The sequence below is a fragment of the Ovis canadensis genome, chromosome 1 (genome assembly GCF_042477335.2).
Source record: "Ovis canadensis isolate MfBH-ARS-UI-01 breed Bighorn chromosome 1, ARS-UI_OviCan_v2, whole genome shotgun sequence".
Classification (NCBI taxonomy): domain Eukaryota; kingdom Metazoa; phylum Chordata; class Mammalia; order Artiodactyla; family Bovidae; genus Ovis; species Ovis canadensis.
Genome location: NC_091245.1, coordinates 115,156,045 through 115,444,402, shown reverse-complemented (window position 1 = coordinate 115,444,402; position 288,358 = coordinate 115,156,045). Strand labels below are relative to the sequence as shown.

The following is a 288,358-nucleotide window of genomic DNA, read 5'->3' as shown; positions in this document are numbered from 1 at the left end:
TCAAGGTCCAGAAGGTGCTCAGTTCAGTTCAGTTCAGTTCATTTGCTCAGTCGCTCTTTGCAACCCCATGATTTGCAGCACTCCAGGCCTCCCTGTCCATCATCAACTCCCGGAGTTCACTCAAATTCACGTCCATCAAGTCAGTGATGCCATCCAGCCATCTCATCCTCTGTTGTCCCCTTCTCCTCCTGTCCCCAATCCCTCCCAGCATCAGAATCTTTTCCAATGAGTCAACTCTTCTCATGAGGTGGCCAAAGTACTGGAGTTTCAGCTTTACCATCATTCCTTCCAAAGAACACTTAGGACTGATCTTTAGAATGGACTGGTTGGATCTCCTTGCAGTCCAAGGGACTCTCAAGAGTCTTCTCCAACACCACAGTTCAAAAGCATCAAAGGTGCTCACCTCCTCCCTAATGACCACAAACACCTTCCTCCTTAGTGTGGTGGTTGTGAAAACTGAGCACCCAGCAGCAGGACCACAGACCACAGTTGACTAAGTAGTACTTATTTCTTCTCACTGACTGACTCAGTGGCCCTACCCACAGCTCAGCCCTTCGTCCCTGTCACACCTGAAGCTACAGGACAGGTAACATGGTCTGCAGGCTGCTCTATTCTCCTGCTGCTGGTTGCATCACTTCATCCTCATGCTTACTGTGCAACCCCTGAGCCAGCGACTGCTCTAGGAGAGAGACCCCAGCTGGCTGTGAGGCAGGGCAGGGCCCAGGACCTGCCATTTTTCATCCTAGACTCCACGTGCTTCCACACATCTCCCCTGTCACTTCCACACACATCCTCCACCACAGGCTTGACCTATTTCTAAAGCTTTTCCCTAATGTTGAATCATTGTTCCACTTGTTCTTTTACTTCACTTTAAACATAAAGATCATAGCATCTGGACCCATCACTTCATGGGAAATAGATGGGGAAACAGTGTCAGACTTTATTTTGGGGGGCTCCAAAATCACTGCAGATGGTGATTGTAGCCATGAAATTAAAAGACGCTTACTCCTTGGAAGGAAAGTTATGACCAACCTAGAGCATATTGAAAAGCAGAGACATTACTTTGCCGACAAAGGTCCGTCTAGTCAAGGCTATGGTTTTTCCAGTGGTCATGTATGGATGTGAGACTTGGACTGTGAAGAAAGGTGAGTGCCAAAGAATTGATGCTTTTGAACTGTGGTGTTGGAAACTCTTGAGAGTCCCTTGGACCGCAAGGAGATCCAATCAGTCCATTCTAAAGGAGATCAGTCCTGGGTGTTCACTGAAACGACTGATGCTGAAGCTGAAACTCCAATATTTTGGCCACCTCATGCGAAAAGACCCTGATGCTGGGAGGGTTTGGGGGCAGAAGGAGAAGGGGATGACCAAGGATGAGATGGCTGGATGCATCACCGACTCGATGGACATGAGTTTGGGTAAACTCCGGGAGTTGGTGATGGACAGGGAGGCCTGGCGTGCTGTGAATCATGGGGTTGCAAAGAGTCAGACACGACTGAGCGACTGAACTGAACTGAAACATAAAGATCAAGCCACTCTGTCATTTGAGTTCACATTCCAATGCTTCATCTTCTTTCCCTCTGTTGCCATTACACTCCTAGTCACATCATCTTAGAGAATACTCTTTACTTATCTTGATTTCTTTATTTATAGGCAAAAGCAGAAAATCTGGATTTTGATAATGAATTGTATGTACTACCAAAATAGTAATTTCAGGATGTGGAAGAGGTCATCCACTTCAACTGCCTACACTTAAAATTGAACCTCTGTAAAACATTTCAACTGATTTTCCTTTTTATCTGCTTCTCTGGGTCATTTAGCCAAATATCCACCATCAGGGAAAGTGACATCTTCAATGTAGAAGCCTAGAGAAAAAACTGAATATAAACCAATCATTTAATATCCTAGAGATTTTTTTCTTTTGGAGCAATACATACTGACAAATAAAACAAAATATGTAAACTACATATTCAGTACAAGGGAATGCATTCAAAATCCTATGTACCACTTTTCTTCCCAGAACAGTCACTTATTATCACAAAACCCAGGTTTCCTGTAGATCCTTCCAGAAATTGTGTGTGTGTGTGAGCAAATGAAAGCAAAATATACATATTTGATAGCATCTGTTTTTATTCACTTTAATAACATCAATCCATAAATACCTACTTATATTCTTTTTACATTATTCTTTTCAATACTTTTATTACATTAAATACTTCCTACATTTTATGTATATAATTATCTAGGACCCTGGAGACTAAATAAAGTTGAGCCAAGTTTAAGTTTTTTCTTCTCTTTTGCTATTACAGGAAAAGAAACATGATGCAATGAATGTTCTTGTCTAAAATCCCTCATCTGCAATCCCAAAGCCAAAACAGCTGTTTTTTACTGAGTCTTCAAATTCCTAGCACATTCATTTGACAGCTACATTAACATGAGGCTATCTATAGTCTTTAAATTACGTAATGTGACTTCATAATCTTTTTCAAACACATTACTAGGTTTGATTACAGGTAGATATTTCAGCTCCCACTAGAGTTGTTACAAAAATCCGGTATTGTGTACACTTATTTTTTTAATATAAATTTATTTAATTGGAGGGTAATTACTTTACAATATTGTATTGGTTTTGCCACAGGTGTACTTATTTATTTCTGAAATCCAAGCAATTTTACATTCTGAAGCACATTTAGCCCTAAGGTTTTAGATAAGTTATGGTGGCCCTGCATGGATAACTCTGTAGATATTTTTGAGTTGTATTTTTAAGGTAAATCTTCAAAGGTGCAGTTGCTAAAGATATGTGCATTTTTAATTTTGATAGATATTGTCAATTAGTTCTTCAAAGGAGTACATAATATATATCATGAACAATATTACATGAAAACACCTGTTCTTTCACATGCTGAAAAAAAACCTATTTAGGTTTGCTAATATGATCAGTGAAAGATGACAACTCATATTCTTTCAATTAATATTCTTTTTAATTCTTTAATTAAAGCTCAAGTTCATTTATATGGGTGAGATTAAGCATCTTTAAAATTTACCATTGATTTGCACACTGCATTCTTTATCAGTTAGGTGAGTTACCTCACTGGCTCTCCATATGTGTTATAAATATGTTTCCAAATTGTTTGTGCTTTGATTTTATTTATGATAATTGTATAGAAAGTGTTGATTCTTTTGTAATTATGTTCTTCATCATTGATCCATCTGGAATTTGGTGTAAGGAATTATTTGTAACAAACTGTCACAAAATTAGCAATATAAAACAATACGAATGCAGTGTCCAGCATAGCTCAAGTGGATTCTCTGCTTATAGGATCACAGGACTAAAACCAAGACATTAGCTGGATAAGTCTTTCTCTGGAGGCTCTGGGTAGAATTCAAAACCAAATTCATTTAGGCCGTTGGCATGTTAGCTCCTTGCATGATGGATCCAAACTCTTAGATTCCTAGTTGTCAGTTAGGGGGCCAACCTTGGCTGCTAAAGGCCACCCATCATCTCTTGTCACATGGCCCTTTCTAAAATATTGTAACTTCCTCCTTCAGAGTCCACAGGAGAGCATCTACTGCAGCTTCATATCTCCATGATTTGACCTCTGCTGCTTCTCTTGTGATTACATTGGGTTCATTTGAATAATCCAGAATAATCCTTTTAGGTCAACTGTGCCACATAAGCATAGGTCATGCCCACATTTGAAGTCTTCCTGCTATAGCAATGAAGTAAGGCTACAATTTTGTTTTTCCAGAGTACTAGCCAGTTGTCCCCAAAATTATTATTTTGAAATAAATCAGCGATTTGCTTAGTTGTTTGAAATATGAATTTTTTGATAATTCAGATATGGATATTTTGAATGGAATTCAACCCCTACTTTCTCCTACTCTAATTCCTTTAAGGATGAGAGAGATTGGCATTTGACAGACCTAAAATTCCTGGAAATAATAATCATCCCATTCTGGGGCCAGTCCCATAGGCTCAATATGAAAGGGTATTTTCCAAGGAAAGAAAGTGAGTGGAAGTTTAGGCGCATGGCTGTTCCATATAGAGCTCATCTCTATGGAGACAAGGGAAAGGAACCTGCATCTTATAGATGCAGGTTCTTTATAACCTAGAGAAAAACTAAGAGCTCCAAGAAGGCCTGAAGGCTTTGAATCAAGGTCAGTTCTCTCTCCCTCCCATCATACTTCCAACCAAACCAAGTAAGAAACCCCTAGTTGTTAATACTTGCAGAGACTTGGCACCCTTTAATTAGATAAGTTAATTTCAAGCTGCTTCAACCTTTGAACAACTGGCTGAACTGCTGAAAGTGACAGAGAAGTCAGGAGAATAGAAACTGAGATAGTTAAAGAAGTCATTTATTTAAGCTGTTAAATAATTGTTAGGTATAGGATGGTTGTTATAAAAATACTGTTTTATTCATATCTCTATGCTTTCATTAACTACAATGTTTTCATCTTGTTTTTTTTTTTTGGTTTTATTTTATTTTTTAAATTTTAAAATCTTTAATTCTTACGTGCGTTTATTTTATGTAGATATTTTGATTTCTGAACACCCAGAAGAACAATCTGGGCATCATAATTCTATCCCTATACATACGATCATTGATCCATTCTAATAATCATCTACCAGCAATCTCTGACTGGTTGAGCTTGCCCATCTGCAATGCAGGAGACACAAGAGACACAGGTTCAATTGCTGGGTCAGGAAGATCCACTGGAGAAGGAAATGACAACCCACTCCAGTATTCTGGCCTGGGAAATCCCATGGACAGAGAAGCCTGGTGGGCTACAATCCATGGGGTCACAATAGTTGGACATGACTTAGCAACTAAACCACCACTACCATCTCTGACTGGTCACTTGATATTTTCTCATCCATTTCTACCCTGAAGTTTAAAATCTAGTTCTGATGCCCTTCATGTGACTGAACTATGTCGTAGATGGCCAAAAATAAAGTGAGCTAATGTTGTTTTGTCACTAAAATGTGTTCAAATCTTTACGACTCTATGGACTGTAGCTCACCAGTTTCCTCTCTCCATGGGATTTTCCAGGCAAGAATACTGGAGTGAGTTGCCATTTCCTTCTCCATGGGATCTTTTCAACCCAGGGGTCAAACCTTTATCTCCCGTGTTAGCAGGTGAATTCTTTACCACTGAGTCACCTGCCAAACCCCAAAGTTACAGTCCACCACTGGAAAGCTCGATGAGGATGGGATTCAAACCCGCATGTACAGAGCACGATGGGTTAGCAATGCGTCACCTTAACCACTTGGCCACCTCATCAGCCCTTTATAAGAGAGCTTCCACATCTTGAAATCATATATAAGCCTCTGTGTCCCTGACTTTTTAAGGAAAAGGCTTTGACTTGAGTTTCATGGGCTCCCTCTGAGTCTCAAAAGGCTGGCTCAAGAGTTAATGAGTAGGAAATGTGAAAAGGTAGAAATAAGGATAGCTGTTAGGCTGGCAAACTGGTAACAGTTTAGACTATAAATCAGCCACATAGCAGAATCACTGAACTCCCAGTTCCCTCAAACACATAAAGTCCTGACATACATTCCTAAGTTGCTTTATGGGAAGTAGAGCCCCACCAGATGAAAACTGCCGACTGTAGGCACATAATTGTGACTTTAGACCAGTTGAAACCAGAAAGTTGATGGAGCTTGGAAATTCATCGTTTTACCAACCAATCCAAGAATTATGCACAAGCTGATTATATATACACTGCAGCCACCTCCCTCATACTGCCTTTAAGACTCCTTTCCTGAAAGCCTTCGGGGAGTCTTGGTGTTTTCAGCAGGAGTTGTCCATTCTACTTGCTTGGTGCCCTGCAACAAATGTTGTACCGTCCTTCACCACAACATGGTGTCAGTAGATTGGCTTTACTGCACATAGATGGTTGGACCTGGGTTTGGTTCAGTAATTTTTGGTGATCATGAAGGACCTCTGTCCCAAGGGAGCACTTCACATGTGACACATCACCCCCAGTTGGTGGCAGCTTTCTGATTCTGCCCAGAATTTTTGTCTTAGGAAATGTCCTGAGTGCTGGCCACTGACTGGGCATCATTGGCTCATGGCATGTTCAGTTCTGTGGTAAAGGAAATGAGGTCCTGCTCTTGGTCTGGTCTGATCTGGAAGATATATCTGGTAAATGGTAAAACCTTGAGTGTGGTGATACAAGGGTATACCTTCCTTTTAGTATACCACAGTTGGAGATTTTCCTTTTTGGAGTGAAAGGTGTAGAACTTAGTCATTTGGGTTTGAGGTGAATGCTGTGTTAACTGGATTATCCACTCTGGGCTGAGGACTTCTCAGCCATCTGGTATACCCTGAGTAGTGATTGGGAAAATCTCCTGTTAATACTAAGGCTCATCTGGACCCTAGGCTGGTACAGTAGGTAGGAACACTTCCCTGTCACATTAGGGAACTGCAACCCTGAGGCCACTGAACACAGTTTATCCAGTCCTGGTTTGTTACTGGTAAATAGTACATTCCTAGAAAGAGAAAGGTTTTTTTTTATTTAATACTGCATGGACACAATGTTCTTTAAACTCCAAATAAAAATGGCAAACCTGGACCTCATTCCTTCATACTTTATTGAAGTAGAGTTGATTTATAATGCTGGGTTAATTTCTAAGGTATAGCAAAGTGAGTCACTTAAATATAAATTATATAACTATATTATATAACCATTATATTACCATATATTGAATATAGTTCCCCTTTATATAGTACCACCTTTTTATATATCTATTTCACATATAGTAGTTTGTATCTCTGGGTCGGGAAGATCTCCTGGAGAAGGAAATAGCAACCCACTTCAGTATTGTTGCCTGAGAAATACTATGGACTGAGGAGTCTGGCAGCCTACAGTCCATGGGGTTGCAAAGAGTCAGACAGGCCTAAATGAGTAAACAACAATAACAGTTTGTATTAGCTAATCCAAATCTCCTAACTTATCCTTTCCTGGCCCTTTCCCTTTGGTAACCAGAAGTTTGCTTTCTATGTCTATGTGGCTGTTTGTTTCATAAATAAATTCATTTGTATTGAAAGAGCTAATGGTTAGGGAGGCCAGCGTCCCCCAAGCAGGAGGAAATAAACTGCAAGTGGCAGACTCTTGTTTCCTTTTTTTTTTCTCTCTTTCTCTTCTCTACACAGGATTAAAGGAGGCTCATTTGATCTTGTTATGCCATGACAACAGTTGGGTTCACCTGAAACTACTTCTCAAACCTTGAGTTGTTAATGGTTCAGCAAACAATACATCTTACTCAGGGAAATGTTCTTAAGCTATGTTAATAAAACTATGCATTTGCTTGGGAATCTGCCTTTCTTCAAGACTCATGTCAATTGTTTTATGGCCAGAGATGACTCCCCTTCTGCTGATTCTATCTCAGAATGCATGTGGTAGGAGAGGAGCCTGGTGAAACTCTCAGTCTTGAGGAGTTTCTTTTATCTACAATTAGCAGCTTGCTATGAAGAAGGCAATGGCACCCCACTCCAGTACTCTTGCCTGGAAAATCCCATGGATGGAGGAGCCTGGTAGGCTGCAGTCCATTGGGGTTGCTACGAGTAGGACACGATGGAGCAACTTCACTTTCACTTTTCACTTTCACGCTTTGGAGAAGGAAATGGCAATCCATTCCAGTGATCTTGCCTGGAGAATCCCAGGGACGGGGGGGCCTGGTGGGCTGCCGTCTATGGGGTCGCACAGAATCGGACACTACTGAAGCGACTTAGCAGCAGCAGCAGAAGTAATTGCTTATTTAACTAGCTTATTTATTCCATTTATATTAATCTTGATCTATCTGAATATATGCATTTTTTAATATTCTGGTTGTTTTTTTAAAACTTGAGGTTATAGATATATAGTATTGTTTCTGGTGTACAACATAGTGATTCATAACCTTTAGAAGTTATATTTCATTTATACCTATTATTAAATATTGTGATATTGTCCTGTACCTTATTTTATACATAGTAAATTGATTCTCTTAATCCCCTGACCCCACCATGTCCACCCCCTTGTTTCTCCTGGTTGGTAACCTCTAGCTTGTTCTCGTGCAGAAGGCAGTGGCACCCCAATCCAGTACTCTTGCCTGGAAAATCCCATGGATGGAGGACCCTGGCGGGCTACGGTCCATGGGGTCACTAAGAGTCGGACACAACTGAGCGACTTTACTTTCATTTTTCACTTTCATGCACTGGAGAAGGAAATGGCAACCCACCCCAGTGTTCTTGCCTTGAGAATCCCAGGGACAAGGGAGCCTGGTGGGCTGCCGTCTATGGGGTCGCACAGAGTTGGACACGACTGAAGTGACTTAGCAACAGCAGCAGCAGCAGCAGCAGCTTGTTCTCTATCTGTGAGCCTCTTTCACTATGGTCACTATTTGAGTCCACATAATAGTGATATCATATAGTATTTGTCTTCATGACTTAGCAAAATACTCTCAGAGTCCATCCATGTTGTTACAAAGACAGAATTTCATTTTTTGAAGACAATAGTATTCCATTGTATATATAACCACATCTTCTTTATCCATTCATCTATTGATGGACACTTAGGTTACTTCAGTATTTTGGCAACTATAAATAATGCAGCTATGAACATGAGGGATGAATGAATCTTTTTGAATTAGTGTTATGGGTTTATTTTTTAGATATTTACTAAGGAATAGAAATCCTGCATCATATGATAGTTCTCTTTAGATTTTTGAGCATTTGAAAATATATTAAACCTAATTTGGGGATTTTCATTCATCTGTTTTTTTCTTAGTACCATAATCAGCTTCTTTCCCTTTCTAATTTATTATATTTTTGGATGGCTTGGGTATTCTTTTTTCTTTATACCTCTGTTCGTATGGAAATTGTATATTTTATTTCTGTATAGTAACATTACCATTAAAAATGTAGTAAGTACATTAGATAGTTAATGCCTAAAGGGACTATGACTTGTTTTTTCCATTTTAGGGAAATTGGATGAAATGACTCAAAATATGTAGAACTAACCTACTGACATATCATAAATGACTTGAAATCAGAATTTAATTCATGTTTAAAATCTCCTTTTGGGTACTTAGTGTGGAACAGAATTAAATAATAGGTCATATTGACAGCAGATACATTATGATGTGTACACACATATTAGGATATAATCTCACAATTCTGCAAGGTAAGCATCAATATTTCTTAAAATTAAATTGAGGTATAAATTGAAGCAACTTGCCCAAAGTCATGAGTTTGACTCAATGTCTGCTCAGTCCCAGAGCCCATGCTCCTCTCTCCAAACCCTCCCACTTAGCCTGATGTTGCTCCAGTGTGATGACTCAACAACTCAGAAAATGGAGTAGGAAAAGTGGCTGCAATGGCACAATAAAGACCCTGAGCTCACCTCCTCTCGTGAGCACACCAAAATTACAACTATCAGCAGAACAACCATCAATGACAAAGATAGGACCCACCAGAAAAGGTCTTCTGCAACTAAAGACACAGAGAAGGAATCACAATGAGAGAGGTAGGAGAGGTGGACTGACAATATATTGAAATCACATGTGACACCTGGGTGGATGACCCACAAGTTGGGGGGATTATATTGCAGAGGTTCTCCCACAGGAGTAAGAGTTCTGAGACCCATGTCAGGCTCTCCAGCCCAGGCTTCTGGCACTGGGAAGATAAGCTCCCAGAGCATTTGGCTTTGTAGGCCACCAGGGTTTAACTGCAGAAGCCCCATGGGACTGGGGGAAATACACACATCAATTTTAGAGGGCACACACAAAATCCAGTGCACACTGGGGCCTAGGACAAAAGCAGTAACTTAATAGGAGCCTGAGCCAGACCTGCCTGCTGGTCTTGGAGAGTTCTGGTGAGGCAGGGGGCAGCTGCAATTCACCCTAGGAAAAGACACTGGTGGAAGCCATACTGAGGACCATGCGGCCACATTAACAATCCCGGCATCTTGGACCATTAATGCCAAGACCTGACCCCCATCCAACAGCCTGTAGATTCCAGTGCTGGGACACCTCAGACAAAAGAACCAAATGGACAGGGACACAGTCCCACCCATTAGGAGACAGGCTGTGTAAAGACTAAAGAGTCCACAGCAAAAATCAGGTGTGAAATATATATCAAAAACAATAATCATGAGGGAAGGAGAATACAAATGCAAGGTATTTAAAATACCTTTGAAATTAACATATCAGCAACTTAAACAATCATATAGAGAGAAACTGCTAACTAAAAATCTCCTCATAACTAGACACCTAAAATCTATATACAAATTTTAAAAAGGAATCTAAACATAATACAAACACAAGAAGGAGGAAAAATGATCTACAAAAACAAACCCAAACCAATGAACAAAATGAAAATAAGAACATTGTATTGTAATCACCTTAAATGTAAATAGACTAAATGTTTCAACCAAAAGACACAAACTGGCTGAATGCATACAAAACCAACATCTGTAGATATGTTGCCTACAAGAGACTCACTTCAAATCTAGAGATACATACAGACTCAAAGCAATGGGATGGGAAAAGATATTCCATGCAAATGGAAATCAAAGGAAAGCTGTAGTAGCAATACTCATATCAGACAAAATAGATTTTAACATGAAGATTGTTATAAGAGACAAGATGGACATTACATAATCATCAAGGGATCAATCCAAGAAGACATAACAATTATAAATATATATGCACCATACTAGATAGCATATTCAAAAGCAGAGACATTACTTTGCCAACAAAGGTCTCTCTAGTCAAGGCTATGGACTTCCCTGGTGGCTCAGAGGTTAATGCGTCTGCCTGCAATACGGGAGAACTGGGTTCGATCCCTGGGTCAGGAAGTTCCCCTGGAGAAGGAAATGGCAACCCACTCCAGTATTCTTGCCTGGAGAATCCCAAGGATGGAGGAGCCTGGTAGGCCCCAGTTCAAGTGGTCACAAAGAGTCGGACAAGATTGAGCGACTTCACTGTGCTTTTTCCAGTAGTCATGTATGGCTGTGAGAGTTGGACTGTGAAGAAAGCTGAACGCCGAAGAATTGATGCTTTCGAACTGTGGTGTTGGAGAAGACTCCTGAGAGTCCCTTGGACTGCAAGGAGATCCAACCAGTCCATCCTAAAGGAGATCAGTCCTGGGTGTTCTTTGGAAGGAACGATGCTTAAGCTGAAACTCCAGTATGTTGGGCACCTCATGCAAAGAGTTGACTCATTTGAAAAGACTCTGATGCTGGGAGGGATTGGGGGCAGGAGGAAAAGGGGACAAGAGAGGATGAGATGGCTGGGTGGCATCACCGACTCAATGGAAGTGAGTTTGAGTGAACTCCAGGAGTTGGTGATGGACAGGGAGGCCTGGTGTGCTGCGATTCATGGGGTTGCAAAGAGACACGACTGAGCAACTGAACTGAACTGATGCACCATAAACACATACACACACTCCCTCACATAAGGAAGTGAAAATCGCTCAGTTGTGTCCAACTCTTTGTGACTCCATGGACTATAGAGTCCATGGAATTCTCCAGGCCACAGTTATGGAATGGGTAGCCTTTCCCTTCTCCAGGTAATCTTCCCAACCCAGAGATAGAACCTAGGTCTCCTGCATTACAGGCAAATTCTGTTAAAAAAAAAAAAAAATATATATATATATATATAGGTTTCTTTATATATATATATATTTACATATAGGTGTCTTTATATATATATGTGTGTATGTATATGTCCTTCTAGGACTCTCTAATGTGAATATTAATGCACTTGATGTTGTTCCAGAAGTCTCTTAAACTGTTCTCACTTCTTTTCATTCTTTTTCTGTTCAGTGGTAATGCACCTTAATATATTAGGCAAATATTAACAGATATGAAAAGAGAAATTGACAGTAAGACAATATAGGGGCCTCTAGCATGTCACTTGCATCAATAGATAGACCATCCAGACACAAAATCAGTAAACAAATATGGGCCTTAAATGATACATTACGCCAAAGAACTTAATTGACATTTATAGAGCATTCCAACGGAAAGCAGCAGGATACACTTTCTTTTCAAGTGCACATGGCACATTCTCCAGCATAGATCACATGCTAGGCCACAGAACAAATCTTGGGAAATTTTACAACAATTGAAATATCAAGCATTTTTTCCAACCACAACACTATGATGCTAGAAATGAACAAGAGAAAAAAAAAAAAAACCCTACAAAAAAACCCAACCACATGGTGGCTTAACAATGTGCTACCAAACAACCAATAGGTCACTGAAGAAATCAAACAGGAAATCAAAAATACTTAGAGATAAATGAAAATAGTACAACCCAAAACCTATGGGATACAGCAAAAGAAGTTCTAGGAGGAAGTTTATAGTGATATAAGCTTGCCTCAGGAAATAAGAAAATTTTCAAACAACCTAATCTTACACCTAAAACAACCAGAGAAAGAAGAATAAGTAAAACCCAAAGTAAGTAGAAGGAAAGAAATCATAAAGATCAGAGCAGAAATATATGAAATTGAGACTAAAAAGCAAGTGAATGCATTCCCTCTAAAATCAGGAATAAGACAAGTACGCTGACTCTCACCACTTTTATTCAAAATAGTTTTGGAAGTATTACCCACAGGAATCAAAGAAAAGAAACAAATGGAGTCCAAATTCCAAAGGAGGAAGTAAACCTGTTTGCCAATGACATGATACCACACATAGAAAATCCTAAAGATGCTGTGAGAAGACTACTAGAACTCAACACAAACAATGGTAAAGTTGCAGGATAAAGTTAATACACAGAAATCTGTTGCATTGCTATACACTACCAATGAACTATCAGAAACAGTAATTAAGGAAAAAAATCCCATTTACCATTGTATCAAAAGAATAAAATGCCTGGGAATAATCCTACCCCAAGGGGCAAAAAACCTGTACTTCAAAAACTCTAAGATGCTGATGAAAGAAATTGAGAGAGATGGAAAGATATACCATGTTCTTGGATTGAGGAATCAATATTGTTAAAATGACCCTACCTCCCAAGGCAATCTACAGATTTAATGCAACACCAATCAAATTACCAATGGTGTTTTCACAGAACAAAAAAAAATTTAATTTGTGTGGAAACACTAAAGGCCTGAATAGTCAAAATAATCTTAAGAAAAAAGAGCAGAGCTGGATAAATCATGTTTCCTGACCTCAGACTAAACTTCAAAGCTACAGTCATCAAAGCAGTATGTTACTGGCACAAAAGCAGACATTTAGCTCAAGGAAGAGGATAGAAAGCCCAAAAATAAACCCACAAGCTTATGGTCAATTAATCTATGACAAAGGAGGATAAACTATATAATGGAGAAAAGACAGTTTCTTCAATAACTATTGCTGTAAAATCTGGACAGCTATATGTAAAATAATGAAGTTATAATTCCCTGAGGCCTGACGTGCTAAGATTCACGGGGTTGCAAAGAGTCGGACACGACTGAGCAACTGAACTGAACTGATACCAAAAAAAAAAAATTCTCAAAATGGATTAAAGACCTAAATGTAAGACTGGATACTATAAAACTCCCAGAGGAAAACATAGGCAGAATACAGCAATATATATATTTTTTGATCCATCTCCTGAAAGTGTTAGTAGCTCAGTCATGGCTGACTCTTTGAGATCCCATTGACTGTTGTGGCTCAGCTGATAAAGAATCCACCTGCAATGCGGGAGACCTGGGTTCGATCCCTGGGTTGGGAGGATCCCCTGGAGAAGGGAAAGGCTACCCACTCCAGTATTCTGGCCTGGAGAATTCCATGTCCATGGGGTCACAAAGAGTAGGTCACGACTGAGTGAATTTCACTTTCACTTTCACTTTTGACTATAGTCTGCCAGGCTCCTAAGTTCATGGAATTCTCCAGGCCAGAGTACTGGAGTAGGTAGCCATTTAATACTCCAGGGAATCTTCCTGACCCAAGGATTGAACCCAGGTCTCCTGCACACTGTAGACAGATTCTTTACCGTCTGAGTCATCAGGGAAGCCCTAAAGTAAAGGAAATAAATCAACACAAAAATAAACAAGCTGGGCCTAATTAAACTTGAAAGCTTAAAATCAAAGGAAACCATCAACCAACCTATAGAATAGAAAATATTTTAAAATTGTGATTGACAAGGGGTTAATTTCAAGTATATACAAATAGCTTATACAGTTCAATATTAAAACAAAATCAAACACCCCAATCAAAAAATGGACAGAAAACCCAAATAGGCATTTCTCCAAACAAGATATATTGATAGCCAAAACGCATATGAAAAAAAAACTCAACATGGCTACTTATTAGAGCAATACAAATCAAAACTACAATGAAGTATCACCTCACAGTGGTCAGAGTGCCCATCTTCAAAAATTGTACAAATAGAAGATGGCAGAGGAATAGGACGGGGAGACCACTTTCTCCCCCACAAATTCATCAAAAGAACATTTAAACGCTGAGTAAATTCCACAAAACAACTTCTGAATGCCGGCATAGGACATCAGACACCCAGAAAAGAAACCCATTGTCTTCGAAAGGAGGTAGGAAAAAATATAAAAGACAAAAAAAGAGACAAAGGAGGCAGGGACAGAGCTCCACCCCAGGAAGGGAGTCTTAAAAAGAGAGAAGTTTCCAAACACCAGGAAACACTCTCACTGCCAAGTCTGTGGTGAGCCTTGGAAGCACAGAGGGAAACATAACAGGGAGGAAAATAAATAATTAAAACCCACAGATTAGTAGCCCAACGGTAACTCCCCCAGCGGAGAAGCAGCACAGATGCCTGCACCCACAGCTAGCAAGCGGGCAGGGAGGCATGGGCTGCATTGCTTAGAGTAAGGATCTGGCCTGAATGCCCCGCAAACTAACTTGGGCGAGCAAACCAGACTGTGGGATAGCTACCACGTGAAAAGCCCTAAGACACCGCCAGGCCCTCGCACAGAACAAAGGGCTGAACAGAACTAGCCAGCTGCAGACCATCCCCCTCTGGTGACAGGCAGCCAGAGCCGGAAGGGGGCAATCGTGACCCCAGAGAGGCATTATCTACCAAACCGCAAGCAGGCTTCTTTGCTAACCAAGACTTCTTGGGGTTCTGGACAGTCAACATCTGCCTGAGTTGGTGTGCCAGTTGTACACTCAGAAAACCGAGCAGCAGGGACCAGGGAGGCGATAAGTTGCAGCGACTGAGCTTGCCAAACACCTCATCAGCTGAGCTGCTCGGACCTGGGAAGGGGACAAAATGCAGGCCCAACCGAGTCTGCGCCTCTGAGGACTACCCGAGTGCCTGAGCCTGAGCAGCTTAGACCTGGGAGGTACATGCAGCCCAGGGCCGGCCTGGGATGGTTCCTGGCAGAGAAACCTAGAGTCTGAGCAGTGTGGGCAGGGAGGGCACATGCGCCGTGAGCGGGGGCAGGCCCAGTGTGGCTGAGGCACTGCGAGCACAGGCCAGTGTTATTTGTTTGCAGTGTCCCTTCCTCCCCACAGCGCGACTGAACAAGTGAGCCTAAAAAATGTGTCCACCACTGTCCCTTTTGTGTCAGGGCAGAAATCAGACACTGAAGAGACCAGCAAACAGAAGAAGCTAAAACAGAGGGATCTGCCTTGGAAGTGACAGATGCAATAGATTAAAACCCCGTTGTTAGTACCAACTACATAGGAAGGGGCCTATAGATCTTAAGAAATATAAGCTGGACCAAGGAACTATCCGAAAATGAACTGACCCCACAATACCCACAACACCACCAGAGAAAGTCCTAGATCTATTTTTACGATCATTCTTTTTTTTTTAATTTTTTAAAATGTTTAAGTCCTCTATTACTCTTTTAATTTTTACTTTTATACCCTACTATTACTTTGCAAAACAAAAGAACCTATTTTTAAAAGCAAACTTCATATATATATACATATATAATAATTTTTGTGACCTTGTTTTTTTTTTTCTCTTTTTTTTCTTCTTTTCTTTAATACTGTATTTTCAAAATTCCAAACTCTACTCAAGACTTTTAATCTTTGCTTTTAGGTATTTGTTATCAATTTTGTACCTTTAAGAACCCAACCTCAGTACCCATTTTTACTTGGGAGCGAGATAACTGCCTTGACGGCTCTCTCCCCCTTTGGACTCTCCTTTTTCTCCACCAGGTCACCTCTGTCTCCTCCCTACCCATCTCTCCTCTACCCAACTCTGTGAATCTCTGTGTGTTCCAGATGGTGGAGAACACTTAGGGAACTGATTATTGGCTGGATCTGTCTCTCTCCTTTTGATTCCCCTCTTTTATCCTCCTGGGCACCTCTGTCTCCTTCCTCCCTCTTCTCTTCTCTGTATAACTCCATGAACATCTCTGAGTGGTCCAGTTGTGGTGTGCACATAAGGAAGTGATTACTGGCTAGCTTGCTCTCTTCTCTATTGATTCCACCTCATCTCATTCAGGTCACCTCTAACTCCCTCCTCCCTCGTCTCTTCTCCATGTAACTCTGTGAACCTCTCTGGGTGTCCCTCACTGTGGAGAAACTTTACATCATTAACCTAGATGTTTTATCAATGGTGCTGTATAGATGAAGAAGTCTTGAGACTACTGTAAAAATAAGACAGAAAACCAGAAGCAGGAGGCTTAAGTCCAAACCCTGAGAACACCAGCAAACTCCTGACTCCAGGGAACATTAATTGACAGGAGCTCATCAAAGGCCTCCATACCTACACTGAAACCAAGCACCAGCCAACGGCCAACAAGTTCCAGAGTAAGACATACCATGAAAATTCTCCAGCAACACAGGAACACAGCCCTGAGCTCTAACATACAGGCTGCCCAAAGTTACTCCAAAAACTACTGACATCTCATAACTCATTACTGGACACTTTATTGCACTCCAGAGAGAAGAAATCCAGCTTCACCCACCAGAACACCAACACAAGCTTCCCTAACCAAGAAACCTTGACAAGCCACCTGTACAACCCCACCCACAGTGAGGAAACTCCACAATAAAAAGAACTCCACAAATTGCCAGAATACAGAAAGGCCACCCCAAAGACAGCAATATAAACAAGACGAAGAGACAGAGGAATACCCAGCAGGTAAAGGAACAGGAGAAATGCCCACCAAACCAAACAAAAGAGGAAGAGATAAGGAATCTACCTGATAAAGAATTCTGAATAATGATAGTGAAAATGATCCAAAATCTTGAAATCAAAATGGAATCACAAATAAATGGCCTGGAGACAAGGATTGAGAAGATGCAATAAAGGTTTAACAAGGACCTAGAAGAAATAAAAAAGAGTCAATATATAATGAATAATGCAATAAATGAGATCAAAAACACTCTGGAGGCAATAAATAGTAGAATAACAGAGGCAGAAGATACGGTTAGAATTATAAGATAGAATGGTAGAAATAAATGAATCAGAGAGGAAAAAAGAAAAATGAATTAAAGAAATGAGGACAATCTCAGAGACCTCTGGGACAATGTTAAATGCCCCAACATTCAAATCATAGGAGTCCCAGAAGCAGCAGACAAAAAGAAAGACCATGAGAAAATACTTGAGATAATAGTTGAAACTTCCCTAAAATGGGGAAGGAAATAATCACCCAAGTCCAAGAAACCCAGAGAGTCCCAAACAGGATGAACCCAAGGCAAAACACCCCGAGACACATATTAATCAAATTAACAAAGATCAAACACAAAGAACAAATATTAAAAGCAGCAAGGGAAAAACAACAACTAACACACAAGGGGCTTCCCATAAGGATAACAGCTGATCTTTCAATAGAAACCCTTCAGGCCAGGAGGGAATGGCAAGACACACTTAAAGTGATGAAAGAAAATAACCTACAGCCCAGATTACTGTACCCAGCAAGGATCTCATTCAGATATGAAGGAGAAATCAAAAGCTTTACAGACAAGCAAAAGCTGAGAGAATTCAGCACCACCAAACCAGCTCTCCAACAAATGCTAAAGGATATTCTCTAGACAGGAAACACAAAAAGGGTGTATAAACTCGAACCCAAAACAATAAAGGAAACGGCAATGGGATCATACTTATCAATAATTATCTTAAACGTAAATGGGCTGAATGCCCCAACCAAAAGACAAAGACTAGCTGAATGGATACAAAAACAAGACCCTTATATATGTTGTCTACAAGAGATCCACCTCAAAACAAGGGACACATACAGACTGAAAGTGAAGGGCTGGAAAATGTATTCCATGCAAATAGAGACCAAAAGAAAGCAGGAGTAGCAATACTCATATCAGATAAAATAGACTTTAAAACAAAGGCTGTGAAAAGAGACAAAGAAGGACACTACCTAATGATCAAAGGATCAATCCAAGAAGAAGATATAACAATTATAAATATATATGCACCCAACATAGGAGCACCGCAATATGTGAGACAAATGGTAACAAGTATGAAAGGGGAAATTAACAATAACACAATAATAGTGGGAGACTTTAATACCCCACTCACACCTATGGATAGATCTACTAAACAGAAAATTAACAAGGAAACACAAACTTTAAATGATACAACAGACCAGTTAGACCTAATTGATATTTATAGGACATTTCACTCCAAAACAATGAATTTCACCTTTTTCTCAAGCACACAAGGAACCTTCTCCAGGACAGATCACATCTTGGGCCATAAACCTAGCCTTGGTAAATTCAAAAAAATTGAAATAATTCCAAGTATCTTTTCTGACCACAATGCAGTAAGATTAGATCTCAATAACAGGAGAAAAACTATTAAAAATTCCAACATATGCAGGCTGAACAACACGCTGCTGAAGAAGCAACAAATCACAGAAGAAATCAAAAAAGAAATCAAAATATGCATAGAAATGAATGAAAATGAAAACACAACAACCCAAAACCTGTGGGACACTGTAAAAGCAGTGCTAAGTGGAAAGTTCATAGTAATACAGGCATACCTCAAGAAACAAGAAAAAAGTCAAATAAATAACCTAACTCTACACCTAAAGCAACTAGAAAAGGAAGAAATTAAGAACCCCAGGGTTAGTAGAAGAAAATAAATCTTAAAAATTAGGGCAGAAATAAATGCAAAAGAAATAAGAGACCATAGCAAAAATCAACAAAGCCAAAAGCTGGTTCTTTGAAAGGATAAATAAAATTGACAAATTATTAGCCAGACTCATTAAGAAACAAAGGGAGAAAAATCAAATCAATAAAGTTAGAAATGAAAATGGAGAGATCATAACAGACAACACAGAAATGCAAAGGATCATAAGAGACTACTATCAGTAATTATATGCCAATAAAATGGACCATGTGGAAGAAATGGACAAATTCTTAGAAAAGTACAACTTTCCAAAACTGAACCAGGAAGAAACAGAAAATCTTAACAGACCTATCACAAGCACAGAAATTGAAACTGTAATCAGAAATCTTCCAGCAAACAAAAGCCCAGGACCAGATGGCTTCACAGCTGAATTCTACCAAAAATTTAGAGAAGAGCTAACACCTATCCTACTCAAACTCTTCCAGAAAATTGCACAGGAAGGTAAACTTCCAAACTCATTCTATGAGGCCACCATCACCCTAATACCAAAACCTGACAAAGATGCCACAAAAAAAGAAAACTACAGGCCAATGTCACTGTTGAACATAGATGCAAAAATCCTTAACAAAATTCTAGCAATCAGAATCCAACAAGACATTAAAAAGATCATACACCATGACCAAGTGGGCTTTATCCCAGGGATGCAAGGATTCTTCAATGTCTGCAAATCAATCAATGTAGTACACCACATTAACAAATTGAAAAATAAAAGCCATATGATTATCTCAATACATGCAGAGGGAAAGCCTTTGACAAAATTCAACATCCATTTATGATAAAAACTCTCCAGAAAGCAGGAATAGAAGGAACATACCTGAAAAAAATAAAAGCTATATATGATAAACCCACAGCAAACATTATCCTCAATGGTGAAAAATTGAAAGCATTTCCCCTAAAGTCAGGAACAGGACAAGGGTGCCCACTTTCACCACTACTATTCAACATAGTTTTGGAACTTTGCCCACAGCAATCAGAGCAGAAAAAGAAATAAAAGGAATCCAAATTGGAAAAGAAGAAGTAAAACTCTCACTGTTTGCAGATGACATGATCCTCTAGATAGAAAACCCTAAAGACTCCACCAGGAAATTACTAGAGCTAATCAATGAATATAGTAAAGTTGCAGGATATAAAATCAACACACAGAAATCCCTTGCATTCCTATACACTAATAATGAGAAAACAGAGAGAGAAATTAAGGAAACAATTCCATTCACCACTGCAACGAAAAGAATAAAATACTTAGGAATATATCTACCTAAAGAAACTAAAGACCTGCATGTAGAAAACTATAAAACATTGGTGAAAGAAATCAAAGAGGACACTAATAGATGGAGAAATATACCATGTTCATGGATCAGAAGAATCAATATAGTGAAAATGAGTATACTACTCAAAGGAATCTATAGATTCAATGCAATCCCTATCAAGCTACCAACAGTATTTTTCACAAGGCTGGAACAAATAATTTCACAATTTGTATGGAAATACAAAAAACCTCAAATAGCCAAGCAATCTTGAGAAAGAATGGAATTGGAGGAATCAACCTGCCTGACTTCAGGCTCTACTACAAAACCACAGTCATCAAGACAGTATGGTACTGGCACAAAGACAGAAATATAGATCAATGGAACAAAATAGAAAGCCCAGAGATAAATCCACACACCTATGGACACCTCATCTTTGACAAAGGAGGCAAGAATATACAATGGAGAAAAGACAATCTCTTTAACAAGTGGTGCTGGGAAAACTGGTCAACCACTTGTAAAAGAATGAAACTAGAACACTTTCTAACACCATACACAAAAATGAACTCAAAATGGATTAAAGATCTAAACATAAGACCAGAAACTATAAAACTCCTAGAGGAAAACATAGGCTAAACACTCTCTGACATAAATCACAGCAGGATCCTCTATGACCCACCTCCCAGAATATTGGAAATAAAACAAAAAATAAACAAACAGGGCCTAATTAAACTTAAAAGCTTCTGAACAACAAAAGAAACTCTAAGCAAGGTGAAAAGACAGCCTTCAGAATGGAAGAAAATAATAGCAAATGAAGCAACTGACAAAGAATTAATCTGAAAAATATACAAGCTACTCCTGCACCTCAACTCCAGAAAAATAAATGACCCAATCAAAAAATGGGCCAAAGAACTAAACAGACATTTCTCCTAAGAAGACATACAGATGGCTAGCAAGCACATGAAAATATGCTCAATATCACTCATTATCAGAGAAATGCAAATCAAAACCACAATGAGGTACCATCTCACACCTGCCAGAATGGCTACGATGCAAAAGTCAACAAGCAATAAATGCTGGAGAGGGTGTGGAGAAAAGGGAACTCTCTTACACTGTTGGTGGGAATGCAAACTAGTACAGCCACTATGGAGAACAGCGTGGACATTCCTTAAAAAACCGGAAATAGAACTGCCATATGACCCAGCAATCACATTGCTGGGCATACACACCGAGGAAACCAGAATTGAAAGAGACACGTGTACCCCAATGTTCATCGCAGCACTGTTTATAATAGCCAGGATATGTAAGCAACCTAGATGTCCATGAGCAGACGAATGGATAAGAAAGCTGTGGTACATATACACAATGGAGTATTACTCAGCCATTAAAAAGAATACATTTGAATCCATTCTAATGAGGTGGATGAAACTGAAGCCTATTATACAGAGTGAAGTAAGCCAGAAAGAGAAACACCAATATAGTATACTAACACATATATATGGAATTTTGAAAGATGGTCATGATAACCCTGTATGTGAGACAGCAAAAGAGACACAGATGTATAGAACACTCTTTTGGACTCTGTGGGGGAGGGAGAGGGTGGGATGATTTAGGAGAATGGCATTGAAACATGTATAATATCATATATGAAATGAATCACCAGTCCAGGTTCGATGCATGATACTGGATGCTTGGAGCTGGTGGACTGGAACAACCCAGAGGGGTGGTATGGGGAGGGAGGAGGGAGGGGGGTTCAGGATGGGGAACACATGTATACCTGTGGCAGATTCATGTTGATGCATGGCAAAACCAATACTATATTGTAAAGTAATTAACCTCCAATTAAAATAAGTTTGTATTTTAAAAAATGAAAAAAAAAATTGTACAAATAGTAAATGCTGGAGAGGGTGTGGAAAATATGGACTCCTCCTATGCTATTAGTGGGAATGTAAACTAGGACAGCCACTATGGAGAAGAGTATGCAGGTTACTTAAAAAAAACTAAAAATAGTTACCATATGATCCAGCAATCCTAGGCTTTCCTGATAGCTCAGTGGGTAAAGAATCCACCTGCAAGGCAGGAGACACAGGAGACATGGTTTGATTCCTGGGTTGGAAAGATCCCCTGGAGGAGGAAATGGCAACCCACTCCAATGTTCTCACCTGAGAAATCCCACAGAGCAGCTGGTGGGTCCAGTCCACAGGGTTGCAAAGAGTTGGACACGACTGAGAGACTAAACACAACACAAGCAATCCCACTCCTGGGCATATATCTGGAGGATGAGAACTAACTGGAAAAGATACATGCACCCCTGTGCTCACAGCAGCACCATTAGCCAAGACATCAAAGCCACCCAAACGTCCCCTGACAGGTGAATGGATAAAGATGTGGTATATAAAAATGCTCAGCTACTCCTGAGTTCAGCTGACTACTACTCAGCCATTAAAAAGAATGAAATAATGCCATTTGCAGCAACATGGATGGACCTAGAGATTGTCATGAGTGAAATAAGTCAGACAGAGAAAAGACAAATATCGCATGATAGCACTTATATGTGTAATCTAAAAATATGATACAATGAACTTATTTAAAACATATAAATAGATCCACAGAGATAGGAAACAAACTTAGGGTTAAGTAAGGGGATAGTGAGGGAGGGGAATTTAAATTAGCAGTTTGAGAGTAACAGATGCACTACAAATAAACAACAGATACAGACTACAAATAAATAAAACAAGGATCTACTATATAGTACAGGGAATTATATATTCAGTAACTTATAACTCTCTATGGTGGAAAAGAATCTGCAAAAGTGAATATAACTGAATCACTTTGCTGTATGCCTGGAAACACTGTGAATCAACTATAATTTAAAAAAAAAAATTCCAGAAACAGAGACCACTCTCAGTCACATAGCATGTGGTCACTCAGTGCCCCTTATTAGTCTCTAAAAAATACTGTGTAGTCATCGTTCTCAAAAAATGCTCTTTATTCATTCACATATATTACTGCATTTAATTCTCACTTCATATCCATGAACAGAGAACACAAGAAGATAATTATTCCACTTCACAGACAAAAAGCTTGAGATCCACAATAAAGTCCATCTTTCCAATTAACACTGAGTAAACACAGGAATGAAAACCAGCTCTGTGCTTTCAGCTCTCTAACTTCACCCTTCTTTTTCAAAGAGAATGGAGATTGGTCAGCTCTCATTTTCATGTATGTTTAAAGTTATTAAAAATATCTTTAGCAACAAACTTAGAGAAAGAATAACCAAAATTCCACACTTTAAAACATATAGACATTATATTTACATGTAATTTTTCATATTAACTCATTTAAAATATTACTCTAATATTCCAGATATTGGTTGAAACACCTAGGCATTTTAGCATTTTGTCTTGACATCATGCAAACTCGTCCTAACCACTTTCGACCACTACTAATACTAACAGACATTCCACCAGTAATTATTTAATTGAAAAACCTGAGTAAATTCACTGAAACAATTTGAGTAAATCATTTTTGGTGCAAGATTACATCCACTAAAATATGTCATGAAAACAAGTTGGTCAGTAATAAATTTGTAAACTGTGGTGAAGGTCAGGCCCACTATTAACATGGACTATCTCAATATCAATAAAAGATATTTTGCAAATAAAGGGAAAATAATTCAAGTGGCCCAAATACATATACTTTTGTTACTATGATGATTAATTACATGGGCATCTGTATTAGGATTTTTAAATGTGGCATGTGGAGGAAGAAATAAGTACAAGACCTAGGAAAACTACTTGTGAAGAACAAGGCTAAGATTGCTACTCAGAAAATGAGTAGTGCTTCCTCCTTCTGGGACAGGTGAAAAGGAAAATCAGTGTGTCTGTGTCATAATTATTCAAGTCAACACCTCATCCCATGAAGTAGAGCTTGTGCTCTCATTAGCAAACAGATACTCAGTTGGGTGACTCTAGCATGACTTTGATAAAATATCAGATATCCTTTTCTCACATGCACACACAAACATAATCATAGAGGTGATTCTGCAATGAAGAGATCATCAGAAATCACTTTTTACCACAAATGCACATGGTCCAACTCAGGAGAACACACTCCAGAATCCACAGAAGGCACAATATGTTTCAGAGAGCATCATTTTCAGTTCTGGTTATTGGTTTTTTGAATGGTGACCCTAATCTGCTTTTCAAGTTTCAGTAACTTTTGGTAAAATTTTTCAGCAGTGTCTTCCTCTAGGTCCATCTGGAAAAGAAGCAAGATAGGCATGACTAGAAAGGAAAAAAAAAAAAAAACAGTATTTGAATAAAAGGAATCCATTTAACTAACAAGAAAGAGAATCCAAAAAAGGCCCAGTGGGAAAGCTGCAGTGGAAGCCATGTGGGGAATGTTAGGAGTCTTTTCTTTTTTTTTTTTTTTTTACAACTGATACTTACCTCCTAGTAAGTAACTTCTTTAGTAAAAGAGCTCTGATCTTAGCTGAACTCCCTGCCCTACAGATGAAAGACTAAGTCTCCAGCCTTCACTGAAGCTAATGGTACCATGGACTAAATTCTGGAAGTGTGTGGTACTACCCAGGACTCTCTTTAAAGGTAATGAGGCACCCCTTTCTTTCTCCCTTCTTCACACTGCTCTCCTGAACCATAAGAATGAGGGCCATACCTCAGGAATGACAGAGGGAACCTAGCTTACAATTTGCAAAGCTGCCAGGCCAGCCCAAAGCTGCCATTCTCCAAACTGCTTTACATGCAAGAAATATTAGCTTTTATCTTGCTTTATCCACTTTGCTTTACATTCTTCTGTTTTATGGAGAAAATTAATTTTAACTGATACACTGAATGCAAAGCAAACTTCCAGCCCCCAAAGCTAAAAGGCTATAAATTTAAGAAAACTTTAAAACATTTTGGAAAAACATTACATTCAATCATGTTAGCATTTTTTTCATGTTGTAACTGGAAAAGGAATTACAGCTCTCTTTAATTCAACCCAATCTTTAAACAGCAGAAAGCTGACTTCCTAAAAATAATTGAAGGTTAAAAACATACGGTAATGCATTTCTAAGAAATGCTAATATAGTCCTTTGGTTTATGGAATTAAATATTTTATCCCCTTGGTAAATCAGCTATTCCTTTGAGATCAATAGATGTAAGTTCAAACAAATTCTGAGGACCTAAAAGTAAGCTTATTCGTTTACAATAGAGTTCCCAAGGTGGCTTCCCAGGTGGTGCTAGTGGTAAAGGACATGTCTGCCAATGCAGAAGACGCAAGCGATGCTGGTTCAATCCCTGGGTCAGGAAGATCACCTGGAGAAGGACATCGCAATCCACTCCAGTATTGCTGCCTGGAGAATCCCATGGACAGAGGAGCCTGGCAGGGGTCTCAAAGAGTTGGACATGACTGAAGCAACTGAGCACACAGCACAGACTTCCCAAAGAATTTCTTGGGATGTTGTTACGCATTCTTAAATTTTAAAAAGAAAAGAAAACATCATACAGTCAAAAACAACTTAGAAACAGCAGGAAGAAACATGTCAGGCGTTATTTCCTAACTGTATCAACTTCTCAAAGCCTTTGCTGGCATAATGTGCATTGTGTGGGTCTCTGAAAGGTGGGGAATATAATATGGAGCATTTCTCAGACTTACTTGGATGACAAATTGCTTTTCCCAAATCTTAAGGAACTAGTATCTCACATATAGTTTGGAAAACACTGGAGGTTCTTAGGTTCATTTTCAGTAAACAGATACTATGGGAAGTGGAGAGCATGGTTCCCTTTGACCTCAAGCTACTGACATATAGGCAAAGTCACTGTCAATTATGACTCTGCCTTAGCTGACTTATTTGCTTCAATCTAATTTTCCAGCAAATCTGGAAAACTCAACTGTGGCCACAGGACTGGAAAAGGTCAGTTTTCATTCCAATCCCAAAGAAAAGCAATGCCAAACAATGTTCAAACTGCCATACAATTGCATTCATCTCACATGCTAGCAAAGTAATGCTCACAATTCTCCAAGCCAGGCTTCAACAGTGTGTGAAACGTGAACTTTCAGATGTTCAAGCTGGTTTTAGAAAAGCCAGAGGAACCAGAGATCAAATTGTCAACATCCACTGGATCATCAAAAAAGTAAGAGAGTTCCAGAAAAACATCGATTTCTGCTTTATTGACTATGCCAAAGCCTTTGACTGTGTGGATCACAATAAACTGTGGAACATTCTGAAAGAGATGGGAATGCCAGACCACCTGACCCGCCTCTTGAGAAACCTATATGCACATCAGGAAGCAACAGTTAGAACTGGACATGGAACAACAGATTGGTTCCAAATAGGAAAAGGAGTACGTCAAGGCTGTATATTGTCACCCTGCTTATTTAACTTATATGCAGAGTACATCATGAGAAATGCTGGACTGGATGAAGCACAAGCTGGAATCAAGATTGCTGGGAGACGTATAAGTAACCTCCAATATGCAGATGACACCACCCTTATGGCAGAAAGCAAAGAAGATCTAAAGAGCCTCTTGATGAAAGTGAAAGAGGTGAGTGATAAAATTGGCTTAAAACTCAACATTGAGAAAATTAGATCATGGCATCTGGTCCCATCACTTCGGGGCAAATAGATGGGGAAACAATGGAAAGAGTGACTTTATTTTCTTGGGTTCCAAAATTACTGCAGATGGTGACTGCAGCCATGAAATTAAAAGATGATTGCTCCTGAAAGAAAAGATATGACCAACCCAGACAGCATATTAAAAAGCAGAAACATTACTTCGCCAACAAAGCTCCATCTAGTCAAAGTTTGGTTCTTCCAATAGTCATGTATGGATGTGAGAGTTGGACTATAAAGAAAACTGAGTGCCAAAGAACTGATGCCTTTGAACTGCGGTATTGGAGAAGACTCTTGGGAGTCCCTTGGACTGCAAAGAGATCAAACCATCCATCCTAAAGGAAATCAGTCCTGAATATTCATTGGAAAGACTGATGCTAAAGCTGAAACTCCAATACTTTGACCATCTGATGCGAAGAACTGACTCATTTGAAAAGATTCTGATGCTGGGAATGATTGAAGGCAGGAGGAGAAGGGAACGACAGAGGATGAGATGGTTGGATAGCATCACCGACTCAATGGACATGAGTTTGAGTAAGCTCTGGAAGTTGGTGATGGACAGGGAAGCCTGGCATACTGCAGTCCATAGGGTTGCAAAGAGCTGGACACAACTGAGTGACTAAACTGAACTGAATTTTATTTTATGCCATTGCCTCCTCACAATAAGCTAGGCAGTGAAAAATGGGAGGCTGAAATAAACCTTATTCATGACAAAAATAAAACAAAATTGATCCTTATGGGGGTCACAATAATTTTTTTCATTTTCTACTATGTAACTATATTTAATTTCATTTTAGATAACAGAGTCTACAAAACACAGCACCCATTTTTCCAAACTCTGTCCCCTGCCTCTTCAAATACCGAACTATTAAAGCTAATAATTGTCAGTGAAACACAAAGGGAAGCTAACTTCAATCGTAAGATGCTTTATATTTCATTCAACTTGTGTCACATTTCTTGAGCATGTGCCATGTGCAAGGGAACTTGCAAGGAAAGCGGGTGTGATTCCCCTCTTCACAGAGCTTACCCTTGGAGCAAGGAGCCCACTGCTGTATGAGTTCTACCCAGAACTGGCATTCAGTTCAGTTCAGTACAGTCGCTCAGTCGTGTCCGACTCTTTGCAACCCCATGATTCGCAGCATGCCAGGCCTCCCTGTCCATCACTAACTCCTGGAGTTCACTCAAACTCACGTCCATTGAGTCGGTGATGCCATCCAGCCATCTCATCCTCTGTCATCCCCTTCTCCTCCTGCCCTCAATCCCTCCCAGCATCAGAGTCTTTTCCAATGAGTCAACTCTTCACATGAGGTGGCCAAAGTATTGGAGTTTCAGCTTTAGCATCATTCCTTCCAAAGAACACCCATGACTGATCTCCTTTTTTTTTTTTCCTGAACCTTACTGTGCCTCCATTTTCTTATCTGTAAAATGTAGATTATAATAATACACACTTCAGAATGGACTGGTTGGATCTCCTTGCAGTCCAAGGGACTCTCAAGAGTCTTCTCCAACACCACACTTCAAAAGCATCAATGCTTCAGTGCTCAGCTTTCTTCACAGTCCAACTCTCACATCCATACATGACCATTGGAAAAACCATAGCCTTGACTAGATGGACCTTTTTTGGCAAAATAAGGTCTCTGCCTTTAAATATGCTATCTAGGTTAGTCATAACTTTCCTTCCAAGGAGTAAGCGTCTTTTAATTTCATGGCTGCAATCACCATCTGCAGGGATTTTGGAGCCCCCCAAAATAAAGTTTGACACTGTTTCCACTGTTTCCCCATCTATTTCCCATGAAGTGATGGGACCAGATGCCATGATCTTCGTTTTCTGAATGTTGAGCTTTAAACCAACTTTTTCACTCTCGTCTTTCACTTTCATCAAGAGGCTTTTTAGTTCCTCTTCACTTTCTGCCATAAGGGTGGTATCATCTGCATACCTGAGGTTATTGGTATTTCTCCCGGCAATCTTGATTCCAGCTTGTGCTTCTTCCAGCCCAGCGTTTCACATGATGTACTCTGCATATAAGTTAAATAAGCAGGGTGACAATATATAGCCTTGACATACTCCTTTTCCTATTTGGAACCAGTCTGTTGTTCCATGTCCATTTCTAACTGTTGCTTCCTGACCTGCATAGGAGGTCAAAAAAATCTAGCATGGAAGCACCTGACTCTATGTAAAAGGTCACATAAAAGCTGAGATCTTAAGAATAAATGGTAGGAATGAATCGGAAAAAAAGACAAGTAAAAGCAGTTGAGGTGGACAAAAGGTGTGCCAAGCTGAAAGGCAGGAGAGAGCAGAAAGAAATGAAATTAGGCCAGTGTGATGGCAGAGAGGGAAGACTCACAGAAGAGAAGCTGGGCAGCTGGCAGGGTGGTCAGGAACCCAGGGACCAGCCCACCATCAACCTCTTCAATGAAACAAAGCAAAGAGAGTCACCTTTTTGGACGTCACATAATTGCTTCCAAAGCCGGTGGTAGCACTCAGATATTTCACCAGAGGATTGAGAGACTCAGGCTTTTGGTGGAAAAGCCAGACCTGGAAAGGAAGGAGGGTGTCAATGACTCTTCTCTTCTGCCCAACTGAGTGAGACTGCAGGGGATTTTTAATCATCACTTCAGAGAGCCCCAAATTCTGACAACCCTCCTGAATAGCATCAGCTAACTGGCATGAACCACTACTATAATTTGACGAAAGAAAGTAGAACAGCCCGCATAATAGTATCCTTTGAAGATTTTTAAGTAAAAGTTCCCATACTTAACTGACTCTTCCTTTAATCCTCAAATTAAAGCTCAGGACATGTGAACTGGAGCTCACTCCGAGAGGATACTCAGCTGACACCACAGCAAAGTACAGGTCACTGATGTAATATTTAATTTTATTAATAGATGACTATGTATATGTACAACAATCAAAAGATGTACATAGTAGTCAAAACTCTTCCTCCCTTTCAGTTTTCTAGCCGCCCAGTTCTCTCTGGAAGCAAGCACTCATGTTAGTATTCTGTATATTCTTCCAAAGAAAATGTATTTGGTTAAAAAAACAAATACATCCATTTCTCTTAGGCAAATGGAAGCAAAATATACACTATTCCACGCTTTACATTTTTCACTTGAACAACAGGCCTTAGAGATACTTTCAAACCAGTACATGAAAACTTCAATCTCTTTCAAAGTCGCATCCTTCTAAGGATGTGCCATAATTTACATAAAGTTTCCAACTAATACAGAGGTTTTCCCCAGTTTTTGCTATTACAAACATCACTGTGATGAATGATGGCTAAATCATTCTACGTAAGTTTGAGGATATCTTATTTATCTTAGATAAATACCAAAGATGGAATTGCTAGGTTTAAAGGTATGTGTATTTATCATATTGAATGATATTGCCAAAGAGCCCTTGACAGCCCTGTTATCAGTCTACTCTCTCAAGCAGTGTAGCAGAGTGCTCATTTCCCTAGATCCTTGCTAATATAGCATCAATACACTAACTTTCCAATCTTTGCTAATCAGAGGTGAAAGTTTTTCATTATAGTTTTAATTTGCATCTCTCTTAAGATTAGGCATTTCTTCATATGATTACAAGTTTCAAAACTCTCTGTTCATGTCCTCTGCCCATTGTTCCAATAGGTTGTTTTCCTTGATTTGTTGATGTTCCTTAACAATTAAGAAAATTTTGTAATTTTAGTAAAATTACTAGTAAATTTAGTAAATTTTAGTAAAATTTAGTAATTTACAGTTAATCAAAATTGTAGGTTTGATTTGCATTTCTCTAATAATGAGCGATGTTGAGCATCTTTTCATGTGTTTGTTAGCCATCTGTATGTCTCCTTTGGAGAAATGTCTGTTTAGGTATTTTTCTCACTTTTTGATTGGGTTGTTTGTTTTCCTGATATTGAGTTGTATGGGCTGCTTGTATATTTTGGAAATTAATCCTTTGCCAGTTGTTTCATTTGCTATTATTTTCTCTCACTCTGAGGGGTGTCTTTTCACTTTGCTTATAGTTTCCTTTGCTGTGCAAAAGCTTTTAAGTTTAATCAGGTCCCACTTGTTTCCTTTTGTTTTTATCTTTGTTACTCTAGGATCACAGAGGATCTTGCTTTGAATTATGTCATCGAGTGTTCTGCCTATGTTTTCCTCTATGAGTTTTATAGCTTCTGGTCTTACATTTAGGTCTTTAATCTATTTTGAGTTTGTCTTTGTGTATGGTGTTAAGAAGTATCCTAATTTCATTCTTTTACATGTAGCTGTCCAGTCTTCCCAGCACCATGTACTGAAGAGGCTGTCTTTGCCCCACTGTATACTCTTGCCTCCTTTGTCAAAAATAAGGTACCCACAGGTGCATGGGTTTATTTCTGGGCTTTCTATCTTGTTCCATTGGTCTATATTTCTGTTTTCATGCCAGTGCCATACTGTCTTGATGACTGTAGCTCTGTCACAATATGAAGTCAGGAAGGTTGATTCCTCCAGCTCCAGTCTTCTTTTTCAAGACTGCTTTGGCTATTCTAGATCTTCTGTGTTTCCATATGAATTGTGAAATTTTTTGTTCTAGTTCTGTGAAAAATGCCATTGGTAATTTGATAGGGATCACATTGAATCTATAGGTCACATTGGTAGTATAGTCATTTTCACAACATTGCTTCTTCCTACCCAAGAACATGGAATATCTCTTCATCTGTTTATGTCGTCTTTGATTTCTTTCATCAGTATCTTATGATTTTCACCAGCTAGAATGGCCATCACCATAAAGTCTACAGACAATAAATGTTGGAGAGGGTGTGGAGAAAAGGGAATGCTCTTGCATTGTTGGTGAGAATGTAAATTGATACAGCCACTACGGAAGACAGTATGGAGGTTCCTTAAAAAACTAGGAATAAAACCACCATATGACCCAGCAATCCCACTCCTAGGCATTCACCCTGAGGAAACCCTGAGGAGGAAAAAGACACATGTATTCCATTGTTCATTGTAGCACTATTTACAATAGCTAGAACATGGAAGCAATCTAGATGCCCATCAACAGATGAATGGATAAAGAAGTTGTAGTATATATACACAATGGACTACTACTCAGACATTAAAAGGAATGCATTTGAGTCAGTTCTGATGAGGTGGATGAACCTAGAAACTATTATACACAGTAAAGTGAGTCAGAAAGAGAAAGATAAATACTGTATTCTAATGCACATATACAGAATCTAGAAAAATGGTTCTTAATAATTTATTTACAGGGCAGCAATGAAGAAACAGACATAGAGAATAGATTTATGGACATAGGGAGAGGGAAGGAGAGGGTCTAATGCATGGAAAGAATAACATGGAAACTTATATCACCATATGTAAAATACATAGCCAATGGGGATTTGCTGTATGGCTCAGGAAACTCAAACAGGGGCTCTGTATCAAACTAGAGGGGTGGGATGGGGAGGGAGATGGGAGGGAGGTTCAAAAGGGAGGGGATATATATATACCTATGGCTGATTCATGCTTGACAGAAAACAACAAAATTCTGTAAAGCAATTATCCTTCAAAAAAAATTTTTTTTAAAAAGAGCATGTGCTTTGTAAGCATAGGTGAAAGAGGGCCACATCTTTTGTTCTTTGCCTATAGGAGGCCTCAAAATCTTTTTTGTTTCCTTATTGTATTTTTTATTGAAACATAATGGCTTTACAATAGTGTGTTAGTTTCTGCTGTACAATGAAGTGAGAAGTTAATCAGCTATATGCTTATCAAGTTCTAATGCTTTAAACTCCAAAAACTTTTTTGTACTGTTTTGTTTTTAACAGGATTTTATAATGAGGGCCAAGCATTTTATGGTAATGACCAATGCATAAAATAAAATAAACTATATAGTCTTTGTGATGAAAAAAGAAGAAAAGAAAATTTAACCTTTAGCTATGTTACGGGTAGCAAGTATTTTTCTTCCATTTTGTGGTAAATCTTTTGAGTATCTATATAGTGAGAATTTTAGTCATGTCATTTTTTTTTACTTTTATTTACTCAAATTTTTCAGTTTTTTAGAGTTCCTGGGAATACTTAACCCTCTGCACTCTTAATTATTTTAAAATGTCCCCATATTTTTTCTAAGTAACTATACATTCTTACTTTTATACATAAATCTTTCAGTTTACCTAGAATTTTATTTGACTGTAAGGTATGTAGAAAAGATATTATTCTATTTTTTGGCAGCATTTGTTGAATAAACCATCTTTACCCTCACTGATTTTCTTCATCATCATAATATACCAAACAACCTATATGCTTTGGGTCTATCCTAAACTTTCTATTTTATTCCATTGAGCTGTCAGTTCACATGCCAACACTGCATTATTTTCATTAAGATGATTTTCTTTAAAATCTTAAATGCTGAAATACATAAAATCCTTTACAATAAGCCTTCTCTCATTTACTCCTGTAATTCCTATTTTACAGCTAATAATAAAAGGCTTAGGCAAGTAAATAATGTGCCCAAGAGTTCACAGTCAGAAACTGGAGAACTGGAATTTGAACAGAATTACTATAATTCTACAGTCCACATTCATAACCACTGTGTTCTAGGCCACTCAAGCTCAGCCCATTTAAGGAGATAAAATTTATTCAGCCAAGGTTGAAGAGATTTTTGCTACACATGTGGTGTGCTCAAACCCTTATCTGTATCCACAACATATACAATCATCACTAGGTGGTAATGACATCCTACTCATCCACACTGAAGGAAATTACAGCAGGTCAGAAACTTTTTGAACATGACACTAGGGACAAGCCACTCATCTTGCCAAATTCAACCTATCCTTCAGAGCCCAAATAAGCCTGACTCAGTAAACAGAGCCTGCTCCAACTAGTCCAGCCCCATGGTGATCCTCCTTTCTGACCAATCCTTGAGTACTTGCCACCAGATGATAGAATGTCTTAATTTCTTGTCTATTTTCTCAATTCATTCTTTTTTTTAAACATGACTCTAAGCTCCTTAGCAACTGGAGATTCTGAATTTTAACTATTCCTATTCCTCTGACACAATATAATCTTGACCTCTAGATTTGACTTTCAGTTTCATAAATGTGTGGAAGGAGTAACCGCTAAATGATCATTCATCATTTTAAATGGCTTGACAAATATATTAAGAAATAAGCAAAATTAGTTTAAAAGTATTTGCTTCTATTATCAATTTGTCTCTCTACAATAAATGAATTTCTTTCTGCAATGTTTACCAGAACAAGAGTGCCAAGTCAATTCCCTTAGTGTTTTCCAGAGTTAATTTCAACTCAGCTATGATTTAAGAATCTGTTAAGTATGAACACTATAGTGATAGGCTCTCAGGCTTCCAAAACACAGAGCAATAATTCTGAAGGAGCTAAGTAGAGTAAGGGAAACGCACACACAGAACTGACTTTTATCTAATACAGTGGAATTTCAACCAGATGGTATAAAACACAGAGGACAAATAAGTTTCATCTTGTATGACAATTTTCATCCACTGGTAGGGAATGTCTTTGGGGCCTTTAGTTGAAAAATATTCAGAGACATCATTTATGTACAACAGAACAGAGTATTATGATCTATTTGTAATGCCTGCCATTAATGAGGAGACACATGTAGTCCATCTGCATGAGTGACTTAAGGAAACAAACTGGCTTTCTAATCAAGTTGATAACTCAGTTCTCTATTATTAATACAGGAAAAGAGAATCTTCATTTTGGGAAATGGGGTTGGGCTTTGTTGCCTCTACTCTTGACCCATGAAACACACTTTCTCCGTGGGAAATCTCACACTGACTGCCCAGCCAACATCTTGCTTTGCCTGCCCTACAGTATTCCACGCTCCGCTCTCCTCTGGCTGCTCACGCCTCTTGCTTCTACAGAAGTGCTGACCCCAGAACCACAGTACTCAGTGCCAGGAAACATACTGAACTTTCAAAGTTCACTCCTAATGACCAGCATTTCACCTTATGATTCACCTTAGTCCTAAATAGGACCTTGCTTATACAGAGCCTGTTCTCAACTTTTCTGTTAAGATGGTTTCCAATCCAGTGAACTTACAGTCTACATCCGTGAAATGAATACAACATGTTAAAACTCTAGTAACATACCAGTGCTTCTGTTCCATTGTGAGGTGTCAACGTGAAAGCATTTGCAAAAAAGCGTAACTGAGAAAAAGAAAACAGTAGTCATTTGGTGGTGGTCTTAGCAGCAGCAGAGTTACAAAAGTATTATCCATTTAAATGTTTAAAAAAGACAAACTGCATTTCTTATTATAGAGTATTTTTTCAGTTTCAGAAAATAAATCTAAACAAGAAATAATTTCCGTCATTTAATCTCCATTACTCCAAGTCAACCACTTTTAACATGAAGGCATATGTCCTTCTCATCTTTTTCCCAAGCCTGCCATAAACAGAAGGTTATGTCTTCCTGAGCTCTACAAGGGAAGGACATTTCCTGAAAGCAGCATTTTCTATTGAGTGCTGGAGGGATGCTCAAAATACAAACAAAACAAACAAGCAAAATCATGATACTGTGATCATACAATCCACAATCATGCCCTCCTTGGGAAATTTTAATGCAACTGACTGTATTAAAAGCTCAGAGAAATCCAGTTTGATATCACTTAACACAGGTTTCTCAAAATTATATAATCATAGAACGCCTGGGCTATATGGTGTGTGATCAAAGAAACATTCCCTTAACGAAAAGTGCACACTAAGATGGTGGTACAGTGGGAGTATCAGGCAGTATGAAGCAGAGGTTACATGGTAAGTAACATCAAAACTTTTGAGTGAAATGAAATTCTGCCACCTTCAAGTTCAATTACTTAAAGCACTTCCCAATCCTTAAACATCTTTTTGGTTCCAACTTGAACAGCTTAAGTAAATTAAGAGAAGGAGCTTTTATCACTTACCAGCCATATGATTGGCATGATTAACATCCACACAAAGGGAGGTAGAATTCCATATGTCAAATTGGTCAGCATCGTACCTGGGCACACTACACTGGAATACAGACCCTGGGGGCACAGAGAGGGGTAGAAGTTCATTTTAATTCAATACACATTGAGCCTGCCTCTATGTCCATTAATAAAGGAGAAACACAAGTGAGCCAGGAAGCCAGAGAGCCAAGGCTTGATGCTCTAAGCTGTCCTTGCAGCTGGGTAGACCATTTTAGTTTAAGAATCACGTAGTGAAAACTCACTATGAGAGACACGCGATAAAGTCTTTTATTCTCAAGTAACAAAGAGTAACCAAGCTTGAAGCTGGATGAGAAAAGTAAGACTGGTTACCTGAGTTTTCCATGGCTTAACTGAAGATCAGTTGACCAATCAAAATGAGCAGTTAGAGATAAGAAAGCCATACAAAGAAAGTCTTAGCCTGAAAGAAGTTTTTACTCTAGTAAATACAGACAGTTAAACCTCAAGTGTGTCTCTGTTTCCTGCAGGAACACAAGGCCTAGGGCTCTAGCTTGAGGCACCAAAGAGGTGGGTATGATTCCACAAAGACCTCCTCTAACTGAGGATCTCTAAATAAGGTTCTTAGCCCTGGACTCATCATTTTATAAAGATCCCTTCTATAAAAAGAGCCCCAGTTAACACATGGCACATATTAATAACAGAAAGGGTGCTTGATGGTCTATAGTAATCCTTAGAACACTGGGATTTGTTTAACTAGTTTACTTGGTTTAATTTTTAACACATTTCACCTTATTTTGATATTGACTATTTTAATTCATGGGCGTCCCTGCTGGCTCAGCTGGTAAAGAATCTGCCTGCAATGTGGGAGACCTGGGTTCTATCCCTGGGTTGGGAAGATCGCCTGGAGAAGGGAAAGGCTACCCACTCCAGGATGTCAGCTGGACACGACTGACTTTTACTTTCGCTTTCACTTTAATTCATATTTTTATTACTTTTAACTTTTTTTTTCCTTTTAAACAAAAATAGAAAGTGCCAGGATAGCACAGTCAGTTCAGGGGACAGAAAGCACCCTGAGTGTCAGAAGCTAGAAGGTTGGCTTCCTTTATTCACTGCTGCAGGGCCTGGCGGTGCCTGACATGGATAATTTAGACCTGAGAATCCCCTTGATTTACCAGCAGTCCTCTGAAAAAAGTCAGGAACTTTATAGACTAAAAATTCTTCCCAAATATTTTGCCCCAAAGATAGCTAAGGAGAATTTCTTATTCTGGAAACTAGCCAGGGACAGTTAGGACATATTCAGCCCTAAATGAAGACATCTGTGAACTAAAATTCAGGGCTTTCAACACACACAACTTTCTGACATTGAGCAACAGAAGAAACAAGCAAGGAGGCCATCTTAATCTAAACTGAAGTCCCTTCACATATTTGATCTGAAAGAATGAGTGTGATGACCCTGAGTGTTTCTCAAAGCTGTGTGACAGGAGGAGGCATTCATGGACAGGTAAAGTCTGTCAGGCAGCCTATAGGGATCCAACATTTCCAGTCACACAAGTCTTCGAAGGGAGGCAGTTCTTTCTTAGCTACTTCTTTCTTCATAAAAGCCAAGGTAGAAACATCATGAGCTACAAACCAATCAAACAGATTTTAAAGGAGCTGGCAGCATTGGCTAAATCTTTTTTTTTTTTTTTTAAGATGAAATCCCAAAACTCGACAATAGAGACAAGCAAAATTTCAGAGCTTTTTATGAAGAAAGAAGCTAAATCCACTCTGACCTTATCCCTAAAAGGGAGTTTCCAGAGGACAAGCAGTTGTGACAAGTTTTTAAACATCCCAAGAAATCTCAGGAGGAGGCTCACATCTGGACCAACACACTGAGCCTGAATAATAACAATAATAACGGCCAACAAACAAACACATAGCACATGCATGAACAGATGCAGCCACATGACCAGACACCTACACCCATGAGCACATAACCACACACAGTCACCTTCATACACATGTTCACAAACCCACAAAACCCACACCTGTGCACGTGGCTAGGCACACTCACGCATGTATGCATGCACATAAGTACACATATGTACAGATACATACATATACACACGCACATTCTAACACAAAGCTTTGTTGTGAATGCTTCATACCACTCCAATCACTCAATCCTCCCAGCAAATCTATGGAGCAAACACTATTACTAACCCTGTTTCTCAGATGAGGAAACTAGAAGTACAAAGACATTAAATAATCTGTCCAAGGTGACAGAGCCAGGATTCAAAAGCAGTTCTAGAGAACATGCTCATAGCTTCTACTTTTATACCATCCTCTTCACTAAGAAGTTTAATCCTAAGAGCCAGTTCTCAGAAGTGAGAATTCCAGCTGATGAAGGTCTCCATTCCAGAATCAACCAGGTCTACACCATTACATAAGGTTTAGACTGCTCTATCTAATGGATGATCGAAAACAGCCCCATAAGGGCAAATAGTTTCTGCACTGTCTTTTATTTCTCCTTCCTCCTCAATTCTAAGCCTGGGTCAGTACCCTAAAAATGGTCACCTTTTATTCATATTGTCAGAGTTTTATTTCTCCCCAGCCCCACATTCAACAAACACAGTCAAAGCAAACAAAGGAAAATGCCCACAGGAGAGACTGGAGATTTCCAGTTAAAATTTTGGACCTGGGCAAGAAAAACATACAAAGAAGCACTAAGTTCCAGATCACAGAGGCCACAGAAGCCAGCGTGTCTGACAAGGGTTGCTCTCTAAGCCCAGTCCTCACAAAGACAGACCTCTGCAGCCTCACCAGAGATCCTCATTCTCCAAGGGCTTTCTAACTGCCAGCTGTCCTGTAACACTGGACGTAACACTGGGAGGCAGCACGGCTTGATGGGAAAAGTCCAAGCTTGAAGTTAGACAGCCTTGAGCTCAGCTCTGAGCTCTACCCTTTACTGACCATGTGACTTCTGGGGAAATGACTTTAATAAGGACTCCAAACTTTAGTGTCCTCGTATGAAAATGGAAATACTGAGACCCACCTCACTGTGACGGGAAAGGTATTAAATGACACACATGGCAAATGCTTAATAGGAGCTATTGACGTCGTTAGTGTCATTCTGTTATATAAGTTATAGCTCCAGAGGAGCTACAGACTGGTAAATGAACCCCCACATACCTACAAGTCCGGAGCTCATTATCTCTGCCCTAAGACTTCCTATACATCAACTGCCACTCTTTGTCATGTCTTACCTTGTCCTCACAGCAATCCTGCTCAAGAAACAATATTTCATCTTCACACTACAACAGAGAGCCAGCCATTTAACTAAGCAGTCAGTGCTGGTTCAGCAAACACTGCCCTGCCATCTCCATATCACTGAGACAGGCTACCTGATGGTTGAAGTTTCTGTTCAAAGCCACACTCAGAAGGTCAATAGCGTATTTGGAAGAGCTGTAGGGCTCCTGGCCTTTGCTGTGCTGGACATCCTCAAGGCTGAAATTAGATTTCTTTGCATTGCGAGATGATGTCCAAATGAGCTGAGACGGACTCTCACTGTGACATAGGAGAGATTCTAGTTCCTGAATCTGAATGAGGAATAAAAGAAACAACAACAAAAAAAGTATCAAAATATACTAAGGGATTACAAGATAACAATTTTGAAACCAATATATATGTACATTAAAATTGAACAGGTGTGTCCTTGCTAGAGTGGGACACAAGTAAGCAAGAGAAGGAGTTTAGACTGATCCATGCGGTAAGGGATTAGAGTCAGAGACATCAGTGTGAGCTCATGTTTAGCTTAATAAAGATTCAGATGATTACATACAAAATATTTATAAATGGGTTAGCATGCACATAGATATTTCCTTGAATTCCAGAAAAACATCTACGTCTGTTTCATCAATTACGCTACAGCCTTTGACTGTGTGCAACATAACAAACTGTGGAAAGCTCTTAAACAGATGGGAACACCAGACCATCTTACCTATCTTCTAAGAAATCTGTATGTGGGTCAAGAAGCAACAGTTAGAACCCTGTATGGAACAACCGATTAGTTCAATGAGAAAGGAGTAGGACAGGGCTGTCTGCTGTTACCCTGTTTGTTTAACCTATGTGCTGGGCATATCATGAGAAATGTCAGGCTGGATGAGTTACAAGCTGGAATCAAGATAGGAGGGAGAAACAACAACCACCTCAGATATGTGGATGATACCACTCTAATGGCAGAAAGCAAAGCAGAACTACAGAGACTCATGATGAGGGTAAAGGAGGAGAGTGAAAGAGCTGGCTTAAAACTAAATATTAAAAAAACTAAGATCATGGCATCCAGCCCCATTACTTCATGGCAAACTGAAGGGGAAATGGTGGAAGCAGTGACAGATATCCTCTTCTTGGGCTCTAAAATCACTGTGGATGGTGACTGCAGCCATGAAATCAGAAGACAATTGCTTCTCGGCAGGAAAGCTATGACAAAGCTAGACAGTATGTTGAAAACAGAGACATTACTCTGCCAAAAAGGTCTGTATAGTCAAGGCGATGGTCTTTCCAGTAGTCAAGTACGGTTGTGAGAACTGGACCATAAAGAAGGCAGAATGCCAAAGAATTGATGCCTTCAAGCTGTGGTGCTGGAGAAGACTCCTGAGAATCCCCTGGACAGCAAGGAGATTATACTAGTCAAATCTTAAGGAAAGTCAACCCTGAATGCTCACTGGAAGGACTGATACTGAAGCTGAAGCTCTAGCATTTTTGTCCTCTGATGCAAAAAGCCAACTCACTGGAAAAGTCCCTAACGCTGGGAAAGATGGAGGGGAGAAAGAGAAGAGGGCATCAGAGGATGAGATGGCTGGATGGCATCACAGATGAAATGGACATGAACTTGGGCAAGCTTTGGGAGATGAAGGACAGGGAGGCCTGGTGTGCTACAGTTCCATGGGGCTGCAAAGAGTCAGACATGACTGACAGACTGAACAAAAACAAGATATGTCCTTGCTCTGTGAGCTGAGAGGGCCTACAAGCACATGCTATCTCAACAGCAAGGAGCACCAGATCTTGGTTTCTAAAACCATTCTCCAACAAAAGGAAACAGATCTCCCAGAGAAATGTCTGATTCTGAGACTGGGATAGGAAATATATAACGTGAGTCTTAAACATCATGTGGTGTCAGGGAGGACATGCACGAAACAAAACCAGAAACCCACAATGATGAGGCTATGTCAAAGATATAGAAGTACCACAGGATAGAAAGCCTAGAAATAAACCCACCCACCTACGGTCAAGTAATCTACAAGCGAAGGAAGCACATACAGTGTGAAAAGAAGGTCTCTTCAATACCTGGCATGGGGAAGACTGGACAGCTACATGCAAGTGAATGAAATTAAAACATTCTCTAATACCACATTCAAAAATAAACTCAAAATGGATGAAAGATCTAAATGTAAGACCAGAGACTATAAAAGTCCTGTAGGAAAACGTAGGCAGAATACTCTTTGACATAAATCGCAGCACTATTTTTTTGGATACACCTCCTAGAGTAATGTAAATAAAAACAAAGCTAAAAAAATGGGATCTAGTTAAACTTAAAAGCATTCGCACAGGAAAGGAAACAATAAATTGAAAAATAAATTGAAAAAATTTATTTCTCCAAAATAAATTGGAGAAAATACTTACAAACAATGCAACCCATAAGGGATTAATTCCAAAATATACAGCCTATTCAGCTCAATGTCAAAAAACAAACAACCCAATCAAGATATGGGTAGACAATCTAAACAGACATTTCTCCAAAGAAGATACACAGATGGCCAAGAGACACATGAAAAGATTTTTAACATCATTCATTATTAGAGAAATGCTAATCAAAACTATTAATACAATGAGGTATCACCTCACACCAGTCTACAAATAACAAATGCTGGAACGGGTACAGAGAAAAACGAAACCTCTTAAACTGCTGATGGGAATATAAATTGGTACAGCCACTATGGAGAACAGTGCGACAAGCTCTACTAAAAACAGAGCTGCCAAAATGTACTTCAAAAAGACACGTACACTATGATGCACGTTGCTGCACTATTTCCAATAGCCGAGACGTGGAAACCACCTAAATGCCCACTGATAGATGAATGGATCAAGATGTGGTGTGTGCATACACACAAGCGCACATATCACTCAGCCATAAAATGAACAAAATAATGCCATCTGCAGCAACATGGATGAACCTAGAGATTATCCTACTAAGTGAAGTCAGAGAAAGACAAATACATGATAGCACTTATATGTGAAATCTAGAAAAAAGTGACACAAAAGGATTTACTTACAAAACAGAACTAGACTCACAGATGCAGAAAACAAATTTGCAGTTACCCAAGGGTAAAGGTAGGAGGGACACACTACTATATAACATAGATAACCAACAAGGACCTACTGTATAGCACAGAGAACTATACTCAATATTTTGTAATAACCTCTATAGGAAAAGAATCTGAAGAAGATATGTGTGTATATAGATACACACATACATATGCATGTATATACAACCTCATCATTTTTCTGTACACCTGAAACTAATACAACATTGCAAATCAACTATACTTCAATAAAGTTTTTGAAAAAGATATAAAAGTTCCAACTGAAAGAGGTCCAATGGCCTAAGCTAAAATAATTCGAGTAAGAAAATAATGTTTATAATTCAAAGGAGAAAATACATATCCATGAATCTGCATGGATGTAACAAATGCCTTTATTCAGGCATTTGTTACATCACTGACTCGATGGACATGAGTCTGAGTGAACTCCGGGAGTTGGTGATGGACAGGGAGGCCTGGCGTGCTGCAATTCATGGGGTCGCAAAGAGTTGGACAAGACTGAGCGACTGAACTGAACTGAAGGAATAATAGGCCAATAAATAAGTGGCTGAATAAAGAATTAAGTGGAGGAGAACAGATATATCCCCCTTGCAGAAAAACTCCAAACAATTCATATAGCTACTCCATGTTTAAGAAGGCCAAGCACAACCAAGTGTCAGCTACACAAAGCAACTCTCTTCTACAAGACTACTATAGGTAAGGGGAGAAAGAAGTAACTTTACAAAGGAAAAACCCGACAAACACTACTTCAAGTCAGCGGATCAAAGAGAACATCAACACTAATAAGACATACTGACAGGACGTGACGAGACTGGCACTCTATCTCTGTGGCCTTCTTTTCAAAAACACATTTTCTCAAATCTAATTATGAGGAAAACAGACACAAATCAATAAGGAACCATGTACAAAACACCTAAGCAGTAATCCCCAAACTGCCAGGGTCATCAAAAACAAGGAAAGTGTGAGAAATTATCACGACCAAGAAGAGCCTAAGGAGATTTGACTACTAAATGTAATGTGAGATTTAACTACTAAATGGGATGCTAGAACTGAAAAAGGATATCACACAAAATTGAAGAGATCTGAATAAAGCATGGAGTTTCGTTAACAGTAATATATCAACATTAGTTCACTAACTGTGACAATCTACCAAACTATGTAGGATGTTAATAATAGAGGAAACTGGGACTTCCCTGGTGGTCCAGTGGTTAATACTCCAAGCTTCTAATGCAAGGAGGTGCAGGTTCAAGCCCAAGTGGGGGAACTAAGATCTCACATGCAGCATGATGCAGCCAAAAGATGAGGAAACTAGGCCTAAGGTTTGCAGAGACTCTGCAGTAATTCTGTAAATCTATCCTAAAACTAGAAGTTTATTAAAGAAATATCTAGGAATGCTTCCAGATTGGCAATGAATATTTACATCAAATCGAGAGAATCCATGAACATGAGATTAACTCAGTTATCTGGTTCCACAACGTATACTGCACTGTACCTGGAAGTTTACAGAAATTATCTCTGGTCTTTTAACAGCCCTAAAAGTTTGATCATTTATAATCAAACTGGGGATGGAACCATTCATATAATGCATTTACACCTGGACCTAGAATCCAAGTTTGTGTTCTACAAAGTGGTAAGATTCCTAAAACTAATTTGGAGAGAGTAGAAGGCATCATAAACCTTCCTGTTATTTTATTTGATAAATCAATCCCCAAACCCCTGCTGTTAGGCCTACCTGCTTAAGGACACACAATGTTAAGTCATGTCACCAGAATACCCGTGATAATTGTGCCTTTGGTCACAACTCTCCTCTGCCATTCCCCCAACCCAGATTACCCCAAAATACTAGATTTCCTTAGCAACTTGATTTTTTAAGCAACAGATTCATCAAAAAGTTGACAGACCATTAATAGTAACATTAACTTACCCTCTGTCATTGCCAATTAATTTAATAATTCAAAAAGATGGCAAAAAATGAGAGGATTATAAAAACATAAGGGATATATTAGATGAATCTCTGAAGAGTTATAAAACATGATCAAATATGAATTCAACCCTGACTATATTTTAACTTTTATCATTGAAAAAGCAATACCATATTTTTAAGTGCTAAAGGACCTAGAATGACAGATGAATCTCACTCACTCCTGATATTCTGGTACCCCAGTTCAAAGGGGGTCCTAATTTCATTTGTATCATTCTAGAAATAGATATATATTTTTCTATTTGTCTATACAAATGAGATCACACTATACATAGTACAACCAGCTGTTTCTTCTCAATAATAAAATACTAATGGCTATCCCATCTAAGTGCAAAAGATCTTTTCTTTTAGTGGTTTCACAATATTCCAACGTTTATGTACATATTAAATTATTATATTTATATTTACAGCTAGCCCTCAAGGAGGTCCAATTATGAGGGAAATTATATTTGAGGTGAAAAAAAAGATCCTAAATCTAGAAGTGTCAGAGATACAAATTCTATGCATCAGAAACAGTTCTTCTAATACCAAAGAATTAAAAGCAACTGGCAATAGAGCTGGGCATTACTTAATCTAGATATTAAAGCTGTCTTATGAGACTAAATGTCAGGCAAGAACACAGAACAACTTAGGCAATTTGCACATCCCTTGCTTAGCTTTATATGTATGCCTGGAATTGTAACACATCAGCCTGGATGCTTAAGAAATCACATCAAGAGAGTGAAAGATTAACTATTAAGTGCTGTCTAATAGTGTCTTGTCTGTTACCCTATGCTATCTGATGACAAGCCCAGTTTCAAAGACCATTTAGAACAGTTCTTGTGCACTTGCTCAGTTCTCTTCATTGTTTCTAAAAGTGTGTTCACATTTTACTTTCTGCTCTCTGAAGTTGATGTCCAAAGGAAAAAACACACCAGCAGGCTGCTTTAGGGAAGCAATGTTTTCAAAGAGTAATCACCCCATTTAAACACTCAAAGATGTAATGCTAGCCATAAAGCTAGCTCATTAGCTTAACAGCACAGCACTGGACATATCTGCACACGTGTTTAGGATCGCAGCACTAAGTGTTGGCTTACTAAGCCTAAAACTGTTTTACCAGGATAAAGTGGCCAAAGACATTGGTTTCAAACACCTCCTGGAGCCCATCAGGAGTAATCTTGTCATTCTGGGTCAGCAGTCCTTCAGCTGTGGAGAATATATGAATCACTTTTCTGAAACAGCAGAAGACAATGGTATGACTTTTTAAAGCTTCTTTAACTGATGATACTAAAGAGATACCCCCTCCTGCCTTCCTTGACCCCCCCAAATTTTCCTTGCTTCTGTAATAACAGGAATAGAAATACTTATTTCTCAGAGCAGGTTATTCTGAGCACTAAATCAAATGCAAAAATGCTTTCTTGCACCCAGTTCAACTTATATACCTATAGTTTATACAACCAACAGGAACCTGAGCCTCTCAAAACCCTGATGCAAAAACTCTCTTCCCTTCATTCCAAATCAAGCTATTAGGTTGGTGAAAAAGTAACTGTGGTTTTAGACTGTGAATTTTTAATCATTATAACTGGCTCAAACACACCTTTATTAATCAGAATAGGAACCATTACAATCAACACATTTTTGCCAGTGAGAAGTAAGTTTGTTTATTCCTGTAGCAAAAAATTCATGCTTCAGGATTCCACAAACTCTTGGAAAGCATTTTTCTGCCTCCTGCTGGTTGTGGAAGCACTTTCCCTGCAAAAAGTTTCAAGATGTTTGAAGAAGTTGTCAGTTGGCGAGATCAGGTGAATATGGTGGATAAGGCAAAACATGATACAGCCCAATTCATTCAACTTTTGAAGCACTGGATGTGCAACGTGTGGTCATGGAGAAGAACCGGGTCCCCTCTCTTGACCAATGCAGCTACAGGCACTGCAGTTTTCGGTGCATCTCACTGATTTGGTGAACCTACTTCTCAGATGTAATGGTTTCGCCAGGACTCAGAAAGCTGTAGTGGATCAGAATGGCAGCACACCACCACACAGTGACCACGACACTCTTTTGGGTGCAGGTTTGGCTTTAGGGAGTGCTTTGGAGCTTCTTCTTGGTCAAAACACTGAGCTGGTTGTCACCAGTTACTTCTTCATCCAAACGCTTTGAGCTGGTTGTTGTCAGTTGTCATATACAGTTCACTTTTTAGTTCACATTACAATCTGACTAAGAAGTGGTTCATTATTTTTGCATAGAATAAGAGAAGATGACACTTCAAAATGACGATTTTTTTGATTTGCAGTCAGCTCACGAGGCTCCCACTTATCAAGCTTTTTCACCTTTCCCATCTGCTTCAAAAGCCAAACTACCACAGAATGGTCAACACTGAGTTCTTCAGCAACTTCTCATGCAGTTGTAAGAGGATCAACGTTAATGATTGTTCTCAGTTGGTCACTGTCATCTTCTGACCATTGGCCACTGAGTTCTCCATCTTCAAGGATCTCGTCTCCTTTGCAAAACTTCTCAAACAACCACTGCACTGTATGTTAGCAGTTTCTGGGCCAAATGTGTCGTTGATCTAAGTTGTCTCTACTACCTTATGAACAATTTTGAACTCAAATAGGAAAATCACTTGAATTTTCTGTCTAACATCATTTCCTAGTCTAAAAAAAATATAAAATACACAGCAAGTAATAAGTCATGAGCAAAAAACAAAGTGAAATATGTGCATGAAAATGATGTGTAACATAACCACATTTGTTTAAGAATATATTCCAATATCAACAGCAAATTTCAACCACGCAAAACCACAATACTTTTGCACCAACCTAATACAAGTCAACTGCCCTGGGGGAATACCAGTCACGCCAAGAAGGAAAAGTCTTCCCCTGCACACTGATGTCTAACTGCTGAACAAAGTAACAAAGTGAAGCAGGCCTTTTTATTACAGGGAATTCCTGAAGCATTGAATACAGGAAGACAGTGATTTGCTGTGAGATCAGTGTAATAGGTCAAGACGAGCATGTGATTTTGTGTGTAGGGGTATGTGTGTGTTGAATGGCAGAAAAGTAAAATAAAAGTAGCAGTACAGGAAGTAGCATGAAGTAAGAGTAATATCTATTTATGAATAAGTATGGATGTGCTTAGTTGTGTCTGACTCTTTGCCACCCCTTGGACTATAGCATGCCAGGTTCCTCTGTCCACTGAATTTTCCAGGCAAGAATACAGAAATGGGTTGGTTGCCATTTCCTTCTTCAGGTACTCCCTGACCCAGGGATCAAATCCACGTCTCCTGCATTGGAAGGTAGATTCTTTACCACTGTGCCACCTGGGAAGTCCATGAATAAATAAGTACATTGGGTCACAAAAAAGATTTATTTCTTACTGTAGGTTGTAGTTAAACATTTTTCAGAAGACTCTACACATGGACATCACCAGATGGTCAACACCAAAATCAGACTGATTATATTCTTTGTAGCCAAAGATAGAGAAGCTCTATACAGTCAGCAAAAACAAGACCAAGAGCTGACTGTGGCTCAGATTATGAGCTCCTTATTGCCAAATTCAGACTTAAATTGAAGAAAGTAGAGAAAACCACTAGACCATTCAGGTATGACCTAAATCAAATCCCTTCTGATTATACAGTGGAAGTGAGAAATAGATTTAAGGGACTAGATCTGATAGATAGAGTGCCTGATGAACTATGGACTGAGGTTCATGACACTATACAGGAAACAGGGATCAAGGTCATCCCCATGGAAAAGAAATGCAAAAAGGCAAAATGGCTGTCTGCGGAGCCCTTAAAAATAGCTGTGAAAAGAAGAGAAGCAAAAAGCAAAGAAGAAAAGGAAAGATATAAACATCTGAATGCAGAGTTCCAAAGAATAGCAAGAAGAGATAAGAAAGCCGTCCTCAGTGATCAATGCAAAGAAACAGAGGAAAACAACAGAATGGGAAAGACTAGAGATCTCTTTAAGAAAATTAGAGATACCAAGGGAACATTTCATGCAAAGATGGGCTCGATAAAGGACAGAAATGGTATGGACCTAACAGAAGCAGAAGATATTAAGAAGAGGTGGCAAAAATACAAGAAGAACTGTACAAAAAAGGATCTTCATGGCCAAGATAATCATGATGGTGTGATCACTCACCTACAGCCAGACATCCTGGAATGTGAAGTCAAGTGGGCCTTAGAAAGCATCACTATGAACAAAGCTAGTGTAGGTGATGGAATTCCAGTTGAGCTATTTCAAATCCTGAAAGATGATGCTGTGAAAGTACTGCACTCAATATGCCAGCAAATTTGGAAAACTCAGCAGTGGCCACAGGACTGGAAAAGGGCAGTTTTCATTCCAATCCCAAAGAAAGGCAATGCCAAAGAATGCTCAAACTACTGCACAATTACATTCATCTCACACGCTAGCAAAGTAATGCTCAAAATTCTCCAAGCCAGGCTTCAGCAATACATGAACCGTGACTTCCAGATGGTTTTAGAAAAGGCAGAGGAACCAGAAATCAAATTGCCAACATCTGCTGGCTAATGGAAAAATCAAGAGAGTTCCAGAAAAACATCTATTTCTGCTTTATTGACTATGTCAAAGCCTTTGACTGTGTGGATCACAATAAACTGTGGAAAATTCTGAAAGAGATGGGACTACCAGACCACCTGACCTGCCTCTTGAGAAACCTATATGCACATCAGGAAGCAACAGTTAGAACTGGACATGGAACAACAGACTGGTTCCAAATAGGAAAAGGAGTACATCAAGGCTGTATATTGTCACCCTGCTTATTTAACTTCTATGCAGAGTACATCATGAGAAACACTGGACTGGAAGAAACACAAGCTGGAATCAAGATTGCCGGGAGAAATATCAATAACCTCAGATATGCAGATGACACCGCCCTTATGGCAGAAAGTGAAGAGGAACTAAAAAGCCTCTTGATGAAAGTGAAGGAGGAGAGTGAAAAAGTTGGCTTAAAGCTCAGCATTCAGAAAACGAAGATCATGGCATGTGGTCACATCACTTTATAGGAAATAGATGGGGAAACAGTGGAAGCAGTGTCAGACTTTATTTTTTGGGGCTCCCAAATCACTGCAGATGGTGATTGCAGCCATGAAATTAAAAGACACTTACTCCTTGGAAGAAAAGTTATGACCAACCTAGATAGTATATTCAAAAGCAGAGACATTACTTTGCCAACAAAGGTCCGTCTAGTCAAGGCTATGGTTTTTCCAGTGGTCATATATGGATGTGAGAGTTGGACGGTGAAGAAAGCTGAGAGCCAAAGAATTGATGCTTTTGAACTGTGGTGTTGGAGAAGACTCCTGAGAGACCCTTGGACTGCAAGGAGATCCAACCAGTCCATTCTAAAGGAGATCAGCCCTGGGTGTTCTTTGGAAGGAATGATGCTGAAGCTGAAGCTCAGTACTTTGGCCACCTCATGAGAAGAGTTGACTCATTGGAAAAGACTCTGATGCTGGGAGGGATTGGGGGCAGGAGGAGAAGGGGATGACAGAGGATGAGATGGCTGGATGGCATCACTGACTCGATGGACGTGAGTTTGAGTGAACTCCAGGAGATGGTGATGGACAGGGAGGCCTGGTGTGCTGTGTTTCATGGGGTCGCAAAGAGTTAGACACGACTGAGCGACTGAACTGAACTGAATGTGTATTGAGAATCTCCCAGGAAGGTATTTAGCCCTGTACGTGTCCTTAGCCTACTGGTCAGAGTACCTAACACATGGCTGAGAAATGCTGCTCAAGTTGCCTTCCTGGATATTAGAGTCTCACTGACAACTCTGCCTAGCTCTGAAATGTTCTCATGGACACAATGAGGCAGGCCAAAACTGACCTGCCACAACATGCAACATGCTTGGAATATCTGCGGACCAAGAACACAGAATCATGACTTGCTACGTTCCTCACAAAGACAAAAGCACGTTTCGCGACACGGCTGCAACACGCACTTTCTGTCTTCATTCTTCTCCACACCCGCTCACCCCCTCAACTTAATGGACTGACGGCAAAACTTGGCAAAAAATAAATCAACAAACACCTTCCTTCCAATCAGTTAATCTAGAAGACAAACATTACCTTGAAAAGAGACCACGAAAAAGTGCTTTGATATTCAGCTGTGGATTAGGCATGATCCCAGCATTTAGATATACATAGTCTAATCTCTGAAACCTGCAAGTAAAATCAAGAAAGAAGATTGTTAGCTGTCTCTTAGAGCAGTTAGAATAAAGAAGGTCCATGAAGGACAGAAAGCACAAAAAAGATGACCGTAGCAAGCTAAGGCACCAGTACTACCTTCTCAACATTTTTTATTTAGCCTGGTAAATATTTGAGAATTCTCTTTTTGATGGTGGCCTCAAACAGAATTTGAAGAGCTGTAATGGGTTTTGAAGTCAAATCTTCTCTGATCAATACTCCTTCCAGCTTAGTCCTCCCAATAAGGTACCACAGTGACTTTATTAAACCCACACTCCCTCTGGTCTTAGAAATGTTTTTGCTTAAAAAAAAAAAAAAACACTCACATCTTGCCTCTTTGACAAGTAAAATTTGTATAATCTGATCCATTAATGCTGGAATCTGAACACCAAGATATCCACTAGAGCAGGGAACACAAGTAATGCAAACGGCTATCAAACATAAATGAAATACAATATATTATTCTTCAGCCAATTCTTTTACCAAGAACGTTTTCCTTATATATACTGAAGTTCATTTTACTGTCCATGGAAATAAAGAAGCTCTTGCTTATTAAGGGCCTAAATTACAAAAATGTAATTAATAGTTTATTAATTAAACTAATTATTATTCACTCCTCTTAGAAGAAAAAAAACATGTCTCTCCAGAAAAATGCATTGTGTAGCTATATGCAATTTATTGTACATTTTTTGAGAAGTTATATATCTAAGGACTCTAGCCCTTCAGATACTAAACATTTATCAAACGTCTATTGTATGCCAATTACTGTCAGTATGAACAAAGTTTTAGTGAGTGGCCTGGGGAAATTTCTTTACTTGTCAATACATGCCTCACATACTTAATGAAGTTTTTTTATGTGAAGCAAAGATGCAAAAAATGTATTTAAACATCAAAGGAGTTACACTAACCTAAGACTTTACAACTGACTGCATGTCAAAATATGCTCATAAATTAATCTTCATGGAATGGTCATGATTGTGATTAAGAATGAAAATAATATGTTACTCTACAGATTTCCTCAGTGTAACTTCTTTTTACACTGCACCTGTTTCTTTTATAGATTTTCCCATCCCTTCTTATTCTATTAGCTGTTGCACTGCACAATCGCATGAGAAAAAAGCCATCAATAAGACGCAGACCTTTGCTTGAGCTCCTTGGTGGCCTGGAACACCGACGGCAGGCTGCTGACATCCACCTGCACAATGGAGACCTCAGCAGTGGGGTGGGAGGCCAGCAGAGAGGTGCGGACAGCTTCTGCTTTGCTCATGCTCCTGCACGCCAAGCACAGGTGAAGCGCATCATCTTCTTCCAGCAACCGCCTGCAGAGGGCTAGGCCCACTCCACTGAGAGGACAATTCAGATATCGAACATGCATTAAATGAGATGGTGCCAAATAGAGGCAACTTCTCTCTGGCTCAGAAGACTGATTTTGTCAACTTGAGCCCCAAACAGGTAGACAGAAAGCACTCAAAAACTATGTAAAGAAGTGGGGAACCCTCCAACTCTAATAGTCACTGGCTCACGATGTTGTCCAGCTTGTGTTTCTTTCATTTTGCAAAAGCTCAATGACCTGAATAACTGCAAATCAGAATTGCCCTTTAGCATTTAAGACAGAGTTTATCCTGTCAGTGGTTTTCATTTTATGCTGATCATGACACTCATGAAAGTGATTCAATACATCATCAGCAAGTGCTAAAAAGAGCATCTCAGCGTTTAGCAGTGTGCCTGTTTTAATCTACTGTCTAGGTTTCTCAAAGGCAAGGGCTCTTCTATCAGTTGGTATGAGGGCCACTATCAGCAGCACCAGAAATTCCTAATTTAAGGAATGGGTGACTCTTTCAGGGTAAGGTATAAGCAAATGGCAGGAGAGACAAGTCCCTCTCAACTACTAGGACTGAATAACCAACAGGAAGATGATTAAGTAAAAGATAGGGAAAGGAAATATAAGATGGCTACACAAAAAGAGAAGTAGGGATGAATGCGTGCTTCATGCTTAGTCACTCAGTCGTGTCTGACTCTTGGTGACCCTATGGATTGTTGCCCACTAGGCTGCAGATGGTGACTGCAGCCATGAAATTAAAAGACGCTTACTCCTTGGAAGAAAACTTATGACCAACTTAGATAGCATGTTGAAAAGCAGAGACATTTGCCAACAAAGGTCCGTCTAGTCAAGGCTATGGTTTTCCAGTGGTCATGTATGGATGTGAGAGTTGGACAGTGAAGAAAGCTGAGCGCCGAAGAATTGATGCTTTTGAACTGTGGTGTTGGAGAAGACTCCTGAGAGTCCCTTGGACTGCAAGGAGATCCAACCAGTCCATTCTAAAGGAGATCAGCCCTGGGATTTCTTTGAAAGGAATGATGCTCAAGCTGAAACTCCAGTACTCTGGCCACCTCATGGGAAGAATTGACTCATTGGAAAAGACTGATCCTGAGAGGGACTAGGGGCAGGAGGAAAAGGGGACAACAGAGGATGAGATGGCTGGATGGCATCACCAACTCAATGGACGTGAGTTTGCGTGAACTCCGGGAGTTGGCAATGGATAGGGAGGCCTGGTGTGCTGCGATTCATGAGGTCGCAAAGAGTCGGACACGACTGAGCGACTGAACTGAACTGAACTGAGGCTCCTCTGTCTATGGAATTTTCCAGGCAAGAACACTGGAGAGGGTTGCCATTTCCTCCTCCAGGGGATCTTCCCCAGGCAGGGATGAGTACATGTGTCAATTACCTCCTTCAGAAAGAGCATTGTGAAACCACACAGTAGATGGGGAGAGGGGTCGGATCAGGTTGGCTGATAACAGTGAAACCCTAGGTAAGTGGGCTTTTTCCAAGACTTTAAAGCTGATTCCAGGCAAAGAGCCTAGCACCATGAATAAACCATAGTTATGTTTATTCATCCCCACTTGAGAATAGGCCTTTACTATAAATATACAATTGCACATATCACAATATTTGTAAAAGGAACAAACACAAAATCAAGCCTGACTTATTTAAGCACATCAACATAGAAAGCACCACACTGGTTGTTAAAGTTATTCAGGTGAGGGCATATTAAAATTCTGCCCATCACAAGACACCTGCCAGGTTTGTCTTTTAACATGGACAGGTCTAGATAACTGAAAGCTGAACTAATTTTAAATGTCGTTTAACATAACCTCAGTCTTAATCCACCCGTCCCTCCCCCACAAAACGCCTCAATTAGAAAACTGGTTTGGTTAGTTTCATCCTTCACACACTGTTCATTGAATTACAAACGAAAAGTAAAACGGAGGCTGAATCCAAATACCCAACCCCTGGAGTAAAGTACTCATCGGCAGTACGGTTACTTGCACTCCTTCCACGCCTTAACAGAAAAAAGGTACTTTTCTCTGAGTCTCTGAAGAGTACTTACACCAGGTGTCTAGCACTGTGTTATATGAGATATTCTCACCCCATCCCACCCCCAACCCCCGTATTCTAACGTTCTTGGAGGCTGAAATTTATCTAGGGGCGGAAGTCTAGCACAGAAAAAAGCTGGGAGAGTACAAAATATATGGTGACCTGGTCTAATTTACCAGTGATGAGAAAGTTAAAAGTGTAAAGGGGGCGAGGTCTGAGTGGGTAGAGCCCTTTCTCTGCATACCGACAGGATCGTCACTGAGACACATCTCTTAGTGACGCTCTACTTTTTGTTTTTCGCTGTCATGTTTAATTGAAAGCACGTTACTGAGCTGCTCACGACGCCGACAGGCCTGGTACCTCGCGCACAGGGGAACCCAGGGAAAAGCCGGACAGGGTCTCGGCCCTGTCCCCACCAAGGCAGGGTCAACGACAGGAGCTCCTAGGGTCGGTCGGTGGCGGGTCCACCTGGCTCGGTACTTCCTGCTCCCTTGGACCCCAGCCCCGCCGCCTCCACTATCTCGAAGGAGGTCTCACCTGCTCGCCCCGGTGATCAAAACCACTTTCCGCATGCTTGCACACCCTGTGACCACGCGCCCCAAAGCAGGGACCCAGCAAGGTTTCCCACGGGTACTTAGACCCATATCCCCGCCTCGGCCACGCCCCCGGGCCGTCAATCAGGGCCCCCCGGGGACCCGCCTCCCTTTTTCGTCATGGATTTCGCGCTGGGAGGCTCTTCCGTCGCTGCCTCCCAGCCGCTCGCAGCGCAGGAGCCGGGATGGAGTGAGATAGGCCGAGGGGCGGGGCCGCGTTGTCGCACGAGGCCCGAGCCAATCCGAGCTGTCCCTGCTCCTGGGCCTCGGAAGGTGTCCCGCCCCGCGTCCGCCCCGCGTCCGCCCCGCTGACGTGAGGCTTCTGTCGTGGTTGGGGCGTTCTCCTAGCAGTGCGCTCGGGTAGTGGAGTCGCAGCTCAAGCAGGGTGAATACCCTGGCGCCTCTGATTAGCACTTCATGGCAGGAAGACCTCAGGATATTTTCTCCAGAGCTCCGTATTTTAGAGGAGAGGTTTGAGGCTAGGAAGTGAAGTTTAGAGATGATCATTACTTAGTTTTCCATCCAGGCACTGTGCCAATTAACACCCAACCTTCTGGTTCCAAAACTCCTCCTCTTCCTCTAAAAAATCATCTTCGTGAAAATGAACACTGATTTTACTAAGAACTTTACGGAGAATCATGCATGAATTGCCAATTTTCAAAACTTGGAATATGGTGTAGAGTAAGAGAAGCTTAGAATTCCATAGGACGTAATGGGTCCTGTATTGTAACCCCCTATTTCAGTGTGTCTCAAATTCTTTGTGGTAAAGGACCCACTTTGTTTTTCCAAGCCATCCCAGATGGGTACTTCTGGAATAATCAATAAAAATAAATTGCTAGAAAAATTAAATAAAAAGCAAGAAGCATACAAGACCCAATTTTTTTTTTTAATTAAATTCAACAGATGTAAGTACTCTGCCAAATTGCCATAAAAGTTTCTGATGCTTACTTTAGGTTTCTGGATTTATTGTGGGCTAGTCACAATGTGACCATCACCAGTCTGGGTCCACAGTAAGGAATTCTGCACATCTTGTATCAAACTTTGTGGAAGGTTCTTCATAACCACTTTCAAAGTTTTAATTATTTATAAACAGCAATGACCTCTGAAAGATAGAGACTGAGGTCATTTTCACTGGCTTTTGAGTAACCTGGACGTTTTGATTAATTTTATATCAGTTTAGTACTAGATAAATCTTATAACAATAAAATTAGATTGAAAGAATAAACGTGATTATTAAAGATTTAATTCCTGTATCGTCTATATATTTTTTTTGAGTGATGCTCAGCTTCTACCCATAACCCACTTACAACTATTATAAAGAAACCATGATTTAACAATATTTTCTGAAAGTTCTGCAGTAAAATTAACTCTTATGTTGGGCTGCACCCCTACAGTCTTGCAACCCTTGTAGCTGCCCAGTTGCTAGACCAAAGAAAGAATCCAGAGGCAGCAAAAGAGACGTCAGTGATTTATTACATCTCACATATCAGAGGCACTGTCCTGGAGTGAGGCCCCACTGTGCACGGTCAACAGGAGGCAGGACAAGGCAGCAGTATTCACTGCACAGTGGAGGAGAAGGCTGTCGGTAACAGGGGACTTGACATCCAAAGGACTCCTTGATGGCCAGGGAGACTGCTGAAACGTCTTCCCACAGTTCTTTGAGTTAGCAACCTGTGCAAGGGCCACTGTTTCTTGTTGGTGATCAAACATGTTGGCGTCATTCTGGCCCTCAGTCTTAGAGTAATTGTTAGGTAGGGTCGGGGTTGATCATAACCAATTAAACTTTCAGCTCAGGAGATGGAGGCCACCATGGGCATATAGTAAGGATGAGGCAGGGCCAGGTAGGGCAGCAATGTACAGAGACCAAGAGAGCAGCAATGTTATAGGGCCTGACAGTACACCCCAATCTTTAGAATCTAGACCCAAAGCCTCCTTTTAGAGGGTCCAGAGTTCAGAGTTCCCTGGAGGAGGGCATGGCAACCCATTCCAGTATTCTTGCCTAGATAATCCCATGGACAGAGGAGCCTGGCGGGCTACAGACTATGGGGTTGCAAAGAGTCGGACACGACTGAAGCAACTTAGAATGAAAGCCCATAGAGCTCCGAAGTGACGTGTGAAATAAATGAGAGGGGACATTGAGTTGTATGGCTATCCTGTGAAAAACTCATTCTTACCAATAAGGGGAGGGCCCAGACTCAGGATTTAGTATCATCACAGTTTTAGGATGACCACCAGTGTAGGACTGACTGTGAGTTAAGTGAAGGCCTGAAGACTTTGGAGCAAGACCAGCAGTCTCTCCTTCCATCATTATATCCATCCAAGCCAAGTGAAGAAACCTTGGTCTTCTCCAAATAAAGTTTCTGCTTTCAAGGTTCTGCAGCCTCTGAAAGATAGGCTGAACTGCTAGATGTGCCAGAGAGACCAGGAGAATAAGACTCTGTTGATGACAGATACTTAATTTTGTATTTTAAAGATATTCCATCACATGTCGGATGCTGCTCCATAACAGCCATAATTGTTTTAATAAATCTTTTTTAAAAAATTTATTCGCCTGCACTGGGTTTAGCTGTGGCATGTGGGATCTAGTTCCCTAACCAAGGATCAAACCCAGGCCACCTTCATTGGGAGCGCAGTCTTAGCCATTGGACCACCAGAGAAGTCCTTATGGTTTTGCTTATAGGTGAATAAGTGTGACTTTTATCACGCAAGCTAGTCATCTTGAGTTTATATTGTTCATGGGCTGTTTTCCTAGAGATGCCAGAAGTAAACATGCTACCCAGCGATCGCATTTATGCCTAACACACCTTGGCCCCATGATCAGCATAGTAAATGTAGCCATTACCTTTGGCGGTTTATTCATTTCTTCATATAATAAATTTGCGTCTACACTAAACTCTGAAACTGATCTCTGGTTTCTTGTATCGTGCCTGAAATTGTCCTTAGGTAGACAAAAATGAAGATATCTTTAGCCTCCATAGTAGAGCTTTGTTCTGGGTTCTTACAGTCCTCTCTAGAACTAACTTGTCTATGGTTTGCAACAGGGGCAAAAAAATACAGCTGCCAATGGGACCTTACTTGTAGATACCTTTCGTCTGTCTTTTCTTCAAATCACTGTACATCCAGTGTGGCAAAGAACTACTTTGAGAGCGGCATTTTACCAACGGCATTAGATAGCAAAAGGTCACATGCTGCCTGTACATAATAAGTTATTGTTCTGTAGGACCCATGGACCAGAAGATATTATGTGTGTGCATTTCTTTTTCAAATACAAAATGAATATAAAATTATAAATGGAGATAAATCAATTTTCTAGTACTGATTTTACTAGTTTTTAATCAGCAGTTAAAAACATGCACCAGGACTTCCCTGGTGGCTCAGAGGGTAAAGCATCTGCCTGCAAGGCGGGAGACCTGGGTTCGACCCCTGGGTTGGGAAGATCCCCTGGAGAAGGAAATGGCAACCCACTCCAGTATTCTTGCCTGGAGAATCCCATGGACAGAGAAGCCTGGTAGTCTACAGTCCATGGGATTGCAAAGAGTCAGACACGACTGAGCGACTTCACTCACTCAGAAAAATGCAGGGCCTTTTAAGTTGTTAGATAAAATATTAAAGAGCAGATAATCTCTGTCTTTATTTTTTTAATTTTTTAATATATATTTATTTAATTGAAGGCTAGTTACAATATTGTATTGGTTTTGCCATACATTGACAGGAATCCGCCACAGGTGTACATGCGTTCCCCATTCTGAACCCCCCTCCCACCTCCTTCCCCATCACATCCTTCTGGGTCATCCCAGTGCACCAGCCGAAGCATCCTGTATCATGCATTGGACCTGGACTGGCGATTCATTTCACATATGATAATATACGTGTTTCAGTGCCATTCTCCCAAATCATCCCACCCTCTCCCTCTCCCTCTGAGTCCAAAAGACTGTTCTATGTATCTGTGTCTCTTTTGCTGTCTCACATACAGGGTTACTGTTTCTTTCTAAATTCCATATATATGTGTTATTATACTGTATTGGTGTTTTTCTTTCTGGCTTACTTCACTCTGTATAATCGGCTCCAGTTTCATCCACCTCATTAGAACTGATGCAAATGTATTCTTTTTAATGGCTGAGTAATACTCCATTGTGTATATGTACCACAGCTTTCTTATCCATTCATCTGCTGATGGACATCTAGGTTGCTTCCATGTCCTGGCTATTATAAACAGTGCTGCGGTACTGTTGGGGTGCTGCGGAACATTGGGGTACATGTGTCTCTTTCAATTCTGGTTTCCTCAGTGTGTATGCCCAGCAGTGGGATTGCTGGGTCATAAGGCAGTTCTATTTCCAGTTTTTAAAGCAATCTCCACACTGTTCTCCATAGTGGCTGTACTAGTTTGCATTCCCATCAACAGTGTAAGAGGGTTCCCTTTTCTCCACACCCTCTCCAGCATTTATTGTTTGTAGACTTTGGGATAGCAGCCATTCTGACTGGTGTGAAATGGTACCTCATTGTGGTTTTGATTTGCATTTCTCTGATAATGAGTGATGTTGAGCATCTTTTCATGTGTTTGTTAGCCATCTGTATGTCTTCTTTGCAGAAATGTCTGTTTAGTTCTTTGGCCCATTTTTTGATTGGGTCATTTATTTTTCTGGAATTGAGCTGCAGGAGTTGCTTGTATATTTTTGAGATTAGTTGTTTGTCAGTTGCTTCATTTGCTATTATTTTCTCCCATTCTGAAGGCTGTCTTTTCACCTTGCTTATAGTTTCCTTTGTTGTGCAGAAGCATTTGATTTTAATTAGATCCCCTTTGTTTATTTTTGCTTTTATTTCCAGTATTCTGGGAGGTGGGTCATAGAGGATCCTGCTGTGATTTATGTCGGAGAGTGTTTTGCCTATGTTCTCCTCTAGGAGTTTTATAGTTTCTGGTCTTATGTTTAGATCTTTAATCCATTTTGAGTTTATTTTTGTGTATGGTGTTAGAAAGTGATCTAGTTTCATTCTTTTACAAGTGGTTGACCAGTTTTCCAGGCACCACTTGTTAAAGAGATTGTCTTTAATCCATTGTATATTTTTGCCTCCTTTGTCAAAGATAAGGTGTCCATACGTGTGTGGATTTATCTCTGGGCTTTCTATTTTGTTCCATTGATCTATATTTCTGTCTTTGTTCCAGTACCATACTGTCTTGATGACTGTGGCTTTGTAGTAGAGCCTGAAGTCAGTCAGGTTGATTCCTCCAGTTCCATTCTTCTTTCTCAAGATGCTTTGACTATTCGAGGTTTTTTTTGTATTTTCATACAAATTGTGAAATTATTTGTTCTAGCTCGGTGAAAAATAACGGTGGTTTGATAGGGATTACATTGAATCTATAGATTACTTTGGGTAGCATACTCTTTTCATTATATTGATTCTCCACCAGAAAATTACTAGAGCTAATCAATGAATATAGTAAATTTGCAGGATATAAAATCAACACACAGAAATTCCTTGCATTCCTATTCACTAATAATGAGAAAATAGAAAGAGAAATTAAGGAAACAATTCTATTCACCATTGCAATGAAAAGAATAAAATACTTAGTGATATATTTACCTAATCTCTGTCTTTAATAATAAATTATATATTCAGATATATGTATAATATATAAAAATGAAAGTGTTAATTGCTCAGTCATGTCCAATCTTTGCGACCCCACAGACTATAGCCTGCCAGGCTCCTCTGTCCATTGGATTCTCCAGGCAAGAGTACTGGAGTGGGTAGCCATTCCCTACTCTTCTCCAAGTGATCTTCCTGATCCAGGAACTGAACCTGGGTCTCCTGCATTGCAGGCAGATTCTTTACTGTCTGAGGCACTATATATATATATATGCCATATATATATATATACGGCTTATCACCTGTGGATCCAAATGTATCACTTATACCTACCTTTAAACTTTGGGAATAGCTGTTGAGAATAGAATTGTACCTCTTTGAGCATCTCTGCTATTCCTGCTTATTTTTTATCTCCTCCACTTCCAACCCTACTGCCATTACATATATACGTGAACTCCTGGTCTTTAATTGTGAAACCAAACCAGAAACTCTGGGGGGTCAGAGTATGTTTTCAGGAGTCCTCTGGTTATTCTCTGGGGGTTATATCCTTTTGCTTATATATTGTGGCCATCACTGAAAAAGATAAGTTAATATTACTCAGCATTTTAAAAATATAAACATATTCTTCAGGGACCAGATAAGATATACGTTGTTTGGGGTGGCTCCATCCTATTCTCTGTTATGAAGACTGAGTCTGCATGCTGGTTAGTCATAGTTTTTTGTAGCTCTTTGTATGTGTGGGTAGTCTTGAGACAGACCATATTTGGATTTAGAAGGGATTTCTGTATATTAAACAAGACAACCTTGTAGCCAGAACAGTAAAGGATACCCAATTTTGGATTAGGTTCTCTAGAACTGGACTAGTCTAACAACATACACCAATCTATAGTAGGTTTGGATATGCCAGGGGCCAAGATGCTTTTCTTTCAATAAGCAGTCAATTATATATCAGAAGCCTATGTAAATAACCCTCTGTTGCATTTCCTTCAACAAACAAGGCATCCACACCACATACATCCCTTAGCTCTGTCGTCATGCCCCATCACTTCTCCAAAAAGGGTGTAAGGGTATAGGGAGTAATGGTGATGAAGCCCAGAACCAGTGTTATTTTCACAGAAAAAAGGATCCATCAGTAGCATATTTCTTTAATCATTGTTATTTACAATTTATCACCTGACAGACTTACAGAGAATAAATAAAGACAATATACAGTTGGTATCTCATTTCTTTTTCTAATACAGAGAATTTTTATGCATACTATTTTGGAATGACTATGACAGTTTTAAGCAGAAATAAAATCAATTTGCTATTGTTACCCCTTGACAAGACACATCAACCTCCAAAGCTTGAAGAATAAAGCCCAGATGTTTCCTCCTCATAGGGAGAGTGCACCACATTGCTTTAGAAATCAGTCCTCAGAAAAAGTTACCAGGCAATGGGGTGGAAGACTAGGATATCATGAATAGTAAAGGACATAAAATAAATAGGCTAGATTACAAACCTTTGGTGCATTAGTAGTAATCTGATCAACTTTAACTTCTTTCCAAGCCTCTTTTCAAGACACAGTTTTTCAACAAAAGTAATTACCTTATCCCTTTATGCTTTCCCTTGAGTCTCTTTGCAAATTCTTCCTTTACATGCAATTGTGAACGTGGGTAAGCATGAGCTAGCCTGGGACTCCCATCTTTTACCTTTGGAGGCCCGAGAAGTTGTTGACAAGGTGTTTGCAGGAGAAACTAAAAATCTTGTTTCGAAAGAGCTGGGTTTGGGGCCAGGATCTCTCCCTGCTCTTGATGGGGTACCATGCAGAGAAGAACCTTGCATTTCTGTCTAAATACCTCAAAGAATAAGACATTTACATAGATCAATTTCAACATAGAAATGGAGGACGTAAAAGTTTGGGCACATTTTCCTCTTTCTTATTTGAAAATAAACCCTCTACATTACAGCAAAGTAGTTCTACCTAAATTTACCCTAGTTATGCCAGTTGACAAGTTTCTGCTTCTACCTTTTATTCATCCAAAAAAAAAATTCAGCAAATATTTATGGTGTGCTCACTATGTGTTAGGAACTTTATAGGATGTGGGGTATGCAGACGTTAACTCATATAATCTTGTGACCCTTAAACAGGGCAGCTTAAAAATGCCATCACAGAACTCAAAACTGTAATCCACGAAACTAAAGCTTCAACTCTTCTATCTTTCTGAACCTCTGGGCCAGGTTGCTGCTGTATCTGTACTTAATTTAGTCCAATGTGGTTGTTATTCCATTTAAGAACAGACATTTAAGTAAATGAAACTTCTCTAATATTCTGAGAATAGTGTTTTACTACACAATAAGAGTCTCCACCATTGTACTCTGTTCCTTTCAAAAGCTCTTCCTGGTGCCAAGAATGAAGTGCCACCTAGTTTTTAATCAAAATACTGATTTATTCTAAAGTCCTCTCCTTGCCACCACATAAGCCCTACTCGAAGGAACTGCAGAAACCATCTATAATTTCCTTCTATACCTAGCTAGTGAGCTATGCGTCTTACTCTTCTTTGTGTTATCTGATTTTTCTAAGCTGTTTTTGGATTGTTTCAGATGCCAAACAGCCAAACTAGTCAGAAAATATGGATACAGTCTAGGCAGGATATTATTTATTGATAAAGGAACAGATTAGTTTGTTATATCCTCTTAAGGATTTGACAGAATTGTATCCCAATAATGTCTTTCCTGATGCAGCCAAGCAAGACCAGGTTACAAATCAGCAAGGGTTAAAAGTATCCAGAAATGAAATGTATAGATATGAAGAACTGGAGAACTAGTTTAGTTAACAGCATTATACCAATGTCAATTTTCTGGTTTTGAAACTGGACTATGAGTACATAAGATGTTATCAATGGGAAATCCTGGTATTAGGTAAAGGCCACTCTGAACTATTTTTGCAACTTCTTATGAGTCTTAAAGTATTTCAATATAATGGAGAGAGGAAAAAAAAGATACATCAACTAAACAATTACCCTCCATATTTTTGCTACCAAGTAATGCAGTTAACTGCAGCAGAGAACTCAAAATGCCAGAAATCTAAAAACCTTTAACCATTCCAGTCTCTTTTTATCTCAATTTAGCATTCTAAGACATTTACCAAGTGGAAAAGACATTCATCTGTTTCTATAAAAATGTTAAATTTTAATTCAGAAGGAAATTCAGCCTAGATTTGGATCTACATCTTTCAGAAACCTATCATAAGCTCTGCCAGATATCAGAGGTCTCACTGAAAAGAACAAGATGGAAAATCCCAGGTCTACAAACTCAGTTTAGGCTCAAAGACTTAATAGCTCTGTATTGGGAGTAATCTAAGCCTTAAAATTGTGATTTTTCTCCATTTATTTTTGTAGCTTTGGACAAAACAGATGTTATTCTGTTTTACACTATTTCCTTGGAACATCGTCATCTTTTCCTTTCTTCTGTTCTCCTTTACTTGAAACAAATGGCTTAGCCCCACATCGTGGCTTTCTTGTGGGATGCCTGGATGGGACTAGAAAAATACATGGTTCCAACATAGCACGTACCTCTTGGTGCAGATATCAAACAAGATTTCATCTAGTTTCACCTAAGCCTGCTGTCCCCGTGTTTCCCTGTGTCCTCTCTGGGCACAAGAGTGATGAGCGTTATCTAAAGTGGATTCCAGTGACAGGAACAAAGAGGGAAGACAGAGCCTCATGAGCTAACATGAATTCCCCGGCTCCTCTCTTGGTCTTCATTTCCAAAGCAGCACTTGGAAAGCCAAGTCCAGCTCAGACAGAGTTGACCTCTTTTCACCACCATGAATCCCTGGCACTGGAGGTGGTCTAGAACACCCATGTTCAAACTGCCTCCCTCTCCTACATCCCATGAGATGAAAGGTCATTCCCTGGTGGTTGCTTATGTGTTTTTATATTCCTGATGGGTTTATCTTTTCTTAAAACTCTGAAAAGCTCCCTTCCATGTCATACTCTGCACCTCACTTTTCATTTTTTAATGACTACTTTTAATAATCTCTATCATCCAGAATTTCCTCTCTCTCCATACACATTTATCTTTTATCTTCAAGACACTTTCGTTTTCTGTTCTCTTCAGAGATTGGCTTTCATGCTTCAGAATGGATTCTCAGCAGCACCATCTGTGTCTGTCTTGCTGCCCTTACCTCCCCCATCCTTCTCTCTATCACCCTTTATTATGTAGCCTCCTTTCTAAACCCCCCTGCCTCCCCGTCCAGTCACATGCACGTTCATTGCTCTACGTTCATACAGTGCCCTTTGTTATACAGTCTTGTACACTTGCAAGTGGTCTTTCCAGAGTATTAAAATCACATTTCCCCTTGGGTGCCTCTTTAGACTCCAGATCTTTTCTTAGCACATATGTGTCTGGACAGCTCATCAAGATTTGGACCTATCACCACATTCACTAGCGAAAGTATAAATTTAAATCTACTACCCCAAACCACAATCTGGACATAAAACATTTCACATATATCATGAAAAAGATGACTTCCTAGAAAGGTAACAAGGCCCCACAGTTTCTCATCCCTTTTCCTACCTCCTTTTCTACATAATTCCTAGCTTCATTCTTCTATTCTTTAAAAGTTCTTCGTTCTTCTTTAAAAGTCCACCTACTTTTAAATTCTAGATACTATGCCAAAGCCTTTGACTGTGTGGATTACAATAAGCTGTGGAAGATTCTGAAAGAGATGGGAATACCAGACCACCTGACCTGCCTCTTGAGAAACCTATATGCAGGACAGGAAGCAACAGTTAGAAATGGACATGGAACAACAGACTGGTTCTAAACAGGAAAAGGAGGACGTCAAGGCTGTATATTGTCACACTGCTTATTTAACTTCTATGGAGAGTACATCATGAGAAACGCTGGACTAGAAGAAGCACAAGCTGGAATCAAGATTGCCGGGAGAAATATCAGTAACCTCAGATATGCAGATAACACCACCCTTAAGGCAGAAAGTGGAAGAACTGAAAAGCCTCTTGATGAAAGTGAAAGAGGAGAGTGAAAAAGTTGGCTTAAAGCTCAACATTCAGAAAACAAAGATCATGACATCTGGTCCCATCACTTCACGGGAAATACATAGGGAAACAGTGTCAGACTTTATTTTGGGGGGCTCCAAAATCACTGCAGATGGTGACTACAACCATGAAATTAAAATACACTTACTCCTTGGAAGAAAAATTATGACCAACCTAGACAGCATATGTAAAGGCAGAGATCTTACTTTGCCAACAAGGGTCCACCTAGACAAGGCTATGGTTTTTCCTGTGGTCATGTATGTATGTGAGAGTTGGACTGTGAAGAAGGCTGAGTGCCGAAGAATTGATGCTTTTGAACTGTGGTGTTGGAGGAGACTCTTGAGAGTCCCTTGGACTGCAAGGAGATCCAACCAGTCCGTTCTGAAGGAGATTAGCCCTGGGATTTCTTTGGAAGGAATGATGCTGAAGCTGAAACTCCAGTACTTTGGCCACCTTACGTGAAGAGCTGACTCACTGGAAAAGACTCTGTTGCTGGGAGGGATTGGGGGCAGGAGGAGAAGGGGACAGCAGAGGATGAGATGGCTGGATAGCATCATTGACTCAATGGATGTGAGTCTGAGTGAACTCCAGGAGTTGGTGATGGACAGGGAGGCCTGGCGTGCTGCAATTCATGGGGTTGCAAAGAGTCGGACATGACTGTGCGACTGAACTGACTGAACTGAACTGAAGCCTTGATCATTTACCCTGATGGCTCTCTTAGGTTTGTACTGCTGAACTCAATGTGTATGACAAAGGAAGAAGTTAAAACTGTGTCTATAATACAAAGTCTTAGTGCCAGAAGATGGAACGTTCCTCATCTCAGAAAAAGGTAACTGTACATTACATTACATATTTGCCAGTTGCTTGAAACAGATCACCTCTATGACTCAAGGCCAGGAAAATCTATACATACTAAGTTAATTTTAAACTTTTTTTTTTTAATGGTATCATGCAATGCAGTGGCTTGAGGCAGAATTGTAAAAAGAAATAAGTTGAAAGATACTAGACAAAGGAAGGATAAATTACATTACATATTTCCTCTTGCCACATGGGAAGTCATGGCCTGGTCTGAATGTAGCCCTGCCAGATGCTCATGGATCAAGGAGAACAAGTTGCAGGCCCTGATTTCAAGTCCCTTTGATTCTACTGAAATGGAAAGACTAACTTTAATGCATCAACTTGACTGAGACATGTGGCACCCAGATTACACATTATTGCTGGGTGTTTTTCTATAACGGTGTTTCCAGATGAGATTAACGTTTTCATTGGTGAGCTGAGTAAGGCAGATTGCCCTCTCCAGCATGGGTGGGCATCATCCACTCCAATGATGGCCTAAATAGAAGAAAAAAAGTAAGGGGGTATTTACCCTCCCTGCCTGACTACTTGAGCTCACACATCAGTCTTCAGCTCTCAACTGGGACTTAAACCTTTGACCTTCTGGTTCTCAGAAGTACATCACCACCAGCTTTGTGGAACTCCTCAGTCCCCATAATTATGTAACCCAATTCCCCAATTCATTATAATAAATCATATATATATATATATAAAGTTCTGTTTCTCTGGGGAACTATGAATAATAAACGAAGTTATTACTGATCTTGAGAAGACAGAGTGTGTGGCAGGTCCCAAGTATAAAAGAACACGAGAACATGTCTGGCCCTGCAGATATCGAATGAGATAAAGTATGTAGAAACACATGATAAACTTTAAAGCACTGAGCCGGTGACAGGCATTCCTATTACTACTATTATCGTGACTTCTTCACATGATCTCTTTTGCTGACCACAATTATCAGAGCAGGAGATGACTCGACAACTGAGTCTGCAGCAATTGTAGATTCAATTATCCACTGAGGTCTGAATACATCAGAACTGGAGGAGACTTCAAGACCATCTCATTCCTGTTTCCTGTTTCCTACTGAATCTGAGGATCTGTGGAGTGTGAAAGCTCAGACTCTGTTCTGAGGGGACTTTTATTTAACAGTGTTATCAGTATCCATGGATTCTGAAGCCAGAGCCTCAAGCTTTCTTTTTCTGCTGGTCATACCGTCTCCAAGGCAAGAGTGTAAATCCCAAGCAGTAGCAGCAGATGACTCTTCCACACTCAACCTGCTCCTCTCAAGAACTCCTAGGGTTAAAAGGACATAAAACATCATCTCCCACAACCACTTATTATGTCAGAAACACTACCTCTTCCTTGCCTAGTCTTCAGCCTGTATCTCAACCTTTTCAGTGACAAGGGACTTCCCACCTCTCTAGGCAGCCCATTCATCCTTGCATATTCTGCCTCTGGCTGTATTTTCCCTAATAGGAAGTTAAAATCAATCTCCCTGTAATTTCCTTTCACCGATCCTCAGTCAACCCTTTGAAAACATTCAGAACATATCTATTCCCTATTGTACGTGACCTTCAGATTTATGCCTGAGAAATTTAATCCCCAGCCCATAGTTTCCATAGAGTATTCATCCACTAAAAGAGCTGGAAGTTTTTGAGGAGATGAACCAAAGGGCCTACGATCAAGATAATAACAACAGTTTGTATTGACTCAAAATCAGGCTCTCACTAAAACACATACCTGAAAATGTCTGAACAAGGTAAGGGGAGGACCCTCCACAGAAATGAACGGCACACCGGTTACCTGACCTCCACTGACCTCTTTTCCTGTGTCCATTCTCTATTTAAGAACACTTCCATGCATGAGGCACATTTTTTTTTGGCAAATAACAATCCCTGTTCATAAAGCCTTGCAGTAAATATTCTTCCCTATGTACATACTCTGTATTTCCTATGCATATAGATCTCAACCCTCATCCCTGCCCAGGAACGAACAAAACCACCATTCCAGTAAGTTGAGTTTTTTCCAAGCATGTAACATTTTGTCAGGAGAGGAAAATGCAGAGTTTAGGTCATGTCTACAGGCCAAATTAGGAAATCAAACCATCGGTAACTAGTTACTGAATACCATTTCATCAGATTCTCCACACTTACCAAGTGTTTTCCCTACGCCTAGTCTCATGTTTCCTAAGACATTAGCATTCTTCAAGTTTTTCTTTCTGAAATCACTTTTTAAAAGATAGCATGGAAAATACATTGTAGAATTTGCACATTCATAAACACGAGCATATTTATCCTTTATAAATTATCTAAATTATCTAGCCTTTGTTATCCAATACTTTAAGTACATCAAGTAAGAATCTTTACTAGATTTTATCTGTCCTAGGCCTTTTTTTTTTTTTTTTTTTTTTTTTTTTTTAGTTCTTTAACGTAAAAAAAAAACTATATATGTGTCAGGGGTAGAGTCGGGGAGTGGAGTGGAGGGAGACAAGGGACAGAAAGAGAGAAAGACAAACAAGCCTCTGTCTCCCAGGTCCATTCAGTGTCCAGATGGAGTGGCTTAAGCGAGGGTGAGTCGTGGGGCTTGTGAGGAGGACCTGTTGCCAGGCTCTGACAGCATCACTCGTCTGCCTGCTGAAGAAGCAGAAGGTGGATTTCCTGGAAAGAGGGCCGGTGCTTGGTGTCTCTTCTCCAGCAGCTGAGCATCAGCTTATACACAGAGTCAGGGCAAATGGCAGGCTGAGGGAGGTAAGTCTTTGGAAACAAAAAATGAACAAAAAAGGAGAATATTAGAAGAGTGTGGAGAAGAGGTCGCTGCATCATAGTATGATTTGCCCACTCCCCACTTTCCTGGACTTGATAACCGAAATGGGTGTGGTGTCTCTCCTTCTTCACGAGAATTTTACATCATATCAATCCCTTTCCATTCTCTTTGTCTGTTCCAGGTCTGCAGAGCAGAATTTCCTGATGGGCCATCCGGTGGTCCCTGTGCATGCATGCCTGCTAAGTTGCTTACCATCATGCAAAAGATGAAACTGAAGCAAGAAGACATCTTTGACTGGAAAGTGATTAGAACACCTAGTCCTCCAGTTATGGCCTATCCACAGTGAGCTTTATCTTGGTTGAGCCAATTATGGCAAGGGCGGAAAGCATGTTAGTTGCCTTGGCTCCTTGGCTAAGAATGGAATCTGAGCCACTGAGACACAGGATGTATCCTGTGTCTTAACCATAGCTTTCTCTGTGCTCTCCTTCTCTTGTACTGGCCGCAGGTGGGAAGACTGGATTTCTTCTTTACATTATTCAGCAACATTTGTACATTTAACCCCTCTACAGCCCTGCCCTGAATTCCAACCTAGATCTGTATTTGGCTCTACTCTCAAAGCATGTTACTGTGTCCACCCAGCAAGACTGACTCCATGTCATCTTCTGCTTACCTGTCATTTCCTGACCTAAGTTTTTTAAAACCTTGTATACTGACATATTCCTGAACTAAACCTAAATGTCTCAAGCTTTTGGAATCATAGGTCCAACATCTGCTGCTGGTTAGTAATTACCCATTTCAATATTGCCTTCTCCCACACGTAGACCAGCCTGTATCGTGCATGGTAGGATCAGATGGTAGTTCCATCTTTAATTATTTGAAGAACCTCCATACTGTTTTCTTTAGTGGCTGCACCAATGTACATTCCCATCAGCAGTGCATGAGGCTTCCCTATTCTCTACGAGCTCACTAACGTTTGTTGTTCCTTGTCTTTTTTATTATAGCCATTCTAAAGGTGCGAGGTGATATCTCATGATGGTTTTGATTTGCACTTCCCTGGCCTGCCAGGCTCCTTCCTCTGTCCATGGGATTCTCCAGGCAGGAATACTGGAGTGGGCTGCCATGCCAGGGATCGGACCCACATCTCTTCTGTCTCCTGCATTAGCAGGCAGGTTCTGTGCCACCAGTGCCACCTGGGAAGCCTAGTAACTAGCAGTGTTGAGCACCTTTCCATGTACCTGCTGGCCATCTGTTTGTTTGTCTTCTTTGGGAAAATGTTTAGTCAGATCTGCTCATTTAAAATTGGACGGCTGGGGGATATTTGCTCTTGAGTTGCATGAGTTCTTTATGCATTTTGGATATTAACCCATATCAGATATATGATTTACAAATTTTTCTCCAATTTGGTAGTTTGCCTTTTCATTTTGATGGTTTCCTTTGTTATAAAGAAGATTTTTAGTTTGATATAGTCCCACATGTTTAAGGTCTTGGCTTTGGTTGTCAAACCCAGAAAATCATTGCTAAGACCAATGCCAAGGAGTTTTCCATCATCCATTCTTAATCAAAAGTAAAAAGACAAATACGTCTGGCTTCTATTTGAATATATAATGAGATCTGACAAACCTTAACTCAGTATGTTAGAAGTGACTATGGCTACAAAATAGCAAGTATTTAAAAGAAATATTATTACTATTATAAAAGATACAGGATAATAGACACTCTCGTATACTACTTGTGAAACTTAAAACTGTTAAGCCTTATCTAGGGTGTTCACTTAATAATTTTAGAAAAAAATATGTGTTTTGAGCTAACAGATATCAATAAAATGAAATGATAAATAACTTATTTGCCTTTTTCAAAGTTGTATAAACTTGGCAAATAAAGTTATATTTCATAATAATTCTCATTATGTTGACAGTATTTTACTTTTCATAACATCAAATAAAATAAGCTTTTAAAACTGTATTTAATTTTTAATCATTTAATTTTATTTTGACCATGGGATTTCAAGAAAAGTGCTTTCTGAGAATTCTTTACAATTTGTAAAAACAAACTGAAAACAAAAATTGTCAAATACATTTTTAAATTACTGGAATTATTATTATAGATTTCCAAGCATTTTTAATTGACTATGAAAGATTTAAGATTTGTCTAAGCTATGAGCCCTAATGATAAGATTCTCTCTAGAATTTGTGTTACTGAAAAGTTTTCTCCTGCACTTTATCTGCTATATTCAATGAGCTGGTGACATTAACAATGCTGTTTGAATACAAATTAGATCACATGCATAGAGTCCATAAAAATCCATCTAGCAGCTGATAGTGATGCGTAACTATTGTGCTTACATTCTAATGTCAAACTTTCAAAATTTGAATACTTAAATTTTAACAATAAATTTAAAGTAATTAAAATTTGTAAACTGTTATAAAATATAGATTTAGTGAATTATGCTTAGTTTGTTCATATGTTGAATTAAATAAACTTTTATCAATATTTTAAACCTATAGGTGAGAAGCTTGCTCAGCATATGATGGTGATATTAGGCTTTGGTCTTGGCTTCACTCAAATATTTAATTTTATTATTCAACCATTTAGTAGTTGGTCAAAATATATTTGACTCTCTAGCATCATTTAGTAAAAGTAAACATGATGGACCCTTTTAATAAGCAGTTAAAAATAAAGAAGAAAAATTAAATCCCAGAGATTATTAGAATTTAAGACTTCCATTAAATGATAAAACAATATTTTCTTTGGAAATGAATAGCATAACATTTTATTAATTAATATGCAACTTGAAGGCGATGGCACCCCACTCCAGTACTCTTGCCTGGCAAATCCCATGGACAGAGGAGCCTGATAGGCTACAGTCAATGGGGTCGCGAAGAGTCAGACATGACTGAGCGTCTTCACTTTCACTTTTCACTTTCATCCATTGGAGAAGGAAATGGCAGCCCACTCCAGCGTTCTTGCCTGAAGAATCCCAGGGACGGGGGAGCCTGGTGGGCTGCTGTCTATGGGGTCACACAGAGTCAGACACGACTGAAGTGACTTAGCAGCAGCAGCAGCAGCAGCATAACATTTGATTAATTAATATGCAACTTTTTAGTACTAAGTAAAAAGCTACCTAATATCAAAAATACATATAATGCAAAGCAGACAGTGGACATAAAGTGTGGGGAGGGGAAGCATGCCTGTCTTGGCTGAATGTTTTGGTGGTTCAGTTGTGCCTCATACAAATTGTTTTTTGCATGTGAGATTTCAGTCACTGAATAATAAAATCAGGGAAACTGAAAGGTTTAAAATATTCCTCCCTTTGCCTATAATTCTAGGATGTAAGCAAATTAGAATCATTGTTATGATGAATAAAAATACACTTTCTAATTGAACACATTACCTTTAATTGGCCATGAGACATCTAATAGGTCACCCAGGTGGCCATGACGTGCCCCTAGTCCAGAAAAAATAATTTTTTCCTTTGGTGCACTCCTTATCTCACGCACCCAGCAGTAAATCATCTTTTGCCAAGATGAGAAGGCAATTACCTCATAACCAAAACAGATAATCTAGATCCCCTGAGTGATCTTAAGTTTAAAGCTCAACATTCAGAAAACTAAGATCATGGCATCTGGTCCCATCACTTCATGGGAAGTAGATGGGGAAACAGTGGAGACAGTGTCAGACTTTATTTTTGGGGGCTCCAAAATCACTGCAGATGGTGACTGCAGCCATGAAATTAAAAGACGTTTACTGCTTGGAAGGAAAGTTATGACCAACCTAGATAGCATATTAAAAAGCAGAGACGTTACTTTGCCAACAAAGGTCCATCTAGTCAAGGCGTATGGATGTGAGAGTTGAACTGTGAAGAAAGCTGAGCGCCAAAAAATTGATGCTTTTGAACTGTGGTGTTGGAGGAGACTCTTGAGAGTCCCTTGGACTGCAAGGAGATCCAAACAGTCCATTCTGAGGGAGATCAGCCCTGGGATTTCTTTGGAAGGACTGATGCTAAAGCTGAAACTCCAGTACTTTGGTCACCTCATGCGTAGAGCTGACTCATTGGAAAAGACTCTGATTCTGGGAGGGATTGGGGGCAGGAGGAGAAGGGGACGACAGAAGATGAGATGGCTGGATGGCATCACTGACTTAATGGACGTGAGTTTGAGTGAACTCCGGGAGTTGGCGACGGACAGGGAGGCCTGGCGTGCTGCGATTCACGGGGTCGCAAAAAGTCAGACACGACTGAGTGACTGAGCTGAGCTGAGCTACCAAAACATCTACAGAGTATCACAATAAAACTTTAGGACACCCCCTTCCCTATTTTTAACCTGCTTATTTCACAATCTCTAGTCATTCCCTTATCTTTTGTTTGCTTTAATCTGTTTAAGCACAGAGGATCCACTTTTAATTTTCTTCAAGAGCTTTTTCCCTCTCCTCAACTGTTATCATTTTCCTGTCTGAGATGCCACACTCCAAGTCACTCTGGGGGCTCCGCGCTCCAGCCACCAGAAAGCTTTCAATCCCACATCTCACAGGAACTTTAGACACTGAGTTATCTGAAAGAATCTTGAATAACTAGAAATTGGAGGCCCTATCAGCTTAGAAGCTTATCTTTTCCTGAGTCCCAAGAGGCCACAACATCTGGGCCCAGAGGTGCCTTCCAGGAACAGCAAAGCCAGGATGCACTTGATGGTCTCTGGGCATGTAAGCTGAGAAATATTTTTAAGTAGTCCAAACCAAATTTTTAACAAGTGCTAATAACTCCCTTATTCACTTTTAGCTTATGTTTTTATTCTTATGTTCCTCAACCACAAAGACAAACTGTACAGTCTAGACCAGGAAACAGATCAAATATGAGAGACAGGATTTATTTCTTGGTATCTTTGACTTGGGCTTCCCTGGTGGCTCAGTTGGTTAAGAATCAACCTGCAATGCAGGAGACTCAGGTTCAATCCCTGGGTCAAGAAGGTCCCCTGGAGAAGTAAATGGCAACCCACCCAGTATTCTTGCCTGGAGAATCCCATGGATAGAGGAGCCTGACAGGCTACAGTCTATGGGGTTGCACAGAGTAGGACACAACTTAGCGACTAAACCACCACCATCTTTGAGTTATGCAGAAGCCTGATGGGACTCCCTCATGCTCCTCAATGACCAGTGGGTTGACCCATGGATAAAGTAGAGTGTATGGATGCCTAGAGAGGGCCTTAGTCTTTCACATCACCCGGATAATTAGTGACAAATGACTATCATCCAGGTAACCCATCTTCCAGCTCAGGCCTATCCTGTTAAATCAGAACTTTTCTTTCTCTCACCTTTGGGAGCACCCAAGGCCACATCTCTCCACCCCCAGAAGCTCTCACCTGCCTCCCTTGGTCTCGGAAGAACTCTCCAGTATTCTCAATGACCTGTTCATCTGACAGTTGGGAATAGGGCTGTTCCTGGCAAAAGGTGAATGTCTCCCACAGAGTCACCCCAAAGGCCCACACATCACTTGCTGTGGTGAATTTGCCCTGTTTAAGTAAGGAAAAGAAGAGAAAGTCAGAATAATCTGTGTACGACAAGAGCAGAGAGATTTTCATAAAATGGAGTTTTTCACTACGCAGGCCAAGGAATACTGGAACTGCCAAGATATGCACTGGGAATCTGAAAACAACAATAGGAAGTTGTTTCAGTGCCAGCCTCCACCCATCTCTCACCCTCAGGATCTCTGCTGAGGTCTGCTTCTCTTGCATATGAGATCCAAGGACTGAAGAGGATGTGGCCATAAGCTACCTGACTCTCCCCCTGAGAGTTAGAAGGTCAAACTCTAAGATCTAGGGCAGCCTCAGGTAAATGCCCGTGGGAAAGGCAAAATAAGAACAGAAAGAGATCCAGATATCTCTGTGTTAGAGATAGAGGAATCCAGTGTGAATGCCTCAAGTAGCTCCTGTTCAATGATCATCACAGTCTTGAACGATAGACTGACAAGTGATTTCAGTGAGATTCAGATGCAGTCAACATCCATTAAATACTTGCACGTGTTCTATTCAATAATCACAGTGCTGAAGTAGATAATATTTATTCCTACTTTTTAGATCAGAAAAGTGAGACAACATAGGTTTACTAAAATCCCCTGGTTTATAAGACCATTAATAACAGAAAAACTGAGTGTTGAACCAAAACCCTCTGAATCTTGGTCTAATAATGTTTTATAATGCCATGAAATACATTTAAAGGGAGCAAAGCTTAATAATCACATTAGAAAGGGGTAAAATACGTGATTTACCTATGTAGATGATAAAAATCTTTATAATGATTTATAAAATGGCATATCTTACAGCATCATTCATAATCATAGGAAATTGGAAAGTACCAAATTATTATGACATTAGATTACAGGATATATCCATAATAGAATATTATATAACCATCAAAATCATGTTTTTGAAGAATATTTACTGCCAATGAGAAAGAATTTTATGTGCATAGTATCACCCCAATATGTAAAATAATTTTATATACCTAATACATATATTCAGAGAAATACATGTGTAGAAAAAATCCTCAAAGGAAATATACTAGAATATTAATATTAATAGCGGTTATCTTGGTGAGAGGAAAAAGAAGACTATACAATTTTTATTTTAAAATTAACAAATCGTACAAGAATATGAACAAGAAACAAATAGATTAACAATAAATGAACAAAACTAGATTGCTACCAGGCTTTTCTCTGAAATATTAAATGACAAAAGACAAAATTACATGTATTCAGCATTGTAGGAAGTAAAAGTTTAAAGTTTAATAATTCTATAAATCAGCTAAGTGGCATAAAACCAACTGGCATAAATTGCCTCCAATATGCATGGTAAGAGAAGAGAAGCATTTGGGAAAAAAAAATTATTCACTTGTGTTTCAGAATACCAAGAGCTGAATAAAAATTATAAAAGCAAAGAATGAGGAACTTAAAAAGTAAATGATGATAATCATTGAAATAGAAACAAAATAATTAATTAGAAATATGGTTATGAAATTAATACAAAAAATATTTTATGTGGATAACAGTTCTTTAAATGACAAAATTTTAATACCCCAAATTAAGATCAATAATATCCGAAGGGTAGAGATTTTTAAAAACTCATACTAAATCTCTTATCATTCCAGGTATATTTTTAAGCTTTCTCTCCAAATTTTCTATAGTAAGCATTTACATTTTATCAGAAGAAATAGGCAAGTGTTAAAAAATAATGATTAGTACCAAAATAAGTCATCTCAGGTCAGAGAAAACATTCAAGTCTATTCCTCGTCTGTCCCCAGCTGTCTCTGGCGCACCTCTACATGCCCTGTGCACCTGCCTATGTGCTGGTTGCTAGGGCAGAGCTCAAAAACAGGAAACTCACCAGCAAGATGCTCTCCCAGGACATCCAGCGGATCGGGAGCACTGCCCGGCCCTGGATTCGGTAGTAGTCACCACTGTATAGGTTTCTGCTCATTCCAAAATCAGCTATCTTGATGGTATAGTTCTTACCCACTAAGCAGTTTCGTGTGGCCAGATCTCGATGAACAAAATTAAGTGAGGAAAGGTACTTCATACCAGATGCAATCTGGGTAGCCATAAACTTCAGGTTGGCATAACTGAGGAAATACAAAGGAAGAGAGAAAGTAGCCTCTGGAAACAAGTACTCTACAGTTGGTACCAACAAACTGGGGTTCTAACCTCAGCATCCCTTCTCTCTTCCTCCTTTATCTCTTTGCTTTCCCCCAAAGCGCAGCTGCTCTGTTATTCCCTGCACACTAATTGAGAAATACCTTGATGCTGGGAAAGATTGAGGGAAGGAGAAGGGAGCGACAGAGGATGAGATGGCTGGATGGCATCACTGACTCAATGGACATAAGTTTGAGTAAACTCTGGGAGAGAGTGAAGAATAGGGAAGCCTGGTGTGCTGCAGTCTATGGGGTTGCAAAGAGTCAGACACAACTTAGCAACTGAACAACAACACCCCCTACCATCCGAGAACAATGATGAACTTTAAAGCTCACTGCTCCCCATCTTAGTCTCATGAACCCAGAAAAGAGATGGAAGACTCAGCATATTTACCTGACAGTGGGTACACTGGCAGAGGAAGAACTGGGTGGCTCGTGGCGGGAAAGAAACTGATTGAGATCTCCATTTTCCATGTACTCAGTGATCATGCAAAGAGGGTCCTCAGTGATGCACACAGCTAAGAGACGGATGATGTTTGGGTCCTTGAGCCGGGACATGATCTTTATCTCCTTGAGAAAATCATTCCTTTGAAGGACACAGACATAGATAAACCCAGAGGTTGCCAGAGTTAGAATCAAGAAGTGGGAAAAGATACAGCAAAGTCTAGTCCTGCTTATTATACTAGTCTTCTTTTCCTTTGGATAACCTTTGTGAGAACAGAGAAATTGCTTCCTGGAAACTCTCATTCTACTCATCCTGGAACATGATAAACCTTTATTCAACTGTAATTTGGGAGGCATATGGACCATGACATTCACATTTGCACCCTTACTATCCAACAAAAGCCCTGCCACATAGAAAGTGATTGAGTTCAGTTCAGTTCAGTCACTCAGTCGTGTCCAACTCTTTGCGACCCCATGAACACAGCACGCCAAGCCTCCCTGTCCATCACCAACTCCTGGAGTTCACTCAAACTCATGTGACTAATATTTGCTAAATCAAATGTAGGTTACTAAAAACTAGTCTTAAAAATAAAACCTTCAACTGAAAATTATATCTTAAGTGCACTGGGGTCTTTCCCTTTTTCAAAAGCCATGGAGTCGCTCTATAAACAAAGCTAAGGCCCTTTTTTTTGAAAATGAACAACCATCCTCTGGTTTATCTGATAATTTTGTATTGTCCCATGCTGGCTTCTTTTAATGCAGAGTGTACCAGCAGACAATAACAACACATATTTAGTAACCTGTTCAAAATTGAGTGGTTTAAAGTTCATGGTGGTAATGCAGTCATTTCAAAAGAAGTACTCACTTGGCCAAAACTAATAGGTGTTAGATGGTGATGACTACCCTTGAATCACAAAGTGGGCTACCTTCCCAGTAGCAACATTTGGGGGAGTGAAACCACTAGCCCACATTCTCAAAACTATTGAAACAGACATGTTGTACGTCTCCTAGGAGTTTTCTAGCAATCCTGGACTGGGAGTCATACCAGTCAATATAAAATCCTTAAAATCAATATGGTTTCAACACCTCTCCTCTTTCATTCCACCTTCAACCTCAAAGCAAGGGGGTCCATGGTTTGGGAGGGCACACAACCTAAGCCATCCATTGTTGCTTAATTGGAGTGGGCACAGATGGGACACCAAACCTCACCAAAAAACAGCGAGCAAGGAGGGAGGCTCAAGAGGGAGGGGGTATATGTAAAACTATGGCTTATTCACATTGCTGTACAGCACAAACCAACACAACATGGTAAAAAAAATAAATGTTTTCAATGGGTAAAAGCTTTGTCGCATGCCATAGTTCTTTTTCCTTTCTTCTTGCCACCTTCTCTAATCATGGGCTAATGTTTATATCAGGAATATTCTTTCTTTCAATGGGACCTGAGGATATCACTTTTCATTCCTATTAGTATCCTTAAGATCGAAATTCTCACAGTTAAAATTCCAAAACCACTACAGTTCTGTTCCCTTGACTTTCTTTCTTCTTCATACCACATCCTGCCAATTGCAAGACTTTTAATAAAACCCTATCACCATTCTTGAAATTTATGATAATTTGAGGTATAGCAATGTAAACTTTTTATGAATTTGAACATCAGTGAGACAAATCAAGCCAACACAAATGAAGAAATGCATATGTTACCCAGATGTGCAGATTTTCCTGAGACACATTCAATCAGCTTTCAACCAGCATGCCTGTCTGGGTGAGGATTAACTCACCATTACTGTAATGGAAAGGCTGTCAAACAACGGAGTGTGGCTGGAAACTGCAATTTATGTAGTAAAGGATCCAAGAGATTATTAGCCAGTTTGGAAAACTGCTAAAGGACTGTGGATCCTTTTGCTTTGAGGTCCATGGGTACTTTTCCAAGAAGAGGTAGCTTCTCATTTGGGGGGTTGCTGGATATAGACGAAGAGGAGCATAAAAGAGAAAACAGGGGATGAGAAAGTAAATAGAGATTCAGTGCGAAAAACGAATGGCAGAAGCTTAGCAAGAAAGATGTGTGTGACTGTGGAAAGTTTGCAAGGGTAGGTAATGACATTCAGGAATGTCAGACTGTTGTGTAGGTTGGGAAGCACAGTGCTGTGCAAAGGAGGTTAGGAAGTAAATAGGTAGCAGATCTAACAGAAAATGTACATTTGTTTTAGAAGGAGATGAGAATGAAGATGAGGATTACTGACTCATCAGAAATATAAAACACAACAATGGATATATGAGGCAGCTCACAGACCTTCCCATCTCAAAAGAAACAAATTGCTCAGAAGTTTCCAAGAGTATCCCTGATCCTGAAGATGAAGCAAATATAGGAAAATTCAAAATGTAGACCACAGACCTGGCATTCTTGTTGGCATCTGCTCGGAGCATTTTCACAGCCACCAGGACAGGCTGGTTGGCACTGACATCTAGGGCAAAATCTTTGTCTTTGAACTTTTCCATTCCCTCCACTTCACAGAGATGAACCTAGACAAAAGTCATCTAGTCTCAGCATCATCATTTCTCCTGAAGATATCTCAGTACTCTTGCTGGGCATTTCCTGGAGATAAACTAACTCTTACAACTCAGGCAAAATATTCAAAAGACCAATAAGAAGCTATGTGTAGCATATCTTTGACTCAGATAACTGATTTTTTTTTAATGGTAAGCTAATATGATATGTTACTGCTTTATAAAAAATATATATTGGTTGGAATATTAAATATGTGAATGAATTTATAACAGCATTTTATTACAGCTATAAAATATAGTATTATTTTATTATACTATAAAATGTCATCTTGTATAAATGCTTCAACTTTGATTCAAGGGAGTTTGGCTATAAGATCGCACAAAACATAAGGTATTTTATTCTCCAAGGCAATCCCTTAGGATGGAATTAGCATTATCGGGAACACCTACATGTCAGTAACAGTATAACAAGCCTGCGTTTTCAACTCAGGGGACAGGATGAGTGGACATAACACCACAAACGAATGCCATGGGCCCTTCTTCCTCCAACACCACCAAACCTACACAAGGTTAAAGCAGGCCACCCATGCTGGAAACCAGTACCATACTCTTAGGAAACCAAGTCACATTTGGAGTTTAGATGGCGGTATTGAAGAACTTCTGTTGCCACTTAAATCATTGCTTTGAATTCTCGGAAGGCTCATGTGACTGTTGTAAGAGTGAAAAGTCAAATATTACATGCATCACTCTGAGGGCAATTGAGAAGAGTGTTCTCCTTATCTTGGTTAGTGATTTATTCCCTAGTGGCTCATTCTGGGACTAAAAGCAGGGGCGAGGTTGTTTTTGACCATTTTACACGTAACTCCCATTAAAATGGAAAAAAACAAAGTGGCTATCCAATAGCAGGATGTTCTTGGACAGTTTATAAAAGATGATCACATCTTATGGTCCCCACCCTCTGTAACCTACTATAAAATATTTAGAAAATATTGGATGTTTTTAGGATCTCTAAGTCTAGTGACTTTCCTGCTTTAACAACTCTTGTATAGGAATCAGAATTCCCAGGAATTCCACAGCTATTTGACAAAGATGAGACTAACCCAATACTAGTCTTCTAGAGTAGGGGTCCCCACCTCCAGGAATGTATATATGATCTAAAGGTGGAGCTGATATAATAGTAATAGAAACAAAGTACACAATAAATGTAATACACTTGGGATTTGGGGATGCCAACCCCACCCCTCCCCCAATCGAAAACTGTCTTCCATGACACCTGGTGCCCAAACTGTTGGGGACCACTATAGAGGACAACGCGAGGAGAGACAGCTGGAGGACACATCCCATGTGAGTCCACTCCAGATGAGCTGCTTTGCCCTACACATCATTTTTATTCAACTACTCCCTCTGAACTGCCAAGGACTGGAGACTCCACTCCAAGAATCAGCTCACCTCCCCAAACTGGCCTTCACCCAGCTTCTCCTTGAATGTTAAGAGCTTCCTGGGGAACTCTTCCACAGCCACGTCTTTTCCCGAAAGCAGGTCCATGGTAACGGCAGGCACAGAGTAGGTGTTGCCTCCAGTCACCCCCTGGAGGTTCACAATGTCAGCCTCTGCGTAGTGGGGCACGCCCTCAGGCCCACTGGGCTGGACTGGCTTCACAACGCCACTGCAGCCTGGGAAGACAAGGACAATGAGCTTCATCCCGTGGAGCATTTTTGGAGATCTCTTTAAGAAAGAAAATCTGACAGAAAGGCTAAAACATGCAGCCAATTCATGTTAATGTATGGCAAAAACCATCACAATATTGTAAACTAATTATCTTCCAATTATAATAAAGTAAAAAAAAAAAAAAGGCCCCAGTCTAACCTAGGCTATGACATTATTACTTGGACAATGGTTCCTCTAGAGACTTTCTTGTGGCCTCCAGAATACAGGTCACCATTTTATCTCTTACCCTTCTCCTCATACTACATGATCATTAACAATCTCCTTGACTAAACTTATGGAATTGCAGTGACGCTCTAGGAAGGCTGGCTATACTAGTTAGGGCAGGAGTATTAAAGTTTTAGGATTTAATAGCATATTTTCTTAATTTTAAGATATGATCACTGATGTAAATAACCTACTTTCCGGATTTAAAACTTTGATTAAATTTATATGATCTAGCTTAAGACAGCCTAACTTTAAAACACATTAAAATAAGAGGGGGGATATTTTAGACTTCAGGAAGTAGGTAAGCTAATTTGGTTCAGCCTAAAAAATGAATTATATCCCTTTTCTTGTTATCTCTGTGAAAGTCCCATAGTTCAATATGCTCCGTCAAAGTTTGCTATAATGGCACCCCACTCCAGTACTCTTGTCTGGGAAATCCCATGGACGGAGGAGCCTGGTAGGCTGCAGTCCATGGGGTCGCTAAGAGTTGGACACAACTGAGCGACTTCACTTTCACTTTTCACTCTCATGCATTGGAGAAGGAAATGGCAGCCCACTCCAGTCTTCTTGCCTGGAAAATCTCAGGGACAGAGGAGCCTCGTGGGCTTCTGTCTATGGGGTCGCACAGAGTCAGACACAACTGACGCGACTTAGCAGCAGCAGCAGCAGCAGAGGGGTAAATATAAAGAAAGCTGAACTCCAAAGAATTGATGCTTTTGAACTGTGAGAAGACTCTTGAGATTCCCTTGGACTGCAAGGAGATCCAACCAGTCCATCCTAAAGGAAATCCGTCCTGAATATTCATTGGAAGGACTGATCCTGAAGCTGAAACTTCAATACTTTGGCCACCTGATGTGAAGAACTGACTCATTGGAAAAGACCGTGATGCTGGGAAAGACTGAAGGCAGGAGGAGAAGGGGATGACAGAGGATGAGATAGTTGGATGGCATCACCAACTCGATAGACATGAGTTTGTGCAAGCTTCAGGAGTTGGTGATGAACAGGGAAGCCTGGCATGCTGCAGTCCATGGAGTCGCAAAGAGTCAGACACGAGTGAGCTGCTGAACTGAACTGAACTAAACTGAGCGGTAAATACACATTAGTGTCCTTTCTTCATTTGGAAAGACTCCCTTGAAAATCTTCTGCCCTCGTTATTAGTCCTGCTACTTTTCCAATGACCTCTCTCCTGAATACCATCAGCCCTCTCCTATTGACGCAGGTCACTTTTGGTCGCTGTTATTATGGAAAGAAAACCTGCTCTTAGTCTCAGTGATGACCCCAGCATCCCTTCTAATGTCACTCTGTAGCCATTTTTTAAAAAACACTGGGATGTGAATCAACTGGCACCATTTACCAAAGCAGTGCTTTTACTGAGAAAAGGCAAGAGATATTTACTTTCATAATAAAATCATATATGAGTCTAATACATCATTCACCAAAGAGAAATGAACAAAAATTAAATAACACAATTATTGTGCTTCGTCTCTCAGTCGTGTCCAACTCTTCGCCTGCAGGCTCCTCTGTCCATGGGGATTCTCCAGGGCAAGAATACTGGAGTGGGCCCTTCTCCAGGGGATCTTCCCTACCCAGGGATCAAACCCAGGTCTCTCACATTGCAGGTGGATTCTTTACTGTCTGTACCACCAGGGACGCCCAACACAATTATCTAGGTGACTAAAAACTGGGGATTTTAGGATGTCTTTAGCTTCATTGTTTTTTCTTCAAGTTTGATTCTAGTCCTAAATTTACCCCTATTGGTGTTTGATGTTGAGTGAGTACCTTATCTGAATCTTCTTACTTTCCTCTCATGAAAAAAGAGGAGGTTGGACTAGTTGGGTTGTTTAGGTTCTTCCAGTGTTAACACTTTACTAACACATTTTATCTATTTTCTTCTTCTAATATGTGGGGCCTTCCAAACATCTGCTATTATTAGTAGCAGAGGAGAGATGCTCAGATTTGAGCAGGAGTAGCAGCAGACCCAATCTGGAGAGACAGTGTGGGCTTCCCAGGAGAAGGCGGACTTCTCCAGGCTAAGCTAGGCTTGGCTGAGCAGGAGAAACTGCGTCACACCTTCATAAACCGTGTCCCTCAGTTCTCTGCCCATCACTTCATCCTCACCTGACTCTTCCTCCCCTGGAGCAAATTCTGGAAGTTTTCGTATCAGCCTGGATGGCTCCTGGTAGTCAGGGCGAAGTGGAAAGATGCGATCATAAGTGGAGTTGGACTCCTGCTCACTTGGTGACGAGGAGCGGTTATTGTTGAACATGCTGGATTCACTGGGCAGGGAAAGGCTGACTGTCATTTCATCATCCAGCATCCTCCGGGAAGCCTAAAAGAGAAGGGGAGAAAGGCATGTTGGCACAAAAGAGATCATCACTCCCTCCTCTTCTTAAAGCCAGCTCTTCCACTCAGATGAAAATCACTCTTTAATACTCAAACTCCAGAAGCAATGCAAGTGACAGGGATGCAGCCTGGTTCCACAAATACCTACACTGTAGAAATTCAGAAAAATCTTTCATTTCATCAAGGAAGAATTTGACTTCTAAATAAATACACTGCCAACATTCATCAACTCCCACTGAAGAACTTATAAGCATCATTCACATGACACTGCAGGAACCTATCAATAACCAATCAAAGAATATCAATCTTAGCATTTTCAAAGTTCTATTAAATAATGGGCTTTCCTGACACCATTCAACCACTTGATTTTGTATAGATATAAATTAAAATGCTCATGAACACAACAAATGTGTTGTACTACGATGAATGTGCATTTCACCTGATCACTCTGGCATTGTATGTTAGAGTAAAACTCTCTTTATCCTGCATTTCCACTAACCAAAAATAAAATGACTACAAAATAGGAAAGGAAAGCCCTACGTGTCTAGGGATACTGAGGTGAATTATACCTCTGTGTGTGTGTGTGTGTGTGTGTGTGTGTGTGTATGTGTGTTAGTAGCTCAGTCATGTCCCGCTCTCTGTGACTCCTTGAACTATAGCCCACCAGGCTTCTCTGTCCATGGAATTCTCCAGGCAAGAATACTGGAGTGGGTTCCCATTCCCTTCTCCAGGGATCTTCTCAACCCAGGGATTAAACCCAGGTCTCCTGCATTGAAGGCAGATTCTTTACCATTTGAGCCACCAGGGAAGCCCAAATTATACCTAACACAGGAATAAGAAGAATTAAACAGCTAATTGTTCTTGCATTCCATCTAATATGGCCTGCCTGCCTGCTCCTTCAAAATGAACCCTCATAATCTAAATATATATGACTCTTTAGATTTAAACATGTGAAATGTTCTACTCCAGCAAACATACCTTGAGTGCGCAATGGAGAAATTGAGATGTTTGCTCCATAAGCTAGGCTGATAGCAATGAGCATGGAGCCCAGCACATGTAGGTACTCAATAAATATGGGTTGACGCTCTCAAAGAGAGAATTGAGGACACCATTATAAGTATCCTGCAAATAATGCTATAGCATAAGGCTACTTTGAGTAATATATTGGGAATATAAATATATGCTTAAAGGTCTTCTACAAAAAAATCCTTTCCTCAAGGAGAAATCCTGTGTTATTCTAGAGCGTTTTTGAATTTTCTCACTCAGGATGTACAGGCATAAGAAGAATTTCTTGAAGGACCAAGTTAAATATTCAAGGGAAAAATGTTTAGTCTCCCTTTTACCTAGAGAGTCTCCAGCCCCAAATTCTTCTCCCAGACCATGAATATGTTCCAGTGGGTTTCAGAAGAAAGACTCAGAGATGAGTGGTAAATTCTGGTGCAGAGAAAAATAGCTTATAGAATAGAGAATACAGACTTTCCCCCTCAATTAAAAAAATGCAGTCATAACAGACTGTTCAATAAGAGCACAGCATCAAGCTTTCCAATGACTCTTCAGACCACCAGCTTCTTCCACCACCACTCTTTGCTAGCCTTCTCCCTGGAATCTAGAGACTCAGTGTGCTTCAGCATGCTAAAAGAAGAAAGGTTTTGGTGTTGCCTCATCATGCCAGTGCGTGAGCTCTCTGTGGATTCTACCTTTCAGCCTTCAGTCACTATTTATGGACTGAAAGCTTTAATTTAGTCAAAGTATTTTCAGACTCATGATAGAAGTCCCTGTGGGAAGCAAAGAGATCCTCTCTTCTGTGAAATATTCCTGCCTAAAAACCTTAAAGTAAACTTCAGGCTTTCAGCGCCTAAGTGTGTAACAGCTCAGAAGGAATCGCAGGCTGCTTGTCTGGGTCATTCCCTTCACTTCTGTGATATTAGCCCCTTCCTCTTGTTCCACCCACCAAGAGTTCAGAAAGTCCCAGTCCATTCACTTCTTCTGGTATGTACTCCACAGAGGCACTGGTCTCCTCTGAGAGCCCATCTTCAAACACAGGAGCTATGAACACAATCAGGCGTTATTACCCTCCCTCCCGGTCCCAGCCGTCAATGGGCATTTCAAAGTCTCACAACCCAAAGCACCTGTGACCTCTCACAGTCCACATCCATTTGAGCTCATTGACCAGGGACAATGCGCATGGCCAAAGGTGGAAACAATTTATCATCAGCAAACTCCAAGAATATCACACACTTAGCAACAGTGCCCAGAGTTGCTATCTGGTCTAAAAAAAACAAAAGAAGTCATAGATAATCCATCTGTGCATGTGTGCTAAGTCGCTTCAGTCATGCCTGACTCTGTAACCCTATGGACTGTAACCAGCCAGGCTCCTCTGTCCATGGGATCCTCCAGGCAAGAATACTGGAGTGGGTTGCCATTTCCTTTTTCAGGGTATCTCCATGACCCAGGGATGGAACCCACATCTGTTTATGTCTCCTGCATTGGCAGGCAGAGTCTTTACCACTAGCGCCATTGGAAGCCCCAGTCTACCTGTGGTGGAATGTATATAGTTTAGAAGAAAAAAAGTCAACAAATTTCAAGACTGACAATTGGAACCAGCATAAAAAACAGGATATTAATGGCACTGAGAACTTCATATTTTTTAAACAGAAAAACAGTTAAATATAACTACTATGACCAACTCACCATTATTCAATGAGGTTCAGGTAAAATCATTGGAAAAAGTCTCTGTAGACTGTAAAGTGTTAGACAAATGTAGTAGAAATTATACAGACCACTTGGCCTAGACAAAATGAATCGGAGGAAGCATTCAGATGATGTATAGCCGTAACATTCAAGTACAAAAAGAAGTTGGAATAGAATTGCAAGAAACTTGGCTTGGATATTAATGATGTTGGATATTTTTCTACACACACACACCAAAAAACAAGCAAGCAGTAAAAAAACAAAAGGAACAGCATTATAAGAAATTTTAGCTAGGTATCAGTTCTGCATCAGAATCGCTTGTTAACTTTTTAAATTAATTTATTTTAATTGTAGAATAATTACTTTATAATTTTTAAAAATACAGATGCTGACACTCCACCCCAAAACCCAAGGAATCAGAATCTTCCGGGAAGATGCCTAAGTTGAGATGCCTAAATGTGTTGGGAAGAAAAAAAGTTTTTGAGTTCTCTAGGGAGGTTTCAAAATCTCCATCCTAAAAATGAGAAACTGGACTTAGCTTATTCTTTTCTGATCCTTTCAGCCCTAGCTTCTCTATTCCTATGCCTCTTGGCAGCCTTGATGATCTTTCTAACCATTTACATAATTTTGTGATTTGCCTCTTACTCCCAGGGTAAGAGCAGCTCAGGAAATGATGGAGTGGTTTCCTATGCCATGATTGTTCTGCACTTCCTCACCTTCTCCAGCATTTTCTGCCAGAACTGCCTCCAAAGGATGATGACAATGATGGCCAAGAGAATGAAGATGATGGCTACCAAGCAGCCAATCAGGATTCGAGTGTTGCTGTCATCAACTTTAAGCATGGGATCTGTAACCAGGAAAGGAAAGATGAAGAATATTATTACCTCTCAAGGCAAGAAGAGCATGAAGGCTTGGACTAGAGATAAGAAGGCCGAACTTGCTGCTTCAGGATAATTCCACAACATGTCACCTTAACATGTCACACTTGGTATTGCTACTCTTGTATTACTTTGCTCCTATATCCTACAGTCCACATCCATAGGACAGTAGCCTCCTCTTCTTCATGTTTTAGACTGGATAATGGAGAGGCTTTCCATTCTTCCCAAAATTTTGCTCCTTCATACCATGGCTTGGGTCTGCTGGCCTCCAATCTCACCTCATGTAAAGCAGGTGGAGAACTAGTTTCACTGTGATTTCTTTGAGACATGCCAGGGTAGCAAGAGACCTCTTTGGACTTTACACTATAATTATGTATTTCCCAGATAGCTGACTTATACAGCCAGTGGCTGTCTGAAGCAATGGATACATTTGTCCATATTTCCCTGCAATTGGAGAGACTAGCTTTTTGTTCCATAGACTTCCATTCTTTCCTTGAGATCCCTACAGTGGGTCTCACCTAGACGCATCCCCCTCCCTGTTTTTGCTCCAAGTGTCCCAAACTTCCAAGAAGCTGTTGGGACAACTCAAGACTCAGCCTCAGCTGAAGAAGCACATGGACCAGCAGGGAAGGGAGTGAGTTTGGGCCATTAACTTTGGATGTGGACTGTCCTATCTTTCCAGAGCTACTCTTCATCCAAGGACACCTTGTAACAAGCTTCCTACACAGTCAGGCCTTTGCAAATCTCCACTCTTCTTCATCCTCTGGAAGGTCTCCTCCACTTAATTTTTATAACGAAGAATTCCATAGCACATACCATAGGTTGTGGGTGCCACAGGCGATGTGGGCAGGGCTCCAGAGTTGTTGTACATTGCAGCATCTGTTATAAAACAAGGGTGAGTCAGAGCTCAAGGGAAGAAGACAGCTAGGTAGTGGTTTTTCTGAAGGGAGGTTCTAAGCTAGTACTTTGTGAAATCAATTTACTGGATTAGAAATGAAATCATATATTATTAATAAAGAAATAATATTACCATTCATCTCAATAGCAAGGGCAACTTTTCTTTTGCAAGTATCATGATATAAAAAAATTTAAGAAAGAATGATCAGAGGGCTGTGACCACACATTATCATAAAGCATGCATAGGAAGTGAGACCCAAGTTCAGTAAAATACAGAGAGAATATAATGAGTAAGAGACATGGAACAGACATGGTGCTAAAGATGACCTTGCCTTCAAGGAAATTAGATTAATTGAACTTTTTTGTTTACTAAGGAGTTTTCATTATGTTTCATTGTCCTAGACTTTTAATTTACAAATTAAGTCTTCATCCTTATAGATAAATTAGAGAAAGGGTCCCCAACCTCCAGGGTCTAATGCCTGATGATCTGAGGTGGAGTTGATGTAATAACAGTAGAAATAACGTACACAATAAATGTAATGTGCTTGAATTATCCTGAAACTACCACCCCTCTCCACCCCATTGGTGGAAAAATTGTCTTCCATGAAACTTGTCCCTGGTGTCAAAAATGTTGGGAACCACTGAGTTAAATTATCCTTTACTGTGATCCTGAAGCTTCCAAGACTAGATCCCAAAAGTGTATTTGACAGATTGATGTTGGTAACTTATTTTTCCCTCTGATTTGTCTAATAAAGAGGGGAAGAATTAAAATACTCACTTCCCATCCAAAAGAGATTCTGTCCCCCAAACCTAATTTTTCTTCTTATTAGCATTATTATATAAAGGCACCCACCTGTACTTTTCTGAATTGGATTCTCAGGCTTCAGTGAAAACTAATATTATCATGACATTAAAGTTCAAGATATTTCAGCAGTCAAAAACTATGTAACTATAGCTACAACTATTTTAAGTCTTTTTGGCACACTTCTAAAAGTGTCTTCTTTAAGGTTAATGAGAATATATACAGCAAGCATAACTAATATTTTGGTCTGATTTGGGTTTACACAGGATGTATTTAATCACTTACTGAGAATATTTTTTCAAAGTTGTATTCTTTTCAAGAAAATGTAAAAATGATATAATACATTTTCTGTGATTTTATGCCAACAAACATCACTGTTTAGGAGATCATTTAATATGAAATAATCGCACTGACACATCTTGTTCCATTTTCCTATCAGAAATACAAGTTTAAGATGACTTAAAACTAATCATTCATGTTGTTCTAAAATTCTTTGGTCATTAAGTTAGCAAAGTCTCACTCCTTTGTCCATTACAAATCCACTCTCTAGTGACCTCTCTCCTTCTGACCTTATTGTTGGTCACCACTTTGAACATCTTATGAAAAAAAAAAAAAAACCAACATTATCTAGGTGTTAAATCCTCATCTAAACTGTGATGATATAGACAGTGCCCTAAATGGCTTTTAATTTTTCATGATTTGACACAGTCCATATTGCCAACTTTGTGGTCTCTAAATACCGTTCCCCAATAAAAGGAACCAAGATCAATTGAGGAAATGTGATTCCACATCTGGGGCAGTGAATGCTCAAAATAAGCTCGGAACATCTCATTCTTTCAGATAGTAAAACAGCTATCAAAAACTTATAGGATCCAATTCAAAGTAGACAGAGCCAGCTTAAGGGCATGTGCTCTGGTCAAATGCAGGCAATCTGAGTATTAAAAAGAATATTAATTGCAACAAACACTGAATTTATAAAAACCAATGAATGCATAATGAAACTAAGAAACATAACAAGGATGAAAATCAAAACAAAATCTATTCAACACCATTGAAAGTTGCTAAAGGTTGCATTAACTCATTACTCTGAAAATTGATGAAAAAATTAAACATGTATCCTGCCCCTGCAATGTGAACTATATTTCAGGGTTAACAAGGGTATGGAGAATAGTTCTCATATTCAGAATAAATTCAGCTAATAAATGCAAAGGGAACAAAAGAATTAGAAAATCATCAGTCAACAACTCCTAATGAAATAATTTAAGCAGTGGTCATCAATGGAGGGTAAAGTGTAAGGAGAAAGATCGTGGGGAACTTTTCTGTGAAAGAAGAACCACCTGAGCCCAAAGATCAATCTTAGCATCACTAAAAGTGAGGGAGTCTAACATAACATCTCCATGATGAGATTCAACACAAAGTATGCAACACTATCTATGAAAAATCCTTAGCAAAAATAAATACTGAATTTGAATCAAATTCACCTGTAGATATAACCTCCAGTCAACAAGATGACAGAGGATATAAGTTACAGTAAAATGACACCATGGAAAGCAATCAATTAATCCAGAATAGAATTTTTTTTAATTATTCTTTAGATTAAAAGAGATACAACCTACCAATATAATAAAGGTAATACACCAGGAGGGGCTTATTAGTAGGATCCTAATTATTCAAGCCCACTGTTGTTAAGGCATTATTGGACAATCAAGGATACATGAGTGCGGGTTGGCTATTATATTACATTAAGGAATTAGTTATTAATAAATGTCACTTTAATACATTGTTATAAAGATAATATTATCTTCTCAGGTGTATTCTAAAGTTTTATTATTGAAATCAAATAACATCTCAGATTTGCTTCAAAACTCTATAGCAAAAAGGGAGGAATAAATGAAACAAGGATGACAAAAAAATCAACAATTAGTAAAGCTAAGTGATGGATGGAGGTTCATTGTTCTCTTTAGCGTATATTTAGACATCTTCATTTAAAGACTTTAATAGTGCTTAGTTTTTCATTCCCTTAACTGGTTTACATTAAAGTTTTAACACATTGCATTCATTTTCTTTTTTTTTTTTTTAGACAAATATGAGTGAGAGCCAAGTAAACATTCTGTCCACTTCCACAGTCTCATCTCGGCCCTTCCACAACCAAACTAGTGGCGAAAAAGATTCTATCTACCCATGAGACGCCACTTGTATAACCTTTTTCTTCTCAGAGACCCACCAATGAGAAGCTCTGGACACTGCCTTCCTCCTTTGCCACCCTGCTCCCACTTCCCTAAGGGCCATCCAAGCTCCCAACCTGATTGGAAGGTGATCTCACTGAACATCATCCAGGTGTCAGCAAAATGGTATTGGCACTTGATGGCACTGGCCATGCGGTGGTGGAGGGGCACAGTGACGAAGCGAGCACTGGGGTTGACGTCATCCAGCACCAGCGGGAAGGAGACGGCGTTAGGTTCCCATTCATTGGCTTCAGAGCGGAAGTAGCACTGGACCTCCTTAAAAATCTTCACACCCTTAGCAAACATGTTGTTGCAGTGGACCTGGCCGAGAAAGAGGCATGGAGTTACAGCTTGACCCTGCTGGGTGGCACTGGGGACACAGTGCAACCTCACCCAGGAAGACCTTAGACTTGTCAAATTTCTCTGAGCACTACCCTTGGTGAATAACTGATGCTCTGCAGTAACGCGTTTTTCCCTTCTAGGAACCTCATAGTGGCAGTGGAACATTGCTCTGACTTTATAAAACCTAGGCTACAACTCTAGTCACCTTTATACAATTGTGCTCCCCTAGCCATGGGGTTGCTAAAAGTCGGACACGACTGAGCGACTTCGCTTTCATTTCTCACTTTCATGCAATGGAGGAGGAAATGGCAACCCACTCCAGCGTTCTTGCCTGGAGAATCCCAGGGACGGGGAAGCCTGGTGGGCTGCCGTCTATGGGGTCACACAGTCGGACAGGACTGAAGCGATTTAGCAGCAGCAGCAGCCATCTTGCTGCACACTCCTGGGAGAGGCGTCCTCATCCGTTAAATGAGGGCTGGACAAGCCTCCTCTCAGCTCCTCCTTTTCCCTTAACACTCGCTGGTCTATAACTGTACCTCTCACCACTCCAATCCTCTCAACCATGGTTGCTATCTACCCAGAATCAAGCTATTCTGAACTACTTTCTCCTAGGTACATTTCCAAAGTTAATCCACTCCTTTCAATGAGTTTAGATGAGAACCCTGAAATAACACACTATCCAATACAATTTCATCTTTCTCTTTAGAAATCTCATTTTAACTGTCAGATACTAGCATTTGTCAGCCAGAGACGCAAGACTTAATTATCTCTCCTAATTAAATTCATTTTGGTAAAGCCATTCTGATGAACGCATTAAATCTTCATCATAGATACTTTATGAGATGAGAAAAGAAAATCTTTGGGAAGGTAGCTTGTACCCTCTTGCCTGCTGCCATGACTCTCTAGCCAGGGTATTTGTATGGCTTTTAAGGGTCATCAGGAAGAAGGATTCCACAACAGTTCTGCTGTAGCACCTTGCTGTGAGTAACATCCCTCAAAAGCAGAATGTCCGTGTTTGTAACTAAGTCAAGCCTCTGGCGGTAGTTCAGTAACATTACCTCAGGCTCAGTCCTATGTAGAAAATGGAGCTTTGCTGGTCACTCGCCCCTGAATTTAAAGACTTTAGGTTGGAAAAGCATCATTGTAATCTTTGGAATATATTTGTTATTTCAATTTTATGTCTTGCTTAGTCCCTGAATTGTAACCCTTTAATACCATCCTCTGGTTTCTGGGTAATCAGTACAACCCAAGTGGCTCAAATGGTAAAGAATTTGCCTGCAATGCAGATCTCAGTTTGATCCCTGGGTTGGGAAGATCCCCTGGAATAGGAAATGGCAACCCATTCCAGTATTCTTGCCTGGAGAATTCCATGGACAGTGGAGCCTGGCAGGACACAGTCTAATGGGTCACAAAGAATCGGACACCACTGAGCAACTAGCACTTTCATTTTTTTTAATTCAGAATTTAGTTTTAGCTGAGGAAGAAGAAATAATGATATAGGAATTTAAAGACTGATGAAACAGACCAGAGATATGTGAAAAGAATAAAATCATGAAATATTAGAATGACTGGAGTCTTCAAAAATCTTCTAGTCCAGTTCTCTGTATACTAATGAGGAAACTGACCCTCCAAGAGGTTTGACCTGTCTGGGGTCAGTCAACATCAGAACAGGATCTAGAATCGTAGACTGCAGTCCAGCATGCTTTCCACATCCATGCTACATGGAAAGGGGGCAAATCACCTCAAATTTCCCATTTGGATTTTCCTCTAAATGTTAATGATGAAAACATGTGTTAATATCTTCTTTGGGATGAATTAACAGCTTCAATCTATTGACCACAAGTAAGTAGAATAAGGCTAAGAACAGAATCAAAGAAATGCCATCTACAGCTTCAATAGATTTTTCAGATGTTTTGAAATCTATGGAGTGTTGGATAAGTGGTCTGTGGGGAAGACAATAATCTGTCCTGCAAATGTTTTGGGAATCCTGGAATGCGAAAACATAGGACAGGATTTCATTCCCCAGTGGACTTAAATACCCGTGGCAGATTCATGTTGATGTATGGCAAAACCAATACAATACTGTAAAGTAATTAGCCTCCAATTAAATAAATTTATATCTAAAAAATAAAATAAATATTTATTTAACAAATAGAAAACATTTTTAAATGTACTTATATATATTTCAGAATCTCTTTTATTTTTCCTTGTTTTATTTTATTTTCATTTTACATTTTTCCAAAGAAAAAGCTCTTGAGCTTACAATAATTTATATAGTTTTCCAGTTTTAATTAATTGGTTTATACATTAATCTTTGATGTTGGAATTCAGTGTCCAGTTCATTTTATATCTTCCTTTTTTAATAATGAAGAAAATATTCAATACCATGAATTTTATTCAGTGTAGTTTTATATGTATCCCATTTGTTTTGACATATGTAATGTTTTCATTTTCTAAACGCCCTGTGGATTTGCATTTCTTCGAAATGCTGTATTTTAACTACAATCAGGGCAGGGAGGGAAATGGGCAGTACTTTGCCTAGGAAACAAAACTCCTCTCTAGAAAACATTGATGACCTGAAACTCATCTTTAACTTTTTGTTTCAGAAAAGTTAAAACAAGGTAGATGTTCAGCCTCTTAGCCTTAAGAGGACCAACCCTGAGTCAGCTCTTGAGAAGTTTCTGGTACCTTCTCATTGCAGAATATGCTTTTGAATAATTTTGACCTGTGATAAACTACACAGGAGTGGCTGGGGACTCAGGAAGATCAAAGTCAATTGAGTTAGTATTATAGCTTTATGGGGATTTTAAAATACATTTTATTATTTGTGGGCCTAGAAATTCTCCCAATGATATACAATGAATTGATACACTTGTTCATAGGTACACATTGGGTAAACATCTTATTCACAACACAAATTAATTTTTCTTTGAAGAATACATAGTTTTCCTACTATGCAAATTTACCTCCTCCCCCCAAAAAACTTGTGAAGGACAATATGTTATACACAATTGCACACATGTTTTACAACTGCCAAAGAACCATTCATGAGAAACACACTGGTAGACCAGGTATATTCTTCTGTTTTTATTATATAACTAATAGTTATTAATCCAATTAGGAGATATTATCATCTTAACATGTGAGAGTGATATAATAGCCATGCATTTTCTTTTTGCCTCCAGTTTCATGCCAAGAATTAACAAATTTTTGTTTACTAGGAAGCCTTAATGGTAAAACAGTTCCCTTCTTCAGGGTTCCTACATACCTCCTTCTGCAAATAAATAGTGTCTTCCCCCACTGAACTTCAAACTATCCCAAGAAAGAGACAATTTCTTATTCATCTGTTTACCCCAGAATCTAGCATTCAGGTTTAGTGTCTAATCTGGTCACACTTCACATGGACGTTTTCTTCCCTTCTATTCCTTTCTCTCTGAAACATACATGGGATTGAAAAGGCAAAATGACCATTTGAGCTAGGTACCACCATGCTAATAGACATGTCCTCAATGCTTACACCTAGGGTGAGCTCTCCTGAAAGGCCCTACCCCAGAGAAAAGGGAAATCAGGCCTTAAGTCCCCTACCTCAGCTCTTCTCAGGGACTCACTTAACTCTCCCCAGAGCTGTCTTTTCCCAGATCTTCAGCTTTCATCCAAGTCCTCAATAAAATTTACCTGCTCACTCTTAACTACTCTGTAATAATAAACTGATAAAATCACTTCTGCTATTGCATTTAAGACATTAACTTTTTATTGTTTTACTCTCCCTGAGGTAAAATACTTGCATTTTAATGCAGACTTTGGGGTGATGGCATTTTATCAAAAATAAATTTTAAAACCTAATAACTTAGATTTGAGGGCTTAGAAAAGACTTGGGTTAAAACCACACCACCTCACCCCACCACTTGCCTTGAATCTCATTCATTGGATAAAACTCCTCTGGCTAGGCAAAGAGTCACAGAGATCTCAGAATCTGGGCCTGAGGTCTAAAATCCAGATATTGGCCCAGCCAGGTCACAGTAATTTCTCCTGCCTGGCCCCAGTGCTTCTACAAGTTTCTGTTTATAGTTGAGAAAATACAATTGTATTTTCAATGTCTTATTGCTGTTCATCCTATCCCCTCCTCCTAGGTGGCACAGATATTTATAACTATACATGGTGAAAGTAGGCAATAAAGGATATCATTTGTTCACTTGCAAACATTTTTTGAGCCTGCATATATCAACTGCCAGGTGCTTGGGTAGTGAGATCAGAAAGCAGAGTCACCACCTTGGAGGAGCTTGAGGTCTAATAAGAGAACCAGACACATACACATATAGATGATCATAGATAAGGAAACAAAGAACTCTGGGAATAGAAGTGTATGGGATCTTTTATCACGGTTTCTCAATGCTGTGCGCATACAGAAAATACTCAGAGGGTGGCTAGTGGTTCAAAATATAAAGTCCTTTCTTCTTCCATTGAGCATCAGAGTTACAGTGAGTCACCCTTACTGACAAGAGTGTGTCCCCTCCCTGAAGAGTGCTGGGCAGAGCCAAGTAATGATGTTCATGGGCCCTAGTCGCTTCTGCCTTTGTGGACCCTACCCTTCATAAAAACACAGTAAAATTATATTTTACAACCGTATTTGTTAAAAAGAGGAGAATAACTTTGACCCTAAAGCTCATTTCTTTCATTCTGACAGTAAAAGAAGTTAAATCATTTCTGTGGGCTTAAAGTATCATGGGTCCCAGACGGTGCACCCAATTTGCATAATGGATACGTCAACTCTGTTGATGAGACAACAGTAACAAAATACACTGAAAAACAGTGACCTAGTCCAACACCCTTATTTACAAATGAAGAAACGAGCCCAAAGAAATGAAGTGACTCATGAAATACCTGCAGCTAGTTAGCAGTAAAATATGTATTTGAATCCTGTTCTGCTGGCATCACCCTCAGGTTCTTCCCAGCATGCCTTTTCCCTTGATCATGATTTTGGCTTCCATGCCTAACTCCACTGACCTTCATAGTAGTAAAATTCCTGATGCGGTCAAACTCAAACATGATCTCAATGTAACCATTGGTGGCACTCTCGTTTCTCCAGCCCACGTAGTCATAGCCCGGCCACACATGGTACTCGTGGGTCTGCGTGAAATCATCCAGGCCAGATACCCCATCAGTCAACTGGCCCAGCCCTTCAGTCATGCTGCTCAAACCAAAAGAGGAGAAGGAAAAAGAAGAGAGGAACTTGGAGTTAATCACATATTCACAGAAGAGTTTTTATCCAGTTTCTCCACCCCAAGTTTTGTAAGAGTTGATTATCTTGGAGGTTGAAGAATTATAAAAAATCCAATATAGTTTACAGTACTGACTCATTTATCCTACATCAATGGGGAACAAGGAATTCCATATAAATGAATTTTACATAATATTCGATACTTAACTCTATTACAGCAAAGCTTTTAAACACTTTTTAAAATCATTTTATATGAAACGCTTTCTATGATCTATTGTATCCTTACCTGTTCTTATACTTAACATAGTAAGTCTTTATATAATGATTCAATATTGTCAAGTGCATTTGACAAATTCATCCATTAATGAGTAAATAAATGAATGCATAGAATGACTAATGTAGTAGATGGTGGCACTTGCTCATCACTAAATAAATGGTTCCAGAGCTGGTTGGAAATTTTTCTGACTCCTCTTTGACTGTATATTGTTATTGTTTGATGAATCAATTTCAGAGCAACCAGTCTTGCCTTCTACCTCACATCCCCAACAACTTAATTTAATATCAAACTAAAGGGGGAAAAAGTAACCACTGCCAAATTTAAATACTAATTTAACTCTAATTACATTTGTAGAATACTAGACTCATGCAGTAAAATGCATGGATCACATGAGTATCTCAGGTATTGGATTTCATTTTCTTTTCTACTTTGGCAGCCTTTCCACTTCTGAGTGTGAGGCTATTGTGAATGGCTGAAATTGCCAGAAGCCTGACCACTTCTGTTTAAAGTTTGAAGAACATAAAGAGACCTCATTCCTTCTTTTATGGAGGGACAGAATGAGAACACATCATGTGGAGTTTCTCTCTCCTCAAGCTCTGGAAGCTGTGTCAGGAGTCTCCCAAATGAAAAGATTGGGATAGTCACCCTCAAGCAATAATCTGTGTGATCCTTGAGGTTACAGGGAAAGCAATGCCATGTAAAATTTGTGAATTATCAAAAAAAATGATTAAAATGATTGTGCCAAGCTTACAGATATATTTTTAAATATATTTGCTCATTGAAAAATGTTTGGCAAATTATATTTATCTGCTGCTACTGCTACTGCTAAGTCACTGCAGTCGTGTCTGACTCTGTGTGACCCCATAAATGGCAGCCCACCAGGTTTCCCTGTCCCTGGGATTCTCCAGGCAAGAACACTGGAGTGGGTTGCCATTTCCTTCTCCAATGCAGGAAAGTGAAAAGTGAAAGTGAAGTCACTCAGTTGTATCTGACCCTCAGCGACCCCATGGACTGCAGCCTTCCAGGCTACTCTGTCCATGGGATTTTCCAGGCAAGAGTGGACTACAAGGACTGAAGCCTGGCTCTGCCTTCCAAGATTTTGCCTTCTTTTTCTTCTCTCTACAGATCAAAAAGGCTAGGATAGCATAAGTTTACTTGCCATGAATGTATTACCCATTGTCCCCAGAAAATTAAATCCCCATGAAAATCTTAAGAAAAGCAACACAAATTAAAAAGAATGATAATTCAATTCCCTTTAATCGGAATTTAATCAAGTGAGGAAAGAGTAAGGAAAGAAACTTTGCCTGTTTACTTTATATACTTTAGGATTGTTAGAATTTCTACAAGAGTATACATTACTTTTAGATTTTTAAAAATTTAAATAAGTAACTTTTGCTACTATAACTGTTTATTTCCTGAGAACTTGAATTAGGTAACTTTGTTATCTTCTCACTCAGCCACACCCGAACTAGATATCTCATGACCTCAGTTATGAGGTGGAAGCTGATTATGTCTAAATCTCTGTGATCATATTTTTTTTAATCTTTTCTCTGGGGTCCATCCAGAATCATATTTCCAGTTTTCTGCCTTATTTTTCCATCTGAATGTTCTATCAGTTCCTCACATTAATAACCCAAACTGAATCCATCATCATCCATTTCTAAACTAAATCTTCATCTAGATTTCCCATTTCTGTCAACTATACTTCTCTTCCATATCCACTGAGAGTTCCTGGCATATAATAAGCATATGTTTGTTGAATGAATAAATGTCATCTTCGTTGTTTTAGTTACCTAGACTACCATGTTTCATCTAACTCTTTTTCTCACATCCAGTGGTCCCTAAATGAGTACCTCTTTCTCATTCCCATTTTCACTGTCACCATTTTGGCCTGGGTCCTTAACTCTTTTCATCTGACTGAACTTGGAATTAGAATATATCCCCCTCTTATCCTCTCTTTCCATTCAAATCTAGCCTTTGAATAGCTTAAGGAATCTACCTAAAGCACAGCTCCCATCATGTTCTTCTCCAGCTTTAAAAAATCTTCAGCAGCTCATTGTGTTGGTGATGTTGATAAAGAAGAACAACTCCCCATCCTTATCTCTTCTTGCTAGCCTTGGTTGCCTTTTCTCCACATTCTCTCTATAATTTATCATTTGTAGATTTTTTAAATCATGGCCATACTGACAGTTGTGAGGTGATACTTCATTGTAGTTTCGATTTGCATTTCTCTAATAATAAGCAATGTTGAGCACTTTTTCATGTAAGATCAGATACTATAAAACTCTTAAAGGAAAACATAGGCAGAACATTCTTTGACATAAATCACAGCAAGATCCTCTTAAGGTATCCACCTCTTAGGGTAGTGGAAATAAAAATGAACAGATGGGATCTAATTAAACTTAAAAAGCTTTTGCACAGCAAAGGAAGCCACAAACAAGATGAAAAGATGGAAAAATCTACATCCAAGATTACTGCACCCAACAAGGATCTCATTCAAAATTGATGGAGAAATAAAAAGCTTTACAGACAACCAAAAGTTAAGAGAATTTAGTACCACCAAACCAGCTTTACAACAAATGTTAAAGGGACTTGTATAGTCAAGAAATAGAAGAGAAGGAAAAGATCTACAAAATCAACCCCAAACAATTAAGAAAATGGCAATAGGAACATATCTATCAATAATTACTTTAAATGTAAATGGGTTAAATTCTCCAGCCAAAAGACACAGACTGGCTGAATGGATACAAAAACAAGACCCATAGATATGTCTACAAGAAACCCACTTCAGACCTAAAGATACATATAGACTGAAAATGAGAGGATGGAAAAATATATTCCATGCAAATGGGAAGCAACAGAAAGCTGCAGTAGCAATCCTCATCAGACAAAATAGACCTTAAAATAAAGAAGATTACAAGAGATAAGGAAGGACACTACATAATGATCAAGGGATCAAGCCAAGAGTAAGACATAAGAATTATAAATATCTATGCACCCAACATAGGAGAAGGTCAATACATAAGACAAACACTAACAGATATAAAAGAAGAAATGGACAGTAACACAATAATAGTAGGAGACTTTAACTCCCCACTCACACCACTGGTCAGATCATCAAAACAGAAAATTAATAAGGAAACACAAGTCTTAAATGATACATTAGATGAGATGGATCTCATTGACATCTTCAGGACATTCCATCCAAATGCAGAAGAATACACCTTCTTCTCAAGTGCACATGGAACATCCTCCAGGATAGACCACATCTTGGGTCACACATCAAACCTCAGTAAATTTAAGAGAACTGAAATCATATTAAGCATCTTCTCCAACCACAACACTGAGACTAGATATCAATTACAAGGAAAAAACTGTAAAAAATACAAACAAATGGAGGTTAAACAATACATTTCTAAATAACCAACAGGTTACTGAAGAAATCAAAAGAGAAATAAAAAAAATTTCTAGGAACAAATGACAATGAAAACACGACAACTCAAAATCTATGGGATACAGCAAAAGCAGTCCTAAGAGGGAAGTTTATAGCGAAACAGTCCTACCTCAAGAAAGAAGAAAAACATCAAATAGACAACCTACCTTTATACCTAAAACAACTGGAAAAAGAAGAACAAGAAAACCAAAATTATAAGGAAAGAAATCATAAAGATCAGAGCAGAAATAATTGAAAAAGAAATGAAAGAAACCACAGTAAAGATTAATAAAACTAAAAGCTGGTTCTTTGAGAAGATAAACAAAATTGACAAACCTTTAGCCAGGCTCATTAAGAAAAAATGAGAGAAGAATCAATTCAACAAAATTATAAATGAAAAAGGAGAGCTTACAACAGACAATGCAGAGATACAAAGGATTATAAGAGACTACTATGAACAGCTATATGGCAATAAAATGGATAACCTGGAAGAAACAGACAGATTCTTAGAAAGGTTCAATCTTCCAAGACTGAACCAGGAAGAAATAGAAATTATGAGCAACCCAATTACAAGCACTGAAATTGAAGCTATGATCAAAAATCTCCCTAAAAACAAAAGCCCAGGACCAGATGGCTTCACAGGATAATTCTATCAAGAGCTAATGCCTATCCTTCTAAAACTCTTTCAAAAAACTGCAGAGGAAGGAACACTCCCAAACTCAGTCTGTGAGGCCACCATCACCCTGATACCAAAACCAGACAAAGACAACACAAAAAAAGAAAACTACAGCCCAATATCACTGATGAACATAGATGCAAAAATCCTCAACAAAATTTTAGCAAACAGAATTCAGCAACACATCAAAAAGCACATATACCATGATCAAGTTGGATTTATTCCAGGAATGCAAGGATTCTTCAATATATGAATATCAATCAATGTGATACACCATGTTAACAAACTGAAAGATAAAAATCATACGACAGTCTCAATAGATGCAGAAAAAGCCTTTGTCAAAATTCAGCACTCATTTATGATTAAAACTCTTCAAAAAAATGGGCATAGAAGGAACCTACCTCAACATAGTAAAGGCCATATATGGTAAGTCTACAGCAAACATTATTCTCAATGGTGAAAAACTGAAAGCATTCCCCCTAAGATCAGGAACAAGACAAGTTTGTCCACGTTCACCAACATTATTCAACATAGTTCTGAAAATCCTAGCTATAGCAATCAGAGAAGAAAAAGAAATAAAAAGAATCCAGATTGGAAAAGAAGTAAAGCTCTCACTGTTTGCAGATGACATGATACTGTACATAGAAAACCCTAAAGATAGTATCAGAAAATTACTAGAGCTAATCAGTGAAATTAGCAAAGTTGCAGGATACAAAATCAATACACAGAAATCACTTGCATTTCTATATACTAACAATGAAATCAGAAAGATAAATTAAGGAATCAATCCCACTCACCATTGCAACAAAAAGAATAAAATATCTAGGAATAAACTTACCTAAGGAAACAAAAGAACTGTACACAGAAAATTATAAGACACTAATGAAAGAAATCAAAGATGACATAAACAGATGGAGAGATATTCCATGTTCCTGAGTAAGAAAAATCAATATTGTAAAAAATGACTATACTACCAAATGTGACCTACAGATTCAGTGTGATCCCTATCAAATTACCAATGGCATTTTTCACAGAACTAGAACAAAAAATTTCACAATTCATATGGAAACACAAAAGATCCCTAATAGCCAAAGCAGTCTTGAGAAAGAATGGAGCTGGAGGAATCAACCTTCCTGACTTCAGATTATACTACAAAGCTACAGTCATCAAGTCAGTATGGTACTGGCACAAAAACAGAAATATAAACCAATGAAACAAGATATGAACCCCAGAAATAAACCCATGCACCTATGGGTACCTTATTTTTTGACAAAGGAGGCAAGAATATACAATGAGGCAAAGACAGCCTCTTCAATAAATGGTGCTGGGAAAACTGGACAGCTACATGCAAAAGAATGAAACTAGAACACCTCCTAACACTATACACAAAGATAAAGTCAAAATGGATTAAGATCTAAATGTAAGACCAGAAACTATAAAACTCTTAGAGGAAAACATAGGCAGAACACTCGATGACATAAATCAAAGCAAGATCCTCTATGATCCACCTCCTAGAGTAACAGAAATAAAAACAAAAGGAAACAAGTGGGACCTGATTAAACTTAAAAGCTTTTGCACAACAAAGGAAACTATAAGCAAGGTGAAGAGACAAACCTCAGAATGGGAGGAAAATAATAGCAAATGAAACAACTGGCAAAGGATTAATTTCCAAAATATACAAGCAGCTCATACAACTCAATGCCAGAAAAACAAACAACCCACTCAAAAAGTAGGAAAAAGACCTAAACAGACGTATCTTGAAAGAAGACATACATATGGCTAACAAACATAAGAAGATGCTCAACATCACTCATTATTAGAGAAATGCAAAGCAAAACTACAATGAGATATCACCTCACAGTGGTCAGAATGGCCATCATCAAATAGTCTACAAACAATAAATGCTGGAGAGGTTGTGGAGAAAAGGAAATGCTTCTGCACTGTTGGTGGGAATGTAAATTGATACAGCAACTATGGAAGACAGTATGGAGATTCCTTAAAAAGCTAGGAATAAAACCCCCATGTGACCCAGCAATCTCACTCCTAGGCATATACCCTGAGGAAACCAAAATTGAAAAAGACACATGTATCCCATTGTTCACTGCAGCACTATTTACAACAGCTAGAACAAGGAGGCAAACTAGATGTCTATCAGCAGATGAATGGATAAAGAAGGTGTGGGACACAATGGAATATTACTCAGACATAAAAAGGAACACATTTGAGTCAGTCTTAATGAGGTGGATGAACCTAGAATCTATTATACAGAGTGAAGTAAGTCCAAAAGACAAAGATAAATATCGTATTCTAATGCATATATATGGAATCTAGAAAAATGGTACTGAAGAATTTATTTACAGGGCAGCAGTGGAGAAACAGACATAGAGAATAGGCATATGGAAAAGCAACCAAATCAAAAAAATAGGCAGAACACCTAAACAGATGTTTCTCCAAAGAAGATGTACAGATGGCTAATAAACTGTGAACTTCTTAAAGGTAGGATCAATGATTTTACTATATTTGAATCCCTACCAAATTCCTTGCATGTAGTAACAGTTGATTAGCAAAGATGTACTAAACTAAACTGAATTCAATTGATCTCTGCTTTCTTCTGTGCCTTGATTTATGGTATTTGGGTGTGGCTAAGTGAAATGATGCCAAGACCAACTTATGTAAAGGGGGAAGAACAATGACTAAGTAGATGGAAAGGAAGTGATTCGCAATAGAAATCCTGATGAGTCAGGTCTTCAGATAGGGATCAGGAAGCTGAAGGCAGTAGTTTATTCCTAACATCGCACAGAGTCGGACATGACTGAAGCGACTTAGCAGCAGCAGCAGCAGCAGCAGCAAGACAATGGAAGTGCTGTAATTCCACAGTCCTCTTCCTGAGACTCACTAGTTTCTCTCCCTCTCTCAACCACCCACACCTCCATTATGCAGTGTGGGCTTCACTATGACTGAGACCTCTCTGCCAAGCTCAACCTGTGTAGACAAAGATCAACTTCAGAGAGAAAACTATTGATCTGCGGTAGAAGAATGGCAAGACTTGGAATCGGGATAGATGGGAACATCTCTTACCCAACCCTAAATTCCTCCTGTATCAGAACATATTCCTCTACCATGGCCTTCCCTTGGTTCCCTTCAAGTATCCATCAGTCCTTCTGCTATTCCCAGTTCTAGCTTCTGCTGTAGTCAGGTCATTCTGGTCCTTATCCCTGATTCCTTTCCTCTGCTCCCTCTACTGACCTCCTTTTTGCCAACTATCATCTCATCCTAGAAACTTTCCTTGTCTATTATAAGTCTTAACAGTCTCCTTGTCACAATTTCTAAAGCATTTACATATATGGAATTCATTCTTTCTGAACTTCTTTATAAGTCCAATTCATTGTAGCTTTAGTTCTTCTGCCCTTTGTCTCCATAAGTAGGCTATTATTTGTGTTAGACCTCATGTCTGTTTTGAGGGTCAAAAACATGGCTACCTTATCATACTACAACATTTAGCCCTTCTTTTTATAATTTACTGTATTCCTTGTGATTATTTTGTCTTGTTGAAGATCCCCTGGAGAAGGAAATGGCAATCCACTTCATTATTCTTGCTGGAAAATCCCATGGACAGAGGAGCCTGGCAGGCTACAGAATATGGGGTCGCAAAGAGTTGGACCTGACTGAGCGAATAACACTTTCACTTTCACTTTGTCTTCCCAAACTAGGCTCTCAGCTCCTGCCAAATAAAGACTACATCCACTACATTGTTGGATCATCAAAAAACCAAAAGTTCCAGAAAAACATCTACTTCTGCTTTATTGACTACACCAAAGCCTTTGACTGTGTGGATCACAACAAACTGCGGAAAATTCTTAAACAGATGGAAACACCAGACCACCTGACCTGACTCCTGAGAAATCTGTATGCAGGTCAAGCAGCAACGGTTAGAACATGGGGCAACAGACAGGTTCCAAATCAGGAAAAGAGAACATCAAGGCTATATATTGTCACCCTGCTTATTTAACTTATATGCAGAGTACATCATGAGAAACGCTGGACTGGATGAAGCACAAGCTGGAATCAAGATTGCTGGGAGAAATATCAATAACTTCAGCTATGCAGATGACACCATCCTTATGGCAGAAAGCAAAGAAGAACTAAAGAGCCTCTTAATGAAAGTGGAAGAGGAGAGTGAAAAAGCTGGCTTAAAACTCAACATTCAAAAAATGAAGATCATGGCATTCAGTCCCATCACTTAATGGCAACTAGATGAGGAAACAATGGAAACAGTGAGAGACTTTATTTTTGGGGGCTCCAAAATCACTGCAGATGGTGACTGTAGCCATGAAATTAAAAGGTGGAAGAAAAGCTATGACCGACTTAGACAGCATATTAAAAAGCAGGTCCATATAGACAAAGCTATGGTTTTTCTAGTAGTCATGTATGGATGTGACAGTTGGACCATAAAGAAAGCTGAGCACCAAAGAATTGACGCTTTTGAACTGTGGTGTTGGAGAAGACTCTTGAGAGTCCCTTGGACTGTAAGGAGATCCAACCAGTCCATCCTAAAGGAGATCAATCCTGAATGTTCATTGGAAGAACTAATGCTGAAGCTGAAATTCCAATACTTTGGCCACCTGATGCGAAGAACTGACTTATTGGAAAAGACCATGATGCTGGGAAAGATTGAAGGCAGGAGGAGAAGGGAACAACACAGGATAAGATGGCTAGATGGCATCACCAACTCAACGGACATGAATTTGAGCAAGCTCTGAGAGTTGGTGATGGACAGGGTAGCCTAGCGTGCTTCAGTCCATGGGGTCACAAAAAGTCGGACATGACTGAGTGACTGAACGGAACTGAACTGATTTTACTTTATCTAAATTTATCTCATGATGCCTAGTATAAGTGCTAAATAAACACTGGCTAGTTGATTGCTTCATTGAGTGTTGTTCCCAGCCCATGATAAAGTATTATTCTCTTCTGGTGGTCAATTTCCTAGTCTGATGATTAAAGTCTCCCAGGATTTACCTGTACCCAACAGCTCCATCATAGACAGAATCGTTGAGATAAATGATGGAGCCTCCCGGCAGTACAAACTGCTGTCCAGCTGGAGCACTGTAAGACACCAAGCCATCTGCCAAAGGAAACACGGATGTGTCAGTGCCTTTGGGAAGGAGATGTACCTGCTGCTTAGACCAGCTATCCCAGGGAACTATCTGAGGCTTCAAGAGTGCTATTTTGAGCAGTGTGTCCACCTAGGATTCAATTTGGGCACACAAGGAGCAATCCTGCGGAGCACTCCTCTGCAGCAGCAGTCAGCAAAGTAAGGGTGTGGGGCACAACACCCTGGATGGATGAATAACATTCCTTTCTTTACTCTAACCAGGATGATTAGTAATTCCAGTGAAATTCTTAGTGGAAGTAAATCCTCCTTCTGATTTGATTGCCTTTATTGACCAGGGATTGATGTTTTTAATAAAGTTTATAAGCTCTCTCTCTTTAGACACCTACCCAGCCAGACACATCCGTAAAGTTCCACCCTCATGCACACATTCATGGAGTGATCAGTTACTGGGATAAAGCGGACAAATCTGGCCACAATGGGTGGCTCCAAATCCTTTAGGAAAATGTCATAGGGGTTACTATTTCCATCCAGCACCTGAGAAGAAGGAAGAGAAAGAGTGAGGAGATGCAGTGAAGTTATGCTGACTCTTCTTCATTCCCCAAGTCATTATCTCTTTGATGGAACCTCTCTTTTTAATCCAAGGAGCAGAATGTAATCATTCACAGCTCTCTCAGCAGCCTTGATATCCCTGTCTGTGCCCCCACCCTATCCTCTTCATCTTGGGTCACACAATCACAAGGGCATGGCAGGTCTGTGGACACATACACCTGCATAGACAATCTGTGTGCTTCCTCTTCTAGCCTAAGTCAAAATACAGTCCCAGACATCCCAGGGTTTGGATGTCTCTTTTTCTTACCTGTTTCCCATGCCGGTTCCGCCAAGAGATCCAGCGAGTGCCATCTCGACTGTAGTTGATCTTGTACATGGGGGCAAACTCAATGCCATGGCCCCCTGCATGGCGTCCCTGGGTCCCCACCAGAGTGATAAAGTGCAGGGTGTGCAAGTCAATCTGCAGAAACTCCTTCAGGTCATCGGGTTCCACTGGAATCTCGGGACACCAGGCTCCGTCCCCTTCTTCTGAGTCCAGCCTTGATGGATGGGGGTTAGGGGAAGAGGAAGGAACCATGAAACTGCAGTTATTTGCCAGTCCCCAGCAAGCAGCTGCCAGTCCTGAAGGGAGAGAGCAGGCTGGGAGTCCAGTCCAGACGGACACTTTGGGCTCTTCCCACCAGTCTGATTGTCACCACCATACCCACTTGTGGCCAGTTCCCTCTCCCTGGGGCACCATGAAACCCAGAAAGACACTCACCACCAAGGAGATGGTAACATGTAGCCTTTACTTCCCACCCTTATTTAGAGGTCTCAAGGGAGGTCCCATGCAATGAAACCCTCCCTACCCTCTATTCTTTATAACAAAGCTAGCCACTCCTTGCCTGGATATCAAATTATACGAGTGGGGAGGGAGGAATCATTAGATCTGCAGTGTGGGTTGTGCAATGCAGTGGAATTTCAACCAGCAGGGTGAGTGTGGCAGCTCAGCAAAAAGCCATGAAAACCTATGGTGAGAGTGAGGAGTAAGGGCATGTCAGGGAAGAGTAAATAATCTGGTTTCATTTTATGACCTCCAGGATGACCAACCAGCAAGCAAAACTGAAATCATTGTAAAGCTTATCGTGGGACCCTCTTCCCCTCTTCCCTCTTCCCTCTTCCCAGGAATGTGTCTCCTCTCACAGATGATACCTACTCATTGCCACTCCCTTCCAGCCCTACCAGACATCACTCTAATCTTTCACACACCAAGACAGAAATCATGGAGAAGGTTTATAGGGATGTTTATAGGAAGGTTTAAAATGGATGATTCCATTTTAACAGAGATCAACACTTTACACCAAAAGAACTAGATTCCAAGAAGAAGGTTATTTCCTAACAAGTTAAATAGTTTTTGACAAGGGGGTTTATCGCTTTAAAGGACCCCTGATATTAGACCAGAAGAAACCTACCATATTTTGTTTATGGATGAGGATGGCCCTTCAGTGTAAGGTATCCTTGAGAGGAGGGAAGAATTTGCTAGATACCTCAATGTCGAATTAAGTCCTTGATGTCTTTTCCTGTGAGTGATGTTTCACAGATACTCACCAAGAAGAGGATCAGGTCTCCTAACTCCCAGTGTCCTACCTAATCTGCACTTTCCCGTAGGTACCACTGTAGTCCACTTCCTGCAGTAGTTCATGCTGAGAAGAAAGTGGCTAAAGCAAGTGTAAAGTGAAGCCACTCAGTCGTGTCCGACTCTTTGCAACCCAATGGACTGTAGCCTACCAGGCTTCTCAGTCCATGGGATTTTCCAGGCAAGAATACTGGAGTGGATTGCCATTCCCTTCTCCAGGGGATGGTAAAGTGTCTGCCTACAATGAGGGAAACCCAGGTTTGATCCCTAGGTCAGGAAGATCCCCTGGAGAAGGGAATGGCAACCCACTCCAGTATTCTTGCCTCCCCTCCCAAAAGAGGGGGTTCAAAGCAAGTATACTACATGTCAATAAACCAACCTGCAACCTAAGTGGTGAGGCTCTAGGGGTGAGGTTGCTAGACTAGCACATGGTGTCTTCCCCCATTCCCACCAGCTCCCACCAAGTATCATCCTTCTCTGTTAGCCCCTTGAGCCAGTTATTCTGTCCAACCCATGCAGGCATGCTCAGTCCCTCAGAAGTGTCTGACTCTTTGCAACCCCATGGTCTGCAGTCTGCCAGGTGGTCCATGGAATTCTCCAGGCAAGAATACTGGAGTGGGGTGCCATTTCCTACTCCAGGGGATCTTCCTAATGCAGGGATCGAACCTGCATCTCCTGCATTGGCAGGCAGATTCTTTACCACTGAGCCACCTGGGAAGCCCCAAGAGAGCCATCTGTCCAACCCAGAACTCAGGTTTTTTTGAGGTGCCCATTCTCACCTTCCATATCTGGCCGCGGTGGACTCTGACCACTGACTGGAGGCTGTGATGTCCTCATCGGGAATGTGGCCTCCTGACATGCCCAGAGGGTAGCGGCATACAGCTGAACCAAGAGGCACCAAAGAGAAAAGAGAGGAAACGCTTTTACTTTTATGTTCAGAGGCCCCCAGCCAGAATGCAGTTGATTATTGGACAGGAAAGAGGGGCTAAATCCCTCTGCAACCCCAGTGTGACCACTCTGACTCTCTCAGCCTTTTCTTCCTGGATTGGCCTCCAAACTTATTAGCATCTGTTTTCCAATCATTGACCTTCAGTCAACCCTATCTTTTGGTCCAAATTCTGACAATCCTGTGACGTGCTGATTTATCCTTTCACTTGGTAATAACTCCATGGCCCATCCCCATTTCCTTATTAGCAGACATGCATTTCTAATCAGTTTCCCAACAGTGGTTAAGTCCACATCCTCATAATTACTAGGTACCTTTTATGACCCACAGCATTTTTTTCCTTAGACAGCTGATTTCATAAAACTATGGAGCAGAGTTTTTAAAAAACTCTCCTAAAGGTATTGAACACATGGCTTTGGCCACATCAGCATCATGTTTTTGCCTCTGGCTAAGAATAATAACCTCTAGAGATGGACTTCCTCCTTCAGCCAAGATAGACTAACAAAGTCCAGATTTATTCTCCTGGGTAAAACAACCAAAAAACAGGAATAGTATATGAAAAATTGGGTTTCAACATAATGAAAATCAGACAACAAAGGGCAGCAATCCCTGAGAGAAAGGAAACGAAGAATATGAGCTCCACAATGGCAACAGCTTACTTCCATGAGCGCATCCAGGCTGTAGCAGAGGGAGTAAAAACTCAGGCAGCGGCTGGAGGATTTCCTGAGCTCAGAAGACAAAGAAAAGAGTCTGGAGAGGTCAAGGGGACTAAAGGTCTCAAGACACAAATTGCAGTAAAATAGAGGATCCTTAGCTAAATTTAAACTTCAGATAAACAATGAATAATTTTTTAGTATAGATATGTCCCATGCAATTTAAAAAACTGGGCTGTAAGAGAAGCAGAGAAGTAGTATATATAATAAAAAAAAATCAATTGAAACAGATTCATAATTAATACAGAAGTTAGAATGGGTAAAGAAAAACACCAAAATAGTCATAACTGTGTTTCATAGGTTCAAAAAATAAGGAAAGCTATAGAGGATATAGAAAAGTGGTAAATCAAATTTCCAGAGATAAAACGTGATATGTGAGCTAAAATACATTGTATGGAATTAAAAGCAAATCACATATTGGAAAGAAAATAATACACATAAAAACAACAGTACAAACTGTTCAAAATGAAACGATGAAAGAAAAGAGACTCAAGCAATGATACAAAAAAGCAGAACATCAGTAAGATATGGAGCAATTTCAAATATCTGGATATACATGTAAATGAATTCTGTGAAGAGGAAGGAGGAAGATAGAAAATTACTTGAATAAAAATGGTGTAAAATTGTTTCAATTTGATGAAAATTATAAACTCAAGAAGCAAAATTATATTTTTATTATTATATTATTATTATAAAATCTGAAGCAAAAAAAAAAAAGAAAACTATGCCACAGCATATCATAATCCAATTGCTTAGAACAGGTGATAAAGAGAAAATTTTAAAAACATCTAGAGGAAAAGGATACTTTATGATCAGAGGACCAAAGATAAAGATGACAGCAAATATCTCATTCAAAATGGCAATTACATGGTAAATAAGATGATTTTTAATGTTATTTATATCTCTTTAAGAGGCAATAGGCTATTTAAATAAAAATAATAATATACTGTGTTTAGGACATATACAAAATTAAAATGCATGACAATAACAGCATAAAGACTTAAAGAGGAAAAATAGAAGCTGTCCTGTTGAAAGGTTTTTTATACTCTACGTGAAATGATATAACATCACGTGAAGGTAGACTTTATTTAGTTAAAGATGTACACTAGAAACCCTAAAGCAAGCACTAAAGTCATATTTTTTAAAGACTTATGGATAGTAAGTCAAGAAAAGATAAAATGGAATCATAAAAATTCAATTAAAGTTAAAAAAAGATAGAATTAAAGGAAACAAATTGGACAAATAGAAAACAAATAGCAAGAATACAGATTTTATGCTAACCATATAAATACTCCCATTAAATAGAAATGGTGTACATATACCAATTAGAAAGTAGGAATTATCAGAGTGGATTTAAAAAGAATAATCAAGTTTAAAGTACATATAACCTATAAGAAACATATTTTAAATATAAAAACACTGATAAATTATAAGAAAATATGGAAAAAATATACCATGAAAAGTTAATCAAAAGAAAGCTGAATGTCAGATCCAATATATCAAGACAAGGGATAAAGATGGTATTTCACAGTGATGAAGGTGTTCATTAATTAAGAATACATGACAGTACTAAACGTTTATTCACCTCATAACAAAGCTTCCCAACAAATGAAGCCAAAAAAAAAAAAAAAGAAACCCTGCCAAAAAGTTATCAACTTCATAATTATAGTTGGAAAGTAAAAGTGAAGTTGCTCAGTCATGTCCGACTCTTTACGACCCCATAGACTGTAGACTACCAGGCTTCTATGTCCATGGAATTTTCCAGGCAAGAATACTGGAGTGGGTTGCCATTTCCTTCTCCAGGAGATCTTCCCTACCCAGGGATTGAACCCAGGTCTCCCGCATTGTAGGCAGACGCTTTACTGTCTGAGCCACTATTCTTCAACTAACTCCTTTCCAAAGAAGACATACAGATGGTCAACATACGGATAGTATAGGAAAAGAAACTTAACATCACTAATCATCAATGAAATGCAAATCAAAACCACAATGAGACAGCACCTCACATCTGTCAGAATGGCTATTATAAAAAAGATAGGAAGTGACAAGTATTGGCGAGGATGTGGAGAAAGGAGACTGCTTATGTACTGCTGATAGAAATGTAAATTGGTGTAGCAGCTATGGAAAAAAATACAAAGGCTCCTCAAAAAATTAAAAATATGATTACCATATGATCTACCAATTCTACTTCTGGGCATTTATCTGAAGAAAATGAAAACCGCACTCAAAACTACATGTTTACCCTTCATTTCAATTGTAGCATTCTTTATAATAGCTAAGTTATGGAACAACATGAGTGTCCTTTGATAGGTGAATGGATAAAGAAGATGTGGGGTGTGTGTGTGTGTGTGTACATACATATATATGTATATGTATGTACATACACAATGGAGTATAGACAATAGAATGATAATCAGTCATAAGAAAAATAATGAAGTCTTGCCATTTGTGACCACATGGATGGATCCTGAAAGCATTATGTTAACTGAAATAAGTCAAAGATAAATAGCATATGATTCACTTACATGTGGAATCTAAAAACCAAACAATCAAAAAAAGAAAGAAAAAAAAAAAGCTCACAGATACAGAGAACATCAATCGATGGTTGCCAGAGGCAGGTGGTGGGGGATGAACCAACTGGGTGAAAGGGATCAAAAGGTGCAAATTTCTAATTATACAATAAACATGTCATAGGGATATAAAGTATAGCATGGGACTATAATTAATAATACTGTACTGCATACTTAAAGTTATTGAGAGTAGAACTTTAGAACTTAAAAGTTCTTATCACAAGAAAAAATATTTTTGTAACTATGCATGGTGACAGATGTCAACTTAGACTTACTGTTGTGATCATTTCTCAATATGTACAATTATCATTTCAATATACTGTATCCCTGAAACTAGTATGCTGCTATATGTCAATTATAGCTCAATGTTGGAATATTGAAATTATTCTCATAATGATTGAATATTTTAGAATACTGAAATTTCCTGATAGAACAACAAGTCAAGGGGAAAACAATAATAAAAGATGCCCAGATTGGAAAGGAAGAAGTAAAACTGCCTTTAATTGGAGATAATATGAGCAGTTACATAAAAAATTAGATAAAGTTTATACATGGTGAACAGTTGCAATTTAAATACCATCAAAAACTACAAAATACTTAGGAATAAACTGATGCTGAAGTGGAAGCTCCAGTATTCTGATCATCTGATGCAAACAGCCAACTCACAGGAAAAGTCCCTGATACTGGGAAAGACTCGGGGCAGGAGAAGAGGGAGGCAGAGGATGAGATGGCTGGATGCAATGGACATGAACTTGGGCAAACTTTGGGAGAAAGTGAGGGACAGGGAGGCCTGGCGTGCTACAGTCCATGGGGTTGCAAAGGGTCAGACATGGCTAGGTGACTGAACAAGAACAGCAAACCTGACAAAAGAGTGAAAGACCTAAATACTAAGAACTACCCAACACCACAAAAAGAAAGGAAAGACCTAAGGAAGTAGAGATACACACTACTGCGCTCATGGGTCAGGAGAGTCAACTCGCCCATTCCACCCAATCAGAGTCTCAGCAGACACTTTAGTGTGAATGAACGGATTGATTCTGAAAAGCATATGGAAAGGCAAAGACCACAGAAAAGCTGAAAAACTGGAAAAGAAGATCAAAGCAGAAGGACTAACATCAGACTTAAAGACATTACAAAACTATAGAAATCAAGACTGTGTGATATTGGTGTAAAGACAGACAAGCGTACCAATGAATCAGGAGAAAGTCTAGAAGCAGACCCGCATAGCTATGCTTGGGTGCGTGCTCAGTCGTGTCTGACTCTTGGTGACCCATGGGCTGTAAACCGCCAGGCTCCTCTGTCCATGGGGTTTTCCAGGCAAGAATGCTAGAGTGTGTTGCCATTTCCTCCTCCAGGGGATCCTCCCAACCCAGGAATCAAACCGGAGTCTCCTGCATCAACAGGCTGACTCTTTACCACTGAGCCATCTAGGAAGCCCAGTTCACTCTTAGATATTTGCCCAAAAGAAATAAAAGTGTATGTTCATACAAAGACTTAGGAGTGTGCCTCACAGCTTTATTTCCCATATGTAATTAAGATTGGGAAATGATCATATGTCATCAACAGGTAAAGGGATAAACAAATCACAATATACCCATGCAATGAAATACTACTCAGCAGGACTGGGATTAGAATGAAGCAAGTGAGACGCCAAGGGCACAAAATGTCAGGAGGCATTCACTCCCAGGGTCATGGGAGTGCCAGCGCTGCCTTTGCAGAGGGCAAGCACCCGCTTCCACTTTGCACCCTAGGCCCCTCCTTTGCCTCACCATAGTCCCAGCTCTACTACCCAGTAGGAACAGAAGAGGATGCTCCATCAGTACCTACTACAGCACAGATGACTTTCAAAATGTCTGCTGAGGGAAAGTATTGAAGAAGTTGGGCAGAAAAAGAGTACATGTAGCATGCTTCCATTTATACATAATTCTAGAAAATGAAAACAAGTCAATCCACAGTGACAGAAAGACAATCAGTGGCTTCCTAGGGAAGGAAGGAGTGGGCAGGAGGAATTACAAAGGGGCACAAAGAAACATTTGGCAGGAATGGATATGGTCATTATCCTGACTATGGTGATGAATTCACAGGTCTATACATATGTCAAAGCAGACCAAATCATGCATTTTTTAACATGTGTAGTCTACTGTATGTCAGTTGTACATCAATGAAGTTATTTTTCAAAAAGTAACCTCTGGAATGGGATAACACATTGAGATTTTATTTGTATATTTTCAAACCCCTTGTCAAAGCAGGTAGCCAGGCCTTCCTATTCCTTCACCATTTGGAAGATTTATGTTGACAGAGAAGAAATAAGAAAGAAACTGCTTGAAAACCAATGACTTCCTAGAAAGCCTGTGCTTGTTAACGGACTGTAGCATGAAGTAGACATGGCAGGAAGATAGGTGAGATTTCCCTAGGCAGGAAGGCGACAGAGGTAGGGAAGTCACAAGGCTAGCAGGAGCCAAACTCCTCTCCTAGAAGTTCCCTGGCGTGGCTGCAAAGTGTCAAGGAGAAAATGATTCCACACGAGCATTGTGTCCAAGGTTGGCACAGAAACAGCCCAACTGCTGTCCTTGCGAACAGGGTGGGCTTGGAAAATAATGACGTCCACTGTAATAATGACACACTGAAGGCAAGAGGCCCTTCTGTGTGTATCACACCAAGCAAAGCTCCTGGATTCTTGTGTGACCCTAGGGAAAGGATGGTTCTAGGCCAGCTTACTCTCCCAGAAATAGTATGATTAAGGAAAATCATATATAGGTAGCTTTGGCAAGAAACATGGCCATACACCCAACTGAAACTCCTCTATGTTACTGTTCACTTCCTTTTCCAAGTCAGATTTGAATCAAGAGATGAGCATGGGGATTTAGTTTTGCCTTTTCTTATCAAATATATAACTTCTCCTTCAGAGGTGATTGGTTCCACAGATAATCATTATTCTAGACTCTTAAATGCAAATCTTAAGTGTAAACCTGGGAGTTTCACGAATGAAGCATCAAATTCTCAACCTCTGAACTCTCTAGAATGAGAAACTGAAGGGAGGAGTAAGGATTAGGAAATTCTAATACAAGATGCCAGTGAGCCAAGATTACTAATGAATGAGGTCAATATACATTTCAAAATCACACACAGGGCATGGTCCTCTCTTCTGCTCGATTCCATCACTCAGCAAAAGTGGTACCCTGATTCCAGGTCTGCTCCGGCCCCCTGCTTGAAACTTCTCCTACATGGAGTTGGGTGTACTAAATGTTCTAACCTTTAGCACCAGTGGCAAGGAAAAGCTTCTGGAGGTCTAGCCCACAATCTACATGCCCTAGTCCAGTCTTCCAGAGTATTTGCACGGACATTTGGGACACAGGTGCAGTTACTTGCACTTTGCTTTCCCTTTGCAACTGTCCCTTGTGGGTATATTCCTCTCAGGGACCTCCTGGGGAAGGGGCTGAGCTGGCCAAGGCAGCTATTCCTGGCTCCTTTGAGAATCATCCATGTTGCAGTGCCCTCAATTGCCATCTTGACCCCTAAAACACAATTCTCCACAGTCTGCAAAGTGCTGTCCAATTGCCTACCTCATTTTACCCTTCCAATAACTCAATATAATAGGCAAGGCATGTACTATTATTTTTAGATTATATATATGAGGAAACAAACTGAAGTCCCATGACTATTAAGCAGTAGGGGTTTGACTTGGATCACATTTCTGAGTCCCAACCCAAAGTCTGTCCCAGCGCACCAGACTGCCCTCTCTGCTTCAGCCAAAAGAGTGACTGGAGGCAAGCGGTCTCTCCCAAGACGCAAGCTGCTCAGCAGATCCAAAAGAGAGCTGCTCCCCGGCATTCCCCTCTCCCTTCTGAAACCAAAGCTTGGTTCCCAAAGCTAGTCCTATCCGCAACATCACCCCCAGCATGAAAATCTATTTGAGCACTGCTTTCCAAATCTGTGAGGTTTTTAATGCTTATTTTTATTAACTTGCTCAGTGAGTTGGGGGGATTTCTGTAGTGTCACAGTAGCAAACAAAAGAGGCAGAGTGCCTTTTGTCACAGAGTTTACATTCTAGGGTGGAAGAGAGGACAGAAAGCAAATTAGTATCTGATCTGAGAGAAGATGGTAAAGATAAGGCAACTGAATATAGATCTCAAGGAAGGAAGACAGCAAACCAGGTGACTCCAGAGGGTAGCACGCTTCATGTAAAGGGAACAGGGAATGCACGGAACGAGCATTTTTGGTTGGTTGAGTTTGAGCAAGGAGGTCAGTGTACCTTCAGTGGAAAGACTAGCCTACGTTATTATGTAGCATCCTCCTTTGGCCATCTAATAAACTTGTACTCAACTAAAGCAAGCATTTTGGAGGGAGGATAGTACCACTTTCAATAAATTTCTCCTTGCTCTGATTTCTGACATTTCCAACATCTCTCTTATAGCAGTAGGCATAGACTGCTATGTAACACTTGTGTCTAGTCCTGTCTCCCTACAGATGGCAAAGTTTTGGAGGCAAAAAGTAAAAGGACTGTGTCCTGTTCATTTTTTTTTTGTTTCTCAGTGCACAACTGGGGAGAGAATAGTTGCTTTAAAACATTTCTTGAAAACAGAAGGTAAACCTTGGAGATAGACATTGCTTAGGAATAAAAAGAAAGCTGAGTAAAATATTCTCCCTCTGAAACTCATTCCTGGGTCTTTCCATTTCAGCTAACTCCATTATTCCAATGACTTGAGCCAAAAATCTTGAGGCCCATCTTTTTGACTCCTTTCACACTTCATATCCAGTCCATCAGCTGATAGGAGATTCTGTTAGCTACTCTAAAAAGTATTCCCATATCCCATCTACCTTTTGCAAATACTGTGCTACCAGTCTAGGCCAATTTACTGTCCTGTCACCATGAATAGAATAAGAATCTTCTACCTGGCCTCCCTTCATCCACCCTACCCTTCGCCATATATCTACTATGATATAAATGAGATCATGTAAATCTTCTGTTCAAAGCTCTCCATTAACTTCCCATCTCACTTGTAATGAAATTAAAAATCTTCACACATAACCTGCCCCCTGACTGTCCTGAACTTCACCTCCACCCTAGCCTCCCATCAGCCACACTGGTCTCCTTGCTGTTCTTCTCAAATGTTGTGTGTTTCTTCTTCACAGATCTGTATTCACTGTTGAAGTATTTAATTTAATAACATAATTATCTTTATAGGGTGGAGGAAAGAGAAGTGGAATACCGTATTTCCCATTTTTTTCACATGTGAACGTCCCCAAAATCTGAATGCATCTTGCAAGCAAATAGTGAGTCATGGTTCATCGGTGTTTTTCTTTCCTTAGAGGCACAGAAAGTAATGACACATCTTAGAGTCAGCAGTTTCTTAAATTCGATGAAATATGTAATAATAACATTCATTTAGAGGCATTTATCAAGTGTCAGGCAACAAGATAAGCGTTTTCTTACTCATTATTTCAGGTTTCCCACTTACTACCCATTTTACCAGAAAGAATTTAAATAATTGCCCAAGACCTTTCATTGAGTAAATACTAACTCAGATTAGAATCTGGCTCTAGAGTCTGTGACAACACTAAACTTTACAACCTCTGAAAAGCAAATGAGTTCAAGTTCATTCCTGGCTCCACCACTTAACCCATGTGGGATCTGAGCAAACGCCACAGCCTCTTCGGATCTGTTTTCTCCTGTGGACAGCAAGGGAGTCAGAATAGATGTTCGCTAAGGCAGTGGTTCCCAAAAGCCAGTCCATGGACCAATTGTTTAGAATTGCTTGGGAAGGTTCTGCTGCTGCTAAGTCACTTCAGTCGTGTCCGACTCTGTGCGACCCCATAGACGGCAGCCCACCAGGCTCCCCCGTCCCTGGGATCCTCCAGGCAGGAATGCTGGAGTGGGTTGCCATTTCCTTCTCCAATTGGGAAGGTTCTAGAATACACATTTGTGAGCCTCTGCTTCTGAAGCTGAGCCCAGGAACCTGCGCACTTCTAAAGTTTTCCCAGTGAGTCTGCTGTGCAGCCAGTCTTGGGAACCACTCTGCTCCCAGATCCCTCCCAGCCTGAACACCAGATGATCTTCTGAGGCCATGCCGGACAGAAAGAGAAATCCATGTTCACAGTCCCACTGGGCTTTCATTCCCAGCTATCATGTATCTCTAGACACTGAGCTGTGAGTGTAATGAGAACTGTTTCCCGGAACATCTAAAGTAAACCAGAAATGGGGAAGGGGGGTCGCCTGGGGTGAATCATGATATTGTTGCAAATAACTTCCCTACCAAGGCATAGCTTATCCTGGGAACAGCAACCAAGAAGTTTCAACAGAGCTGCTGCTGTTGTAGCTGCCTTCATGAAACATTTTGTTTCCATTATATTTCCTAGGTTCAGGGATCCTTTCTATTTTATGGTCTAACTAAATGTATATGGGAATTTACCCTGTTTAACAGAGAGAGAGAAAACCTGAGATCCTACCTGGGATATTCTCCTTGGTACAAAGGAGCGCCAACTCCCTTCCCCAAGGTTCCGGTCTCCTTATCTAACACTGTTAGAGCTGTGGTCCTCTGAGCATGCTCCCAGGCCCAGCAGCACCAGCAGCACCCAGGAACGTGTTAGAAATGCGAATTCTCAGTCCCTATCCCCATCCTACTGAATCTGCAGATGGGGCCCGGCAAAGGATAGTCCCACAGCCATTGGCACTGATGCACAATCAAGTTTGATAATTAGAGGAACTGGGGGAGAAGATGAGGCTCCAGTTCTTCACATAAAAAATGCTGAATGTCTCAGAGGCCCCTCCTCCTCATCCCCTCCAGTCCTTCCATCACAAAAGGGTTTAAGCCCACTGTGTGTAAATAGCAGAGTGGCAACAACATTGACAAAAACTAGAAGGGCTCTCCCTGAGTGGGGGGAGAGGGGCAGTGGTCTCTGAACCTCTGCCTGGAAACTGATACAAACTTTTTGGAGAGGAAGGATTCAAGATGATAGATGACATGTTATTTCTGCTAAGAGGCAATCAAGAAGTGCGATGTAAACTTGGCCTCTGAGAATCATCTGGTTCATCAGCAAATCCCTCAAATTTATTGGTTTGGCCAAAAAGTTTATTCAGATTTTTCCATAAGATGGTGTGAGGAAATTAACAAGATAGCACCAGTTAGGCTCTCCCACCCCATGTTCTGTAAACAATGACTTTGCATGGTTATGTAATGGCTGAGATCATTCAGAGCACTGCACATGTGTATCACGAGGTACTCGCTTGGCCGCGGGCTACTGTGTGCAGTTTACCTGTATGAGCTTCGCCGTGAAAGCCCTGCCTGCTGCTGCACTGGGGCTGTGTTGGAGTGACAGCATGGTTATGTTAAGTGAGGTTATGTTATGGTTATGTTATGGCTGCTGAGTCAGCCAGGAGAGAATAATTGTGTCTGCAGTTCCAACGGCTCCTTGAATCCTTTTCCAGCTTCTTAACTCACGCCTTGCCTACCCTGGGTTCAGCGCACTGTGCAAACAATGTGAACAGTGAGATAGATGGTATAGAAAACTCGAATGAACTCTTTTGCCAGCCCAATGAAAGTGAAAGTGACAGTCGCTCAGTCGTGTCCAACTCTTTGCAACCCCATGGGCTTGCATGGAATTCTCTAGGCCAGAATACTGGAGTGGGTAGCCTTTTCCTTCTCCAGGGGATCTTTCCAACCCAGGGATTGAACCCAGGTCTCCAGGCCGTGCATAGAAGTAGTGGGGAAGGGGAGAAATAGCTGAACTTAAAAAATTTGCCAGTCCAATACCTCCTGCAAATTTTTTAAGTTCAGCTATTTCTCCCCTTCCCCACTACTTCTACGCAGGGCCCAACCTCCACCACCTCGTGCCTGGAATACTATAATGCCTTCTAGCTCTTCTTCCTGGCTCTCCTATTGTCCCTCCTCCATATAGTAACACAGGTGAGCTTCCTAAAGCCTTATTCGAACATGAACATTCTAACAGCTTCTCATTCTTCTCAAGATAATGTGTCCCATGAGGCCTACATGATCAGGCCTCAGGTTACCTCTCTGGCCTAATCTTGTGCTATCCCAGATCTTTGCTCTCTATATTCCAGCACACTGGTCTTATTTCAACTTCACAAAGACACAAAGTATCCTCCAGCCTGGAGGTCTTTCTAAACATGATGTTCCCTTTGCCTGACACATTCTTCCTTTCCCGTCCTTTATCTCCTAAATCCTGCTCAAGCTCCAGCTCCCAGACCATCCCTTCATCAGGGAATTTCTATGTGTCTTCAGCTCAATAAGAATTGTTTGCTACATAATCTTATAATGCACTACTTTTCTTTTATACCACTTTTTACACTTTTAGAACAAATAATTGTTTAATTCTGGCCTCTCCATTAAACAGTACATGTCTTGAGAGCAAGGATCCTATCTAGCTTTCTCTTTGTTGTCTCTCTGGTTTATGGTAGGGTGTCTGGCATTAACTGAGTCCTTAATAAATATATATAGGTAAAAAAACTAGTAAAAGAAGAATTTTGTATCGTGTTGAATATTATTGCAGAACTTAAAAACATGTTGATGTAAATCAAGCCAATATTATAAAGCAATCAATTAAGAATAAATAAATGTGCCAAAATAATAAAATAAAATAAAAAATTTTTAAAGAAAGAAAAAAAAAGGCCTAGGAAGTTAAGGAAGAATAACCCCTATTAGTGACATTTAACCTGGCAGCAGGTATCTGAGACTTCCTTAAAATTCTGGGCCATTGTAGGGCTTCTCTGGTGGCTCAGACAGTAAAGAATCTGCTTGCAAAGTGGGAGACCGGGGTTTGATCCCTGGGTTGGGGAGATTCCCTGAAGGAAGGCATGGCAATCCATTCCAGTATTCTTGCCTGGAGAATTCCCATGGATTGAGGAGCCTGGCGGGCTACAGTTCATGGGTCACAAAGAGTTGGACACAATTGAGCAACTAACACACACACACACATCTTTTTGTTCATGAATTTAACAAGTTGTTGTTCTGTCGCTCAGTCATGCCTGACTCTTTGCGACCCTGTGGACTGTAGCCCACCAAGCTCCTCTGTCCATGGGATTTCGCAGGCAAGAATACTGGAGTGCATAGCCATTCCATTCTCCAGAGGATCTCCCTGACCCAGGGATCAAACGTGGGTGTCCTGCATTGCAGGCAGACACTTCACCATCTAACAGAGAAGCCTGACAAAACTATGGAAAACATTAAAACATGGTATGAGGACAAAAGTGATGGTGAGAACAATTGGGACATTCATTTAGGTAGCAACCTTCACCTGAGACTTTCCATTTTACTTGTGCTTATTACCTCCTTACTGAAATTGTAAGCAATTTTGAAAATACTATTATATCAGGTTTTTTCTTTCCCCCCTCACCACCTACAAACACAGAGTACCATTAGGTACTCACCATGAATTTAGCAATTAAATAAAGAAAGAAAGAGATAGAGTGATGGGTAGATGGATGGAAAGATGAATTCCAGGATGGATAAATGAAGAGTATGATCTTACCAACATGTTGAATGCTTTAGAGCAGGTGCTACAACTGATCTGCCCCAGAACCTCTCAAAGCGCCTGGCCATAAAAGGCACTCAACCCATGTTTGCTGAGAAAATACCCTGATTAGCAGTGTTTCCCTGATGAGGGTCAGGGTTTGTCACAGGAAGCGCCATCCTGTTGCCAATCCACAACAATCTCTAGAGGACATTGCTGCAAGAGTGCTTTGTGGGCATTTGCATGAGAGGATGGGGACAATGGAAACAGTAAGAAACGTACTGTCTTAACAATAAAGAGACTTTATTTTGGGGGGCTCCAAAATCACTGAAGATGGTGACTGCAGCCACGAAATTAAAAGGCGTTTGCTCCTTGGAAAAGAAAAGCCATGACCAACCTAGACAGCATATTAAAAAGTAGAGACATTACTTTGCCGACAAATGTTCGTCTAATCAAACCTATGGTTTTTCCAGTAGTCATGTATGGATGTGAGAGATGGACCATAAAGAAAGCTGAGCACCAAAGAATTGATGCTTTTGAACTGCAGTGTTGGAGAAGACTCTTGAGAGTTACTTGGACAGCAAGGAGATCCAACCAATCCATCCTAAAGGAAATCAGTCCTGAATATTCATTGGAAGGACTGATGCTGAAGCTAAAACTCCCATACTTTGGCCACCTGCTGTGAAGAACTGACTCATTGGAAAAGACCCTGATGCTGAGAAAGATTGAAGGCAGGAGGCAAAGGGGATGACTGAGGATGAGATAGTTGGTTAGCATCACCAACTCAATGGACATGAGTTTGGGCAGGCTCTGGGAGCTGGTGATGGACAGGGGGGCCTGGCATGCTGCAGTGCCTGGGGTCTCAAAGAGTCAGACATGACTGAGCAGCTGAACTGAACTGCATGAGAGAAAGAAAAGTTCTGACCAGATTATTAGTCAGTAGAAGATCCCCAACTCAAGCCAGAGTAAGACTCTGGGCTACAAGTATTACAAACCTTCTTCAGACAACGGAGCAGAGCTGTAGGTCTAGAAGCTGAGACCAATGAGCATAGCATGAAGAAAGGGAGCTCAGAGATAAAAGCCATCACAGCAGCCACTAGGCAAAGTTCCTTGATGAATTGCTATTCCCAGGAGCCTCAGAGAATGGACACAGGGAAGTAGACAAGCTGGGCTTGGATGGCCTTCCTCATCCTAGTGGGTCTTTGGAACCAGGATAAACCTTGGCCCTCAGCAACCAACATGGCACTTCTCAGCAGTACCAATGTGGTTTTCCCGTTGAATGCGCCTATTTTTGACAAACTCCTTCTGTGGAAGGGATCCCAGCCAAGAGCGAAGACTCAGAATTGCCAAGTCGGCCCAAGTCCTAAATGTCAGGTCCCCTTCCTTTCCCCCAAGCCCACTTCATTGTTAATCCAAACCCACCCATCTGTCTCTGAGCTTCACATTATGAAATATAAAGCAGCATGAGAAGGCAGAAAATCACAAAGGGAAGCAAGAGACCCTGAAGCAAAGAGGCATCACCTGATTTTGCCTGCTGAGTTGTCTTGGTGGTTGCCTACGCTTCCGTTACCCGCCAATCTCCTGGACAGAGAAGCTAATTGACTTTTCCAGTTTCCCAGAGTGGAAAACTACTAGCGCTGGCTGCTGCATGCCCAGGCAGCAAGGCAGTTCCTCCTGAGCTCTGGTAGGGCCTGGCAGGCAGGCTGAGGAGAAGCAGCTGCCACCAGGCCCCAGCTTCCAAGAATTATTTTCACACTGTGCTGCCAAAGTTGAGAGCCTGAAAGGGCCGCTTGTTTCATGTTTACCATCTCACTGTCAACTCCAGACCGCAGGCTCTCCCCATCAATGAGTGTCCTATATGCAGCTTCCAGGAAAACACTCACAGGGCACACAGGCCTGAGGCCATGGAGAGCTGACAGCTGGGCCCCTCTGGCACAGGGCAGGTAAGACTGGTGGGGGTGCGGCTCAGCTATTAGGGTCAACCAGGGGGCCCAAGGCAGCTGATGACCTAAAGGAACATCTGCAATCATGAAACTTTAGAGCCAGGCCTTCAAGAAATTGATCCTTCCAATGGCTCCATGAATATCAGAACCTCTGAGGCTCAGAAAGGTGAATCGACTTATTCAAGGATGAACAGCTGATTAAGGTAATCAGAACTGAAATTCAAATCTGATCCCTGGTTCCTCTTTCTTCAAGCTCAGGCTACCATGACCTAGTTTTTCCAGCTCCAGAGAGGACAAGGTGGTCTAATTAAAGAAGCTGTCATTTGGGCCCCTTCTCCCCAGAAACCCTACTGAGCAGACTGCTTCAGACTTGTTCACTGTGCAAGTAAATATCTACATACTGGGATCTTGCTAGATGCCAAGGAAACTTATTTGGGTTCCTCTAAGTACAATGAGGTTATTTTGCCAAGACTTCTTTTGCCCAAGTCTAAATTTCCCTTAAGAACAGCCCTTTAGAATTGCAGTTTTCCTAAAAGCCTAAAATACTCTCCAGAAACAATTATTGTAGAACTCCAGAAGAGGGGTCCCCAAGCTGTACTGGATTTCCGGGTACTGAGATAAGGATTGGACAAGGTATGTTAGACTTCCTGGTTAACAAAGTCAGTGAAAGCCTCCTGCTAAAATAGTGTGTCCTTTTCCTCAACAAGGAGGTAAGTTGAGACAGCTGGGTAGCCATGAGCTAGGAGCTGAGAACAAAGTCGTGGCATAGTTTGGAATCACAAGAGGCCTACTTAAAACTTGATTCTGCCATTTCCAAATTGTAGGATCTCAAGACAAGCTACTAAGCCTCTCTGAACTTCCACTTCCTCATCTTAAATAATCCTGCCAAGCAAGGTTTTTGCAGAGATGTAATGTACAAGGAATTTAACAATTCCTGGAAGGCAATAGGGTTCAATAAATGATATCCAGAAGGAGAGGGGATCATTCATTTTAAATATTACATTCACTCTTTCTTAAGCAATTTAGAGGTTTTATGGCCTTAGGAAGATTAATTAAGCTTTAAGCGTCTCAGTTTTACAGTAATAACAGTACTTGTTTATGAGAAAATATGAGTTATAAATGTCAAGTACTTAGTAATGTTTATAGCACAGTAATGCTTAGAACAGTAACATTTAATAAAGGGTAGGTGTTATTGATTTTTTAACTATTTTCACTCTGACTCATTCTAAAAAAAATTGGAACTGGCTTCCAAAACTGTACAATATACTAAGTAAATAAACAAACAAATAAGTGTAGAAATGCAGATATGGGGAAAGAGAATAAGGGCATTAAGGTAAGCTGGAGCTAAGGTTAATACTAAAAATATAATCAATATTACATTTGGTTCTATACACTTTGCTGGTGATGGGCCTCAAATTTGTCTCTGAGCTTCCTACTAACCAATTCAAAAAGCAAGGCATAATCAGTTAACACGAATCACAGCAACAGCAAGGTAAAAGTTAACTGTTTATTTTCGTTCCCAGGTGGGATGGAGTAGCTTATAGTAACCAACACTCCCCCTGAAGATAACTGGAAGAACTAGATAAAATCTATAAGTCATCTGTTTACAGCCTTTTGATTGTGCTGACACGGTGAGAGCCGAGGAACTGAAGCTTCAGAGAAGGGAGATTAAGAGGCAGCATCGCCTCTGCAGTTATATGCAGCCGTTTGTCAACTGCAAAGGGCAGAGGCAAGAGGCTGACCCTGGGCTTCGCACTGGTAGAGGGTCACTGGAGGATAAAATCTCAGAGTTTTTGAAGGAGATCCTTCTAGCAGGCAGCTTTTTTCTTGTCCAGTACATTTGCCAAATGCTGGGGTTGTATAAGAGAGGCAGTGTAAAAACCTAAGGAGAAACGCTCTGAAAAGCTGACCTGGGTGTTTGAATCTGATAAAGATTAGAGTTCAGGACCCACCAGGAAGAGAGGCCACAGAAAACATGGGAGTTTTTAAAAAGCACTGAATGACCAAGAATCCAAGTTTAAACCCTGCCAGTTGCCCAAGGTGAAGACAGTCCACCCTACTGTGTAAAGGCAGACCCAACTGCTTTCACTGTTAGCCAGGCTGGACTTTGGGTTCACATCCTCTTAAGAAAATCAAAGACCCAAACACATTTCTAAAGAGAAGACCACCCAAGCCTCAGAGAACTGGGACGAGCCAGTTTTCTACCTATATGCAGGGCATCTTAGTGGTCATAAATGTAGAAAAAGTCCTTAAATTTACCCTAATATTTGTAACTTTCTTACTCTTGGCACTTTAAGAGAGGAATCCAGATTCATCATCATAAGAGAAATTAAGGATTAATTTTACTTGATGAAGAAACAAAAAGAGTAACCAGAGATTTATCATGTCATTATTGCTATTATCACTAGTAGTAATAGTAAGAGCAGTAGAAGTAGTATTTGTATAGTAGGAGGAGAGGCATCCATTACTATTTAGCAAGTTACTCAATAAGAAGCTATAAAAAGACCTAAATATTGGTTTAACCTACTTAGAACAAACAAACTAATATTGTAGCCTTCTCAATGTGGCTTTAGCCTATCCCCATATCCAGGGATTCTCCTATGCCAAGATGAAACATTTCTTAAATTAGCAATAATTATGCATACAAGATACTCTTCATCGTTAGATCTTATATCTTGACTATAGCTTACAGCACCCAAAAGATTAAGTCTGAATCCTTCCCTTGAAATGTCAAGAGTAATACAAATTTGGGTCAATGTAAGCACATTTTTATTTATAACCACTAAAATGCTCTGCTCATAGACCAGAGGAGAGGGAATTTAGGCTTTTAGGAATAATCACAGAGGCTACTCTACCTCTGCAAGGAAAAAGGCTCTCAAAGCCCTCGGACACCAGGGGCTGGACCTCATTACTGCATATTAGTAGCTGCAGTTCAGGGAACTTCAGTCTGTCATTCTTCTACTTAACACCCCCATCATTTAAAAGAATGATATTCTTATGTCTTCTTCTCAGCTTCTGAACATCTTTGTGAGCTCAAACCTCTCATGGCATAACTTAGATCCATTTTTGTAGAAAAATACAGAGAAGAAAGGGAGCTTCTCGACGTCCTTTCTTTCCTGCCTTCTTCTTACTCCTCAAACACTTACTGATTGCCTTTACAAGCCAAGCATTATGACAGGTGTCCATCATGAGGACCCAGGAGATCAACGCCACACCAGATAAGACAATGACCCAAGTCATTAACATCTGTGAAGCAGGGAAAAAAGAAGTTGCATACTTTTTAGCAACTCATCGCCTCCCACTTAAGCCCCTCCAAAACCCTCATTGTTTTGAATGTCTTAACTTTTGCCTTACTTTACTGTGTATGTGTCCAAACCACTGAAAAATTCTGGGAGGCCTATGTTACCACATCCATGCTCTTCAGGGGCCTGTTGGCTAAGACCAAGAGCTAAGTCAACAATCACACTATTCTCCCCAGAAAAAAAAAAAAAAAAAACAACACTGTCATGGATATGCTCAGCCTGGGCACAGGGCCCTGCATCCCTTGGAGTTGGGATGGCCAGAGTTCAGGGTTGTTAGAACCCCTATTCCCCAAAGGTAACATGAGTCTCTCTTGGAGACCACGAGGGACCATAATAGTCACTAATGAACTCTTTTTCTCTCTCCTCCTCCATCATCAGCTTGAAAGAAACTGTTGTTTTATAGTTTGCATTAGTTTCACTTCCTTCTCTTCCAAAAGTAACAAGTTACAACCCTTGATATTTGCATGTAACTTTCCAGAGCCCATTGACTTCCATTATCTCATTTGGTCCCCCTAATGTAACCCTGTGAAGGGCAGAAAGCAGACTTTATTCTTCCCATTTTATAAGTGAGCAAAGTAAGGTGAAGAAACGTAGCTAAAGTCACAAAGGAGATAGTGGCAGAGCTGAGACTCGAATCTAGACCTCTCAGTTGCCATCGTCTCTTCACCATCTACGTTGCCATCACTCTCTCCTGTCAGCACATACTCTCCATACTGTCTGTGGTGTAACATCAGGGCCAAGGAGAACCACCAATTTAGGGAACAATCTGGAAAGATGGCCCAGAGAGGCTTATTGCTTCTTTGAGTTTTAGAATGCCCTGATTCCTGATTTGTTGAAATCTTATAGCAAAAGGAACATACATCCTGGGAGGAAGGACATAGCATGGCATTTTGTTATCACTGGGTGAAGGCAAAGCCTTTGATTGGGAAGCACTTGCCATATACCAAGGATCCCAAAGTCATGTGGTTCCTGCTTTGGGTACTAACTTAGCTTCACGTTTGCCCTATTACTGCTCAGTGACAACCATCTCCACCCTCTTGTTTTTCTATTTGTGGTTATGTGTCTTTACTCCATGTTCTCCCTTTCTCTTTTTACCCAACCTAGCAAGTTTGTTTTCCTCTGGATCACTCTCAGCCTTCACTGTCTCTGCCAGCATGACATTAGAGACTTGATGTGACTGGTTAGCACACATTTAGTGCGGCCAACTCTCCAGGAGGCAGCAGAGCACAGAGGTCAAGAATATGCTCCCTGGAGGTGGATCACGTCCCAGCTCTGCCACTTGGCTAGGTCTATAACCTTAAATGAGTTACCTAATTTCTCTGGGCCTCAATTTCCCCTCTGTGAAACTGGAATAACAATGCCACCTAATTCCTAACATGCTTCTGAAGACTAAATGTGCTGATAGAATGGTACCAGGAATATATTCAGCGCTTCTTAAATATTAGCTGGTACTCTTCTTTGAAATTTGCATCTTTTTTTTCTCCACTTGGAATAACCAGAGTGCTTAAGGGGCAAATGAGTTTCTGATATCCCCAGAGAAAGATCTTTTACTGTTAGGAAGGATACCAGAGGCCACCCTCAGGCTAGATTTGACAAACAAACACATTGATACAAGCAAGAAAAAGCCAATCTGGGCAGCATCTAGCATTGCTCACTGAAGAGAAATTTAACCTGGGAGGTCCCTTTCCAAGGCCTTTCTCAAGCCATACACACACACATACAAACATACACATGGCCTTAGTACCTCAGGCCTGGGTTCAGAAACCTGGAACTAGCATCACATTCTCATTAGCAGTTGAGATCCCATAAACCCTCTCAGTACATCTCTAGGAGCATGAATGATGAGAACCCAGGGAAATAAAAATGATTTTCCAGTGTGGAAATGTGTATAGGTAAAGTTGGTGATGGACAAGGAGGCCTGGAGTACTGTGATTCACGGGGTCGCAAAGAGTTGGACACGACTGGGCGACTGAACTGAACTGAAAGTAGCTGTACGAACTTTGGTGGGAGACAGGAAGTTGGGAGAAGGGGACAGTTGTGCAGAAGGCAATCAGAGCATCTTCAGCACTTGGGTTTCTTTGCCAGGGTGAGCTGGTCCTGAGGGCCTTCTAACTCTAGCCTTTCTTGCTGAGCATGCTAACAAGACCAAGGGTCCAAGAGCTCTGTGGGAACCTGTTGTCTTTCCCAGTTCCTTGGATTCAGGCTGTCCCTCAAATCCAAATTACCTCTCATCCCCATAAATGTGCATCAGAAGTCACAGAAAGGAAACCATAAAGCTGTCCAGCTAAACATGATCATTAAAGAAAGACTGTTTCAAGTGGCCTTCAAAGGGGTGGGTAGTCTGATGGAAGGAACCTGGGCCTGGGAGTCAGGAGCCAGTGGTCCCTGCTTTACCATTAGCTATGTGTGTTGTCATGGGCAAACCACCAAATCACTCACCCTATTTGACACCCAGTTCCTTTATCTATAAAATGAGGAGGAAGGACTTAAATGTCTCTAAGATTCAATGCAGCATGACTAGCCTAGGATATCAAGCCCCTAGACCTTAAGAGCTCACTGGATATAGGATTGATGCTAGAAAGAATAAAACCACAAAGATGAACTGAAAGTCAATTTGGAGCCAGTAGGAAGAGAACACTCTGAATCTCAGATCCTTAATGTCTTTGTTTCTCCAAACATTCTAGATACCAAAGGAGGACTCCACCACCCCAAGACTCTAAACTGCTAGCAGGTTGCCTGCTTCTTATGAGGGGAAAATCCAGGATTGAAATGGGAAGTCCCAGCATGTGCCCTGGCTCTATACCATGGATCCTAAATGCCTAGATTGCCTGTTGGAGAGAAGGGGTGTTTTCCCTTTTCCAAGCACAAGTAGTTGTCACAGGCCAAGTTAGGAGAGTGGGGCTGACTGCCCCTGTGCTCTCCACACGCAGCAGTTATTTAGTTGGCTGTATGAGTCCTCAGGACTAACAGACCCTCGGCGAAGTTTCCAGGACAACCAGGTTGGTTCTACTACTTCCCCCTACCTGAAATTCCACCGGGTTTTGGACCCCCAGTGGCAATCAAAGCACTGGTTTTATACATTCTGGAGGAGCCTGACCCTGGAAACTGATCAGACAAATTCAGTAGACAGGAGTATTCATATACGTCATATGGAGTCTAGAGATATCCCTTGCCCATGGAGGCAGGCTAGGTTGGGGCATGATTTCTAGATGCAACTTCTTACTAAGGAGCATTTTAGGGTTTACATCTTTAAGATATTCATCAGCTATCGTCTATGTGCTTAGACTAAGGGACACGATTCCTCTGAAGTTCTGACTGTAGATTCCTGAACCTGGGAAGTGGCAGGGAGTTGGGGACAAATGGTCTTTCTTGTGAAAAACAGCTGTGTGAGTTCAAGGACCCTGTTTCCAAGCCCAAAGTCAATCAGTATCTTCCAAAATGGGCAGTAAAGTTTTTACACCACTAAATCATAGTAAGTTTGTGACAAAAGGTTTTATAGCTTATCTAATCCAACTTTATTTTACTGCTGGTGAAAGGATGAAAGAAGTATAAAGAGAAGCGTATGACTATTGTCATGTAACTAACTTAAGACCAAGTAGAAGGCAACTAGACTTCAACTAGGTGAGAGGAACACAAAGCAAAAAACGAAAGAATGGTGTCAAGTTCAGGTCTGAGATGCACTCACTAAGCTTATTACAAAAAAGTAACAAGGTACTGGATTTACTGAACCAATTCATCACTGATATTAAAGTATCTTGATTATATGCCCTATGGAAGAAAAAAGAATATCCCATGGAAATGGAATTTTTGCAAAGATAGGAAGGTGAGTGTTTCACAAATGTACACTCATACTGTATGAAGAAGAGGAAATGAAAATACCCTCAGGAATTCAAATACAGCCTGAAGCCACTGGGACTCTCAGACACTGCAATGGGGTGGGATATCAGCAAAATCACTTTGGAAAACTCTTTAGCAATATGTAGGAAAATGGATCATATGTAACATATACGCTGTGTTGTTCTGTGCTTAGTCACTCAGTCATGTCTGACTCTTTGTGACCCCATGGACTGTAGCCTGCCAGGCTCCTCTGTCCATGGGGTTCTCCAGGCAAGAACACTGGAGTGGGTTGCCATGCCCTCCTCCAGGGGATCTTCCCAATCCAGGGATCGAACTCAGGTCTCCTGCCTTGCAGGCGAAATCTTTACCATCTGAGCCACCAGGGAAACTCAACATATAAGCTACTTCTAGGTATATATCTAAAAGACTTGAGTATTTACCTCTACCAAAAGATAACCAAGCAGGGTTATAGGAGCTTTATTTATAATGAGCTCAAATTGGAAATAATCCAAATTACCATCCAAAGTAGACTGAATAAATAAAACATTCAAACAAAATTATACAACAATGAAAACAGAGCTGCCAACTGCATGCCATGATACGAACATCATGAATAAAATGTTGAGTGAAAGAAGCCAGAAACAAAAGGTGATTCCACTTATATAAAGTACAAAAACAAGTAGCACCGATTGGTGCTGTTAGAAAACCATAATGACTACCCTTGGGATGAAAGTGGGGCAAAGTGACTTGAAGAGCGTGTAAGAAGAGCTTCTGAAGTCCTGGTACAGTTCTGTTGCTTAACCTGGATACTGCTCGGATGGATGTGTTCAGTTTATAAAATTCATCAAATTGACACTTAGGCTATATCTAATTTCCTACATTTATATTTGTGGCAAAAAGGAAACATGGCTCCAACCCTTACTCTTCCCTGTACTCAGACCTCCCCGGGGTAATATTTTGGTGCTCTCCCACTCTGACTCTGGGCTTGGCCATGTGGCTCGCTTTGGACGATGAGATCTCAGCAAACATGACTGGAGCACTGGTTTGAAAAATGCTACACATTTCCCTCTCTGCTTTGCTGCTATGCAATTTCCATTCAAAGGTATCCATACTAGTGGTGCTAGAGGAGAGCACATCAAAGTTGCCCCAGTTGTCAGAGCCAAGGCCATTCTCGATGAGTCAGTAAATGACCAGCTTACTCTCAGATATGTGCAGAAGGGACATCCGGAAGGGACCAGAAGAATAATCCCATCAAAACCAGACTAAATCACCAACTTTGCATATGTTGTTAAGTGGCATCACTATGGTAATAGACAATTGATACCATTGTATACTTCAATTTAAAGTGTACGCATAATTTTAAAAATTGAGAGAAGGGGACTAACATATCTATTTTTGAGCACGGCCCACACCCTGTAGGAAAGAGAAACTGCCTGAGATCCTACAAGACAGGGTCCCCAAAGCATAAATGACAGCCAAGTAAAATATAGGCCTTAACCAACCAAACATCACTGGGAAACCAACTTGCAGAAGTTCTCTAAGGTGTCTGAAAATTTTCTTGTTTGTTTCCCAGAAGATACAGAAGCAAATGGTTGCTTCTTCCACCTCCCATTTTATTTCTTTTTATTCCACCCAACTCCATGTAAGAAACACTTCAATACTATTCAGCATGTTACAGAGTATATTTGTTTCAATGTCTGCTATGGCCCTGTTTCACCATAGAGAAAGAAAGGAAGGAGGGACCTTTGGACCCCTCAGCAGTGCTTTTCCCAAAATGAACACTGAAGGGCTTGAGTGTTCAGCTGGTCTCCAGCAGGTGGCTGAGCAACGGCAGTGTTACCTGGGTTAACCTGAGCTTTTGCAGAACTCAAGATAGGCAGCAGCAGGAGCAGCACCAAGGGCATTCTGGGAATCAGGTTCATCTCAGAAGATGGTGTTGGAACTGGAGCCTTCAGCCCACCAACAATGCAAGACAAGAAGAAAGAGGAGAGGGAATGAGTGAAGCAGAAACCGTCAACATGATGAACACAGTTTACATAATTATCTTTGTGTTTTTATAGTGCTTATTTCTATATTTAGAATTTTAAATCATGAACTTTGATAGTTGAATGGGACACTGAATTGTCACAAAATATAAAAACTTTCAAACTCTGGGACATTCAATATTTAGGTAATATAAGAACTTTCAAACTCTATTAGATTATATTCTCATGGAATTAAAATTAGCAAAACTATAGGTGAGTAACAAAGTTTCAATAAGATAAATACCCAAATTATGAACAGTGATAAAATGTAAAACTGACTTTTACAATATTTTCATAATTTTAATATTTATTCCACTATTAAACCAAGAAAAACATTCAATGATGTTAACATGTTTACCTTTCAAAAGACATAAGGTGAATATTTATCCTCATTTATTAGTTCTGGAATTGTACCTGAAGCTCAAATTCCCATAGAATAATCCATGTGGTTATGGATTAGAGCTGAGACATCAGTATGAACTCATATTTAGCTTAATAGAGATATAAATGGTTACATATGGAAATATTTGCAGATGTGTACACACAGGTTAGTACATACCCATATATCTATCTTCTTGTTATGAGAGTGCCTAGAAGCAAAGACACCCAATAGCAAGGAGCAAACCTGATACCCAGATCTTGACTTCTTATACCATTCTCCAATAAAAGGAACCAGGGTTCCTTGGAGAGACTGCTACTTTCAGGGCTGAGGCAGGAAATACAATTATCTTGGAGAATGTTTCAGTGCCCCAAGTTGAGTGTATATACACACGCAAGAATGATGGGGATATGGCAAGAGAACACAGCCAATGAAAGGGTCCCCATGGCCAAAGCTGGAGCAATTTACGCAACAAAACGGATAAAGCGGTATTGCATTAGAACTCAAGACATAAAATAAATATTTACAAGCCCATAAATAAGTGATTGAATAAACAAATGGGGGAGAATAAACAAATTTTCTCATGCAAAAGAATTCTAAATAATTTATGTAGATACTCTCTGGTCTGTTGTCTTTCTCCCAAGAACCCATCTCTCCAGCCTCATCAGGAGAAACACATCAGACAAAGAACATTCTACAAAATTCCTGCTATATAATCCTCAAAACTTTCACGGTCACCCAAGACTAGAAAGTCTGAGAAACTGACACAGCTAATGTCAAACATAACACGTGACATCCTCGATGGGATCGTGGAACAGAAAAAGGACATTTGGGGAAAACTGAGGAAATCTGAATGAAGTGCAGACTTTAGTTAATAATAATGTGTCAATATTGGTTCATTCACTGTGACATGTTTACTATACTAATGTAAGATGTTAATAATAGGGGAAACTGGGTAATGGGTAAATAGAAAATCTATGTACTCTTTGCCGTGATCCCATAAGTATAAAACTGTTCAAGAATAAAAATTTTCTTTTAAAAAAGAAAGTTTCTTCCAGGTAATACTATTAGTCAACAAACACTGGGTCCACTACTAGAAAACTGTATAATGTGAAATTATAAAGGGAGACACGGTCTCTTTAAGCTGGAGTGACCAGAGGAGGTTTCATGGGGAGATAAGCATCTGATCAGATTCTTAAAGGATGAATATGATTTTAATGGACAATAATGGGAATACAGTAAATAATAGAATGGCATAGCTAAGAGGAAACAGGAGCTTTTTTTTTTTTTTTTTTTTTAGGAAACAGAAGCTTTCTATGATGTTTTCTAGGCAACAGAACTCTGACCAACCCCAAGTGGTTAGATAGACAGACAGATAGATAGATAGATAGATATAGTGGCTCAGATGGTAAAGCGTCTGCCTGCAATGCAGTAGACCTGAGTTCGATCCCTGTGTAGGGAAGATCCCCTGGAGAAGGAAACGGCAACCCACTCCAGTACTTCCTGGAAAATCCCATGGACAGAGGAGCCTGGTAAGCTACAGTCCAGGAGGTCGCAAAGAGTCAGACTCAAGTGAGCGACTTCACTTGACACACACAGACATATATACAGATAGTTCTGACTGAAGAGGATAGAGCCAAAACTAGTCAAACACAAAAAAACCTAAGTGGCCTCATGGTAGGGGGCAGGGGAAAGTGGTCCATAGATGTGTTGACCATGGTTTTATGGCATAGATTTGGATGAGAGCAAATATGTCTCAGTGCCTACTCACTACCAGCAGCAGGAACACTGTTTCCACGAATGAGTCCACAAACAAACATGCCCAGAAAAGAGACACACAGGCAGACCTTGGAGACATTGGTCTCGGCTGTAAACTGGAACTAGTCCATGACCATGATTCAGGATGTCCTTCCACAAATAGCTTAGCTTCTTGGGAGCACTGCCTTAGGCAGCTACCCTCTCTTAGCAGCTTTTGAAGAACAGTTCTCCAGTTCTCTTTCATGACACCTTCCTTGTGGATTACTGGCTATCACTTTCTCCCCTCCATAACCTTCCCCAGGATTTCTTCTTCAAGGATTATCTCCCACACCTCATTCCCCTTACACATTGAATTTGTTTCTATTAGATCCTCCATAATATTGCTATAAAATTACCCATTTAATCATTAGCTGCAAATGGTTTGTTCTTGTATCCTTAAAAGAAAACATTATATCTTGTACAAAGTAGAGGCTCAAAAATGGTTTTTAACTGAACTAAGCAGAACTTCAGTTCAGTTCAGTCACTCAGTCATGTCTGACTCTTTGCGACCCCATGGATCTCAGCACGCCAGGCCTCCCTGTCCATCACCAACTCCCGGAGTTTACTCAAACTCATCTCCATTGAGTCGGTGATGCCATCCAACCATCTCATCCTCTGTCGTCCCCTTCTCCTCCTGCCTTCAATCCCTCCCAGCATCAGGGTCTTTTCCCATGAGTCAGCTCTTCGCACCAGGTGGCCAAAGTATTGGAGTTTCAGCTTCAACATCAGTCCTCCCAATGAACACTCATGACTGATCTCCTCTAGGATGGAATGGTTGGATCTCCCTGCAGTCCAAGGGACTCTCAAGAGTCTTCTCCAACACCACAGTTCAAAGGCATCAATTCTTCGGCACTCAGCTTTCTTTATAGTCCAACTCTCACATCCATACATGACCACTGGGAAAACCATAGCCTTGACGAGATGGACATTTGTTGGCAAAGTAATATCTCTGCTTTTTAATATGCTGTCTAGGTTGGTCATAACTTTCCTTCCAAGGATAAGCGTTTTTTAATTTCATGGCTGCAGTCACCATCTGCAGTGATTTTGGAACCCCCCAAAATAAAGTCAGCCACTGTTTCCACTGTTTCTCCATTTATTTGCCATGAAGTGATGGAACCAGATGCCATGATCTTCATTTTCTGAATGCTGAGCTTTAAGCCAACTTTTTTATTCTCCTCTTTCACTTTCATCAAGAGGCTCTTTAGTTCTTCTTCACTTTCTGCCGTAAGGGTGGTGTCATCTGCATGTCTGAGGTTATTGATATTTCTCCCGGCAATCTTGATTCCAGCTTTGCTTCATCCAGCCCAGCATTTCTCATGATGTACTCTGCATATAAGTTATTCAAAAAGTATTGACTGAACTTTCATTTGGAAAGTTTTACTTGGTTCAGGTCATGAATCCCCAATACCAGTGATTATTTCTGCTTTGTTTACTTAAATTAGGGTTCCCAGCAGGTAACAAACACAAAAGAACCATTAAACTGAGAAGTACTATACCATGGATACCTAACATGTGCCAAGGACTATCTCATGTAATATTTACAGTCACTCTACCAGGTTTGTTTTCATCAATAAAGTAACTGAGCAGAAAGAAGTTAAAACTGATCTGGTTACACAATTGATAGGCATCAAAGCTCATGCACGAAGCCAGGGTTTGCATTACTCCAAAATCTACTAAGGCTGCTTTGTTGCTGTTTGTTTTGTTTTGTCTTTGTTTGTCATCATAATACTCTCTCCTTTGATCTGATCTCTGCTACTTCACCAGAGCTACACTCCTGCTCAACCTTTCTACTTAGTTACATTCGGACTTCTTTCTTTTTTTCACCTTGCCTCCTTAGGACCTCTCTTGAAAAGTTTCAGTCCTCTCTTTGATTCAAATCACCACCAAATGGTTATTTCTTCAGTGAAATATTCTCTTACCCCCTTGATTGCACATGCACTGAAAGCGTCATATAATTTTTCTACATAGAAAGGATCATAGTTTATAATCATATATCCATTGCTATGGTTGTCTAATTAGTGCCTGCACCCCTATAAGCTCCTTGTTTATTTTACTCACCATCGCATTCCCAGCACTTATCAGAGTGCTGGATAAATAGTTGCAGAATGAATTAATGATTGTCTTAAGCCACATATTCAGTTGTTATATCTGGCTAGTCTAAATTCCATACCTTAAAAGGAAGTACAAAACTTACTATAAACAGACATCACCCTTTTCTGCCTCTTTGAATGAATCTTTCTAAAGGTTCAAAATTTAAGCGATGTGACATGTGAATAAAACCCATAAACATACATGAAAGAATTTCAAGAAGATGGAAGGTCCTTCTCTACCCACTTCTTTGGTTAACAGTGCAAATTCCTTTGACAAGAAATTTATTCAAACCTTAAAAATAAAAAGTTATTGGCCTTCATTCATTCAGCAACTATTTTCTGAAAGGTGCTATTCTGGGTGCTAAAAAAGGCAAAGACTCCTGCCATCATGGTGCTTATAATATCCAAACTAGCAAATTAATAAGTAAGAAACCTAAAGAGATATTCATGCCTTGAAGACAATAAAATCCAGTAATGTGATGGAGAATGAATGAGGGTCATTTCAGGTAAGATCATCAGGAAAGGCCTCCCTAAATATGAGATTGACAAAGAAATAGATAAATAGGACAATGAAAAGAATAGGCAATACTCATATACACAAGAAAAAAATATATATAAGTGGGAACTTTCCATATAAGAAAAAGGGCATTTAGAATCAGTGAAAAGTTTCAGATGAATCAGTAGCTTTTTCAAAAACAAATAAAGGTATATTCATATCTCACACAAAAATAAAGAGTCCAAAATGTAAAAACAGAACAATCAAAGTATTTCTAGAAAACATTGAGAATCTGCTGTGAGCAAGAGGAAAGCCTACATAAATAAGACATAGAAAGCAAGATATACAAATAAAAAGAATGATAATGGTTTCATCAAAGTTCAAAACATCTTTGAGATAAAAGGCATCATGAACTTAAGAGACAAGCAACAGGCCAAGAGAAACATTTGAAATTTTAGAACAAAACAATGTGTATGTATTTTTCTGGTATAAAGAGTCTCTATAAATCAGTTTGTAAAGTGACTAGAAAAATGGGCCAAGTAAATAAAAATCATTTAAAAGAGGAAACAATATAATACCAGTAAACATCTAAAAGCACTCAGTCTCACTAGAATCAGAAAGACAAACAGCAGCAGCTGAATACCAATTGGTCAGACTGGCAAAAATTTAAAGTGTGAAACTATGGAATTTGGCAATAGTGTGGAGAAAGAGAGACTCCTACTCTGCCACTGGTTTTATAAATCGGAAGATGATTTAAATCAAAACATGCAAATAGACTCTGATTTATACATTCCAGTTCTTATTTATCCTAGAGAAGATTTATATAGGTACATAATGATGTAGCCACAAAGAAGTGCTTTGCTCTTTTTTTAATTTTTATTTTTCATTGAAGGATAATTACTTTACAATGTTGTGCTGGTTTCTGCCATACAACAGTGCGAATCAGCTATAAGTATACATATATCCTCCCCTGTGAGCCTCCCTCCCAATCCCCCACCTCATCCTTCTTGTTATTTTAACATGGTAAGAACAATTAATATAAGACCTACCCTTAACAAATTTTTAAGTGTATAACATGTTATTATTGACTACATATTATTGTTGACTACTTGTGTAATATTGTATCAGATCTCCAGAACTCATCTCACCTTGCTTAATTGAAACTGTATGCCTATTGATTAATAACTCTCCATTTACCCCTCCCCTTGAAAGTGAAAGTCTTACTCGCTCAGTCATGTCCAACTCTGCGACCCCATGAACTGTTGCCTGCCAGGCTCCTCTGTCCATGGAGTTCTCCAGGCAAGAAAACTGGAGTGGGCAGCCATTCCCTTCTCCACGGAATCGTCCCAACCCAGGGATCGAACCCAGCTACATTGCAGGCAGATTCTTTACCATCCAAGCCATCAGAGAAGCCCACCCCTCCCCTTAGTCTCTGGCAACCACCATCCCATTCTTTCATTCTATGAATTTCACTATTTGGGATACCTAATTTAAGTGGAATCGTGCACTACTTTTTCTGTGACTGATTTTTTTTCCCTTAACAAAAAGTCCTCAAATCTCATTCATGCTGTTGCATATTGCAAAATTTGCTTCTTTTTTTAAAGCTGAATATATTTCATTGCATGTATAAGCCACATTTTCTTTATCCATTTATTTGTCAGTGGACATTTAGGGTGTTTCCACATCTAGGCTATTGTGAATACAATGAACATGGGCAATGCTAGTGTCTTCAAGATCTTGATTTTAATTATTTTGGATAAATACCCAGAAGTGGGGTTACTGGGTCATGTGGTAGTTCTATATTTAATTTTGAGGAATCTTCGTACAGTTTTCCATAAATGCTGTGGCCAACTGATCTTCAAGAAGGATGCGAAGAATATATAATGCAGAAAATGAGTCTCATAAACAAATACTGTTAAGAAAACTAGGTACTCACAAACAAAAGAATGAAATTGGACCCTTATCTTACACCATTCACAAAAATCAACCCAAAGTAGTTAAAGACTTAAATGTAAGATCTGAAACTTTAAAACTTCTAGAAGAAAACATAGAGGAAAAGCTTCATGGTAGTGGTCTTGGCAATGACCACATAGATATGATACCAAAAGCACAAGCAGAAAAAAGCAAACATAAAGAAGTGAAACTACATTAAGCCAAGAAGCACAGCAAAGGAAACAGTCAACAGGATGAAAAGGCACCCTACAGAATAGGAGAAACTGTTTGTAAGCCATATATCCAATGAGCAACTAATACACAAAATGCCTAAGTAACTCACACAACTTAATGGCAAAAAATAAATAAATAAATAAAATTCCACTAATAAAATCCCTGAAAATGGGCCAAGGAATTGAATGTACATGTCTCCAATGAAGACATACAAATGGTCAAGAGATATACGAAAAATGCTCAACCTTGCTAGCCATCAGGAAATACAAATCAAAACCACAGTAAGAAACCAACCCCGTATCTGTCAGGATGGCTATTATCAAAAATGAATAAGTGAAAGACAACTGTAGACAAGAGTGTAGAGAAACTGAAATTCTTGAACATGTGGGTACAATATTTTCCTAAGTAACAAAACTTGGAAATTTTCTACCAATAAGGGAGTGCTAGAAATTATGGCATATTCCTGCTATAAAATCCTAATCAATAGTTTAAAAATATGAGTTAGAACTATATATAGTACATGGTCAGATGTCCATGACATGGTTTTAGGTGAATAAACAGGATTCAAGACATATATAAAGCACACTATATATTTCTATGGTAGAAAACATACTTACATACATATATACATAAAAGATCTAGAAAGTTAAACACCATCAATCTAGGATTCACTCTAGAGCTAAAATAAGCTAGTACATGAATACAGAGCAAGGAATCTTGGAAGGCAAGTGCTGATGATAGTAATTCCCTCAGAGATCATACTGTCTGGCATTAGAGATTGGAAATGAAGATCAAAAGGAAACTTTAGTCTTATTTGTGATGTTTTGATTTTAACAAAATATGTCCCCTGTTAATGTCATTCACATTTGTTTCTCTGACAAAAGAAAAATATTCCTTGGGGCAGTCTATCAGAACCTTGGGGGTGCTAACCAACCAACCATGCATATCCAACAAGGTATGGGGCGACCTATCTTATGTTTTGAGAATCACTTGAGATACTGAGAGATATTATTGAATAGTATTATATCTTACAGATAGAGTAGAAGAAAAAACAGTTCAGAATTGCAACTTAAACCTTTCTCTCTCTCTCTTTTTAGAACCTACAAATGAATAATCATCAAGCCTTACAACAAACCTGAAAGGAAAGATTATCATCCCCCCCTTTACGAAGTGGGAAAGTAAAACCCTAAGTCACTTCACTCACAACCTAGGTAGACTTACCTGACCTGGCTGCTGGACCCCATTCATCATACTGAATTTTTATGTCTGTCTCTCAAGCCAAATCATGAGTCATTTAAAGTTAGGGATCTTGCTTCCCTATATATCAAAATCAGAGTAACTCTAACTTGCCTGGGTCACAAAACTAGAAAGAGACAGAATTAAGACTCTTCCAGTTCCTCTGACTGCTTGGCCAAGGCTACTTCACCCATAGCCCAGTAGTTTCCAAGGAACATCAATGACTATATAGTTCAGACAGCATATGTTTGTGTAATGAAAAACCCACTTCCCTCTTGACAGTCAAAATTCCCAACCCTAGCCAAGCTGGATACTTGGCTGGAACACTCCAAACTGACTCCAAAGGAGCCATGATTCTGGACCTCCCAGATCCAATGGTAGACGGTTGACTCTGCATTGCAGGACTGACCACACCAAGATTGAGACAGGCTGTGGGTCAAAGCCATCAGGAAAACTGGGAAGTAAATGGAAGGCTAGGCAGATGTGAGTGTGACAATCATAGCCAGAAATTACCAGGAATTTTTTTTAAAGAACCTAGAATCAAACTTTTTACAAGTCATTTCTATACTTGGATGAGTTTCCAAAGGCCTCTTTCTGAAACAGAGCCAGGGCCACATCACGGTTTAGAGCAAGTCACCAGCACATCCTGCCTGATACCGTCTTATTCTGTGGAAATTTTATGCAGGGAGGGCTCCCTCCTGGTCAGTCCTGTGTCTCCTGCAGCTTCAGGTTATACACAACTGAGAAAGTATAATGCCCTTCTTTTACGACAGCCATAGACAGTTAGACCAGGGGCTTTCTGCGTGGTCCAGAGGCTAAGATTCTGCCTTCCAATGGAGGGCCTGTGGGTTTGAGCCTTTTTGGGGAACTAAGGTCTCAGATGCCACAGGGTGCAGCCAAAATTTTTTTTAACGTTGGACCGTTTCCTACTTTATGCTATCATTTATACGTGGAATCTAAAAAAAGCCAAACTCAGAGAAACAAAATGGTAGTTATCACGGGAAGGGGGTGGGTTGGAATGGAGAAGTATTAATCAAAAGGTACAGACTTACAATTTTAAGATGAATAAGTTCTGGGGATCTAATGTACAGCATGGTGGTTACAGCTAATAATACTATATTTTATACCAAAATATAGATATCAAATATTCTTACCACAAAAATGAAATTATATGCCAGGATGAAGATGTTAGTTAATGCTATGATGATGATCATTTTGTAGCATATAAATGTATCAGATCAGCAGGCTGTACACCTTAAATTTACACAATGTTGCATGTTATTTATAGCTCAGTAAAGCTGAGCTGGGAGTCATACCACATTCCCAGGCACAAGCTCTACTCTGGGGCTCAAACAGGAGTGTGAGTGAAGATCAAGCCCTGGAGATGAGTGCTGAAACGACCTCTGACCTGCTGAGTGAGAAAGAGTGTACAAGAAGCTACGGCCTGTCACATAGTTCACACACCTGGGGTCTCAGGGTGTGAGGCTCCCTGCACTGGTGAAGCAACAGATTCCAGGGCTCCAAAACACGAGCCCTACTGCAGAGTCTGCTTTCTACGACAGGACTAATAGATGGTAGGCAGATAGACAGACACACAGACAAGAGATAAACACATGATGAAGAGGGAGATAGATGATATTTATTTAGATGATACAGATTTAATATAAAAAGAAACAGTTTCATAAGTGTTGCTATAACAGTTAAGTGCATTTATTTGGAAAAAATAGCACCATAATTTCCCCTTGGTGATAACACGGAAAGTAGGAAAAAAGGCCACCCTTAGGATTTCCTGCCCTAAAAAAAAATGGAAAATTTGAGTACCTCTGTTTCTCCCAAGTCCCTCTGAAGTGACTATAACTAACAGATAGTAGAGTTCTCGTTTTCCCCCCAAATCTGATTATTAGCAAAAATCACCTTTTTCTCTGAAGCAGAGCTAGAGGTATACCCCACTTTAAAAAATGTCTGAACTTGCCAAGCTCATAAATCATGAAAAGTTTATCCATATTTCACAATAATTCTTTGAACAAGCCTTCAGTGCTGAGTACCTTTGAATAACAAGTTTCCACACAGTACATTTAAAATAACATTCAGTATACAAAAATGTTCCATCTACTTACCAAACTCATAAATCATGGAGAGAGTCTCCACATTACAAAATAATTCTTCACTTTACAAAAGGATCTACTGCTAAGTTCCTTTGATAGAAAATTCTTCCAGTAATTCAGAATATGATTCAGTATACCTAAATCCAGTTTATGCTCAACTTTCCAGGAATACAGCTTGTGTACCAAGCAGGCAACATCTGGTTTGGCAGATGGTCATTCTTCCCAGATAATCCATCCTTCCAGGTCCAAAAGCTAGAGATAATCTAAGGTGACTACCACTTTATGGAAAAACAAAAAGTCTCAGATTTCCCTGAGGGATCTTTACACTGAGCCTGTGAAAGGAGCCAAATAGGAAGTGCCTGCCCTCCTAGAAAATCAGCTATGGCCTGCAGCCAAGGCCCCTCCACCTAAAATCGGGTAGACCATCCTACAGGAAGGGGTGGGGGCCCTGGAAAGGCTGGAGTGGGAGGGGAAATGAGATAAAGGGACTTGGGTCAAACAGGAGCCAATCTGAGGTGCGGCGTGTGCACAGCTGGGCATGGTATACTTGTCCTCGTGTGTGTGTTGAAGAGCCTGGCGGGGAGAAGAGAAGCCACATGCTTTACGACCATAGATTTTCATTCAGGGGCCATTCAGGGCATTCAAAGCTTGTTTTCTTCTCTGCTGAGTCATTTTTCATTTCAGATTCAACAAATAAAAAGCGCAATCTTTGGAGTATTTAATACTCAGCAAACAAATATGCAGAAATGAGCTTAGTTTTGGCAGAAGAAGAGCCACACACACACACACACACACACACACACACACCCTCAGTGTACCAAACATCCTCCTGTGTTATATTGATTTCCAAAGATTTGTTGATGTCTTCCTCATTCCCAACTTTCCTCTGGGAATCCCAGTCTCTTGCTTCTCAAAATGTAGCTGCTCAGAGCTGAGCCAAAGACCTGGGTTGGCCCAGTCTGTAAGTGTTTAAGCACACAGGATGTTCCCCAGATGACCCGAGCTGACCCTCGCTGCTCAGAGGAGGATGACACAGCCGGCTGTGCTCCTGCCTTCGTTAGAAGAGTACTTTGCTTTCCTAACCCTTGTCACCTGTAAAATGGAGACAACTAGAGGTCGCTGAGTGAGATCCCTGTGTGGAAGACATCCCCCTGCCAGGGCAGAGGGAACCACAGAACATCCATGGTGTGACATCATTTGTCTGCCATCCTTTCTAAGAACATAATCACTGTAATGCCTTCATGAGATTAGGAGGAGGGAGGGAAGATATTGACACAAAGTGAAGGCGGGGTGTTTTCTAAACCCAAAGGGCTCTGTTAGAAGCTCAGCATCCCTTGGCCTGCTGAACCCTCCGGCAGAGCCTTCAGCCTCACTGAGTTCTAGCAGCCTCGGCTCTCCACCAGGCTGTCTCACGCCCACCCTGACTTCCAGGCTCCCATACTTGAGCACCTTCCCCACCCTGCCTCTCTCACTCTCTCGCCCCATCCCACCCTCTACCCAGGCTCCTCAGGCCCCTGCGCCATGTCCTGGGGAGCAGAGGGCTGCCTGGAGGCATTCTCAAGCACAGGAAGGTTAACAGGACGGCTGACTAACAGTCTTTCAGAAGGTTTTGGAGGTTATGAAATAAAGACATTAGTCCTCAAAATTATGGACTCACAGCCACAAGAGCTTGAAGGTACCTGAAAACTCAACTGTATCGATCCTCTGTGGTTAAAGGTAAGGAAGGTCAGTCAGCCCCCAAAGCAGAGAGGCCTCGGCGGGGGCAACAGCTGGTCAGAGGCAAGGCAGGCCTGCAGTCACCAGGCGAGCATGGGTTCTCTGATGACACTGCCTCCCGTGGCCCGGCCTCCTGTTTTCTTTCCTCAAACTCAGCACACGCACCTGCTTTACCCCGTTTGTCTCGCTAACCGATCTCTTTAAACCAGAGTGAAGTTATTCAGAAAATCTCTGTGATGGTTTTCAAATGTGTCCACAAATCCATGACCTGGAGCCATGTGTTCATGGAAAGCTGGCATCTCACTTCCCTCCTCCTGAATACAAGCTCAACAGGGTGCATCACTTCTAACAAAATTAAAACAGGAGGAGAGATGGCTGTGAACCTCCAGAGCTGGGTCTCAGAAGGTAACCCACATCCACTGGGCTCTCACAGACTTGCCCTGCGAACGCACTGCCAGGCAATAAGGAAGCCCAGGCCACGTGGAGAAGCCAGGCACAGGTCTTTTGGCGGATGCCATTGCCAAGGTCCCTGCAGGCAGCAGCAGAAGCTCACACACTTGTGAATGAGGAAGGCACCCAGGTGACTCCAGCCTCAGCCATCAACTGTTACAATCCCAGGAGAGACCGTGGGCAAGACAGCTGAGCTGAGCCCAGTCCCCAGAAACAGAAGCGATAACAACAATGACATGATCACTGTCTGTTAAGTCACTAAGTTGTGAGGTGATTCATCACATGGCAAAAATAACTGGAACAATCTCCTTGGGTAAGGAAGGCACAGCTTCCTGCAGACCCAAGGACTGGGTTTTGAATGCCCCCTGGTTGTTATTAGTCAGCAATCTGTCCATTGCCTCAAAATCTAGGGGTAAGATGGAACCAATGGTGAGCAAGAAACAGCTCTCTCATCAAACCCAGAGGTGGGCTGAAAGACTAACCATCCACATATAAAGTGCCTTTCCCTTGAGGGCTCGGTAAGCAGCACCTTACCCACTATATCACCCCTTCCTACTGCCCCTGGGTCCCTGTACCCCATGCTTGACGCCTCCCCCCCCCCAACAACTCCTTCCCAGCCACCAGGTCCAAAGCCAGACTTTCCAGGTTTGACTCCTGCAGCAGTTATGTGGACCTGACCACACACCTGAACCTGGACTCTGTAGGAGTGTCGTGAGGATCAAATGAGTTATTACATAGAAAGTACTTAGAACAATGACCAGTTCATAAATTTTCACAGATATTTAAATTTCTACTTAATTTTTACTATGTACATCTCCTTGTCTCAATAAATTTGCAAGTTACGTGCAAAAACATGCCTCCCCATTCATCACCCTCTATGTGCATCAGTTCACACCTACACAGTGGGTGCTCAAGAACACTTGCAGGTGGGCAGCTCATTTCAATGGTAATAAAACAGGCAATGCCACCAATACAAACTCCTTGCCTTTGACAAGCACACTAAACCTATGAACATCCGATGAGTGATGCTGTCTCTGGAGAAAGTGACTTGACCCTTTGCGTACAGTCGTTCACAAGTCATGAGAGGCTCGGGCACTTCACTATGAACCAGCACAGCACAAACCAGCCCGGGGCTGAGGAGCGCAGGGCTAGGCCATGTCTGGCGGGACAGTGACGTGATCACACTGCTGGATCAAGTGCTGTTCTGTTCCCATGTGAGCGCGCACATGTCCCAGTGACCTTTCAATCCAGCCACCCAAAGCCACGAGGTTCCAGACATGCCATTTCCACGAGGGCTGCTTTATTCTTGTGGTCCATGGTAGTGCTGGCCTCTTAAGAAGACATGTCTCTATCAGGCTGCTTATTAATTTGCATAGGCCCAATCAATGTGAAGTAAATTTGATCTCATCCACCCATAAGAAACCCTCCTGAGCCTCAGAAAAGATTTGGTGTGATCCCAATTAACCCTGCTTCAGGTCCCTGCAGGAGGCCCGCCAGCCTGCATCTCCCCTTTCAGCAAAGGGACCTAGGTGTCTTTCCCTTAACATATTCAGGGATTCCCAAATACAAGAGTTAACACCAGTGCTTTTGCCACAGAAAGAATGGAGATCCCTCACCTTCTCTGAGACCATCAGCTGAATGAGGAAGCAAGGATTTCACCTCTTAGGCCTTTGCAACCATATTCTGTAGTGAAAAGTTCAGCCATTATACAGGTCAGGCACTTCAGCCAGATACTAATTGATCTCTGGGTTGAAGGACACTTTTCTATAGATCTGGAAAGCATGAAATATGGATAAAAGTAGAAAATGGTGTCACAATTAAAGAACTGAGATGATGCATGTAAAGGACTTATAGCACCAGTGCCTGGGAGATAGTAAGTACCTGTTAGCGTTTAGTTGTTATTATGAAGCTCCAATACTTTGACTACCTGATGCAAACGGCTGACTCATCGGAAAAGACCCCGATGCTGGGAAAGATTGATGGCCAAAGGAGAAGGGCGCAGCAGTGGATGAGATGGTTAGAAAGCGTCACCAATTCAATGGACATGAAACTGGGCGAACTCCGGGAGATGGCAAGGGACAGGGAGGCCTGGTGTGCTGCAGTCCATGGGGTCAGAGAGTCACACACGACTTAGCAACTGAATAACAATGACAAGTGTTACTATGAATAGAATGGTGCCCAGGAACAAAAAAAGCTCAGCAGTTGAGGTGACACGTATATACTGAAAATCTGTTGTGAGCCCCGTACAGGTTGAGTCACCTGGAGGCAATACAGCAAGAAAGCATCGGAAGAGTTACACGGCCGGCTCATGCAAACATTTGGAAAAACAAAGCTAGCGGATTGGCAAGTTCACAGCGGGTCATAGCTACAGGGATGGTGTGATAGAGCAGGAGACACACAAGTGGGCCTGGATGAATAATGGACTTTAGGAAAGACCAAGAAGGAAAGAAAAAGTAAAGAATTCTGAAAAATTGCAAAGTTTGACAGGTCTGGCCAATGAAAGAGGTGAAGGCTTACTAAGACCTTCAAGGCTGAGAAAAAGAAAGAGGAATTCAGCACTGACCAGCTTGTTTGCCATCACTACCAAGTTCAGATACCTTACAGACCCTTTTGGGGACCTGAAAGTCTTCCTACACTTGAGAGTCTTAAGAAAAACAAACACGGCAAGGACATCTCCATGTGATAAACTTAATCTGCTCACTTTGCTCTGAGTTTAGGGGTGGCAGAGCAAAGCAGAAGATGCAGTATTATGCAATTCTTGTCATGGGGACATATAGACACTAAATGTAAAGTGGGCCCCCCCACCTTAGACAAATATAGAATCCCTGCCCAAACCCCAGAGCCCAAAAGTTTCATTCAGCAGTTGGGTCGGGACCAAATGTCTGGGACTCCTTTCCTGGTTCCTACACTGCTCTTCAAGCAAGTCACTCCCTCCTCACCTGCAGCTCCTGCAATCCTTGCCAAAATAATGTCACTGATCATGAGAAGTCTGGCCTCTAACCCTTTGCATTTCACGCTTCCTTCATATTGCTAGCTGGCATTCCCTTCTATGTTACTTTCATTGGAAGCCTCTGAACCAGAAAATATAAGTTTATTTAAGGCTATGAAACATCTGCAGACTTCATCTGACTTCAGGAAGTTTCCCTGTGAGTCACCAATGCCTGGCACTTACTCCTGATGTGTAAAGAGCCTCCTCTCTCCAACCTGCCAGGCCTAATCCTCCCCACTTCCTAGCTCAGCTCCTAACCCCTACATTGCCAAGGACAAGTGAGAAACCAAAAGCTTGCCTGATCCTGGTCTCAAAGCCTGAGATCCTAGTCTCAAAGACTGAGAATGGAGATTCTCAGTCTCAGAAAGTTCTAATCAATTCCACCTCTCCTGCAGAAAGATTCACACCTTCCAGTTCCTTTGAATGAGACCTCATGGCTCTTGAGCTGTCCCTTTTCACCAAGTAGATTCATGATTTTGTTCAAACTCATTCTCTGAACACCTATCTGACTTGCTCCATCCCACCTTTGGCCTCAAACGATGGTAGAGCATTTGTTAGTAGCAATATTTCTCTGGACGCCCCTCCCCACTACACTAGGCTGCTTGCAGGCAGGGACCTTGTCATGCCTTCTTTGAATTTTCAGAGCATAGTCTGGAGACAATCGGTGAACATGTTAGGCAAATGAACAGATGTCCTGAGGGGTCCTTAGGATCCAGGAGTGGCTGTTGGCTTGTCCATCTCTCTGCTGACAACTGAGAAGATGGAGTGCACCGGCTTCTTCAATAAGTCTTTCCCCTCCTTTTTGGCAGTGCTTCCACGTCAAAATAGAGTCTCCTCTCTCGACTCCTTTGCATCTATACCCCGTAACATAGCAGATACCATCCGCTGACTGATATAGTCCCTAACTGTGCTTGTATATATGTGGGACAATCTTGTCTCCTCAGTAAAACTGTGAGTTCCAAAGGGCAAGGGTATTTCTTATCTCAGCACTTATGAGAGCCACAGTAAAGATTTCTGGAGCACGTATTACACAGTAGGCAATACACTCGGTCTTACATGAATTTTCTCAGCCCTCAGAACTCTCTCTGAAGTTTTTATTATTATTGTCCTCATTTTGCAGACGAGAAGACAGAAACACAGAGAACAGATAATTTGTCCAAGATCACACAAGTGGCAAGTGCAACAGCATTCAGTATATGGTTACCCTCCGGAAGGCTGATGCGGCCTGGTGGCTGCACTCTGCCATGCTCTCCCCACCCAGTCCAGTCAAACTGTACATTGTCACCAGGCACAAAGTTATGTTCAGCTCACCTACACTTGCAAGATTTCTATTACACTGCCAGCAAGTGAATCTGCCTGCAAGAGGCCATCCCTCTGGCGTCCACCTTTTTTTTAAATTGAAGTATAGTCAATTTACAATGTTGTGTCAGTTTCTGGTGTACAACAAAGTGATTCAGTTACATTCAAAGTGATTTACACACACACACATATGGATATTTTTCATGTTCTTTCCCATTCTGGTTTATCATAAGATATTGAATGTAGTTCCCTGTGCTATACAGTAGGACCTTGCTATTTATTTCATATATAGTAGTGTATACCTGTTAATCCCAAACTCCTAATTTATCCCTCCCGTAGCCCCTTTCCCATTTGGTAACCATAAGTTCGCTTTCTATATCTGCAAGTCTGCTTCTGTTTTGTAAGCAAGTTCATCTGTATCATATGTTAGGTTGCACATACAAGAGATGTCGTGGCATTTGTCTTTCACTTTCTGACTTCCTTCACTTGGTGTGATAATCTTTGGGTCCATCCATGCTGCTGCAAATGGCATTATTTCATTCTTTTTTTATGGCTGAGTGACACTCTATTGTGTAAATGTACCACATTTTCATTATCCAGTCATCCGAAGATGAACATTTAAGGTGGCTTCTATGTCTTTGGGGCTTCCCTGGTAGCTTGGATATTGTAAATAATGCTGCTATGAACATTGGGGTGTCTTTATCTCTTTTCATTAGAATCTTCTCCAGACACATGCCTAGGAGTGAGACTCGAGATCATATGCCCCTGCCTGCACCTCATGCTCCTTGATTCCCACTGGCTGACCTGGAGCCTCTCAGGTACCTGACCTCAGAGCTGCACTAGGCATCACAGCACTGAGACAGCCAGGTGTTCCCATCTGCCTCTTCTCCTCACAAACACAGGCAGCTCAATGTAGTAGAAAGGTCTGGGCAGGGATGGGTGGTTCTGTGGCTCTTGAAACTTAGACAGTTGGAAGGGCCCCTTCGCTTAAGAAACAGAATACAAAATTACAGATACAAAATGAAGTTCGGGGCTTCAAAAGGATCTTGAATTAATGAGGAGGGCAGAAGCAGAAGCTGTACCTACTATCACAAATCCATCTCAGGGCCTGCATTCTAGTCCCAACCCTTCCACTACCACGCTACAGCCTGAGCAATCCCTTTCCTTGAGCAGGCTCAGCTCCCTCCTGGTTCAAATGAGGGGGCTGGGAGGAGGAGGAGTCGGGGAGCTCTGCACCCCCTCTCAGCCTTGGAACTCTGAACTCTATCAGCCATGGTCCAAACACTTTCCCAGGCTCCCTGCAAAATCATAGAACTGCCTCTGATCCGGGAGAGATGCTACTCCTCCCTCCAGCCCAAAGCATATACTGTATTACAGTAATGAGAGCTTAGGTTGCTTTAAATATCACAAAACAAAAACAACAGCATCCCTGGTTCATCATCATTCCCTGCCCAGACCACAGAGGAGAGCACCGCCAGACCGACACCAGGGTAGAGATGGAGAGCAGAGCCCACACAGCCCCTTTCAGGAATCCATTGGCCCGTGTCTAGAGTGAAAATCACTCGTGGCAGAGGTTGTGAAGAGCCAGTCAGAGGCAGAGCCCACAAGGTCGCTCTGGGACACAAAGGCCCTTAAATGGAGTGAGGCTGGAGGTCAGGGTCCTGGATCCACCACGGCCGAGCTGGTGCCAAGCCTGAGGCTTCAGGAACCGCGGTCTCTCACTTCTGGGAGAGCCAGAGAAGTCCAGCCAAAGGTCTCTGCAAAAGGAGGCTCATCTCCCCCCAGGTCCTGGGAGGCATCCACTTAGCAGAAGAGCAAGCATTCCTCAGAAATGAAGGAACCGTGGGGACGTTGAGGGGACTTTCTCTCTCAGGTCTCCCCGAAGCCAAAGGACAACTCCTCAGGGGAACCTGGCAGACCCTACAAGGTTCATTCTTAAAGCAAGAACTAACTAAACTGTTCAGCTCACCATAAAGAGGCCCTAGTTTACTCATGTTCTATAAAATGGCCTATGACAGATCAGAGGTCCTGTCAGACAGTTGTTTGATGTTGACATGTGTCAAACTGCAGAGTAGGACATGCCCACAGCAACCCTTCCCACACAGGGACAAGACCCACACACACACTCTGCACACCTGGCTCCCCTGCCCCTCATGGCTCTCAGGCCATGTGACTCCACTGCTCCAAGGCTGGCCCTGGTGACCAGGGAACATGGCATTTAGAACACATGGGGGTTGCAGCCAGGGAGGTGCCCTTTCTACACTGTGCCAACCCCAGTCCCCGAACCTCTAATGCATGGTGCTCCCACCAGAGAAAGAAGGGACGAGGGGAGCTGCCAGTGATCTGTGTTTAACAGCAAACACACACGAGCACCTCTTTCCTAAGCCTTGGGTTCTTTTCAGGTGGAGGATGCTGAGTTATTGAGAAATAACTATGTCAGCCAGATATTTTAAAAGGGAAATGGAAAGTCTGGAGTCAAATGAAGGACTGAGCTCCTTTCACCGGGACCCTGCTCAGCAGTGACTATAGGAATATGCATTGAGCATCCAATGACGGGTGGTGTCACCAGTCAATGGGGATCCCAGCCTGCTCACAGGGGACAGAACTAGGCTTGAGGGAGACAGAGACTCAAGAAGGCTGGTGTTGGGTGGAGCAGCAGAAACTACTGTAAAATTCATTAAACAGGGAAACCAGGACCTGGAACACCCAGTTCCTAGCACACAGCCTGGCCTACTCTTGAATTTACACTCCAGTACAAAGATAGCACTGATCCTTGATCTCTGCTGAATCCCCAACATCTAACACACTGCCTGACGTGGAGCAGGTGCTCGGGAAATCTATTGAATGAATGTACAGTAGTCTGCCTGCAATGCAGAAGATCCAGGTTCAATCCCTGGATTGGGAAGATCCCCTGGAGGAGGAAATGGCAACTCCAGTATTCTCCCTGGAGAATCCCATGGACAGAGGAGCCTGGTGGGCTACAGTCCATGGGGTCACAAAGAGTCAGACAGGATGGAGCGACTAAGCACAAGCACACACAAGGTGCCCAATAAAGAAGGCTGGGTGCCAAAGAATACTCTTCAGAGTCCCTTGGGCTGCAAGATCAAACCAGTCAACCCTAAAAGAAATCAACCCTCAGTATTCACTGGAAGGACTAATGCTGAAGCTGAAGCTCCAATACTTTGCCACCTGATGTGAAGAGCCAACTCATTGGAAAAGACCTTGATGCTGGGAATGATTGATGACAGGAGGAGAAAGAGGTGACAGAGGATAAGGTGGTTGGATGGCATCACCAGCTCAGTTGACATGAGTCTGAGCAAACTCCAGGAGATAGTGAAGGACAGAGAAGCCTGACGTGCTGTAGTTCATGGGGTCACAAATAGTGGGACATGACTTAGCACCTGAGCATCAACAAATGTGCCTAATAAACTCTTGTTCCCTTTTTTACATTCTTAATCTCCTCCATCTCAGGAACTTAAGCTGACTGTGGGTTTGTCAACTATTTGCCACTTGTGGCTGGAACTCAATGAACAATACTGTTTTGGAGCACACCAGTGTCTCACTTATACTTACCACACTTCCAACATAACAGCAAGCCTTCCATTACCTTCCCTTCTCTGAGCTCCTCATTGATTACATTCTCCCTTGGATTGGAAATTAATTTTTTTCATATGATGCAGTCTTATCTCTATTTTTATCCCATTTATACAGTGCCAAGTATATTCATCTCATTATAAACTCACTGAGATTGGATGAGTTCTACATCCTTTGTAGGCACCATGACACCAAGCAAGATGCTTTATCTATCTCTGAACAAACCTCACAGTCTCTTTCTCCCAAGATCTGACCTCCATAGTTATACTGAATTCCTCATTACTCAATATGGTCTTTTCTCTTTATTTTTTTCTTTTTTAATATAAATTTATTATTTTAATTGGAGGCTAATTACTTTACAATATTGTATTGGTTTTGCCATACATCAACATGCATCTGCCACAGATATACACGTTTCCCCATCCTGAACCCCCCTCCCACCTCCCTCCCCGTGCCATCCTTCTGGGTCGTCCCAGTGCACCAGCCCCAAGCATCCAGTATCAGGCATCGAACCTGGACTAGCGATTCGTTTCATATATGATATTATACATGTTTCAATGCCACTTTCCCAAATCATCCCACCCTCTCCCTCTCCCACATAGTCCAAAAGACTGTTCTATACATCTGTGTCTCTTTTGCTGTCTTGCATACATGGTTATCGTTACCATCTTTCTAAATTCCATATATATGCGTTAGTACACTGTATTGGTGTTTTTCTTTCTGGCTTACTTCACTCTGTATAATAGGCTCCAGTTTCATCCACCTCATTAGAACTGATTCAAATGTATTCTTTTGAATGGCTGAGTAATACTCCATTGTGTATATGTACCACAGCTTTCTTATCCATTCATCTGCTGATGGACATCTAGGTTGCTTCCATGTCCTCGCTATTATAAACAGTGCTGTGATGAACACTGGCGTACACGTGTCTCTTTCAACTATACCGAAAGGCCACCCCAAACTCAGCAATATAAACAAGATGAAGAGACAGAGGAATACCCAGCAGGTAAAGGAACAGGAGAAATGCCCACCAAACCAAACAAAAGAGGAAGAAATAGGGAATCTACCTGAGAAAGAATTCCAAATAATGATAGTGAAAATCATCCAAAATCTTGAAATCAAAATGGAATCACAGATAAATAGCCTGGAGACAAGGATTGAGAAGATGCAAGAAAGTTTTAACAAGGACCTAGAAGAAATAAAAAAGAGTCAATATATAATGAATAATGCAATAAATGAGATCAAAAACACTCTGGAGGCAACAAATAGTAGAATAACGAAGGCAGAAAATAGGATTAGTGAAGTAGAAGATAGAATGGTAGACATAAATGAAGCAGAGAGGAAAAAAGAAAAATGAATTAAAAGAAATGAGGACATGGGGATGACCCAGAAAGATGTTCTGGGGAGGGAGGCGGGAGGGGGGTTCATGTTTGGGAATGCATGTAAGAATTAAAGATATTAAAATTTAAAAAATAAAAAACTAAAAATTTAAAAAAAAAAAAATAAAAGAAATGAGGACAGTCTCAGAGACCTTCAGGACAGCGTTAAACGCCCCAACATTGGAATCATAGGAGTCCCAGAAGACAAAAAGAAAGACCATGAGAAAATACTTGAGGAGATAATAGTTGAAAACTTCTCTAAAATAGGGAAGGAAATAATCACCAAAGTCCAAGAAACCCAGAGAGTCCCAAACAGGATAAACCCAAGGCAAAACACCCCAAGACACATATTAATCAAATTAACAAAGGTCAAACACAAAGAACAAATATTAAAAGCAGCAAGGGAAAAACAACAAATAACACACAAGGGGATTCCCATAAGGATAACAGCTGATCTTTCAATAGAAACTCTTCAGGCCAGAAGGGAATGGCAAGACACACTTAAAGTGATGAAAGAAAATAACCTAGAGCCCAGATTACTGTACCCAGCAAGGATCTCATTCAAATTTGAAAGAGAAATCAAAAGCTTTACAGACAAGCAAAAGCTGAGAGAATTCAGCACCACCAAACCAGCTCTCCAACAAATGCTAAAGGATATTCTCTAGACAGGAAACACAAAAAGGATGTATAAACTCGAACCCAAAACAATAAAGTAAATGGCAATGGGATCATACTCATCAATAATTACCTTAAACATAAATGAGTTGAATGCCCCAACCAAAAGACAAAGACTGGCTGAATGGATACAAAAACAAGACCCCTATATATGTTGTCTACAAGAGACCCACCTCAAAACAGGGGTCTTTTCTCTTTAAACAGCTTTCCAACTTTCAAAAAGAAAAAAAAAACAAAACTTGAAATATTCATTAACCAGCTTTTATTGAGTTGGACACGACTGAAGTGACTTAGCAGTAGCAGTAGCAGTATAACAGGCACAGTGCTAAGTGGTAAAAGAGGGAAAATGAACACACACATTAGAGATCAGAAACACCACAGTTTAAGACTCCTTCTCTACTAAAGCCAAAAGAGTTACCTAGCTAAGTGGTCTAGTGGAAACAGTATCCGACCAACTGCTCAATTAATGGTGTAACCTTGGATGAACTAAATATTCCCCCTGATATCTTATTAATCTGAGAAATAAAGGAGAGGAATGTCAAGGACATGCCCTCTCTCATTTTTCGTTCCTTCTTGACAATAAGCAGTACCAAAGTTTATGTGATTACATCTTATGGTAAAGAGTAAAAGTTCTGTAGTATTGAGAGAAGAATGAGAGCCATAAGGTTGAAATCATTTGCAGGTAAAATTTAAACTACTGTTGGCAGTAACTATCCTTAAGCCCACATCAACAAACTGCATACTCAGAGACTTTACCAGTGATACACACTCAATGAATCATCTATACTCAGAGTCACATACATGAATCCAGTTTGGTTGACAGCATCCAGGCAAAATGAGAGTGATGGACAGGGAAGCCTGGCACGCTGCAGTCCATGGGGTCGCAGAGTCAGACATGACTGAGCGACTGAACTGAACTGATAAGACTTTATGTTGCTCTTGGTCATTTTGCACTCATTGGTTCTAAGGGCTGCAACTATAATTTGATTTTGCAGCAGGAGGAAAAAGAAAAGGACCTAAAGAGTGTCTCTTTTTTTTTTTCCAGATGATGGAAGAGTTTAAATTTTTTCAAAGGAGAATGGAAGAAATAATCCAAGAAGGAAGACAGAGTGACAATAATTGTAAAGGAGTAAAGATAAGGAAAATGGCTCAGTACTTGATGTACAAGGATGCTGGGAAGAAAAGTAAGATAAAGAGGAGCAAAATTGTACAACTGGAACTTATAAGAAGGAGGAGACTTTCTTCAGAGAAGGCATATCGGACTTAGTGTAATTCCAAAGAAGAAGAACTTCCAGGATCCACAGGTTCAAGAAGTTTAATATTCAACAAGGGCAAAGGGAGGAGAGGATATTTCTCTACAAAGCAACCAAGAGGATTCATTGAAGGAGACTTTGGAATATTTAAAATGGAAAAAAGAAGAATCCACTGGGAGTTGATAGTCTTCATAGACGTGATACACCGTCCTGAAGTAGAAGGATCCAGATCATGCAACAGACCTGTAAAGTCATAGCTAAGGAAGTTTCGGAGAGGAAGATTTTGACCAAAACTAAAGGGGAACAGCCTAAAAATTAGAATCACCCAAAACTGGTATGTGTTTCTTTGTGAGGCTATTAGCTCCTCATTACTGGAAGTGCTTATTCAAGTGCTGCTGCTGCTGCTGCTGCTAAGTCCCTTCAGTCGTGTCCGACTCTGTAACCCTACGGACAGCAGCCCTCCAGGCTCCTCCATCCACGGGGTCCTCCACGCAAGAATACTGGAGGGGGTTGCCATTTCCTTCTCCAGCTTATTCAAGTAGAGGCTGAATAATCATTTTATTTAGGAGACTGTAGGAAAGAGTCCTTTTCTATGATTAGGCTAGCAAACTTCCAAAAATTCCCTTCCAACTTGAAGAGTCTATATGTCTGTTCACCAGAGTGAAGAAACAAGATAACCTAACACAAGGACTTCCCTGGTGGTCTGGTAGCTAAGACTCCCAGTGCAGGGGGCGCAGGTTCAACTCCCTGTCAGGGAGCCAGATCCCACGTGCCTCAGCTAAGAGTTCACACACTGCAGCTAAAAACCCCCACATGTGGTAACTGAAGGTTCCCCATGTCCCCACGAAGATCGGAAGTCCTACATGCTACAACTAAGACTCAGAGCAGACAAATAAATAAGTAAATATTAAAGTAAAAAGATAAGCTGACACCGGCCTGATATAGAGGACAGAGTGAATTGAGAGAATGACTTATTTATGCAGATACAGATAAGAAGACTCATGTTACAATAACTTCTGGCCCAAGAAGCATACGGCCTGTAGTCATAGTCATATAGACCCTCACATGTTCACATCACACACACATGCACACTTCAGAGCTGATCACTGTCCCCTCTCCTTTCATGCACATGCCATATGGCCCAGATTCTGTGGCAAAAGAGACATCATCAGGACTCGACTCTACTACAGTCAAATTGTTTACAGCAACTTTGAGCTTCAGTCAGAAGTGGGCAAAATTGACCACTCTTCCAAGAACATACAATCAACCTATTTAATGCCACTTGACAGTTGTAAAGAATAATTAGACTTATTGTAGTTGGTCATAAAATCCTAGCCATTTAGCATTTTAATCTATAAATATACATTGGTAAATTACCAGTTTCTCAGTTCCTCCTCTCGTGTCCTGATTTCCCCAAATCTTGAATTATTTATCTGAATTATTGTATCATTGAAATAGAAGGCAATACTGCTCATAACCATAGTGTTAGGAAACTAAAATTGGGTATTCACCTCCATAAAACTGATGGCATTTGTAGAAATGATGAGTAATTCTTAGAGAAAGGAAATAAAAACAAACTTAAGAGAAGTTGAACACATTGAATATATTCCACATTTGGCTTTTATTTTCTCATGCTCTGAATGAATCAGATATGAAATAGAGAAAGGCATCACGTGTCCAGCCACCAGCCTGACAGTTTGTAGGAAGCAGATCACACAACCACATTCAGCTTCCAACTGTTCTCCAACAACACTCCATACTCTTGAAGGCCAACGTCCATAAAGGTAAACAATCCCAAGTTAGAGCAACTATGACAGTCAGGTTTTCACAGAAATTGAATTTGCAAGGCAGGACAGAGCAAACACTATTTTTTAAACAACTAACATTAGGGAAGTATCCAAAATTAATGCAGAATCAAAACGACAGGATGTAATGAATGTAACCAGAACTGACATAGATCTTATTAAAGCAATCATTAAATCACTATGGCCTAGGAAGGCCAGCATTTAGAATGATTAGATGTTTCAATTCAGTTCAGCAAACAGCTTTTGAGATGGCACTGAGAAACCTCCTTGCCCTCTGCTCATGGCCCAGGCTTCTCGAAGCACTGATATAAGTTAGCAGTCTTTGCTGGTCCTCTCCTGCACTCCCTGCCAGGGGAGCATCCTGTTGCAGATAATTCTGGTTAAAAAAAGGATATGGAGAGCGCCAGAAATTACACTCACAACACCCCTCCCAAAACCCCGAAGGATTATAGGTTAAAAGCTCCTTGCCCTGTGAATCAGAGCAATTTCAGGCTTGAGAAAACCAACTAATCTCTCTTCTTTTTCCTCTCAAAGCCCAAGACAGTTCTTTAGGGAGAAAGCACGTTCTTAAGAGGCCATGACTTATGGGAGGAGCCCTCCAAAGCTAGCAATAAGAACAATTAGGGAGGAACTCACTGAACAAGCTCCTCAGACTCCATTGAAGTTCAAGAGGAAAGATGAGCATTGCAAGGTGCCTGTGAGCCTCCCAGTGGTCAGCTTCTGCAGGTGGGCACATTCCTTGCCATGACCCTCTCCAGCCCTGAAGATGCGTAATCTGTGCCCACACACCAGGAGGCAGGGGAGAGTCCAGGGGAGGAAAACCTGACCCCTACCATAGGGCTGGACCTCAACCCAGCTTGAGATAGGTTCTAGTCTTCCTTCTCCCCTGAAGAATAATCACCATGGCACATCCAGAATGAAAATAAAGGAGATGGAAGGGTAAACTAAAACATCCTCTGGGGCTTCTCTGGTAGTCCAGTGGCTAAGATTCCGTGCTCCCAATGTAGGGGGCCCAGGTTCGATGGTTGGTTAGGCAGCTAGATCCCACACAGTGCAATGAAGAGTTCACAAGCCGCAGCTAAAGGTCTTGCATGCCACAACAAAGACTGGAGACCCCACACAACACAACTAAGATGCAGTGCAGTCAAGTAAGTAAACATTTTTAAAAATAATAAAAAAATAAAACATCCTCATACCAGGTAAGCCTAAAGGGGCAACAGGATTAGACACCTTGAGTGAGTCACAGACAATACCTCCCCTGATTTTTTAAATGTTTTAATTCTAATATAGTTAATTTACAATATTGTGTTAGTTTCAAATGTACAACAAAGTGGTTCAGTAGCATATATATTTTTTCAGTTTATTTTCCCTTATAAGTTATTAGAAGATGTTAAATATAGTTCCCTATGGTGGCTCAGACGGTAAAGCGTCTGTCTACAATGCGGGAAACCTGGGTTCAACCCCTGGGTCAGGAGGATCCCCTGGAGAAGGAAATGGCAATCCACTCCAGTACTATTGCCTGGAAAATCCCATGGACAGAGGAGCTTGGTAGGCTACAGTCCATGGGGTCGCAAAGAGTCGGACACGACTGAGCGACTTCACTACTCACTACTATGCTTTGAACAGCCTCAAGTGTGCACACAGCAAGGGGCCAATTCGCTATGGTTAGCAGAGCACGCACCTGGAAGCTTCTTAGACCTGAACCCCCGGATGGCTCTGCCTTGACACAGCACCCCACAGAGCTCTGCCATTTGTCTGATCTCTCTCCCTTCTCAGTTTTCCTCTCAGTCAGCCACCCCAGTGATTGTTTTCCTTTAACAAGATCTTCTAAGAAGACAGTTAGTTCTAAGGCACACAGATGAGAAGACAAATGACACACATCAGTCACCAATAAATTCCTACATTCTGCTCTCAGTCTCAGAGAGGGTTTATTTAATTGGCACTTGCCAACTTTCTGATCAGTAAGTCTAGATTCTCAGAGTTAGGCATGGATAACCTTAGACCGTCCAATGGGCTTCTCCAATGGCTCAGCGGTAAAGAATCCGCCTACAGTGCAAGAGACCCAGGAGACATGGGCTCAGTCCCTGGGTAGGGAAGATCTCCAGGAGGAGGAAATGGCAACCCACTCCAGTATTCTTGCTGGGACAGTCCCATAGACAGAGGAGCCTGGTGAGCTACAGGCCGCAGGGTCAAGGAGAGTCAGACACGACGGAGTGACCAAGCAATCACTCCCTCAGGCCGTCTAAGGCTATAACTGCTTCTCCACCAATCATAACAAGCAGGATAGCTCCATGGGCGAGCTGCAAGACCTGCAACCAGATCGCCTATCTTTAAATCTCAACTCTGATTTCTACAAGCTGTGTGATTTTAAGCAAGTGATGGAATGATTCTGCCTCAGTGTCTTCCTCCAAAACATGGGATACCAATAGCAGAATGGCCTAAAAGGACTGCTGGATTCTAACAGAACAGTGCCCAGCTTCAAATCTTAGCTATTATTATTATTACAACTGGAGCTGTTTAAATGACCGGAGCTTGTCTCATTTCATAGTAAATATATTTTGACTATCCCCAGTGCATGGCTAGGGCTCATACATATAATAATAAATAATCATGACATTACAACCCCTTGGCAGCAAAAGCAAACATACCAAAGCAAACAAAAAGCTCTACCTCCTTCGCCATAACAAGAAGCAGTCCAGATTAGCATGCAAAGGTTGTCAGATTCAGTCTCTCCCTGGAACATATTTCTGCAAATGTGTCTAATGCTACATTAGCTATAAACTTACTGGGATACTTCAGCTTGCAGCAAACAACTATGAGAGTCTCTGCAGTTTCAATAACTTCTTAGCAGGAGAGATCTCATCACCTTGGTTCTCCAACCTCCCTAGGAGACCACTTAGGCTCTGATAGCTAAGCTCCTCTGTGCACACCTGGAAGACAGTCCTTGGTTCTTCTTAAAAACAGTCTCTAATTTCATTGCCTCTAGGAAACACATGCTCTAACCAATGATCCTAATCCATGAATTCTATGAAGTTCACCGAACAAATTAGCAGAGAAAGTGTTGCTTATCAATGTGTTATTTCTTCTCTCCTGTGCTTTCCCCCAGAGATGACACTCAGACTCCAGGCGCACCATTCTCGCCCCAGCTCCCCCAAGGGGTGATGGGGGATTCAGCAAAAGGAGGAACAGAGGTGAGAGGAGAGGGCGCTGGGTGGGCCTCTTATGGAAACCTCAGCAGGGATGTGGAGAGTCTAGGGAGCTAAAGTACAGGGCTGCAAGGTCCAGAAATCCAGAAGTGAATTCTGGAGCCTGAAGCAGAGGATTAGCCCAGTTAAATAAGTGGGGGCTTTCCGTGTCAGAGGAAACTAGTGCTGGGCGGAGGGTAGAGTAGAAAAGAAGGTTGTGAAGCACATGGCCTGCCTCTGATTTCAGCAGGAAGCGCTGGGCAAGCTGCAAGGGTGTGGGTGGGGAGGAGAGGGAAAGGGCCTCTCTTAATAAGGCAGTGGTTTGGGCCCCAACCAGGAGGGTGTAGCTGTCAGTTTCATTCTGGGCGGGGGATGGGTGAGGTGCTTCTCCAGCAATCACCCCCATCAAATGTGCATCCAATCAGTGTCATTTTTCAAACCCTCATCCTGCTTTGGCCAAGGAGGCAGGAATGAAAGCCAGGGGCGCAGGCTGAACCTGGAGGGAGCCTGGAGCTCTATGGCAGGCTCTGGCCCTGGAGCTCAGGAAATATGACACCTAGAGAGAGAAACTCAGGAAAAGAGTCACAGCCAAACAAACACACCCTCAGCCAGAGCGCTGAGCCCAGAGGCCAGAGAGGGGGCCTCTGGCCTTTCAGGGAAAGATGGCCAGCAGTTCTCGTTCTTTCTCTCCAGGATCAATATTTCCTCAAAGAGGAGGGACTCTTTTTGCTCACAAAGTATACTTACCTGCCTCGCCCACAATTTAGAGATCTTCTTTTATGAATCCTTGCTTGGTGAAGCTTTTCTAGTGCTATTTGGTGGAAAAGATGGTGCTTCAGTGTCTCCTGTAGGTTCGATGCCCACATTTGCACGGAGTTTGCTGTGACTTCTCTCCTGCCCCTTTAACCAGAACTGGAGCATAATGGGCAGACTATGGCACGGATAATCCACAGGGATAGATAACCTACAGTAAGATGCATGTAGCTGTAGAATAAGTTAGCTGGTTTGTTTTCTGATATGGGAGACAATAGAGCCTAGTGATTAGGACCCCTACGCCTTTCAAGTCAGAGAGAATGGGTTTATAACTCAGCGTGACCACTGACCTGCTGTGTAAACTAGGGCAAACCACTCAGCCTCTCTGAGCCTGACATTCTCATCTAGAAGATGAGGATATAGCTTGATTCCACACGAGTGTTATTAGAATTAAATAAGATTGTCTCCTTAAAGAAGTTATACTGCTTGGCATACAGCAAATGCTCCAGGCGGCACTAGTGGTAAAGAACTCGCCAAGGCAGGGGACATAAGAGACTCGGTTTGATCCCTGCATAGGGAAGATTCCTTGGAGAAGGAAATGGCAACCCACTCTTGCCTGGAGAGTCCCCTGGACAGAGGAGCCTGGCGGGCCACAGTCCATAGGGTCGCAGAGAGTTGGATAGGACTGAAGCGATTTAGCACACACGTGCACACACAGTAAAGAGTAGCTATGAGTAGTGTACCTTATGCACAAATATTTATAATTCTCCAAATAATCCTGTTAAGCAACTTTTAAAAGTCAATTTGAGAGACCAGGACAGTGTTCCAACCCCACTTTGCGTCCCTTGCTCTGCTGTCTTCTAATTGTCACGCCTCAGGGGTTAGCAGCATCACTTGTCGCCCAAGTATAAATGATCAGCATAAGAAGAGCTACTTTTGCCGTTTCTTTTCCTTCTCTTGTCTCTCCTACTCTCTCATGTTAAAAGCTTTCATTTTCATATGTGATAAATTAAAGAGAACATCCGCCTACCAGGCCCCCTATTTCATAAAACTAATAAAGTTTACCTTGGACATTTTTTTCTAGAGATTTTCCATTTTAGAAATAAGTCACAATAATGATATTGCTCTGTAGCCAAAACAAGACATTTGGTCTCAACATTTGAATTTTTTCACAAATAGATACAAAACTCCCCGAATTGAAATTTTACATGGTATTGAATGAAATAAGATAATCTTAACATTGAAATATAATATTTATGTGTTTGAGAAATTAAGTTACCTGGCACAAGAACTTAAATACAAAACTAGTCTGACTTTTCTAAGTTAATAAATATTGTTTTGACTGGAAAATATTTCTATCAGTGACTAACAAAAATACTAGACTGTTATCATACCATCGGGCTCTAATTCAACACACATTCACTCATTTAGTATTCATTGTGCAGCTTCTAAATGTAGGAACTGCGCTCACAACTGAGACACAAAACAGAAACAGCTACTTCCCACCTGTGTGTTAGAGTTTACCAAGAGGGTCAGAGAAATAAAAAGCAAGTACAGAATGGTGTAAAACAGCAATGATGGGGAGACACAGGGTGCAGGGAGAGCCCTTGGGAGGATACCTGGCCAACAGTTAAGGGGCAGAAAAAATTTCCCAAAATAAACAACATCAAAGCAAAACCCGCAAGATGTGCAAAGCCTTAAATAAGTAGGTGGGGCAGGGAAAGAAGGCTGCAGGCAGTAGCACCCTAGGGTAGAACGGCCCAGAGGGAAACTGGGGATGTGGACTCATTTTTGTTGTTGACTCGAGTAGGAGTCAACATGTACTCCATAAACATGGAGTTCAAGGCACAAGCAGCAAGAAACGAGACCAGAGAGGAGAGCAGGAGGCGTGGGGGGCATTTACTCTGAGCAAAGGGGGCACCCCATCAGAGCACCCAATTTAAAAAATGGGACATGAGAAGGCAGAGTTAAGAAACCATTGTCCGAATAGGCAAGGATGGTGAGGATGGAGAAAAAGTGAAAAGGTTAAGAGATACTTCAATATGGAATTAAATGGATTGATGGCTTGGTTTGAATAAGAGGTGAAGGAGAGAGAGAAGCCAAGAGTAAGGCCTGAGTTTCTGGCTTAGGAAGCTGGGGGTCCCACCCCAGGGCCTTTGCACTTGCTGTTCTTGCTGCCTGGAATACTCTTTACCGTATACCTTCTAGACTCATCTCTCACGTCTTTCAGGTTCCTGCTCAACTGCCACCTTATCAAAGCGTCTACTTCACCCTATACAAGCCTAATTTAGTTTAGTACCCAAATCTTCATCCCAGGTCCATTACTCTGTATTCTCTTAACCCCTAATAGTACTCCAGAGCATTGATCAGCCCCTGACATTTTATGCACTTGCTCAGCTGCTCCTCTGTCCACATGAAAATATACACTCCATGAAAGCAGCATTTTTTTTCTACTTTGTTCCTTATTTATCCACAGTATCTAAAACAGCTCCTGGTTACTCTCAACATATCTTTTAATGTTTAATGGTTAAATTCACAGAGGCAGAAAACACTGCAAAAGAAAACACAGAAGTGGTCAAGGAAAACACACATTCACTTCTATGTCTAACACTCAGGTTCAGAAGCTCCTTCGTTTTTCAGTCAGTGAAAATATAAGACATACAGAAAGGGACACAAATCGTACATATATCACTCAAGGAATTACAACAAAAGTTGCTAACATGCAGCGCAAGACATAAAACATCATCAGAGCTCCCAGCTTGGCCCTCCCAATCACTAACGCTCTTGTACCTCCCCAAAGGTAGCCAGGAAACCGACTTCTAACCGCATCAATAGTTTTGCCTGTTCTTCAACTATTAATAAATATAAATGGAATAATGGCATTTGTATTCTTTGTATCTTGCCCCTTTCACTTAACATTAGATTTGTGAGATTCATCCACGTTGTTATATGAAGCAACACTTTCTTTTTCTTTTTCTTTTTCTTGTGGCTGTACGGGATTCCAGTTTGTGAATGGTCACAACTTATTTTCCATCAACAAACATCTGGGTGTTTTGAATTTGGAGCCATCACTACAGATGCTGCTATGAACATTCCGGTATATACCTTTAGGTGAACACATGTATTTGAGGGAGTGGGTAGGGTGGGCTATATGTCTAGGAAAATAAGTGCTGGATCATAGAGTATGTATGCGCTTCCCTGGTAGCTCAGCTAATAAAGAATTCACCTGCAATGCAGGAGACCTGGTTCAATTCCTGTGTGGGGAAGATCCCCTTGAGAAAGGATAGGCTACCCACTTCAGTATTCTTGGGCTTCCCTGGTGGCTCAGACAGTAAAGAATCTGCCTGCAAGGCGGGAGACCTAGGTTCAATCCCTCGGTTGGGAAGATCCCCTAGAGGAAGGCATGGCAACCTACTCCAGTATTCTTGCCTGGAGAACCCCATGCACAGAGAAGCCTAGCGGGCTACAGTCCACAGGGTTGCACAGAGTTGGACGTGACTGAAGCAGTTAAGCAGCAACAGCATGGAGTTATGTATATGTTCAATTTTAATAAGCCCTACCAAAAAGTGATCAAAATAATTGGATCAGTTCCAAATCTAATCTGGAGTGTATTCTATATGTTATTTTCCACTGCTCTAAATCCTCAACAATACTTAATAGTGTAAGTCTATTTCATTTTCTTGGTGAGTGTTTGTGAGTATTTCACCTTCCCAATGACTAGTGAAGGTAAGCATATTTGCTATTTGGAGATCCATGCTAATGAAGTTCCTGTTCAAGTCTCTTTCCGTTTTGCTGTCTTTGTTTTATTAACTTGGGAGGATTACTAATACATTCTGAATACAAACTCTTCATTGGTTTTAAGTGCTGCAAATAGTTTTCCTCATTCTATTATTCATCTTTCACTTTCTTAACACTGCCTCTTGATGAACCTAAATTCTTAACTTTGATGTAATTCTCTTTATCAATCTTTTCCTTTACGGTTCATGCTTTCTGTGACTTGGAAGAATTCATCAAGGAGGATATGGGGAAAGCAGAAAAACGAAGACAAAGGGAAAGTGCTTTGGAAAAGAAGGGATAGTGTCAGCCAAGGCAGAGATGTGTTTCTAAGACCGGAAGAAAAGGTTAGCCAGGGAAGATAACAATAGACTGAGAGGGACCTTAAAATTGGCCAAGGTGTTTCCTTTTGACCTGAAGACAATGGCAATGCTTTAAGGTCCTATCTCTACCTAACTGCCTTCCTTACACATCCTTTCTGCCCCTGCAGCTCAGGGGATGTGCCCATCACAGAATTTAACCACTCTCTTCCATGACACTTTTCTACCTTCTATATGCTTCTATCTCACCTTTTCCATACTGCATTGCAATTTATCAATGTTCCAAACTAAACTGACAGCTTCTGGAAAGCAGGCACCAGCAACAGAGTACAGGACCAGCTTGTATAGACTCATGAGAGCTGACTTAAATTTTTAAGAATTCTGCAAGCCCGTTGACATTATATCAGTAGCTTGAAATCAACCATAGCATTTTATTTTATTTTTTTAACCAGTGGTTTTTAAATCAACCGGAGTATTCTTATACTGTGGAAATCAGCAAATGCTACAAATCAGGGCTCCTCCCTCCCCGCACAGCCTGTTGTTAATCATTTACCAGCACACCACTAGACACAGGTCTTATTCATCTCTATACGTTTGTCACTGAACACAGTGCTTGCTCCAACATTTATTGAATTAAATTGCATTTTTTTCACAATACCTATCACTCCCTTTAGAATCCCAAGTAAATAAATTCTCTTTATAATTGGACATTATGCTAAGTGAAATGCCAAACACAGAAAGACAAGCACTACGTGACTCCCTTTATACAGAGTATATACAATAGTCATAATCATAAAATCAAAACGTGGAATGGTGTTTACCAGAGGCTGGAGGAGGTAGGGAAGGGAAATAGAGAGTTATTAATCAACAGGCATAATTTTTCAGTTCAGAAATAGAATTACACTCCAGAGACCTGCTGTCCAACGTGGCACCTACAGTCATCAACAATGTAGTGTATACTTAAAATTTTATCAGAGGGTAGATTTCATGGTCTTGTCAAAAAAAATTTTTTTTTTTAATTCAGAGAATTCTGCTCTCTGCTCCTTCAGTGGATAAATTATGCTTGTTCACTATGCATGGTTGACACCATCTCTGAGAGTTTATATATGAGTCCCCGAAATAATTAAGGACAGCATGGGCAACGCATAAGCAAGTGCCAGGTAAAGCGAGCTTGAGAAGCCCATCTTCCTGAAGCCCAGTTCTCAGGAGGCACTTGTAAGCCAGTTGGTGTTCCTAAAGGGTCTGTAAAGCACAGTTTCCCATACAGATCTCAAAGTACAAACAGCCCAGACATTTCTTAGAGACAAAACCTTCCTCTAACTCACAAGGCCACTGAATGAGGAGGAGCCTGTGGACCTCTCTTTCCTATACGCAGACATGTTCTTTGATGATCCCTCCATTAACAGGATGGGAAAATGTCAGATGGTAAGAGAACTCATGACTCAACGACGATGTCCTGGTGGGGACAAAGGGTTTTCAGTAAAGGGCATGAGTAAAGTTTTATGTGCCACACAAACCCAAAGGACAAAATTCGGTGAAAGAATGAATACAAATGAGACACAATGCCAGCATTTCAAAGCAACTGGAAATTTAACTGTCGATCCCTTTGTTGTTAGAGTGAGACACCATTCTGATGATTCTTCAAGGAAAGAATGCTGAGGACTAGGGGCTCGGCATGTAAGCATCTCCCCAGGGGTAGGGGTGAGGGCCTGTGCGATTCAAAACAAAAATTACTCAACATTATAATTGCTTTATTTTTAGTCATGGTAACTCAATTACTTGGAAATTTCAGAAACCATTAGGAAAAGCGTAATGTTTATGTTTATAAAGAGGCATGGGTTTTCAAAAGGACAAGAAATGTTTTTTACTATATTTTAACTCTTAACTTTTAAAGATGAGGAAACTGAATTCAACTGTAAACTGTACAAGAGCATGGACCAAGCCTGTCTCCTTCACCAGGATTTGCCCAGCACTAACCGTGCCTGGCACACAGTAGGTGTGCTATAAACAGTGGCTGAATGGATGAATGAAGACTGGAGCAAAGGCGAGGCTTGGCCAGCATTACACATGTTGACATTTTGTCAGAACTGGCAAGACTGTCCTAACCCCAGCGATCTTTCCACCCTAAAGTGGTGGTTAATTAAACACATGGACTGTGGAGGCAGACTGCCTGGGCTCCCAGACCAGCCCCATTACAAGCTTTGTGACTGTGAGCAGTTTATGTAACATCCCCGAATCTCAATTTCCTCTCTCATAAAATAGGAATAATCATAATCCACTCCCAGAGACCAGTTGTGAACATAAGGTGAGAAAACCCAGGTAAAGAGTTCAGAAAGTGCCAAGCTCACAGGATGTGCTTAATATACAGTGGCCATTATTATTAGCTACAAATAATAAAGTGGGACTAAATGATCTGAATCCCTACTGGTTCAGCATTGTCTTCTGTGGGAAGACAGAAACCCTTTGGAAAATTTACCTGCGACAAAACCTTGAAGCATTACTTATAAATGACACTTTATATTTCTTCCAGAAGTCCATCAAGTTCACATAAGCACAAAGACTACCGAAATCCAAATAAATGAGGCCAATGAGACAGTCTTTGAGGGAAGGTCCTGTGTTATTTGTCCGTTTATCCCCTATAAAGCATAGCAGAGGGGAGGTGGGATAGCCTGGTGGTCAAGAACACAGAGGCTGGGCCTCAACTGCCTAGGTTTAAATCCTAATTCCTTTCTTTGTTTATTGTGTGACCCAGGCCAAGTTATGTATCTTCTCTGTGCCTTCGCTTCTTAATTGTAAAATGAGGTTAATAACTGCATCTACCATATGGGATTGTGGTGAGGACAAAGAAGTGGCTGATTCTTAGATGGTGCTAACAGCCATCACCATGCACAACAGGCATTTGTATGAAATCGCATGCATTGCCATGACTTCAGCCACGTAATGGACAGTGTCACTGTCTTGCCATTGGCTCTCTTTGCAATGGTTGATCATGTTACAACGGCACCAGAGTCATGGTCCCAATCCATTAGTGTAGCCCTGACACCACACCAAAGAGATGCGCTGCTGCTGCTGCTGCTGCTAAGTCGCTTCAGTCGTGTACGACTCTGTGCAACCCACACCATAGACGGAGCCCACCAGGCTCCTCTGTCCCTGGGATTCTCCAGGCAAGAACACTGGAGTAGGGGGCCATTTCCTTTTCCAATGCATGCATGCATGCTAAGTCGCTTCAGTCGTGCCCAACTCTGTGCGACCCTAGGGACAGCGGCCCACCAGGCTCCTTTGTCCACGGGATTCTCTAGGCAAGAATAGTGGAGTGGGTTGCCATTTCCTTCTCCAAAAGAGATGCACAGAATAATACAAACACCAACATTAATCACTGGAACAAAGTCCAGTCAAACAAACTGAATTAAGGAACCAAGATTCCCTAGCAGAACAACGTAACGATGTTTCCAAAGGGAAACAAACCCATGAAGGTACCAACACATTGACAAGAGTCTAAGGACAGCCATCACCACAGCCAGAACCAGCCAAGACACGATTGGCGGTACCCAGGGCCCCTGGGAGCTGGGAATTCCTTTCCACCATCTGTACTTTCCTGGACCATCTCCAGCCAGTGTTGTGGCAGCCATAACAAATAATTTTGACCCAGGACAGCTTTTGGATTATCTTGTCCACTAACACTCGTCAGGATATCACTGTTTTGTAAATCACAGCAGAGTCTGCCTTACAGATATCCATAACTCATACACAGTTCAGATGTTTAATAGAAACAGTCTATAAATGCTTTGCAACTAACAGAGTTTGAACTCGATAACCTTGAAGATTTTATAGAGACAGTACAGCATTGTGGTTAAAAGCCGTCTCTAGTGTCAAGTGCTGAGTTCAAACGCTGGCTGAATCGTTTCCTTACTGTAGATGAGATACTTAACCTCTCTGGGCCTCAGCTGCTTTATCAGTAAATTATAACAATTATATCTACAGCATATAACTTCTGTGAGACTAAAGGAGGTAACATGTAAAACACTCAGGAAGTATCAGACAAGTGGCAATCACTATAGACAGACTAGCTTTGACAAGCGCACAGCTTACACTGGCTGGTGAAAGCATCTGTGCAAAGGAAGAGGAAGGAAATAGAAGACGCCTCACAGTTACAGAACAGGAGACCGTGTTCATCTGTGTGTGCTGGCACTTGGTGGGAGAAATGTTAGTCTTACTTGTTTCAGCCTTAACCCATGCTCAAAGATTCCTGTTGGTTAAGTCACTCAGAACGTATCAGAGCAAAAGTTCTTTCAATTGCCTCCATCCTTCTGCTTGCATAATACTAGAGTCACAGAACCAACCTCATTCAAATTTTCCAAAACAATCACCTTTGCACTGAGTCAGCCTGGAATCTTTTAGTAGACAGGGTTGCAGTTTCTAAACGCTTAGACTGCAAATACCAGATGCTCACCTACATATCTTGCTTGTTTCTCTAGTTGTACCAATATATAAATGGGGAGCCACAAAAATGATCCACCCAATTGCCCCATTAATGCTTGGTATGTGTGCTCTGCGCTCAGGGGCTCAGTCATGTCTGACCTTTTGTGACCCCACGGACTGTAGCCCTCCAGGCTCCTCTGTCCATGGAATTTTCCAGGCAAGAATACTGGAGTGGGTTTCCATTTCCTTCTCCAGGGGATCTTCCTGACCCAGGGACTGAACTCACATCTCTTGTGTCTCCTGCATTGGCAGCCAGATTCTTTACTACTGCACCACCTGGGAAAAATACTCATTATTCATTATGGGATCAGCTTAGCAACTATATTGGGGTCAGAATTGGTGAGTTCAAGTTCTTAGAATTCACAACTTCTCTATGTCCAAAATGACTCAGGAAATAGAATCTCTGGTTCAGATCCTCAAGCATTCCCTACATCCCCACTAGATTAGTATCACCATAGTCAACAACAAGATTGATATACATGTTTGCTACAGTCTGTATGAAGCTCCTGGTAATCTACAGGTCTGTAATGAATGGGACACAGTCTCTTTTCTTTTTTAATTTTATTTTTAAAAAATTTTATTGGAGTATAGTTTCTTTACAATGTTGTATGAGTTTTTGCTGTATAGCAAAGTGAATCAGTTATCCGTATACACATATCCTTTCTTTTTCCCATTTCCTTCCCATTTAGTTCACCACAGAGCACTGAGTAGAGTTCCTATAATAATGTGTGTGTATATATGTATATACACACACACACACATATGTCAATCCTAATCTACCAATTCATTCCACCCCTCTTTCCTCCCTTGGTATCCATACATTTGTTCTCTACATTTATGTCACTATTTCTGCTTTGCAAATAAGCTCATCTTTACTATTTTTCTAGATTACACATTTAAGTGATATTATACAATATTTGTTTTTCTCTTTCTGACTTATTTCATTCTATACGACAGTCTCTAGATCTATCCATGCCTCTACAAGTGGCATTAATTGGTTCCTTTTTATGACTGGGTAATATTCCATTTTATATATGTATCACATCTTTATCCAATCCTCTCTCAATAGACACTTTGGTTACTTCTATGTCCTGGCTATTGAGAGAGTACTTCAGTGAACTTTGGGGTGCATGATTTTTTAAAATATGGTCACAGTCCATCTTCTTTAATTATTATTTGTCTAGCACTGCCTGGTGCTGAATAAAATGTCTAGCATGTTTACTCTCCATCGTTGTTGTTGTTGTTCAGTTGCCAAGTCGTGTCTGACTCTTTGCAACCCCATGGACTGCAGCAGACCAGGCTTCCCTGTCCATCACCAACTCCCACCGCTTGCTCAAACTCATGGCCATCAGGTCAGTGATTTCATTCAACCATCTCATCCTCTGTTGTCCCCTTCTGCTTTCAATCTTTCCCAGCATCAGGGTCTTTTCCAATGAGTCAATTCTTCCCATCAGGTGGCCAAATATTGGAGTTTCAACTTCAGCATCAGTCTTTCCAATGAATATTCACAACTGATTTCCTTTAGGATTGACTGGTTTGATGTCCTTGCAGTCCAAGGGATTCTCAAGAGTCTTCTTCAATGCCATAGTTCAAAAGCAATTAATGCTTTCTTTATAATACAACTGTCACATCCATACATGACTACTGGAAAAAACCATGGCTTTGACTAGACAGACCTTTGTCAGCAAAATAATGTCCTGCTTTTTAATATGCTGTCCAGGTTGGTCATTGAGTCAGTGAAGCTATCTAACTATGTCACCTTCTGCTGCCCCCTTCTCCTTTTGCCTTCAATCTTTCCCAACATTAGGATCTTTTCCAGTGAGTCAGCATGTCGCATCAGGTGGCCAAAGTATTGGAGTTTAGCTTCAGCATCAGTCCTCGCAATGAATATTCAGGGTTGATTTCCTTTAGGATTGACTAGTTTGATCTCCTTTCAGTGCAGGGGACTCTCAAAACTTTTCCAGCATCACAATTTGAAAGCATCGATTCTTCAGTGGTTAGTCTTCTTTATGGTCCAACTCTCACATCCGTAAAGGACTACTGGAAAATCCATAGCTTTGACTATACAGACATTTGTCCATAAAGTGACTCTCTGCTTTTTAATACCCTGTCTAGGTTTGTCATAGCTTTCCTTCCAAGAAGCAAGCATCTTTTAATTTCACGGCTACAGTCACTATCAGCAGTGATTTTGGAGCCCAAGAAAATAAAATCTGTCACTACCATCCACTTTTCCCCATCTATTTGCCATGAAGTGAATTACTGTATTACATGATTATATTTATTTATTTTTTAAATGTTAAGCTTTAAGCCAGCTTTTTCACTTTCCTCTTTCACCTTCATCAAGAGGCTCTTTAGTTCCTCTCTGCTTTCTGCATTAGGCTGGTATCGTCTTCATCTGAGGTTGTTATTTCTCTAGGTAATCTTGATTCCAGCTTGTGATTCATCCAGCCCAGCATTTTGCATGGTGTACACTGCATATAAGTTAAATAAGCAGGGTAACAATATACAGCTTTGATGTACTCCTTTCCCAATTTTGAACCAGTCTATTGTTTCATGTCTGGCTCTAACTTTTGCTTCTTGACTCGCATACAGGTTTCTCAGGAGACAGGTCAGGTGGTCTGGTATATCCATCCCTTTAAGAATTTTCTATAGTTTATTGTGATCTACACAGTCAAAGGCTTTAGTATAGTCAATAAAGTAGAAGTAGATGTTTTTCTGGAATTCCCTTGCTTTTTCTATGATCCAACAAATGTTGGCAATTTGATCTCTAGTTCTTCTGCCTTTTCTATACCCAGCTTGTACATCTTGAAGTTCTCAGTTCAAGTACTGCTGAAGCCTAGCTTGAAGGATTTTCAGCATAACCCAACTAGCATGAAATGAGCATAACTGTATGGTAGCCTGAACATTATTTGGCACTGCCCTTCTTTGGTATTGGAATGAAAACTGACCTTTTCCAGTCCTGTGGCCACTGCTGAGTTTTCCATATTTGCTCACTTATTGAGTGAAGCAATTTAACAACATCATCTTTTAGGATTTTAGAAAGTTCAGCTGGAATTCCATCACCTCTACTAGCTTTGTTTGTAGTAATGCTTCTTAAGGGCCACCTGACTTCACCTTGAACCAGTCTCCAGGATGACTGGCTCAAGATGAGTGACTACACCATAGTGATTATCTGTATCTTAAGACCTTTTTTGTATAGTTCTGTGTATTCTTGCCACCTCTTCTTAATCTCTTCTGCTTCTCTTAGATCCTTACCATTTCTGTCCTTTATTATGCCTATCTTTGCATGAAATGTTTCCTTGATATCTCCAATTTTCTTGAACAGATCTTTAGTCTTTCCCATTCTACTGTTTTCCTCTGCTTATTTGCACTATTTATTTAAGAAGGCCTTCTTATCTCTCCTTGCTATTCTCTGAAACTCTGAATTCAGTTGGGTATATCTTTCAAATTCTCCCTTGCTTTTTACTTCTCTTTCTTTTCTCAGATATTTGTAAAGCCTTCTCAGACAACCATTTCGCTTCTTGCATTTCTTTTTCTTTGGAATGGTTTTGATCACTGACTCCTGCACAATGTTATGAACCTCTGTCCATAGTTCTTCAGGTACTCTGTCTGTTAGATTTAATCCATTGAATCTATTCATCACCTCCACTGTATAATCAGAAGGGATTTGATTTAGGTCGTATGTGAATGGCAGGAAGATCCCCTGGAGAAGGAAATGGCAACCCACTCCAGTATTATTGCCTGAAAAATCCTAGGGACAAAGGAGTCTGGCAGGCTACAGTCCATAAGGTCACAAAGAGATGGACACAACTGAGCAAATAACACACATTGAATGGCCTAGTGGTTGTCCCTACTTTAGTCGATTTAAGCCTGAATTTTGCAATAAGGAGTTCATGATCTGAGCCACAGTCAGCTCCAGGTCTTGCTTTTGCTGACTGTATACGGCTTCTCCACCCTTGGCTGCGAAGAATGTAATCAATCTGATTTCGGTATGGAATATTTGGTGATGTCCACATATAGAGTCATCTCTTGTGTTGTTGGAAAGAGTGTTTGCTGTGACAAGTGTGTTCTCTTGACAAAACTCTGTTCACCTTTGCCCTGCTTTATTTTGTACTCTAAAGTCAAAGTTGTCTGTTACTCCAGGTATTGCTTGACTTCCTACTCTGCATTCCAATCCTCTATGATGAAAAGGATATCTTTTTTTTTTTTTTTGGTGTTAGTTCTAGAAGGTCTTTTGTAACTCTTCATAGAACCAGTCAACTTCAGCTTCTTAAGCCTTGGTGGGGGGCATACCCTCGGATTACTGAGATGTTTTTTGGCTTGCCTTGGAAACAAGCTGAAATCATTCTGTCGTTTTTGAGTTTGCACCTAAATGCCGTATTTTAGACTCTTTTGTTGACTATGAGGGATATTCCATTTCTTCTAAGGGATTCTTGCCCACAGTAGTACTTATAATGGTCATCTGAATTAAATTCACCCATTCCTGTCCGTTTTAGTTAACTGATTCCTAAAATGTCAATGTTCACTCTTGCCATCCCATTTGACCATGTCCAATTTACCTTGATTCATGGAGCTAACATTCCAGGTTCCTATGCAATATTGTCCTTTACAGCATCGGACTTCACTGTCATCACCAGACACATCCACAACTGAGCATTGTTTCCACTTTGGCCCAGCCACCTCATTCTTTCTGGAACTATTAATAATTGCCCTCCATTCTTGCCCAGTAGCATACTGGACACATTTCAACCTGGGGGCTCATCTTACAGTGTCAAATCTTTTTACCTTTTCATACTGTTCATGGGGTTCTTACGACAAGAATACTGGAGTGCTTTGGCATTCCCTCCTCCAGTGGACCACATCTGATCAGAACTCTTCACTGTGACACAGCTGAGTGGCCCTGCACAGCATCATGGCTCATAACTTCACTGAGCTATACAAGCCCCTTGGCCACAACAAGGCTGTAATCCATGAAGAAGGTACTCTCCATTATCTGAATATAAATCCTAGTTCTGTCACTTATTAGCCACATGACTTTGGGCAAATTATTTAGCCTCTCTCGGTCTCAGTTTCCATATCTATAAAATGGGGATAATGATAAAGCCTTCCTCATAGGATTGCTGCAAATGTTAAACAGGTCAAAGGACTTCGAAAAGTGGTAGCTACAGAAATAGTGTTCAGTGAATAACTACCTATTATTACGCTTCCATAGGAAAACGGTCTCTCCATCTATGGCGCATCCTGTCTCTTTAAATATTAGAGCTGGGAAGGACCTCAGTGGTCACACAGTTCAGCTTCTTCAGGGTACAGATTAGAATGAGGTTCAGGACTCCAAAGGACTTGTCCATGATTATAAACCCTATCAACAGGAGCCCTGAGATTAGACCCAGGCCCCTAAAACAAGTCTTCAAACTGCCTCCCAGTCTAATGTTGTTTAGTTGCCAGCTCACATCTGACTCTCTTGTGCCCCCATGGTCTGTAGCCCATCGCATCCCTCTGTCCATGGAATTGTCCCGGCAAAAATACTGGAATGGGTTGCCAATTTCTTCTCCAGGGGATCTTCCTGACTCAGGGATTGCACCCATGTCTTCTGTATTTGTAGGCAGATTCTTTACCACTGAGCCACTAGGGAAGCCCCCAGTCTATTGGTTTATAAATCACTCTGTTGATCATGCTCAAAATAAATTGTATTTAGTGATTTAAATAAAGAAACGAATAATGTTGTAGGAGTATTGTGGCAACAGTACCATGACAAAATACATGAAGAAATTATCTTAAGGCAGCGGTCTCATTCCATTCATACATTACACAAAAGCACACAATTATTTCTGCTTTAATCTGTTCTAAATGTATTTCATGCCTAAAAACTCAGCATAAATTGTCCCTTCAAATCCTCACAGCAATCTATGAGATAGGTATTATTCCAGTTATAGTGAAGAGCAAACTAGGCACAAAGTAGTTAAATAATATGCCTAAAAATCATAGCTACTAAATGGTGAGATTGTGATTTCAACCCATGAAGTCTGCCTCTAGATTTCATACTTCTAACCACTATACAGTACTGCTTCAGTAGCATAAGAGGGTAAAGTTCTCATGGCTCAGTTAAAGGCTGGGTGTTAACAACTATATATTGTGTTAGGTTTTATCTTCCTAACAGGAGTATTTATGGTAATAAACACAGAGGTGGCAGAGGTGCTAAGGGCACTATCATTGTGTGTATGTCTATCTGGATATGTGCATTTCACGTATGTGGCTTTCAAAGCTCCCAGTACCCATACAGTATGAATTTACATATAATCCTCTTTAGGTGGTTGGCTGTTGATTGAATTATTTCAATATCTTCCTGCCCACAGAAGCAGAAATATTCTACTGGGAAACAGAGCATCTTTGAACCTCTCTTTTATTGCTATAAATCTCTTCTTTACAGACATTCTCAGAAGCTTACATAGCCAAACCTGGAACTTTGGGCCTTGGAAAACTCCAAAAACAGCTCCACAAAAATCAGACACCATTCCTCATGCTCCTGAAGAAGTCCAAATGAGGAACTGATGGTATTAGAAATAAAGAAAGAAACCAAATTGACAAATTACACTAAAGTTCTTGGCACTTGACCTTGGCGGCACAGAGTCAAGTTCTGACAGTGTTGAGGTTTATTATGAACTCAATTAATATAGTCATTCTTTTGGCTTGTAGAATACTTGATACATAAAAGAGAAAGGGATTTTGTACCTCCTTGTAAACAGAGGGTTGGAAGAGAGAGGACAAAATAGCTCCTTTAAATAGAAAAGGAAACAGACAGAAAAAGTTAAGTGATTTACATCCAAAGAATCAAAGACTTTTAGAACTGGAAGAAGTCACTCGTCCAGGCCACACAGCAAGTAGATAGTAGTCCTGGGACCTAAACTTGGGGCTCCTGACTCCAAGTCTTAAGATTCTCATGCAAAATAAAGCCACAGAGAAGCATGTTTGTGTGGGTCTATTTTTGTACTTTGTTCCTTTGATCTGTGTGTCTATTCTTTCTGCTCATACCACACAGCCTTGACTCCCACAGCTACTTCAGTCTTCACGTAGGGTAGCTTGATCCCTCCCACTTTATTATTCTTTTTCAAAACTGTTCTAGTTCCTTGCCCTCTCCATGTAAATTTTAGGGTAATCTGGTCTGTATTAATTATAAAAAACATTATTATTTTGATACCAGTTGTGCTAAACCTATATATCAATTTGGGGGAAACTGGCATCTTTACTATATTGAATCTTTCAATCCAATAGTATGTTTCTTTATTTATATAGTCCTATAAATTTCTTTCTCAGGTTTTATAATTTTGAGCAAACAAGTTCTTTACATGTTTTATTAAATGTATATGTAAGTATTTTTAGTGATTATAAATGTTATTGTATTTTTAATTGTGGTGTCCACATGTTCATTGCTAGTATAATGGAAACAACTGATTCTTGCATCCAATTTTTTTTTTTTTGCATCCAATTTTTGAGCTTGTAGTATTTGTATCCTGTGACTTTGCTGAACCCCTTTTTTGGTTCCAGGAGGGGGATTTTTTGGTTGATTCCTTGGGATTTTTTAAATAAGCAATAATGTCATCTTCATAGTTTTATTTCTTCCTTTCTAATCTGCAGGTCAGGAAGCAACAGTTAGAACTGGACGTGGAACAACAGACTGGTTCCAAATAGGAAAAGGAGTATGTCAAGGCTGTATATTGTCACCCTGCTTATTTAACTTTTATGCAGAGTACATCATGAGAAATTCTGGACTGGAAGAAACACAAGCTGGAATCAAGATTGCCAGGGGAAATATCAATAACCTCAGATATGCAGATGACACCACCTTTATGGCAGAAAGTGAAGAGGAGCTAAAAAGCCTCTTGATGAAAGTGAAAGAGGAGAGTGAAAAAGTTGGCTTAAAGCTCAACATTCAGAAAACGAAGATCATGGCATCTGGTCCCATCACTTCATGGGAAATAGATGGGGAAACAGTGGAAACAGTGTCAGACTTTATTTTTGGGGGCTCCAAAATCACTGCAGATGGTGACTGCAGCCATGAAATTAAAAGATGCTTATTCCTTGGAAGAAAAGTTATGACCAACCTAGATAGCATATTGAAAAGCAGAGACATTACTTTGCCAACAAAGGTTTGTCTAGTCAAGGCTATGGTCTTTCCTGTGGTCATGTATGGATGTGAAAGTTGGACTGTGAAGAAGGCTGAGCGCTGAAGAATTGATGCTTTTGAACTGTGGTGTTGGAGAAGACTCTTGAGAGTCCCTTGGACTGCAAGGAGATCCAACCAGTCCGTTCTGAAGGAGATCAGCCCTAGGCGTTCTTTGGAAGGAATGATACTGAAGCTGAAACTCCAGTACTTTGGCCACCTCATGTGAAGAGTTGACTCATTGGAAAAGACTCTGATGCTGGGAGGGATTGGGGGCAGGAGGAGAAGGGGACGACAGAGGATGAGATGGCTGGATGACATCACGGACTCGATGGACGTGAGTCTGAGTGAACTCCGGGAGATGGTGATGGACAGGGAGGCCTGGCGTGCTGCGATTCATGGGGTCGCAGAGTCAGACACAACTGAGCGACTGAACTGAACTGAATCTGCATACCTTTATTTCTTTTTTTGCAATGGTTAGAACTTCCAGGACTATATTGAATAAGAGTGTCAAAAGCAGACATACTTGCTGTGATCCTAGTCTTAGAAAGAAAAGCATCCAGTCTTTCATTATTAAGTATACCATTTGTTATAGACTTTTTACAGATATCCTTTATCAAGTTAGGCAGTTCCCTTATATTCCTGTCTTGCTGAGAGTGTTTATCATGAGTGGGTGTTGAATCTTATGATACTATTTTTCTATATCAATTAATGTAATCATGTGATTTTTCATACTGAACTAGCCTTTCCTTGTATAGCTGGAATAAATTCCACTTGGTTGTAGTGTTGTTCTTTAGTCACTCAGTCATGTCCAACTGTTTTGTGACCTCATGAACTGTAGCCCTCCAGGCTGCTCAGACCATGGGATTCCCAGGTAAGAATACTGGAGTGGGGTGCCATTTCCTTCTCCAGGGGATCATCTTGACTCAGGGATCACGCCTGTCTCTCCTGCATTGGCAGGCTGATTCTTTACCACTGAGCCATTTGTGAAGCCCTGGTTGTACGGTATAATTCTTTTAAAAGAATGTATAAACAAGTTGTTCGTTTTTTATTTGCTAATATTTTGTTGAGGACTTTCACATATATTAATATAGTTCCTGCTTTCTTTTGGTTAGTATTTTCATAATATAGCTTTTTTCATCTTTTTTTTTCTTTCAACTTGTCTATATCATTATATTTGAAGTCAGTATCCTAGACAGCATATAGAATATATATTTTGAAAGCATTCTGCTAATCCTTGTTATGTTTATAGGTTTTCAATGATGAAGATATCAGCAATCACATATGCTTCACATGTTTGGGAACGCACGTACACCCGTAGTAGATTCATGTCAATGTATGGCTAAAACCAATACAGTATTGTAAAGTAAAATAAAGCAAAAATGACAATTTTTTTAAATAAATAAATAAATAAAGTGTTAGTTCATTTAATCCTCAATACAATATTCTCAAAACCTTAAAATACACCCATTTTACAAAGTAGCAAACTGAGGTGTATTGCCTAAGTTAACACATCCAGGTAGCAGTGGAGTTGGCATTTGAACCCAGCCCAGCTCCAGCTTGATTGCACCCACTCCGCTTCATAGCCTGAACGAGGGAGCAAGCAGACTGCCCCATACTTGCTCCAGGAGGCGTCTGGCACAAGCTATGAGTACGCCAACAGGCCCACCTGCCCAGGAGCGTCAGCCCCACTAGGGAGAGAAGTGAAGTTCTGGCCCCCTGGCTAGACCTTGGCCCTGAGACTGCTCGCAGCCACGCACGCCAGTCCTGATTAACTGCTATTAGGTTTGGGCTGGCAGGGAGAAACAGTGCTCCCCTATGCCCCTAGAGAACCTGAACAGCAGGAGTCAAAACCATCAGCAGACCAAGCCCCTGGGGAGAGTCCCTGGACAACATAAAACAGAGAGGTATACTTCAACCTGACCAAACAGCAGTGTCCAGTTCAAGTGAGGTCCACCAAGACACACCCTGACCCCATCCTCCACCCTTACTGTGGAGAAGACACGGGCCAGCACCTTGGGTCTGGCCCAAAGCAGACACACAGACATCCAGGGGCCTCAGGAGGTTACCGCTCAAGGCTATCCTGGATTTGGCAAGAATCCTTTAATGTTCCAGAGGGAACCCCAAATTAACCTTCCTCCCTTGAAATAAAGCAGCTAATAAGATGACTCAGGGCAGAGGAGTGGAGTTCTACACACAACTCATGGCTCCCTTTAGTTGTGAACACCTCTGCGCTAGAAACATTTACTCTCCTGCCACCCCATCAATGATGCTTGGTCTCCTGTGGCTTAATAATGAAAACGGAAGGATGAAATGATCTAGTAAATGACCCTTGTCGCCAGAAAGAGGAGAAGACCTGGGAAAGTAGCATGGAAGACAATAGATAATAAAGGCTCTCAATCAATCCACAGTTATAAATCAATCAAATCATTGTCAAAGACCATATAGATGAAATTGTGCCTCGAGTCCCTGGAAACCTTTTGCTTGTGTCAAGACTGAGCAGAGAGCACAGTACACAAGCTGGTGCTATCACCATGCAGCAGTAACCTATGTAATAAAAGCCAGAAGGCAGATCCAGAAAGGTGAAGACGCTTTTTGAAAGTCGTCCAGCAAACATGGAAGCAGGGCTCAGGCTTAGAATCTGGTTTCCACCACACCCATCACACAAAGACTCCAGTGCTCCCATCTGTAAGGATGCAACATTTGCCTCCCCCAAAAAAAGCCAGATTAACTTTTCTGAGAACAGTCAGCAAGTCCTTGACTAAACCAAGAGCATGAGTTGAATTTTCTTAGAAATGTCTTGCTCTATAATTTCAATTTAAAAAAATGTTGTGTTTATAGAAAAATAGTGAAATGTATGTGTTCAGCTGATAGGATTATGAGTAAAGTCCTCTTCACCAGAAAAAAAAATACTGTCTAAGTTTGGGTTATATTATTTTTATATTTTAAAAAAAAATAGAAGTCCATTTTCCCCAATGTCAAGGCCAGAGAACTGAGGACTTTTTCAAGAAAGAAACATGCTAAGGAGCATCATTCTGGTAAGGAACACGCGTCAGCATTGCAGGAACCATCATGACAAAAACTTCCCAAGTCCTTGACTTAAAAATAAAATGTTCAAAAAAAAAAAATTAAGATGTTCAACTGTGTCTTTGAGACTTTTTGCGTTCTCCATTCCACATCAGAAACTTCTTTATACACAGGCCTCCAGGCCCTATAAACTCCACCAAGCTCCCCTCACCAGGTTCAATACAGGGGCTAGTGACCGGGGCAGTTTCTCTACCTTCCTGGTCTTTCAAAGTAACTACTATGTTACTTGAGAGACTCTCATAGAAACTGTGCCACTGTTTGAGGGGAGATGGCTTTATATGGAGATAGGCGGTAACACCTGGAAGGCTGGTCCATCTGCCCTGCAGGCCAATGACGGGCAGCTTTGCAAGAAGAGACGTGTTCTGAGCAGCAGACAGGACGCTGTTTTCTCATGCCTCTAGGACTCAGGCCTGTGCTTCCTCATCTACAAAACAGAGCCTCTCAGATCCTTCCCAGCCCTAAATTTTTGCAAGTGTCTAATGCTGAATCCCAGAAGGTTCATTTGAGAGAGACTGACATACCAGGTAGGACAGACTTTATTTAGACTGACCAGATATTAATAATAGCTCATTGTAATGAGTGTTTAATGTGTGTCACGTGCTATTCTGAGGTTACTGTATATATTTCTTTATTTAATCCTTAACAACGCTATGAGGTAAAAATGATTGTTGTCACTAAATTATATATGAGTAAATAAGGCTCAGAGAATTTTCCTCACCTGCTCAGGGCCAGACAACTGGTAGGTAATAAAGACAACACTTGAACTCAGCCGACTTTGTTCCAAAGCTATGTTCTTAACTGCTATAACTAAATGCATCTTCTATAATTACATATACATTGGAAGATCTGTCTGCAGAACTCAGTCTCTCCCAAATGAATGAACTTTACTGGCTTCAGGTCTCGCTAAATTCACCCTCTCCCTTCCCTACATGTTGCCCAAAGTCTTCATGGATCCCCCTCTATAATTAAAAAATAACAAACTCTTGCTCAAACCCCAGAACATAGGTGCAAATACTATGAAATGGGAGAGGTGGTTACCATTGTGTCTAATGGTGAGATCTAAGCCTGAAATGGGCTTCCCAGGTGGCGCTAAGTGGTAAAGAATTTGTCTGCCAATGCTGGAAACGCAGGAGACGAGGGTTTGATCTCTGGGTAAGGAAGATCCCCTGGAGGAGGGCATGGCAACCCACTCCAGTATTCATGCCTGGAGAATCCCATGGACAGTAGAGCCTGGCAGGCTACAAAGGGTTGCAAAGAGTAGTATGCAACTGAAAAGACTCAGCACACATGCTAGTCTAAAGAGGAAAGAATGAAGCTAATACCCAGCAGATGAGGGAAGTGGTTTTAGAAGTTGGGTACCTTCCTGCAGGCTTGAAATCACTGACTACCTTGAAATTCATAACATCCCATGTTCATTTCTGCCCAGTTCCTAGGACGGAGGGCTCACCAGGAGGCGCTATTCAGTCCCAAGATGCTAAATAAAAAGACTATGTGGATGAGTCATCCAGATTGGAGAGTATAGAAAAGTCAGGCAGAAAGAAAACAAGCTAAAACACCTACCTTGGATATCCCCACCTGTCCATGTGGGAGAGCCTCCCTTTGGTTTCCTCTTTCTCCTTGGGTTACCCTGACAATGAGAAATCCACTGGGAAAAGAGCTAAGGAGCCTGGAAAGACCAGCAGTGATTTATCCACAAATGGAGCCTTGCAAAGACTAACCAGCCAGTTAGGAACCATCAACAAATAAAATATTAATAGAATATCAACCATGCGCAAGGCAATCTGGAGACAGGGAGTTGTAGCCTTTTTGTTTGAATTCACTATAGTAACTAGAGTTGGAAATAGCAAACCTTCAATGAAGTTGAAGTTTGCAACCCAGAGGCAGAGCCGATTTGGGGACTGGTTCCCCATGGAGTAGAAAGCATCCTGCCTGGATCCTAAGAAAAGAAGAGAAAATGGCCAACATTCAAGGGAAGGGAAATCTCAATCCTCAACCCACCATGAGCTTGAATCTCAATTGAAGGGATCATCATTCCTCCTACACTCCTGGGAACCAGCTACAACATCCGGAGCTAGATTTAGCACAAACTGGCCACGTCTCTGGGATAATATTGTTCTTGGTTCCCTCTCTGTAACTGGCCAAACCTCCTTGAGAACAGAGGAAACACTGTTTCCTTTTGACCAGATTAAACCCTTTTATTCTCATAGGGAGGGCAGGGACGCTCACCACCATGCAGGAAACAGTCCAGGGATGAGGCACCATAGGGAATGGCGGGCTGCAGGGCACAGGAGTTAAGGAGCCAGACTTTGGTTCCAGTTGTGGGGCTGTGCTTTCTACCTGGGTGACTTGATGAGTGACTTGACCTTTGTGAGCTTCCGTCGGTCAACTGTAGAAAGTAGTCAACAATATCCATCTCCTTAGGACCTCCTGAACATTGCACATAATGTATCTGGCATTGAAACTAGCACAGAGCAGGTTCTTTAACATTGGGAACTGTTATTAATGTTATTTCCAAAATATAGGAGGCCATACAAGAGTTTCCATTGGAGACTTTAGCTGTTGGCTAAGTAAACTACAAAATTACCGCTTTTCCTTTATTCAGCAAACATTAGAGAAACTGCTATGTGCTGAGTAAGCTAGGCTCCAGGGATAGAAAGACAAATAGATAGATAGAAAAAAAGATAGGTGATGCACTTTCCCATCCGTAAGGATTTCATAGGGTAGCAAGGAGAAAGTGTTATATAAACTCATAAAAAGAGTGGTGTGACAAGTGTAATGGAGGAAAATGCTGCATGAGCATAAGGGGGGAGCAATTAATTAAGTTGGCTGGAAACAGCTTAGTGTGAGTCAGGATGGAATTACTGGGCTGAGCTGTTCTGCCCATTTCCCTGTGTGACTTGGAGCATGTGATTGGGAGCAAGGCATAAGGAGGGCTTCATGAGCCTTTAGGCCAAATAGATAAGTATTAGTAGGAATCATTTTTGAATGTTCACTTGCACTCCTACGTGTATACACATACAAACACACACACGTTCCAACTTTCTCTCTCTAAAGCACACATTCAACTTAACTGTGCCCACACCTACCAGTCAGTCCCCAGAATATGGCATTCCACCCGCCTGTCTTCTCTACCTCTCCATGCCACTAGGGCAGCCATAGGACTGCTCCTAAATTATATAACCATCTCTGAAAGCCCTTCTTGTCCACGCTTTCAGCTCCCACCTAAAGTTATAACCCTTCTTGTCTGTGCTTATAGCTTTAGTCTCATTCTTTCCGATCTAGCCTCTGTTCTACAGCCAAAGGGGATTTAAAAAAAATTCAAACCAGTGAGGTCTCTTCCCTGCTTAAAGGAGACTCCACTAGCCACTTGCCCACTCCCACCTTAGCCCTAGCATGGCCTTTGAGGCCCTCCATGGCCTTGCCTCTTCCAATGTCTCTGGCCTCCCCCTGCCACTTTTATCCACTCATTCATTAACTACTAACTACTAACTAAGTGCCTACTCTGTGCAAGCCTTTGGTCCAGGCATATTTTCTTTGAAGTGCACACTTCAGCAGGTCAGCAACATGTGTTTCCTTGAAAGCCCCAGCCTCTCTCCAGCCTGGTCCCGGGATCATGAGAAGTTCTTAAGAAATGCTTACTGAGCAAAGCAGTGTTTCCTCAGTTTCCAACCGTGAGAACTTGCTTTGCAGTATTTATCCCTCACTGTCAAAGTGGTTCTGGGAAGGAAACTCCATATGGGTTTCCAATATTGAGGTTATCTTTAGTAAGAATGATTGCAAGGTAATTAGCAAATGGTAAGGTTTGTACAATATTCTCTACCAGAATATGAGTGAGGTGCAGATGTAGGATTCAGATTCAGACTTCTGATGGAATTGTGTGTTCAGAAGAACTGGCAAAAACAAAAGTGGGATCATAGAAGCAGAAAGTAGAATGATGGTAGTCAGGGGCTGAGAGGAGGGGTAAATGAGGAATTATTGTTTAATGGTTATAGAGTTTCAGTTTTACAAGATGAAAAGAGCTTTGTACATGGATGGTAATAATGGTTACACACTATGAATATCTTTAATATCACTGAACTTTATACTTATAAATAGTTAAAATGATGTTTTTATATTATGTATGTTTTATCACAATAAAGAAGAATTAGGGAAAGGGGAGATTTGTTGGTAAAACAGTAAAGCAAAAGGGATGGTCTGCTCTCACCTAAAGTAAATGTCAAACTACCCAGTCCATTGATTACCTATGAAAGTACATTAATCCTGCTCTGAATTATTCATCCCTAGGGGACTGAGTGTCTGTTATTCATTCATTCGTTCCTTAATAATAATATTGAGTATGAGTATGTTCCGAGTTCTGTGTTGAATGTTGGGTAAACCCATCAGTGGGAGTAGGAATTGCTGTCCTAGTGGAATTTACAATCTGTTGGGGGAGATAATTACAAGGTGTGCTGAGTCCTGTGACAGAAACATCTAGAACCTGAGGGCTGAGAATAATAAAGGTAACTGCAAATAGGGAGGTCTTCCCTGAGACGGTGAAAGCTCAGACCTGAAGGACAAAAAGGAATCACCAGGAGAAAGGGCAGGAGCAGAGGATGATGCCAGTTATTCTAGGCAAATAAAATAGCTTGCATAAAGGTACTAAGCAGAAGAGAAATTAGCCTGTTCCAAGAAGCCAAAATGAATCCAGAGTGACTGGACTGGAGATGACCACAGAGAGTGGAAAGTATCCCACCATAAAAAGCTTCACAACCATGGGCAAAAACTGACTCATGTCTCCCTCGAAACCTATATGTTGAAGCCATAACCCCTAATATGACAGTATTTGGAGATAGGACATATAGGGAGGTTGTTAAGGTTGAGTGAGATCATAAGGGTGAGGTCCTGATCTGATAGGATTAGTGCCCTTATAAGAAGAGAACCAGAAATCTCACTTTCTCTCCCTCTCTCTCTCTCTCTCTCTCCCTCTCTCCCTCTCTCCCTCTCTCCCTCTCTCTCTCTCTCTCTCTCTCTCTCTCTCTCTCTCTCTCTCTCTCTCTCTCTCTCTCTCTCTCTCTGCCATGTGTGAGAAGCCTGATTCTGCAAGCAAGAAAGGAAGCTCTTACCAGAAGCCTAACCCTGCTGGGCCTTGATCGTGGATTTTCCAGCCTGCCAAACTGTGGGGAAATAAATTTCAATTGTTTAAGCCACACAGTTTGTGGCATTCTGTTATGGTGGCTCGAAATGATTAATACACCATGGTTAGAAATTTGAGTTGTATACAAAAGAAATCTATAACATTTTTCAAGCAAGGGAATGACATGAACTAATTTGTTTTTTATAACAGCTTTTGCTGGCATTGGGGGAAAGATGAAGAGGAAGAAGCACCAAAAAGGAGAAAACAAGGAGCTACTGCAGTCAGCTGGGTGAGCAGTGGTGGCAGCCTGAACTGGGATGCTGACACCAGAAAGAGAAAGAATGGGACAGATTTAAGATACGTTCTGGGATTCCCAAGTGGTGCTAGTGGTAAAGAACCTGCCTGACAATGAAGGAGACATGAGAGACACAGGTTCCATCTCTAGGTCAGGAAGATCTCCTGGAGGAGGGCATGGCAATCCACTCCAGTATTCTTTCCTGGAGAACCCTGCAGACAGAGAAGTGTGAAGGGCTACAGTCCATAGGGTTGCAAAGAGTTCACACAACTAAAGTGACTCAGGACACATACAAGAGACATTCTAGAGAAAAAACCAGCCTTGTTGACAGCTCACGTGTGGAAAGAGAAACCACAGAGGATGACTTTGTGAGTTTTGGCTTGACTAGCTGAGTGGATGGTGTTGTCATTTACCAAGTCTAGGAAGGAAAAAAGAGCAAAGAGTTGGGGGAAGAAGTAAATTCAGTTTTGGACACATCAAGCTTAAAATATCTATGAGCAGTCCAAGTGGAGATATCAAGAGTTCTGATTGTTATCTGAATCTGGAGCTCAGAGGAGAGGTTGGGACTAGAGATCTAAATTGAAGAACAAGAGCATACAAACAGCATTTAAAGTATGAGACCAGGAAGATGAAATACAGAGAATCTACATGTACAAAAAGAGAAGATACATGTGCAAAAGGACCAGGATCCTTACTAAGGCTCTTTCTACTCTACCAAGCTTCCTCTTTTTGCTTATATTTATAAATGGGAGAGCTAGATAAATATGCAGAATATATAGGATAAAATGAACATAGTAAGGTCCATAGGGAAAGACTGCCTTTTAGTGCTGCCTTTTAAAAGCAGAGTGCTATAACTAGAGAAAGAAATGAAGAGAGATCTGAATTATTGAGAGTTCTTATAAGATAAATTATAGTTTAATTAAGGTCTGTGTATGTTAAAAATGTAAAGCAACTCCTCTCTTTCTCTGATGATAGAGAAGTGATAGAATGATACAAACATAGATAATTAGCTACTCTCACACACACAAAATATAAACTCTATGAATCTAAAATGCCTTTTCATCATTAAGATGAAGTAAAGTACAAGAGAAACAAAAAGCCAGAGTTGCTCTAACATTAGTTCTTTCCTCTCTTGTTAGTGATTCACTAACAATTAATGCCACCTTTAAATATTTCAGTCAAGAGAAATTGGTTTTATTTATACAAATACAAGGAGTTCTAACTACGCTAGACCCAGCAAGATCCCTCTAAGAAGAAACTGCACAATCTACAAGGAATATAATCAGGGTAATGCTCCCATATCCTTCTTGAACCAGAGTCCCTCCCATGAAAACACCCACTGGCTCCCAAAAGCTGCCCTCTGAGAGGCTCCTTCTGTGCACAAACTTTTTAAAGATGTATTAATTTTGTTTGAAAGGTAGCATTGGGGAAAGAATCGGGAAGTGCATTTGAGCTGATTATAATATCTATAAAATTAACTTCTTTATATTTAATTACAGAATGAAAAGAGGCCATTAAAGCCCATAATTAAAAGATATACATAATGATGAAATTACACTGTCAAGAAAAATCCTAACTACATGCTGTCAACCTGAAATCCCTGACAACACCTCCCACTGCTATTTCCATCACAGAAACCATTTACAAGGGCTTATCTAAGGAAGGCTTTCCATGTTTCTGAGCAGATCCATTTCATAGGGACAGACAGTCTCTGAGAACATCCCTGCTGGTAATTTTCAATAAGACCAGTCAGCAAATCCACCCTTAATACAAAGACTGGTTCATTGGGAAAGGAAAAAAAATATATATATATATATATCTTATGGTTAGTGGGATGGAAAGCTATTTTCTGAACAGTTCTCAAAATTGCTCTTTCACCATCACACCATAAGTAAGGATTTGCCCAGGTCTTTTTCTTCCTTGGTGGCTCAGACTGTAAAGAATTTGCCTGCAGTGCGGGAGACCTGGGATCATCCCTGGGTCAGGAAGATCCCTTGGAGAAGGGACAGGCTCCAGTACTCTTGCCTGGAGAATTCTTGTCTGGAGAATTCCTTGGACAGAGGAGCCCTGTGCTACAGTCCATGGGATCCCAAAGAGTTGGACATGACTGAGCAAGTAACACTCTCACTTTTTTCTTTTCAATCAAAACATTGAGTCAATTAAGAAACAAAGAAAAGAGTAGATGTGAATCTATATATGTATGTGTGCGTGTTTGTATAGTTCGGTACATATATACATATGTGTGTATATGTGTGTATGTATATATGCATATATGTACATATTTAGAGGTATATATGTTTGTGTGTCTGTGTATGTGAGAGAGAGAGAGTTTTCTGGGAAATGTGAAGAAAAACAAGGTAGTATCATGTAGTTCAGGTCCAGCCACTAGTCTGTGGACTAGTTTGCAAACAATTTAGAAATATAATAGACAATGTGAGTGATAAAACCAAAGAGTTAAGGTACAAGAGAAAAAACATGGAGAAACAAGAGGTGAGAGGATGCACCTGGATGGAATGCTGATATTACATCAGGTACTTTAATAAGCACTGCACATGTGCTGACTCAGAATCTTTATGACAACCTTCTGAGATGGACATGACTCTCTTACAGGCAGAACAACCACAGCACAGTGTTTAATAACTTGCCAAGGTGCTAAGGGTAGGGCTAAGAGACTGGCAGGTGTGACAGAGAGTCAAAGGTGACTAAGTTTTTGACCTAAATGAAAAAAGAATTATGATAAAATTTTCAGAGACCAAAAAGGGAAGAAAAAACAATGGCCTTGTTGAGTTCTTCCACAGATGTTGGGCCTTTGAAATGCCTGAGGGTTCCCATGAGGAGGTGCCCATCATGCAGCTGGAGATCCCAGACAAGAACCTGAGCAAAAGGTCAGCCTAGAGAGGCTGATGGGAAAGAGGTCTGAAGAGAGGAGACAAGCCGGGACGGTGGTTTGAGGAAGCCAAGAGAGAAGACACAGAGGAGAGGAAAAGAGGGTCAGAGAAAGGACATGAGCCCAAAGTAGGACAAGCATCAACAGCTAATCATCTCCTACCAGAGTCTCCCCTGACCTTAATCTCCACTAACTCCCTGCTTCTTCCATCATAACCCACATGCTTGGGACAAGATAACCCTCAGTGAGTACTAAGGACAGGATCGTGGTTACTCATTGCAATTGCTCAACAGTAAGATCGAAAAGCACAGGGATTGTCACAGAGCACAGGGGTGGAATTGGAGCAAGGAGAGAGAGGCTCAAGAGGGAGGGGAGATAGATATATATATATATATATATATATATAACTGTGACTGATTTGCACTGATGTATGGCAGAGACCACCACAACAGTGTAAAGCAATTATCCTCCAATTTAAAAAAAAAAAAAAAAGAAAAGCACAGGGGTAGCATCCGTCTTATTCACTATTCAGTTCTAAAAGTGCTTAGCCTGGCGCTAAATCAATATGGCCTGAGTCATGAAGGAATGAGGAGAGGATTGAAGAAGCCTCACAGATGAGAAGTAGTTGGAGTCAGTAAGCAGTGGAAACTCACTCCAGTCCGGTGCCGTTTCTGCCACACTTCCACCGCCTCCCCTCCCTTCGCGGAGACCACTGCCCACAGTTCCTCAACGTCAGCCCCCACACAACGTCTTCACATGTTACAGAGCATGTGTGTGTGTGCCGTACAGTGTGGAGAGGCCAAGCCATGGCCACTTTCCCCTAACAGACCACACCCCTCATTTACTGTGAACCTCCTGGCACACAGATACAATACCAAATCCAGCATTTCAACCACTGTAACAAGCATCAAATGTTTACCCAGGCCAAAGCAAAAAGCACCATCCCACCCTCTGGCCCCATGGAACTTGTACCAGAATCAAATCACTGAAATTAGTGTGCTGGTTCCTCAGCTAACATAACCACTCGCTTCTGGCAAGTCAGAGAGGAACCACTTACCCTTCCCGAGCCTTTGAGCATCAACAGATGACAGAAGAAGCTCGGGGAAATTTGCACTTTGTGTTAAAGCAACTGAAGTCAGAGGGGGCATTAATGCTGAACTCAATCAATATCACCAAAAGTATTCCAGTGGATATTAGCTATAGTGTTGAGGCATTGGAAATACTGACAGACTGGATCCTGGCTTGAAAGTGGGATGAAAATGATTCCTCCTTTTCAGTGAAAACCTGGATCAAAGCATCAAGAGGTTCAGGGTTTGGCGAGACCTGGCAGGTGGGGAACAGCAGAGCCATCCCAGCGTGGCTTTGGTGCCACTCCCAGGGGTGGACATTGACGAGTGATTCCCTGGGCCGGGGGTGGGGAGGTGTGGCTGTGGAGGACACAGCAGTGGCAGCGGTGGCAGCAGTCACGTTCCCCTGCTCTCTGGCACTGGAACCCTCTAGGAGCCAGAATGGGAGTGGGGAAGAAAGAGGAGAAAAATGGAGCTGTTTCAGGGTAGACGAGATGGCCCTGCTCCTGAGCCATAGGAGAAAAATCTGCTAAGAATCCCTGGAGCTGTTAGAGGAGATTTTAACGCCATGAAAGAGAAAGAGTTGGTGGTTCTCTAATTAAGGATGCAGTCAGAAACTTTATTATTATTATTATTATTATTACATTTGCTCAATGTTTAGCCTCACCAGCCTAAAGAAACACAGGTATAGCAAGCGAAAAATATTAAACTCACAGTAAACACCAATACTATGGCAAGGACTCTGTATAAGCCTGAAGCACTCTGCCAAATCTAAAGGCCCAGTGGCCCTGTATTGCTGCTGTAACAGATTATCACAGACTTAGTGGCTCAGAACAACATGAATTTATTATCCTGAGGTCAGAGGTCCTAAAGTTGATACCTTGGCAGGGTTGTCTTCCTTCTGGAGGCTCTAGGGGAGAATCTGTTTTCTCGCCTTTTCCAGCATCCCCAGGCTGTCTGCATACCTGGGCCCATGGTCAGCAGCATACCATGGCCTCTTTCCTCTTTTCCAGCATACCTCTTTCCTCTCTGGCCTCTGCTTCTGTCTTTACGTCTTCTCTCTTTTACTATGATCTTCCTGACCCCCTCTTTCAAGGACCCTTGTGAGTACATCAGGTCCACCCAGATAATCCAGCAAAACCTCTCCACTTCAAGGTCCTTAACCTTAATTAACCATATCTGCAAAATCCTTTTTATCACATATGGTAATAAATCCTCAGATACCAGGAATTAGGACATGAACATCTTTGGGGGGGATCAGTCAGCCTACCACAAGCCTCTTGAAATTTCCCACTAGATTCTCTCTGCTCTGAGCCATCGCAGACCAAAGAGCATCCAGGCAGAGCTGCCTCCCGCTCCTTGTGCCTGATCCACAGAGCTGGGCTTCAGGGCCACACGAGAGCAGCACCCAGACCAGCTCTTTGCCAGCAGGACTCCCATATGCTTCTTGCGCGTTTTAGAGTTTACAGAGAAGTTTTCCATTCTCTCTTTCTCTCTTCTGTGATCAATTGTATGAGGCAAGAGGAGAGATGCTATTCAACTCCTTTTACAGACAAGATACAGAAGGGTTCACCAATGAGCTTAAGGCCACACATTCAGAAAGCAGTCAAGTGGAGCTCAGATGCCTGCCTCTCTGCTCCAAGTCAGCCTACATTTTGCTGCCTGAATGATACCCTGGATGAAGGTGGACAGAAAGTGTCATCTTCAGTAAGGACCACACAGTGGAAAACTTTACAGCTATTTCACTTCATTCCTCTTGACCCATGAGCCATCTATAAGGCCACACCCTGCCATCACACACACACACACACACACACACACACACACACATATATTCCTAACACAGCATCACACCCAAGCCCTCACACACTCACAGACAGAATCAAAAATGAGAAGGACAATACGGTTCCTCCAACCTGGGAGATCCTAACCTTGTTTTGTGCCCTGGACCCTTATGCAGTCTGGTGAAGCTTCTGAGTGTTTTCTAGGAATAATGTTTAATGCATAAAATAAAGAGCATAGGATTAGAAACAAAACTAATGATACTAGTTATAAAATATTTGAAAATGTATAGTAAAATAATAGATCTTATTAATCCATTAAATAAGATCTAGTCAATGATCTAATAACACTAAAGTTTCAAAGGGGTGATGAGTATTTATAATATTTTGAGATAGCTGCTAAAATTATGTGATGGAAAAATACTATTAATTTCTACTAATTGGAAGAAATATTACATTTTGGTTAGAGTTTAGAAAAATAGAGGATTTTTTTCCTATCAAGGTTATAAAACACTCCCTTCCAAGTTCTACCCAGAGAATTCATGTCTGAACCTCAGATTTCAGGATCTTTATTTCAGCCCTGCCTCAAGATAATCACATACTTAAACCAATGAAATGTCGAGCATTTAAACAAAGTTAAATTTTCAATAAGAATGGAAAGTCTACAAACGCCTTTAGTCACTTCGTTCAAATTCTGGGACTTCATTCTTCAGACACTTTCTAAAATCATATATTTATTTAGTTTCTACTCATTCTTAGTTTATAGTGAGGGGTAAACTGAATTAAAATAAATTTAATTTTATCTTGGTACTATAAAAAAATGTTTACAAAGCAAATCAATCACTTCTACAAACAAGATCGCAGGGAAAACTTTAGCCTTTTTGAAAAAAGCAAACGCTTTCCAAGCTCTTAAAAAGTTCTTTAGTAGTGTAATGGATGCACCAGCAATGCGGATGTCCATGACAACTGGTTTCTGTCTGACTTGCTCCTTCATTGGCATTAGCACAGTTTGTTGACCATGCTTCCTGCGTGGTCGAGTCAAATGCTCTCATACAGAAAACAGCCTGTGTACAGAACTACCTCCAAATGGGCTATCGATCCTCAACCAAAAGCAGAAAACATATGCAGGTCATTTCAAACCCAAGTAAACAGAATCTCATTCTCAGGAAGAATTACTGCATTAGAAGTGAAATAATGCACTTAAAGGGATCTATCCCTGTGCCTGGTATATAATAAGCACTCAAACTTTAGCTATTATTACTGAATTGTTAATTTATTGATACATTTGTTGATTATATAATAACTATGGATTAGTGATCCAATAATCAAAATAGCTAATAATATTAAATATTATTGCTATACAACGGATTATTCCTACACTTTAAATAGGATGTTAATAACAATGTTCACTAAAGGACTATGCCACATTTATGTTTTCAGAACTTGGCTTTGATGCATCTGAAGCATGGGAGAAAACAGATTTGGTTCCCTTGCACATCTATCTCAACTTCAAATTCAAATGATATCCAATGATCCCCATTGTTTCATCCTCTTTTGGCAGGTCTCAGAGGCATAATCATATTTCATGAACAAAAAGTCAGCATGCTAGGTCTGACAGAAGATTTTTTTCTTCTAGTTTGTGCATTTAAGTGAAAAAAATCTCTAAAAGTTATCACATTCAGTTATATTCATAACAAAACAGAAAACTGCTTTTATGGAGAAAATTAAAAACTCAACAACAGAAAGATAAAATTGAGCAAAAATATTTTCTAGTCATCATCATTTGAATACCTGAAATCAGGACTAGCCTTAAAAATCCTGCACCCATTGGTCACCACATCCATTAGCAGGAGTTAGAGCATATGTAGCCCCAAAGAAACCAAACTGTGTATCCTTAAATATTTTCTTAGGTATTTAAATCATGGCAGGTGTTGGCCCATGCCTTGGCTGCCAGATTCCTACAAACAGATAATATGCTTCTGCTCCATCTATGTTAAACCAAACCCACCACTGCTAATTAATAATAGCACAGTAGGTTGAACTGTGTCACCCTAGGAGGAAGTCCTAACCCTAGTACCTATAAACATGGCCTTATTTGGAAATAGAATCCTCGCAGATGTTATCAAGTTAAATTGAGGCTATACTAGATGAGGGCGTCATCCAATGACGAGTGTCTTCTAGAGAAAGGAGAGGGAGGTTCAGACACAGAGGCATAGACACGCACTAGGGAGCCTGTGTGACTGCAGAGGCGGAGGCACCAGAAGCTACAAGAGACCAGCGGGATGGTTCCCTGGAGCCCTTGGATGGAGCGCGGCTCTGCCGACTCCTTCCTGGCCAGAACTTCTAGCCTCCAGAACGATGCGTTATTACTGCAGTAACAGGGCGTCAAGGATGCGATAATAAATTTCGGTTGCTATAAGCCAGCCAGTTTGTGGCAATTTGTTAATTCAGCCCCAGGAAGCGAATAGAAACAGTTAAATCTACTTATTCTTTTTTTCAGAGGTGTTTTTTTTTTTTTTTCCCGTAAATCATGGCCGAATGTCTGATATGTCTAACATTCATGTGCTTAACCAAGGCTTTTACATGTCAAATATTAGCTTGGAGCTCCACTGCTGCTGTATTTCAATATCACATTAAAGGATTATTTCTCTTTATCACTGAGATTTTAGTACCCCTTTAAAGTTTTAAAGGCCTCCCTGTTTCACCCCGTCTCCAGACCTGTTTCCCTAAGCCTTTTCCCACTGTATCCATCAGTTTGTATTTTTCCAGGCTGAATTGTTCTCCTTCCTGGCAGCACCCCCAAACAGTCTTGATGCCTGTGAAATAATTATTGGTCTCCAGTGACTCTGACAGTTCATTGCATCTGTGAATTTTAATAACATACTTGATATTTTTTCTGCAGATAGTTGAGGAAGATGTCAATTAAGGCCAATCCTAACCAGATGCCTACAGGCCCTTTCTAGATACTTCCCTGGGGTGGGGTGGGGTGGGGTGGTGGTGGGGTAGTATCATTGTTGAGATTGCCGAGATATCCTTTGTAATTTTTCTGCTACATTTCTGCAATCTAAGCCTTCCTCACCATTTCAATGCCATCCTGAGAACATTTCAAAAGAGATGATGGGAAAGAAATCCAACAAAGAAGGGATGCATGTATATGTATAGCTAAGTCACTTTGCTGTACATAAAGATATGTCTATGCAACTTTGGGATAGGATCAGGAAGGATGAGCATCAGACATTAAATGTTAAGGAAAGTAGATATCTCTGGGGAATTAAAAGAAATGGCTGAGAAGGGAAATTTTACTTCTCACTTCATATCATTCTTAAATGATGGGATTAGGGGTTGTGTTTCCTGAGTGATTTTGAGGTTTTTTAACTTTAAAATATTTGAGGAAAAACAGTGCTACAAAAGTGCCTGCTATTCAGCTGCAACAACGTGCTACATGAATTAGCATATACTGTCCTTAAGGTACACATTTTCCATCAGTAATCAACACACACACACACACACATCACACTTTTCCAACAGCTGGGGAAACCACCCTCACAGAGAGGAAGGAGCTTCCCCAAGGTTACATAACCAGTAAATCAGAGCAACGACACGTTACCCACTCTGACTATAGCCCTGTACTCTTTCCGTTGCTCCCGCTCCTCCTGTCACCGTCAGATCCTGTCTGTCCCGCATTTGTTCACTCACTTGCTCCAGTAACACATGCTGATGCCTACCTGTGTTTGGCACCACACTTCATACCCAAAAAAGCCGCAACGATGAACAAAGCAGAATGCCTGCCCTTTAACAGTTCATACTCTTCTTCTGCTGTTTATAAGAAACAGAAGGAAAAAGAAGGCTCCCTGGGCAGAGAGAGAGTAAAGAGAAGGGAACTGTCCATCCGCCCCGGCAACTCTTGTGAGGTTGAGTCAGAAGAGCACTCTGAGCCCCTCCTTCTAAAAGGGCCCTTTTATGCTAGAACAGGGCAAAGATGCTCTTGACATTGGAGCATATCTTTGGTTACCTCAACCAACCTCTTATTTTTGTCCCACATGAGCACAGGGGAAGTGGAGAGAAAGGAGGGGAGCAAAGTATTTGTAGAAACTTGAAGATAGTGAGGACTCTGGTTGTGGTATAAATTGTACATGGAACTGCAGGTTAAACTAATGGTTGATAGAAGGGGGATACACCCACTGGTGGCTGTTGTTGTTCAGATTCCTATGAGTTTCATTTTTATATGCTGGTGAAAAAGAAAAAAAATTGCTCTGACTCAAAACAAAGAAACACAGACTTACTGTGGACTCATGGGTAATTTTTCTAAGGATTTTCAGAAATGTTATAGTATAAATATTGTAAATAACTCTCTCCCCTTATATAAGTGGGGGTCACATGTTGGGCTCTACTGGACCTTGACTGACATGTAGACACTGCTATATTTAAAATGTATAACTAGAGCCAATTATACAGAGTGAAGCCAGAAAGAAAAACACCAATATAGTACTAACACATATATATGGAATTTAGAAAGATGGTAATGATGACCCCATATGCGAGACAGCAAAAGAGACACAGATGTATAGAACAGTCTTTTGGACTCTGTGGGAGAGGGAGAGGGTGGGATGATTTGGGAGAATGGCATTGAAACATGTATATCATCATATAAGAAACGAATCAACAGTCTAGGTTCGATGCAGGATACAGGATGCTCGGGGCTGGTGCAATGGGATGACCCAGAGGGATGGTATGGGGAGGGATGTGAGAGGGGGGTTCAGGATGGGGAACACGTGTACACCCGTGGCGGATTCATGTTGATGTATGGCAAAACCAATACAGTATTGTAAAGTAAAAAAAAAAATTTTTTTTAAAGAAAAGTAAAAATAATCACTATAAAAAAGTGAAAAAAAATAATAAAATGTATAACTAACAAGAACCTATTGTATAGCACAGGAAACTCTGCTCAATATTCTGTAACAACCTAACTGAGGAAAGAATTTGAAAAAGAATAGATGAAGGTGCATGTATAACTGAATCACGGTTGTACAGCTGAAACTGACCCAACATTGTTAATCAACTGTACTCCAATGTCAGATAAAAAGTAAAAAAAAAAAAAAAAAAGGATTTAAAGAAGTATGCAACTCCACCTCAAAGTTCACTTAATTTGTTTCCTTTTCCCTGGGGTTAAAATGTTGTCAAATGATAGTACATTTTACATCCTTGGCATGCACCACGGTTTTGATACGAGGCAGTAAATGTAAGTGGCCAAGGGACTGGTGTGCACACTCAGTTAACTGGAACTTCTTGGGACATATCATGAAGGACAAGGAACAGTGAACTGGGAAGTGTAGAATCTGCCAGGTGCAGAGGAGGGCCGTGGGCACTTGAGGCAGCTGTCACCGTGGGAGACGAGGTGCAGAGAGATGAAGGAGCGCACCCAGGACCACAAGGGAGCAAGGCTGGCCAGGCTGTTAAATGCAAGGAACCCTGGCAACCACCTGTTACCCTCCCTCCTATCACAGGGTGCCACCTGAGGCTCAGAGAGGTGCAGTGGTCTGTAAGCACCGCACAACAGCATCAGCCTGGCCATCTGAGCAAGGTCGCCGCTCTGCTTGGCTGTTCAGTACGTGCTCTGTGAACACATCCCCAGGAAGAAGCAGAGGTTCAGAAGTGGGAAGGTGGGGACCCAAACAAGAAATGATGAGTCTGAGAGGGGTTTTGATTTGAGTGGAAAACACATGTAGGAATAAATAAGTCATAGGATGAAATGCACAGCATGGGGAATATAGTTAATAACACTGTAACATCTTTATAAGGTAACAGGTGGTAACTAGACTTATTATGATGATCATTTTGCAATGAATAGGAACATCAAATCACTGTTGTAAATCTAGAAATAACATAATGTTGTAGGTCAATTATAACTCCATAATAATAATTAATCAATTAATTAAAATACATGTAGGAAACTGATGAGAAGTTAGATCAAGTGGGGTTTTGGGCTGATAGCCCTTGAATATCACATCAAAGTGTCTCATACTTTTTTTTTTTCTAGGAAGGTAACAGAAAATTACCACATATTGGAACAGAGCTCAAACAGCAAATTCACTATTTTTTTGTCCCCAGAAACAGACTAACTTGTGATGAGGAAGGAAAAGATCTTCCTGAGAGTAAAAATAATCTCAGAATCCCAGGGAAGGAAAGAGGATACCTAGATTTTTCACACATTCTCTCTGAAAAGAACAAATACTTTCACAATATCTTCCTTTAAAAAAAATACATACCTTTTTCTTTTTCTGATGTAATGCATACATATTAATTATTTATGAACTTTCAATTGTATGAAGAACCAAAAACAATCCTTGTAATCTCCTCATCTTAAATCAAACATGGTTAATCTTTTAGTATATTTCCTTTAAAGGTTTGATTTTTTGTGTGTGTGCATTTTTATGTAACTGATCTCATACTTTTATTTGACTCTATAACTTCTAATTTTTCTTAATATGACATAAATTCCTTTCAGTGGTATTCAATAAATACCTACAATTAAAATTCTCAAACCCATCATTTCAAAGGTTTAAAACCTATACACTTAACCATGCCCTCATGGCCACTTAGATTATTTCATTTTTGTATCTAATGCTTAATTTTTTGTTTACATTTTTTCCCTTTCAGTATGTTTACTTAGAACAGATTCATAAAAATTAAACTCCTACATGAAATAGCAGGGACATTTTTAAGGCCATTCATATACCTTGTTGAACTGACATAATTCTGGAGTATATACAGTATATATATATATAATTTTTACATATATAGAATTGCTAGAGTTTTTAGTTGAATGAAAGCAATTTCTCCTTTTTAATGGCTTTTCTCCAATTAAAAAAAATATTTCATATTTGAAGAAAAGAACACTCTCCATAATGGTAGACTGCCGGGACTGGGGATAGGGCAGCAGATGCTTACATGAAATTTAATGTCTACCACCCTGGGGCAATTTTTACAATGCTGCTTTCTCCTGTCTTCTGATCAGGGCTACACGACCCTCCATTTCCTCATCAACTACTCCACCCAGGTTCTCTGCCAGCCTTTCAGATTCTTGGATATGATCTGTCCTATGATTTATCAAGGGAGATTCCACTTGCATTTCCTGGTAAAGAGGCCAAGTTCACACAAAGAGGCTTCTGCACCCTTGCCCAGGGCTTTGGAAAGTGAAGTTTTGCAACAAAAAGATTTGTGGTGCATTCCTGATCTTCACAGCCTGTGTGTTTCTCATTATCTTCCCTTGGATACAGTCACTGGCTTTCATTCCAAAGGCACCCAAGGCTGGTCACTGTTCCTCCCAGAGCAGGGAGACTTCTTTAGTGCTAATGGTATAGAGAGAGATGAGTCATCAACCTTTCATGTAATCAGGCCTCCTCCTCTCCATCCCTTCTGGCAGAGGTCTGCTTCACTCCCTCACTACCCACCTGCTCTCTTGCTGGGCCTCCCCACCCCCACCTCCTCTCCCTTCCAGTATTTATCATCCATCACAGCAAGGTCAGGTCTTCTTGGAGCAGAAGTCGTATTATCTTACAACTCTGCTCCAACATCTGCAGCAGTTCTTTGTTACCTACATGGGAAACAGGGCCCAGCATTTTGCAATGGGTCAATAAATGTTTAGCATCTGCTTTTAAATGAGTGAGCTCTAAGCACCATGGGAGCTATACAATGAGCTCTATGTCTGGTTCTGGGAGCTGAAACAGACATATGAAAAGTTAAATAAGAAGGCATCAGCTTCCACCACTTTCCAGTTCCCTAGTCCTGTATATTTGGCCGCCAGCTATCACACTCAACTTGTTTCAAACAGAACTTACTCTCTTCTCCCCTAATCTATATTCTCTATAGAATGGCCCTACTATCCATGTTCTCAAGACAAGACAGATACAAGCCAGGAATATGGGGAGATGTAGGGGTCAGGAGATTTTGGCTTCATAGTGCCCATCAACATCAGTTATCTACTTATTCACTTTCTTAGTAGTGCTTAGATACATAAAAAGCATAAACATAAAAAAATAAATAAGGCATGTACCCGCTGCTGTGAGTAGATAACCTCGTGGAAGAGACAGAGTTTGCAGGAACAAACTGTCCAGCATCAACTCATACACCCAAACTGTGGCTCACAAACCTGAGTTTCCAGGTCCTCCCCCAATCATCCAGTGCAGGAAAAATGGACCAAGACATCTCCTTGCATCCTCACAATTCTCTTGGACTTCTCTTCTACCAAATCTCAATCAATCCAGAAACTAGAAGCACAATTTGTGGGCACTTTATACTTATAGAGCACTCTTCCAAACATCCCAAACTCTTCACGCAATATCTTGTTGTGATTTAACCCTTACAACAAAATCACAGGGTGTGTTCTCGTCACCTTCATTTTACAGATGAGCAAATCATGCTTGAAGGAATTTATATTCTTTTGGTGCAACAGATTATGTTTAAGTTCTAACATGTGTCAGAAATTAAGGGTGAACATGTATTCAAGAAGATCTTCGCCGTTAGTGACTTAACACTCTGAGGAGAGAGACAGAAACCTAAACGAATAATTCCCACATAATATGGTGTCAGGACAGAATATGCAGAAGTTGCACCAAACGTAGAAAAATAACATCATTCAGCCCAATCCACAGTTTCAGGGAAAGTCCAGGGAAGGTGGGAGCGAAGGGAAGAAACATGTCAACTAACCTAGAACTTGAATGAGTTGTTGGCTCACAGACAGGGAAACTAGAATCTGAATTTGGGTGTGTCGGACTCTCCAATTCATGTTTTTCCCTATTCTGTGACATGGTAGGTTTTCAATGGATATTCATTGAGTGACAGAAGGAATGAAGAAATAAATGAGTACGTTATGCTTCCTCCTATGGAAAGAATGGCTGAAATATCGGTCCAAACAGTAACTCTGGCTTCCAAACGACCACATTCTGACCAGCTGAGCTAACCAGCTAATGCAGCTTAGGGAATTCCAGGAAGGCTCCTGGTAACAGGGCAGGTGGTTCTCAACATTGGAGGTCCTAATCCACTGCTACGGTCTTGCAGAATTGGTTGGTAGGTTCTAGAATTGAGAAGAGGACTCCCCACTTCTTTCTACTCCACTGCCTCAAAAAACCTTTTGTAGTGTCCTGGGCTTTGCAGACAATGGAAAATAAACTACAATAAGTAAGACCAGAGTTCCAATTGCCACAGCAAAGATTCCCTCAGAATTCCACACGAAACCCCTGTGGCTCCAGATAACTCTGTGTAAGGAAAACGGATCCTAATTCTCCTACGCCTACCTCCTCTGAAAGTCGGTTTTGGATGAAGGAGAGCCAGGATCTCCAAGACTTGAAGATCAGAGCAGTGCGCCCACATCCTCAAGCAATTACATGGGGCTGCCTCTCTCCTCCCGCAGCCTCCCGCTCCACTGCATTTGTGGAGCAGATGCCTCTGTGCCAGCAGCCCCCGCTCTGTACTTCCTGCTTCACAGCCCAATCTCTGACTTCTGTCTTCCTATGCTTGTACACGTGCAGTAAGCCTGGAGCTTGTGTGTGCCACCATTTCACAATTAAAAAACCCCAAATAAGAGACAGGTGGCGGGATTCTCCCAGGGAATTAAAAGAAAGACGTCAAGCCCACGCCGCCGCCTGAATCTGGCTACCCAGTGAGCACCCCAGGGGTGGGTATGATTTCAGTAGTAAAAATGCAGAATCTACCCAAACCATAAAAAGTTGCTTTTATTCCCTCATCCCAAATATTTCTATTCAGAATTTCCTCTTAGCTCTTCCCAATTCCTGAGAAAAGTCGGACTCATTTTGAGCAATTAACGGAATCAGTTTGACATGTGCCATTTCAATAAAATCACAATGGTTTCTTGAAGGAAGGCAATACGAAATGGACCTTAGAAAGTCACAGACTCTTTGGTACCATTATTTGCATCAGTTTGGGGCTCGGGAATCTTCATTGCCTGCTTGGGAATTAAGATTTAATGAATCAACTTCTCCATGGTGGGTTAAGATGGGCTTGCAAATTTTGCCACTGGGGCAAGAATCACTGTTATTTTCCTTTCCTCTAAGGAAGCAGGGTTCATCTCATACACTGGAGGTCAGCAGACATATTTCTGAAAAGGCCCAGAGAGTAAATATTTTAGGTTTTGTGGGCCATAAGAATTCTGCTGCAACTATTCAACTCAGCTGATGTAGCACAAAAGAAGTCACAGACAATACGTAAATATACGAGCATAGCTAGGTTTCAATAAAACTTTATTTACAAAAGCAGGCCTGTTTGTTCTACCATCATCTAACTAACCTCTAAAAATATCAGAACCAGCATTAAACATGATTATAAGGTGATCTGTATGCAATGTATCTGGAAACCAATGTGTCTCAAATCTAATCAAACTGCAAATTCTGAGGCCTGAAATTCTGTATTTTCAAACAAGCTCCCAGGTGATACTAATGCTGTCAGTGGATGTTGCCTTAATTAGCAAAGATCCATTTAGAGATGCTCCACAAAACCCAACACTGGGGTAGAACATAGGAACTGGTGGGTACCAGCAGCCCACCCATCAGTTCAGTTCAGTCGCTCAGTCATGTCCGCCTCTCTGCAACCCATGGACAGCAGCACACCAGGCCTCCCTGTCCATCACCAACTCCCAGAGTTCACCCAAACTCATGTCCATTGAATTGGTGATGCCATCCAACCATCTCATCCTCTGTCGGCCCCTTCTCCTGCCTTCAACCTTTCCCAACATAAAGGTCTTTTCTAGTAAGTCAGTTCTTTGCATGAGGTGGCCAAAGTGTTGGAGTTTCAGCTTCAGCATCAGTCCTTCCAATGAATATTCAGGACTGATTTCCTTTAGGATGGAGTGGTTGGATCTCCTTGCAGTCCAAGGAACTCTCAAGCATCTTCTCCAACACCACAGTTCAAAAGCATCAATTCTTCAGCACTTAGCTTTCTTTAGAGTCTAACTCTCACATTCCATACATGACTACTGGAAAAACCATGGCTTTGACTAGATGGACCTTTGTTGGCAAAGTAATGCCTCTGCCTTTTAACATTTTGTCTAGGTTGGTCATAGCTTTTCTTTCAAGGAGCAAGTGTCTTTTAATTTCATGGCTGCAGTCAACACCTGCAGTAATTTTGGAGCCCAAAACAATAAGATCTCTCACTATTTCCATTGTTTCCCCAACTATTTGCCATGAAGTGATGGGACCAGATGCCATGATCTTCGTTTTCTGAATGTTGAGTTTTAAGCCAACTTTTTAACTCTCTTTCACCTTCATCAAGCCCACAGATATCCACTCAGTTTCTCTACCTCCAAACAAAATAATACTTGGATGATACTATGCTAAATATTATGCCAAAGCCAAAATAACTGACAGATACTCAGACCATGACTAAGAGGGTCTCACAATCTTTTGGAATGGGAGTGGGGGGGTGCAAATGGAACCTCATACACATAAAAAAGTAATCAATACAAGAGACAGTGTGAATGTCTTTTGCAAGACAATGAGACATCACTGAAAAACCCTGACAAATGCTGTGAATGTCTAGCAGGAAGACCCCAATCCTTCTCATCCATCATAAAGTGAGGAATGAGGGGCCCTGTAATCCAGGAAGCAGGAATTTTGAGTAAGCTCATGGTCAAGAGGAAATTCAGTGAACATTTCTAGCCAGAAACACAATATGATTCCTTCAGCCCACAATAGCAGAATGAAAGAGTTGATGTAATATGAGAAATTATAGAGTATTGAAAATGGGAACAATGGAAATAAGATTCTTTATAGCAGCCCTAGATCAACTCTGAGGGCAAAACAGTTTGTGACTGACCCTTAAATCTACTCTTAAAAGCTACAAAGACTAAAGCCAAAGCAAGAGGTTGAGATCTTAGAAAACACTAGCTCAAAGTGTTTCGTGCATATATATTTTGAGGTCCCTAGATATTTCCCCCTGAAGGCTTATTGTTATGACACCTTAAATCTGGTTCACTCCCCTGGTAGCTCAGTTGGTAAAGAATCCACCTGTAATACAGGAGACCCTAGTTCAGTTCCTGGGTCAGGAAGATCTGCTGGAGAAGGCATAGGCTACCCACTCCAGTATTCTCTGGCTTCCCTCGTGGCTCAGCTGGTAAAGAATCCACCTGCAATGCGGGAGACCTGGATTTGATCCCTGGGTTGGGAAAATCCCTGGGAGAAGGGAACGGCTAACTACTCCAGTATTCTAGCCTGGAGAATTAAGGAGAGGTTGCAAAGAGTTGGACATGACTGAGCAACTATCAAAAAAAAAAAATCTGGTTCAGAAATGCAACCACACTCAGCAAGAGGGGCATCGGAAATGAGCATCTCCCAAAGCAAAGTCATCCATCCTGCCTGGAGCATGTTCCACACAGATGCTGGATTTCAAGGATGGTATCCAGATGTCTCAAGCCAGCCAGTGAGCAGGCTGGAAACTTCCTCCTTTGCAACTCTGTCTTTCACCACTCCTCCTCCCCAAACCTCTGCTCCTGGAAGATGGCTATTTCCTCCTTCCTCTCCACCTGTATGCCCAGTTCCATCCTTGTTTACTGGTCATTCTGCGTCCTTGTTGTCTAGGTCCACTCCATCAATAATGAGTGAACTACATCTTTCTCTGTGTATCGAATCTCTGCCTGGCCTCCAAGCCCCACCCCCTCCACAGTCAAGGCATTTATCCTCTGACCCGCCCAGCCACAATTGCTGCTCTCTTCCCTTCAACCTTCCATCACTCTCTCAACACATCCTCACCTGCTTGGAGGGAATTCTCTTCCGCATTACTTCTCTCTGTTGTTAGCCATGAGCAGCTTAGGCTGGGTTATTTCTCATTTATACTTGAATCATTCCAAGTCTCTTCCAGAGTCACTTACATATCACAGGGGCTCAGTAAACAGTGTTATTATTTTATTAAGTGAAAATACTATGCAAAGTCCTTGGATCCCATGAGAAAAAAAAAAAGAAAGAGCGAGCACGTTGCCTAGCCCACCAGTTCTTTTTCAGATCACTGCAGTCTGCCCTCAGGTTCTGCTTTTCAGATTGTTTTTGGAGCCCGGTTCATCCGGAAATGTCTGAGTCAACCTGCCCACCTCCGGCGCATCTCACCCCACCCCACCCCCGTCTCTGTACAGGGCTAGCTTCCTCCCAGTCTATCGGGCTCCCTGCTGTCCTGCAGTCACACACCCTCCATAGTGGGGGCTCCCTGCTTGGACGCTGACCAGGATCTTGCCTTCTCTAAAACGATCCAGGCACAGTCCAACTCCAAAATCTCAGACCCTAAGGTTTATCGCAGTAAACCTGCGATAACTGTAAATTGTGTCATTTATCTCAACTGTAATCCATTCTGTGACTAAGCAGGCGTCTCCAGGGTTTGCTCTGTCACGGCCCCAACTTCCACCCACCCCCCCACCACCTCCAACACCCCCTCCATGCTGTCTTCATGCCTCAGCACACATGTCCCCCAGGACACACGAAACCAGAACTTCCCATCAGAGATGCTCTTGAGAAACAGGCCACTCGCAATGAGAAAAGGACGGCCTGCAGCTCGTGAAGGAAAATCAAGCTACAGTTGGAAATACAAGCTTTTCCTTTAAAGGAGAAAGTCAGTTTGGCAGCAGTGTTCTTCTAAGCTGCCCTCCAACAGTGTTGAAAGAACCATTTTGGGAGAGAGGGAAAGGAAGAACGTGCAAGTGACAAATGGGGAGCAGAAAATAGCGAAAGAGCAGGGAGAGAGAAGACAGAACAGCAGTAAAAAGGCACAGAGAGAGAAGGGGGAGGCAGAGCAAGAGAATGGGGATCCGAAAACAGGAACCGGGGAAGGGAGCAGAGGGGGCGGCGGGGGCGCCGGGAGGGAGGGGAGCAAGGGCGGAGGAGGACGAGCGGCACCACCGCCGGGGCTCACAAACAGGGCCGCCAGTTCTGTGGGAATCCTGCCTGTCTCCCGTGGGAGCTCTGCCATCCAGAAGAGGACAGGCTCTCCACTGGCTTATTAGAAACACTCAGCGCTAAGAAATCTATGCCAGATCCCCTTGGCCCAATACAGATAACTGAACAGAATTCAGGGAATCTATCTCGAAAGGCGCTTGTTGACCTTCTGCGCTCAGCCTTCATTAGAGATGCAAGATCTTTGAAAAGTCGGTGAGCAAATATCCAGAGTTTCTATTAATAACGCTCCTTTTCCCTCACAAGTGTTCCAGTTTAGATGCTAAATACTTGCTCTTCCTATTAATAAGGGACACAGGAAGCTGAAACTTATTGAGTCTTTAAACAGATTGAAATACTTGGTCTCATTATTTGAGAAAAGAAGGAAGTCTGCAGTAGTGACCAGCGGAGACCAGCAGGGTGGAATGAATCCAAAGTACCTGAGATAATTCTGGGCATAACACTACGATGGGGAGGGTGGGGTGCACATGGACAAGGTGCTCAAGCCAAAGCTACTTATAGCACATCTTGGATATTGAACTAATACTTTCTAGAAATAGTCATTAAGATTGGGTGGCAGGGGAAGAAAAGACCACAATGATTAGTACTTTTACCCTTCTGAGAGGTAAAACAGGATGAATCACAGATAAATAATGGAATAGAGAGTCAAATGGAGTCAGTCAAATGGAGAGAGTAAAATCACAGTCAAATGGAATAGAGAGACTCTGCAATAACCTCTGGTTAGCGGTTAAATGCAGCTATCGATTCTTCATTCTGAAATGTACACCGTGAAGGCTCAAGTTAAAGAACACTTAGCTCTCCAGTATCAAGAATCTGTTGGAAGGAGGAAACGAAGGAATGAAGGATGGAAGGGAATTGGTTTCAGGGCAATCTATGGGAAGAAAGGGACCCAAGTTATTTCATCACCACAAGTAGGCTAAGGAGTAATGGGGGAAGGTGGGCAGTTACCTAGACAATAACCAGAAAGGAGTGTGAAATCCCAGGAGCATTGTTAGTGAGAAGAAATCTCCTGGGGAAGGTGAGGAAATACTATTTTACCCACCTGCCCTTCATCCTTCATCCCAAGGACTGACCACATTATTCACTCAACTGTGCATTCATTCAACAAGTGTCATAGAAGCTGCAAGTTAGATGTAAGCCTAAGTCAAGGCACGGGGGCCTCAGTGAGCATCTCCCACGTGCCAGAACCCACACTAGATGCTAGGGATACAGGCATGAAGGAGATGTTCTCTGCCTTTGGTGACCTATGGACTGAGAGGGTCTCAGATGCATGAAATGACCACAGACCTAGTTTAGTTGGTAGGATTCAAGTCTGCTAACAGATGAACTGAGAAGTCTCCTTCAGACCAAAATTCACCTACAGCTGACCACCTGGACCTGTGCAAGTGCTTTTGGTTTCCTCATGAAGCTTTGCAGTATATCATGCTTCTTTTTTTGCCTTGAGACCTGGAGCTAAGTGGCCCACTTATCTGCAATTAGCATCCCTGGCTAGGTTTTCTTGTGCTTTTAACTCTCCCAAACCTTATTATAGGGCTCTGGTTCTCTTATCCTGGTTTTAGTAGTTCTATTAAGTTTTTTTTTTTTTTTCCCTAAACCAGCTCAAATTATTGCTGGAAGCAGGAAATTGATTTAAACTTTTTCTAAATGGAATTGTACTATTAGAAGAGGCCTAGACTGATCCAGGAAACCCAGAGATTCCAGTGGGTCCTGTAAAAACAAGGGAGACCTAGAGATCCTGGGTCACTCAGAGCTGGGGGTCCAGGACACCCTAGGATGAACATTTACTCTGGGTTGGCCACAACCGGATCCTTGAAGTGCAAAGAGAACATGGACATTCAACACAAGTTCCCTATATGATCAAACCCATGACCTTTTCGTTCGCTATCAGCTCTAGGATACAGGGCTTCCCAGGTGGCTCAGAGGTAAAGAATTCATCTGCCAGTGTAGGAAGTGTGGGTTCAATCCCTTGTCCAGGAAAATCTCCTGGAGAAGGAAATGACAACCAACTCCAGCATTCTTGCCTGGAAAACCCATGAACAGAGGTGCCCAGTGGGCTACAACAGAGTTGCAACAGAGTCAGACACAACTTAGCAACTGAACAACAACAACAACAAGGACAGAACCCAAGGTTCACCTTTCTCCATCACACCGACCAGGGTAAGTGAGGGGCTTGGGGGAGCCACACTGTCACCCCCAATCATCTGTGGCTAGAAGAGTGTACTTACATCAATGGGTGCAGAGCATTCTCCAAGGGACAGGATACTCAGGAATAGCTGGCCTCTGCTTCTCTTCAATTATTGCAGCTTCTTGGCTTCAAGGCACAGCCTTAGAACTTTCTAGAGCACTGAACCCCAGACCAGTTGTGGATCTCCTTTTAGGAAGAGGGGAAAAAGGGAAAGCAATGCTTTGTTACAAACTTTTTCTTCACTCACATTTTCTTTCCTGCTTGACATTTCTGTCCACCACTATTAAACAGAAGCCTCCCAGCAGCCCCAGGCTCTGAAGGAATTTGACAGATCCTCAGAGATTTTGTTTATAGGGGTTACACAATTGATATTTATCAATTTAGAAATTAAAAACTAAATTTTAAATCTACCACTTATTTCATTAAAATATAATTGTATGTTAACACATATAATAATTTTTATTAAAATTTTTCAAAAAAATAGTGAGAAGACTGACACTGCTTTATATTTTTAAAAATCTCTTTGATATCTGACTTAATCAAATAGATCCTTTTATCTGCTTCTAGATTCAGTTTGTTACAATAATAACGCAAGTCATTTAACCTCTGGAAAACTCCACCATACACTTGTGGGAGAATGAGAGTGAAAAAAAAGCAAATCCTAATGCTATTTTGAGAATAGTTTTGATTTTGTGGATCCCCTAAAATGGTCTCACAAACTTGCAGGGACCCCCAGAGCACCCTAGAATAACTGCTCCATATTCCACCTCAGACTATCAGTCCCCTTCTTCAGGTACAACTAGTTATCAGCTGACTGAGTAATTTTCTAGAACCATCCTACATGTATGTAAAACTATACGGATGTACAGAGTTTTTAATTTAAAAATCAAGTTTTAGTATCCTGTACATTTCACTTTGGGCTTTCTGTTTACATGTTGGAGGTAGTTGCATTTTAGCATATGTAGTTATGTCATTCCTCTCTAAAGATTTGTTGCTTTCCACTAAATGGATGTAACCATATATAACTGCATCAGTGCTGCAGTGTCCAAGTGAGTAAATGAACAGCTACCAGAAGTTGGCAGCTTCTTCACTGAAAGATCTAGAACTTAAAGGGAATAAAGTGGCCACACAGATCAAGAAGGGATATCACGTATGTTAGTACAGCTTTCCTCTGGCGTCTAGTTCCCCAGAAAGGCATGCAGCTGAAGCCTTCAAAATTTGAGAAAATATTCAAACTCTTGCTCTGCTACTGTCCTTTTCTAGTTGGGGTTTATCTCACTATTTCAGAAGAAACTTGTACTAATATCTCTGCACCTACCTGTGCAGGAATGTTTACAAACATCAACCTCTCAAATCACACTCACTATCATCAGTGTCACGTCATCATGGGGGAAGCACCAAGTGTGCCCAAGTATTTTATTTTACTTGGCCACACCATGCAGCATGTGAGATCTTAGCTTCCTGACCAGGAATCAAACCTAAGCCCCCTGCAGTGGAAGCACAGAGTCTCAACCACTGGACCTCCAGGGAAGTCCCCCAAGCAGTATTCCTGAAAACTAGTTCCCTGTGGCACTAACGTGGCAAAGGCTAACCCTGTTAGATCACAATTTTCCTGACACAGAAAATGCATCACCTGAAGGAAGCCCTCACCTCATATGGCTAATGTGGTCTAATTACACTGAAGGATTCAAAGGCTAAAATGTATGCAGACTACCCGGGTTCATTTCCTCACTTCCATATTCACTAGCTGTGAATCTTGGGAGTTACTTAGCTTCTACTTACTTGTGAAATGGAGACAATGACACCTGTCTCAAGAAGTCATAAAGAAGAATTGTAATTCTCCATTAGATGTGCCTGCCACAGAAGGTGCTCAGGGCTCAGGAACTGCTCACCTTCTCCCTTTATTGTTCTATTAACAGAAATAATATGTAAGATGGATCTTATGTCCTGGACTGAAGATGTCATGTCTTATGTCCTGGCTTTTCCAGGAACCTCAGTCACCCTGTCCTTTAGGAAGTCTGGAGCTATTAGACACTAGGACAGGAGAAGATGATGGAGATAGTTTTTTTCTCCTCTTGTGAGAGGTTTGTCATCTGTCTAATGCAGGATGAGAGACACAGGCCTGCTTTCCTTTTCACTAGGCCAGGAAAACAGGCACCAATATTCCCAGCATTTCTGCCTCAAGTTTCCAGTCTACCTCTGAAATTCTATAGGCCAGTGTGGTTTGTAGACCCACAGAACCTAGAGAAAACCTCCTAGGTTTAGCGATGCTCCTCCAGTGAGGATGAGCAAAGATTTGCTTTTGAACAATTCCTAGGGGTAGAACCAGCACTTATGATAATTATAGACAGATGTATTATAACCTTCATTTATAGATGTGAGATTAAGTTTTGAAGACAATAGGTAAATTCCCCAAGGTAACACAGCTAACAAGGTCAGGATTGTAACTCAAAACCAGGTTTGCCCTACTCCGAAGCTCAAGGTTTTAACCACATCATATGATGCTCCTGTTAGAAAGGAAATCAGCCCCATCATGACATAGCAAGACGCACAGCTTCACTGAAATGGTCTTACAAAAGAGACAAACTATCCTTAACTGTAAGCTAAGGAGTTTACTAACCCAATATTGTAAAAACGTGAAATTACAATTCTTCAGAAAATCATCCCTCAGCTACATGCAAAGAGAATAGCAGGATACCAAACCCAATATTTTATTAGTTTGGGATTATTTACCTTATTTTAAGGTAATATGCCTTATTTTAAGGTAAGATTATTTACCTTACTTTATTAGTATTTGATTAGATCAATTACTAAAATTAATTGGTTGTTTCCATTATTATTTTTTTAATTGATTAATAATTTAATATCAACTTAGCCAATAGTATTTCTAGCTCCTAGTATATACCAGGGACTTCAGGTGTTATAGATGAAGAAAACATGTTCCTTGGCCTTGATGAGAAGATATAGTAGACATTATAAGATCTGATACATATATGACTATATATATATATATTTGTGTTGGTGAGATACTAAGATAGAAAAGAATAAGATGCTGAAAGAAGGAGAAATCAAGCCAGTGGAGTGACTTGATTTCTCCTGACTTCCCTGACTTTCCTTGAAGTCAGGGAAGACTTGAAGGAGGAAGGAGGCATCATTTGAGCTGACTCTTGAAATATAACTAGAATTTTGTCAAAAAAAAAAGTAAAAAGCCTAAAAAAAAGGAACAATTTGAATTGCAAGTCATGTGGCTGGAGGACAGGAACAGCACAATAATCAAAGCTAGAGCTGGAAGATGGCTGAGGCTATAGATGCTAACAAGAGGTGAGCACGTGCAACCCAGGAAAAGCTTTGGAAGAGAGGGATGACAGGGTGAGGGAGGCTCTATACAGCTTAACCTGGCATGTGGGGTGCTTTATAGGGGAGAAGGGAGCAGAGTGGCCAATGGGAGCCTGACCTAGAACAATGATATCAGGAAGGGGAAAGAAATAATATGGAGGTATGCTAATAACCACAATAAGGGGACTGAGCATCAGTCAGCAACTAGTTACAGCAGGGAAGAAGGAAGGAGTCAAGGAAGCCTGCATGTCCAGTCTGCAGGTGACCAAGAGTACATCACTACAAGCAACGGAACCCGGGAAAACTGGGAGAGGAATTGGTTCAAAAGGGATGATTGTGAGTTTGGTTTGAACATAAAGAATTTGCTTTCCTTTCCATGGAAACAGGCAAATACATCAAGCAGAGGAGTAGAAATCTGGGTCCAGCATTCAAGAGTTTGGTACCATCAACAGATGAATGGATAAAGAATATATACATATATATGTGTGTGTGTGTGTGTGTGTGTGTGTGTGTGTGTGTGTGTATGCAGAATGGAATGATGTAGTAGATAGCATCACTGACTCAACAGACATGAATCTGAGCAAACTCCAGGAGATAGTGAAGGACAGAGAAGCCTGGTGTGCTGCAGTCCATGGGGTGGCAAAGAGTTGAGCAACAAGAATGGAATACTAACACAATGTGTTCGGTCATTTAAAAAAAAAATTGCCAATTTCAGCAACATGAACGTACTTGGAGAGCACTAAGTGAAATGTCAGACAGAGAAAGACAAATACTGCAAGGTATCACTTATATGTGGAATCTAAAAAGTAAAACCAGTGAACATAAGAAAAAAGCAGACTCACAGATAAAGAGATCAAACTAGTGGTTACCAGTGGGGAGAGGGACAGGCCACATAGAGGCAGGCGATTAAGAGGTGCAAATTATTAGGTACAAAATAATCTGGGCCTCCCAGGTGGCTTAGTGGTAAAGAATACACCTGCCAATGCAGGAAACAAGAGTTTGATCCCTGGGTCAGGAAGATACACTGGAGACGGAAATGGCAACCCCCTCCAGTATTCTTGCTGGGAAATCCCATGGATGGAGGAGCCTGGTGAGCTACAGTCCATGGGGTTGCAAAAGGATTGGAAATGGCTGAGCAACTAAACAATAACATAAAATAAGCTACAGGGATATATTGTATAACGTGGGAAATATTGCCAATATTTTTATAATAACTATAAATGGACCATAATATTTAAAGACTGTGAATCACTATTGTGATTCACAATATACCTGTAACTTATACAATATTGTGCATCATCTATACCTCAATTTAAATAAACAAATGAGAGAGTTTAATGTTAGAGATTCATATTTGAACATCAAGTACATCAAGGCAATAATTGAAGTCTGAGGCAGATGAAATGATCTGGGAAGAAGGAAGAGAAGAAAACTGAAGACAGAACCCTGGGGCTTATCTGCACTGAGTGATGGAAGAAGGTCTCTGCTTTCTCTACCACGCTCTGGTAAGAGACAAGATGACTTGACCAACAGTTCCTCTTCACAAAACATCAGGACTCCCTGATCTAATGCAGCTTCCTTAGTTCACAGATGAAGAAAACTCAGACCCAGATGGTTAACTGATTTACCCAAAGCCTCACAGCTGCTCATCAGCAAAACTGAGACAAGATGGATTAAGTGACTGTTAGGAATTAACCTCGCCTTGAAAGTGAAGTCACTCAGTCCTGTCCGACTCTTTGTGACCCCATGGACTGTAGCCTACCAGGCTCCTCTCTCCATGGGATTTTCCAGGCAACAGTATTGGAGTGGATTGCCATTTCCTTCTGCAGGGGATCTTCCCAACCCAAGGATCAAACCTCGTCTTAGCCATTGGATAATTGTGTGTGCCCCACCTGACATGCTTGGATTCAGAGAAGGCTGGGAGCAAACCAGGAGCTTCGTTCACTCTGCTCCGCCAGCCCACTCTGCGATAGTGCCCAACCACATAATCAGCGCAGGGCTCAAAGCACCGCTCACTCATCTTGCTGTCACCATCCCACCACTGTCTCTGACACCAGCATTATTACAGCGTAGAAAAACCAGATTATTTTCTTCCTCTGCATATGCACACAACCACAGACTTTGGAGTTTTAAGAACTAAAGAATTCATCTAGTATTAGTATAATCTCTGTGCAAACAGACCCAAAGTAGTTCAATACCAGATGACAAGTCAGTAGTAGACCCCTGGCTAAAATTCCAAACTCTTTTTTTCTTTCCATGACACTACCAACCTTAAGTGCAAGAGACTTATTTTTTAAATATTCATTTATTTCTTTGGCTGCACCAGATCCTAGTTGAGGCACCTGGACTGTTAGTTGTATCATGTGGGATCTAGCTCCCCGGCCAAGAATCAAACCCAGGCCCCCAGCTTTGGGAGCATAGTCTTAGCCACTGAACCACCAGGGAAGTCTCAAGAGACTTATTTATAAGACAAACTTTTTTGTCTCCAGTCTCTTGAAATGTGTCCTATGTAGCCATTTCCCCTCAAGATGCTTCTTGAAAAAAAGAGAGCTCCATGATCCAAACATTCATTGAGTGTTATAAGCTACATCTCTCTCAGAAGGTAAAAATGCTCATTTCCATATTATAGACCTTGGGAAGTCCTTGCAGTAAACAAACCTGCTTAATTCTCTAAGAATATTTTCCCAAACTTATTAAGCCACAGAAGTCTGGCCCTTGCCCTCCCCTATTGTTTTCTATTTTAAAACCCACAAGTTTCCAAGGATTGTACTTTGGGAAGTACCATGTTTGTCCAATTAGCAAGATTTCCTTCATTAGGTCCCAACAGAAGTGCCCGTCCTGAGAGGTTCTCCTTGTGGAAACCCAGCTGGGGAGGGATGAGAGACAGAGAAGGAAAAGGAAGCAACCACGAGCCCAGCCTCCTCCAGGGCCATCTGCTCTGCCGACATCAAAGGGCATTTGAAAAACTTGGACTCAGGGTCCTGGTTAGAAGCTTAAGGCACTTTTCTCTGGCCTAAAGTTCTTGTGGGAAGATGGGTCTCTAGGTTCTCACACACTGCACATCAGTTAGTGTGGGAGCTTCACCCTGCTTCTACCATTAGTAGCAATACCGTCTCACTGGTGTCCTTCAGGTCACACCCACGGCAGCCCTATCTTGTCCTGGTTCCTTCTGCCATCTTGGTCCAAACCTGGTCGCTTCACATCCGGAGGACTGAGAAGAGCCTTTGGATATCTCTCCCTGGCTTAACTCCTCCCCTGCAATCTCCCTGACATGCTACAGTCACATTAATCTTAAACAACACTGCCTTTGCTATAAGACAAAGGAAAATGTTCAAAACTCTGCAACTCCCCTTAATGTAACAAAACACATCTATGCAAGGCTGTTTTCTCCATGCTCCCCAGTACAAATTTCCCACTATCCCAGGCTTACATCCTCACTGTTTCAAGCCGGCTGATCCTAAGCACTCCGACAGCCAAGGCTTTTCCTGTTCTTTGCTTCCTGTCTGTCTAATTCCATCCAATTCTTACACCACTTCTAGCATCCAGCTCCAGTCCCCTGACAATACAACCCCTTCCCTGCGTTTTAGTGTTTGCAGACACTGAGCAACTAGCCCCACATTTCCTTTACTGTTTCCTGAATTTTCTAACTGATAATAAACTCAGGAAGAGAAAAGACTGTGCCTTACGACATTCAAGTCACTTAGTAAGTACTCAACAACAAAAAATTTTTTTGCTTAATAAAGGAATAAATCCATGTTGACCTCAGAACCACGAGTTAAGAAGAACTCTTGGAAAATGCCTACAACACTGCAGGAAAATGAGCCCCTTTCTGGGCCTCAAAGGCATTTACACTTTTCTATTGATCTTAGTTTTAGGAAAGGGGAAGAAGATTGATTCTGTCTCATCATGGGGCATCTGGCGAGTTTTCATTCTTTTTTTTTATAGACAGAGGTATGCTTTCTGCCCCTTCTCATAGACTCCTTGCCATGTTGGCCTCCAGGAGAGAGTCTAGACTGAGTACATTAAGTAATATTTAAACATGTATCTCTAAATTTTCCAAGGGTCTGGCCAACAGAATGTTCTTTCCAAGAACATATTCTCTATTGACAATTGTTCCTTCTTTCTTTCATTCTTTGCATTTAGCGAGTCCTTGAGATAGAAGGATGGATAAAAAACAATCATGGGCCATGAAGCACCCACAGTCAAATGCAGTTTTACTCTAAATGAAGGCAAAGGAACGCCTGCAACAAAATCAGTCACCTGAGGGAGGCTGCTAAAAACACAGGTTCCCTGGACGCTATGCAGAAAATGTTTCATCTATCAAGTTTTACAGGCTTCCCCAGGGGCTCAGTGGTAAAGAATCTGCCTGCAATGCAGGAGACGTGGGTTCAATCCCTGGGTCAGGAAGATCCCCTGGAGGTGGGCATGGCAACCCACTCCAGTATTCTTGCCCAGAGAATCCCATGGACAGAGGAGTCCGGCGGGCTGCATAGTCCATAAAGTCTCAAAGAGTCAGACACAACTGAAGGGACTTAGCATGCATTTATCTCAAGTTTTGACTGGAGCCTGGGCTCTGCATTTTTAAGAAGCAATGCAGATGATTCTGATGCACACTGAAGTTTGAGACTCACTGGCTCAATAGAAAAGACAAGAGTATCAGGAGATAACTATAAAACAGGAATGCCTACTTGCAAAAATAAGAGTGAGATCCACAGGTTCAAGAAGAGTAACCAAGTAGTGGTAAAAAGTGAGGTGCTTCAGTGAGAAAGACCTAGGTTCCAATTCTTATTCTGCTGCTTATTAGTATTTGCTATGTGAGTGAGCCTCTCTTAGCATCTTGTGTTCTCATATATACATAGGAAAGCTAATCACTTCACACAATTATAAGGTTTTGATGAGATACTATATATAAAGTGCTTAATATAAATCTTGGTATAAAATAAGCACTCACTGCTAAGCTGTCATAATGTTTTTGATTATTAGTAAAATTTAAAGAGGACAGATCAGAAAGGCTTTCCTGGAAAAAAAAAATGTAGCTTGAATTTACTTTTAGAGTGGAGTCTCTCTAAGTACAAATATATTCTTTCAGACCATGACATTTATAGAATTTTTTAAATTTTATATCTTCAATTCTATAATTTGGAACTTTTAATGCTAATGGTAACGAAGTGATTTCAGGGCCTGCCTTTTCATCTGGGTTTATGATTGTCCAAATGCAAAATGAAAGCCAGATCAAATCAAGAACCAATCTAGAAACTGAGGAAATGGTGGGAGAATTGAGTCACCAGGTGGCACAGGGCAGTTTAATCTGCTCAGCCATTGCAGTCAGCGCCATGTTCATGCAGTGAGCAGATGTGTGTACATGAACTCTGACTCTACATACCAGTGTCTACAAGTTTATAAGCAGAAATCTAAAGCATAAACACAAAAGTACAATGGTTCTGTCACTGATTCTAGTAATAGTTAGATTAGATAGCAATTTCTTTATCATTCCCATGCTAACCCTCTAATCTTCAAGAGAATAGACACTTCAACAAATATTTAATGATACCAAATTAAAATTAACATTTGACCACTGCCTACCGGCAGAAACTTGGTTAAGTAAATATGAGATCTGACTTTCCCAAATGCATAAACCCTTGAGGCTATTAATAACAATATGTTTAACACACTCTAATAAGCCTAGATAGCATATTCAAAAGCAGAGACATTACTTTGCCAACAAAGGTCCGTCTAGTCAAGGCTATAGTTTTTCCAGTAGTCATGTATGGATGTGAGAGTTGGACTGTGAAGAAAGCTGAGCACCGAAGAACTGATGCTTTTGAACTGTGGATTTGGAGAAGACTCCTAAGAGTCCCTTGGACTGCAAGGAGATCCAGCCAGTCCATTCTGAAAGAGATCAGTCCTGGGTGTTCTTTGGAAGGAATGATGCTAAAGCTGAAACTCTAGTACTTTGGCCACCTCATGCGAAGAGCTGACTCATTGGGAAAGACTTTGATGCTGGGAGGGATTGGGGGCAGGAGGAGAAGGGGACAACAGTGGATGAGATGGCTGGATGACATCCCCGACTTGATGGACATGAGTTTGAGTGAACTCCGGGAGTTGGTGATGGACAGGGAGGCCTGGCGTGCTGCAATTCATGGGGTTGCAAAGAGTCAGACACAACTGAGCGACCGAACTGAACTGAACTGAATAAACATTTTCTGCACAAATATTAATTACATTTAAACAATAGTCCCAAATTAAACATAGACCAGGCCCTGAGGCTACATGTGTCCACTCTATCTTTAAACACCACACTAGTGGTTAGTCTCAACAAACCACATCATCTCATGCATTAAAATAACGTTTTATTATTTTATTGAGTTTATAGCTATATTTGACTTCACTTAAAACTTTGCTTCAGCTTTATAGTTGCAGAAAAACTAAAGTATAAGAGACGTTCTATATTATGATTTATAAGAAACATATATCTGGTCATTCAGAAGACCAAAATAAATTTCTCATATATATTTGGTCTTCATCCACAGATCCAGGCTCACAGACTCCCCAAACCTTTGGAATTTCCTAAGTGAGGAGAGCCATAAAGGTGCCTTTGGTTACATTAATGAGGCGATTCTAGGACCCTACCTAAGGATGGGAGCTGGTTGCCAGGGAAACCAACCTTGGGATTAGAAGGGTGGAACTTTCAGTCCCAACTCCACTGATCACTGGGTAGAAGAGAGTCTGGAGTTTGAATCTATCTCCAATAGCCAATGATTTAATCAGTCATGCCTGTGGCATGAGGCCACCATAAAAACCCAAAAGGACAGGGTTCAGACAGATTCCAAGTTGAAGAATACGTAGAGATTTGGGGATAGTGATGCCTGGTGAAGGCATAAATGCTCCTCCCCTTTCTCCATACTTTGCCCTATGCATCTCTTCATCTGCCTGTGCCTAACATATCCTTTTATGATAAACCTGTCATCTAGTAAATAAAATGTTTCTCTGAGTTTTGTGAGCCACTCTAACAAGTTAATCAAATCTGAGGAGGGGGTCTTGGCAGCCTCTAATTTGTAACCAGTAGATCAGAAGCACAGGTAACAGCCTGAGCTTACAACTGGCTTCTAAAGTGAGGCATAGTAAGGAGATGGGGGCAAGACACTGAACCCTTAACCTGTGGCATCTGATGATATCTCTAAGGAGATGGTGTCAGAGTTCATGTGAATTGTAGGACACCCAGCTTGTGTCCAGAGAATTGTCTGATGCCCTGTGGGAAGCCCTCCCCATCCACACACAACATGTACATGGAAACTGAGTCCAGGAACCTAATTTAAGTGTATGCTGCCGCTGCTGCTGCTAAGTTGCTTCAGTTGTGTCCGACTCTGTGCGACCCCAGAGACAGCAGCCCACTAGGCTCCTCCATCCCCGGGATTCTCCAGGCAAAACTGGAGTGGGTTGCCATTTCTCATACCTGGGTTTAATGTCTGTATATATTTTGCTGTTGTTCAATCGCTAAGTAATGTCCAACTCTTTGCGACCCCATGAAATGCAGCATGCCAGGCTTCCCTGTCCTCCAGTATCTCCCAGTGTTTGCTTAAACTCACAGCCATTTCATTGGTGATGCCATCCAACCATCTCATCCTCTGTTGCCCCCTTCTCCTCCTGTCTTCAATCTTCCCCAGCATCAGGGTCTTTTCCAATGAGTCAGTTCTTCACATCAAGTGGCCAAAGTATTGGAGTTTCAGCTTCAACATCAGTCCTTCCAATGAATATTCAGGGTTGATTTCCTTTAGGACTGACTGGTTTGATCATGACTACTGGAAAAACCATAACTTTGGCTATACAGATCTTTTTCAGAAAAGTGATATCTCTGCTTTTAATACACTAAGTCTGTCATAGCTTTTCATGTTTTAATAGTGTCCAAATATGGAGAAGGCACTGGCACCCCACTCCAGTACTCTTGCCTGGAAAATCCCATGGATGGAGGAGCCTGGTGGGCTGCAGTCTATGGGGTCGCAAAGAGTCGGGCACAACTGAGAGAATTCACTTTCACTTTTCACTTTCATGCATTGGAGAAAGAAATGGCAACCCATTCCCGTGTTCTTGCCTGGAGAATCCCAGGGACAGGGGAGCTGCCGTCTATGGGGTTGCACAGAGTTGGACACAACTGAAGCAACTTAGCAGGAGCAGCACCTGTGTCCAAATAATTGATCATCCTAAGAAGCTGAAAAAAAAATCTCTTTAAAATAGGTGCATATGTTGCTCAGGTGTAAGTAATTAGATAATCCTGAGGGAAATTTTTTAGACTGCTGAGTCTGTTCTGTGACCCTGCCTTTCCACAAAAGGAAGCAGCAGAGGATGTGCTCCTTCCCAGCAGCCCCACTGCTGGGCATACACACCGAGGAAATCAAAATTGAAAGAGACACATGTACTCCAGTGTTCACTGAAGCACGGTTTTCAGTACCTAGGACATGGAAGCAACCTAGATGTCCATCAGCAGGTGAATGGATAAAGAAGTCGTGGTACGTGTACACAATGGAATAATACTCAACTGTGAAAAGGAATTCATTTGAGTCAGTTCTGATGAGGTAGATGAACCTGGAGCCTATTATACAGAGGAAAATAAGTCAGAAAGAGAAAGACAAATACTGTATATTATTGCGTATATATGGAATTTAGAAAGATGGTACCAACAATCCTACAGGCAGGGCAGCAAAGGAGACACAGATGTAAAGAACAGACTTTTGGACTCTGTGGGAGAAGGTGAGGGTGAAATGATTTGAGAGAGCAGCTTTGAAATATGTACATTACCATATGTAAAATAGACGACCAGTGCGATGCATGAAGCAGAGCACCTGAAGCCAGTGCTCTGGGACAACCCAGAGGGATAAGGTAGGGAGGGACGTGGGAGGGGGGTTCAGGATGGGGGGACACATGTATACCCATGGCTAATTCATGTCAATGTATGGCAAAAACCCATCACAATATTGTAATTACCCTCCAATTAAAATAAATTAATTTTTTAAAAGAGGAAAAAAAAGAAACCCATGACTAAAGGCATCCCTGCAGGATGGCTGGTTCCTACATCTTCAGCAGCTGTCTCATTACTTTCCCAGTGGCCCCTGTATCACCATCAGCAAAGCTACTATGGTGGGGGGAGGGAAGGGGGGAATAGTACTTCTTTGAGTGTGGAACACCATTTACCTTACACTTAAGACCATTTACCTGGCCTTAAGAAGTGTGGCTAGTGGTGAGGGTGGGGATTATTAAATTCTAATTAAAGGAAATCACATGAATCTAGATATCCCATTGCTTTGTCACCACTCTCACCTAATCTTCATTTATTCACTAGAAAGTATATTTGACACCCCACGATCAGTGAGTGGATTATTTTCCCCCAATACGCATTACTGAATCATGCAGTGGTAACTATTGGCTTGGCCAATAGTTAGTTTGGGGTTTTCTATAATGTCTTACAGAAAAACCCTGAATGAACTTTTTGACCAACCCAGTATGATAATTTTCTCATTGTAAGGATAGATTTGAACATATTTATGAAGAGCATCAGAGTACTACTTCTCCTAGGAGCTCTGAGGAATGGTGGCCCAATAGATCTGGGTGCAAGTTGTGGCTGACAATAGCTTCTGTTCCTACGAAGGGCTGGATTCAGATGTTTAGGAGACCCAAGCACTGAAAATATTATAACACCCTCCCCACTCCCACCTCACCAAGTACTCTGTTATAAAAAATAACACTCAATGTAACATGAAGTATAAGAACATTCAGTAAAGTTCCGATTTTTTCATTATGATTGTTTCAATACTTTTTTTTGAAACCAAATTTCTGAAAGAATTTGGAGATGCTCCTGCTAGTGACTTAAACACCTTCATGTAAAGCAACACTGTAAGTGAACCCAGGGTCCTCACTTCCATCATTTCACTTGAAACCAGGGCTCATTTTTTGCCTCTAGTCTGCTGATAACAAAGATGGAGTCTTTTTTTGTGTTGAACTCTTTTCTTCCTATGTACTGCCCAAGAGCTTCTTCACCAGCCTTTTCTTTGCCCTAATCTACCCAACTCAAATAAAGACTTAGATCTAAAAATCTGAAATTCCTTTCAATATCCATACTACTTAGTAAATTAGGGCTAGAAATTAGAACTTCTGCCCTATTTAAAGCAATGTTCCTTTTTTTTTCCCTCTCCTATATTACTTCTGCCCAAGGAAAGAAGCAACTGGATGTAGGATCACCAGGAAATGCAGAGTCATTGAAGTTTACATATGTATATAGGATAAAAGTAGCCATCCTGAGATCTTTTGACAACACATGTTTTGTAAATGCTGGCAACTACTTGTCAGCTGGAAAATGAAAGTGGGGAGCACCTGAGAGGCTAGAGGTGGTCCCTCCTACAGCTAAGCAAAAGGCACAAAACAGCTCCCTTTTTCTAGAGGGCATGGGGCTCCTATGGATCTAGGTGGGGGGAAGAAGTTAGCACCCTAAGTCATAAAAATGAAAGAGGAGAGTAAACATCAGGGAGTTGTGAAAAGGAAGCAATGGGAAGAGCATCAATCATCTTTTATTCTGCAAAAGCCAAGTCTGTCACCAAAAACACAGCAAAAGGAGGACAAAGTAACTTTTCACACTCCACTAAGGTATCCGCATAAGTCTAAAATTTACATCTTAGCTTGACATTCAAGCTTGACATCTCTTTGGTAATGAATGGCTGACCAAAATGCTTAGAAAACTCTTCACCTCCAAACATAATATTAAGAAACAGTTAATTTACTCTTCACATGACACTAACTAATCAAATGAGAATTTTTAAGGAAAAGCTTAAAAGGGAAGTATTTCTATCATCAGAGGTATGAACACACCAATGAGGAAAGAAGCATGATGAGGAAGACATCAGCTCTGCCCATGGTCAAACCAAGAGAAACCAAATCTGGAGCTGTACCCTGAAACCTAGAATGATAATCATCACCCTCTGGGAATAACCATTTTCTATTTATTGCTTAAAGGAAAACAGCCCTGTGTGCATTATATACCCAATACCCACTCCAGTATTCTGGCCTGGAAAATTCCATGGGCCATACAGTCCATGGGGTGGCAAAGAGTCAGACACGACTGAGCGACTTTCACTTCACATTCACACAAAGTATTCAGATGTCAGCTTACATATTACTCCACATCTGTGCTCATAAAGACTTTACTGCCTTCAATTTTCACAACTAAAAGAAGCAGGATCTGAACCCAGCGCTTCTGATAGCAGTTTCAGTGCTTACACCATTTCTCCATGACCTGCTCTCTTCCATGTTTTGAAGTTATGAGTAAAGTTGCCATAATCATCTGTACTTAGGTTTCTGCATAAACATAAGTTCTCAATTTGTTTGGGTAAATACCAAGGAGCATGGTTTCTGGGTCACACACATGAATATGTTGATTTCTGTGAAAAATTGCCAAAGGGGCTGCAATTTTGTATTTCCAGCAGCAATGAATAAAAGTTATCACTGCTCTCATCAGCACCAGTATGGGGTGCTGTCAGTGCTCTGGGTTTCGGCCATTCTAACAGGTACGGTAGTGATAATTCATTGTTGTCTTAATTTGAAATTTCCTGTGATATACAATGCTGAGCATTGTTTCATGTCTACTGTGGCTCTGCTGGTAAAGAATCCGCCTGCAATGCAGGAGACCTGGGTTCGATCCCTGGGTTGGAAAAATCCCCTGGAGAAGGGAACGGCTACTCACTCCAGTATTCTTTCCTGGAGAATCCCATGGATTGTATAGTATGGGGTCTCAAAGAGTTGGACTCAGCAACACGACTGAGCAACTATCACTTTCACTGCGGTCTGCAGGCTTCCCTGGTGGCTCAGGTGGTAAAGAATCTGCCCACAATGTTGGAGACCTGGGTTCAGCCCCTGGATGGAGAAGATCCCCTGGAGAAAGGAGTGGCAACCCTCTCCAGTATTCTTGCCTGGGAAATGCTATGGACAGAAGAGCCTGGCAGGCTACAGTCCATGGGGTTGCAAAGAGCTGGACATGACTGAGTGACTAACACTTTTTGCCATCTATATATCTTCTTTGGTGAGCTGCCTGTTCATTTCTTTTGCTCATTTTCTTGTTGTTGAATTTGAAGAGTCCCTTACACATTTTATGTAATTGTCCTCTATTGGATAGGTCTTTTGCAAATATTTTCTCCCAATCCATGTCTTGCAGTCTCATTGTCTTGAAACTAGCTTTCACAGAGCAAAAATTTTTCATTCTAATGAAGTCCACTTTATCGATTTTTTCTTTCAAGGATTGTACCTTTGGTGTTGAAACGTCATCACCACACCCAAGGTCCCCTAGGTGTTCTCCTATGTTATGTTACAGTTTTCTGGTTTCTCGTTTTACATTTAGGTTCATGATCTATTTTTAGTTCATTCTTGTGAAGGACATAAGGTGTGAGTCTAGATTTGGTTTGATTTTTGGGTTTTCTTTTGCATGTTCAATTATTCCAGCACCATTTGGTGAAAAGACTATCTTTCTCCATTGTACTGCCTTTGTTTCTTTGCCAAAGACCAGTTGGCTATATTTGCTGCTGCTGCTAAGTCGCTTCAGTCGTGTCCGACTCTGTGTGACCCCATAGACGGCAGCCCATCAGGCTCCCCCGTCCCTGGGGTTCTCCAGGCAAGAACACTGGAGTGGGTTGCCATTTCCTTCTCCAATGCATGAGAGTGAAAAGTGAAAGTGAAGTCGCTCAGTCGTGTCCGACTCTTAGCGACCCCATGGACTGCAGCCCACCAGGTTCCTCCATCCGTGGGATTTTCCAGGCGAGAGCACTGGAGTGGGGTGCCACAGCTATACTTACATGGATTTATTTCTGGGCTCTCTAGTCTGTTCTGTTGATCTACTTATCTTTTTTTTCCAGCAATACCACACTGTCTTAATTACTGCGACTATATAGTAAGTCTTAAAATTGGGTAACATCAGTCCTCTGACTTTGTTCTTCTCCAATATTGTGTTGGTTACTCTGGATCTTTTGCCTCTCATTATAAATTTTAGAATCAGTTTTTCAATAGTCACAAAATAACTTACTGGGATTTTTATTGGGATTAGGATCTATCTATAATTTGTTTTGATATTATTTTAACATTTTATCTCAATTTTAAAAATCTATCTAGTATACGCATTCTAAAAGTAGAACTATATCTGTCTGAGGAACAATTAGCTACTCTTAAGTAACATTTTATTTATTTATTTAATTGAAGGATAATTGCTCTACAATATTGTGTTGGTTTCTGCCATATATCAACATGAGTCAGCCACAGTACTCCTGAGTAACTGCTCTCTTCTTTAGGTCAACTTGTTCCCCAGGCTCTCAAGAGAGTACATCTTAAAGAACCAACCCCAGCAGCCTTTGTAAACTTCACCTCTCCTCTAAACTTTATATGCCTCTGGGAAATTACAGTCCTGCCAGGCCTTTTGTTGGTATCACTCCCGTAGGGACTGCCAAGACAATCTTGCACACAGTAAATTTTGCTGGATTTGCTACTATGAAAAGTGTTCAAAAGGCATTTGGACCAACCATCTCCATAGGCATAGTGCTTTCCTGTTTACAAAGTTTCCTGCACAGTATCTTCTCTGAACCTAAAAGAAGGGGATAAAGACACATGAGGAAAATAGATGAGGAAACTGAGGAGCACCAAAGTTAAAAGCCTTGAGGTAAAAAAAAAATCTAGAAAATGATGGTGCTGAGATCAAAACTTACTACATATTTGCCTCGCTACCTTTTGCTCACAAGGTTCTATTCTTCAGAAGCCCTCCCAGTTATACCCACACCATGGAGTACACAGCAATATGTTTGAGCAGTAGATCTCAGACACTCTCCTCAAACATTTTTGGAAGGTCTCATTAAGCACAAAACACAAGCCGCAGACAGTTGAGTGAGTGAATACATTAAAGACAATGCTGATCTCCAGGAGAAGCCCAGCTGAACCCAGGAGCTTTGAAGTAAGTCTAAACCCCTCTTAGAACCTCTCTGACCTCTCGTTGCTCTTCTAGGCCTCAGGGACACTTGGGCTGGCTCAAACCTAACCTTTCTCAGTCCTTAGAGACCAAGATGAGCGTTCAGCTAACAAGTAGTGTGTGCACACTCAGTCATTTCAGTCGTGTCCGACTCTCTGCGACTACACGGACTGTAGCCCACCAGGTTCCTCCATCCATGGGATTTTCCAGGCAAAAATACTGGAGTGGGTTGCCATTTCCTTCTCCATGGGATCTTCCTGACCCAGGGATCGAACCTGGGTCTCCTGCATTGCAGGCAGACTTTTTACCATCTGGGCCACCAGGGAAGCCCCAGCTAATAAGTAAACAATCTGCCAAATTCTGGCACCTCTGTTGCTTGGAGAATTACAGAACTTGGAAATATCTAGTAGTTCTATGCACAATAGAAAGCAAAAAATAAGAAAACCAAAATAAGAAGAGAATTATTTTCAACCAAATCATGTCTGAATAACACAGTATCAACCATAATATGTCCAAATGCATGCAAATAAAATTGAAAGGGATGGAGAAAGTTTAGAGAGACCATCACTTTAGCCATTAGGTGATTGTTTTTTTAGTGACTATCCTTGGACAGGCATCTGGACATCTTGGTTCCTCTGTTAAGCTATTGTTATTTGAAAATGTTAAGCAGAGTGTCTTATACTCAGAAGTAATCAATAAAAGCTTGCTAAATAGAATTAAACCCAGTAAAACACAGTTGAATTGTTGAGGGAACCCAACACAATCAGGGAGATAAACAGGTTAGAAACCACTGAGAAATGTAGCCAGAAGGGGAAAAAGGACAAGACTTGGGCATTAGGAGCAGGAGGGGGAAATGTGGTGAACATCAGTCAAGGCCAGTCTTCCCTCTGGTGGTCCCTCCAGCTTGGAGCCCTTGGTGGGACAAGTGAGTTACTGGATGACTACTCCAGAAGCACAAAACTTGATTTCTCCTTTGTTAACTCATCTCTCCCTTTCCTGAATGCATTTAGTTATGATAGCACTAGCAATTGTGACCCATACTGTTTTACACTGCCCTTTAAATCTTTCCATCATAATAGGATTATTTGTCCAATATACAATATTTTATCCCTCCTTCCCTACCTGTCCCAAGGTGCCAACTCTTTTTCCCTTCAGGTGTTACACAGACCCCTAGCCAAGTAATCCACTCTTGTGTTTAATTCCCTGTAAAGACAGCATTATGCACAAGTCTGTTTTGACCATTAAGGGAAAGGTTGGGGAAAAGTGAGGTAAGGGTGCATAAGGGAGTGGGGACAAGGAGATGAGCTGACAGCTGTCTTTTCAAATAGAAGAGGACAAGTTTCCCACAGATTACATCCATGCTGCTTCCCAGGTAGCACCAGTGGTAAAGAACCTGCCTGCCAATGCAGGAGACATAAGGGATTTGGTTCAATCCCTGGGTCAGGAAGACCTCCTGGAGGAGGGCATGGCAACCTACTGCAGTGTTCTTACTTGGAGAATCCATGGACAGAAGAGCCTGGCGGGCTACCGTGCATGGGGTCACAAAGAGTCAGAGAGTGAAACAACTTAGCACACACCCACACAGTGAAATGAAATAGATCTATCCAAGATAACAATCTCCATGATTCATACATGATGGGCTTTTAGACCACAGAGTATTGAAGATTCCACCAGAAAAAGTAAGAGAAGTGAGCATTCCCTTACTCGAAGCATCTACTGTGTATGAGGCTATATATTGGCCTCTTTGCAAATCTAGTGGCACCTATGAGACAAGAAAAATGAGACCTGAAGATGTTAAATATCTTGCCCAAGTTTACATGGCTAATAAGTGGTGGCAAAACCAGAATTTAAACCCATGTCCTTTCCACTGCAAAAGTACTTTGAGAAGTATTATCTGTAGAAGGGGATTTTGCTCAGTGAATGTTGTTGCCTGGAAGAATGTTGCTGGACTGAGGATATGGGGAAATAACTGAGCTGAACAAACCAAAGCAGCTGTGCCAAACTAATAATAAAAACAACCATCATCAGCATCACTTATTAGCTACGTGCCAAACGTTATGCTATATACTCACAAGTGGCATCTGTAATACCTATTAGATGGGAATTACCAACCTTATTTTACCAAATAGGAAACTGAGAGAGTTTAAGCAACTAGCCCAGGGTCACAAGGTCAGTGAGTACAGAGCTGGGAGTGGAAATCAGGTCTGTCTGACTTCACAACAGAAGGAGTTCAAGGGCTAGACAAGTGGCCCATGTAAGGGGAAAAGGCAATGTCCACAGTCTTGTGGACATTTTAAGGTGGTCTTGACCCAGCTCAAAGCAGTCAGCTAGGGGAAGGAGGCATGCCAACCAGAGGAGGGAGGCACTGGCCGCTAAATTTTTTACGGGACGACAGGGTAGGGCTGTCCTATAAAGGAGGTCCTTACTTCATGTTGAGGAGTGACTGAGGCGACAGACTTGGAGATTTATCAGCAGAGATTCATGTCAGACTCACATGGGAAACACTTCAAAGTGCTGATTTCCACCTTCAGCTACTCTTACTTAATTGATCCTTAAGGTCTACCCAAAATTCCTAACATAGTGGTAAGCAACCCACATTGTGGACGGTTGCTGAATTCAGGAGTTCTGGGAGGACTGGGGATGCTGGATGCATATATGGACTGAGTTGTCATTTTTGGGAGAAAGTCAATTCAAACACTGCATGACTTCAAACAGCGCAAGGGGCATAAAGAATCCAGTGTGTCTGTGTTATGGGCAGGTCACCATTTATGTCAGCTGGGGCACGATATCAGAAGGTCTGTGGAGGTCAGTTTTTGAGGGGTTTTAGCTTTCTGGATGCCCAGGAGACGTGCCTGAAAGTGGATCTTATAAGAAAACTTGGGAAGAAGAGTCTGAGAGCTAATGCTAATTTAAAGTGGTATGACATCCACTCACTTTATTGTCTAAAATAATGCCTTTAGCCAAATCACTGTAAAATTCTGACTAGATCCTCAACCTTCTCACCTCTTTGGTTTAGACCCTAATCAGAGTTACCTCCAACATCTAACAGTGATAATTGTTATAAAAGGCACAGTGCATACTTAGTAATTCACGAAGTTTTCTCGCGTGTGTATTTGATATCCGCATAATGGTAACAGAAGCAGCAGTGATGACATGAAATCAGTATCTGTTGAGCACTAGATGCTAAGCTTAGAGTGCTTCATGCACGTTATTTCAGGAAGGCTTTGTAATGGTCCTGTTGGTGGGGGAGAATGGTGTGGCATCAATATACAGAGGAGTGGGAGGCACTCTAATACTGTAGTGTGTCTATTCAAAGGTAATCATGAGCTTCCTTGGTGGTTCAGTGGTGGAGAGTCCAGCTGCCAGTGCAGAAGACACGGGTTCGATCCCTGGTCCAGGAGGACCCCACATGCCATGGGGCATATAAGCCCATGTCCCACAGCTGTTGAGCCTGTGCTCTAGAGCCTGGGAACCATAACTACTAAGCCCACGTGCCCTAGAGCCCTTGCTCCCAAACAAGAGAAGCCACCACAGTGAGAAGCCTGCACAATTAGAGAGTAGCCTTTGACCACCGCAACTAGAGAAAAGCTGGAGCAGCAATGAAGACCTGGCACAGCCAAAAATAATAAATAAATAATATGGATCTTTAAAAAATGTAGTGATATGAAATGATCTGGACTTGATTTGTTACATGTGATAGATAATTCATATGACTTAATGTCTGGGAAGTGACTGTATAAGAAGGGAAGAAAGCAGTGAGTTAACAGAGAGGCTAGAGGAGAGAGAGGAGGGGAGACTCCTTTGGATGACACTCCCACTCTGTGCTCAGACACTGTCTAGGAGAAGCTCACTGTTTTCCTCTCCTCACACACTCACTACCTGGAGCTGGTGCAGCCCCCACAGGTTGAGGGCTCAGACCCACAAAGGGCCCCGCAGGAGAGACACTGATGACAAGGGTCCCCAACTTACCTACAACTTCTTTCCACCTTGACTATGAATCACAGGTTTCCACAACCCATCCTCCATCTCCACCACCCCCAGCTCACAAAAGTCAGTGTGATGTGAAGTGAAGTAAAGTGAAAGTCACTAAGTCGTGTCCGACTCTTTGTGACCCTATGGACTGTAACGTACCAGGCTCCTCCGACCACGGAATTCTCCAGGCAAGAATACTGGACTGGGTAGCCATTCCTTCCTCCAGGGGGTCTTCCCAACCCAGGGATCGAACCCAGGTCTCCCGCATTGCAGGCGGATTCTTTACCATCTGAGCCACCAGGGAAGCCCATAGACTTATGGGTGCTTGTTTATTACGTATTAAAGGCTATGCATTAAATGGGGCTTCCACAGTGGCTCAGCGGTAGAGAATCCACCTGCAACGCAGGAGACCAGGGTTCAATCCCTGGCTTAGGAAAACCCCCTGGAGGAGGGCAGAGCAACCCGCTCCAGTATTCTTGCCTGGAGAATCCTATGAACAGATGAGCCTGGTGGGTTATAGTCTGCGGAGTCAGGCATGACTGAAGCAACTGAACAGCACAGATGAACAGCCAGCCAAAGAGATACATAGTGCAAGAGAGCGTAGGAGCTTCTCTCCCTGTGGGACAGGGGTGCACCATCCTCCAAATACATGGGTGTGCTCACCAACCCAGAAGCTCCCCAAACTTGATACTTTGGGGATTTCCATCACATGGGCATAATTAATCATTAACTCCATCTCCAGCCCTACTCCCCTTCCTGGAAGGCAGGAGGTAGGGCTGAGAATCCCACGTCTTCCAGGGCACCAGCCTCCATCCAGGAGCCCACCCACAGTCACCTCATTAGATAAAAAGACAGTCCTATCACCTGGAAAATTCTGAGGGACTTAAGAGCTCTACCCCAGGAACACATGTCAGAAGCCAAATATTAGAATAAAAGATGCTCCTAATACTCTCATCACTTAGGAAACTGCAAGAGTTTCAGAAGCTCTGTCCCAGGAACCAGGGAAAGAGACAAATATATTTTTTCTGCATATGTCACAGACATGGCTACTGTTGGAGTTACAATTTGTAGATTCTAAGTAAAAGAAACTGGGAATTCTTTCCACACTTCCCTTAACTTTAGTGTTTGTAAAGCAAACAGCTCTTAACTAGAAACAGAGGAAGGGCCTCCCCAGCACCTGCTGGGCCTCCACAACCCCCCACCCTCATTCCCAGGACCAGAGGTATCCCTTCTGACCACAGGCACAGATGAGGGAACACGAGGAAGGTCCAGGGTCAAGGAACAACCCTTAACCAGATATGAAGCTCCTGAAAAGCCATCTCCTTCGAGGAGAAAGCTGTGGACTGATCCTAACAGACCTTCCTTGTTCAGAGATGGTGCAGGGGCAGGCAAAGGAAGCATGGTGTCCTTCAGCGCCCACCAAGCCCCTGGTTGAGGTAGTGTGACCAGGCCAGGCACCAGAGGAAAGTTTCAGACAGAAAGTCTGGGGATATCCCCTGCAAGGAAGGACTGGTTCCATTCAAAAGAGATGGGCACTAAGGCAGAAGCCTCCCATTGCAGCCACCCTCCCGCCAGCATCAGCAGGCGCTGCCTCACATTTCTTCCCAGTGTCCAGTGACCATTGTCACAAGAACCATATGGGGAAGCCCTTCACAGCCTTCAGACGGCACTCATGTCCAATATCTCTTCAAACAATCATACAGAAAAGTAGTGCTATTATTCCTGTATAGAGAGGCCAAGGTACAGAAAGGAAGAGCAACTTTGCCAAGTAGTAAAAGGGAGAGCCAGAACTTGAACTTGGGTCTTCAGAATCTAAATCCAAGGCTCTTTGCAGAACAAAGGTAAATATATACCAAACACTCAGAAGTAATGCACAGAGCTGCCCACCTGCAACTTTTTCTGGTATCCAGACAGATAACCATCCAAGTGCGGAAGTGGCCTCCAAGAGACGGTCCGCACGGCTCCCCTCGCCTGACATCTTCGCCCCCTAGTCACCAGTCACCCACCGAGAGAGATGTGGAGTTTGACTTGGAAGTAATCAAATGTGTGTATGGGGTTGGGGAGGGGAGTGTTGTTAGACAGTGAGTCAGAGCACAGAGTTCAGAGTCAGACATTCGTGAGTTTTCAACCTTATTAGCTGTACTTCCTTTTGCAGCTCACTCCGCTTCTCTAAGTTTTAAGGTCCTTATTCATAAAATACGAATAATGTCTCCAGAACTGTGAGGATTCAGATAGATTATGGATGGAGAGCTCTGAGCATGGAGTCTGGGGTAGAATAAGCACCTCGCTTTTTTTATTTTACACACAGACACACAACCAAAGATGACCACAGATACCATTTGTTGATGAACAGCTATTGGGCATCCTCTCTTGAGGATAATTAATGTCCTTGTGGTGACTTGTTAATTAAACTGCCTCAGCCTCATGAATGTGAAGGTATGGAGTGCAAAGAGCACTGGGTTAGCAGGAAAGAGAACTTCGATTTCATCTGCAGCTTCACTACTAATGTTGCTGTGTGACCCTGAGTGTGTCAGTCCCCCTTTGGCACTCCCACTGCTTGAGAAACGAGGGTCATGAAACAGACGCTGACTCTCTTCCAGAGAAAGGACGCAGAAGGCGAGCAGTCAGCAAAATGGTGCTGAACCCCTCCTGGCCTGAGCAGTGCAGACTCCCGCCTCAAATGGCTGGCCTAAGAGCTTCAGCCACTTGGAAAAATCCTCTTCCCCCTTGGATGAGACTCTTGAACCTCAGCCAGGACTCAGAGGTCCCAACTGCAGTCACAAGTCATTTGATAACAAAAGGAAAGACACCCCAGCCAGCAAGTTGGAGAAGATGAGGCTGGTCACCAACTGAAAAATACCGCAGCCAGCCAGCACCCCACCCAGCCATCCCAAACCTCAGGGTGAAGCCACTGCTTACCCGAAGATGTCCTTCTCACAGTTAGGTCTGCAACTCCCCTGAAAAACCAGAAGTACTAAAAGCTGTCCTCTCCCAAACTCAGGACCCTCCAACACCACTACTAAGTGCCGAACACGTAGCTCTCTGCTCAGGCTTCTCCATCTCTGAAATCAGCTCTGCGATCAGCCTGTCTTGCCTGCCAACAGTTTCAACTCCACGGACGCTGTTTATTGTACCCTGCAGTTGCGATGGACTCGTTTATTTTGCCTCAGTCTTCTTTGGTTAGGAGTGCTTTCTTCTTCTCTCCGTAACATAAATCCAGCCTCCCAAAATGCGAAACCTTGGATTTCTCAAGCCTATGGTGACCCATTTCCTTCCCTTCCTGGCCTGACTTGAAATGAAACTCCCTTCTGCCTCCTTTTTCAAACTTTTTCTGAGACACCGGGAGAAGGATAGCGAGAGCTTTCGTTTTTGGAAAAGTGAAAAAAAAAAAATGAAGGAAGAAAAAAAATCAAAACACATAACTTACGTTCATCCAGAAGTGCACAGTTTTGGATGGAAGAAAACAGAGCTATAATCCACTGCGTTCCCCCAACCCGAAAAGAAGAATCTGTTGTGAAACACTTCTTTTTCCACTTTGCCGGTGGAGGAGCCCCGTGGTAGGCATACATCCACAGGCTGATGCAAGATGCCTTTGAGAGAAACCTCACATTCTGAGGATTCCTGGGAAAGCGCCAGGGATCCCAGCATCCAATATATTGCACATTTGGTTTCAATTAGGAAGGGGGTTGGGGAGGGAAGAAGGAAAGTCACCAATCAGAGCTGTTTTCTGTTTAGAGACTATTTCTTTTGACCCAAGGGACCACGGGCAAAGCTATAATTTACAGCAAAACCCATTCATAGAAGAAAAAATATGTATAACCATAGGACAGACTTAAAGACACAGTTCCCTTCCGCCTTATCCCCACCGCATCCATCCCCAAGCCCTCCCCTTCTTCCATCTAAGATCTGGTCCCCACCCTGTGTCCCCCCAACCTCATTTTTCTTACTGGAGCTGAAGCTATGAGCACAGCTTAAGGTTTGGATTCTCCTCTAATCGAAGCTTCCAGGACAGCTGGGTCACACACATGAAGCTCATCTTTAGTGTTTTATCCATGAAAGCCCAGAGCTGAGCCCTCCCCCCAAAAGAGTTTATTTAATCCTCCCCTCCACCCCTATTACCTCCCACAAAAAAAAAAAAAAAAGAACTGGATAGTTTGAGAGTCTAGGATTCCTTTTTTTTTTTTTTTTCACTCAGTTCTCAGTTGGTTGCATCCTCTGAGGGTCTGTTGCTGTTCTGAATCCATGCTGCTAAATGAAAACACAAGCATTTACAAGGACTTTCTAAATTATTTTGAAACTTTTTTCCTCTTTTTTTTCCTATCCACTGCTGTGAAGTAAGATCATGTGAAAGGAGAGTGTAAGTGACAGGGAGGAACCCTTCCTCTGCTCTTTAAAAGAGTAACTAATAATCCTCTTCATCCATCAAGGCTCCTGGCATTAACCCTTCAGAGCCTGGATCCTTCCTTACCAAGCACAGGCTTGGTCTTTCCTGGAAGTCTCGATGCTCTGTGAGTACAGGAAATGCAGGGTAAGCAGAGACTTAAGGTCAGCAGATCCAAAGAGAAAGGTAGATGGCAAAAGAGGTTGAGAAGACCTAACCCACCTTTGAGCAATGCTTCCTCATAAAAAGACCTTCTACCTCTGGGCTCTTTAGTGATCCCCACCTCTTCCCTGCTGTACTTTGGCAGGTAATCTGGGATTGCACAGCCCCCAAGATGAGCAAGGAGAGAGGTGGGACTAACAGGAAAAGAAGAGTGGAAAGGGATCATGCAAGGACATTCTCAAAGTAAGTTTGAGGACCGAGATATTTCAGAAGAGGAAGGGGAAGGCAAGAGGACATCCAATTGGCATGGCCATGAGGAGTCAAGCTGCCGGTGGTAAGTCCTGAAGAGGCCTTTAAGCTCAACCAGAAAGTAGCCTTCCAAATCTGTGCTTTCCAGGTGGAAGATGTGGAGAACCCAGAGAGCGATCAGAGGGCAGACACAGAGATGGTTGAAGGTAGAGAACAAAGACCAAGAGGAGACACTAGAAATCGGGGCATCTTACACAGAGCAAAAACAATGCAGAGATAAATCTATCAAGACTTCAGATAACTTAGACAATCCAAAATTAGCTGAGGGTGACTGACTCAGCTCAACTCAATAAATATGTATTGAGCTTTTATCAGGCACTTTACTGGGTGCTTGCTTGAAACAACTACAGATGTCTTGTTACAGAAATAGTCCTAGAATCCTCCCAGATATCTAGGCCTATAATCATTCACCTCTTTGGCATGACCAGGAAGAATGCACTGATAGCCTGACCTATAATTTCACGGATTTGGTGAGACTACAGTTCAAGTGTGGAAAACAGTGTAATAACTTCATGAAGCCAGAAGCTAATAAAGGACAGATAAAATATGTGTCCTCAGACACCAGTATTTAAAGTGGTTCAGCTCCGTAGTCAGGGCTGGTTGTCGGTCTGTGTCTGTGTAACCCGGAGTCCAGCTTGAACCAGTGATGCTGACTACAGAGCTCAGACATGCCGGGGTCTGTCTGAGGAAGGGTGGGTAGGGCTGTCAAGAGTCTGTTGCTGGGACTTTCCTAGTGGTCCAGCAGCTAGGAATCTGCCTGCCAATGCAGCAGACATGGGTTCGATCTTCCCTGGCTCCACATGCTGCAGAAAAATGGAGTTCTTGTGCCACAACTACCGAGCCAGCGCTCTAGGGCCTGAGCTCCCCAACAAGAGAAGCCTCCAGAATGAGAAGTCTGCACCCCACAAAGAACAACAGCCCCAACTAGCTCCAACTAGAGAAAGCACACACAGCAACAAAAACCCAGGGCAACCAAAAATAAACGTTTTTCAAAAAGAATCTATTGGTACACAGACCAAGGAGACTATAGGGAAAAGTTCCCAGAGTGAAGAGAGAAACAAGGGACAAAAGACAGCCCCAAGTACAGCCAAGCAGTGTCAAAGATAGGACAAGCGCTAGAAAATTACCAAGTATATCACTCAGGTTGTGTGTGTATGCTCAGTCACTTCAGTCGTGTCTGACTCTTTGTGACCCCATAGATTATAGCCCACCAGGCTTCTCTGTCCATGGGACTTTTCAGGCAAGAATACTGGAGTGGGTTGCCACACCCTCCTTTAGGGGACCTTCCCGATCCAGGGATTGAACCCGCATCTCCTGAGTCTCCTGCATTACAGGCAGATTCTTTACTGCTGTAAAGAAAGGGAGCTACAAACGAAGCCCTATCACTCAGCTTGCTGCTGCTGCTGCTGCTGCTAAGTCGCTTCAGTCGTGTCCAACTCTGTGTGACCCCATAGACGGCAGCCCACCAGGTTCTCCCGTCCTTGGGATTCTCCAGGTAAGAACACTGGAGTGGGTTGCCATTCACTCAGGTTACTCTTAGACAAGTCTGAGAGTCTCACCTTGAATTCTAAGAAGAAGATGCTACTAAAAATAGAGCAAAGAAAAGCTGAAAGCAGTATTTTACTAAAATATCTGAGGGATACTGAAAGCATTAGGAGGGATCATCAGGTTTGAATCTCCACTTTGGAAGAAAGCTCTGGTTGGAGGAGAGGGGTATGCTCCTTCAGACTTGATAACAGCCACTGACGGCTCAGTGGTAAAGAATCCACCTGCAAAGCAGGAGACCCGGGTTCAGTCCCTGGGTCAGAAAGATCCTCCAGAGAAGGAAATAGCAACCCACTGCAGTATTCTTGCCTGGAGAATTCCATGGACAGAGGAGCAGGCATGCGGTTGCAAAGAGTCAGATAGTACTGAGCAGCTAACATACACACAGGCTGCTACACAAAGCTGCAGCTGAAAAGAAAGAAAATGGCAAAGGCCATTTTAAAGCCGAAAGCATAATTCTCAGAATACACAGAAAAATATTTCCTGGAGATTCTCATAACTATTTGACAGAGTTTTGAGTAAGGCTGGAATTCCTAAAATTGTGGGAACAGATGTGGAGAAATATCATTTTGTTACTTTTTTGTGAACAGATTTTGCCTCCTGGAATGGTTTGGGAAACATGAGTCATTGCAACCAGAATTATTTATGTTCCATGGGAGGTAATCCATCCTAGTTATGAAGACTGTTTCACACTAAAAATGAATTACTGACGAACATATAGAACTCCATTACCGGAACTTCACTAAAAAATAAGACAGATCTATCTGAAATGGCCAAGATGCAGGGTTAATTAAAAGTAAGGAAATATGCAAGATGATTTTTTTAAGATCTTTTCTAGTCAATAAACCCAGCTCCAAGTAAATACAAGTGTTAAAGAGTTGAAATAACTATAGTATTTCTGTCTCCAAATTCTCAAGGGCTGGAGACGTTTGTGGTGCCTTAGCAAGTAAAATAAAAGCTGGAAATAAAAGGAACTGAGTTTAAGAAATGCACACACATACATCTTAATATCTTAACAGGCTATATAGGTATTCACAGAAACCAAACCCAGTTGGTACATTTAAGCTTCTGTGCTGTGCTTAGTTACTCAGTGTGTCCAACTCTTTGCAATGCCACAGACTGCAGCCTGCCAGGCTCCTCTGTCCATGGGGATCCTGCAGGCAAAATACTGGAGTGGGTTGCCATGCCCTCCTCCAGGGGATCTTCCCAACCCAGGGATCGAACACAGGTCTTCAGCGTTGCAAGTGGTTTCTTTACTGTCTGAGACATCAGGGAAACCCTGGTACATTTAAGCTTCACAAGGAATTAAAACCAGAAATTAACCACTATTAATTAATTCCTAATTAATTTTCCTCTCTCTTTTTCTTTTTCTCTTTCTTTTCTTCTCTTTCTCCTTCTTCATTCTCCCTCTCTCCTCTCCCTCCCTCCCCATCTCTCTCTCATTTATCCATTCATTTTCCACCCCTCTCTTACACATCTTGCTTTAACCTATTCTTTTTCAGCAGACCAGAATTTTCTACTTCTTTTCACACATTATTGAAAATGCTTACCCTAAAATAAGGTCTTAATTCTCAAATACATATATCTCCTCACTTCAAGCAAATGACAAAGAGTGACTAGTTTTCTGAAGCCCAGTTCTGGTATCCTGAGATGAAGAATTTGACTGATCAGGTGCGTTTCAAGTATTCATCTTCTGTCTCTAAACTGTGGAGGGCAATGAGTCATGTAATATGAATATCACTTCATCATACTCACTGGTGGGTCAGTTCTCAGGAAAGAAGTGTCATACATCGAAAGGCAAGCCAAGATATCTGGACAAAGCTAATTCAAAAAGATACATGCACCCCTGTGCTCATGGCAGCCCTATTCACAATAGCCAAGACATGGAAACAGCCAAAATATCCATTTTGGATGAATGGATAAAAATGTGGTCCATATGAACAATGGAGCCACACACAAAACAGAAAGAAATAATTCCATTTGCAGCAACGTAGATGCAACTGCAGATGATCACAGCAAGTGAAATAAGTCAGAAAGAGAAAGACAAATACCATACGATGTCACTTATATGTGGAGTCTAAACATGGCACAAATGAACCTGTCTGTCTATGAAACAGAAACAGACTCACAGACAGAGAGAGCAGACTTGTGATTGCCAAGGGGGAGGGCGATGGGTGAGGGGAGGACTAGGAGTTTGGGGTTAATAGATACAAATTGGTATATACCGAATGGGTAAACAACAAGAGCCTACTAGATAGCAGAAGGAATTATATGCAATATCCTGGGATAAACTATAATGGAGAAGAGTATAAAGAAGAATATATATGTGTGTGTAACTCAGCCACTTTTCCTGTACAGCAGAAATAAGATATTATAAATCAACTATACTTCAGGTAAAAAATAAATTTAGAAAGGACAAGCCAAAAGTATCTGCTATGTCAATAATTAACAAAGCCTGATAACCCCTGGATTTTAAAGAAATTGTACCTCACCAAAAAAGAGAGCAATGTATAGAATGAAGTCTTATTGTACACATTTAACTGAAGGACTAGTTTTAGAACATAATCCTTAAAATAAGAGGTCTTTTTATTAGTTAATCTGTCCATAATACATAAATCCATTGACATATGTGTCATAAAGTCTTAATTAAAAAAAAAATCAACACAGAGGAAATCTTGTGGGCAGTAGAAATACTCTGGTTTTCTTCAGCAGTGTGGTCTTAGTGTCCAGTTGGCTGCAGAAAGACTTTCATTTGGCTTCTTCCTGAGTTAAGCTCATGATTCAAGAATCTTTGTGTGCTTAAGAGTTATCCTATGGAATTGTGAATACTATCTTTATGAGCAATTTAAAGGTTTCAGATATAATCTTTGAGATTATCACAAAAGCATGAATATTATTTTTATGGGAGATTTCAAGGTCTCAAGGATAATCTTAACCCTGAGAGATTTGTTTTCCCTCTATGGGCTGGGTCTTAACACTACCTGTTACCTGAAGCTGCTCTCCTCTGATAGACTTTAGTGGAAAATGAGCCAAGCCCAAACCTCTATGAACAGAGTCAGCTTGAACAAGTCGTTAACTTTCCCATCTATAAAATGAGAGATGATATGAATACACAACTCTCAGAGTTGTGAGAATAAAATGAGATCAGGAAAGAATAATTGACTGAGTACTGACTGTACACCAGGCATTCTTCCAAGAACTTTATGCTTATTATTTCCTTTCTCAAAAGAACTTTATGGGATTAGGTACTAGTATTTCTCCAACACTCATATGTGAAAATTAATGCACAAAAAATCTAACTTGTCTACAATCATAACTGATGAGCTAGATTACATGTATGTATGTATGTACGTATGTGCTTTGTTGATAGCAAAGTGTGTGTGCTTATGGGTGAACAGGAAAGATGTAGAGAGGGTGGGGAAAGAGTCAGTTCTTAGTTACTCAGGGATTGAAGGCTGGTTAGCCATTTGGAGAATCAACTACGTATTTTCCTTTCTGTCCTTTCCCCCATGAAGCCCACCTTTGTGTCATGGCGTCTCAGCACTTCCACCAGGAAAAGAAATGAGAACATTTAAAACATTAAAATCATTCTGTCTGTGACTCTCCCGTGGACAAGCTGGAAAGTCACATAAAGAAGAAGTTGAGGTTAATGGCCAAAATAAGGTTCTTATTCGCTTGTGTTTTTAACAATGCCATATATAATATTTCACAGGGTAAAGGAGTGCTTTCACAGACATGACTTCATCTGATCCTCAGACAACCCCGATATGTACTCAGTGCAGATATTAATATCCTCCTCTGACAAATAAGGAAAATGAAGCTCAGGGAAGTAGTAACTTACTTGAAGTTGTTGCTGGTAAGTGGCAGAATCTGAGTTGGAATCCATTTCTTCCCGTTCTCAGTGCTCTCTCTGCCCATTTGGTATCAACAACACACCTGAGAGCCTCTAGCCTCTTGCTTTGCACCCAGTTCTCGTGAACTAGGTTACCTGACTTCCTGTCTGATTTTCTCTTCTCCCATTTCCTTTTTTACTGTGAAGAAAGAATAACAAATCTTCACTTTGGCAGAAATTCTGAGATGAGAGGGTGAAAGAAATAGGCACAGACAACTCAGAAGTGTAACTCAGGTTAGATTCCCTAAGGAGAGTGAGGGCTACAAAAGGAGTTTTTTAAACAATGCATTTCATAGTCTCATCCTAGGAATGTAACCCTTCTCTGGGCTTTAGTCTGGAAATCTAAACTGTCCTTGTCAGATAAGAAAGTAACCTACTTTAAATATCTCCACGAGAACAGGATCTTTCAACAGCCGGAGTGTTTATCAACACTGTGTCAAAAGCTCTGCTTTTTATCTATCCCGAATCTCCCCTCCTACCAGTTTACCTCCTCCTTGTCTGCGCTTTTCAAAAACAACCCTCAGCTAGTTAAACTGTCTCCCAGCTCCTTAGACACACATACACATCTTTAAGAGCAGAGTGGAGTTTGAGCAGCCGTATCATTTTTCCATGTTCAGGCCCAGTTTGGAGCAATCATTTTATACATAATGATAACCCTCCTTATGAAATTTGAAGACCCTCAGCTGCCTCGCATCCGGACTGGGTTTTTTCCGGCGTCCGGAAGAGAAACACCATAATCCCCACTGGCTGTCCTGTTAGGGATCCAAGAAGCTTGGAAAATCAAAGGACTTGTAGTTATCTGAGTCTTGCTTTTAGGGATTCATCCTCTTTTCCGTGTGTCTCTCTGAAGAACGTTCAGAAACCTGAGAGGTTAATATCTCTGAGTTCCTGGGGGGAGAGGCCCTGCATAATTACTGAATTTAATTTTATCTTCTAAAACATCTCACTTTAGAGACTCTGCTTAACGCTCTGTCATTCATCTCTCGATGCATAATTCCACCCGGTGCCCTGAACTACACCGTAAACATCACCTCTCTGCTTCTAACACACAGCACATTTCAAAGCAGAAAGGAATTTATAGTGCCAATGGTATTTTTCCAAGTACAATTCCAGTTTGGAATGTCCAGCAGCACTCAAATCGCCTTTCAAGATAAAGACCAGATTCTGATTCTATGTAATCCTTGTGTACTTCTGGGAAAGCTCAAATGTTAGACTTATGGATGGAATCCATGTTTTCCAGGACCCTTCGTGTCCCAGAGAGGAACCATTTATACCAAGCCAGTGACTTAGCGGCAGGTTGCATCAAAATTCTCCAATGGCCTTTTGCCAGAGCTCTCACAATGAGCAAGACAAGCTTCAGTTGCAAGATCTACGTGACACAGAGCAAGGGCAAGTTCTTCTATCCCGAACTCAGTTCAGTGTAAAGTGGGAGGAGCCTCAAATGTCAACCAGTCTAGCCCCCTTGTTTTCAGCTGAGTCCCAGAACAGTTAAGTGATGACTGAGGTCACCCGAAACAGGAGAGGAAAGCACAGCATGGAACTCACATGTGAGTCCCTATCCATGACTCTTTCCAAAACATCATGCAATTGCACAAAATACTTATAATGTTTAAAAGGTGTCTGTGCTGCTCAGTCGTGTCTGACTCTGTGATACAGCCCACCAGGCTGCTCTATACATGGGATTTTCTAGGCAAGAATACTGGAGTGGGTTGCCATTACCTTCTCCAGGTTAAAAATTACAAGGCCAACAAAACAAACAGGGAAAAATAGGTAAAGCCTCTGTAGTCCAAGTGAGGGCCAGGGGACTGACCAGGTGGGAACAGAGTCTGGAGAAGATCACCTCATGGGATGTCAACAGTCTCTGTAGACACAGATGAAACCCTGCAATCTCTTGTTCTCTGCTTCGCCCATGGGGAGCCCCAGTTTCTTCAATAGGATGAAGGTAAGAGGTAGAGTTTGTTTGTTTGTTTTCATGAGAAATCTAAATACACTTGAGAGAGATCTGGCGGAGGTGAATGGAGAGATGGATACTGAGTCTGCCTCCCTTCCGCTTTCTGCAGAGGACCCTCACCTGCAGACTCAGTTTCACCCCTCTTTCCCTACACCTTGTTAGAATCACTCTGAGCCTGATATAGGAGGATCTGTGGAGTCATGGCTGGTGTGTCTCTGATTAAGGACCTATATCTGCTCATGGCCCTGATTTCAAGTTTTATCACCATTCCTGAGGCCAGAATAGTAAATAGTAAATAGGTCTACTCAATCCACAGTGACCTCAGGACTGCCCTCTCTCCTACAGGAGTGAACTACCAAAATCCATGCTTGTATTAAATAACCTCCTCTTCCTTGGCCATAATTGACGGGATCAGGGATGGACAGCTAATTCAAGCTATTTTTTAATAATGTTTCCTAAAATACAAGAGATCATTTCATAAAATTTGAAAATGGATCAAGGGATTGCAACTTCAGACTGGACTAGTTTCTTAGAAAGAGGAAATCTTGACTCTGAAACCTTAGGTGGTAGTAATCTCTACATCACATGTACCATGGAACCAGAGAAAGCTCATCTACAGGGAGAAAAGAATGAATTCAATGTTCAAAAAATGCAAAGGCAATGGAGAGTCCTGATGGTTTTCTAGTTTCCAGTCCCAAGCTCTTCCCAAGGTTAGTAGGCATTTTCTGTTCCCATATTATACTCTGTATCTTTATAATAACATCCCCATGTGTCATTCAAACTGCATCAGGTGGGTTTCTGTAGCTTGAAATCACACTCCTCTCAGGTCTCTGCCTGGGCATCTCTTCCGGGAAATTAGCATTTCAACAAGAATAGAAGGTGGGTATCCTTATTCCAATTATAACAGACAAGAAAACCCACTCAGAGTCTCACCTAGGGATTCCTAGTAATGTTTTCGCTACCTGTTGATCAACTGATATGTGCCTGGATTCCTGAGTAACACCTTCCTCTTGAGTTCTCTGTGCCAAGCTTTACTGCTATATCAGTCAGGATCCAGCTGGGAAAGCAGACACCATACTCGGTATTTCAACAGAAGGGATCTTATATGAGGAATCTGCCACAAAGGTGTTGGAGGGCAGACCAATCAGAAATAATAACTGCAAAAATCAGCTATCATCCTAATGCTGGGAGAATAAAAGAAGGGTTTGGGCTATGAGAACTTAGGAGCTGGAAGGAGGCAGAGCCATTTAACTATAGCTCATATCTCTAAGATTGTTTATAATATAGCTTCTGATGGTACTATTGATACGACATGTTGAGGCTGGCTCTGGGTGTAGAAAGACGCTAGAAGCTGGAACAAACTGCCCTGGAGGCATGAAATGCCACTGCTGGAGCTAAGGGCCTCCAGCGCTGATGCTAAGTCGCTTCAATCATGTCTAACTCTGTGCGACCCCATTGACAGCAGCCCGCCAGGCTCCACCATCCCTGGGATTCTCCAGGCAAGAACACTGGAGTGGGTTGCCATTTCCTTCTCCAATGCATGAAAGTGAAAAGTGAAAGTGAGGTCGCTCAGTCCTGTCCACGGGAGTAAAAATACTGATACCAAGAAACAGGAAATGACTCTCTTCTCTCCTCCAGGCTTTCAGTCCTAATCTCTGGCCTCTTATCGGCAGAATCAAAAAGGAAGTCTGTTGATAAAAGAATCTCTGACTATAGTTTCAGTTCAGTTCAGTTCAGTTGCTCAATTGTGTCCGACTCTTTGCGACCCCATGAATCGCAGCACACCAGGCCTCCCTGTCCATCACCAACTCCCAGAGTTCACTCAGACTCACGTCCATCGAGTCCGTGATGCCATCCAGCCATCTTATCCTCTGTCATCCCCTTCTCCTCCTGCCCGCCAAACCCTCCCAGCATCAGAGTCTTTTCCAATGAGTCAACTCTTCGCATGAGGTGGCCAAAGTACTGGAGTTTCAGCTTCAGCATCATTCCCTCCAAAGAAATCCCAGGGCTGATCTCCTTCAGAATGGACTGGTTGGATCTCCTTGCAGTCCAAGGGACTCTCAAGAGTCTTCTCCAACACCACAGTTCAAAACCATCAATTCTTTGGCGCTCAGCTTTTTTCATACTCCAACTCTCACATCCATACATGACCACTGGAAAAATCATAGACTTGACTAAACAGACCTGGTTGGCAAAGTAATGTCTCTGCTTTTGAATATACTATCTAGGTTGGTCATAACTTTTCTTCCAAGGAGTAAGCGTCTTTTAATTTCATGGCTGCAGTCACCATCTGCAGTGATTTTGGAGCCCTAAAAATATAAAGTCTGACACTGTTTCTACTGTTTCCCTATCTATTTCCCATGAAGCAATGGGGCCGGATGCCATGAACTTCATTTTCTGAATGTTGAGTTTTAAGCCAACTTTTTCGCTCTCCTCTTTCACTTTCATCAAGAGGCTTTTTAGTTCCTCTTCACTTTCTGCCATAAGGGTAGTGTCATCTGCATATCTGAGGTTATTGATATTTCTCCTGGCAATCTTGATTCCAGCTTGTGTTTCTTCCAGCCCAGCGTTTCTCATGATGTACTCTGCATGAAAGTTAAATAAGCAGGGTGACAATATACAGCCTTGATGTACTCCTTTTCCTATTTGGAACCAGTCTGTTGTTCCATGTCCCTTTCTAACTGTTGCTTCCTGACCTGCGTACAGATTTCTCAAGAGGCAGGTTAGGTGGTCTGGTATTCCCATCACTTTCAGAATTTTCCACAGTTCATTGTGATCCACACAGTCAAAGGCTTTGGCATAGTCAATAAAGCAGAAATAGATGTTTTTCTGGAACTCGCTTCCTTTTTCCATGATCCAGAGGATGTTGGCAATTTGATCTCTGGTTCCTCTGCCTTTTCTAAAACCAGCTTGAACATCAGGAAGTTCACGGTTCACGTATTGCTGAAGCCTGGCTTGGAGAATTTTGAGCATTACTTTACTAGCGTGTGAGATGAGTGCAATTGTGCAGGAGTTTGAGCATTCTTTGGCATTGCCTTCTTTGGGATTGGAATGAAAACTGACCTTTTCCAGTCCTGTGGCCACTGCTGAGTTGTCCAAATTTACTGGCATATTGAGTGCAGCACTTTCACAGCATCATTTTTCAGGATTTGAAACAGCTCCACTGGAATTCCATGACCTCCACTAGCTTTGTTAGTAGTGATGTTTTCTAAGGCCCACTTGACTTCACATTCCAAGATGTCTGGCTCTAGATTAGTGATCACATCATCATGATTATCTGGGTCATGAAGATCTTTTTTGTACAGTTCTTCTGTGTATTCTTGCCACCTCTTCTTAATATCTTCTGCTTCTGGTAGGTCCATACCATTTCTGTCCTTTATCGAGCCCATCTTTGCATGAAATGTTCCCTTGGCATCTCTAATTTTCTTGAAGAGATCTCTCGTCTTTTCCATTCTGTTGTTTTCCTCTATTTCTTTGCATTGATCGTTGAAGGTTTTCTTATCTCTTCTTGCTATTCTTTGGAATTCTGCATTGAGATGCTTGTATCTTTCCTTTTCTCCTTAGCTTTTGGCTTCTCCTCTTTTCACAGCTATTTTTAAGGGCTCCCCAGACAGCCATTTTGCTTTTTTGCATTTCTTTTCCATGGGGATGATCTTGATCCCTGTCTCCTGTACAATGTCACGAACCTCATTCCATAGTTCATCAGGCACTCTATTTATCAGATCTAGTCCCTTAAATCTATTTCTCACTTCCACTCTATAATCATAAGGGATTTGATTTAGGTCATTACTGAATGGTCTAGTGGTTTTCCCTACTTTCTTCGATTTGAGTCTGAATTTGGTAATAAGGAGTTCATGATCTGAGCCACAGTCAGCTCCTGGTCCTGTTTTTGTTGACTGTATAGAGTTTCTCCATCTTTGGCTGCAAAGAATATAATCAATCTGATTTTGGTGTTGACCATCTGGTAATGTCCATGTGTAGAGTCTTCTCTTGTGTTGTTGGAAGAGGGTGTTTGCTATGACCAGTGCATTTTCTGGGCAAAACTCTATTAGTCTTTGCCCTGATTCATTCCATATTCCAAGGCCAAATTTGCCTGTTACTCCAGGTGTTTCTTGACTTCCTACTTTTGCATTCCAGTCGCCTATAATGAAAAGGACACCTTTTTTGGGTGTTAGTTCTAAAAGGTCTTGTGGGTCTCATAAAACCATTCAACTTCAGTTTCTTCAGCGTTACTGGTTGGGGCATAGACTTGGATAACTGTGATATTGAATGGTTTGCCTTGGAGATGAACAGAGATCATTCTGTCGTTTTTGAGATTGCATCCAAGTACTGCATTTCGGACTCTTTTGTTGACCATGATGGCTACTCCATTTCTTCTGAGGGATTCCTGCCCGCAGTAGTAGATATAATGGTCAGCTAAGTTAAATTCACCCATTCCAGTCCATTTTAGTTCGCTGATTCCTAGAATGTTGACGTTCACCCTTGCCATCTCTTGTTCGACCACTTCCAATTTGCCTTGATTCATGGACCTGACATTCCAGGTTCCTATGCAATATTGCTCTTTACAGCATCAGACCTTGCTTCTATCACCAGTCATATCCACAACTGTGTATTGTTTTTGCTTTGGCTCCATCCCTTCAGTCTTTCTGGAGTTATTTCTCCACTGATCTCCAGTAGCATATTGCGCACCCGATGACCTGGGGAGTTCCTCTTTTGGTATCCTATCATTTTGCCTTTTCCTACTGTTCATGGGTTTCTCAAGGCAAGAATCCTGAAGTGGTTTGCCATTCCCTTCTCCAGTGGACCACATTCTGTCAGACCTCTCCACCATGACCCGCCTGTCTTGGGTTGCCCCGCAGGCTACGGCTTAGTTTCATTGAGTTAGACAAGGCTGTGGTCCTAGTGTGATTAGACTGACTAGTTTGTGATTAGATTGACATAACTGCGATGCCATGCAGAGTGCGGGCGGCTGTGATGGCGCAGAGAGTGCGGGCACCTGCAAGGGCGCACAGAGCGCGGCCAAGAGGAGCTACTCCACGTCCAAGGTTGGGGCGGCAGACAAAAGGAGTTATCCCGCGTCCGAGGTCAGGGGTGGCGGCCAAAAGCCACAGGCTGCGACAGCGCAGGAGCAGCCGTGAGGAGCTACCCCACCAGAGGCCAGGGGCGGCTGCCTGGAGGAGCAACCCCGCGTCCAAGGAGCGGTGGCTACAGGGGCCTGGAGGGCCTAGAGGAGCTATTCCATGTTCAAGGTCGGGAGAGGCAGCGATGAGGAGATACCCCTCGTCCAAGGTAAGGAGCAGTGGCTGCGCTTTGCTGGAACAGCCGTGAAGAGATACCCCACGTTCAAGGTAAGAGAAACCCAAGTAAGAGGGTAGGTGCTGCAAGAGGGCAGACACACTGAAACCATAATCACAGACTATAGTTTGCGGATACTCAATTCCAACATCACAAAGCAGAACATAGAAGAATGGATTTAAAGCTGAGAGACAGTAGGCAAATCATCATGCCTGTTGGACACACTCTTCACCCATTACCAGTGTCTCATCGAGATTGCCAGCCACGTGTGTCCTCCTTGCCTGGATGCCAGTCTTTGCTGTGCCCCCTGAAGCTTCTTCTGAGGGCTGTCCCTGGCATGGTGCACCAGGCTCCACTCCCCTCCACAGAATGTTTCCAAACCCAAACCACGGCCTTTCTAAGACAGTTCCATCTCGCTCCAACTATTCCAATATGCCAGTATGCCTGCTTAGATCAGAGAACCAGACCCGGGACCTTTTTCTTTTACATGGAATACTCTTTCCCACCTATTCACCTGGATTGCTCCCTATCTTCCTAAAGGACTGTACTCAAATGCCACTTTTCAGTGAAATGTGACCACCATTTCTAATGTTTTACTCTCACTAATACTGTCTGCCTTTTCTACTTTTGTTTACTACCATAGTCCCAAATCTCTATAACTGTTCTTGACTTATATTAGGAACACATGAATATTTATTTAATGTTGAGTGAATTAATTCAATAATGCCGGCAATAAGACCAAAGACGGCTAGGAAAGTGTGTGCTCTAAACAAAGAAGACAGAAAGAAAGCAGCGAGATTATCTCTTGCTAGTGCTAGAACTCACTCTGGGAGTCAGCCAGGGAGAGATGAACACCAAAGCTCCTAGAGCTCTCAGGGTCATTCTGGAATGAGAACCAAAATGAACAAGGTAGGGAAGAAGGCAAGGGGTCAAGAGTAACTAGCTCTTGGGCATATATCCATGCTGCAGCTGCTGCTGTTTAGTCACTAAATCATGTCCAACTCTTTGCAACCCCATGAACTGTAGCTGGTCAGACTCCTCTGTCAGCGGAATTTCCCAGGCAAGAATATTGGAGTGGGTTGCCATTGCCTTAAAAAGATACATACATCCTTATGTTCATAACAGCACTATTCACAATAGTCAAGACATGGAAATACCTAAATGTCCACTGAGAGATGAATGGATGAAAAAGATGTAGTACACATATATAATGCAATATTATTCAGCCAAAAAAAAAAAAAAAAAAAAAAGAAGCAATGCCATTTGCAGCAACATGAATGCTATTAGAGATTATCATCCTAAGTGGAGTAAGTCAGAAAAAGAAAGACAAATACAATATATCACTTATATGCGGAATCTGAAATATGGTACAAATGAACTTATCTACAAAACAGAAACAGACTTATATGCAAAGAGCACAGACTTGTGGTTGCCATGGGGGAGGGTTGGACTGGGAGTCTGGGATTAGTAGATACCAACTATTACATATAGGATGAATAAACAGCAAGGTCCTAGTATACAGCACAGGAAACTATATCAGTATTCTGTGACAAACCATAACTGAAAAAATATGAAAAATGTATATACATGTATAACCGAGTCACTTTGCTGTAAACAGAAATTAACACTGTAAATCAACTATACTTCAATAAATTATTTTTAAAAATTTTAGGTACGCAGCTCTTTCAGCAGCTCTTTCAGCAGCTCTTTCTCTGATAAGCCAAATGAGCTAGTGCCATACAAGGTATCTAAACATCATAGTGGAGAAAGACAATTTGTTAAAAAGCAAAGATGAAGCAAGGGCATATTCTTGGCAGTATGGGAGCAGTGGGATATCAGGAGTGGATGGGATGGGAACAGTGGGGCAACAAGGCATCCGGCCCTTCAGAGAATCCCAGAACAGGCCCAGGCCAGCTATGAGCTGTGTTCCTTCCCTCAAAACAAGTTATGCTTGCATAAGTGCAGAGAATAGGATTTTCTCAACTTAGGAATGAAGAATTCCAGACACCATTCACCCTGCTGTGTTCCCATTACCGGAGAATGGTTCACAATGACTTGAAGGAAAACATGGCGCTAGTGGGACCTGAAATCCCAGCAGTAGCTTAGAAAAGGCCCTCCTTATGCGGCAACTGAGACTCACAGTGATGGGGGCACCGAGTGTAGGAGCCAGCCTGATCTCAATACTTCCCTAAAGGGGCCCTCCCTGAATCTTGATTCTCCATTCTCTGCCTCCCCAAGTTTCTCCTTTCTTCCTTACTGCCAATGCATTCTAACCAGGGAGGAAATAAAGCTTATGGCTATGTAGCGCTGGTCCCCTCACTTCACCAGCAGCAGAAAAAATCCAAAACAATATAGGCAACAGAGTAGTAAGAAGCAGGGGCTCTAGAGTACAAATTATTAGAGCTAATCTTTAACAGCTTTATTGAAGTATGAAAATGAAAACGAAAATTATATTTATTTGAGGTTTATGTGTGCTGTTTTGATTTACATATATATTGTCAAATGATAATAACAATGTAAATTAATATTTACGTCACCTCATATCCCCTTCATACTTATTTTTTGTGTCTACTCTCTCAGGCTTTTCTAATAAAAGCCATCCCAACAGGTGTGAGTTGACATTTCATTGTGGTTTTTATCTGAATTTCCCTGGTGATTAGTGATGTTAAGCATTGTTTGATATATTTATTGGCTATTAATGTATCTTCTTTTGAGAAATATCTGTTCAGATTGGTTCAGATCCTTTGCCCATTTTTAAATTAGGTTATTTGGTCTTTGGCTATTGAGGATTTTGAGTTTCATATATATGTATATATATACACATATATATGATATCAATTTCATATCAGATGTATGGTTTGCAAATATTTTCCCCCATTTCATAGGTTTCTTTTCATTCTATTGTCTCGTTTGCTGTGCAGAAGCTTTATCAGTTCAGTTCAGTTCAGTTCAGTTCAGTCGTTCAGTCATGTCTGACTCTTTGTGACACCATGGACCACAGCATGCCAGGCCTCCCTGTCCATCACCAACTTCTGGAGTTTATTCAAACTCATGTCCGTTGAGTCAGTGATGCCATCCAACCATCTCATCCTCTGTCGTCCCCTTCTCCTCCTGCCTTCAATCTTTCTCAGCATCAGGCTCTTTTCAAATGAGTCAGCTCTTCGCATCAGGTGGCCAAAGTATTGGAGTTTCAGCTTCAGCATCAGTCCTTCCAATGAATATTCAGGACTGATTTCCTTTAGGATAGACTGGTTGGATTTCTTTGCAGTCCAAGGGACTCTCAAGAGTCTTCTCCAACACCACGGTTCAGAAGCATCAATTCTTCGGCACTTAGCTTTCTTTATAGTCCAACTCTCACATCCATACATGACTACTGGAAAAATCATAGCCTTGACTAGACGGACCTTTGTTGGCAAAACAATCTCTCTTACCTGTTTTTGCTTCTGTAACCTGTGCTTTGGGGTCATATCCAAGAAATCCTCATCTAGACCAATGTCAAATAGCTTTTCCTCTATTTTTTCTTCTAGTAGTTTTACAGTTCTACAGTTTTATATTAAGTCTTATATTTAAGTCTTCAGTCTATTTTGAGTTGGTTTTTGTGTATGGTGTCAAATGGGGGTTCAGTTTCAGTACTTTGCAATGGCTGTCCAGTTTCCCTGAACTATTTACTGAAGGGATTATCTTCCCTCACTGTATATTCTTGGCACCTTTGTCAAAAATCAGTTGACTATATATCCATGGGTTTATTTCTGGGTTGGGCTTCCCATGTGCCCAGTGGTAAAGAATCCACTGGGCACAGGAGATACTAAGATAACTCAGCAACTAAACACCAACATTTCTGGGCTCTCTATTTTCTTCCAAACATCTATGTCTCTATTGTCATGTCAATATGATACTGTTTTGCTTACTATAGCTTTGTAATATAGCTTGAAATCAGGAAGTGTGATGACTCCAGCTTTGTTCTTCTTGCTCAAGATTTCTTTGGCTATTCAGAGTCTTTTGTGGTTCCATATAAATTTTATAAATTGTTTTTTCTAGATCTATGAAAAACATCATTGGAATTTTGACATGGATTGCATTGAAACTATAGATTGATTTAGGTAGTATGAACATTTTAACAATATTAATTTTTCCATACCATGAGCACAGAATATCTTTCCATTTATTTATGTCTTTTTCAACTTCTTTCATCAATCTTTGGTAGTTTTCAGTATACAGGTCTTTCACTTCCTCAGTTAAATATTAATATATTATTAATATATTTCTAGACTTCCTTGGTGGCTCAGATGGTAAAAGTGTCTGCCTACAATGTGGGAGACCTGGGTTTGATCCCTGGTTTGGGAAGATCCCCTGGAGAAGGAAGTAGCAACCCACTCCAGTACTCTTGCCTGGAAAATCCTATGGATGGAGGAGGAAATATATTTCTAAGTGTTCTATTATTTCTTATGCTGTTTTAAATGGGATTTTTAATTTATTTTGGGGATAGATAATTTATTTTAGTATATAGAAACACAACTGATTTTTTTACATTGATTATGTATTCAGCAGCTTTACTGAACTCATTTATTAGTTCTAACAGTTTATTGGTAGAGTCTTTAAGGTTTCTATATATAGAATCATATCATCTGCAAACAGACAATTTTCCTTCTTTTCCAATTTGGATGCTTCATTTCTTTTTCTTACTTAATTGCTCTGGCTAAGACTTCTAGTACTATATTTAATAGAAGAGGCAAGTGTGGGCACTCTTATCTTGCTCCTCATTTTACAGATAAAACTTTCAGCTTTTCACTGTTGAGTAAGCTGTAGTCTTGTCTCAACGACCTTTATTTTTCCTTTCTTTCTTTATTCGTGGCTACACAGTGTCTTTGTTGCTGTGCACAGGCTTTCTCTAGTTGCAGCAAGTGGGGGCTACTCTTCATTGGGGTGTATGGGCTTCTCATTGCAGTGGCATCTCTTGCTATAGAGCACAGGCTCTGGGCACACACAGTTGCAGTACTAGTTGCAGCACCAAGCTCAGCAGATGCAGTGCACGGGCTCAGTAATCATGGCACATAGGCTTAGCAGCTTCTCTGCATGTGGAATCTTCCTGGACCAGGGAGCAAACCCTTGTCCCCTGAATTGGCAGGTGGATTTTTATCCACTGCACCACCAGGGAAGCCCATGACTTTTATTATGCTGAGATACATTCCTTCTATGCCTAAGGTTTGGAGAGGGTTTTTTTTTTTAATTATTATTATGAAAGAATGTTGAATTTTGAAAAAGTTTTTTCTGCACCTACTGAGATGATCATATGACTTTTAAACTTTATGCTATTAATTTGCTGTATCACATTTACTGATTTGAAAATGGTGAATCAGCCCTGCATCCCAGGAATAAAATCCCACATGATTATGTTAATGTGCTACTGAACTTGGTTTGCTAGTATTTTATTGGGTATTTTTCTATCTATGTTCTTCAGGGATATTGTCTCGTAATTTTCTTTTCCTGTAGTGTCCCTGTTTGGCTTTGGTATGAGGGTAATCCCAGCTTCATAAATGAGTTTGGAAATGTTCTCTCCCTTTTTTTTTGGAAGAATTTGAGAAAAGTTGATATTGACTCTTCTGTAAATCTTTGGTAGAATTCACCAGTCCTGGACTTTTCTATGTTGGGAGGTTTTTGACTACTGATTTAATCTCGTTACTCATTAATGATCTAAATTTTGCACTAAGGAATTCGTGATCTGAGCCATAGTTAGATCCTGGTCTTGTTTTTGCTGACTATATAGAGCCTCTCCATCTTTGGCTACAAAGAATGTAATCAGTCTGCTTTCAGTATTGACCATGTGGTGATGTCCAAGTGTAGAGTCTTCTCTTAAGTTATTGGAAGAAGGTTTTTGCTATGATCAGTGTGTTCTCTTAACAAAACTCTGTTAGCCTTTGCCCTATTTCATTTTGTTCTTCAAAACGTACTTCATTTTGAACTCCTTATTGTGAAATTCAGGCTTAAATTGAAGAAAGTAGAGAAAACCACTAGAGCATTCAGCTATGGCTTAAATCAAATCCCTTATGATTATACAGTGGAAAGGACAAATAGATTCAAGGGATTAGATCTGATAGAGTGCCTGAAGAACTATGGACAGCGGTTACTAACATTGTATAGGAGGTGGTGATCAAAACAATCCTCAAGAAAAAGAAATACAAAAAGACAAAATGGTTGTCTGAGGAAGCCTTACATATAGCTGAGAAAAGAAGAGAAGCAAAAGGCAAAGGAGAAAAGGAGAGATACATCCATCTGAATGGAGAGTTCCAAAGAATAACAAGGAGAGATTTAAAAAAAAAAAAAAGAAAAAAGCCTTTCTAAGTGACCAAGGCAAAGAAACAGAGGAAAATGATAGAATGGGAAAGACCAGAGGTCTCTTCAAGAGACTTAGAGATACCAAGGGAACATTTCATGCAAAGATGGGCTCAATAAAGGACAGAAATGGACCTAACAGAAGCAGAAGATATTAAGAAGAGGTGGCAAGAATACACAGAACAACTGTACAAAAAAAATCTTAATAAACCAGGTAGCCAGAATGTTGTGATCACTCACCTAGAGCCAGACATCCTGGAATGCGAAGTCAGGTGGGTCTTAGGAAGCATCACTATGAACAAAGCTAGTGGAGGTGATGGTATTTCAGCTGAGCCATTTCAAATCCTTAAAGATGATCCTGTGAAAGTGCTGCACTCAATATGCCAGCAAATTTGGAATACTTAGCAGTGGCCAAAGGACGGGAAAAGGTCAGTTTTCATTCCAATCCCATGAAAGGCAATGCAAAGAATATTCAAGCTACTGGACAAAGCTGTATGTTGTCACCCTGCTTATTTAACTAATAGTCAGAGTACATCATGAGAAGTGCCAGTCTGGATGAAGCACAAGCTGGAATCAAGATTGCCAGGAGAAATATCAGTAACCTCAGATACACAGATGACACTACCCTTATGTCAGAGAGTGAACAGGAACTAAGGAGCCTCTTGATGAAAGTGAAAGAGGAGAGTGAAAAAGCTGGCATGAAACTCAACATTCAAAAGATCATAGCATCTGGTCCCATCACTTCATGGCAAATAGGCAGGGAAACGATGGAAGCAGTGACAGACTTTTGTTTTCTTGGGCTCCAAAATCACTTCAGATGGTGACTGCAGCCATGAAATTAAAAGATGCTTGCTCCTTGGAAGAAAAGCTATGACAAATCTAGACAGCATTAAAAAACAGAGACATTACTTTGTTGACCAAGGTCCATTTAGTCATAGCTTTGGTTTTTCCAGTAGTCATGTATGGATGTGAGAGATGGACCATAAAGAAGACTGAGTGATGAAGAATTGATACTGTTGAACTGTGGTGTTGGAGAAGACTCTTGAGAGTGAGTCCCTTGACTGCAAGGAGATCAAACCAGTCCATCCTAAAGGAAATCAGTCCTGAATATTCATTGGAAGGACTGATGCTGAAGCTGAAACTACAATATTTTGGCCACCTGATGCGAAGAACTGACTCATTGGAAAAGACCCCAGTGCTGGAAAAGATTGAAGGCTGGAGAAGGGGACGACAGAGGATGAGATGGTTGGATGGCATCACTGACTCAATGGACGTGAGTTTCAGCAAGCTCCAGGAATTGGTGATGAAGCCTGTCGTGCTGCAGTCCATGGGGCTGACAAGAGTTAGACATGACTGAGTGAGTGAACTAAACTGATTAATGGCCTGTTAAAATTTTCTATTTCTTTTAGATTATCCAATTCAATAGGCCATAGATAGTCGATTATTTCTGTCTTTTTATTTCTGCATCATCACTTGTAAGATATCCTCTTTCCTTTACTATCTTATTAGAGTCTCTTCTTAGTCTAAGCTGAAGGACTGTCACCTTTGTTTATCTTTTCAAGAAACCAACCAAAATTCTGCTGAAAAATCTACTATTAAGTCTTATGGAGTCCCCTTTTCTGTGATGAGTTATTTTAGTTTTGCTCCTTTCAAAATTTTCTTTGTCTTTGACTGTTGAGAATTTGACAATAATATGTCTCAGTGAAGATCTTGATGTGCAGTCTTTGGGATTCTTTGGTCATCGTGAATCTGGATGTTCATTTCCCTGTGCAAATAAAGAAAGTTTTCTGACATTATTTCTTTAAATAAGCATTCTGCCACTTCTTTATTCTCTGTTCCTTCTGGGATTCCTATAATGCATATATTAGTGTTCTTACTTTTGTCTCATAGATCATGTAGGTTTTCTTCCCTCTTTTTTATTCTTTTTCTTCCTCTAATTGGTCATTTCAATTTACTTATCTTTGAGCTTGCTGATTCTTTCTTCTGCATAATCAAATCTATTGATGAAGCTCTCTATTGAATTTTTGGTTTAGTTATTATTCAGCTCATGAACTCCTTATTACCAAATTCAGACTCAAATTGAAGAAAGTAGGATGCCTAGACCATTCAAATTTGATTTATGACCTAAATCAAATCCCTTATAATTATACAGTGGAAGTGAGAAATAGATTTAAGGTACTAGATCTGATAGAGTGCCTGATGAACTATGGAATGAGGTTCATGACATTGTACAGGAGACAGGGATCAAGACCATCCCCATGGAAAAGAAATGCAAAAAAGCAAAATGGCTGTCTGGGGAGCCCTTAAAAATAGCTGTGAAAAGAAGAGGCAAAAAGCAGAGGAGAAAAGGAAAGATATAAGCATCTGAATGCAGAGTTCCAAAGAATAGCAAGACGAGATAAGAAAGCCTTCTTCAGCAATCAATGCAAAGAAATAGAGGAAAACAACAGGATGGAAAAGACGAGAGATTTCTTCAAGAAAATTAGAGACACCAAGGGAACATTTCATGCAAAGATGGGCTCGATAAAGGACAGAAATGGTATGGACCTACCGGAAGCAGAAGATATTAAGAAGAAGTGGCAAGAATACACAGAAGAACTGTACAAAAAAGATCTTCACTACCCAGATAATCATGATGATGTGATCACTAATCTAGAGCCAGACATCTTGGAATGTGAAGTCAAGTGGGCCTTAGAAAACATCACTACTAACGCTAGTGGAGGTCATGGAATTCCAGTGGAACTGTTTCAAATCCTGAAAGATGATGCTGTGAAAGTGCTGCACTCAATATGCCAGTAAATTTGGACAACTCAGCAGTGGCCACAGGACTGGAAAAGGTCAGTTTTCAATCCAATTCCAAAGAAAGGCAATGCCAAAGAATGCTCAAACTCCTGCACAATTGCACTCATCTCACATGCTAGTAAAGTAATGCTCAAAATTCTCCAAGCCAGGCTTCAACAATACATGAACCATGAACTTCCTGATGTTCAAGCTGGTTTTAGAAAAGGCAGAGGAACCGAGATCAAATTGCCAACATCCTCTGGATCATGGAAAAAGGAAGCGAGTTCCAGAAAGACATCTATTTCTGCTTTATTGACTATGCCAAAGCCTTTGACTGTGTGGATCACAATGAACTGTGGAAAATTCTGAAAGAGATGGGAATACCAGACCACCTGACCTGCCTCTTGAGAAATCTGTACGCAGGTCAGGAAGCAACAGTTAGAAAGGGACATGGAACAACAGACTGGTTCCAAATAGGAAAAGGTGTACATCAAGGCTGTATATCGTCACCCTGCTTATTTAACTTTCATGCAGAGTACATCATGGGGAATGCTGGGCTGGAAGAAACACAAGCTGGAATCAAGATTGCCAGGAGAAATATCAATAACCTCAGATATGCAGATGACACTACCCTTATGGCAGAAAGTGAAGAGGAACTAAAAAGCGTCTTGATGAAAGTGAAAGAGGAGAGTGAAAAAGTTGGCTTAAAGCTCAACATTCAGAAAACAAAGATCATGCCATCTGGTCCCATCACTTCATGGGAAATAGATAAGGAAACAGTAGAAACAGTGTCAGACTTTGGGGGGGGAGGGGCTCCCAAATCACTGCAGATGGTGATTGCAGCCATGAAATTAAAAGACACTTACTCCTTGGAAGAAAAGTTATGACCAACCTAGATAGTATATTCAAAAGCAGAGACATTACTTTGCCAACTAAGGTCCGTTTAATCAAGGCTATGGTTTTTCCTGTGGTCATGTATGGATGTGAGAATTGGACTGCAAAGAAGGCAGAGTGCCGAAGAATTGACAGTTTTGAACTGTGGTGTTGGAGAAGACTCTTGAGAGTCCCTTGGACTTCAAGGAGACTCTCAGTCCATTCTGAAGGAGATCAGCCCTGGGATTTCTTTGGAGGGAATCATGCTGAAGCTGAAACTCCAGTACTTTGGCCACCTCATGCAAAGAGTTGACTCATTGGAAAAGACTCTGATGCTGGGAGGGATTGGGGGCAGGAGGAGAAGGGGATGACAGAGGATGAGATGGCTGGATGGCATCACTGACTCAATGGACGTGAGTCAGAGTGAACTCTGGGAGTTGGTGATGGACAGGGAGGCCTGGGGTGCTGCGATTCATGGGGTCGCAAAGAGTCGGACACGACTGAGTGACTGAACTGAACTGAACTATTATTCAGCTCCAGGATTTCCTTCAGTCTTTTTTACAGTCTCTATTTCTTTTCTAAGCTTTTCATTTTGTTCAGGTATTGTTTTCCTGGCTTTGTTTAGTTGTTTGTGTTCTCTTGTAGCTCATTGCAGCTCATGAGCTCCTATAGCTCATGATTATTTTCAATACTTTGTTAGCAGTCCATGGCACTCCATTTCTCTACAGCTGGTTACTGGAGTTTATTGGTATCCTTTAGTGGTGGTGTTTGCCTAATTGTTTATGAACCATGTAGTCTTGCATTGGCATCTGTTTATCTGAAAAAGCAGACTTTTCCAATCTTTACAGATTGGATTTGGGAGATCTTTTCCTGCTGGGTTCCTGGACTATTGGAACTACCTCCAGAATTGTGGTCAAGCAGGGTTGGAGCCAGGTCTCACAGCTGTTGCTGGATTTGAAGTCAGGTCCAAGTGGCAGGCCTTTTCACCAGGGATGCAACTGGGTATGGCTTCTGAGAAGTCCTGAGTTTGCTCCCATCAGGTGACTGGGCTGGTCCCTGAGAATTACAGTGTTTTAATCCAAGTTCTGTTACTTCCCTCATCTTTATTAAGGTTGTTGCTGTTCAGTCAGTATGTCCAAGTCTTTGCGACCCCATGGGACTGCAGCACATCAGACTTCCCTGTCCTTCACTATCTCCTGGAGTTTGTTCAGATTCATGTCCACTGAATCAGTGATTCTATCTAACCATCTCATCCTCCGCCATCCTCTTTTCCTTTTGCCTTCAATCTTTCCCAGCATCAGGGTCTTTTACATTGAGTTGGCTGTTCACATCAGGTTGCCAAAGTATTAGAGCTTTAGCTTCAGGATCACTCCTTCCAATGAATATTCAGGGTTGATTTCCTTTAGGATTGACCTTTTTTTTTTCTCCTTGTAGTCCAAGGGACTCTCAAGAGTCTTCTCCAACACCACAACTCAAAGACATCAAGTCCTCAGTACTCAGCCTTCTTTAAGGTCCAACTCTCACATCCATACATGACTACTGGAAAAACCATAGCTTTGACTAGACAGACCTTTGTTGGCAAAGTGATGTCTTTTCTTTTTAACACACTATCTAGGTTTGTTATCAGGTACAACTGATTTTAAAATATGCATAACTTAGGGTATATGATATGATGTTTTGATATATGCATACATTGTGAAAGAATCACCACAATCAACTAATTAATATATTCATCACTTCACAAAGTGACTCTTTTTATGTCTGGTGAGAATACTTAAGATATAACTTTGAGCAAACTTCAAATATACTATACAGTACTGTCGACTATATTCGTATTACTAGATCTCTAGAACTTATCCCTCCTGCATAGCTAAAACTTTCTTCCCCTTGACTCATCTCCCTTTCTCTGCTCTGTCACTTATTAACCATGAGAATTTGGTCAAGAATTACCAAAATTCTCACAACGAGAAAGGAAAGTTTCCATTTTAGGATTCTGTGCAACTTAAGAGGAAGCCATTCTACGCATGACCTAAATTTTCTGTGCTTCAGTATTCTCATCTATAAAATGGGCATGCTAATAGTATCTATTCTGTGGAAATGTTAATAGGTATAACTGAGTTGGTACTTTAAGACTTTAAGAATCTGTAATGGTACCACAATTCCTCATTTAATATTAGACATTTTTACAATTATTATTATACCATTTATGTTTCCTTTATAATTATTACTCTTAAATGCAAGCTTGACCAATTCTTTTAGGGGTCTCTGATCACTCGAGGTTCCCATCTGTCATTTCCTTCAACCCTACCCAGATCTAAGATCATCACAGTGACTTAATTTCCTCTCAAGAGTTAAATGCTCCCACCTGGAAACTATAACAGTTATTTTCCTAAATGTTACAATAAGCCTTCAGTGTCTCTGCCAGAAATTTTCCAAGGAAAGAAAAGAAAGGTCTTCTACACAGTTACAAAGCATAACGATTAACTGGGGTCCATGAGCCTTTCAGGAACCCCTTCCACAGTCATATTTGCAGTGGCTCTTCAGTATCAATACCCCTTACTGACACAGTCCCTCTCCACCCAAGTAGCTTGAATTCAGCTGCTTGCTATCAGAGTGATTTTAAACAAGTTATTTAACCTCTCAAAGCCCCGTTTCCAGGATACATAGCTTGGATGAGCTAATCAATGTAAAGCAGTCACAACAGTATCTGTCTCATAGTAACCATTCAATAAATGTTAACTAGCTAGAACAGAGAAGGCAGAAATACACACATACATACACACAAACATGCACACATATAAATATATAGAAAGAAGATGGTTATCAATGAAATTGCAAAAAGTCAATTATTACATAACTAGAAATGTCTTTTGAGTTACAGAAAAGTGTACTTAAGCACATTGAACCCAGTGTTTTCCCTGCCACACACTCTGTTCCATTCTATAGATGGAGAAATCTGAGGCTCAGAAAAAACAAATAACTGGGCCTCCAAGTCACCCTGGTTAATAACAAGGCAAACTGAGGATCTAAGGATCTTGACACCCAATCCAGTGCAGAGCAGCCATTTCACAGAAAATGCTGTAAAGTTCTGAAGTAATTTACCAGTAGAATAAGAGGGGGACTCAGAGAACTTAAGGTGTGAAGGTTACTGAGGACCAGCTGCATTGAACTGGCCTCTAATCTCTCAGTTTCAATCCTCCAGAATTTTATTTCTATTTTGAAATTAGTTTAAAAGACAGTGGCTCTAAAAACAACCCACAAATATCCAAATCTGAAACACAATATTATATAATCATAATTATATCCCAAAATGTACATTTGATAATAATGTCTCAAAGAAAATGAAAAAAAAAAGTAGAAAAAGCAACCACACAAAAATCTTGTGGAATGATAAAAATAAAATATTGGTTAAACTTTTAATTTTCTACTTTCAAATTTTATCAAATGATATAATTTTGGTATATCCTGTTTTCTACTAAAAAGTCTCTATTGTCTATGGAAAACTAGATGAGAATGTCTTAGTCAGAAATAGAGATATATTATTCTCAAACATATTAAACAAAATTTGGTTACCCAATAGGTCAAATTGTGTTTCTGATTAAACAGCTTGCTAGCTAAATATAGGACTTAAACCAGCAACAGATTACCAGTGATTTGCTATTGTTTGGTTCTTCACAAAGGAGCAATTATTTGAGAAACAAGGGATGGAGAAAAGAAAGGAAGCCTGTTTTTTGGATAATATAAAGGGACTTAATTTGCAGTTTTCAGAGAAAAGAAGAACCAAACAAAAATAAAATTGGTGTTCTGGGTTTAGGGACCTAAACAGACCCAATATAAAAAAAGAAAAAATAGATTATAGAAATGTGAAACTACCATTGTAATTTCAGTTGCACACTTGAAAAAAATGTCTAAAATAGAACTTTCATTTCATCTGCCAACTGAAAACTGATATTTTCATTATGCTTTCAGTCAAGGGTTTATTTGTAAATACTAGATGGAGTTTTCCTCCATGAGTTAAACAGCTTTTTACTTCACAGAGTCTTCTCAAGATTATGGGAAGTAAGAAAAGCAGTGTGTTGGGAGATTTTTTTCATGACAGCAGAAACAGTGGTCTCATCTCTTGCATTCTTATAATGGTGTAGAAAAGTTCTGGGTCCAACTTTACTACTCATTAAATCTTTTTTGGTTCATTCACTTAAACCAAGTAAGGTGAGCAAAGGCTCAAAGATTTATGGTTCTTAGCCAACAGTAAGTTATAAATTATTCTGGTTTGAACCGTAAAATTTAATACTTCAGTTTGTTCACTTATAAAAATGAATGTTAAGGACAATGTCTGTACATATTTAAGGGAACTGTCAAGGGAGAAAATATTTTTATCTTCTAAAGGGTATCCTTTAAAAATAAAGCATATAGATGCATTGCCATCCACCAGTTTGTATTCTCTCCAAAAATCAAAGTCACTAGATCAGTTATGAGATGTGTTTTCTTTTAAGTTAAACCTCCAGGTTTTAACGTTATACTCACAAACCTTGAGACATGATTATAAGATAATTTGCCTGTGTGAGATGTGTTGAGGCCAGTATCTTACCGGATGAATAATAATACAGAGGTTCAATTATTAAAAAATCAATTTAGCCATTTCAAGATAATCTGTTTACGTGCATTTGCATCTCCTTCTATCTGGGTTTGTATGCAAGTATTAGGAAAAGGGGAAGCACTTCCCAAGTGGTAGAGTAAGTGTCTTTAAAACTCTACTCCAATAGAGAAACAAAACACTGAAAAAAATTGTCAAAACCACCTTTTTCAAAACTGGAAATTAATCAAAGGTTTGCAATAATATGAGGAGCACTTATTGAAGAATAATGGCTGAAACTAGGTAGGAAGAGTGAGCTTTGTGGAGTTTTAACTTGCTATTTTCTCATCCCCTTCTGCTCAGTTTTGTGGTGAATTTTAAAAAACACAGCAGCTTCAAAATCATGATATGTGTAAAAAACAGTACACTAGTAGCCACTAGGAGGGACAGAAGGGTTTAAAGCTCCCCAAAAAACAAAATCCTCAGAAAACTCACTATTTTATCTGCCTGATAACTCCCTGGAAAAATTTCATTCATAGGGCCTGATCTGACTCAGATCTCAATCAGTAATAAAACTCTATCCCTAAGACCTTAGTCAAAAACAATCAGTGGCAATGGTTTAACATTGCAGTGATATGACGCAGAAATATTAGCTAAGGGGTATCCTGTGTCTGTAGTGGACTTTGAAAAGCCTCAACCTGTTCCTGGAAGGCCACATACATGCGTAAATCTGGAAGCATGCAAAGGAAAGATCTGAAAAAGACACAAATTGTCACCTCTGACCAATATCAAGGCTCTGCACAAGTAGGAACTGAAGACTAAAGAAGCGTAAGCTGCTAGTCAATGGATTTAAGGTGTGTCCAAGACACAGTTCCTCAACAAAGAGTGGGAGACTTTTTGTTAAAAATATTTAAGGAAATCTCTGTCTAATCAATAACTGACCTCTAAAAATATAGCAAAGATTCCAGTGGCCACATATGCAAAGGGTACAGAATTAGTCAAGAAAAGCCACTAACCAAACAAATAGTAACAGCAAAAATGCAACAAGCCCTGCTGAGAGAGAAGGACCTGATTTCTAGGTTGCCACATTATTATATTTGAATTGTTCAGTTAAAAAAGAGACATATGCACACAATGAGGAAACTATGGCCCACACAGGAGAAAAAGGCAATCAATAAAAACTGTCCTTGAGGAAAACCAAATGTTGAACTCAAAGACCTTAAATCACCTATTATAAATATTTTTCTAAAAATTTAAGGAAGCCATATCAAACAAATTAAAAGTATGAGAACAACATTTCACCTAATAGCATAAATAAAGAGGTAGAAGTTATAAAAATAACTAAATAGAAATTTTGGAGTTGAAAAATACAATAACTGAAGTCAAAAATTCATTAGAGGGGTTCAACAGAAGATCGACCTGGCTGAAGTGAGAATCAGTAAACTTGCTGCTGCTGCTGCTAAGTCACTTCAGTTGTGTCCAACTCTGTGTGACCCTATAGACGGCAGCCCACCAGGCTCCCCTGTCCCTGGGATTCTCCAGGCAAGAACACTGGAGTGGGTTGCCATTGCCGTCTCCAACTCATGAAAGTGAAAAGTGAAAGTGAAGTCATTCAATTGTGTTGCGACTCTTCACGACCCCATGGACTGCAGCCCACCAGGCTCCTCCGTCCATGGGATTTTCCACGAAAGAGTACTGAAGTGGGGTGCCATCGCCTTCTCAGCAGTAAACTTGAGAAGAAATCAATTGTAGTTACTTAGCCTGATAATTATAAAGAAAAATAATAAATATAAAGGAACAAAACCATAGAGACCTGTGGGACACTACTAAATGTACCAATATATCCATAATGGGAATCCTGAAAGAAAAGGACAAGAAGAATAAATGAACAACCAACTATATTCCAATAAAAATTTTAAAAAGACTATAGACCACCTGACCTGACTCTTGAGAAACTTATATGCAGGTCAGGAACCAACAGTTAGAAAGGGACATGGAACAACAGACTGGTTCCAAATAGGAAAAGGAGTATGTCAAGGCTGTATATTGTCACCCTGTTTATTTAACTTTTATGCAGAGTACATCATGAGAAACCCTGGGCTGGAAGAAGCACAAGCTGGAATCAAGATTGCAGGGAGAAATATCAATAACCTCAGATATGCAGATGACACCACCCTTTTGGCAGAAAGTGAAGAGGAACTAAAAAGCCTCTTGATGAAAGTGAAAGAGGAGAGTGAAAAAGTTGGCTTAAAGCTCAGCATTCAGAAAATGAAGATCATGGCATCTGGTCCCATCACTTCATGGGAAATAGATAAGGAAACAGTGGAAACAGTGTCAGGCTTTATTTTGGGGGGCTCCCAAATCACTGCAGATGGTGGTTGCAGCCATGAAATTAAAAGACACTTACTCCTTGGAAGAAAAGTTATGACCAACCTAGATAGCATATTCAAAAGCAGAGACATTACTTTGCCAACAAAGGTCTGTCTAGTCAAGGCTATGGTTTTTCCAGTGGTCATGTATGGATGTGACAGTTGGACTGTGAAGAAAGCTGAGGGCTGAAGAATTGATGCTTTTGAACTGTGGTGTTGGAGAAGACTCCTGAGAGTCCCTTGGATTGCAAGGAAATCCAACCAGACCATTCTAAAGGAGATCAGCCCTGAGTGTTCTTTGGAAGCAATGATGCTAAAGCTCAAACTCCAGTACTTTGGCCACCTCATGCGAAGAGTTGACTCATCGGAAAAGACTCTAATGCTGGGAGGGATTGGGGGCAGGAGGAAAAGGGGACGACAGAGGATGAGAGGATGCTGGATGGCATCACCGACTCGATGGACATGAGTTTGAGTGAACTCTGGGAGTTGGTGATGGACAGGCGCGCCTGGCGTGCTGCGATTCATGGGGTCGCAAAGAGTCAGACATGATTGAGTGACTGAACTGAACTGATACGAGCAAATAATACCCAAGAACATACCAAATTTTATGACAAAAATTAATCTATATATCCAAGATCAATAAAATCCAAGGAGAATAAATGTAAAAGTTCTATGCTTGCATTCACCATCACTCAGTTGTGTCCAACTCTGCAATCCTATGGACTGTAGCCTGCCAGACTCCTCTGTCCATGGTATTCTTCAGGCAAAAGTACTGGAGTAGGTTGCCATCTCCTCCTCCAGGAGATCTTCCCAGCTTGGGGATCAAACCTTCGTCTCCTGCATCTCCTGCATTGGCAAGTGGATTCTTTTACTACTGCACCACCTGGAAAACCCTGTAAAAGATCTATACCTAGATACATTATAGTCAGACTATTGAAAACAGAGTCTTGAAAGCATCAAGAGCAAATTTACTCATCATGACAAGAGATCCAAATTAAGATTAAATGCTGACTCCTCATCAGATATTATGAGACACCACAGGGGTCAGAAGGCAGTAGGATAACATATTTAAAGTACTGAAACAAAAAGAATGCCAATCAAGAATTTTATGTACTATAAAACTATCCTTCAAAAATTGAAAAGAAATTAAGATATTACCAGTTATTTTTAAAACTGAAAGAACTCATTGCTAGCACACATTCTCTGAAAAGAAATACTAAAGGGAGTACTTTAGGCTCAAATGGAAGAATTAGAGACAGAATTTCAAATCTACATGAAGAAATTAAAAGGACTGATAAAAGTAACCACAAAATTATATGTAAAAACAGTATAAATGTATTTTGTTTTTAACATTTTTTCTTCTAGTTGATCTGAGATAACTACATAAGCAAGAATTATAAAAATGTGTTGATGGACTTATAATGTATAACAATATAATTTGCATAGATAATCACAGCAGAAAGGAGTTGGCTAGGAGCAGAGCAATACTGAATACTAATTTTTGTATATTACTAAAATTAAATTGGTGGCTTTTTATTGAGGTGACATTGATTTATAACATCATATAAGTTTTATGTGTGCAGCATTGAAATTTGACTTCTGTTTACATGACAGCATGCTCACAGGAAAAGTTTAGTTTCAGCTGGTCACCATAGAGTTGATTCCCTTTATGCATTTCCCTTCTCCATCCTCCTTCCCCTCTGGCAACCACCGCTCTCTTCTCTGAATCCGTGTGCTTGCTTTCATTTTGTTTTGTTTGCTTGTTTGTTTTCTACATATGAGTAAAATCATATAATATTTGTCTTTCTCCATCTGACTTATTTCACCTAGCAAATTCCCTCCAACCCTATCTATATTATCACAAATGGCAAGATTTCATCTTTTCTAAGGCTGAGTAGTATTTTGTTGTGTGTGAATTGATGCTTTTGAACTGTGGTGTTGGAGAAGACTCTTGAGAGTCCCTTGGACTGCAAGGAGAGCCAAGCAATCCATCCTAAAGGAGATCAGTCCTGGGTGTTCATTGGAAGGACTGATGTTGAAGCTGAAACTCCAGTACTTTGGCCACCTGATGTGAAGAGCTGACTCATTTGAAAAGACCCTGATGCTGTGAATAGAGGGTAAAAAAGACATAGGCAAATAGAAAGCAATAACAAAATGCAGACTAAATCCTGCATTATTAGTAATTACATTAAATGTAAATGGATCAAATACCCAATCAAAAGGCCAAGATTAAACATATATCTGTATATTGGTGTTTGCGTATAATACATTACCTACCAGAGATTCACCTTAGATTTGAACACACACATAGATTAAAGTTAAAGGACAGAAAAAGATATACCATGCAAACAATTACAAAAAGAGAGCTGGAGTAATTTTACTAATATCAGACAAAGTAGAATCTGAAACAAAAAACTGTTACTAGAGGTGAAATCCACTTTATAATGATAAAAAGATCAATCCTCTAGGAATACACCATAATTATCAACAATTATAAACATATATGCACTTAACAACAGAGCCAAAAACAAACAAACAAACATAAAGTGAAACCTGGCTGAATTGAAGGGTAAAATAGGTAACTGACCAATAATAGTTGGAGACTTCAATTTTCCACATTCAATAATGGGCAGAACAACAAGGCAGAAGACTGACAAGGAAATAGAAGACTGAACAACAATATAAAGCAACCAGATCTAACAGACATCTATAAGCACTTTACCTAACAAAAGCAAAATACACATTCTTCTCAAGTGCCCACAGAATATTCTCCCACAGACTATATGTTAGGCATAAAATGAGCTTTACTAAGTTAAAAAATATTGAAATCATTCAAAGTATGTTCTCTGACCACAGTGGAATTCAATCCGGAATCAGTAACAGAAGGAAATTTGGGAACATTCATATAGTGTGAAAATTAAACAAATGGCTAAGGAATCCATGTGTCAAAAAAGAAATCCCAAGAAAATAAAAAATGCCAGGGAATTAATAAAGTGAAAACACAGTATGTCAAAAACTCAGATGATGCAGCTAAGGCATGTACCACAATGGGTAATAATTATCTGACAATGTTTTATCTTTTCCAAAGAAATGAAGGTTGAAAAATCCCAGAGATATTAGCTCTCCCTGTTGTTATTTTATGGAATGCAAGTACTGTACTTAAGAGAAGGTAGTCCCATCACTTCATGGCAAAGAGATGGGGAAACAGTGGAAACAGTGTCAGACTTTATTTTGGGGGGCTCAAAAATCACTGCAGATGGTGACTGCAGCCATGAAATTAAAAGATGCTTACTCCTTGGAAGAAAATGCCCAACCTAGATAGTATATTCAAAAGCAGAGACATTACTTTGCCGACTAAGGTCCGTTTAATCAAGGCTATGAACTGAATACTTCTAAGTAGAATTATCTATCATTGTAATAACGTGTTTATATTAATTCTTGAGATAAAATTTAAAAATTTTAAGAGGAAAAAACATATCTATTTAACCCACAAGTTCAGTTCAGTTCAGTTCAGTCACTCAGTCATGTCCAACTCTTTGTGACCCCATGAATCGCAGCACACCAGGCCTTCCTGTCCATCACCAACTCCCAGAGCTCACTCAAAGTCATGTCCATCGAGTCAGTGATGACATCCAGCCATCTCATCCTCTGTCGTCCCCTTCTCCTCCTGCCCCCAATCCCTCCCAGCATCAGAGTCTTTTCCAATGAGTCAACTCTTCGCATGAGGTGGACAAAGTACTGGAGTTTCAGCTTTAGCATCATTGCTTCCAAAGAAATCCCAGGACTGATCTCCTTTAGGATGGACTGGTTGGATCTCCTTGCAGTCCAAGGGACTCTCAAGAGTCTTCTCCAACACCACAGTTCAAAAGCATCAATTCTTCGGCACTCAGCTTTCTTCACAGTTCAACTCTCACATCCATACATGACTACTGGAAAAACCATAGCCTTGACTGGGTGAAACTTTGTTGGCAAAGTAATGTCTCTGCTTTTGAATATGCTATCTGGGTTGGGCACAAGAGAAGGTATTAATAAAGGAACAGAGGGGAAAGAAAGATACAAGGCAAATAGAAAACAATAACAAAATCGCAGATGCAAAACATATCATTAGTAATAACATGAAATGTAAATGAATTAAGCATCCAATCAAAAGATCAAAATTAAAATGTATATATGTATATTTGTGTGTATATGAACATAATATCCACAAAAGACCCACTTTAGATTCAAACACATAGATTATAGTGAAAGGACAGAAAAATATTAAAAAGAAATTTTAACCATAAATGTATATACTAAAAAAAATTGAAAATAAATAACCTGATTTCTAACTTCTTTCTAATTAACAAATTAGAAAAATGCAAGAAAGCTAAATAAGCCCAAAGTAAACAAAAAATAAAGATTAGAGCAGACAGAAATAAAATAGAGATTAGAAAAATAATAGAGAAAATCAAAGAAAAACAAATATTCATTCTTTGAAAAGATCAACAAAATTAACAAACTTTTTGCTACACTGACCAAAAGAAAAGAGAGCGGACTCAAATTACCAAAATCAGAGATGAAAGGAGGACTTTATTATTGATCTTATAAAAATAATTTTAAAAGATCATAAGAGAATACTATAAACAATTGTATGCCAACAAATTGGAAATCTAGATGAAACTGTCAATTTCTTAGTAAAACACAAAATACAAGAACTGACTGAAGAAGTAGAAAGTCTGACTAGATTCAAAATAATAAAGGAAACTAAATTGATAATCAGAAAACTACACAAAGGGAAAAGCTCAGATCCAGATGATTTCACTGCTGAATTCTACCAAACATGTGAAGAAGAATTTATGTCAATTCTTCTCAACTTCCTGCAAAATATAGATGGGGCCACTTTATACTCATTTGACAAGACCAGCATTGTTGTTGGTGGTGTTCAGTTGCTAAATTGTGTCCAACTCTTTGCAACCCCATGGACTCCAGCACGCCAGACTTCCTTGTCCTTCCCTGTCCTTCCTGGAGTTTGCTCAAACTCTTGTCCATTGAGTCAGTGACGCTATCTAACCATCTCAGTCTCTGCTGCCCCCTTCTCTTCTTGCCCTCAATCTTTCCTATCATCAGGGTCTTTTCAAATGAGTAGGCTCTTCACATCAGGTGGCCAAAGTATTGGAGCTTCAGCATCAGTTCTTCCAAAGAATATGCAGGGTTGATTTCCACTGGGGTTGACTGGTTTGATCTCCTTGCAGTCCAAGAACTCTCAAGAGTCTTCTCTAGCACCACGATTTGAAAGTATCTATTCTTTGGAAGTCAGCCTTCTTTATGGTCTAACTCTCACATCCACACATGATTACTGGAAAAACCATAGCTTTGACTAGATGGACCTTTGTCAACAAAGTGATGTCTCTGCTTTTTAATACACTGTCTAGCTTTGCCATAGCTTTTCTTCCAAGGACCTAGCATCTTTTAACTTCGTGGCTGCAATCACTGTCTGCAGTGATTTTGGAGCTCAAGAAAAGGAAAATCTGTCACTGTTTCCACATTTTCCCCACCTATTTGAAGTGATGGGACCAGATGCCATAATTTTCTTTTTTGGAATGTTGAGTTTAAAGTCAGTTTTTTCACTCTCCTCTTTCACCTTCATCAAGAGGCTCTTTAGTTTCCCCTCACTTTCTGCCATTAAAGTGGTATCATCTGCATATCTGAGGTTGTTGATATTTCCTCAGCAACCTTGATACCAGCTTCTGAGTCATTCATTTCCTTCAGGCATGCATTTCACATGATGTACTCTGTATATAAGTTACATAAGCAGGATGACAATATAAAGCCTTGACATAGTCCTTTCCCAATTTTGAATGAGCTCCATGGCAGAGCATAGGGCAGCAGAAGGCACAGATTTGAAAACAGAGTGAGCTTGGAGAAGCTGTCTGTACATTCTGAACCATCCAAATTGCCAGCTAAAACCCATCAGGACCCTAGAGTCAAGCTTACACAAACATGAGCCTCACTGTGCACACAGAGTTTCCTATTCCTTTTTAAAACTACTCTTAAATATGAATATATTTATAAATTAAAAATACATTTATTACTATATAGGAATGTTAGAGGAAAACTTCTGACATGAATATACTAAAATAAACCAAAATGAAGGGGATTTGGAAAAAAATATACATAATGCAGAAAAGAGAGGTAATAGAGACAAAATTTTAAAACTTCAAGATGTTTTTAGGGAACAAAGTAGAGGAATGACACTACACATAAAACAAGAGCAGGAGGAGATATATATATATATATATATTTATATATATTAAGAAGCATAACTGATTAAGGAAGAGCTTTTAGAAATTAAATAAATATGATAGACAACATAAAAAATTAAGGAAAAGGGGAGCCAGAGGCTAAATATAAGGAAATTCCCCATAAAACAGAACAAAGAGAAAAGAAAATAGATTGGACAATATGAGAAATTACAGGATAAATTCTGCAGGTCTAATATCTCATTGGAGTTTCAGAAGAAAAATGAAGGAGATTGAGGAGAGGAGATTATCAAAGAAATAAGGCAAAAGATCTTCTAAAAGTGAAAGACAGGAATCTCAAGTCTGAAAGCATTCTCAAGAGGCCAAAAAATCAATGACAGGAATTAAGCATGAAATCAGAACAACAGAGATAAAAGATTCTCAAAGCTTATAAACAATACACACAGGGATCTATTCTGAGAATCAGTGTTTCATCAGATTTCTCAGCAGCAGTGCTTAAAGCCAGAGTCTTCCCTGGTGGGCCAGTGATTAAGAATGAAAACTTTCATTGCAGGGAGTACGGGTTTGATTCTTGGTAGAGGAGCTAAGATCCCACATGCCATGAAGCATGGCCAATAAATAAACAAATAATAAATTAGCAGTACTGGAAGCCAGAAGACAATGAGTCAATGCCTCCCAAATCTGAAAGAAAATATTTTTTAATGTAGAAAATAGTACCCAACCAAAATAATCTATCAAGTATGGCAGTAAACAAAAATATTTTAAAGTATGGAAGAACTCATAAAACTTACCTGTCATACGCCGTTTCTTAGGAAGTTACTGGAGTATGTTCTGTACCATTGCAAGGGAGTAAGCCAGTGAAAGAGGCATGAAAATAGACAATCCAACATACAGAAGGTACAAAAGAAAGAACCTGGACAAAAGCCAGGCAATAGGCTTAGAAAACAACCGGCTCAGGCGAGGAAGTGGAAGGGAGGGCTGATGTGTTTGAGAACATTTAAAATACTATTGCTTTGTATTTGACAGATCTTTTGGAGCATTTGGATAAAACAGCAGTAGGTAAACAGAAAGAAAAGCAAATGGAAAAAAGGAAATCATTGACCCTAGGTTTACAAAATGTTATGTATAAAAGAAAGCATAATCACAGCATACTACTTAGAACAATTGCAGGACATATTTATACCGTTATGATACTATAAATGCTAATGTTGATTTGACCAAATGCTGTGATGTAATATTAGGACATTAAGAGGATGAAGGAGAGATAGCTAAAAGAGGGCATTAGAAAGCTGATTATCCATCTACCTAAATAGAAGGTTAATAGATAACATCTAAAATTGCTAAATTAATAAATCAGAGCATATATATATATATATATACATATATACACACACACATATGCAGATGGTCCTTCACTTGCTAATTCAACCTAAAATTTTTCAAAATTAGGAAGGTACAAAAGCAATATGCATTCAGTAGAAATCATACTTTGAATCTGGAATTTTTTTTTTTCCCGGCTAGCAACATGGGATATAATACTCTCTTGTGATGTTGGGAGGCAACAGCAGCCATAGCTCCCAGTCAGTCACACAATCACGAAGGTAAACAACTGATATACTTACAACCAATCTGTACCCCAACAACCATTCTGTTTCCATTTTCAGTATAGTATTCAATAAATTACATGAGATATTCAACATTTGATTATAAAACAGGCTTTGAGTTAGATGACTTTACCCAACTGCGGGCTAATGTAAGTGCTTTGAGCACGTTTAAAGTAGGCAGCATTAAGCTATGATATTCAGTAGATTAGTTGTATTACATGCACTTAGACTTATATTTTCAACTGAGATGGGACATTGCTGCATTGTAAGTTGAGGACGATCCATATATGGAAATATGGAAGTAAATATCAGAAGAAAAAGCTACAAGAGTTTAAAGTGGTTACTTCTACAGAACAGGACTGAGAAGAAGTTGAATAGAAGTGGGGTAGAGGATTAGTATTGTTTTATTAATCCTTTATATATTATTTAACTTTCTAAACCCAAGATAAGTAACAGATTTAATCTGTGAAGCATCATTTTAGTATTAATAAATTTATCAGATACTTTTTGCAAAAGGGCTTTTGTTGGAGTGAAATCTGGAGAAAGCATGCAAAAATAAAAATTTTTACTAATTTCTTTAATCCATACCATTGGTACTATTTGGGTTCAGGGTCCCATTCTACCCTGCCCTTCCCTGTCTTACTCTAATAGTCTCTAACATTTTATCCACATCTAGGCTTCCCTGGTAGCTCAGCTGGTAAAGAATCTGCCTGCAATGCGGGAGACCTGGGTTGGATCCCTGGGTTGGGAAGATCCACCGGAGAAGGAAAAGGCTACCCACTCCAGTATTCTGGCGTAGAGAATGCCATGAACTGTATAGTCCATGGGGTCGCAAAGAGTCAGACACAACCGAGCAACTTTCACTTCACTTCACTTCAGACCTTTAATTGCTCTCAGTAAATTCATGCCCCCAAATCCTAACTCTAGCACAGACCTAGAATCTAGTCTGAACCTTGTTACTAACAAGCGGTGTGACTTTGAGGGAGTCATTCCTTTTTGGCCCTCCGTTCTCTGTAAATGAAGTACTCATGTAAGTAATCTCAGGTCTTTTGTGATGAAAGTTGTACTGAAAGTGACATGTTTGTGTGGGTCTGGGCGTGGTAGGACTCCTCCTGAAATCTTGATCCAGAGTGGAAAGAGGGGTTATGGAACATTTATGCTGGCATTCTGAGATACATATACATATCCTAGTACTCTCAAATGTCAAGTTCCCACCTTTCTCCTAATGGCTAAGCATTTGAAAATGCTGCCCTCTACTGCACAGAAATAACCCTATCAGGAAGGCTAAAGAAAGAAAGAATTTTTTCCATACAATACTGGAGTGGCTGGCCATTTCCTTCTCCAGGGGATCTTCCTGATCCAGTGATTGAAACCAGGTCTCCTGCACAGCAGGCAGACTCTACCATTTGAGCTACCAGGGAAGCCCCCCAGGAAGGCTGGGAGGTTTCCAGTAACCAAAGCTAGCCAGGACAATGCCCCCAGGGAAGTAGCTTAGTCATAGGAACTAGCCTAATTCAATTAGAAAGTAAGTGAAAAATCAAGCCATAAAAATTCGCTTAAGTAAATACATTCTGCTCTAGGACTTCAAATATGACCTCATCATTACCCTCAAGTTTTGCTTACGCAGCCCCCCTGACACCAAGGCAGGTTAAGGTGGGACAAGCAAAGTGGACCAAGGGCTGCTGCTATATCCGGATGACCCCCCAAATCTCCAGAAACAAGTCCCTGAGAGGGTTATTGTTGGAGGCCAATTAATATGGATACAAGGATAGTGGGAGGCAAAAAAAATAAAAAATAAAAAAAAAGCTTTTTCCTAATAGCTGTTAGTTGAAAGAGTATTGAGCCTTTAATTTGATCACCATTTGGATATTTTCATCTCTGACCAAGAATAGGCCAATAAGCAAAGAAGTTAGTCTTATAACTTTGTTCTCTGCAGGGGTCCAAGGCCCAATTGCAGTCTGTGCTTTTTTCTCCTTACTCCCCAGAAGCAAGCTATCAAGATTCCTATTCCATGTTCCAGTGGCTCACTAAAAGGGACTGAATAGAATTTAGTGTCCTGCGGCCTTTTTCTCTACTCAGACAATCCACACAGTGCCAAATTCAGCCTGCCGAATGCACTGCCCCTCAGTATGTCTTTTATAAGCAGTGGATAGATGTGTGCTGAGAATACCAGAGAGGGAGGGGGAAAAGTATGAGAAAAACTTTTCCACTGAAACAACTACACTTATCTAAATATAGCCCAATTCTACTCTCGAAGGTTGATTAGTTATTCCCATAACCTCTCTTTGCTATTCCCTGAAACTTCACACACACACACACACACACACACACACACACACACACACACTTTCCTATGACGAGGAAACATAGTGTAGACTCAAGAACATTAACTGGCTTGGGACTGGTGTTGCATAATCTTGTTGTGATTCCCCTTATTTCACGTTGACTTGAGCATGGCCCTGGCAGTAGCCATCTGGTCCTGATCATCATATTGTATCTTGTGCTTGAAACCCTTCCTCCCTTGAAACTGCAGGCCAAATCAGTCTCTTAATCAAGTTGCCTTTCACTTGAACTGCTAATTGTGAACTTCACTGAAAGAAACTGCTTTCCCTTCACTATTGTTTTTTTTTCCATTCCTCCTCAACTCGGGCAGCTTAAGAATTGCAACACACAATGATTACATTCCTTTTCGCTTTCAAAATATAGTTAGTGCCTATAGCATTTTTTTTAGAACGTTGTTGGGATTAGGAGAAGGCATGGCAGGCAGCAGACAGATTAGTAATGAAAAACAGGGATTTTAGAGTGAGATAGAATTCCCTACTATTCTACTACATTATGGAATTTTAGGTAGGTTATTTAAACTTTCTCTTTGATCAGTGAATTATTTCTAAATATATTTTAAAACTTCAAAATGCATAGGGCGAAAGATATTTACTTTTTCTTCCTGAGGTACAATTTTGAAGAATAAACCAATGTATTAGTTCTAATGACTTTTACATAGATCCCATAGGATTTTATTGGTAGATGGTCATGTCATCTACAAGTACAGGTTTCTTTCACCCTTTCCAAACTGGATGCCTTCTATATCTTTTTCTTGCCTTATCATACTGGCTAAAACTTCCATACAACATTGAGGTGGCAATGACTAACTCACTGTCTTGTTCCTGATTTGGAATATATAATCTTTCACCATTGCCATTTTAAACTGTAGATTCTACATACGTGACATTTACCACACTTACCCTTTCTATTCCTACCTAGTGCCGTCACACTTTGCATCAGGAAAAGATGTTATATTTTGTGAAATGCATTTTCTTAATCTATGAAAGTGAAAAGTGGTTCAGTCCTGTCAGGCTCTTTGGGATCCCATGGACTGTAGCCCACCAGGCTACACCAAGAATACTAGAGTAGGTTGCTGTTCCCTTCTCCAGGGGATCTTCCCAACCCAGGGATGGAACCAAGGTCTCCTGCATTGCAGGCTTACTTTTTATCATCTGAGACACCAGGGAAGCCCAAGAAAACTTGCGTGAGTAGCCTATCCCTTCTCCAGAGGATCTTTCTAACCCAGGGATCAAAGTAGGGTCTCCTGCATTGCAGGCAAATTCTTTACCATCTGTGACGTGAAAGTCCCTCAGTCGTGTCTGACTCTTTGAGACCCCATGGAATTCTCCAGGCCAGAATACTGGAGTGGGTAGCCTTTCCTTTCTCCAGGGAAGTCTGCCCAACCCAGGGATCAAACTGAGGCCTCCTGCTTCACAGGTGGATTCTTTACCAGCTGAACCACAAGGGAAGCCCAAAGGGCACATTGCCTCCCTGTCGGGGAATTGAACCCCAGTCTCCTGCATGACAGGTGGGGAAACTCCCCACTATACTAACCAGGATAGCATTTACCAGCTGAGCTACCATCTATAATTTGTCTTTTGTAGGCCAATATGGTGAATCACATTGATTAATTTTCAAATGTTAAACCAATCATAAATTCCCAAGATAAACCTGTTATAATACATTATCCATTTTATATATCATTGGATTCAATTTGTTAAAGTATTGTTAAGAATTTTATATCTATGTTCATGGTAGTCAGCCTCTAAGATGGCCCCCAGTGATCTCGTCCACCTTTAAACAGCCCCTTCCCATGCTGCACAATAAATGACCAGTACAGTATTCTCTAAATGTTGCTATTTCATTCCTAAGATTAGCTTTCAGAAGCTGTGGCTTCCATCTTGCTTGCTCTCTCTTGCTTGGATCACTTGTGCTGAGGAAAGCCAGTTTCCATGTTATAACCAGCCCTCTGGGAGAGGCCCCAGAGCAAAGGAACTCAGGCCTCTTGCCAACAGCCACATGAATGAGTTTAGCATCAGATTCCCCAGCCTTAGGCAAGACTTCAGATGATTTTGACCTTAGATGATGGACTGATTGCAACCTGTTGAGACAGCCTTAACAGAACCATCCAGCTAAATTCTAAGTTCCAAATCCTCAGAAACTCCAAGAAAATATATATGTTTTTGTTAGGCAGCAGTATAAAATAATACAGACATCTTTATATGGAGACAGTTTGATCCATTCCAGTCTTGCTTTTAAACGTTGTTAGGCTGCATAAGAATTGTACTTAGTCCAAGCAAGATCTTCCTTAGTACCTTACCCAGTATTCTGTGAATTATAAGGTTTTCCACTTCTTTCTTTCAAGTGGTTCTTTCCTCAGCCTCAGGTACTTTCTCTGCACACACGTGTGCTGACCATACATAATTGAATACTCACAGGAGTGCCTTTGCAGATCTTGTTTTCTTTGTGCAGTTCTGTTTTCTCCAGTAGTCTGTCCAATGAACTCCAGCTACCTTGGCGTTCCCTAATGCCTAGCTTCATCTCCTCAAATTTCCTGGTTCCTCCTTTCTGCAAATTCCCTTCAGGCAACCAGCTGGGACAATCACTGGACTTACTTATTTGTCTCCTGTCTCCCAGGGATCACTGACGTTCATTGCCTGATGGCCAGTGTTTTCAGTGCCATCGTTTCATTTATTTAATTTGGTTTTCAATTGTTTCAGGTAGGAACGGCCAACCCAATCAGTCTCTCTTAAGCTCCAGAGAAACAGAACCAATAGGATATGTATATTTAAAGGGAGATTTCTTTTAAGGCATTAGCTCATGCAATTGTAGAGACTGGCAAGTCCAAAATCTATAGGGTAAGCCAGAAGTCTGGAGACTTGAGGGAAGAGCCAAGGTTGCAACTCAAGTTCAAAGGCCATCTTCTGGCAGAATTCCTACTTGCCCAGGAGAGATCAGTCTTGTTCTGTCAGGGACTTCAGCTGAGATTGGAGTTGAAACAATTGCCTCTATAATGAAGGGCAATCTCCTTTACTCAAAGTACAACAATGTAAAGGTTAATCTTACCCAGAAACACCTTCACAGAAACATCCAAAATAATGCTTGACCAAATAACTGGGCACCATGGCCCAGACAAGTTGACACATAAAATTAAATATAATAGTAATATAATGAAAATGAATAATTACATTGATTGTTTGTTAGGAAGCAAGATTTTCAGCTTAAGAGACACAGAGTCTAAAAAGTACCTGGGTTTTTTTTAATTTGGAATTATCAGTACAATTATATTTTCCTTTTCATAACCAACAAAATATATTTTCTAGGTCAGTGCCCTAAAAAGGTCCAGAACCTCTAGCAATAAATACTACTAGGGCCTATAGTATCTAGACATCATTTCTTATTAAAAGGAAAAAGACTTCTTGAAGAAAAGGCTTCCTTTGACCGGTTGGACCCATTTCCCACTGTTAGGCACCACTGTGTGCCTCTCTTTAAAGGGCCTGCAATCTCATTTGAAGGTGACCTCAGTGGCGTCTGTAGGAATCATACAGATTTAACTTGTATTAGGTGAGTCACGGCTCCTAGGAACATGCAGAGAGAGTGCAGGTGCCACAGCTCCTAGGACTCTGACTCCTGGCCCATCTCTTGACTCCACTCAACTCTCATCCCAGAGAGGATTCAGTCTTTCTAGCATGTAATCTCATCCCTTGGATCAAGAGTATAGGCTTGATTCCATGGATAAACTTAGACTTACAAACCTAAATTTTCGTTACAAGGATTTTTCCAAATTAAAGTCAGGAAAATAAATGTGTCACAATAAATGAGTTAGTAAACATATTTTATAAAACATCTAAAGTGGTATTTTTTAAAAATTTGTCTAGAGTAGGGCTAGAAATAATTAATTTTTGTCCTGAGACATCTTGTGATATTAGAAAGCAAAGAAGCTATCAATACAAAAGAATATTATGAGTTATGTCAGAAGAACATAGGAGACAATTCAAAGAGGCTCACTGGCCAAAACTAATAATGAGTGTAATGGATGGAAACACATCAAGTATTTTTTTTTAAACCCATGAATTCATAATGATATTTAGAGTTGGAGAGGATTTCATTATCTTGGGAGTTTTGCTAAGATATAACTCATTCTGGAAACTAGTAAAGGAAAAAGCTGTTATAACTGCTTTTGTTGTAACTAATCAAATAATTGATGACAATGTTTCTTTACAAATAATCTTGCTAATAAATACAAAAGAAATACTAATGAAATTGCCATTTTTCATCCCTTAATGAAATAATGACTCTAGGAAACAGTCATCAATATCTGCTAAGGCATTAAATAAATGCAGAACCACCTACAAAGTATTTTTCATCAAAAGAAACGGGAGGAATCAACTTGCCTGACTTCAGGCTCTACTACAAAGCCACAGTCATCAAGACAGTATGGTACTGGCACAAAGACAGACATATAGATCAATGGAACAAAATAGAAAGCCCAGAGATAAATCCACACACATATGGACACCTTATCTTTGACAAAGGAGGCAAGAATATACAATGGAGTAAAGACAATCTCTTTAACAAGTGGTGCTGGGAAAACTGGTCAACCACTTGTAAAAGAATGAAACTAGATCACTTTCTAACACCGTACACAAAAATAAACTCAAAGTGGATTAAAGATCTAAATGTAAGATCAGAAACTATAAAACTCCTAGAGGAGAATATAGGCAAAACACTCTCAGAAATAAATCACAGCAGGATCCTCTATGATCCACCTCCCAGAATTCTGGAAATAAAAGCAAAAATAAACAAATGGGATCTAATTAAAATTAAAAGCTTCTGCACAACAAAGGAAAATATAAGCAAGGTGAAAAGACAGCCTTCTGAATGGGAGAAAAGAAGCAACTGACAAACAACTAATCTCAAAAATATACAAGCAACTTCTGCAGCTCAACTCCAGAAAAATAAACGACCCTATCAAAAAATGGGCCAAAGAACTAAATAGACATTTCTCCAAAGAAGACATACGGATGGCTAACAAACACATGAAAAGATGCTCAACATCACTCATTATTAGAGAAATGCAAATCAAAACCACAATGAGGTACCACTTCACACCAGTCAGAATGGCTGCGATCCAAAAATCTGCAAGCAATAAATGCTGGAGAGGGTGTGGAGAAAAGGGAACCCTCCTACACTGTTGGTGGGAATGCAAACTAGTACAGCCACTATGGAGAACAGTGTGGAGATTCCTTAAAAAATTGCAAATAGAACTACCTTATGACCCAGCAATCCCACTGCTGGGCATACACACCGAGGAAACCAGAATTGAAAGAGACACATGTACCCCAATGTTCATCGCAGCACTGTTTATAATAGCCAGGACATGGAAACAACCTAGATGTCCATCAGCAGATGAATGGATAAGAAAGCTGTGGTACATATACACAATGGAGTATTACTCAGCCGTTAAAAAGAATTCATTTGAATCAGTTCTGATGAGATGGATGAAACTGGAGCCAATTATACAGAGTGAAGTAAGCCAGAAAGAAAAACACCAATACAGTATACTAACACATATATATGGAATTTAGGAAGATGGCAATGACGACCCTGTATGCAAGACAGGAAAAAAGACACAGATGTGTATAACGGACTTTTGGACTCAGAGGGAGAGGGAGAGGGTGGGATGATTTGGTAGAATGGGAATTCTAACATGTATACTATCATGTAAGAATTGAATCGCCAGTCCATGTCTGACGTAGGGTGCAGCATGCTTGGGGCTGGTGCATGGGGATGACCCAGAGAGATGTTGTGGGGAGGGAGGTGGGAGGGGGGGTCATGTTTGGGAACGCATGTAAGAATTAAAGATTTTAAAATTTAAAAAAATAAAAAAATAAAAAAAAATTAAAAATAAAAAAAAGAAAAGAGGAGAGCCTGAATCTGATCAAACCTCAGATTCAATGACAGTTTTTGGGAAATAAGGAAGACAGAGGAAAATGTTAAAGGATACCATGAACATGAATTCCAAAATCTACAAAGTGACAATGGAAAAATAACTGGTTTTTTCCAACAAATATTTTTAGAAAGGAGGACATGGATAGGCTAAAAACCATTTAAGAGTCTTAACAAAGAACCTGATTCAGCAGTTCTAATGAGGAGGATGAAACTGGGGCCTATTATACAGACTGAAGTAAGTCAGAAAGAAAAACACCAATACAGTATATTAACGCATATATATGGAATTTAGAAAGATGGTAACGATGACCCTATATGCAAGACAGCAAAAAAGACACAGATGTAAAGAACAGACTTTTGGACTCTGTGGGAGAAGGCAAGGGTGGGATGATTTGAGAGAATAGCACTGAAACATGTATATTACCATATGCGAAACAGATCGCCAGTCCAGGTTGGATGCATAAGACAGGGTGCTCGGGGCTGGTGCACTGGGATGACCCAGAGGGATGGGATGGGGAGGGAGGTGGGATGGGGGTTCGGGATGGGGGTTCAGGATGGGGGACACATGTACACCCATGGCTGATTCATGTCCGTGTATGGCAAAAACCACCACAATATTGTAAAGTAATTAGCCTCTCCAATTAAAAATTAAAAAAAAAAAAAGAACCTGATTCAAATACATCAATATTCAGTTCAGTTCAGTCGCTCAGTCGTGTCCGACCCCATGAACCACAGCACACCAGGCCTCCCTGTCCATCACTAACTCCCGGAGTTTATCCAAACTCATGTCCATTGAGTCGGTGATGCCATCCAACCATCTCATACTCTGTTGTTCCTTTCTCCTCCTGCCCATAATCTTTCCTAACATCAGGGTCTTTTCAAATGAGTCAGCTCTTCGCATCAGGTGGCCAAAGTATTGGAGTTTCAGCTTCAACATCAGTCCTTCCAATGAACACCCAGGACTGATCTCCTTTAGGATGGACTGGTTGGATCTCCTCGCAGTCCAAAGGACTCTCAAGAGTCTTCTCCAACACCACAGTTCAAAAGCATCAATTCTTCAGTGCTCAACTTTCTTTATAGTCCAACTCTCACATCCATACCTGACCACTGGAAAAACCATAGCCTCGACTAGATGGACCTTTGTTGACAAAGTAATGTCTCTGCTTTTGAATATTAGAAAGGTGTATATGTGATAGTTGGGGAAATCTGAACATTGGCTGGATATTAGATAACATCTTAGTCTGTTCAGGCTACTATGACAAAAGTACCATAGACTATGTGACTTATAAAAAATAGAAATTTCTTTTTCACATTTCTGAAGGTTGGGAAGTCCAAGATCAAAGTGCTGGCAGATTTGGTGTCTGGTGAGTTCCTACTTACTGGTCCATAGATGAATGGCTATCCTTTTTTCCCTGTATTCTCACAATAAGGAAGGGGCAAGGGAAATCTCTGGGGTCTCTTTTATAAAGGCACTAATCCTACTCATGAGGACTACACCTTCATGACCTAATCACCCCCTAAAGGCCTCATTTCCTGATATTATCACATTGAGGGTTAGCTTTCAAAATATGAATCCTGAGAGGACATAAACATCCCACCGATAGCAGATGATATTAAATAATTATTTTTAAGGTATGGGGTTATATATATATATATATATATATATACACACACACATATATCAAAGTGTTAAGTCACTCAGTGGTGTCAGACTCTTTGCAACTCCACAGAATGCAGCCCACCAGTCTCCTCTGTCCATGGAATTCTCCAGGCAAGAATACTGGAATGGATAACCATTCCCTTCTCCAGGGGATCTTCCCAATCCAGAAATTGAACCTGAGTCTCCTGCATTGCAGGCAGACTCTTTGCTGTTGGAGCTACCAGGGAAGCCCATATATAATAGATTGATTATACACACACACACACACACACACACACACACACACACACACACATATACATATGTATAATAGAAATCTCTCTCAGACATAATCTTAAGTATAACATCCAACATGTAGAATTATTCTTAAAGTAATTCCCTGGAGGCTTGGGAGGTGGGCATTAAATGAAACAGTATTAGCCAATGTTAGTTGTTAGAAACTAGAGAACAGGCTGTCATTATTCTGTTCTCTACTACTGGGTATGTTTGAAAATTTTAAAGAAAAATATTAACAAAAAGAGGAGGTCTCTGGATTCAGACTCTGGGTTCACTTTCCAGCTTTGCTTCTTACTAGTCATATAATCTTAAAAAATTTACTTAACTTCTAAGCCTCAGTTTCCTTAAGGACTGAACAGTAAGAGTTCTCATCTCATAGGAAAGTAACAAGGATTACATGAGACAGTGTACATAACATACTTAACACAATGCCTGGCTCACAGGTAAGCCCCATTATAAGATGCTGGGCATAGTCATCATTACTTAATTACTTTTTATGTTCATGAGATTTAATTTCCTTTCTGTCAAAGTTCAGATCTTTTAAAAATATATAAATTGGGAGAAATTTTAAACTTTAAAAGGAAATCTATCAAATCTCCTTATAATCTTATTCATACCACCTATATTATATATTTTACCATATAATATATATACATGAAGAGTTCTACACATAATTTTGTCAATTAAAAAAAAAAAAAAAACTTTGTCCACCAGAACAAAATCTGCAAAGGAACATTTCCTAAGAAGTAGAATCACTGAGATAGAAATAAGAAACTGATGTGGAAACAATGAGTCATGAAGTTATAATGATAGACTTTCCGTTCTTACATTGTCCTCATTTTGTGCAGGACTTCGGAAACACTATGCCTATATAAACATCTTTGGTGTCACTACTGACTCACTGAGCTTTTGGCTAGCCTACTAGGCCTCTCATCTTTAAGAGGCCATAATAAAATACTCAATTCATGTATTACATCAGAGGACTCACAGTAAGCCTCTTGCAGAAAGGTTTTAACTCCAAGTGTGTTACCCAGAATTCTTACAGCAAATTTGCTTCATACACCCTTCTGAATTAAGACATTATCATTTTCCACAAAGAAGTTCCAAGTAATACCCAAGCTCAGTTGTTCAGTTAAGTCGTATCTTACTCTGTAACCCCATGGACTGCAGCACTTCAGGCTTCCTTGCCCTGCACTATCTCCCATAATTTGCTCAAACTCAGGTCCGTCTGAGTCAGTGATGCCATCCAACCATCTCATCCTCTGTTTCTCCCTTCTCCTCATGCCCTCAATCATTCCCAGCATCAGGGTCTTTTCCAATGAGTCAGTTCTTCACATCAGGTGGCCAAAGTATTGGAGCTTCAGCTTCAGCATCAGTCCTTTCAATGAATATTCAGGTCCTTTAGGAATGACTGATTTGATCTCCTTGCTGTACAAGGAACTCTCAAGAGTCTTCTCCAGCATCACAATTTGAAAGTATCAATTCTTCAGCCCTCAATCTTCTTTATAGTTCAACTCTCAAATCCATACATGACTACTGGAAAAACCACAACTTTGACTACATGGACCTTTGTCCTCAAAGTGATCTCTACTTTTTAAAACACTGTCTAGGTTTGTCTTAGCTTTCCTTCCAAGGAACAAGTGTCTTTTAATCTCCTGGCTGAAGTCACCATCTGCAGTGATTTTGGAGCCCAAGAAAATCTGTCACTGTTTCCCCATCTATTTGCCATGAAGTGATGGGACTGGATGCCATGACCTTAGTTTTCTGAATGTTTAGTTTTAAGCCAGCTTTTTCACTCTCCTCTTTCACTTTCATCAATAGGCTCTTTAGCTCCTCTTCACTTCTGCCGTAAGGGTGGTGTCATCTGTGTGTCTGAGGTTATTGATATTTCTCCCAGAAAACTTGATTCCAGCTTGTGCTTCATCCAGCCTGGCATTTTACATGATGTACTCTGCATCATGTGAAGGCAATGGCAACCCACTCCAGTACTCTTGCCTGGAAAATCCCATGGACAGAGGAGCCTGGCAGGCTGCAGTCCACAGGGTCACACAGTCGGACACGACTGAAGCGACTTAGCAGTAGCAGCAACTCTGCATATAAGTTAAATAAACAGGGTGACAATATACAACTTTGATGTACTCCTTTCCCGGTTTTGAACCAGTCTATTGTTCCATGTCTGGTTCTAACTGTTGTTTCTTGTCCTGCATACAGGTTTCTCAGGAGACAGGTAAGGTGGTCTAGTATTCCCATCTCTAAGAATTTTCCAATTTGTGATCCACACAAAGGCTTTAGCGTAGTCAATGAAGCAGATGTTTTTTGGAGTTCCTTGCTTTTTCTATGATCCAATGGATGTTGGCAATTTGATTTGTGGTTTCTGTCTTTTCTAAATCCAACTTGTACATCTGGAAATTCTTCACGTATTGTTGAAGCCCAGCTTGAAGGATTTTGAGCATTATCTTGCTAGTAGCATATGAAGATCATGTTGTTTTACATGACAGTGGTATACTGTCAACATTCTATTATCTGAAAGTATGGTTATATACCCCTAAGTTTACCACAGCCAATTTTACCTCCAAGTTTTCTCACAGCTGTACCTAATTAGTTAATGTGGATACCCGTGGTTTGACTCTTGAGCCTTCATAAAACGTAAAACTTTTTATCATAAAACTACTAATAATGCATTATCCAAAAATTTATGCAATATTAGAAAAAAAATCCATCCATTACACCATCACCTTAACACATTATTTGTTTTTACTTCTCATTCAGCCTGAAACATATTTTTTAACCAAATTATGAAATAACTTTCCCCTGTCCCCTACCATTCCTTGTTTTAGGAAATGCTAAGTCAATGAGGGATAAAATTTAGGAAGAGCACTATTTAGGGTGGTTCCTTTCTAGCAGTGTGAGATATCTGCAAAGTCAAATCACCTCCAGAGCACTTGTATCTGGGCCCCATCTGCCCATTCTGTCTGTGCTGTTCAAGTGAAAACTTCCTCACTCTTCGCCCCACCCCTTGTCTATTTTTCCAAAGCCAGGACACATTCAAACTTTTCCCATCTCAGCCTTGGTTGTTGATCTCTGCACTAAGTACACATCTCCAAGTCAGTGATTCTCACTTCTAGCTGCCATTTACAATCGTCAAATGTTTTTTATAATCAGCCACCCAGGCCTTCCCCCAGACAGAATCATAATCTCTAGGACTGGAGTATGTTTTTCTTAAGGCCCTCCAAGTAATTCAGAGACTCCACAGGACTTGGAAACCACTATTCTAACAATTATAATTGTCCTGATCAGGTCTTACAAATTCCATCCTCTATTCTTCTACCAGTATCAGTACATTCCCTTGGCATTTTAAAGAATAAAGCTCACAAAGGACATATCTATTTGGCTTCTGGCTTAACTATTCTAGATCAACTACTCTTGCTCTAGGAACACTGACCTCTCTGTTTCTCCCCCTAATTTATGTTCTTTATGGTACCATCTGTGAACTTTTGATTAGCTACTCTGAATTCTCTTATGGTAGTTATTCTCTAGGTATGCAGCAGAATCACCTGGAGGGTTTGTTGAAACACAAATTTCTGGGCCCCATCCACAAACGTCTACTACGGCAGTGCTCAGAATTTGCATTTCAAACAAGTTTCCAGGGGTACTGGAAACTGATGAACCTCATCAGAGGACTACACTGAGAAAATCACTGTCACAGTTTTTCCTATTAACCCTTAACTTGGGCATAACCTGACAACGTAACAAGGCAAGTGACTCCTTCTTCCCATAATAACAATATCCCTTTAATCCATTTCTGAATCATTTGCATTTTAAGGTAATTAAAATTAATAAATCAGCGTTAACTTACTTGAGTGCTTACTAGGAGCAAAACAGGATTCCAACAACTAAAAACCTCACTGATTTTTCATAACACATGTTGAAATGACTGAAGTACATCTTTTTAGAACACAAACCTCTGATCCCAATTTGAGAAGGAAATAGCTCTATTCTCAAAATGATGAGGTTTGTTGGGGAGTTCTGCCACACCAAACTACAGGTCATAATGACCTTTAACTGTTACTGGACTTGATTTCATTCCGAGTATTTTAGTACTAGAGTATCTTCCTATTGTGTTAAGTGAGTTAATTTTACCTCTTTAAGCAGCATTCAAAGACCCTATGTTACACTTTCTGTCCCCTAGTGGTGCCGGATACATGACAGACACTCAGCCTTTATTGGCTGACTCATTCATTCATCACTTCCCAACATGCTTTTCCTAAACTGGAGCTCTAAAGAGGGCCATGAATTGTAAAAGCATCAGTCTCAGTCTGAGCAGAAACAGATTTCCAAGCCAACTGAATGATCTGTGTTTTAGTCACTCTCCTGGGTTATGCATGATTCTTCCTTGCCTCTTTTTACCTGAATAATCAAGATCTTACCGTACCATGATGAATCATCAACAGAAAATGCTGGAGATAGTAAGTTAGGGTTAGAAATGAAATCACATATTACCAGCAACAGCCCAAACTTCCAGGAATAGAAGGGCTAGAAATTGAAAATGGAATTCTTTTTGCTCCCCTTCCTATATACTTCACTAGTAATTCCTTTTTAGGCATCAAAACTGGATCGATTTTGAGAAGCAAGAAGGAAATGAAGAAAAAAATCAAGTATTCAAATAACACACTCAGTTGGACTTAGATGTTCATTTGTGACTATCAGCAAAGTTGTTAACACATAGTAAGGGTGATTTTGACCAAACTCAGTGGTTACTAACTCTCACATAAATTCTACCGTGTTGTTGCCAAGTGATTCCAATTCACGTTTTAATAAACATTTTACCTGGTTCTATATTTGCTGAATTAGAACAATAACTTGACAAGGACTCATGAAGATATACAATGCTATTACCTTAAGATTTCATGGCTCAGAAGCTCTTAAACTCCTTACCCTTACACCCAATGTTGCCCAACCACTGCTCCTCTATAGTGAAACCACTGCCACAACCCCACACTGCCAGAGCTCCCCTGCCCAGCAGTATTAGTATACGATCTTAAAACAGGGAGACAGGAAATAGGAGATGAAGGTTCAGAAAAAGGAAAAGCAAGCATACCATTCAGAGGCTAAAGACTCTGCAGATCTGTCCTCGACAATCCAGTTTAGAGCTTGCTCTGATGAA

At 40.8% G+C, this 288,358-nt stretch overlaps 2 protein-coding genes across 9 annotated transcripts; both read right to left on the bottom strand.

Moving 5' to 3' along the window:
* Positions 1-23,260: 23,260 nt before the first annotated feature.
* Positions 23,261-54,485, bottom strand: HSD17B7 (hydroxysteroid 17-beta dehydrogenase 7). 4 transcript variants are annotated; one of them, XR_011248100.1, is made up of 10 exons: positions 54,235-54,420; positions 51,461-51,664; positions 50,205-50,297; positions 45,237-45,325; positions 39,184-39,378; positions 35,795-35,899; positions 34,989-35,045; positions 29,343-29,441; positions 28,843-28,921; positions 23,261-24,549 (listed from the first exon to the last, which is right to left on the bottom strand). XR_011248100.1 is itself a non-coding variant. In XM_069547394.1 (10 exons), exons 1-10 carry the CDS (start codon positions 54,339-54,341, stop codon positions 24,524-24,526), a joined length of 1,080 nt encoding a protein of 359 aa, XP_069403495.1. In that variant the 5' UTR covers positions 54,342-54,465; the 3' UTR covers positions 23,261-24,523. The 4 variants fall into 4 exon arrangements, 2 of the variants coding, with proteins under 2 accessions (XP_069403495.1, XP_069403500.1); XM_069547394.1 differs by having other exon boundaries at positions 45,237-45,351; positions 54,235-54,465; XR_011248101.1 differs by lacking the exon at positions 28,843-28,921 and having other exon boundaries at positions 54,235-54,458.
* Positions 54,486-67,753: 13,268 nt separating this feature from the next.
* Positions 67,754-234,490, bottom strand: DDR2 (discoidin domain receptor tyrosine kinase 2). 5 transcript variants are annotated; one of them, XM_069547372.1, is made up of 18 exons: positions 234,108-234,490; positions 209,429-209,574; positions 132,746-132,854; positions 108,906-109,008; positions 106,819-107,050; positions 106,349-106,496; positions 105,866-105,971; positions 96,250-96,433; positions 90,981-91,224; positions 87,796-87,858; positions 86,818-86,948; positions 83,186-83,396; positions 80,585-80,808; positions 79,023-79,150; positions 76,581-76,772; positions 75,883-76,117; positions 73,864-74,013; positions 67,754-68,502 (listed from the first exon to the last, which is right to left on the bottom strand). In XM_069547372.1, the coding sequence occupies exons 3-18, from the start codon at positions 132,825-132,827 to the stop codon at positions 68,368-68,370; spliced, it is 2,568 nt and encodes an 855-aa protein (XP_069403473.1). In that variant the 5' UTR covers positions 132,828-132,854; positions 209,429-209,574; positions 234,108-234,490; the 3' UTR covers positions 67,754-68,367. The 5 variants fall into 5 exon arrangements, with proteins under 5 accessions (XP_069403473.1, XP_069403483.1, XP_069403448.1 ...); XM_069547382.1 differs by lacking the exon at positions 234,108-234,490 and adding an exon at positions 233,600-234,018; XM_069547347.1 differs by lacking the exons at positions 209,429-209,574; positions 234,108-234,490 and adding exons at positions 199,524-199,616; positions 206,016-206,324.
* Between the last annotated feature and the right edge of the window lie 53,868 nt (positions 234,491-288,358).

Coding starts and splice junctions, on each gene's coding strand:
- DDR2 (XM_069547347.1), bottom strand. CDS start 199,553: ATGTATGCATTACATCAGAAAAAGAAAAAG. Junction 132,855..199,523: donor TACATCAGAAAAAGAAAAAG/GTATGTATTTTT, acceptor GGTGGGCTGAAG/GCTCCAGTTCCAACACCATC. Junction 105,972..106,348: donor TTACGGATGTGTCTGGCTGG/GTAGGTGTCTAA, acceptor TTCCTTTGGCAG/ATGGCTTGGTGTCTTACAGT.
- HSD17B7 (XM_069547394.1), bottom strand. CDS start 54,341: ATGGGTCTAAGTACCCGTGGGAAACCTTGCTGGGTCCCTGCTTTGGGG. Junction 50,298..51,460: donor ACCAAGGAGCTCAAGCAAAG/GTCTGCGTCTTA, acceptor TTTTACTTGCAG/GTTTCAGAGATTAGACTATG. Junction 45,352..50,204: donor TTTCGTGGTCTCTTTTCAAG/GTAATGTTTGTC, acceptor CTGCTGTTTCAG/AAAAGTGATTCATATATTCT.